General features: G+C 40.5%; 2 protein-coding genes and 3 long non-coding RNA genes across 18 annotated transcripts; 3 read left to right on the top strand and 2 right to left on the bottom strand.

Moving 5' to 3' along the window:
- The first annotated feature begins 11,221 nt into the window (after positions 1-11,221).
- PKDCC (protein kinase domain containing, cytoplasmic) lies at positions 11,222-21,304 on the top strand. The gene is made up of 7 exons (XM_023619172.2): positions 11,222-11,990; positions 16,213-16,335; positions 16,938-17,209; positions 17,852-17,931; positions 18,181-18,288; positions 19,948-20,121; positions 20,373-21,304. Exons 1-7 carry the CDS (start codon positions 11,352-11,354, stop codon positions 20,456-20,458), a joined length of 1,482 nt encoding a protein of 493 aa, XP_023474940.1. The 5' UTR covers positions 11,222-11,351; the 3' UTR covers positions 20,459-21,304.
- A 30,132-nt stretch (positions 21,305-51,436) lies between these two features.
- LOC102148043 (uncharacterized) lies at positions 51,437-53,831 on the top strand. The gene is made up of 3 exons (XR_011426472.1): positions 51,437-51,558; positions 52,261-52,314; positions 52,890-53,831. It is a non-coding gene; the product is annotated as an uncharacterized lncRNA (long non-coding RNA).
- A 75,209-nt stretch (positions 53,832-129,040) lies between these two features.
- Positions 129,041-286,741, top strand: EML4 (EMAP like 4). 14 transcript variants are annotated; one of them, XM_070236397.1, is made up of 25 exons: positions 129,062-129,375; positions 185,797-185,872; positions 196,039-196,221; positions 212,944-213,073; positions 216,589-216,762; positions 218,662-218,790; positions 219,275-219,300; positions 219,500-219,532; positions 232,161-232,284; positions 233,528-233,677; positions 235,913-235,982; positions 237,607-237,717; positions 239,559-239,654; positions 244,172-244,306; positions 244,420-244,555; positions 253,156-253,307; positions 254,852-254,977; positions 255,512-255,643; positions 256,378-256,445; positions 267,635-267,723; positions 269,126-269,223; positions 279,224-279,311; positions 279,835-279,933; positions 283,064-283,194; positions 283,883-286,741. In XM_070236397.1, exons 2-25 carry the CDS (start codon positions 185,806-185,808, stop codon positions 284,354-284,356), a joined length of 3,021 nt encoding a protein of 1,006 aa, XP_070092498.1. In that variant the 5' UTR covers positions 129,062-129,375; positions 185,797-185,805; the 3' UTR covers positions 284,357-286,741. The 14 variants fall into 14 exon arrangements, with proteins under 14 accessions (XP_005600083.2, XP_070092495.1, XP_070092494.1 ...); XM_005600026.4 differs by lacking the exon at positions 185,797-185,872 and having other exon boundaries at positions 129,041-129,375; XM_070236401.1 differs by lacking the exon at positions 219,275-219,300 and having other exon boundaries at positions 129,113-129,375; positions 218,662-218,794; positions 219,475-219,532.
- Positions 241,571-245,104, bottom strand: LOC138917875 (uncharacterized). Its single transcript, XR_011426471.1, has 3 exons — positions 244,956-245,104; positions 243,284-243,334; positions 241,571-241,805 (listed from the first exon to the last, which is right to left on the bottom strand). It is a non-coding gene; the product is annotated as an uncharacterized lncRNA (long non-coding RNA).
- LOC106781748 (uncharacterized) lies at positions 280,228-282,760 on the bottom strand. Its single transcript, XR_001378481.3, has 2 exons — positions 282,645-282,760; positions 280,228-281,381 (listed from the first exon to the last, which is right to left on the bottom strand). It is a non-coding gene; the product is annotated as an uncharacterized lncRNA (long non-coding RNA).
- Positions 286,742-288,358: the final 1,617 nt, after the last annotated feature.

The following is a 288,358-nucleotide window of genomic DNA, read 5'->3' as shown; positions in this document are numbered from 1 at the left end:
TAATTTACACCTGTGTCTCATTTGATCCTCAAAACAACCACAGCAGGTATCATTATCTCCATTTTGCAGATGAAAAAACTGAGGCCCAGAAAGACTAAATTACTTGCTCTAAGTCACACAACCAGTTAAGGGCAAAGCTAAGAGCAGAAGCCTTCTGACTTTCAGCCCAGAACTCCTCCCAGTGCCTGTTGGCAGCCCAGAGGAGGAGAGGGGCCCAGAGCTGCATGTACCCTGAATCACTGGGGGCAAAGAGTCTGGGGCTCCGAGAGACGATCCACCCCAGACTTCAACCGCATCCCCCGCCTGCTCCTCACACTCACATAGGGCGTAAGTCGGGAGCCCAGGGTTGGAAACGCCAAGTCTAATCAGACCTCACAAGCCCACAGATGGTTTGAATCAACGTGCTACCTTGATAGGAATAATGAGGAGTCCTGAAGACAGTCTTATGCCAGCTCCATCGGTCTGGACAGAGAACCACATCTTCCACAAAAAATTTTCCCATCCAGGGTCCCATTACCCTTCAAGTCAGGCAAATCCTTCACAGGCAAGACCCCTGGTCCCACATCACACCTGCTCCCTGGCCCCCACCAGCAGAACCACCCACAGGTTTCCCAAAAACTCTGGCTTTAGGTTCTTATTGGACAAACTCTGACTTCTTAGGCCTTTCTCAAGGCTGAAAATGGTTCCTGGGAGAAATGGGTGACCATGGATTACCAGGCTGGGGCAGGGGGTGTGAGGCAGTATGGCGGGGTGGATGGGCCTAGATCCAGACAAGGCAGAACCAGACAAATGTCCCACTCACTTCCTGGTAGAATGAGGATTCCCGAGGTGCACTGTTTCATTCATTCAAAATGACAAATGTCATCATGACATTTCCTTTTATGGGACACCTGACCTAGGGCACCCAAATCTCCTAAAGCCTGGGATTAATCAATCTATGAGGCCACAGAGTCTCAGGAACAAAACTAGGCCTATGGTTTAGAAAAACCTCACCTCTTACTGAGGGAGCCCGCTGGAGCCAGGCCCCATCAGGGCAGCAGTAGCCCCTCCCCAGGGCAAGCTCAGGCTTGGGGTCTCGACCCCCTAGTGTGGCCCTGTGGGCAGGGACCTGTTTTAATAAAAATTTGGCCCTGCCCCACCCCTTGCCTAGCAAAATTTAATTTGAAGCTTAAAAAACAATGAAGTTAATTTTTAAAAACCTTTCATTGAGTTCCATGAGACCCCTATTAATTTTATTGTTTCAATAAAGCATTTATTTAATTGTCTCCAGAAGGGCCCTGTTAAATGCACAGATGTTACCTGAGTCAGAAGGGAGGGAGCTGGGAGCCTTTTTTTCACCCTCTCCCGTTAGCACGTTAGCATGATTCTGTTATTGGATTAACTGATTGTCACCTTGAAAGTCACAAAGTAGAGCCCAGAGGGGATGAGACACAAGACAGGTAAATTCTGGGGAGCATTTCAGGTCACAGTTGCAGGAAGCAGGAAGCCAGGCTCATCATAGACAGGCTGGGTTTGGTTAAGACAGAAGAAGAAGATTTTTTTCTGCTGATGAGGAGACATTTCTTATTTAGCCTTTGGCACAATGCTGATATCCCTGAAAAAAAATCAGAGGACGAGCACATTAGTAGAAATATGGTGTCCAAACCATAGGAGGGGAAGAACTCAGCTTGAGTCGGATTTTTGGAACGTTAGGTTCAGTCCTTCCGCAATTATTTACTGAGTACCTGCTAGAGGCTGCCACTACTTGGAGCTTTGAGCCTACGACAGTGAACAAAACAAAGACTCTGCTCTCACGGTGCTTACATTTTAATGAAGGGAGACAGACAACAAAAAAGTAAAAATACCACAGACATATAAAGATAATTTCAGACAATGAGAAGTGCTCTGAGGACAAAACAGAGTAATGTGGTAGAGTGTGGTCAGAGGAGACTTGTATGATGAGATGACGTCTGAGCCAAGACTTGAATATACAGAGAAGGAACCAGCCACAGGAAGGTCTGAGAGAAGAGCTTTCTGAGCAGAGGGAACAGCAAGTGCAAAGATCCTGGGGCCCCACTTTGAAAGGAGCATTATCAAATGACTAAGTAATCACAGGAGCATGATCTGGAGAGAGGCCCAGGGGACTCTCTTACACCAAGAATATTTCAAGAAATACCTCAAGACAGAGACTCCATCATTCATCTTTGTGTCCCTGGTTATTTGCTTGGTGTCTAGCCCAGAGTAGGTGATCAATAAGTGTAGGATTGAAAGGGGGGAAAGGAATGAGAGGAAGGGGAAGACTGAACACTTACAGGGAACTTCATTTAGTCACATTATTTTTTAATACAACAACCAATTAAATCAGACAGAAAGAGAGGGGGACAAAATCTCAGTCTATATACAAGGTCACTCATTACCAAGCTAAGGGGGGGCCTGTGGGGGGGAAGGTATGGGAGACGTACATCTGGGTCCATCTAGGAGATCAAAATATAATTGAAGAAACAATAATAGTAATCACTCCTAACATTACTATAGGCCCTGATTTAGAGCTTACAAAATGCTTTTGCACACATTTACTGTTTCTAACAGCCTCGTGGGATAGAAAATACAGTCACACACCACATAACGACATTTTGATCAATGACGGACCACATATACGACAGTGGTCCCACAGATTAGTACCATATAGCCTAGGTGTGTAGCAGGCTATACTGTCTAGGTTTGTGTAAGCACACTCTGTGATGTTCACACAATGACAAAATCTCCTAACAACGCATTTCTCAGAACATGTCCTCATCATTAAGCAACTCAAGACTGTAACAATATTAGTCAATATTTAACTAATTGCTTATAGGACTTGGCACCATGCTGGGTGATGGGGATATTTTGGGAGCAGAAATCAAACAAGGTCCTGCTTTCATGGGGTATATAGTCCCAAGTAGACAGACTTCAATCAAATGACACAAAGGAGAGAAATTACAACCACAGTGAGGGTTGCAATGGATAGGGCTACAAGAACCCATACTGGGGGTGATCAGGGAAGGCTTCCTTGAGGAGGTGTCTTAGGAGCTGAGCTCGAAGGATGAGTGGAGTAAGTAAGCAAAGAGCAGAGACAAGAGTGTTCCAGAGGGAATAGTAAATAGGAGGAGAGTGCAAGGTGAAAATGAGGATCAGGGGAGGGTAAGTGGGTCCAGAGCAGAGATGCGGGACAGGGCATAGTTAAGGGGGAAGTGGGAGAGTGGGGCCTCAGAGTACATGGAGGAAGGTTTGTCTTTGGCTTTTAGGAAACTGGAAGCCAATGAAAGTTTTAAGTTATCTTCAAATACTTAAAGAGCTGTCCTGAGGAAGATGGTTCAAGATTTACTGCAATCAAAAAACATCTTGGCTACCTCTAAGAAAGTGAGCTTGTCCACCGGGGCAGGGGCGGGAGGTGGGGGTGCTGGGCCATTCAGATGTCAGGGAGGGGACTACTTTGGTGAGGAGATTGGGCAGCATCAATGACCAACTTTTTCACCATGAAGGATTCCTTTTATTCATTCTGCTGCCCCACAAACCCCAGAGTTTTTTAAAGAGTCTGTCTACCAGGGTACATTTAGATAACATAATTTTCCCCCCTTTTTCTTAATGAACAACCAATCTCATTCATTGGTACAAGACCCCCAATTCATGATATAGTTCTGGTCACAAGCAAAGAAAGTCAATGTTTCCCTTGACTGGGCAAACTTATCATGAAAACATGTATAATTTCCTACAGGCTTTCTGAAATATTGACAAAAGCTCTCCCCTGCCCAGCACATTTGCAGACTCCTGGAGATCTTTGGGCCCCAGGTTGGGAACTACTATTCTAGAGTCATACCCAAGGTCTCTTCCAACCAGGGGACTCCCGGAACCATGAGGTGCAGGCTCCTTGTGTGCAGGCATCTGGGAAATGAGCAGTGGACGTGAACTAAAGCAGTCAGGGAAGGCTTTCTGGAAAAAGAAAGCTTTGAGATGGGCCTTGCAGGATGGGCAAGCTTTGGATAGGTGGGGAAAGGGTAGAGAGTATGGTCTAAGCCTGGTGAAGCAACCAGCCAGGCTGCAACACAGAGTCAGGCAGCACCTATAGATATGACAATAGAAGAGGCAGGTTGCCACCAACTTTAAATGCCACACTAAATTATCCTCCAAACGATGGGGAATCATCAATGATTTCAGAACAGGAAAATGATGTGCTAAAAGCAGTGTTCTTGGCAGATGACTCCGGTGCCCGTACATGCTTTGAGATGGGAGAAGAGCATCAAGGGGTCCCAATCAACAGACCAGATGTGAGAGGAAGAGCCTGGACTGGGGAGGATGGCAGTGAGGAAATAAAGGAGCAAATCCAAGAGACATTTTTTTAAAAGCACAGGACTTGAATGAGTTTGGAAGCATCAGAGAGACTCTGAGGTGTCTTGTGCCTGCTGGGACGGAAATGAGACAGTCACCAAAGGAAGCCCATGGTGGGAAGGAGAGGATGAATGCATGGGGCATCTTAAAGAGTCTTTACACACTACATCCTTCATGGTGGTTACCTCTGCAGGTGGGATTGGAGGGGCAAGCAAGGTAGCTTTCACATCATATGATATATAATCTCTTTTAACGGAGGGATTTTGTAGAATTTTTACTTCCTTTTTTGTGCTTCTTGGAATTTTTCAAATAATTATTTTAATTCTACGCAGACTTTCAGAGTCTCATTAACCCTCTGTAAAGCATCACTCCTGACTTGTTACCTCTCCCCCAGAGGGAAGGGGAAAGAGGCAATGATTTACAGGCTCTGCTGGAGTCTCTGAAAAGCACTTCATAGGGGTTTAGTCTGTGGTTTTCCCTATGGGGGAGGGGTCTCTTCAATGTACCTCTTTCTGTGTCTCCCCCTCTCCCCTACTGCCTCCTTCCCAGCAGGGCCTGCCTCCGGCCTTTAAAGGCCCAAACATCATCAGACATCCATCTTTGAAGCAAGATTGCAGTGCTGGGCTTGGAAAGACTGACCCTGGGATTTTTATAGCTGAAATCAGCCCAGCCCAGCTCAGCCCATGAACTAAACTACAGGCAGCAGGACAGAAGATGGAAGAACACAGGCTGCAGTCAGAGGCCTCTGTGTCCAAAGGCCAGCTCTGCCACAAGTGACCCAGCCTCTCTAAATGTCAATTTTCTCATCTTGAAAATTGGAGATAATAATAGTATTTATCTCCTAGCGGTATTAAGTAGATTAAATTGATGATGAAAGGCATTTAATAAGCGTGCTCTATCATTAGTATTAGTAAGAACAATAAAATAATAAATCTTTATGAGCAAACTTTGTTACTTGGAGGCAAAAATAACCTTAATGCACTTGCATCTTGGTTCCCACTGGTGGCATTTATTTGCCTCTCTCTCTCTCTCTTTGACTGGAATTTTTTTTTCTCGAACCAACAAAGAGCTGAGAGAAGACCTGAATCAGGGCCTGAGTCACTGCTTCCTGATTTCAAGGTGGTCTGCTCTGCCACTTATCATTTGTGTGACACTGGACAGATTCCTTCATCTCAGGAGCCTCAAATCCCTCATCTACACAACGGGTGTAATAATACTGACCTCACAGAATGTGTCAAGAGGTTAGACAGTTCCTGGCACACAGCGGGCTTTCAGTACACAATAGTTCTCCATCAGTGTTCCAGGTAGGGGCCAGCTCTTTCCTGCCTGCCCACCCCATCCCCCAGTCCTTCCACAGTCTCCTTTGTATCAGTCCCCATTGGTTTGGGGTGTATCTTCCCAATTACGCCATAAGCTCCTGAGGACAGAGGCAGGGCCAAGACCTCCCTAACTGTAAGGAGCCGTCTTCCTCTGGGGGAGGCTGGGTCCAGGCCAGCCTGCTGGGGCAGCCAGGAAGAGAATTATCAGCCCTCTAGAGGTCCAGAACCAGATGTACAAACTCAACAGTCCCTCTTTCTTCCTCTTTTCTCTCCACTTTCCAAACCACAGCCCTGAGGCTGCTCAAAAAAGAACTGTTTCTTTCTGTTTGACCGTGGCCTAGAAGAAAAGTTGCCCCATTGACTCAGGGTGCATTTGGCTTGGTCAGAGAAGGTATGTGTTAAAACCAATCACCTGGCCCCTATGCTCCCATCCTATCCCTCTCCCATGCAAAGGCCTCTGGCAAAGGCAAAGGCCTCCCCTCAACTGCCCTCCGCTGCCAGGGTCCATCCATCACTCATTGATGCAATGGTCAGTTCTCCATCCCTCTACCTGCTTCTCCATCTGCCCCAGGGAATAGAGGCCTTGAGATTAAGCCCTCACTGTTCTCCTTCCCATAAACGGTCTTCAGGACCGAGTCTTGGTTCTGGGCCGGGTCCGTTGCCAAGGCAGCCCCCTGGCTCCTTCTCCCTCTAAACAGGTACCACTTAGTCTTCTCTGTCCTCAGCCCCACCCACCCCGCTACTCCTCCAATCAAAGGAAACAGTGGAGGAGGAGGACACACATCTCAGGCAGCCAGGAAAAGGAGAGAAAGAGAAGCTGTCATAGAGCATCTCCCCGGGCTGGTGGGTGAGCCTGAGCAGGAGGGAGGAGTGAGGAAGAGAGAGCCCGACCCAGGGAGGGATACTGAGGACACTCTGGACCACAGCCCTGGAGGCCCAGACAGAGAGCCCAGCCCAGGCAGTGAGAGCTCTGGGAGCCCATAGAGACTTTTGGTTTCTCGGGTCCTGGAGGGCCTCACCTTCTGACAGAGCTGTGGAGCCAAAATGGTTCATGTTCCCATCTTGAGACCCACAGAGAGGGACTAAGCTCTTTTCCAGAAACGAGTGGAAAGATCTCTCCTGAGCCACGGCTTTCTGTCTGTCTTTGCCTGACTACCCTTCTCAGGAGTCAGGGTTTTTGTCTCTGTCTCCATGTTTCCGATCTTTGCTATCTTGTCTCCTCTCTCTTTCTCCCTCTGCCCCTCATCTCTGTCTCAGATAATTTCTTGAGGACTCTGCCTTGGGGCTCTCGCTCTCCAGTGTGAAGGAAACCTGACCTTCATCATCTGTTTTTTATATTTTGGTAACGTCAGCTTCACTTCCTACCTGAGGGAAGTGGGGGTGGGGGAGCAGGCTGCCTGGCTCCACCCCTTTTCCTCTCCCCTCCTTTTCTGAATCCGTGCCCTCCCCCAGCTCCTTGCCCCAGGGAGGACAGAGCTGAGGCCCTCCCAACTCTGGGTCACTGTGGCATCAGGAGTCAGGGCCTGATTCATGGTCTTCCCTCCACAGCTCACCGCAGGGTTAGGAAGGCGGTGAGGCCTCTTCTGATCGACCGCTGGTTTGCTGATTTGGGAAAAAAGTAAAAATTCCAGGCACAGAGAAAGCCCAGGAGTTGAAACCAGGATGGAAAGCAGTTAAAGTCATTTCTGCCTCCAGGCTGAGTTCCATCCAACCAAGATGTCTAGCATGTTGTCACAGAGGTTTATTTGTTTAATATTATTAATACTAGCAATACATTATACATACTGAGGGCTTATCCCATGCCAGGCGCTTTTTTATGTTTTTGCATTTCATTCATTCAACAACTTCATGTGGTAGGTACTCTTATTATCTCCCAGTTTCCTAATGAGAAAACTACTACACAGAGAGGTTAACTAACTTGCCAAAAGTAACTCAGCTAATGAGATTAGAACCCAAGTTTCTCTGGCTCCAAGTCCCAAGCTCTTTACAGCAAGGTTTCCAAGACCTGAGAAACGTATTTTGTACGTTTCTTTTTGAAGTAACAAATCCACGGAACTCTGAGAATATACCTTCAAGATCCCAGGGACCCCTGTAGCCCAGTTGGAGAAGCGCTGTCAGTGACTTGCTGCTTTCTGGGACACCTGGGAGAACCAGCCAGCAAAGATGACGTGGAAAGGCTAGAAGAGGTCATTTCAGGAAGGAGCAACTGGGAGGGCAGCAAGTCAAGAGAGCACAGGCACCAGGCTGGGGGAGTCTGACTCTGTGCAGGGAAATGAAAAGCGGCAACAGAGCTAGGGAGGGGCAGGGCTCAGCTCCCAGAGGCCGGAAGGCCCAGTTCAGTTTATCCTCCAGGTTTCTGAGCAGGAGAGTAATACTCCAAAAGAGGTGTCTGAGACCTGGGCGGGAGGGAAAAGGCAGACAGTAAAGAGGCTGCTGAGAGGTTAATACTGCAATCCTGGCAGCCTGGGATGATCTGACAGCACGTGCAGAAAGGGGGATCTAAAAAACATTTCCGAAGAAATGTAGCATTCTGGAGTCTGGGCCATCTGCCTCCTTCCTAAGGATTGCTCTCCAAGCTGGTGTTTGGGTGGGTGGGTGGGTGGGGGTGCTACAGGCAGAAGAAGGAGCAGGAACACTTGGTGTGTCTGCAGCACAGAGCCTTCGTACTGGCAAGCACTCTGGTCTGAGGGCTGCTGTGGCCCTGAGTCACAGCTGGAGGGGGACTCTGTGTGCGAAGCTGGCACTCAGCGTTCTGAGCTGGACACTGGCCTGACGACTCTAGCCTGGGAGGCCCCGCCAGGTCTCGGGGCAGGCTGGGCAGGCAGGCTGTAGATCTGGAGCCTTAAGCAGCTTTTTGTGTCTTTTTCAATTCTTTGAAATGATGATTCCTCTCCCTGGGTGGCAAAAAAAAAAAAAAGCAAACTAGCAGAATTTGGTTAAGAACTCAAGAACTGCCAATTCAGAAACTCTAATCTGTTCAAAAAGTTCAATCTCTTTTTTTCAGAGGCCAAAAACCTATTTCCATCAAAGATTGTATATGTCTGTGTGTCTGAGGGCTGGTGAGGGAGACCCAGTGAGTGTGAGCAGGAGAGAGCTGAAATGCCTGTGTTCCTGCGGGTGAGGCTACTGCTCCGTGGGCTTGTGTGTGTGTGTGTTGTACGTACATTTGTGCCTGTTTCTCAGGCCCCCGTGTGCACTGAACTTTCAAACCATAACAGAAACACTGGCGCTTGGCAAAGATATCACAGGAATAATTATCTAATTTCAGAACATGTTATTATAATACCTACATGATGTGTAACGAACTTAACAATGTTCGCGTTATATTCACCAACTCTGAGTTATAGACCCACAATGCCAAGTCCTACCTCAGCACTTCTCCAAGAACCCAGAGCAGAGCAGGCCCCAAAGAAAGCTCTCTAAGGAATATTCCCCCCACAATGGCTTCCTCATGGATCAGGAGGCTGGGTAGACATGAGGAAATCACTGGAAATCGCTGGAAGGGGGTGAGAGCCTGTCTTGGGATGGCAAATCTATTTCTCCCAGAATTCCTGTTCCTCCCCAGCAGATGAGTGTCCAGAACTGGTAAGGAAACAGCCATATTGGGGTCACAGAGGCAGACAGGCTTCCCCTGACTCAGCTGTGGGCCAGGGGTCCTCATGAGCGGCAGGGCTCCCGCTTCCTGAGGCGGCTGGGTTGGACTGAGGCTGTGTGTGAGGGGAATGTTTGCTGTTTGCTGCTGCTCCCTGTTGACTTTAGCCAGTAGCTCTGTTTACAAACCCAGGTTGGTTTTTCCAGCACAGTTAATTAGACCAAAGACATCTGGTGTGAGGGCTGGGGAGGGCATCTGCTCAGAGCCTCTCCCCCCACCCCCCAGCAGCCATGGGCCAGTGCAGAATAGAGCAGCTAAACAGGACCAGACCGAATTCCACCAAACCAAAGGTTCTCAGGAGAATCGTGGCTTCTCTCACTCTGCTGAGTTAAACTGGGCTCCAACTCTCGGAGTCTTAGGGGACCCCAGGAGTCAGGGCTGGATGCCCCTACCTCAGTGGGATCACAGGCTGGAGAGCAAGGATTCAGTCCTCTCCTCTGCCCTTCCATGTCCACAGGAACCAGGCAGAGATTCCTGTCCCCTCTCTCATCACAGTGAGTCTGCATTCTGTAGGAACACCAGACCTCTTCAGCCTCATGCAGGAAAGTCTCCCCTTCCTGGACACCCCCTCAGAAAAGAGGCTCTGGGCCCTCCCCTTCCTCCCTGATTCCTCTCCAGCCAATCTCTGACACAGCGGGGAGGAAAGAGATTAACAAATCCAGGAACAGAGGGAGGCAGAAAGGTGCCCAGCAAGGGGAGAGGATCTGGGTGGACAGTTCCAGGGCGGTGGGGAAGTGGAGTGCTGGGAGGGGGAGGGGCAGCGGCTTATCTCTCCCAGGAGGGGGGAGCTCACTCCAAACAGCTAATGCACTGGCGTGTGAAAGCCCCTCAATTAGCACTAATGATGCAATCAGGGAGGGAGGAGGAGGGGCCAGAAGTGCTGGTAGAGTCTGCACCAACTTACACGCACGATATACATTTCCTTCCTCGGACACAGTGGCCCCTTCAGACACACCAATGCACACACTACACAGACAGTCTGCACCACGCACGTCCGTGGGTACAAAAGCACTCTTTGCACAGACTACTAGCATGCATATGGTTCGTGATCCGCTGCTGACTGCGTCTGACTGCGGGGATCCCGGGGGTGGAGGGCTGGGGGAGGCGTTAGATCTGAGGCTGTAGATCTGAGGCTGATTAGAAATCAGAAAGACTTGGTGGAGAAGGTTGAACAGGGCATCTCCGAAAACCGCACGATTATTTCTCTGATCCCAGGGTTCCCGTCCCATGCGCGCTCGCAGGTGCCCGCCTCTGAGTCCGCCTCCCCCTCCCGCCCCGAAGCCCGGACTGGGCGAGGAGCCGCCACCCCCAGCCCCACCCGCGGAACGTGGGACTCCGGCGCCTTCCCAGCGCCCAGCCCGCCCCGAGGCCCCGGCTCCCAGGGAGGGCGTTCTGGGATCGCACGGATCCCCATCACCCCCGGCCCAGCTGTTCGTCCCCTCCGGAGCCCGTTACCCGCCGGCCTCGCCCCTGTATCTTCGCCCCACCCCGCCCGGCTGGCTCCGTAATCCGCCTCCTGATCCCGTTATCCAGCAGCCCCGGCCCCGTTATCCGCCCTCGCGCTGGGCCCGGAGCCCCCGCGCGTCGCGGGGCCGCCGCCGCCCCCTCCCCCTCTCCCCGGCCCGCGTTCTGGGGGCCGCGCGCTGGCCAGGGCCGGAGCCGCCTCCGCGCCGCTTCCCAGGCCCGGCTGGCCGCGGGAGGAGGGCCGGCTGTCAGTCAGCGGGGAAGGCCGGGCCGGGCGGCCGGAGGGGGCGGTGCCGAGGCCGGGCTCGGGCCCGGAGCTGGGAGGCGGAGGCGAAGGGGGCGGGGGCGGGGGCGGCTCCAGGCCTTATAAGCGGCGGGGGCAGGGCAGGAGGGAGGCAAGTGTCAGCCCGATGTGCCGCCCGCGAGGGGCCGGGGTCGGGGCCGCCGGGGCCATGCGCGCGGGCTGGGCAGGGGGCCGGCGGGGCGCAGAGCGGAGCCGCCTCGGAGCCTGAGCCTCCGGGGGCCGGGGCCGGGGAGCCGCGCGGGGCCGGCCGGCCGGGGGGAGGGGAGCGATGCGGCGCCGGCGGGCGGCGGTGGCCGCGGGTTTCTGCGCCTCCTTCCTACTGGGCTCGGTCCTCAACGTGCTCTTCGCACCGGGCTCGGAGCCTCCGCGGCCAGGCCAGTCCCCCGGGCCCTCGCCAGCCCCGGGCCCGGGCCGTCGCGGGGACCGCGGGGAGCTGGCCCGGCAGATCCGAGCGCGCTACGAGGAGGTGCAGCGCTATTCCCGCGGGGGCCCCGCGCCCGGGGCCGGCCGGCCGGAGCGGCGGCGCCTGATGGACCTAGCTCCTGGAGGGCCGGGCCTGCAGCGTCCCCGGCCCCCGCGGGCCCGGCCCCTGCCCGACGGCGCTCCGGGCTGGCCCCCGGCTCCCGGCCCGGGCTCCCCCGGCCTGGGCCCGCGCCTGGGCTGCGCCGCGCTCCGCAACGTGACCGGCGCACAGTACGTGGGCTCCGGCTACACCAAGGCCGTGTACCGGGTCCGCCTGCCCGGCGGCGCCGCGGTGGCGCTCAAGGCAGTGGACTTCAGCGGCCACGATCTGGGCAGCTGCGTGCGCGAGTTCGGGGCACGGAGGGGCTGCTATCGGCTGGCGGCCCACAAGCTGCTCAAGGAGATGGTGCTGCTGGAGCGGCTGCGGCACCCCAACGTGCTGCAGGTACGAGGGTGGGGGCGCGGGGCGAGGGTACTGGCTGGACGTGCCCAGGCCCCGTCACTCTGGCTGGAAGAGAACCCTTGGTCTTGTAGATATGAAACGGACCCCCAGCGACTGGTGCCCAAAGGCAGAACCCGGACCATGGCCGCTTCCCACTACACCGCCCTCCCTCTCACTCCCTGGTGGGCGTCCCTTTACAGAGGGACTCCTGGGTTTCTCAACTTCCACACCATATCCCTTGAAGACAGAGGGCAGAGAGGGGTGAGGATGGGGGTCCGTTAGGATTTAGGACCCTTCTTCTGCCTGAAGCTAGGGTGTTGAGCACCAGGGAAATGACCCCAAGGCAAGACACCGAACAGAGGTCATCTTTGAGTCAGGATCCCGACTGTAGTGATAGGGTCCCCTTTCTTGAAGGAATCTGAATCCCACTTCTCTCAGTTTCCACACAGTTCCTTGCCTGGCTTTGAAGATGGGGTGGGACAGCAATGGGGTTGGGAAGGGCTAGCAGGAGACTGTGTCAGGCTTGATTCTCAGAGAATATCCCCACCGCTTACCCCAGAAGCCACTGGAAGAACAGGCGGGGTTGGGGTAGTCATCCAGAAAATGCACAGCCCTTCCCAGAAGTGACCCCGGGGTTCTCCAAGCCTTAAAGTAGGCCCTGAACCACTGGGGAAGCCCCAGGGTCTTAGCTCGGTGCTCAGGGGACAGGCTGAGGGCCTGGGGGTCGGAATGTCACATTATCTGCGCAAATGTGGCCAAGAAGCTGGACGATTGAGAAGGCCAGATGCCCAGGTTCCTACTAAATGGGACTCTGTCTTTCCTGTTCACTGGGGGCAGAGGGGGAAGATGAGACCCCACCTTGTCCCCTCCAGGCTAGACTAGGAGAAGGGCCTCTTGCAGTCCCAGCACTGCCCTAACACACCCACTTCCTCCTCTGCCCCAGCTCTCCGTCCTTGAGTTGGCCCTAGGATTAGACAGACCATTCCCTTTGCACATGTCTGAGCAGACTGAGAGGGGAATCCCTGCCCACTCTTGGCCCCGGGGAGCATAGGGTGTGTGCAGACTCCCCAGCGCAGGAAGCTTGCCCACACCTTCGCCCTCCGAGCCCACTCAGATTAACCTTTCTGCACCCAGCAGAACTGACCAGAAATGCAGGGGTCCTTCCGTCCTTTCCTCAGGAGTGGGAGAGCCCCCCCGCCTGGATGGGCACTGCAGAATCAGAGATATGGGCCAGAGAGCTCTTTCTACTCCTGCTGGCTCCCGGTTTCCCCAGGCTACCCCAACCCTGGTCAGACACCTGTGACCGGGTCCCAGGCCCTGAACGGGTTGCAGGAGGTCGGGCAGAGCCAACGGTTGTGAGTGGTTGCTCCTGGTTGCACTGCCACTGTGTCTGGAGCTTCGGGAAGTGAGCTGCTGGTTACGTGGCCATTCGAACTGGGAGGATCTTGTTCTCTTCGCTTCCCAGGGGCTCTTGGGAACTTTTTGGAAACCCTGAGGTGTCAGCCAGATTCTGAGGCGGTGGAGAAGATCTTGAGTGACTTACCAGGACATTAAGTGTTGGTTAGATGACTCGAGACCCCCCCACCCCCCTTAGGACAGGTTTGAGGCTTGCTGTGCTTTCCTGTCTCTTAAGGAACTTCTCTCTCTGTCACTTACCCCACCCAAACTGCCTGACAAGCATCCAGCTAACCGCCCCACACCTATCACAGAATGGTCCTCCACTTTAATGTCAGGGCCCCGGCCCAATGCTGAAGATGCCAAAGAAAAAAATTGCAACTGAATGGTTTTTGCGCATTCCCTCACTAGACCAAGACTGGGTCTGTCTGGGGTTGGGCATGTGACTCTTACAGGGACAGAGACTGAAGTTAATTGCCCTAGGGCACAAGTGTTATAAGGTGGGGAGGGTCCCAGGTCCTTTCTGTCTGGCAAAGGTAACAAATTATCATTAGGGGGAGGCAGGGGTCCCTTAGTGTGAGTTTAGGGACTGTTCTAGGGGATGGGCGTCCCACATTTATTCCCCAACCCCTGGGAGCCCCAGGCCAGGCTCCCTCTGACTTCTTCACTTCTTCAGCGGTGCCCCCTCTGCTGCCAGGGAAGCCTGCCGTGGGGTCTTCTTGCTCAGGAGGCTCCAGTTCGGGTATGCGGGGGAACTAGAAATAATGTTGTTTTAATACCTCGTCAGCATTTAAAATTTCAAAACCGTTTGACTGTTTGCTGAACTGGGGAGGAGTCAGAAAGTGTTTCTTAGAGTTCCTGCTCCCCCAGGCTGCCAAAGGCCCCCTCCTGCTCTCTGGGAGCCCCACAGTTGGTGCTGTGGCCTCTAATAGAAGATGCCCAGCACAGCATGTCCCACTGGGCACCTCCTGGTGCTTGCTCGGGTCTCGGGATTGCCTGGGTGAGATCTCTCTATCCATCTTCTGTGACCCCTACTAACTCACCCCCGACACACACACACAAACTCCCTCTCAGGATAGATGCCTCTATAGCCCAGGGTCAAAGGGCACAAGTGTCTTGTCTTCCCTCCCCCACCCCCCCAATGTCTTTCGTCCACCAAGACTTTAGGCCTCACATGGGGCCCCCCCGACCTGCTTGGGCCCAGATTCTGGCCCTCCTAGAGTATATTTCTTCTCCCAAAGGAACAAAAGATGCGACTGAAATGCTCAACCTCACACTTCCTGGGGGGGTTAATGGTGTGTCTTTTTATTTTTTCCTGAGGGGTGTTGATTAATACCTCGTTAACAGTGCGTTTAACGACCTCCGGGTGTTTAATAACCTTCAGAAGTTTCCCACAAGGGCTCAGACTCTGGGCAAGAAAATGAGAACCAGGCCCCGGGGCTGCTCCCCTTATCCGCCCCCCAACCTGGGTCTGGGGCCTCCCTGGGCTGATGGGGGGGCTGGAGAAGTGGAGAGAGATGAAGAGAGATGGAAGAAGAGGGCGCCTGGGACTGCCCCCCTATCCCCCAAGTCGCAGCCCTAGTGATCTGACAGGGACACTGAGTCGTGCCTTCCCTTGTGCCAGCAGGCCTAGCGGGTGGCTGGCTCCAGAGAGGGGGAGCCGAAAGGGCTCCCGTGGGATGGAAGGGGGCATGTGAGGGCCTACAGTGGAGCTGGGAAGGGTGTGAACGATGGCATGAAGGGTGACAGTATGCAGAGACATCTAGCCTGTGGGCTTGCCCCCTCCCGCCCCCCACCATGCAGCTCTCCCCTCTCCCTACCCCAGCCTGGACAACTCGGCCTTTGTGTTCCTACCCCACAGGGTGCTGGTTGTTTTGAGCACTGTCTGACCCCTAGCTGATGTGCAGTGTGGTGGGAGAGGCTGGGAGAAGCAAGGCTCTCTGTGGATGCTGGTTTAGGTGTTAGTGACAAAATCAGCCTGTGCTTCCCAGAAGCCCCCGACCAGCTGAGCTGTACCCGGCCCGTCCCCTCATCATACGGAGTGGGCAGCCCCTTGTGACCCTGCCCCCAAAGAACTCATCTTCCCCAGAACCATTCCTGACTACCACCACCACTGATGCCTGTGACTCCCCACCCACCAACGTATGCAAAGAACACCCAAGGATGTGCCCTTTAAATACTCTGTTCTTATCAATGCTTGTTAACCAATTCTGAGGGAGCTTGCTTTTCCTCTCACAAGACCTGAGTAGAAAAAAACTGAGCTGCCTGAAAGTGGAAATGATGAGGAATAGACAAGGATTGGAGCAGAGAAGAGGTATAATAACCATTTGCTGGTTTGTCAGTTAGCAAACAGTATTCTTGGAAAGAACCAGGCTGTGGAATCAGAGGGACATAAATTTGAATCCTAGCTCATGTATGCATTAGCTGTGTGAACTTGTGCAAGTAACTTAACCTCTCTGAGCTGGTTTCCTCACCTGTAATTTAGAGATACTTTTACCCTCTATACCCCTTTAAGGTTATTATAAGAATTGAGTTATGCATGTAAAGCATTCAACACAGTGCCTGGCACGTGGTTAGCACATGGTAGCCCGATCTGCCCATTTACCTGAATGGCAAGCCATAAGGGGCTGATGTAGTGAATAGGAACTCTGGCTGCAGAGACAGAGGGCAGGCTTCCCGGGCAGCGTGGCTATTCTTTTCTGGCCTGAGCTGAAGCAAAGGCCTAGGGCTGGCTGAGCAGAGGGAGGGGGAGTCACAGCCCAGCCCTTCTCCGACCCCACCCCCACCATATGACCTAGTGACCCCCCCCCCCCCCCCGGGCCTTCCCCAGCTCTATGGCTACTGCTACCAGGACAGCGAGGACATCCCAGACACCCTGACGACCATCACGGAGCTGGGCGCCCCTGTGGAAATGATCCAGCTGCTGCAGACTTCCTGGGAGGATCGATTCCGAGTGAGCAGGGAGGAGGGCCAGGGCGGGCTTCTTGCTGGGATGGTTCTCCCTTAGAAGGCCAGCCCTCCAGAGCAGCTTCGAGAGAGAGGGAGGGACACGGACAGAGCAGCGCTGACTCAGCCATCAGCCAAAGGGTTAAAGAAAGAAGCAGGACACAGTGAATCCTTAGGTTTTTGAGCTCCTGCTCCCCAGACATACACACACGCTCACGTACTCACTCTCAGCCTGGCCACAGGAAGGCCAGTGTCCTAGGACTAGAAAAGGCCTTACGGTCGTCTTGCCCCTCGCTCTATTTCCATACCCTGCACTAAAACCCCACTCAAGATGCAACTTCAGGGAGGAGATTCGTCATCCCCAGACTTCCCTGCTGCCCATCTCCCACTTACTCTGTGTTACTTTCAGGGTCAGGCCAGCCAAGGGTTAATAAAAAATCACTGGCTTGCTCTATAGGCCCCTGGCCTCAGCACTTAGTGAGCACTGGGGCCTTTACGAGAAATGCCACCCCCCGAGCTCAGTCCACAGCCCCAAAGGAGGCAGCCCTGGAGACCCCCGGGTCTCCTCTCAGGAGAGAGGCAGTGAACAGCCTTGTGTCTGCCCCTCAGATCTGCCTGAGCCTGGGCCGCCTGCTCCACCACCTGGCACACTCCCCGCTGGGCTCGGTCACTCTGCTGGACTTCCGCCCCCGACAGTTTGTGCTGGTGGATGGGGAGCTGAAGGTGACGGATCTGGATGACGCACGTGTGGAGGAGACACCGTGTGCGAGCAGCGCCGACTGCATACTCGAGTTTCCAGCCAGGAACTTCACCCTGCCCTGCTCAGCCCAGGGCTGGTGCGAGGGCATGAATGAGAAGCGCAACCTCTACAATGCCTACAGGTGACCGCCATCCGCCACTCAGGGAGGCCAGTGAGGGAGAGTGGACCCAGGAGGCATGGCAGGGACACAGCCAACATGGGGTCCAGGAGGTCCACCAGGGCAGGGAGACTCAGCCTTGACCAGTGGAGTGGCAGGGACAGGGCAAGGATTTCACCCAGTTAAGAAGGGAACATTCAAGGCTCCTGACGACGAGGCTAAAAATAGTCAGCTCCAAGGAGAATCTCGGTTGGGGGGTGGCAGCTGGAGGCTTCTTAAAATAGTGTCAGACTCAGAGCTTGGGGCCGGTAGGACCGGCCCTACCCCTTCCTCCCCTGACCCTCCACCTCTAGAAGCTCCTCACTAGGCCCCAGGCATGGGGCTGCTCTGACACTCGTCAGCCAGGGGGATAATGTGGGGCTAAGGGGTGAGGAGCCCTCCGGGGAGGGGAGGGCGCGATGGGGAAAACAGACCTCCGATTTTAGTTTGCTATGAAGTTAGCTGTGGCCTTCGCATGTGCCTGGACCCCTACCGTGAGTCTGGGTAGACTCCATGCTACACTCTGGGGGCATGGCTCCCTGGCCAGATTGGGGTTCTGTCCCAAGTTGGGGTAGAGGAAGGGTCCAAAGGCTAGACCGCCGAACGCATGGTTTCTCTCTGCCCCAGGTTTTTCTTCACATACCTCCTGCCCCACAGTGCACCACCCTCACTACGGCCTCTGCTGGACAGCGTCGTCAACGCCACAGGTGAGGCTTCCAGGGCCCATCTGCTTGCCAGCACCCCGCCCCTCCCCTAGCAGGCATGGGGACAAGAGTGAGCCAGGACAGCACTTGGTCCAGAAACCATCGTTACCCAAAGTGGCATTCTGTAGCAGCCTTCCTTCCCAGTCCGCTGGTCGTCTCAGCCCAGGCTCCAGGGGCAGAGACGGAAGGGCAGCTGGCTCCCTACCTCGGGGAGCACCACATCCCCTCTCATAGCCACACCGCACTCTGCAGGAGAGCTCACCTGGGGTGTGGACGAGACCCTGGCCCAGCTGGAGAAGGTGCTGCACCTGTACCGGAGCGGGCAGTATCTGCAGAACTCCACAGCAGGCAGCAGAGCTGGTGAGTGGCCCCCGTGGGGATCCAGGGCCTAGGGAGGTGGGGCGTGGGTGGGAGGGTGAGTGATCACCCTAATTGGGCTCAGTGGCGCATCCTTCTTCTAAAGCTCGCTTGGAGTGGTGCAGAGGCCACTGGCTGTTTAGCCTTCACTTGGAGGTCTCATCTCCAGCTGAGCTGGAACAACTATAATTCTGCCTTGAACTGGAGGGTGGGCACTGATACCCCTTCTCTGGGTGGCTCCAAACCCTTCCATGTATTGACTGTGTGACTTTGAGCAAGTTTCCTTACACCATAAGCCTCACTTTCCTCATCTGTGAATTGGGTTCAATATTACCTGCCTCACAAAATTCTGATGGGGCTTAAATGCCAGGTGAAGTGTGTGAAAGCAGTGAACCCAGTTCCTGTTACACTGCTGAGGCACAGTATCTGTTTGCTTCTCTTTCCTTCCTCTACACTTCTGGGGCCAGGAGGGCAGCTAGAGGTGGAGGGGGCTCCACACTGAAGCCAGGCAAGAAGCCCCAGAGCAGGGGGCGAATTCTAGCCACTGCTTATGGGCCGTGGTCCCTCCACTGAGGCCCTGGGGTTTAGAGTGGTTGGCAGGGGGGCGAGGGGTGGGCAGCCTCCGTATTCAGGGAGCTCTGGCCGGTCTTAGGGGTGGGGGAGCCCTCGTTAGCCCTGTAAATAAAGTTTAACGAGGTGAACAATGGCTGGCTCTGTCCCCGAGGACGCCGTTTATGGGGCTATAAATCACAGCCAGCCCTGGACTTTGGTCTAGTCCCTGGTAGAAGGAGGCAGGAGGGCGGGGTGACCAGAGGCCCGGGGCTTCTGCATTATCAGTCCAGAGCTGGGGCTCCCCAGGAAGCAGGAAAGACCCGGGTGAACAGGAGGCCTGGGTGAACAGGAGGCCTGCCGTGGAGCAGCTTCCTGACTGAGGAGGTTTCAGAGCCTCTGGGGGCTCCTTCTGTGTAATGGGGAGATCTCAGATTCTTCCTCTGGCCTCCTCTCCAAACACACAAGTTGTGGATTCCCAAATGGTAATTTTTGTGTTTTACATTCATTTGCATGTCTCTTAACTTCAAAAATCCCTGACTGCCTCCCTATTGGAGGAGCTTGCCTCACCTCTCTCCCCAAGGCCAGGAGGAAGTGGGACCCAGGGGTGCTCTAAACTCTCGCTACTCAAAGTATGCTCTGCAGACCAGCAGAACCAGACATGCCGATTCCCAGGCCCCATCCCAGACCTTCTAAATCAGAATCTGCATGTTCACAAGATTTCCTGGAAAGTCCCATGCACACTGAAGTTTGAGAAGCCCAGCTTTCAGTGTCTAAAATGTCCTGACCTCAGCAGCCAGCCGGGACAGCCAGTGGCTCTGTGTGTGCATTTATCCCATGCATGTGCCTGCCATCATGTGCTGACTGAACCAGCTGTGTGCCCTTAGATTTGAGAGATGTGTGTCTCCCAAAAACTAAATCTGAGCTTTGCCCTTACTGAGTGGCCAGCCCAGTTTCACAGTGGTAGCTGGCCTCATCGCCATACTAGGGGCACTGGGCTGGATTTCAGCATTCACCTAGGAAATGAATCTTATAGCCCTTCTCAGAAAGTGGCCCCAGCTCTCACCCCTGGGCACACAGAGTTCTCATTTGAACTCTATCTCCAACCCACAGAGTACCAGAGCCTCCCAGAGAGAACCATCCCCCAGGAAGACTACCGCTGCTGGCCATCCTACCACCATGGAAGCTGCCTCCTTTCAGTGTTCAACCTGGCTGAGGCCGTGCACATCTGTGAGAGCCATGCCCAGTGCCGGGCCTTTGTGGTCACCAACCAGACCACCTGGACAGGTGAGCCAGTGGGGAAGAACATCCTGAGGGAGGAGACTGGACTTCCCTGGAAGAGATTGACAGGTAGCGGTCCCCCATCAGAAGCCAGAGATGTTACGACAAGAAGGCTGAGGTGATGAGGGACACCTCATCAAGTATATATGTCCTCAAGTACAAGTATATATGTCCTCAAGGCAGTGGCATTAGGGAGAGTGGCCCTGCCTCCAGGGAGAGAAACATCCAGTCCTATTACCTCTCACCTCTGCCCCCAGGTCGGCAGCTGGTCTTTTTCAAGACGGGATGGAGCCAAGTGGTCCCTGATCCCAGCAAGACCACATATGTGAAGGCCTCTGGCTGACCCGTCTGAGGGATCCGCTGACCAGCTGACCATCCCCGCCAGCTGGGCTTGCCTGTGGAGGGAGTGACTTGCACTAGCGGCACTGCATGTCACCTAGGAGCCCCTGCAGACAAGGCTGACACCCGAGACAGAACAAGGTGACCAGGACAACGTGCAATAATGCCAAACGTTAAAATGTGAGTTTACCAGTCTAGGTATGGGACTGCTGGCTCCAGGGCCAAGAATCATGGGGGCTGACTGCCTCTCCAACCCTCTGGGCTGCCAGCAAGACTCAGGCTGGTCTCCCCATTGAGGGCTCTGCCCCTCACTGGGACGGTTCTGTGGGAGCCCCATCACTGTGTTTGTAGTGTGAGAATGTAGCCAAAGCCCCTGCTGCTGCTGCTGCTGCTGCTGCTGCTGCTGCACGTGCCACAGCCTGGCGGGGGCTGCGTGGGGACAATCCGTCACAAGTGTTCTCTCAGCCAAGCTCCAGACAGGAGACCTGATGGGGATGCTCTTCCGGGATGTGGGCGATCCCATACCTGGGGAGGCCGGCTCTGGCCACTGGAAGGAGGGCACTCACGGGCCAGCCCAGGGTCGGGGGCAGAGGAGCACACGTGGTATGAGCCAAGACGTGGGTTGAGGAGCAGGTTGCAGTTTGAGCCAGGACCTGGGGTGGGGGTGGGGCCGGGGCCTTTCTGCCTCATTTGCTTTCAGTGAAAGCCGCAAAGCAGCCAAAACCAGCCTCTCCCCCATCCTGGAGTTTGTATATCCAGAAGCTTTTGTACTTCTTGTTCATTAAAATGTTTATTTTTGTAAAAAAAAAAAAAAGAAATCAATGAATAAAATGACATTTCACGGCAAGGACTTTTCCCAAGCCACAGTTTTCTTGGGCTGACTCCTCACTTTTGTCTTTGGTGTGTGTTTGGTGGGGGGGTGTGTCCTGGGGGATGACGTTTGGAGGAGTGACATCTGCATGGCTAACACTGAAGTCGGCAAAATGTGTTTTCAGGTCCTGTTGCCATGGTGCCCACCTCCTTCCTTGGCCCTCCACATCCCAACAAAAGACATGAGGGCCTCCTTCCCCTGGGGAGGCATTTTAACACACACCGGCTTCAAATATACAAAGCCTTTACCCAAGGGACTGATGTCCTCATGGTGGGACATCGGCCACATCAGGGGACCCCAAGCAACCTCCAGTCGGGTCAGCTTTGACTCTGTACAGGGTTAGACCCGGCATCATCATCGCCACTGCCCACCACAAGGTGCTGGGCACTTTTGTTTTCAGAGCCTTTCTCTGAACAAGAAATATAGCGAAAGTGGAGAGAAAGGAAGGTCTGTGGAAAGACCGGCCCCTCTTCCTGGGTTTTCGGGTGCAGGGTCCAGCACGGGAAGGCACAAGTGTATGGAAGCCCAGAGCAAAAATGAAGACTAAGCATTCTTAGGAAGAGCCCCGGCGTGGATGCACCTTCTAACTTGCAATCTCACCTCTCTCCTATACACCATTCTGTTTCTAGAATCTTCTCAAAGTGCACAAACCTTTCAGGGCTTTCAAAAGAATAAGCAAACTTTAACTCAGAACCTGATTTCTCCTCAACGGATGTGGTTGGTGTAATTTCTCACATATGCGATGTCCCTGTAGTTCTGACTGAGGAGCCAGTGTTAGCTCTGGAAACCTCATCGTGGATGCCAGTCGGACCCTCAAGGTTGCATCTCACCACCACGCCCATCCGCACCCCCCCCCCCGCATTTTGCCTCTGGCTACCTGGGCTCGGTGCTTGTGGGTAGTGGGGAGGGTCAGAGCCTCCACATCACCACGTTGGGCCCGAGGAGGTGCCACAGGGCTGCGGCAGGAAGGTCTGCAGGGTCTTTGCAGTCAAGAGGGAAACAAAGGCGCTGGTTATAGTCAGCAGAAATGCCCGCAGGGGCCAGGAACTGCGTGGTTCAGTGAGGAAAGAGAAGGCTGAAGATGAACCAGGCACTGCCTTCTGGGCTTCTAGAAGTTTCCAGACAAGGGGTTCACTGGCCTGTGGAGAGGGGCAGGCTCTGGCCTTGGTGAGGTACGATTATCATTCCAATTTTACAGACCTGAAAACTGAAGCCCAGGTCACAGCTGCTAAGGGATTTGGTGAGCATTCACATGGAGGCCTACCCTCCATGCCTGTCTCAGAGGGGAGAATTGCAGCAAGAGGAATCCAAGTTAGTTAAGGAGCCCTCGCTTACTTTGAGTGTGTAACGAACTAAAATGGAGGTCCAAAGCACATAAAACCTTTTTTGAAAGACTCACTTGCAGGTGGCTAAAGGGATAGTAAACAGCTTCTTCCTCGGTGACTGAGACTTCCCTCAGAACCTATTTCTTGGGGCAAAAATGGCCAGGCTCAGTCCTGCAGAGGAGAGAGAAGGGCATTTGCAGCTGGGAATGGAGAGGTGATGGAGTGCCCTGAAAGGAAGGGGATAGTGAGTAAAAGCCTCCGGCAAGATCATTCCTCCCCCCAGATAGCTGGCACTGTACAAGTAGCCACCTGTCTCCCTGGAAAGTGTTCAGTTCCTGGGTACATCTTGTCCCCTTCCTGCAGAAGCCAGAACCATACCCCCTCCCCAAAGGCTACGTTCTTTCTGCTCCACTGCACGGCCAGTGATACCCAGGTCTAGTGCATGACAGAAACGCATTCACCCAACTGAAGCCTCAGGGACGGTGCCACAGGAGGGAAGCTGGAGGTGGGTCCTTTCCAGGGCTGGGGAAGCAGGTAGCAACAGGAGAGGGGCCCTGGTGTCACTGGTCCCCCATGAAGCTCTGGAGAAATTCTAGCAGTCCTGCTTTTTGCTCACTGTGTGATCTGGGCCGTGACAACTCCCTGAGCCTCCTTCTCCTTCTCTGCAAATTTCAGATTAATAATATCAGCTTCACAGGCATGTTATGGGAATTGAATGAAACTATGTACAGAAAGGTCTTAGTGTCAGCAATCAGTAAGCACTTGGAAAATCCTGGCTGGTACTGCCATTGTTGTGCATGAGCTGAGCCCTCCACTTTCATCCACAGCCTGGCCTGGAAGAGTGTCCAGGTGGGCTGGAGAGGACCAAGGCACTGTCCCCCACCCCCGCCCCACCCCATCTCTAGCACCCCAACAGGGAGCACTGCAGTCGCCTGGAGGAGGTGGAGCCCGGCTCTCCGGGTCACTGCCCTGGGAGTTGAGTGTGTGGCAGACAGAAGGAGGAAGAGGATTAACATGAAAGCAGAAAATGGGATTAGGAGGCCTCAGGATAACGTGCCCACCCACCCCCCCCACCCCCCATCCATGACAACGGCTTCTTGCTTTGTGTGGCTTCTGGAGCCTGGAGCATATGAGGCTTGGTTGCCCCCTGCTCCCAGGGACAGAGTCAGGCAGACTTGGTGGACTCAGAGCATGAGACTGACTACTCAGTTCTTCTAGGAAGAGGGGCACGGCTGCCTTTACGTGCACTTTCTCATTTAATTCTCATGGCAGCTCCGTGAGACGGGTGATGACCCAGAGAAGTGAGGAGCCGGGATTCAAGCCTAGGTGATTGCTCCTGAAAGCCTGTGTTCCTTCCCCTCTACCCACTGTCTCACACAGGAGCACAGCATCCCCCTGAGCCCAAAAGATCAATAATCCACTCAGACCTCCCACTTCCCTCGGGAAGGATTCCCAAACCCACACTCTGCCTTTGATGGGAAGCCCAAAGGGCAGTTTAAGGAGACCAGGTCCGCCTCTCTAGCATCATCCCATAGAGCGAGGGTGTCCCCAAAGAGCCCAACCTGTTTTAAGGATGCCTTTGAGGTCTGTCATGTGGGACTTTTAATTCCCTTGTTCACCTCTCTGTGAATCCAGGCCAGTGCTCCCCACTTGGGTGGAGACAGTGCTCCATCAATCTCCACTATGTGAAAGGGATGGACCACGATGTGTCTTAACATTAACTCTCAAGCCCTAGAGGATCCTTGATGACCGTGTAGGGGGAAGTTCATTCTCCCACCCCATTCCGTAAACAAGATCAAGCCCCCTTTCAGCCTCCCTTTTCTAGGACTGTGATCCCTTGTCCTCCTGCCCCATCCTACTCAGTCTCCAACATCCTCTCACCTGCTCTCTGCTGGCCTCATCCCAGCTCCAGGATGTTTCTCCTGAGGTGCAGTGACAAGACCTCCCCCGTCTATCTTTCAGGGTCCCAACGGGAAATGGAGAGCACAATGCACATAAGATATATTTACAAAGGTATGGGTACAGGAGAACCCCAAGGGAGAGTGCCATAACCTGGGGCTCGTATCAGTGGAGCTGTTACCATCTCTACCGGAGGAAAGAGAGTGGGATCTGTTACCAGAACCCAGAAGAACTCAGAAGTCAAGGGACAAAAGGACACAGCTGGGCGGGGTGACCAGGAGGGAGCGAGAAGAACATGTACCCTCACCTCACTCTCCTCCCTCTCCGACCCCTGTCTCTTTTGGAGCTCTCCATTGGTCAAACCCCCCTTGAAGCCAGAAGGAGCTTGAGGTAAGCTCTGTAATTGTCAGGCCTGAGACAGAGAACAGGGGGAAAGTGGAGAGAGTGGATCAGGAGGGGCAAAAGGGACACACCCAGCACACTGCCTCACTTCACATCTGAGCTTTTGTATGGTGTGAGGGGAAGGCAAGAGAAGACTTTTCTTTTGTGTTCCCAGTTCCATTCTTAGATATTCAGCTATTTGTTGTTCTGTTGGATGAGGGAATACATTGGGCCCAAACCTTCAGGGAGTCCTCCCCAGTGTGCATTCTCATCAGGGGCGCCATCCTCCCAGGGAGACAAAACTTGGTTCTGGGAGATGAAAAAAATCTTAGCTATCCCAATGCTTTGTAAGCCTCCAAAGGGCCACAATACATAAACAGATATACAGTACATCCATGCTATTAAAATGTCACGGGGGTGGTGGCAATTAGGAAAAAGGTATCCACAAGAGGACTTGGTTGGGGAGGGGGCGATAATGAAATATAGGTTAAGAAGCACTGGATTATAGGGACCCAAAACGCTTTCTTGGGCTGTCACTGAGAGCTTTGAATCTGTCACCCTCAAAAGTACAGTTTATACTATTATTCTCTAAACTGACACATACGTTTCTATGTACTCTCTGTGAAGTTCATAATAAAAACAATTAAAGTGTTGAACTATTTTCCGCTTAATGCTTTACTCAACCTACCCTTGCCCACAGTGAACATCTCAGGTCGCTCACGGACCTCCTACACCTCCCCACAGCTTACAGCCTTGGGTTGGTATTTGCCTACACGGAAGAGCTCAGGGTCATTGGCAAGCCAGGGAATTTCAAGGTACACTTGCTCTTTTCTCAACAGCTCAAGCCACAAAATATTTCTTGAGTGCTAGTCACCGTAACGAAACCGAAATATCAGACATGTCCCCTGCCTTTCAGGAGCTCACAATGTCACTAGAGATGTCACAAAGGTGGACAAATTCAACAAGACAATATATGAACTGTCACTATAGGGCGATGAGGCCGATTTCCACATGTGGCTTGTGAAAGCAAAGGGCTTGATGGTCACATCTCAAGTCATTAAGGGCCCGTTAACCTGGTCCCCCAGGAGCATCAATTCTCCACCAGGAGCCCCACTGTTAACTCTTTTCCATCCAGAGAAAGTCTTGTTTATCCTTACTTGGTATTTCCTGTCTCTAAGCCAGTTCCCTATTGTCACCAGACATTCTCCCCATTCCCATGGCGACTCAACAGGTTTTGGTGTGGAGCCGGTCAGAGGCTTCATGAAAGTGTAAATAGAGTGTGTCTACTGTTTCCCCCCTTATCCATACACTTATTTGGCCCTTCAAAGAGCTCTAGTAGATTAGGGAGGCAGGATTTCTCCTTACCAAAGACAGGCTGCCTTTCCACAGGAGGTGGAGTTTGCTCAAGTGCTCCATAATCCTGCCCTGAGAGATTCTGCTGACTTGCCTGGCATGGAAACAAAACTTGTGGGCCATTTCCCAGAAGCCCCTGTGGTGCCCTCCAGTTCTTCAGCACAGATGTCAATCTCAAGAAAATGCTCTTTGTCCTGCCCTTCTATAATATCAATCTTCTTATTTATTTGGGGAAAGACATGTAGGCAAAATAAAAATGAAATACGCAGCATGCTTTGCTTTCTATTGCTTGGAGATTTAAGGCACTGTTACTCATCCACACTTGTCCAGAAGATAGAAGTGAGGTTATCTGTATTATATTTCATTTAATGGCATATCACCTTGTTTACCCCTCTCTATAGGTTGTTTATAGGATATAGATTACCTTTAAATGCTCTGGTCTTGTTTAGTCATTTTTTTTCTTTCACGTCAATAAAAAATTTTAAAGGCATCCATGGTTCTAAGAAATGACTATGGTACTTAGGGAACAAAGGTGCTTTAATCGGGAAAGACACTTTCTCTCCTATCTTGGCCTCCCGTCTCTTTGAACTCGGCTCTGACGCCACGTGGAGTTTTCTAACTCCATCGTTGAGCTATGCGGCATTTTGTAGTTATTAAGAGCAAATGAGTTTCTTCTTTAAACATGGGCCTCTGCTTAGCACATTTACTTCTATTTGACTTGGGTCTCAAGATAGTGCTATTACTGGAATGGACTTCACATGCTGAAATTTTTTTTTTTAAATTACCCCAATCCTATCACATAGGCTGAAATGACCGTTTTTTTCCTCTGGCCTCTCCAACAATTTGCTGAGATGAAGAGATTTATACAAGGTACTTTCCGGTTAGGAATTTACAGGTTAACTCTTTAATGTACAAGTCATTACATAACCCATTCATGCTACTTCTGAAAATATATTCTGAGCAAAAAATTCAAAATATGAAAAGTCTCAAATGCACATAGATGTTCCTTGCAACATTATTTAGAATTTTAAAAATGAGGATTATATAGCAATATGATAAAATATGTAAATTATAGTGTTAAATGTAAAAAGGAGTATGCAAACCCATGTATGGAACTATGTAAAAATGTATGTGAATAACGACTAGAAGGAATAAATACACACAACTAGTAATTTTGCAAGGTAGATAAACTAATTAGTATTTTTTTTAACTTTCTAAATTTGTGTTGTATGTTGTGGTGATGCTTGATTAATAAAAAATGATTTTAATTAGATAATTGTTTCAAGTAGCTCAATCTTTTTACCTAAAGTGGGAACAAAATCTCACTCCTATTTTGTTCTATAACCTTCATTTAAATTGGACTTTTGGAAAGTCAGCCCCACTAACACCCTGATCCATAAAAAGTGTTTGATGGCTTGATACAGGAGTTGAAATCACAAATGACTACAGGAGCCAGCAGGGACGGGAGCCGTGGTGCCTGACGCCATCTGGAGAACTTAGGCCTGAGTGCACAGGTATTTCAAGGGAATCAGAGCTTTTCTGTGTTTCTCCCGATTTGTGCATTTTGGCCACTAATTCAAATTCAAAAATAAAGACATTTGTGGGCCAAATAGAACATGTCTACAAGCTGGATTCAGCCAGCTGGCAGCCAGTCTGTGACCTGTAGCATAAACCCATTTCTGAAGTTACAGCCAAGTGCCTGATTTCTGAGTACTCAGGCAACAGAACCTTCCCCATGTTCCACCGTTCACTCTTCCTCAGTGAACCCTGCGCCACTTCCGGCTGTTTGATGAGGGCGATGAAGGATATTAGTCCTCAGAATTAGGAGAATCTGTCCCTAGTTGGAAGCATTTCTCTTGCCGGAATATGAAAGCTGGCGACATTTTTAATATTAATTTGTTTCTCCATCTGTCACTTACATTTAGTGTGGCTGTGAGGAATGGATTTGATGCTGCTCAACTATGCCCAATTTCATCTTTGAGCCCCTTCACAGTTGTCAGATGGGGTGAGCCAGGCCCAGGCTCTGTTTCCAGCTTGTCATCAATCAGACTTGAGTGGTCAATGTGTTTGTCACTGTTTCTTCCAATACCACTGCCCTCACACCAGTTACCAGCTTCAGAGGACTGACCTCAAGATGTAGCCATCTCTTCTGCTCTATCTCCACTCTCTCTGTCTCCTTCTCCCTCTCATCCCTGGGCGCTCCTTTGGACCATGACCACCACTGAGCGGTCCTACCTGCTTCCACACTGGCATCTGCTTCTGATCTCTCAGGAAGGGGCCCAGGCAACCTTTACTTCTGGAAAATGAGTATTTTCCCTGAAGTGACCCCACTGGCTTTGCCACACAGATTGTCCCTGTTCTTAGGTCCCTGGATATTTGACCCTGGACTTGCAGCAGGGGGCAGCAGACATTCCAGAACTGACTGTCGTTCCCAGTCCCTGCTACACCATGGACCATCTGGCCCCACAAGATCAAAGTGATGTCCCTGCTGCCTGGAGCCATGGCACACTGCACCAGCAGGATTTCCTAGGAGCTTGTTCATTGATCAATTAATTAACCACCCATCAATAAACAAATGAGTTGAGGCTCCCCAAGTAGCCAGCTTTGGCTTCTGCATAGCGAACTGCCCCTTCTTTCCCTATCCAGGACCTATTGTGGTTAAAAACGCCTCCGATTAGTTCTTGGCTTATTTGGGGCACTGCAGATGCTGCCAGATGTTTACTTTTAATGTGAGGAAAATTACACTGCTCTTGTGGTTGGGGGGAAGGATGGGGGAACTCAGGGGTGTGGGTGGGGCTGGCGAGCCCCTCCACAGCCCAGTCACTGGGGGTCCTTCCCTCTCCCCTCCAGATGTGGCCCAGCCCCTACCCCATTTTGCCAAGTCAGCAGATCCAGACTATTCCAAGCATGGGGGACCCTGCAGGCTCCAGAGCCCGGGAGGCGGCACACATGGCCCACCATGTGGGGCACACGTGTATAACTCTGAGGTCATCCCTGGGTTCCACCAGCCCTCACAGCACTCTTGGAATGGGACTCCTCACCCAGAGTCCTCTTCTCGCCTTGGCTCCCCTTTGAAACAGCTTCCTCCTTGAAAGACCAAAAGGCAGAATTCCTTTTTGAATGATTTAGACTTTCTGAAAATGACGCTTTTGGCAGTTATGGCCTTGGTAGGACTCCAAGACTAACCTTGGAACCCCACAAAGCCTGATCCATTTTGCAGCTACAACCCTGTTGCCTGATTCCATCACAGGTTGCAGTCAAGTAGGATTTGCAGGATCTTGTGTTCCCAAGGGGAGCTGAGTCTGATGGCAGAGGCCAGTGCCAATACAGGTCCTTCCCACCAGGGTCCAAAGTCTTCCAAAGACATGGCAGGCAATTACCTACCATCCACACTCTTTGAAGAAAAGTTCCTGATCCCACATCACCTGGAGCCACTATCATCTCTACTGCTAGACAAGGAAGGATAGCCTACTCATTTGTCCATCCATCAACCTGCCCAGTCCATTCTCCTTCTCCCTTCTGCTCTCTTGGGCTTTAATAACCTAGAGGCTAAAAATATCTTCTCTTTTCTTTCTTTCCTTTTCTTTTTTTGCTGAGGAAGATTCACCCTGAGCTAATATCTGTGCCAGCTTTCCTCTGTTTTGTGTGTGGGTTGCTGCCACAGCATGGCTGACGAGTGGTATAGGTCTGCAACCAGGATCTAAAACCACAAACCTAGGCCACCAAAGCAGAGCATGCCGAACTTAACTGCTGAACTTAACCACTACACCACAAGGCCAGCCCCTTCTCTTTTCTTTTTTCTTTGTGGTGCCGAGAAAGCAGGACCAAAAAGCAGAAGTTCATAACCAGCCCACACTCCCAACCAGAATTGGATGTGGAAGGAGGGAGGGGTGAGCAGCTGCTTCCAGCCCAGCCCAGACAGGCTGGAGGAGCCTTGCAGAGGAGAGGCCCAGGGGTAGAGCCACACGTATTTATTTAGGACTTATGATGGGACATCATACAAGTAGTAATATGACTGAGTTGGCTGCAGCCCACATGTTGGATTCCTCTTAGAATTCCTGGGAACTATACCGCTCTCATTTCTGAGCCGTTTATCCCGAACTCAGCAATGATTGAGAGCTAGTAGGAGGAAGGGAGACTGCCTTGAAGGCTTTCTCAAGAACTTGTTTTTCCAGGAATAAATGGGAGGCAGAAATCACAAAGTGTTTTTTCAATATGAAACTGTGAGCTTATCCAGTTCATCCCTGTATCCAGCTCCCTCCAATCCCCATCCTTCACCATCTCCATCGGCTGCACCAATCCGCAGTATATAATTATTGACTTAGAAACAGAATTACTCCCAATCCGGTGCTCATCCCTCCTTCTCCTCTCCCCATGGCTACTCTGGGGCAGGGCTAAAGCAGAGGTGATCTTCACCACCACCTCCTCCAGGAAGCCCCTCTTTCTTTTTCCTCAAAGACTCCCACCACCCAAGGGGCATACTTTCCTTTCCTGCTTGTCTCACAGTGTCTCTGACCCTTAAGAGAAGGTAGATCCGTCAATTAACTATTTATTTGTATGCATTTTCCATTTTCCAATTTGTTTAACAACATTACCATCAGGTGTCTCCCCCTGAAAACTTTAAGGAGCCCAAAGGAGGGGACACAAGGGAAGAAGGGCCTGGGGACACACAGGCAGGACTGGGGGATGTGTGGGACTGGTGGCCCACTCCTGACGGTGCCCAGGAGTGAGGTTATCCCAGCATTCTTCAGAAAAGGAACAGGAAGTATCTAAAGGTTTGACTGAGACTGTGGCCTTAACTAACTCTTCTCCCGTGGGTCTGTGGATCTCAGGCCAGGGAGAGGCCACCGGAGACAGCAGAAATGTTGCTGGGGCTTTGGACAGAGTACAGGTCACCAAGGAGGCTCTTTGGTCTAGTGGTTACAAACTTGAGCTCTGAAGTCAAGCACCCTGGTTCTGAATCTTTGCTCCATAAATTATGCCCTGTGGGACCTTACACAGCTCCTTTGGTATCATTTAGTGTTTGTTTCTTCATCTGTGAAAGGGCATGTAATAGTGCTCACCTTATATGGTAGTTGTGAGGCGTACGTAGAGTAATGTTGGTAAATCACTGAGCTTGTCACATCTTAAGTCCTCAATAAACAATAGCTATTATTATCATTATTGTCTTTTTCTATTGGGTTCCAGACCTGACCCTCTTCAAGAGGTCCTGAGGGAAGATGATCATCTCTCCCGGGGTCAGAGGGTCAGGGGCCCATCCGGGCTACCCTAGCTCTGCATTCAGCCAGATGTGGCTCAGTACATGCAGCAGATGAGACAGGCTGGGAGGGCTGGGACTGAACAGGACCACCCATCAGGCTGGGGAAGGTGCTGGCAGGATGGCCTCCGCTGCAGCTGCTAGGCAGCCGTCCAGGGTGACAGGCAGAATGCAGTGTGCAAGGGTGTGGAAACAGACAACAGGTGGCAGCTCAGCAACAGTCGGCGGCTGGAGCGGGGAGTGGCAGATATTCCAGCATTTGGTAACAGGGTGTTCCTACCAGCAGGTGGGCCACAGCAATGGGCAATTCCAGGGGGGTATTCCAAAGTCCAAGCAGGCACGCAGCATAGGGAGAGTCTGTCAGCAGATCCCTAAAGCGTAGACCTGGAGGGAGAGGCCAGAGGGAGCAAAGCAGGGCCCCAGGCCTAGAAGGACAGACAGGTTGTCAAGACAAGGCTGCAGGACCAGGACGCAAGGGAGAATCAGCATTGCCAGAACACAGCCTCCAGCCTGCAGGAGGGGAGAAGGCCTGCATGGGTTGACAGTGGGGCAGGTCCTGATGTGGTCCAGCCTGACCCTCGAGCCCTGGGCCTAGGCCAGGCTAATCGCCACGGCAATCAGGGTAGGCCTGAGACTGTGCCGTGCCCACGCTGAGGGTTCAGAAGAGGGAAACTGGAGGTCATCGTGGGGTCCCTTGTCTCTCTCTCTCTGTCAGTCACACTCACACAGACACACGCAGACACACACACACACACATTCTCTCCAGCTACCACTCCAGTATATCTGATTCTTGCCCTTTTGTCTGTTTTTGCCTCCCCCAGATCCTACTTGCTGATAAGGAGAACCAAAATAGGTAGGATCAAGTTTTTTTAAATGAAAGGCCTAGTCCATCAGGGCCTAGCAGCTCCCCGACAGTCATCTGGCAAGTGACTTATCACTGAGCTTCTGCTCTGTGCCCCAGTGGAAGGAGCATGCTACAGTGATGAACAGTTGGACAGAGCTGTATCCCAGTTAAGGAAGGAAGGTGAGGGTCCCCATAGGCCCTGACTTGTGTTTGGCTCCTGTGCGCCTCTTTCTTAGGCTCGGCTAACAACTCCCACATAAACTCTGTTCTGGATCCAGGTCTTGCCAGTGACCCTGAAGACTGTGTCTGGGAGACCAAGTAACCTTGGGAGCCAGGCTCAAGATTCTTCTATGCTAGACCCACATCCTTACAGACATGGAACCCTAACCCATACTCATCTATGTAGGCCGTTAAGCCTCACACTTGCACATCTACATTAGCCCCTAAGCTTTACACACACACACATATTTATATTGTTTCTCAACTCACGCACATATGCTTAGTCACCGGCCTCCAAAGCATAAGGGCATAAGCAATGACAGTGGGCACCACATCAGGGGACCCCATAAGGGCAGAAAGCAGTCATTAGAGCAGCCCCCTCCCTCCCCCCCACCCCCAGCCCCTGGATATGTCAGCCACCCTTTACCTGCCCTGGCTGGGCCTCCTCTTCCTCCTTAGCAATGTGGTCTGAGGAGCTAGCACCCTGGACTTGGTGGGAGCAGGCCAGGCTGTCTTCTCAGTTTGCTCTCGGCTTTAGAATACGGTTCCTGGTGTGCATAACATTCAGATCCACCTGGAGCTGAGCTCTGTAGACTCCATCTGGAGCCAGACTCACAGGACCTTTCCTCCCATCCAGGGCTTCCTGGATTCATAAAAGGCAGCTGACCAATGATATCAGTCAGAGGAAATGTAACAGAGAGAAGAGGTTCCATAGGTGATGGAAGAGCTAAGAAGCCACACGGGGATGATAAGCCACTCTAGACATGAGCAACAGCAGGAAGCCACTTCTGCCCTATGGCTGAAGGGAGAAAGGAAAGAGAAAAAGTGGGGTTACCAGAGTCCAAAGCCAGAGTCCAAAGTGGAAATTGCAACCACAGAGACAGGGGTTATCTGATGTGAGCTCGAGGCATGAAGAGATCCAGATTCTGCCAAAGACACCATAGGAAGCAGAGAGAAATACTCCAACTTCTCCCTTCCTACCACCTTCTAATCTTCTGCCAGGGCCCCCGACTGGGTGATCTTAACTGGAAGCCAAAGGGCAAAGAGACTGGGAAACATCCCTGCAGAGCAGACCGCGCAGGTCAAGGAACCAGCCTGAGAGCAAACAGGCAACTCACCAGCACCAGCCCAGAAGGACAACCCATGGGACCTTGGATGGGCCAGTTGCAAGACTGTCCCCATTTCAGAGAAATGCTAGAACTAGAACCCCAGGGAGCAGCATCCTCTCAGCCTCACAAAGGTGGAAAAGGGTCAGCTGCCTCTGATGCCCTGCTAATGTGCAGAATCAGAAAGTTCTTTTGCACTCACATCACAGAAGGAAGATACTCCTGAAGGAATGGGAGCATTGCTTGTAAAGATGTGGTGCCCTCCCCCGGGGACTGTCTGGCTTTGTGACCCAGTTAGGGGCTGCACTGGTTCTAAGCACTGGGGGCCCTGTGAACCATTTTCTACACTGAAAAAAGGCAGGCCCAGTGCCTCGGGGAATGGGAACAGGAGGGAGGCATTGTCCAGGCTGTCAGGGCACCAAGCATGCTCCTTAGAGGGGACCAGAGAGCCCCCTCCCCCTATCCTCCCATCCCCTCCCCCAACTCAGGCCACATTTGGCCCAGCTTCTTTCAGGCCTCTTCTAGGGCCTCACCAAAGATCTTCGGCCTGAGCTGGACCTTAGGCACATGCGCCTCCACATCCGCCTTTGCCCTCTGCCCTCACCCTGGAAGCCAGTCGTGGTATGGGAAGCCCCTCCCTACAAGGCCTTCAGCACAAGGGTCCTGGGAGTAAGGGTAAGGGAGGAGAGAGGGTGGGGAGAGGAAAAAGACATTTCTAAGATTTCTGGGAGCTTTTCTGGCCCCAGAGAAGGAAGGCTTTGCTCAGCATGGGTTGCGAGTCTGAATATGAGCCCAAGACAACATGCAAAATGGGAGGGTCCTCCCCACCCCACCTCAGCTCTGCCTCGGCAATCACAGCCTAACTTCTGCTCAGACATTTACTAGCTTCAGTGGTTCAAGTAAGTCTCGTGTCCTCAGCTGGTCTGCGAATTCTCCACGGGCAGGAATCCCATCTGCATAGCACAGAGTCCAGCACATGTCCCACCCCTCACCTCACTGCACGAATCTTTCACAATGGATCCTATGCAGGACCAGCTACCTAATTTGCAAGGCCCAGTGCAAAATGAAAATAGAGTGTTTCTTGTTTAAAAATATCAAAAATTTCAAGATGGTGACCACAGAGCATTGAACCAAGTGCAGGACCCTCCTGCATGGGGACCTGTGTGACTGCACTGGTTGCACACCCATGGGGCTGGCCCTGGTCCCATATGGTGTGAGTGGTAGCTTGCCTCCAAGATGCCACCATCCATTCCTTACCTCCTGTGCCCACATGCCACTCCCACCTGAAGAAGTGGGGTCTAATTCCCTTCCCTTAAACCTGAACTTAACCAATAGAACACAATGGAGGGGCCAGCCTTGTGGCCCCTCCGCTTCTGCAGCCCAGGGTTTTGCCGGTTCAGGATCCTGGGCGCAGACATGGCAGTGCTCATCGGGCCACGCTGAGGTGGCGTCCCCCATGCCACAACTAGAAGGACCCACAACTAAAATATACAACTATGTACTGGGGGGATTTGGGGAGAAAAACCAGGGGAAAAAAAAAAAGATTGGCAACGGTTGTTAGCTCAGGTGCCAATCTTTAAAAAAAAAAAAGAAAAGAACACAATAGAAATGACATTCTTGTACCTCCAAGACTAGGTCATAAGAAGCCTTACAAGTTCTGCCTGGGCCTCTTGAACACTTGATCTTAGGATACTGTCTCTCAGAACCCAGTCATCATGCTGTGAGAAACCCAAGCCTCATGGAGAAACCAAGGGTAAGTCAATGGCCCCTGGCTAAGCCCCAGGCAGACAGCCAGCGTCAACTGCCAGTCCTGTGGGTGCACCTCCTTGATCACTCAGTCCCACTGAGCCTTCCCAGGACGGCAGCCCCAGAGACCTCTGACCGAGACCATGGGAGAAACCCCAAGTGGAAACCACTCAGCTGAGCCCTGTCAACCCGCAGAACCATGAAAAATAGTCAGAAATCGTTGTTTTAAACCACTAAGTTTTGTGGTGGCTTGTCATACAATAGACAACTGGGACATGTTCCAAGGAGTGGTGTTCACTTGGAATCCAATGTGAATGGCCTGGATTGTGTGTAAGGACAGTACTGGCTGAGCACACAGTAGGCGCTCAAGAAAGGCTGACCACCATTCCTGACCACTGGTATGTTGGCACTAGACACGTGGACCCCCTGAGTCAGGACATGCCCTCCCATCGGCGGATGTCCTTTGTGATGAAATATTTGCCATGTTGTTTCAACCTGACCTATTCCTGGCTGATGAGGATGCAGCTACTACTATCTCCAGAGATTCATGACTACTTCCTCCCACTCCATTCCTACCCTTTCTATCTCAGGAAATGAAAAGCAATTTTTCCCCAGGGCCTGTTTACCCACAGCCTCCAAAACCAATCTCACAACCAGTTTCGATCTCTCTCTCCACTGTAATAATAATACAGATGCTGCACCTGCCCCTAGATTCCATTTTCTGGTCTTGAGTGTGTTCATTTGTTCCTCCAGGATCTTTAATCATCTGATTAAATTTCATGCTTCAAATGAAAAGTTCTGAAAATGGAAGATTATCAGACTTTGTAACTTTCATCAGCCCTCTTCTCTGCTTAGCGGTGTTTTGCAACCCCTGTTCTTTCTCCTCACTCCTGCCTCCCAGATGTCCTCTTGTGCCCTCTAAATTCCTCTCCCATTTGTTAGTCACACTGTCCTCTCCCCTGAAACCCCCAACATGGGCAGCAGCTAGAGGAGGATATTGAGTCAGTGTGCAGCCCAAGGCTGACAAATGGTGTAGTTTGGCCAGGGATGGGATTCCTTCTATGTTGACTGGACAAGGAGGGCTCTGAGATCCCAGGCTGACGTGCTTCTCCCTCCTCACAATGCTCCTGACCACATGGCCCCACTCCTTATAACACCAGCTCCCCCAAAACCCACCCTTCCCTGAAGTGAGCAAACAGTGCCAGCAAAACCAAGTGACCAAAGACCCCAGGCACTGAGGCTGGGATGTGGAACCACAGGTGGGTCCAAAGCCTGAGTCTCCCACCGACCGTCCCGCTGTCCCTTGGGAAAATGAAAGCATGCAGTGGGACCCAGGTTATGCCTAGTCTGCACAGCCTGATTCTTATTTTCATTTTGTGAACTTATAAATTGCCACTTTAGAGATCTTGTTTGCAAAACAGGTCCCCAAGCAATTCTCATTTACTGCATTACCTGCGAGTAGCATGCTCAGCTACCAGGCGGGTGGTGGTCTTAAGGTCAACAACTATAATGCAGCAGGAAACATTTTGGAGGTAATGACCAATTTTTACCCCCCCAGGAGCTCCCTTCTGTCCTCCCACCCCCAATCCCCACCCCACCCCCAACTCAGATTCAGGCAGCTAGGCTGTTCTGTGCTTTCTGCCTCAAGCGAAGGATGTCATTGGGAGAAAAAGGAAAATACAAGCTTTGATGTCTGGGCAAGATTAAAATATTTAGGAGAAACATCTTGAGTGAGAGCAGGGCTTCTCTCCAGCCTTCCTCTACATTCCCCAAAAATAAACAGTCAAGATTCCTCTGAAATGGTGAGGGGAAGAGAGAGGGAGGGAAGGTGATTAGAACACAGAGGCTGGTGGGCCCCCGACCTGACGGGCCCACGCAGATGGGATGGAGAACATACCAGCAAAGGGTCTTTGTGAGGGATGCTGCTGGCACCAGAACTCCCAGCACTGACCATCCCCAGCACCCACGGACACCAAGGCTGACTTTCCTGATGGACCCACCAGTAGCTCTTCTTTCCAGCCGGCATACTTTGCTCTCTCCCCAGCCAACTTACTCTCACCCAGACCTACAATGTCGCAGAACACCTGAATCCTCAAGAAAAGGAGGTTGGGCCTTCAACTCCCACTACCATCACCATCGCACATACACCTACTATGAGGCAGCTCAAAACCTCCCTCAGCACCCATGAACGAGCTAGAAGAGAGTTGAACCTAAGTCAGTTACAACACACACTGAGCAGACTGAGCGCATGCTAGATGGCAGGCATCTAAGTACAGCTTGTCACACCTTATCCTAGTGATAGAACTTCCTCGCTCCCACCCTTAAAATCCAGACTCAGACTTAGCCGCCCTGCCAAGCCTCCCCTTCCAGCACTGCCCAACTAGAGCAGTTACTCTCTCCTCTGTCTTACGTCTGCAACCTTTCCTCCCTTCTGTCATTCCACTATTCCACTGCACTGTAATTATTTACTAACAAGTCTATATCTGTTATTGCACTGGGGCATCTTGGGATCAGAGCCCGTCCTACTCATTTCTGCATGCCTTGTCATTGGCACATAATAGATACTAAATTAATGTTTGTACAGTTAAATTGAATTGTCTACCCAATTCTCTTTTTAAAATTAAAAACAGAATTTCTTATGAAAGCAGTTCCAGAGCAAAGAAGATAGTCGTAAAGAGCAAGCAATTAAGAAAAACACATTTTGGTAAATTACCATCAGGTTTCACCTGGTCCTAATCACTGCTTAATTTTTCCCTAGAGCAGCTGCTCTGAGCCTTTGCACCTGGCTTCTTCTCACCTTCACCCCACTCCTTGAGCCCCAGTCTTACCCCTGAGACCCCCATTCTGAACACTGGCCAGAATCTCACTTCTCATCTTAATGAGAAGAATAGGAATGTGTGATATGAACTTCCTCAATTTCCCATCGCTCTGCCTCACATTCTCTCTAAAATGACTGGCAAGAGTTGTGAGAGAAGGGGAGAGCCTCATACACCGCCTGGATGAGATTGATAAAATCTTAACTAGAGTGCAATTTGGTGACATGTATCAAATTTTAAATGTGCAAAATCTTTGGCCTAGCTGTTCAACTTCTAAAATTTTGTTCTACAGAAAGAACTGGACAAGCGCATCAAGAAATCCACAGAGATGTTCTTTGCAGTGTTGTTTATAAAACACACCCTCCTAGCCTTGTTTTTATGCCGTCTTTGCTTTCTGGGTTTCAGCTACTCTGGCCTTCTTTCACTTTCTCTTTCTTCACCCTCTTTCTCTAATATCCAAAAAGTTCCCACCTCCCACCCTAAGTCTTCTCCGTGTCTCTTACCCCATGCAATTTCTTCAACCTAGCTCAGACCCTCCGTAAGCCACCTAGAGACTATCAAGCCAGCCGCCTTGAAGACAGAGCATCCTTGTGAAGGGCCACTCCAGGGGTAAGGAATGAGCAGCTTATGGTGGGCTTGCTGACTTCTGGCCCCTGAGTCTCTCTGACGCCCATCCTGCCTGTACCCACTCTGCCTTCACACGAGCAAAATCCTTCTCTCCTGAGTTCGTCTGAAACAGACTGGAATTTTTCACAAGGGACTTTACTTCTTTTTGGTTTTTTTAAGGAGAAAGGAGACAAATGCAGCATATATGAAGCATTTTAAAAAATGAGTTTGTATGTTTCCTCTCTTAAAATAATGACCACCTGGCAAGATATCTCTTCCCTGGTAAAGCTCACTGAACTCCTCAGCCCCGGCTCCCTATCCTTCAGTTCCATGTGCAGCTGCACAGCATAGCCCACTTCTCCTTTCCATTGAAACAAGTGGGTTGACAAACTGGACCTTGGATGAACAATGGAAATTACATCTTTCTTTGTGATTATTGTTCCAAGTAGTACTATACTTTATTGTAAATTTTTATTTTTGAAAAAGTGATTCCTTAACATGTTTAAAATATTTTACAACCATATGAAAACATGTGCAGTGAAAAAACTTGCTCCCTCTCATCCCTAACCCAGGCACCCAGCTCCCTTCCCCAGAGGCAAGCACTGTCCCCTGGCTGGCATAAATGGAGATGCACACGTGGTGGAACACTCTACCCTGTTCTCCTCCTTGCCTTTTTCGCTTAATATATCTTAGAGACTGTTCCAAAACATACACATAAATAGGCCTTATTCTTCTTATCAGCTTTATGGATGTACCACATTCATACACCAAGGCCCTCATTAATGGATATTTAGCTTGTTTCCAACCTTTTGCTATTATGAACATGCTGCAATAAATATCTGTGTGTATCCCTTTGTACATCTGTTAGAAAAATGCTAGCAATGGAGTTTCTGGGTCAAAGCAAATCTGTATTTAAAATTTTGATAGGTATTGCTGAATTGCCTCCAAAATGGTTGTTCCAGCTCACACTTCCACCAACAATATGCAAGAGGGTTGGTTTCCTCCCAGTTTTGCCAATCATCCACCAAACTTTTTTATCTTTGTCAGTCTGACACATAAAGAATGATGTTTTGGTGTGGTTTTTATTTGAATTTCTTTCAAAATAGGTGACATTGAGCAAGAAGTGTAGCTTAATGCCAGAGAGGACAAACTCCAGTCCCTGATTCCTTAGGTTCAAATCCCAACCCAACCACTTATTAGTCGGATGACTTTGGGTAGTTTACTTAACCTTTCTATGTTTTGGGGTCCTCATCAGTAAAATGGGTATCATAACAATAGTGCATTCCTCATACAGCTATTGTGAAAATTAAATGCATAAAGATAAAGCTGTATGTGTTAATTATCATTACTAAATTTTGATATGTTTAATGATCATTGTATTTTTTTTTCCTGTGAGCTATCTCTTCATGTCCTTTACCCATTTTTCCATTGCTTGGTAATTTTTCTTTCTGAAATATAAAAGATCTTTATATATATTTAGGAAATTAATCCTCTGTCATTTGTATAGCAAATATTTTCCCCAGTTTGTCCTTGTCTTTTGACTTTATTCGTGGCATTTTTGCCAAGTAGAAATTTTACATTTTTATGTAGTTAAATATATCAACCTTTCCTCTTATGACTTTTGGACAATAAGCTACGCTCCAGAAACCTCACTCTTCTTCAAGTATGAATGAATAGAAACTTCAGCCACTTCCTATTTTCACTCCCTGCCTTTTCTCACCTCGCTCCCTCCCTGTCCCGTGAATCAGTAAATGTCATTTCCTAATACCTCCTCAGTGGCTTTTTCACAACCAATCTCTCCCCACTCCCATCTAAAGTCTCTCAAGGGTAACTCCAATCAGGGCACTTTCCTGCTCAAGAGTGTTCAATAACCCCCCATCACCTACTGAACAAAGAGCAAGCTTCTCATTAGCAGCGTCTGCCTAGACGACACCAACTTACTTTGCCAGCTTGTGATTCCCCTAAATGTCTCCTATCCTCCAGTCCAACTCTACTTTTCAATGTTTCCCTAAACAGTCTTTCTCTCCTTACTGATTTTCCTCACACTATTTCATCTACCTATAAAGCCTTCTGCCCATCTCTGCCTCCCCAAATTCTCATCTTTCAAGACTCATCCCAAACAGCCCCCTCTCCATGAAGTCTCCTCCAGTCCCCAGCAACCAGATGTGAGCTCTTCTCCCCTCGCACACTCAAAGCATCTTGTTTGTCCTTTTCCTGAAACAGGCATCTCAATCTACCTTTAATACACCACCAAGAACTCTAGGAAAAACATGAGCTGTGTTTCATGCATCTCTACATCTGCCACAGTTCCTTAACCTTTTGTTGAAATAAATTGTAGACACAAGTAATCAGATTGATGGAGGCGGGGGGATTACGAGGGAGTTACTGTTCTCTGGCTACCACCACATCCAGACAGCCGGGCTGGAGGCTGCAGGAGCTGCCTTCCCCCGCTGTGTCAGCTGGTGAATATTGGTTAACCTTCTGTCAGTTGAAAGTGAATGAATACCAAACTTTAGACAAAAAAGGGACTTGTTGGGTGGAGGAGCAGGTCTCTCTCTTCCCTCTCTCCAGCCGTCAGCCTCCCTTCCTGTGTATTGGTTCCATGGTCAGAGAGGCTGTCCCTTGTGGAGGCAAGATGGTGGCAACAGTTCTAGTGGTCAATTGTACTCACATATCAACTCGAATTCAAGTCCAGAGGGGAAGGGCATCTGCCTCCCTCCTAGCAGCCCCAACAAAGTTCTCATTGCCTTTCTCTGTCTCTTACTGGGTTAGATAGCCACCCTTGAGCCAATCACTATGACCATGGGAACGTGTTGCTCTGATCGATAGGGCCTGAGCACATATCCACTCTCAGAGCCAAGGACTGAGTGGATTCTCTGAACACAGGGGTGCAGCATACGACCTGAAGTCGTTCCACAGAAGGAAATTGACATATGGTTACCCAAAGAAGGAAGAACAGATGCTGTTGACCAAAACCACCAAATATTCACCGCACAGAATGCAGAACACTGCTGCCCTCCTGGCAGAGGGGGATGGGCCTGAAGGCCCAACCCTGAGCTATTTCTCTCCTGCCTGCCACTCTCCCCTGCCCTGGAGGCAATGGCTCCAGCTTCCAAACACAACATGGTCCCCCAAGGTTTGTGGCTCAGCCGCAGGACCAGTGCGAACAGATCCTAACCAAACCCCAGACCAGGCAATGGCTGGCGTGGTCCAGCCGGCTCCAAGTTATTAGAACCAGGAGTCCCAGCCCCAGTCCCAAGAGTTGTAGGATTGTTTATCTTTGTTGGGGAAAAACTTCAGCCAGAGCCATAAATCACTGCCCAGCTGGATGGCTTCGCTGAAATGTTTGTTTAAACAATGAAATCTCCTGATGGACTGAAAATATAGGATAGATCACCCTGTCCTTTTCAGGCCTAGTCTTGCAGGCTGGAGCCTGGGGCCTGCAAGGGGGACTCAAAATTGGCTCCCCACCCCCACTCCCCATCCCTCCCACCCCCAATATCAGCGCTAAAGAATGAAGCCACAGCATAGCTAATCTGAAACAGCAGATAATGCAAAAGCCATGTCTATCAATCTTTGAAATGCAATCTCTGGAGTGGTTTGCATTGGACGTGCCTTCCTAATGGAAGTAGCATTTCTTGGCTAATGTGCACCAAGAGGCTGCTTAAAGGGTGGTCTCAGGAAGGACCCTGGTGGAGCAGGGGAGACCTGACTCTGCCCTGACCACTGCGCAGCATGGGAAAATGGCTTCCACTCTCTGGGCCTGGGTTTCCTCATTTGTTACATGAGGGAGTTAGACTTGGTCTTCATGTTTTCTTCTAGCTCTTGCCTGCTAAGTAAGGTACCCAGGCATTTACATTCCCAAAGGAAAGACTGCATAAACAGGAGGGGGCAGGGAGAGGAGAGGGAATGGAGAGGAGAGGCTGTTGAACTCCAGGATTCCCTGAGGTCCCTTCCAGCCCTGGGATGCTCCCTTCTGTGCTCTCTGGCCCTTCAGAGGAGAAAGGGGAAGCCACTGACTTAGGGAATAGCTGGCAGACCCACAGCCAGGAGCCTTGTGCTCTGAGAAGGAGGTAAAAGAGTGACCACTGATGGGTTAGGGTGACATAGACCAAGTTAGACCACAGGACTGGGGCCTGTGCCCAAACACTACCCAGCTTGTGGAGAAGGAAGGAAGAGGGGAGCCTGTCTGGGCTGATAGAGCTTGATGGGGGGTGGGGAGCATCCAGAGATGAGCAACTTCCTTCTCAGCCCTTTCTTAAAGGAAGAAGGCTGCAGAGGCCTAAACCTTTCCAGTCTGAGGGCTGCAACCCTGGTTCTGTGAGAGGAGTCATGACAGGCCTGTGACAGAGTATGTGACGTGGGGTATTGAGCTGTCTGGTCATTGGTTTGCCAAATGTTTTCAAGAACATATTACCTGTTGGGTACTGTGGGAGGCTTTGGGAATGCAAAGATGAATAAGACCAGGATTCTTTGAGAGTTTGTGATGGGATATTCCAAAGGGATGAGCAATGGGATTTACAACAAGGATGGTGGGGGAGATTGGGGAAGAATCGTAAAGGGATTGTTAATGGTTATGTGAGGGAAGTGTAGGGGGTGGAACAGGGTCTGTAATTAAGGTCTGAAGTGGACTCTGTCAGGGGATTGTATGATGGAGGGTAAGATGGGATGTTTTGGGGGGTCCATCAGCTATAAAATGGGAATACAGGGGTGTGTGATGGAAGGTCTGACAAGGTACATGAAGGGGTGGGGGCTGTTAGGATAAGTGATGGTTCATTAACAGAGCAGCCTTTCCTGACGGCCCAGACAAGATCAGACTCCTCCTCTTAGTGGATCTCAGTAGCACTTTATACTTATCACTTATAACACTTACCACAATTGAAATGAGTTCACTGCTTTGTAATTATTTGCTTAATTCTTATCTCCCTTATTAGGCTGTAAGAGCTGTGGTAGGAGTAGCCTTGTAGGATCTTGTCAGATCTTGTTCACTGCGGTACCCCCGCCCTCCACCCCACCCCAACACATAGCCCTGAGCTAGGCACATGGTAAGCTCTCAATAAATGCTGAATGAACACATAGCTTCGCGATGGTCAGGGTGGCCGAGCCCCTCCTCAAATCCTGCGGGGCAGCTGGGTGTCCTCCTGCTTGCAAAAAAGTAACAATTTTGAGGTATCAAGAGTCTGGTGACTTCAGCTCTGTTTGAGGAGAAGTGTTGCCATCTGGTGGCCAAATGGAAGAACTACACTGAGAGGAGGCTCGCATTCTTGCTCCAGTTCTAGCCACCACTGCCTAACGGGACAGCAGCCAAGAGTCACCCCTCAGCTTGCAGCCCAGCTCCCAGCCACACAGAAACCAGAGCCAGCTCTCCCCATCGTCGCAGGAGTGGAGCAAGAAGAGGCTAGAAAATGGAGATCTTGCAGGCCCTGTTCTGGACTGCCCCTTCATCAATCCCTCCGTCAGCTCTCAGGTGCGGGCGCCTTATGGACACCCAGCCTCATTTGCCTCTGACTGGGCTCAGCCCCACTTCTCTCTAACTTTGAAAGCAACCCTTCGTCCTAGGGAAGGGGTGGGGGCAAACGAAGCTTTGATTCAGTGGCTTCCATATGAGAAATTTCTCGGGGATCTCATGAGAATGCTCACAGATATGGGGAGAAGACTAGGTGAACACAGTGAGCACATCAGCAAAGAACTAGAAGATATAAAAAAAAAATCAGAGAAATTGCTCATCTGAGGTTCACTGGGGCCTTTGACCAAAACACGCACAGAGATAGGATAGAGGGGGACAGTTTTAATTAGGAGTCACTCCCCATTACATAGAGCAAAGATGCTGCCGTTTTTTCTGTGAAGGTGGATTAATCCACTCTGGACAGTGGGTGCTGGTGGGGCTGTTGGGGTACAGGATTATTTCTATGTCCTTCCATTAACAGATGAGAGCATTCCTCAGCACTTCCCTCTTCCTCCTCTTCCTCTCCACTGTCCTTTCTTTGAAACCAAATATCCCTGGGCTGTCATCTCTACTGGGCCCAGACATTTTTTAAGTCCAACGTTCAAACCAAGCTTATAAAATAGAGAAAATGGAGTTTTACCTCAATATAAAGGGATTAGTTGCTTCATAGTGTGGATCACTACAGCTTCACTCATTCAACAGATATTTGTTGCACACCTACTGGCGACAAGTACTATTCTAGGCACTAGAGAATCAGTGATGGATAAACTAGGCACAAGCCGCTGTCCTAGGGAGCTTACATTCTAGTGGAGCATCCTTTAACTTCACAGCTTTCACCATGGAGCACCTCATCCTGTAAACTGGGCTGACAACATTCTCCTCGCTACTCACAGAGCCATATGCATATGAAGTAGTAACGAGAGAACTGAATGTTGGAAGGATTGGTTCACAGGAACACAGCTGCCCTATAAATCGAGTTAATAATTCTTGTCTGTGTTTTGCACTTGTCTTTTTACAATGCCATGTAACATGTTTTATTTTCACTACTGCAGTTGGGTGAGGGACAGTGGCTATGCCCCCAAAACCATCCCGCAAAAGCCAACAGAGTACAACAGTGCATTTCCGAAGCAAACCCAGATATGTGTCCTTTGCCACTCCTCGCTCAGGTCCCTAACCCATCCTATGTGGGAATTCTGAAACTGTCCAGATCAGGGGCATCTCTGACTGTCCTCCATCAGAATGCTGCCCCCTAGTGGACAGGCAGCATCCCGGGCAGCTCACAGTAATGAAAGATTTCCTTCTGCTCCCACAATACATACCACTCTCCTGGCGCCAGGGGTCCGAGTGAGCATTGCTTCCAATGCTGCAGTTCTCACTGAGATGGGGAAAAAGTGCCCCAGCACGCAGGGCTCTTTGTGTTGATTTCCCAGAGGGGCCTGATTCTTTCCATTTCATTACAGCCCCCTCTCTTCAATACTTTTTTTTTTTATTGAGTTATTGATAGGTTACAATCTTGTGAAATTTCAATTGTACATTGTTTGTCAGTCATGTTGTAGGTGCACCACTTCACCCTTTGTGCCCACCCCCCACCCCACCTTTCCCCTGGTATCCACTAAACTGTTCTTGGTCCATAGTTTTAAATTCCTCATATGAGTGGAGTCATACACAGATTATCTTTCTCTCACTGGCTTATTTCACTTAACATAATTCTCTCAAGGTCCATCCATGTTATTGCAAATGGAATGATTTTGTTCTGTTTTGCAGCTGAGTAGTATTCCATTGTATATATGTACCACATCTTCTTTATCCATTCGTCTGTTGATGGGCACTTAGGTTGCTTCCACATCTTGGCTATTGTAAACAGTGCTGCAATAAACATTGGGGTGCACAGGACTTTTGGGATTGCTGACTTCAGGCTCTTTGGATAAATACCCAGTAGTGTGATGGCTGGATCGTATGGTAGTTCTATTTTTAGTTTTTTGAGGAATCTCCATACTGTTTTCCATAGTGGCTGCACCAGTTTGAATTCCCACCAGCAGTGTATGAGGGTTCCTTTTTCTCCACAACCTCTCCAACATTTGTAGCTATTAGTTTTAGATATTTTTGTCATTCTAACGGGTGTAAGGTGATATCTTAGTGGAGTTTTGATTTGCATTTCCCTGATGATCAGCGATGATGAGCATCTTTTCACGTGCCTATTGGCCATCAGTATATCTTCTTTGGAGAAATGTCTGTTCATGTCTCCAGCCCATTTTTTGATTGGGTTGTTTGATGTTTTGTGGTTGAGTTGCAAGAGTTCTTTATATATTAAGGATATTAAGCCTTTGTCAGATATATGACTTGCAAATATTTTTTCCCAGTTAGTGGGTTGTTTTTTTGTTTCAATCCTGTTTTCATTTGCCTTGAAGAAGCTCTTTAATCTGCTGAGGTCCCATTTGTTTATTCTTTCTATTGTTTCCCTTCTCTGAGAAGGCATGGTGTCCGAAAAGATCCCTTTAATACTGATGTCAAAGAGTGTACTGCCTACGTTTTCTTCCAGAAGCCTTATGATTTCAGGTCTCACCTTTAGGTCTTTAATCCATTTTGAGTTTATTTTGGTGAATGGTGAAAAAGAAAGGTCAATTTTCATTCTTTTACATGTGGCTTTCCAGTTTTCCCAGCACCATTTGTTGAAAAGACTTTCTTTTCTCCATTGTATGCCCTCAGCTCCTTTGTCAAAGATAAGCTGTCCATAGATGTGTGGTTTTATTTCTGGGCTTTCAATTCTGTTCCATTGATCTGTGCACCTGTTTTTGTACCAGTACCATGCTGTTTTGATTACTGTAGCTTTGTAGTATGTTTTGAAGTCAGGGATTGTGATGCCTCCCATTTTGTTCTTTTTTCTCAGGATTGCTTTAGCAATTCGGGGTCTTTTGTTGCCCCATATGAATTTTAGGATTCTTTGTTCTAATTCTGTAAAGAATGTCATTGGGATTCTGATTAGGTTGGCCTTGAATCTGTAGATTGCTTTAGGTAGAATGGACATTTTAACTATGTTTATTCTTCCAATCCATGTACATGGAATGTCTTTCCATCTCCTTATGTCGTCATCCAATTCTCTCAGAAAGGCCTTGTAATTTTCATTATATAGGTCCTTCACTTCCTTAGTTAAATTTACCCCAAGGTATTTTATTCTTTTTGTTGCGATTGTGAATGGTATTGTATTCTTGAATTCTTTTTCTGTTGGTTCATTACTGGAGTATAGAAATGCTACTGATTTATGCAAATTGATTTTATACCCTGCAACTTTGCTGTAGTTGTTGATTACTTCTAACAGTTTTCCAATGGATTCTTTGGGGTTTTCTATATATAAGATCATGTCGTCTGCAAACAGCGAGAGTTTCACTTCTTCCCTCCCTATTTGGATTCCTTTTATTCCTTTTTCTTGCCTGATTGCTCTGGCCAGGACCTCCAGTACTATGTTAAATAAGAGTGGTGATAGAGGGCATCCTTGTCTCGTTCTTGTTTTCAGGGGGATGGGGTTCAGTTTTTGCCCATTGAGTATGATGTTGGCTATGGGTTTGTCGTATATGGCCTTTATTATGTTGAAGTAGTTTCCTTCTATGACCATTTTGTTCAGAGTTTTTATCATAAATGGCTGTTGGATCTTGTCAAATGCCTTCTCTGCATCTATTGAGATGATCATGTGGTTTTTATTCCTCAGTTTGTTGATGTGGTGTATCACGTTGATTGATTTGCAGATGTTGAACCGTCCCTGTGTCCCTGGTATGAATCCCACCTGATCCTGATGTATGATTCTTTTGATGAATTGCTGAATTCTGGTTGCCAAAATTTTGTTTAGAATTTTTGCATCTATGTTCATCAGTGATATTGGCCTGTAGTTCTCTTTTTTCGTGGTGTCCTTGTCAGGTTGTGGTATCAGCATGATGTTGGCCTCATAGAATGTGTTAGGAAGTGTTCCAACTTCCCTAATTTTTTGGAATAGCTTGAAAAGGATAGGTATTAAATCCTCTCTGAAAGTTTGGTAGAATTCCCCAGGAAAGCCATCTGATCCTGGGGTTTTATTCTTTGGGATGTTTTTGATTGCTGTTTCAATCTCTTTCCTTGTGATTGGTCTGTTCAAATTGTCTGCCTCTTCTTGAGTGAGCTTTGGGAGATTGTAGGAGTCCAAGAATTTATCCATTTCCTCTAGGTTATCCATTCTGTTGGCATATAGTTTTTTGTAGTATTCTCTTATAATCTGTTGTATTTCTGCAGAGTCTGTTGTTATTTCTCCTCGCTCATTTCTGATTTTATTTATTTGAGCTTTCTCCCCTTTTTTCTTTGTAAGTCTGGCTAGTGGTTTGTCAATTTTATTTATCTTCTCAAAAAACCAGCTCTTTGTCTCATTGATCCTTTCTACTGCCTTTTTCGTTTCAATAGTATTTATTTCTGCTCTGATTTTTATTATTTCTCTCCTTCTGCTGACTTTGGGCTTCATTTGTTCTTTTTTCTCTAGTTCAGTTAGGTGTGCTTTAAGGTTGCTTATTTGGGATTTTTCTTGTTTGTTAAGATGTGCCTGTATTGCGATGAATTTTCCTCTTAATACAGCTTTTGCTGTATCCCATATGAGTTGGTATGGCATGCTATCATTATCATTTGTTTCCAGGTATTTTTTTATTTCTTCTTTAATTTCTTCAATGATCCATTGCTTGTTCAGTAGTGTGTTGTTTAGTCTCCACATCTTTGTGCCTTTCTCAGCTTTTTTCTTGTAATTAATTTCTAGCCTTATAGCACTATGATCTGAGAAGATGCTTGTTATTATTTCAATTTTTTTAAATTTGTAGAGGCTTGCCTTGTTTCCCAACATATGGTCTATCCTAGAGAATGTTCCATGTGCACTTGAGAAGAATGTGTATTCAGCTCCTTCAGCGTGGAGTGATCTATATATGTCTATTAAGTCCAATTGTTTTAGTTTTTCATTCAGCTCCACTATTTCCTTGTTGATTTTCTGTCTGGATGATCTGTCCATTGATGTGAGTGGGGTGTTGAGGTCCCCTACTATTATTGTGTTGTTTTTAACATCTTCCTTTAGGTCTTTTAATAGTTGCTTTATGAATCTTGGTGCTCCTGTGTTGGGTGCATAGATATTTATAAGTGTTATTTCTTCTTGATGAAGTGTCCCTTTGATCATTATATATTGTCCCTCTGTGTCTCTCTTTACCTGTCTTATTTTGAAATCCACTTGGTCTGATATGAGAATTGCAACACCTGCCTTTTTTTCCTTGCTATTAGCTTGAAGTATTGTCCTCCACCCCTTCACCCTGAGTCTGTGTTTGTCCTTGGGGCTGAGGTGTGTTTCCTGGAGGCAACAAATTGTTGGATCTTGTTCTTTAATCCATTTTGCCACTCTGTGTCTTTTTATTGGAGAGTTCAATCCGTTCACATTGAGAGTGATTATTGATGCATGTGGACTTAATGTTGTCAATCTGTCGCTCATTATCTTGTTTTCCTGTGTTTCTTTTCCTGTGTGCTTTAGACTACCCATTTAATACTGCAATTTCCTATGCTGGGTTTCTTAGATTTTTCCTTATCTCTGATTTGTGACTCTGTTCTGTACTTTATTTTAGTGTCTACCTTGAAGTTTGTATTTAGAATCTCGTGTATAATATAGTCTATTCTCTGGTGGAATCTTACTTACTTGACCAATACTGATTTAGACCCTTTGCTCTTCCCCTCCTAAATAATTATTTTCATTTTTTATTCCAACTCGTCTTATTAATTTGTAGTTAGAGTGCTAAGATCGTCCTTGTTTTGGTAGTTTCCTTATTTTTACCCTAATGCTATAGTTGAATATTTGCTATCCTGTTCTGGTTCTATCCATCGGTCTCCCTAGTCTGTGGCTTGTGTCCCCTTTCTCCCTTTTTTCTTTTTTCAAGTATGAGAGCCTTCTTGAGGATTTCTTGTAATGGAGGGCTTTTAGTTACAAATTCCCTTAACTTTTGTTTGTCTGGAAAAGATTTAATTTCTCCCTCATATCTGAAGGAAATTCTTGCTGGATAGAGTATTCTTGGCTGAAGGTTTTTATCCTTTAAAGCTTTGAATATATCACTCCATTCTCTCCTAGCTTGTAGGGTTTCTGTAGAGAAATCCGCTGACAGTCTGATAGGGGCTCCTTTATAGGTTATTCTCTTTTTTTTCTTACTTCCCTGAGTATTCTTTCCTTATTATTCCTATTTGCCAACTTTACTATTATGTGCCTTGCGGTGGGTCTTTTTACACTGACAAATCTAGGAGATCTAAAACCCTCCTCTACACACATTTCTCCGTTGATCCCTAGATTTGGGAAGTTCTCTTCAATAATTTCGTTAAGCACACTTTCTGCTCCATTTTCCTTTTCCATATTCTCGGGAATTCCTATGATCCTTATGTTCTTACTCCTCATTGAATCCATTATCTCTTGGAGATTTTCCTCATTTTTTTTAATTCTTAGTTCTCTTTCTTCCTCTGTCTGGCGCCATTCAGCCTGTCTGTCCTCGATTATGCTGATTTGCTCCTCTATGTTGTCTACACGGGCATTCAGGGAATCCGTATTCTGTTTTATCTGGTCCATTGTGTTTTTCATCTCAAGTAATTCTGTTTGATTCTTCTTTATGATTTCAATCTCTTTTGTGAAGTAACTCCAGAACTCGGCTTGTTTCTCTATCTTTCTCTCTACCTCATTGAGTTTTTTGATTATAGCTGCTCTGAATTCATTATCACTTAGTTTACCTAATTCCAAGTCCTCAGGGCTTAATTCTGTGTTTTTATTGTTTTCCTTCTGGTCTGGGGCTTTTATAAATTGCGGGATGGTAGAGGAGCAGTTTTTTCTCATGGTGGTAGAATTCAGTTGCAGTTACAGGCTGTCGCCACTAGATGGGGGTCGAGAGCGGCATGTTAGCTCTCCGCCTTGGGGCAAGATGGCTGCGCCCACTGGCTTTGTTGAGGGGGAGGGGCTGTTACACGCGCCGGTCTGGGTTCAGATCAGTTCTGTTCTCTGGTCTCCCAAGGCCCTTGATTTATAGGGTCCCCGCGGACGGAAGCTTTCCCCCCATCAGCAGGTCTCCACTGAATCAGCGGCAGGAGTCCTGGATGATCCCCCGGTCGCGCGGCCCCTCCCCCGCTCCTTCCCGACCTGCGCCGCAGCGATCGCAGACTCTAGGGGAGGGAGCGATGTTCTCTCCTACCGTTCCAGCGCCTCCGAGGCCGTCTGCAAGGTTTGTGATCTCCGCCTTCTTGGTATTGTAGGTCTCTAATGAGCTGGCATTATGTTTATTCTCTGAAATTCAGTTCTTCCAATCTTTTGTTGTATTTTGGAGGGGAGAGAATCCCGGTCAGCTCACCCCGCCATTTTGCTCCGCCCACTCTCTCCTCTTCAATACTTTTTAAATGTTCCCCAGGGCAAAGTTGAAGGACATAGAATACTACCCACGAAGGCCACCTCACAGCATCCTTGTGGAGCAGCCCTGAATCGGTACCCTGCCCCTCAATCCTTCCCAACCTCAGAATAAGTCCTCAGCCGCCTAGGAGCAGTCACTACCAAGAGAGACTGCCCACAGCCTTGTCCCCGACCTTCTTCATTCAATTTGGTCCTGACCATTGGTCCCAAATTATCTACATCCTTCCTCCCAGGAGGCCCATTATATTCCATCCATGTGTCCCACAATTCTCACCACAGGTGTATAGAGTCAGCCTCCCCAGGGGACACACTGTAAACAGATAGGCTAGATATGTGGAAAGGATCTTAAATGAAGTAAGTTATTAATACAAATAAATAAAATAAGATAACTCTCGGTAAAAGGAAAATGAGTGGATTGATAAAATAATTCTGCCAGGTTGAAACATACACATACTTACAGCCCTTTTTCTAATAAAAACAACTCAAAACATTAACATTAGTGTCCTGTGTGTGTCCTAAGGTAACAAAGCTAGGATCCTGTACAGAGAAGGCACCTGAAGGACTAAAACAGAAGGTAAGAGCCCCATCAAACCATACCGGCTAGAGCACCATGGGCAATGAAGCTTCAGATCCCATCGCCAGGTCCACCTCAGGCCTCTGGCATGGGCATTATCACATGTGTGTGTAACAGAATGGAGAAAACTGCATTTCTCAGAACTCCTCTCAGGGAGAGTACTAGATACGGTCGGAAAGAACACTCTAGAAGCTGCTTAGGTGGAGGTGTGGGCAGGGGGTGGTCAGAGTCACTCACTAAGGGCAACAACAGATGCTCAAGTGACAAAGGATGGGGGTCAAACTATGCTCTAAGGAGGCAGGCTTTTGTTTAACTGGTGGGATGTGCACAATTGCCCAAGACAGTGGAGGGGAGGCTGACACTGCAAGGAGAAGCCACGGGTGGGAGTGCAGGAGATGAGGGGACAGGCCTAAGGTCTGGCCAGTAAAGAGATTTTGAAGGAGAATATGAAAATCTAATGGAGATCGGTTCTTCCACCTAGGATGCAGCAAGCTGGAAAGAATGTTGCTCCAACCTTAATAAGAACAGGAAAAAGGATCCTCTACAAAATTCCTGTCTTTTCTTGAACCCAATAGACAGCTGAGGTTGCGGTGCAACTGAGGAGCCTACAGTCTAAGGAAAGACAGGAGTCTCCCGAGAGAGACGGGCACAAGCACAGGGCACCTGCAGCAGAGCAGAGGAGAGCAAGACGTCAAGCACCACACCAACCGGTAAGAACTTAAACAAAATTGTTAGCAAATTACTAAGGCTGAGTGTGGGAGCATGGGAGAGTAGAGGACCTCTGGAAGATGCACAAACAAGAGCAGGGTGGCCCATTCACAGGCCCCTCCCCATGAACGTCCATCACTTATGACCAGGATTGGGGTAGATTTGGGGTAGAGCAGGAGATGTGAGAAATCTGTCCCTTAGGGGTGTAGGCCCCAAAGAGGAGAGCACAGGTGCTGCAGGAAAGGCACAAATTCCACCCAAGCCCTCGATCACTATAGGAAAAAAAGCCATAAGCCACTGGGAAAGAGCAGGAAACTGTCATTTCTAGGACACAGGTAAAGACTCATGCTGCTGGAGCAAAGAAAAGGAAAACAAGCATCTACCCTGCAATGGGGGCAGGAAACCACCCTGGACCCAGATATTAGGGGTCTTTGTCAGCTCAGGGAGGGACAGGATCACAGAGACACAGGGCCTGCCTGAGACAGGCTAGACCAGGACAACAGGGGGTAAGAAGTGACAGAAGTTCACCACTGATGGAGGACAAGCATGGAGAGAGATCCCTTCTGAGGCACAGACCAATGGGGAAGCCTGAAAGCTGAGGGTGGAGTAGGAACTTTGAGAAAAAGTTTGCAACACCGCAGTACCCACCCTAAGCACAAGGTGGCACTGAAGGAAATTGAAGCAGCAGAAGAGACATGCCCGTTAAAAGGCATAAAAATGATTTACCTCAGTCTCTACTGGTCTACATATGATGCCTGGCATCCAATAAAAAATTACGAGACATAACCTCCCCACCAAAAAAGAAGAAATAACTAACTCACTCTAAAGAGATGAAGCAATGTACAGAACCAGACTCAGAGATAACCCAGATATTGGAATCATCAGACAGGGAATTTAAAATAAATATGAGTAAGATGTTAAGTGCTCTAGTGGAAAAGGTGGACAGCATGCATGGCCAGATAGAAAATCCCAGCAGACAGATGGAAAGTATAAGCAATCGTTAAATGGGGGGCCGGCTCCGTGGCCAAGTGGTTAAGTTCGCGTGCTCCGCTGCGGCGGCCCAGGGTTCGGATCCTGGGCACAGACATGGCACCGCTCGTCAGGCGACATTGAGGCGGCATCCCACATCCCACAACTACAAGGACCTGCAACTAAGATATACAACTATGTATCAGGGGGGTTTGGGAAAGAAAGCAGAAAAAAAAAAAAAAGATTCGCAACAGTTGTTAGCCCAGGTGCCAATCCTTAAAAAAAAAAAAAAAGAGGAAGATTGGCAACAGTTGTTAGCCTAGGTGCCAATCTTTAAAAAAAAAAAAGAAATTGTTAAATGGAAACACTAGATATAAAATCACAGTAAGAAAGATGAAGAATGTGTTCGATGGGCTCTTCAGTAGATTTGTCATGGCCAAGAAAAAAAATCATTGAACTCGAAGATAGGGAATAGAAATTACCCAAACTGAAATACAAAAAGAAAAAAGGCTGAAAAGTTTTAAAAGAATACAGCATCAGAGAGCCGTAGGACAATATCAAATGGTTTAATATGCGTGTCATTGGAATCCAAAAAGAAGAGAGAAAGAACAAGAAATAAGAAATATTTGAGAAGGTAATGGCAGAGAACTTTCTAAAACAATAAAAGCTATCAAATCACAGATCCAAGAATCTCAGAGAGCTCCAAGCAAGATAAAAAAACAAAAATACGCCAGGACACATTGCATTCAAATTGCCAAAAACTAATGATAAAGAGAAAATCTTGAAGGCAGCTTTATAAATAGAGGAACAAAAATAAGCAATACAGCAGAATTCCTCATCAGAGACCACGCAAACCAGAAGAGAAAGGAGTGACATATTTTAACTGTTGAAAGGGAAAAAAACTTTCATTCCAGAATGCTACATAGAGTGAAATATTTTTTCAAAAATGAAGGAGAAATTTAAAAATTTTCCAACAAACAAAAAATAGGAGAATAAAACATCAGTAGGTCTCTCTTATAAGAAATATTACAGCAAGTTCTCCAGAGAGAAGGAATAGGATACAAAACAGAAATCGGCATCTACACACAAAAAATTAAGATCTCTGGAAAAAGTTAAAATCAACATAAATACAAAATATCTTTTTCTTATTTTTAATCATCTTCAAGATAATTGATTGTCTAAACCAAAAATAGTAGCAAAGTATTGTGGGTTATAGCATAAAAGTAAAATGGATGACAATAGCCTGAAAGTTAGAAGGAAAGAATTGGGATTATACTGTTGTAAGGTTCTTACGCTATAGAAGAAGCAATATAATATTATTTAAAGATAGGCTATGATTAGTTAAATATGTACATTTTAAATTTCTAGGGCAACATGAAAATTTTTAAGGTATAAATAATAATAGCCAGCCCTGGTGGTCTGGTGGTTAAGATTGGGTACTCCCACTGCCTCAGCCCGAGTTCGTGCCTCGGTCAAGAAACCACACCACTCATCTGTCGTCGTCATACTGTGGTGGCTGTGTGTTGCTGTGATGCTGAAAGCTACACCACTGGTATTTCAAATATCAGCAGGGTCACCCATGGTGGACAGGTTTCACCAGAGCTTTCAAACTAGACAGACTAGGAAAAAGGACCTGGCCACCCACTTCTGAAAAAGTTGGCCACGAAAAGCCCATATATAGCAGCAGAGCATTGTCTGACTCAGTGCCGGAAGATGAGAGAACGGCGCAAAAAGACCAGGCGGGATTCCACTCTGCTGTACGCAGGGTTGCTAGGAGGTGGAATCAACTCCACAGAACTAACAACAATAAATAATAATACAATAGCGGAGACAAAAACAAATGATAATACAATAGTGGAGACAAAAACAAATTATAACAAATTCTCGATCCAAAAGCAGGCAGGAAAAGAAGAAAAATTGAACAAAGAACGGATAACACAAATAGAAAATAACTAGGAAGATGTTAGATTTTGATCCATGTGAATGGTCTAAGCAATCAGATTAAAAGACAGAGATTGTCATTTTGGATAAAATAGCACCATCTAACTACATGCTGTCTACAAGAAATCCACTTTAAATATAAAGATATACACAGGTTAAAAGAAAAAAGACAGCAAAAGACATACCATGCAAACCCTGATAAAAAAAAGTCTAGCAGCTGCGTTAATCCCTGGCAAAGTAGGCTTCAATACAATAAATATCACCAAGGATAAAGAAGGATGTTCCTTAATGATAAAGAGGTCAATTCACCAAGAAGACATAATAATCTTAAATCTTTAAGCACCTAACAAATACACGAGAGCTTCCAAATACACGAGGCAAAAAATAATAGAACTGAAGGCAGAAATAGATAAATCCACAATTACAGTTGGAGGCTATAATTAAGCTATAAAATAGGTAGACAGAAAATCAGTAAGGGTATAAAAGAACTAAACATCGCTATCAATGAGCCTGACCTCACTGAATTTATAAACACTCCACCCCACAGTGGCAGAACTCACATTCTTTTCAAGTGTGCCTGAAGCATTCACCAACACAGACCATTTGGGGGGGACATAAAACAAATCCCAATGATTTTAAAAGACTCGAAATTATACTAAGGATGTTCTCTGACCAAAATGGAGTTAAACTAGAACTAACTAACAAAAAGATACCTGGAAAATTCCCAAATATTTGGAAATTAAATGTCTGATGGGAGTATTTAATAGGTTGTTGCTTTTCGGTGTGAGATATATTCCTCTTCTCTGCGGCCTCACAAAATTGCTTAGTAAAATTGCGTAGCTTACTACTGTTTTAGCTCAGGGGTGGCGAACTATGGCCCAGAGGACAAACCTGTCCCTCAGGTCACTTTTAGCCTGGCCTGCCAGCTAAGAGGGCTTTTACAATTGTAAAGGATTGTGAAGAATGAGGAGGAGGGAGAGAAGGAGGGGGAGGAGCGGGAGGACCAGCAGCAGCAGCCTCAAATATTCACCATCTCCTCCTCTCATCTTACCAAATGAGTTAGGAACTGTTTCCTCTATTTTCTGAAAAAGTTTGTGACACATCGGTATTATTTTTTTCTTTAAATGTTCACCAGAGAAGCCTGGTGTTTTGGGGTTTTCTTTCTGGAACAGTTTTAAATTATAAATGCAATTTCTTTAACAGAGATAGAGCTATTCGGATTTTTATTTCTTCTTTTGTCAACTTTGGTAATTCCGTCCCTTTGTGTTAATCAAAGTTTCCATCTGGCCTCATCTGCCTTCAATTGGAAGGATTTTCTTTAACATTTCATGTAGTACATTTTGCCAGTGTTGAGTTCTCTCAGCTTTTGTTTTTTTTTAAATATCTTTATTTCACTTTCATTTTGAAGGATATTCTTTGCTGCATGTAGCATTCTATGTCAATCCTTTTTTCTTATAGAACTTTAAAGATGTCATTTTCCTATCTTCTGGCTTTCATTGTTTCTGATGAGGTCAGTGTTCATTCTTTGTTTTCTGTATGTACTGTGTCTTTTTTTCTGGCAGCTTTCACGACTTTTCTCTTCATTCTTAGATTGTAGCAGTTTGATATGATGTGTCTTGGGGTAGTTTTCTTTGTGTTTATCCGGCTTGGGGTTTGCTGACATTCTCAGGTATTTGAGTTATATCTTCCACCAAATTTGGAAATTTTTCAGACATTATTTTTTCCAATATGTTTCTGCCACATTTAGTCTTTTCTCTCTCTTCCTGGAACTTTAATTATATGTTTGTTAGACTGCTGATATTATCACACAGGTCACTGAGTTTCTGTGGGCTTCCGTGTGAATAGTTGCTACGTTTGCACATCCGTAGCTGCTTTCTTCTGCAGTGTCTAATCAACATGCTGTTGCGCCCATTCAGTGAATTTTTCTCTCTGGATATATTATATTTTTAAGTTCTAGATAAATTTAATACCTTGGTTCTTTTTTAGATTTTATATTTCTCTTCTCATTATGTTCACATTTTCCTTTAAATCCCTGAACATATTTATAATAGCTCTTCCAAAGTCCTTATATGCTAATTCAATAATCTCTGACATTTATGGATCCGGTTCTTATAACTGATTTTCTCCTGGTTATGGATCATGTTTTCCTTCTTCAAGCATGCCTAGTAATTTTTGATTGGATGCTGCTAGACATTGTGAATGTTACATTGTTGAGGGTCTGAATTTTGTTGTCTTCCTTTGAAGACTGTTGAGATGGGGTGGGTCAGATAGTTGAGTTAGAGATAATCTAAATGCATTCAAGGCTTGTTTCTGTGCTTTGTTAGGGTGGGTCTAGATCCATGGTTCTAAATCAGGTACAATCTTCCCCCTCACCCACCCCAAGGATATTGGCAATGTTTGGAAACATTTTTGGTTGCCACAACGAGAAGGGTCCTACTGGCATCTAGTGGTTAGAGGCCAGGAATGCTGCTCAATACCCTACAATGCACAGGAAAGCCTTCCAAAACAGAGTTATCCTTCCCCAAAAGTATCAATAGTGCCAAGGTTGAAAAACACCAGTCTAGAGTACCTTTACCCTAGGGCCAGTGTTACCCAACCACTAAGGTATCTACTGAATACCCCAGATATTCAACAATGTCCCTCTGCTCTCCAGTCTGGCTAGTTGGAACTCAAACATCTCCCAACCCAAAGTGAGCTCTGGAAATTGTTCATCTTACAGCTTCCTGGTAGTTATTTTCCAGTAGTCATTCTTCGCCTGGCCTAGTAGAGTCTTACCCGACACATGCACAGCTTAGTATTCAGCCAGAACTCAAGAGAGCCCCATGCAAATTGCTGGAGCTCTTTCTCTACATAGCTTCCTCCTCTCCAGTATTGTCCCACAGATTCCAGTTGCCTCAGCCTCCCTGACCTGTAATCTCTGACATTCCAATTAAATGAGACCTCCAGGCTCTGTTTGGGTTGCCCCCTCCCAGTTCTTGGTCTGTAAAGAGCCTCCAGGCAGAAAGCCTCGTGAGTAAAGGGTTCTCCATGTGGCTCTCCCATTTCTGCACGTCTTGCAAGCCAAGGTACTAACTGCCTTTGTTCCCGTCATCTCAAGATTGTTGGCTTAGTGAACAGCCTTGAAAGACAGAGATACAGCCTCCCTGTGGAGCAAAGGGTAGGTTTGTGTACTGTGCAATGTTATAAAGATAATGTCTCCCTGCAGTGCAAAGGTCAGATAGGCTTACTACCCATCGTCAATGATTCTGGGTCCCTAAGCGGAGGATTCCTCTTCTGTAACGCAACTCACTACATGTGCATGTGTCACTGGGACCTCTTCACATCCCCCTGTGGGAACTGGGACTCGAGGAACCAGTGCAAATACCAATGCTCTGGGCACTGCTATTACCAAGTGTAATGAAGTCCTTTGTCTCTGACCTAGGAGTCCTGTGTCTTATGCCAGCATCCCGAACCATGAAACAGTAGCAAGCTAACTTGTTAACTTGTAAGTAAATCTCAGCCTCCTTCACAGTTCTTGACATGCCTATTATGTACTAGGCACTATATTAGGCTCTGATCACAAGTGAACCATACACCAAAAAAGAACATAATGTGCCCTTCTAGTAGGATAGACAAAGATTTTAAAAGACAAACATATAACTTTTAAATGGCAACAAGTATTAAGAAAAAAATAAGGAAATTACAACAAGAGAATGACAAGAGGACAATTTTAAATTAAACTGAGCCTGAAGGATGAGAAAAAGCAGACATAGGATGAGCAAGAGAAAGAGCTTTCCAGACAGAAGGAACAGCATCTACAAAGGTCCTGAGGCAGAAGAGAGCTTGGCACATTTGAAGAACTGAAAGAAGACCAACACAGTTAAAGCATAGTGAGCCATATGCATGGTGTTGGGTGAGAATACAAAACTAGGCAAGTCTCAATCATAAGGTCTCAGTCCTGGCTGCACTTTCGCATTTACTCCAGGAACTTATAAAAATATCAGTGCCCCAGGCTCCATCTCAGACCAATTAAATCAGAATGCTTAAGAGTGGAGCTCAGCCGCTGATCTTTTTTTTTTTAAATATTCCTAAGTAATTCTAATGCAAAGCCAGGGTTGAGGACCACGGGTCTTGACCTTGTAGATCCTTGGAGAAGCTTGGGTTTATTGAAGAGCTTTGGTTTGAGTCAAAGTGTAATAAAAAGCCATTGAAGGAATTTAAGCATAGAAAAGGTATTCGATTTTATTTATTTTTAAAAGGATCTCTCTGGATGCTGTGAGAATGGTTAGAGGAGGTCAGTAGTGGGAGCAAGGAGATAAATTGGGAAGTTACTGAAATTGTCTAGGTAAGAGACAGTGGCAGGTTGGGTTAGGATGCGACCATGAAAAAAATATTGCAAATACTGGGAACTAAGGCTGAATGAGTAGAGTGGGACCAGAGCATGAGTGTTCTGCCTCAGGACCTTTGTGGATACTGCTCCTTCTGCCTAGAAATCTCTTTCCCTTGCTTGTCATACGTCTGCTGTTTCTCATCCCTCAGGCTGTTTTTAAAATGCCAGGTTAAGGAAATTAGACTGTATCCTGTGGGTATTGGAGGAAGGGGGATATATAAGGATCATGAGTTAGGATTACGTCCAGATGCACATAACAAAAAACATGACTTGCAGTGGCTTAAACAAACAGATATTTATTTATCTCATATAAACAAGGAATCTGGAAGCAGCAGCATTTGTTCAGCTGCTCAGTGAGGTCAGGAATAACTTTTGGTCTTTCCCTCATGGTTGCAAAATGGCTGCTGCAGCTCTTTGTAATCACGTTCAAGGCAGTAAGAAAGGAGAACAGACGGTACCAGTCACAATTGTCTCTTTTAACAGTCAATGACAAACTTTTCCAGAAACCACTTCTACTTATTTCCCACTAGTTTTTAACTGTGACTCCCTTCCCTAAAGGGAGAGTGGGAAAAAAGGATTTAGCTTTTTCCAGACTTTCTCTTGCAAAGCTGCAAGAACTGCTGGAGTTCTTGAGCTAGGGAATATTATCATCACGGAGGTGTTTTAAGAGAGTGCAGGGGCCAGCCCGGTGGCGCAGCAGTTAAGTGTGCACGTTCCGCTTCTCAGCAGCCCGGGGTTGGTCAGTTCGGATCCCGGGTGCAGACATGGCACCCCTTGGCACGCCATGCTGTGGTAGGCGTCCCACATATAAAGTAGGGGAAGATGGGCATGGATGTTAGCTCAGGGCCAGTCTTCCTCAGCAAAAAGAGGAGGATTGGCAGTAGTTAGCTCAGAGCTAATCTTCCTCAAAAAAAAAAAAGAAAGAAAGAAAAGAAAGTGCAGCCTGGGGGAAACGGAAAAGTGGAAAGGCAAGAACTAGAAATACAGATGAGCTAAGAGCCTATTACTGTCAGTCAGTGGGATGAAGATCTGGATTGGAATGAAATAGCAGCAATAATAAAGGACTTAATTTAAGGAGCATGGCCACTCACAGCTATAGGCAAAGATGTGTGTGTTTCTGTGCTTTCACATAAAGGTGCATAACGTACGCAAAAATAGAGAAACTTACATAAATAGATGTGCATTTCTGTGTATTATCTGTGATTTCCTCTGCATCCATGACTGTGTCATTTATACATTGATTCAGCAAATCCTTACTGAGCCCCAGCTTTGTGCAAGGCAATGCGCACACTATGGGGGAACAGGAACGTGAGTCAAGCACAGATCCTACCCTTAAGGAGCTTAGAGACTAGCAAGGGAGAAAACACATGTCCCCTAATAGCTAAAATGCAAGTTAGTAAAATGATAGTATCATAAAGTTATGAAAGTCAGAAGAGAAGTCATTACCTTAGCTGGATATAGCAGGGAGAAAGTGGCATTTGAATTGGTCCTAAAGAATTAATAGGCGCCGGCCTGGTGGTGCAGCAGTTAAGTACACACGTTCTGCTTCTCGGCGGCCTGGGGTTCACTGGTTCGGATCCCGGCTGCGGACATGGCACTGCTTGGCAAAAGCCATGCTGTGGCAGGCGTCCCACATATAAAGTAGGGGAAGATGGGCACAGATGTTAGCTCAGGGCCAGTCTTCCTCAGCTAAAAGAGGAGGATTGGCAGTAGTTACCTCAGGGCTAAACTTCCTCAAAAATAAAAAAAAAGAATTAATAGGATGGGGGAAGGAGCATATAGGCAGGGGACAAATTACAATGGGGCATTCTTAGCTAACTGGCTAGAATGGGTGGTGAAAAATAAGCCTGAAAGAAAGCTGACCTAAAGAATTTGGATTTTATTTTGTACACTAGCAAGTATTTATTGGACTCCTACCAAGCCTGAGGTACTATGCTACATCCTGAATTTCTGCATGTGATTGTGTGTCTATGTTTCCATACATGCATTTGTGAACATGTGTATGTTTCACTGTGTCCACATAGCTGTGGCTTCCTCCATGTTTTAATACTCAATTTCTTTGCGGGTGCGTTTACACATAACTCTGTGTCTGTGTCTGCTTGTGGCCAGCAGATGGCGCCACAAAATCATATCTAACAAAGACAGTCACGCCTCTTCTGGCCAAGTAGCTCCTCAGACCCTCTCAGGCCACGAGAGACTCCTCCCCCACCCCCGACCCCACCCCCAGGCCCTTATAGGGGCTGGGGATTTGTTTATCTATTTCCATTACTGACATTATTCACCATTGTATTCCCATGCCTAGCCAAGAACCTGACAAATTGAAATACTCAATAAATATGTACAGAATAAATTGAGGAAATGCTAACACGCCCCATGGGAGAAGTGGGAAATGGGGGGAGCCAGGGGGAGCAAAGAAGCACACAGAAGGTGGCCCACTAGTTAGGACCCCATAGGAAGTGGGACTTCAGTCACACTCACAGAAGTCACAGAGGGGTCCAGAGGGATGTGTGTGATAAAACACTAAACTCGGCCGTTGCCATCACTCCTAAGACTTCCTCCCCTTATGATGTGGCATCTGACCCTGATCCTTTCCTTCAGCTTTTTTAGTGCCCAGTGAGTACTAGGACCTGTGGGAAATACCACCTCTGCTCTCTGCAGTCTAAGAAGATAAGTAAAGTTTACTTTTTAAAAAAATAACAACAAATACAATTCTCTCTCTGCCTACTGCTGAGAAAGTTCCTTCCTACCCCATGTGAGACGTGTTCTGTGCTAAGGACAGAGCCTCAGAGCCAGAGGAGGGTCCCACTGGGTCTATTCAGGGACCTTTTGACCCAGAGATCTCTGCCCAGTGCCCTCTGACCCCTGGCATGTCCTGCCAGACTCCTCCCCCCCACCCCAGCTGCTTTAGAAAATGGTCTCTCTCCCCACTCCGGGCTGCCGCAAGCTCTCACCCTTTTCAGAGCCCAAACCTGTGCTCTCTCCCACTCACCTCCCCATGCCACGACAGGCACCCCTCATTAGCCTGTCCAGGAGGAGGAAGGCCTCTGATTGCCCACAGTGATTACCACTCTGGTCATTCACACAAGAACACAGAGACCACCTCCAACACTCACTTTGCTCCCAAAGGGGAATCAAGGCCCAGAGTTTTGCAGCAAAAACCTCTGACCAACAGAGATCTACCCAATGGAACCAGTTTCAGGTCGGCTGCACATATGCAGGAATGGGAATGTAAAACACTTCAATGGTCTGGTTGAGTTACCACGGGTGCGTCTGGCTGCTTCCTTTTCTCTTTTTTTCAGTCCTCCCCATTGCCTCCCTCCTTTCCCTGAGCTGCCAGCAGCACATGGTACTGGATCTGTCACACCATTGCCGGTCAAGGCCTCCTCACAACCCTCTAAAGAATCCCACATACCTCAGTCTGGCACTCAGGACCTCTACAAAGTGGACCCCACCTCCTGCTTTGGCCGTTTCTCCCATTGCTCTTTTGTACCACATGCACCCTACACTCTCAGCGCCCTGGATGTGACTGCACTTTCCTCCCCTGCACCTTTGCTGATGTGGTTCCTTTGCCCTGGAAGGCCCTCCTTCCCCATCTCCACCTGGAAAATGCCCATCTGCCTTTCAAGGCCCCCTTCAAATGCCACCTTCTTCCTAAGGCTTTCGTTACTCCACTCCAATCTGCTGTGGCCACTCTCTCCTCTCCCGGCAATTGTTATTGTCACCTTCATTATCTTATTATTTGAATGCCAATTCCTTCTATTCAACTCTAAGTTCTGCAAGGGAAAACTGTGTCTCTTATTCACCCAGTACCTAGCAACTTGTTTGATGTGTAATAGGCGCTCGAGAAATCCAGAGGAGGTGATACAGCTCAGGGTGTTTGCCGTACTCCAATGCTATGAGACACAGATCCAAGAACTGTGCTCTCAGGGACACACAACATGGATGCTCCTTCCATGAGGAAATCAAGATATCACTGAGCACCTATTGGGTGCCTTCTGGCCCCAACCCTGTCCCACCTGGCCTCCTCAGCCCTCAAGGACACACCACTTTAAAAATATCTCCCCTTCTTCCCTCTCTCCCCTCTGACGTGCCTTTCCCCCTTTCCCTTCCCTTCTTTCCCTTACTGTTCCATAAAACCCTGGGGCTCCTGCCCACAGAATCCTGGGGAGAAAATAGAAAGGCTGAGGGAACCCACCCCTTTCTGAGCCCTGAGATGAAGAAGTAATTATCAGAGGTCACTGTCTTGGTCAGTTCCTGTTTCTGGAGGAAAGATGCCAAAATCTGTTCCTTTTTCTTGTGAAAAATGTAGGGGTTTTGACTTCCAAAATTCCCAGAACCAATACTGTCACTGTGAGCTGTCTGTGTTTCTATCTGTATCTGTATGAAGGGCCTGCCAAGGCTTCCCAGGCCTGCTTCTCATAGGTGAGTGTCCAGAGGCAGCCTTGGAAATGACACCTCACCCCCGCCCTCCCCAGTTCCACCAGCACCCACCAGGTCTGTCTGAGGAAGGGCAAGTGCATTAGGACAGGCCTGCCTCTGGCCTCCTCTTTCCTCCGGGGGCCTTGCGGGAGAGTCTCTCCCCAGCCCTAGGTCTGACTACTCGGAAACCCCTGGAGTGGTTGGAAATCTGAGCTGGTAACCTGGACCCAGAAGTGATGTAAATCAGTTTGGGAACCTCTGTCTCAGCCCTGCTTCCACGCTTGAAGTCATCCCACTCCAGGGGCAAGCAGACACAGCCACCACCATCCCTGCTCCCAGCCTTGGGCCAGCGCACCGCCTTCTATGCCCCAGACCCATTTGGAATGGGTGGACAGCACCACTTCATGTGGAATCAGACCCTCCCGAGCCCTGGGTGGAGAATGGAGGAGGGCCAGCAGGGGAAATACTGGGGGCCGGGGGAGAGGGAAACAGGCATATAATGAAGCCAAACTCAGAGGCTAAAGCCAGGGTGAGAAAGAGAGTGAGAATGGGCCTTGGGATTAAGGTTAGGATCAAGGAGTGAAGGTCAGAGTGGTCTTGGGGAAGCAATGGTGCCAGACCCTCTGGACTGGGCCCACCTTGGGGTGGCAGGTGAGAGAGGACAGGACAGGGCCTAGGGAGCAAGTTCTCTGTGTACGCAGCAAGCAAAGATTAGAGCTTTCTAGCAGGTTCCACATCTGGCCTGCTTTTCCTTTGCTCTCTGCTTCTGTTTGTACTGTGCCTGCCCAGTTCCTTCTTCTTTCTCTCATTCCTTCAACCAATATTTAAATCTTTACTGTAAGGCAAACACCATACTAGACAGTGAGTCCACAAAGATACGTAAGATTCCATCAGTCCTTGACCTTGTGGAGCTATTGTCTAACTGGGAAGATGAATTTATAAGCAAATATTCACAGTCCGATGTGAAAGGTGAAATACCCTATGTCATGGAAGCAGGTGAAGGGAGTAGAAGATAGGGGGGATCAAGGAAAATTCAGAGAAGAGAAGATATCTGAGCTGAAAGTCCAGGTGGGACACAGCGGCCAGAGAAGGAAAGGGAGGACCTTGCAGGGTGAGGATAAACACAGGCTCGAGAGTCTAAGCACAGAAGTCCTCTGCCGGGAGAGGTTGAGGGTACGGGGGCAGAAGGTTAAAGCCCCTCCAAATGCTCTTCTTGATTGGACCCGGCACCCCAATGCCCAGTGAAGTGGAGAGTGAGGGAGGAGAGAGATCTTGGGTCAACCAGCCGCTGTTCAAGCCCCAGGGGCCACTCTCCTAGCAAAGGTTACACAGGCCCCAACCTAGGGTCCTCCATCCACCTCCCCCACCTTCCCACCCTCCCCCGCGAATTATGTTTTGGTCCTGTCCAAGGGAAGCAGAGAGCTTTCCCGGGCTAGGCTGACCCCAAGAAGGTTTTCTATGCCCTCCTCAGGCCTCGACACTCTGGAACAGTCTGAGCTGGCCTCATTACTCAGGCTAGGTCACTGCTCAGACTCTATCATCCTGCATTGCCGCTCCCAGCCCCTCACACTGTACGCTCTGGTGGCCAACATTCTCCAGAGGGTCAGCCTCTCCCTCCAAGCCAACTCCCTGCCTTGCTCTCAACGCCTGCAGTAAAGCAAGGTCTGCGCAGCCATCCGCAAAGGCCAGGCCTAGGACATTTGGAGATGTCAGTGGCCAGGGCTTTCCAAAAGCGTAGGCTGGGACTTGCAGGGGCCTCACTGCGGGGCCTCAGCGTCCTCCTCGGCTGGGGGCCCCGCGTGTCGCGCGCGCGATGCGCCATCCCAGAGGCTGAGGGCCTGATGCCCGATCGGCAGGGCTGCAGGCCCGCTCCCCAGATGGCCGACCCAGACAGCCTGAGCCAGAGACAGGTGAAAGGAGCAGGATGCTGCGCTGGGCCGGGCCGGGGAATCTCTGGGGAGGCCGAGCCCGGGCACCTCACGTGCTCTGGGCGCCCAGATGCTGGCAGCGAGCGGCGGGGGCCGCCCTCGCCAGCGCCCCGCAGCGCCTGCGCACGGTGCCCCGGGCGCCCGCCCCCCACCCCCCCGGCAGGCCGAGCGCGGCGCCGCGGGAGGAATTCCAGCCATTTCCTCTGCGCCGCGCGGTATGTGGCCTGCTCGCTGCCCGACCGCAGCGCGGCGGGGCGCGGGGTGGGGGTGGGGCCGGCCGGCGCGGGCCGCTCACCAGCCGCGTCTGGCAGCTGCCCAGGCCTCGTAGTCCTGCTCGGGATTCCCGGCCGGCCGCCCCTCGGCTCGGGCGACCAAACCGGCTTTTCCAGCAGACCCGGGGCCTCCGCGGCGCCCCGGGCTCCGGCTCCTCCCCCGCGCGCCCGCCGCCGGAACCGCTCCCCGCCCAGTGCGCCCGCCCTCCGGTCCCTCGTGTCCCCGCCGCGCCCCCTCCCCGGCCGCCGCGGGCCCCTGAGAGAGTCCCCTGGGAGTCCCCAGGATCTGAGTTTGAAACTGAAGTTGGCATTTGCTACATCACTTGGAGGCAAGTCCCTTAACCTTTCTAAGCCTCAGTTTCTCCATCTGTGAAATGGTGACCCTAACCATAGCGCTACCTCATTTGTGCCGCCCGGAGGTTAAATGACAAAAGGAATGTGCTGGACAAATGTCAACGATGTTTTCGTGTCTAGGTATCACGAGTGTCCTTAGCTTTCCTAGATCTTCCTGCCCACCCTGCTCACGGCCTCTTCTCCAGCGGAATTTGCGGTGGCCCAGTTGGAGCCGCTTTAGGGGTAGACATAGGAGAAGGCTGCCTCCCCGCCGGGCCTGCTCAAGAAAGCCCGACGGTAGTCTTCCTCGGGATTGTTTGCCCTCTAGGTTCTCGAAAAGCCTAAAGGACATTTATTTACATTTCTTTTGATGATGTCATCGCAGCCTGAGAGCAGCCAGACACGTACTGATAAGGGAAACCTATCATCGGGGTCTGCAAACGTGGACTCTGCTTTTGCTGGTCTCAGCAGAGGGTAGGCCACCACGTGCTCTCTGAGCTCCTCCTTCAAAGTGCAGATCCCCCGGGAGAGGGAACATTCTTTCAGCCTTTAACCCTTTGGGGGAGCAGCGAGGAAACCGAGAACCAGAGCCCCAGGCGACTGGGAGGGTGGGCTCCGCTTCCCTCACGGCCCACACCTGCCTCACCCTCGCCCATGGCTGCTGTAAAGGGAACTCTAGGTGGGGTTGGAAAGCCCCTGGTTTCAGTAGGCCTAACCACCGACTGCTTTGCAGACACCGCACGGAAGGGCCGCTCTGCCTCGGTGTTCCCCCAGATGGCCCCTCGTTTTGATTTTGTAACTTCCACCGCAGCCAGAGTCCCAAGGCCAACAGTCAGTCCCTGCCGCAAGAGGTGCCCCCCTCATCCCCCACACACGCTACAGCCACAGACCGCATAAATCCAGGTGGAGACAGGTCCAGAGACACAGGTGCTATAAATATCCTAGGCCTGCGGGGAGACAGCGCTCAGGCGGCCCCCTCACCGCCACCCTCCTCTGAGCCCGGCACTTCCGGCCATTGCGGCGCAGCAGGCGGGTCCCTGCGGTGGGAGGGGCGGACTTCATCTGTATCGCAGGCCTGGCTTCCCCTTCCTTTCCCGAGACCTCCTGATTGCCCAACCTGAGGGTTTTCCCGCTGCTCAGGATACACCTCCCGAAATCCCAGTCTCAGACTGCCCTCTCCTTCCCCTGGTATTTTTAAAAGCCTTCTCCCAGGGACCCGTCGCTGGGGCCAGTCTTGAAGAAAAGCTGACTTCTCTTTTGAGATGGACGAGAGATGCTGCCTTTGGTTGGAAGGAAACGACCTAAATCAGATTTTACACTTTAAAATTTGATTATAAATTTTTGGTAGCACTTCTTGTTTGGAGGAAAAAAACAACACTGGCTGGAGGCAGAGTAGATTTAAAACAGGGGAAGGAAGCAGCTGGGAGTAAATGCAAGGAGGGGATAAAGCCTGGCTAGAAAAGAGGGTTGCTTTCACAGCAGGCTGGTTCCCAGGAGCTTAGTGGGACTTCAGAGGCGCTTTGCTGGGCCTGGGGCTTGTTGGAGGGTAGCTGGTTGAAAAGGAGACTGGTGGGCGACAAGAGACTCCACTGGGAAAAAGGTTAGTGAAGTTCCACTACCTAGGGTTAGGGGACTCAGACCTGATGGTTTGGGGAAGAAGGTAGCAAGAGCAAGGCAGGTCTGAAGATGATGAGTGAAACAGATCTGAGCTACCGATTTTCAAACGTGGCTGTAAAAATGAGCTTTAACTAAATGAATAAATCCCTACTTTAAAACATAATGAATAATCCTTCTAAAAAGTGCTGTCACCTCCGTCTTCCATCGTGGGAGCTTACTCTTCAGTCACTGTGCTAAGGAAGCACTTTGCAAGCTGTATCTCAATGAATCCTACTTAGAATGTTCTATTAATTCTCCGTTTTACAGATGAGGAAACTGAAGTCAGAGAGGCTAATTAGCCCAAGGACACCCAGCTAGTAGAGGAGAGGTTTAAACCCAAGGATCTGAGTCCAGTGGTCACATGTTGAACCTCTGCTGTGCGATAATCAACTCCGCTGGCCTCTCTGACCAGAGACGGCAGTGACTCCACGGCAGTCTTCAGCTGCCCTTCACAGTGAGGAGAACCTTCCTGTAACTCCCCTGCCTGGAGCAGACCTGAGTGATTGCAGCTTCGCTGAACTTGATGGCTTTCCTGCAGGGCCTAGGCAACCTACTCCAACACCCCAGTGTACAGAAGAACAAACTGTCCGTAGGAGCAGGATTCCAAATGGACTGGGGACAAGTCACCAAGGTCACGGTCAGCCCTGGACCAGCCCTTCCTGTGTGATTTCAGGACCACAAGGAGCCCCAAGTGGCCTTTTTATTAAAAACCAACCACAAAAAAACCATTGTGCTGACCATAGAACCAGATGTGTGTTTAAATTTACAGTCACTGGTATCTCACCTTGGGCCGTGGGCCAGGGTGACCCAAAGATATATTTTGTCTGACTTTCCTAGCATTTTTTAAAAAGTTGAGTGGATTAACAAACGTTTAAAATTGGAAGATTACAAGGAAATACCTGGATCTGAAGATCTGCCACACTGACGTATACTCTGCAGTCCACTACGGTCCTGGTGGTCCCATCCAGTCTTTTACTCCCCACCCCCCTACCGCTTGGCCTATTGGCATTTGAATTTGCTGACCCCCATCTCCCTCGCTAAAATGCAAATATTCACTAAAGAGGTAAATATTGAGTCTAACTAGTCACATACCAGTAAGGATGTCTTTTCCTGAGAGCTGGCTAAGGGAGAGTAATTGAGGTAAGTTAAGGTGAAAGTAGGAGAGAAAATGACGCTCCCCCAGACAAGACATCAGGCCATACCAGAGCAGAGAAGATTTCTAGGGTTCTAGAAGACCACAAGATGAGAAATTGGTGTTCAGACAGCCGTCATATATGTGCAACAGAAACATCACCTGTTTCCCGGGAGCTCATCCTTTCATTTAACTCAGCAAACACCAAGCTTTTATTAGCATCCTGGGCTCCCTTCCCCAAACCTCCTTCTGGAAGTGCCTTGGGTAATGTCCAGAAGCAAACCCTGGAGGTGATTAGAGGGCTGCCAACTCAGGCTATGAGCAAGCCCAAAGGAATGGGCCTGGCTTTTGACCAGGACAGAGCTAAGCCCAGAAGAGGAGCTGAATGAAGACAAGGACCAAGTGATTAACTGGGGTCTGGGCAGCCAGGAACTGAAGCACGATCTCATTCACCGAGATGGTGAGCAGCTGTGTTTTCTGAAATGTGGGCCACAGGAGGGAAAACTGTCTCCCCTGAATTTGGAAATTCCTCCTGCCAGAGCAGATTATTATGCAGGCAGAGAGGAGAAGAGGTTTTGTATGGAGATGTGGGAATGGATGAGACGGCCTTAGACAGACTGATAGACCTCAGGTCTGCCCTGCCTTCCCAAAATGCCCATCGGGGAGGGTTTCAGCTCCAAGAATGTTTGAACTCAGACTTTTTTTTTTTTTTGGCAGTAGCTCATGTGACAAGTGTGTCAACAGATCCCCGGATGTGTACTCTGGGGTGGGGAGGGGAGTAGATGTGATGAAGGACTTTTAGAGAAACAGGAAGTTCAGTAATCAGAGACAGGAAAATCTATCTGACCTCTTTTAAAGCCAGTAGATACTATGGTAGGGTCAGAATTGTCAGAGCTGCCGAGTGCAGCATTTGGAAAAGGTGAAAAATTAGAGAGCAGGAGACAGGGAGGAGAGGCACCTGTGGGAAGTGGCCAGGCTGAGTCAAAGCACATTCAACTCAGAGAGCCTCCCCTAACTTCCTCCCCTCATCAGATGGGAAGGAGCCCCTGAAACCCCTCCTGAACCCTAACACTCAGTCTGGCCACCATCTTCTGCTTTGCATCCAATGGGACTAATCTCACCGTGTCCTTATCCCTGTCAGTCCTAAGATCTCCCTGGTTCCAGGGTCACCTCATCTCCAGCTCTCTAATCCCCGTGAAGCCCTGTCTTTCCCCATTCTGTGGCCTTCTCCTACCCTCCCCAAATCCTGAGACTCTTCCTCTGTGACATCTAGAGTTCATAATCCATAATTAGCAAAATCTCCTTTATCTTCAGCTTATTCTCTGAGCATCCTCTTTCCTTCTTTCCCTACAGGACACCTGCCTCTCCCCTGAGTTCACTGCTGCCCCCATAGCCTTCTCAAGGAGGGCCTGGTTTTTTTTCTCACAGCCCTCATCACTAGGCTTGCAGGCAAGATAGGTGTCTTTCTTACTCCTCGTTGTCACCTTTAGGTACTTCCTCCCTCCTTCATAATCCCCTGTGCCCCACACTGAATTTCATGTCATCAGATTATATCAATCACTGTCTTCTCCTGACCTCTGGGGGTCATTTTTCAATTATTCTAGATCATGCTTCACTGTCAATCTCTCCAATACTGCCTTAACTCTTGGTGATTTCAGTATACGTGTAGACAACCCTTCCAACACCCAGACCCCTCAGTCGTTTCATCTCCTCTCCTCCCATGATTTTCCCTCCACTCAACCCATAATTGTGATTACCCATAACTGCACCTTCTCCGTAATCTCAGTTTCATGCATCCCACTCTCTGACCCCAACTTCCTATCTTTCCAGCTCACCTCCTTGCCCAATCCCAACCATCCTTTGACCCCACCAGAACCTCCAATCTATTGATCCTACCACCCTCCACTGTTGCTCACCACTTTGATGTTCTTACTCCCCTCCTGACCCAGTGTAAATTTCATGGTCAGTCATTATAGTCATCCGCCCTTCCACACACCCTCAACTCTTTGCCTCTTTTCTTTGTCATACTCACCTGGCATGACAGTAGACCTAGTCAAATCCAACTCTGTGACTACTCCACACCTCCACACCCCCACACCTGGCTAGAGAAAAACACAGAGCCACACTGCTTGATCTCACTTTAAATTCAAAAAGATGCAGCTCAAGTGGGCTTTTAATGCTGCCCAATAGTCATACTTTTATTTCCTGATCCATTCACTCACCTATGCTCCTAGATGACAGTTTCATACCTACTTTTTTCTTCTCAAACTCTTATCATTCCCTTCCCATGCTCACTCTCAGCTGCTAATTGGATACTTTTTTCACTGGGAAAATAGAAGCAACCAGAAGAGAACTCTGCAGATTCCCACCATCACATTTATCCCTAGTCCAGCAGTTAATCGCATCTTCATTCTTTGCCTTTCCACCTATTACCAGATATGACCTATCCATCAAAAGCCAGTTCCTCCACTTGCGCAGTCAGTCCAATCCCTCTCACCTACTCAAGGACCTTACTTCAGCAATTCTTCCTTTTCTCTCCTGTACCAAATTGTCACTCTCTACTGGATCATTTCCATGAGCACACAAACATGCTATTATTTCTCATATCTTAAAAAACAACAAAGCCTTTTAATGACTGTACTTCCCTTGACAGCCTCTGTCCCATTTCTTTGCTCTCTTGTAGAGGAAACTCCTCAAAAGAATTATCTTTTCTTGCTGTGTCCAATTCCTCTCCTCCACTTCTCTCTTAAACCAACCCCAAATCAGGCGTATATCCCCATCACTGCACAGAAATTGTTCTTGTCAAAGTTACCCTGACTTGCATGTTGCTAAACCCAATGGTCAATTCTCAGCTGTCATCTTATTGATTAATAGCATCTGATGTAATTGACCACATCCTCCTCCTTGATACACTCCCTTCACTGGGCTTCCAGGACATCTCACTCTCTTGGTTTTCCTCCTGCCTTACTGCTCCCACCTTCTTGGCCTCTTTTCCTGGTTCCTCTTTTTTTCCCTGACCTCTAAATGTTGAAGCACCCAGGGCTCAGATCCCAGCGCTCTACTCTTTTTTATCTACCTCTTTTGATGATCTCATACAGATACATGGTTTTAAATACCATCAATGTACCCATAACCCACATTTATGTCTCTAGCCCAGACCTCTTCCCTGAACTCTAGACTCTTACGTCAAACTGCTCCATATCTCCAAACTGAAGATATCCAAAACTGAACTCTTGATATGGTCCCTCAAATTTGATCTACCTCCAGCCTTTCCCATCACAATTGATGGCAACTCTATTCTTCCAGTTGCTCAGGCCAAAAAACTGAGTCATCTTTGACTCCTCTCTTCCTCTCCTACACACATCAGATCTGGCAGGAATTAACTCTACCTTCAGAATACATCCAGAATCCAAACACTTCTCACCTCCTTCATTGCTGCCATCCTAGTTGAAGCCACTGTCATCTCTCACCTGGATTACTGCTACAGCCTCCTGTCAAATCTCCCAGCTTCTACTCTTGCCTTCAACACAGCAGTCAGAGTGATCCTTTAAAAATATACCTTAGGTCATATCACATCTCTATTCAAAATTTTCAGTAGCCTCCCTCCCCCAGTATAAAAAGCAAAGTCTTTACGGTAGCCAAAAAAGGTCCTGCATTATCTGCCCACTCTGCCCATCTCTCATCTCTCTGCCTTTTTCTTTGATACTTTCTTCCTCACTCATTCTGGGAGTCCAGCCTCCTTGCCGGCCCTCAGACACATTAGGCATGCTCCCACAGCACGGTCTCTGCTCTGGCTCTACCCTCTACCTAAACACTCTTGTCCCAGAAATCTACTTGACAAACTTTTTCACTCCTTCAGTCTTTAGATCTCACCTTTTCAATGAGGTCCCCCCCGACCACCCTGTTTAATGCTGAAACTTGCCCTTTCCTCTACAACCCAACACTCCTGATCACCCTTAGCTTGCATGATCTTCCTTAGCTTGCATGATCTTGTTCTGTTTTGTGCCCATGGCAGTTACTACCTTCTAACATACTGTGTAATTTACATATTTGTTATGTTTATTGCTTATTGTCTATCTTCCCTCACCCCCACAGGGATCTTTGTCTATGTTGTTCACAAATATATCCTAAATGCGCAGAACAGTATCTGGCATGTGGTAAGGAGATAATACAGATTTTTTTTTTTTTTTGGGTGAATGAGTGAAAATAATCCAGACAGAGAGGGACTTACTTCCTCTGCCATCAGAAATGGTTGGGCCAAGAGCAAAGGGAGAATGGAACTAGAAAGAACAACTGGAGCTGCCTATGACCACATGATTCATGAGCAAAGACAGGTCAAGGTGAAATGAACAGCCAAACTGCGTGCTTATAATTAACAGATAGATAGACAGACAGTTAGATAGATAAGATCTCCCACAGTTTAGGTAATAAAGTGACTTTATTTACCACACACAGAGTAAAGAAAGGCCTGGGCCAATGACATTGACTCATCCAATTCCATCATGAACAGTTGCTTCTTAGCTGTTCTCCCAGCTCTAAGTGAGCCAATCACACAGTTTGACAGAGAGGCACCAGAGAGAGTGAAGACAAAAGGACAGGATCCCCAGAGTGAGGTCTTTGAAAAAGAAACTCCTCTCTCTTCTCCTGTTCCCCTAAGTGACTTTTCAGTAGAGACTACTACAGTACCAGATGTTTTGGCCAGTCCCTGGGCCCATTTCATTAGAATTCTGCCATCATTAGATGCAGATGGGTTACCAGTTCTGCTTGCGTGGCTCCCACTATGTTCACTATTAACAGAAGCCTTGTAGAGGTCATGCCTTTCCTTTCCCACAGGAATTGCATCCTTGAGGCTGACTGCCAGCGTATTCTTTCTCAAAAGATACCGATGTTATGCAAGGAGCCTCTGCATTCAGGATAAACCTGGTTAAATGAGGCTCCTAAGGCCCTCCAGGCATTTTGGTTAGAGATTCTGGAATGTCAGCCTTGTTGATGCCTCAGGGGCTTGAAGCCAGAGTAGGGTATGGGGCAGGAGGCTTTACCTGTCCTGAGGAGAAATAGAATCCCGGGAGCCTTTGCAGTCTGGAGGCCTCACCTCACAACGTTCCTAAACAATGCCAGATATTTCTTAGTTTCCAGAGGGCTCTGGGCAGAAGCTCCAGAAGATCCCTCTTGACCAAACATGATGAAAAGACCCCAATTTATAGGAGATACTCAAACCAAATTGCAATGCCTTTTCCCAAAACAGGGGCATGTTCAGCTGCATCTTTGATCACAGGGAATATATGTGCATTGATGGGGGCTGCCTAGTGCTGAGAGAGTAGCCAATAGGCATTAAAACAGGGTAAGCTTGTGTCATTTTCTCCATAGAACGGATAAGTTTATTCATGAGGAAGGCATTCATATTTGACATGAGTAGGGATAACCTATGTGGTTCAGAGTAAGCAAAAAACACAGTAGAAGAAACAGCACTCCTGTATAAAAATATAATTCAAGTCAGTTAAAATATTTAGTCAGTCTCATGAGAAAAAGTCAAAGAGGGTAAGTATATTCTCAACACACGGCCTAACATCTCTTTCTTCCGCTCATAGCTGCCCCATTTTGTTCCTCTTTACTCTCCCAAAACTCAGCCCACATCCTTCCCCAACCTTCTGAACCTCCATCTGCTACACACACGCACGCACACGCATACACACATGCTGGCTCTTGATGCCTTTCGTCTCTCCCTACCTCCCTGGACCCTTTCTTTTCTCCATTTCCAACAGAACTATTCCTGGCCTGCTCAGGTTCCTTCCAAGTCTTAGCTCTTCCCGGCTATTACTCTGTCAGCCGAACTGGAATCTTCCTTAGGCAGTAGTCACATACTCATGTGGAGATATTGTATCATCCTATGCCTTTCCTCCATGTCTCTTTTTAGCCCCCAGAAGGTCATTTTTAATATACACATCTATCAACATTTTCTTTCTAAGGGAAAAGAGAGTGAGACAGGGAGAAAAGACTGAGAGGAATCAGAATATGTCCGGGGAAAGAAGGTGGCAGAGATTATTTTGATCTGCTCTTTATGCTCAGCTCAGATGCCTACACTGGACAGTGCCCAGGTTGTCAGTGGATTCTGGGACATTCCTATGTTAGCCCAGTGCCCAGTTGAAAAATAAAGCTGACCACAGCCAACAAGAGGTTAAGGCACAAAGTCAAAATAGAAAGGATTCTCTGGAACTTACTTGAAACATTCAATGTGAAGGCAGGAGCTGGGGGAAGAGAAAAAGCATGAAATTGTATTTTGGATTATTTTTTTCTGGTTACAAAAATAATATATGTTCAATGGAGAAAACCAGGAAAACACAGAAAAATACAAGGTCTTGGGGAAAAAAAGCAATACTTATGATCCCACCACCAAGATATAACCACTGTTAACATGTTAGTTTACCTTTCCAATGTTGTTTCAATGGATAAATATTCCTTTTTAAATCGAATTATAAACATAGAGGATATGCTCTTTTATAAATTTTTTCTTACTTAACAATGTATCAAAATATTTTCTCATCATTAAATATGCTTGTATATATGATTTGTTAAAGCTATTTATGATTTTGTGCTATGGATATGCTATCATAGATTTAACCAATTTTATATGGAAGAGCGTTTAGGCTGTTTCTGAGCATGGAATTTTTAACTGTGGCAAGGTTGTCTGCACAAGCCCTCTTTTCAGACATGCGAACTTCCATCCCTTGCAAGCAGATAAGGATCCCTCTAAACTTCTACACCCCAGAGAACCAACCCGCCATGGCAGAAGTAACTGTTCACAAGGATTCAGCTGCCCTTGCGTTCTTCAGAGAAAGCCCGGCATTAGGTCTTGAGCACCCTTACCTCTAAATGCCAAGGCCAGGCCATCCTTGAGCAGATGGAGAGAAAACATTTGTCATTCTAAGTCAGGGAATTGGCCCAATTTGTTCAATGCATCGTTCTTGAAATTTTTTTGTGCTAGTCTTGAGATAGATATTATAGAAAAGAAGATATGGTTCTACCTTTCAGAAACTTGCAGTCTTCTTGGGTTGACAAACATATGATTATGAAAGAGTTAAGTAGAAACGTAGGACTAGGTATGACTAAATGCTGACTCTGCGGTCCAAATCGCAAGGGCTTTAGGAGGTGAGAAAAGTATAAGCACAATGTGGAATTGGGTGGTGTGAGAGGACTCCATAGAGGAGGTGGAGCCTGGAGGTGGCTGGGCAAGGAGCGTTCCACGTGGAGGCGACACTGTAGCAAAGGCGCAGAGGTGAGAAAGCCCAGGGAGCAAGAAGGAGGCTCATCCGGCTGCAGCTGAGGGAGAAATGGTCAACCAAATCAAGTAACTCATGTGGGGCATATGGGCAGAGGGCCAAAAAGACATCTGGCCCTAATTCTGTAGATATTTCCTCTTGTACCGTTGGCGTTACACCAAGAAAGGAAAGATCGAATCAAAGATATTCAAGCTGGGTTTTGATTTTGTTTGGTGGTTGGGCGGGGGGATGATTTATAAGCAGAACTTCTCAGAGCCTTTAATATGCTTATGTATGTGGCAAAGTTGAGAGGAGGAAATTGGATTTCCCAAAACTCTTTGACCACAGAACTCTTTTTATCACAGAACATCTCTGGTGTTCCATGAGACACAATTAGGGGCTAGTGAACCACTAAAGATTTTTGAATGGAAAGTAACACATGGGGGAAAACAAAGTTTTGGAAGATTGACCTCATGGTAGAATGTAAAGTGAACAGGAGAGAAAAGAGCCTAGATTCAGGCAATACAATTAGATGACTGAATCAAGACTCAAGGTTAGTGAGGAGGGTTGGAGCACACTGGAGCAGAGGATGGAGAGCAAAGCATTGATTGAATACAGAGTCTACTGTTGGACTCAGGGGAGATACAGAAGTGTCAGAGTTCCTGGGTCTTGCAGGAGTTCAAATGAGCATTAATCAGGATTTTGATTGCAAGGGACAGAAATCAACTTGGGCCAGCTTAAGCTAAAAACTAGTGTTTTTTAAGGAAATAGAGATGCTTCATGAAGAACTGGATCCATGTGTTGGAAAGTTGGCAAAAAGTCGCCTATCTGATCTCAGCTTCTCTGTGTGTCTGCTTTATATTCTTCATATTCTGTCTCTCTCCTCTCCTCACCTCCCCTCCCCTCTCCCCCATCTCATTTAGAAAGAAAATGGCTTCTCTACAGGTCCTGACTTTGCATGTTACACTAAGTTTGCATGTCACAGTTCCAGCCACATCAGAAACTAACTCTCCATCTCTCCTTCCCAATTTCACATTTCCAATAGAAAGAATCCTGTTGACCCAGCTTGACTAGGGGGACAGTCAAAATGCAAACATGGCCTGATAAACAATAATGTACACCTGAAATTATACAATCTTCCAAACCAATATGACCTCAATAAAATAATTGAAAAAATAATAAAATAAGATACGAACATGGCTGCAGAAGACTTACCGTGTGAATTAGTGTGGGGACCACTTACCAGGAAAAGTTGCCTAGTACAGAGTAATACTGTGACCTTTAACTGAAAGTATGTTTCTGCAAGAGTTGAGTGGGAGCAGGCTACTGTTGAATGAATGGATGACTATGAAGCTTTAAAGCAACTTCATTAGAGAGTTCATATCCTTGCCCTTTTCGAAAACTCCTTTAGTTCCCAAATCGTAGAAGAATCTGCAGATGAGGGAAGCAGGATACACAGTGGTTAAGAGCATGTGTTTGGGGTTAAATTGTCTGAATTTTGGATCCTGGTCTTGAGGACTTGAGCAAGTTTTGTAACCTGCCTGAGCCTCAGGTTTCTCACCTGTAAAATGGGTATCAATAGGATTAAATAAGATAATATGTGTAAAGTGCTTAGTACAATGCAATTAATAATGTTAGCGACATAATTTTTTAATGAAAATTAACTGATGGGGCTGAGATTTACATTAGCAGATCCAAATATCTTTGATAACCTGGACAAAAGAAAGATGGATTGGCAGATGAACAAATTGCCAGCTTAGTTCTTCAGATATCCCCACAAACATGGCCTCTGGAATAGGAGGTTGGGGAGAAAAGTAAGTCACGAAGATCTTGTGGCGCCAGCAGGGACTTTAGAGATCACAGGTCGTTTGGGCCAGTCACACTCCCTTTTGTTCCTAGAGATTTAATATCTACCTACTTATTAAATGGTCATGATTTGGAGGAGAGAAGACAAGAAGAGGAATTGCTTTCAGCTGGCCCTAGTCTTTAAATAACCCAGGATACAACGTCTTTTAAACACAAAGGAGACCATGTGTAAAACATTAGTTAAATTCAGATATAAATCTACTCTTTGACCAGTCCAGAGCTAATCAATATGCTTTTCTACTCTCTTTGAACTTTGAGTTTTCTGGCAACAACAAAACTCCCAAACCCTGTCCAAAACCATCGTCCAGACAGCCCAGCTTCTATGTTCCCCTCCCTCGTGTCACATATTGTTGACAGAACTACTCTCATTACCACATTCATTCCAGTGGTGATTCAAATTCTTCTGCAGAAGTGGACTTGAAAGACAGAAAATTGCTCTTGTAATCACTTAATAAGGAATCCTGGACAAGAAATATAGAGCCATGAATATGGATTTACTCTTAGCTTTTACGGATGCATTTTTCTCAGTTATTTTCATTGAAAATCATGACGAACAAATTTAAATAGCAAGGTAAACTGAGATGGAAAATTACCCGTAATAAGAATTTTGATGAAAATATAGACTGGCCTGGTTTTAAGCACATCAAGGACGCTTTGTTTAAATTGCAAATTCGCATATATTCGAAATGTGTTTGTTTAAATGTGTCAGTTTTAGGCAAAACTAAACTACTCTATTCCTTTCCAGAAATCGAGAATTTGCTTTGGAAAAAAATCATGCATTTTGATGTACAAAGCAGAGGGGGAAGAAAGTAAGTAGTGGGTGAGAAAGACCCACCCAAGGGCTGCAGCCAGCTTCACTAGGAAGATTCATGACCAGGCCTCAGTACTGTCCTGCAATTCTTTCCAGTGGATTTTACTATAACTCTAAATCATTGGAAGCAACTGCTGCTGTTACCAGAGCTATCTTTGCCTCAAAAAGAGGGAAATTCTAGACAAGCAATATAATCCTCTTACTATCTAAGAGAGAAACCAGCTCATTTGTCATAAGAACTGAAGACATCAGCCATGTAGTAAACATTAAGAGTCTCATATCTCAATATTATATATCTTTTGTGAAAAAAATGAGCACACAGAAGTGATTGGATGCAACAGTGATGAAGCGGCTTAAGCTGGGCTAACTAACTGTAACCTACAAGACCCATTGTATCTATCGCAAATCCTTTTCAGAAAAAGATAAGAAAAATTCAACCAACAACCTTTTTCAAACCTTCTGAACTATTCACAGCAAATGAATCCTTACCCTTACCAGACGTATAAACATTTATGTAATGCAGGGGTTTCCTAACTTGGAGAGTGTCATCAAAGGCAGTGCTAACACAGTGTTTCTCCCTTTGACTTGAATGACCTCTTCCCTGTTAGGGTCATTATTGCTTCATGGTGTCCCAGAGATCAAAGGACTTTGAAAGCTCACTTACTTTGCAACCCACCTGGCAGCACTGACATTACCAGGGAGAGGCTGGTTAGAAATGCAGAATCTTGGGTCCACTCCGGTCTTGCTTGTCTCAAAATCTGCATTTTGACAAGATCCCCAGGTGATTCGTATGCACCTTGAAGGTTAAAATATGGCACTCTAGGTCATTCCCCCGTCTCTAAGCAAAACTGGGCACAATGAATAGACCAGTCTCATTCAGCCAATTTCAGGTCCTTTATAGTTTGTCCTTTTTGAGTCATTGAGAGGAAAGCGGAAATACACTCATTTAAGGAAGTCTTGCATAGCATAACTAAGTTAGCAACTTCTTCAATATCTATTCTTAGAAGCCCTGCAGATTAGGTCAAAGAAAAGAGAAGCAGAAAATGGAGCGAGTTCAAATAACAAACTCTAATAAAGAAAGGGCAGTACAGAAGCTGAGTCTATGAGGGAGGGAGGGGCGAGTTCACCGATTTACCAGTTCCAAAGTTGTCTCTGCAGTGTGGGTGATTTATAGCCCTAGAAGCTTAAAGGCTTGAGTCTCTCGCTGTATTTCATTTCAGATTAGTAATTTTTATCTAGTACTTCCCTGCAGCTTAAAATGAAGGCCCTGGAACTACTAAAATGAATTTATCTGGTAATTTGTATTCTCATTCTGTAGTTACCCTGTGGGTTTCAGATTTGTAACAGGTCTGGAATCTGGACAATAGAAAACTCTCTGTGGGTTCATGGCAGCCCAACCTCTAAGCCAAAGACTGAAAGACTTAGGATAGTTGAATATGTGTTCCAGTGCTCCTCACACTTAGCTGCACATTAGAGTCACCTAGATAGCATTTTTTTTAAACAGCTTTCTTGAGGTATAATTGACATACAATAAGCAGCACATATTTAAAGTGTATAATTGGAAGAGTTTTGATATATGTTATATACCTGTGAAACTATCGCCACAATCAAGCTAATCACCCCCAAATTTTCCTTGTACCCCTTGGTTATCCCTCCCTCCAGCCCTGCAACGACTTATCTGCTTTCTGCCACTATAGATTACTTTGCATTTTTTAGAATTTTACATAAATGGAATCATACTCTTTATTTCTTTTTTATTTTGGTCTGACTTCTTTCACTCAATGTAATTATTCTGAGATTCATCCATGTTGCTGCATGTATTAATAGTTTGTCCTTTTTATCGCTGGGTAATATTCCATTGTATGGATGTATCACAGTTTGTCTAACCCTTCACCACTGAAGGACGTTTGGGTTGTTTCCAGTTTTAAGCACTTATGAATAACACTGCTATAAACATTCATGTACAGGTATGGACAAGGATTCATTTCTCTGGTAAATATCTAGAAGTAGATGTGGTAGCTGTACATTTAACTCTAAAAGAAACTGCCAAACTGTTTCCCAGAGTGGTTGTACCGTTTTGCTTGCCCACCAGAAATGTAGAAGACTTCCAGTTGCTCCACATCCTCTCCAGCAGTTAGTACTATTAGTGTTTCTTCTTTCAGCCATTCTAATGGATGTGTAATGGTATCAACTTACATTTCCCTAATGACTACTGATGTTGAAAATCTTCTCATGTGCATATTTGCCATCCTTCTATCTTCTTTGTTGAAGAGTCTTTCAAATCTTCTGCTCATTTTTCAAATTGGGTTTTGTTTTGTTTTCTTAATTGTTGAGTTTTAAGAGTTTTTTAATATATGCTGGATACGTGTCCTTTGTCAGATACATGATTTGCGAATATTATCTCCCAGTCTTTTTGTTCCCTTAACAATGTCTTTCAAAGAGCAGAAGTTCTTAATTTTGATGAAGTCTAATTTATTAATTTTCTTTTATTATGCTTTTTGTGATATCTCTAAGAAATCTTTACCAAACCCAAGGTCACAAAGATTTCCTCCCAGAAGTTTTATAGTTTTAGCTTTTATATTTAGGTCTGTGATTCATTTTAAGTTAATTTTTATATGTGATGCAAAGTTTGGAATGATGTTTACTTTTTTGCGTATGGATATCCAATTTATTTAATCCAACCGTTTATTGAAAAGACTGCCCTTTCTCTACTGAATTGCCCTTGCAACTTTGTTAAAAGTCAATTGACCATATATTTGTGAGTCTATTCTAAATTCTCTATTCTGTTCCATTGATCTATTTGTCTATCTTTATACTGTCTCATTGTCTTGATTACTATAGCTTTATTATTAGTTTTGAAATCCAGTTTTATTCTTTTTCTTAAAAAAATAGGAATTTTAGAATAAGCTTGAATTCTCAAATAAGTCTGTCAATATCTGTGTTAAAAAAGCCTAGTGGGATTTTGACTGGGATAGCATTGAATCAATAGATCTATTTGGGGAGAACTGACACCTTAACAATATTGAATCTTCCAGTTCATGAACACAGTATATCTCTCCATATATTTAGGTCTTCTTTTGTTTCTTTTTTTTTTTCCAAAGATTTTATTTTTTCCTTTTTCTCCCCAAAGCCCCCCCCACCCCCCGGTACATAGTTGTATATTCTTCGTTGTGGCTCCTTCTAGTTGTGGTATGTGGGACGCTGCCTCAGCGTGGTTTGCTGGGCAGTGCCATGTCCGTGCCCAGGATTTGAACCAATGAAACAGTGGGCCACCTGCAGCGGAGCACACTAACTTAACCATTCGGCCATGGGGCCAGCCCCTCTTTTGTTTCTTTCAGTAATGTTTTTTCAGTATACAGTTCTTATGCTTCTTTTGTGAGGTTTATCTCTAAGTATTTGATATTTTTATGTTCTTGTAAATGCTAATATTTATATAATTTCAATTTCCAACTGTTTTTTGAAACTATTTGGAAATACAATTGATTTTTAATATTGATCTTGTATCCTGCAGCCTCACTAAACTCACTTATTAGTTCTGTAGCTTTTTTCTAGATTCCATAGAATTTCCTACATAAGTAATTATGCTTTCTGAGAATAAAGACAGTTTACTTCTTCTTGTCCAATCTGTACCCTTTTTATATTTTTCCTTGCTTTATTGCACTAGCTAGAAGCAGCACAATATTGAATAGAAGTAATGGCAATGGACAACCTTGCTTTGGTCCTGCTCTTAGAGGAAAAGCAGTCAATCTTTCCCATTAAGTATGATATTAGCTTTATGTTTTTCATAGATGCCTTTGCTCAAGTTGAGAAGTTTCCTACTTTGCTGAGAGTTGCATTTTTAAAAAATCAGAAATGGATCTTGGATTCTGTTAAATCCTTTTTCTGATTTTAACTGAGATTTCATATGATTTTTCTTTTAATTATATGAAACTATAAGATATTCATATGTTAATATAGTGAATTACATTGATTGATTTTCAAGTATCAAACCAACCTTGCATTCCTGGGGTAAACCCCACTTTATTATTATGTATCATCTTTTTTATATATTGTTAGATTCTATTTTGCTAAAATTTGCTTAAGAATTTTTGCATCTGTATTCATGAGGAATATTGGTCTCTAGTTTTCTTGTAAAGTCTTTGTCTGATTTTGATATCAGAGTAATGCTGGTCTTATAGAATGAGTTGGGATATATTCCCTCCTCTTCAATTTACTTCAAGTATTTGTGTGTAGAATCATTATTATTTCTTCCTTAAATATTTGATACAATTCACCGTCTGGTACTGAAGTTTTCTTTGTGGGAAGATTTTTCACCAGTAGTTCAATTTCTTTAATAGGATGTAGAGCTATCCAGGTTATCTATTTCTTCTTGAATAAGCTTTGCTAATTGTGTCTATCAAAGAATTTTTCTATTTACTCTAAGTTGATAAAATTTTTTGGCGTAAAGTTATTCTTAATATTACCTTATAGGGCCATCCCAGTGGCACAGTGGTTAAGTTCTCACGTTCCACTTCAGTGGCCCAGGGTTCGCTGGTTCAGGTCCCAGGTGCAGACATGGCACCACTTGGCACGCCATGCTGTGGTAGGTGTCCCACATATAAAGTGGAGGAAGATGGGCACAGATCTTAGCTCAGGGCCAGTCTTCCTCAGCAAAAAGAGGAGGATTGGCAGCAGATGTTAGCTTAGGGCTAATCTTCCAAAAAGAAAAAAATTTACCTTATAATACTTCTAATATATGTAGAATCTATAACAATATCACCTCTCTCATTCCTGATATTAGTAATTTGTGTCTTCTCGCTTCTTTTCCTAATCATTCTGGCTAGAGGTCTATCAATTTTCTTGATCTTTTCAAAGAACCAGCTTTCGGTTTCATCAATTTTTCTTTATTGTTTTTCTGTTTTCTCTTTCACTGATTTCTCCATCTTTATTATTTACATTCTTCTGCTTAGTTTAGGTTTAATTTACTCTTTTTCTAGTTGTTTAAGTTGGAATCTAAGGTCATTGGTTTGAGACCTTTCTTCTTTTCTTTTTTTAAAATTAATTAATTTTTTTCAAGAACCTTTTTTTTTCCTTTTTTCTTTTCTTTTTTTGATGAGGAAGATTGGCCCTGAGCTAACATCTGTTGCCAATCTGCCTCTTTTTTTTTCCTCCCCAAATCCCCAGAACATAGTTGTATATCTTAGTTGTAAGTCCTTCTAGTTCTTCTATGTGGGATGCTGCCACAGCATGGCTTGATGAGTGGTGTATAGATCCACACCCAGGATCTGAACTGGTGAACCCCAGGCCATCAAAGCAGAGCATGCGAACTTATCACTATGCCACCAGGCCAGCCCCTCTTCTTTTCTAATATAAGCATTTGGTGCTATAAATTTCCTCGTGAATATGTCTTGGCTGAATCTCACAAATTTTGATATGTTGTGTTTTCACTTGGATACAGAAATTTCCTATTTTCCCTCTTGGTTTCTTCTTTGACCTGTGGGTTATTTAGAAGTGTGTAAATTTGTTCTCAAATAATTCGATATTTCCCAGATATCTTTCTGTTATTAATATCTACCTTAATTCCACTGTGGTCAAAGAACACACTTTGTCTCATTTGAATATTTTTAAATTACTTAAAGCTTATTTTATAGCCTAGAATATGATCTATCTTGGAAAATTTTCTGTGTGCATTTGAAAGGAATGCCTACCCTGACATCGTTAAGTCGAATGTTCTTAAAATGTCCATTAAGTCAAATTGGTTGCTAGTATTGTTCAAGTCTTCTACATCCTTACTGATTTTCTATCTACTTGTCCTATCAATTATTGAGAGAAGGATATTGAAACTTCAACTGTAATTGTGGGTCTTGTTTCTTTCTCCTTTACACTTCTAAACATCCCACTGCCAAGGCCACACATGATACCAATTAATTCAGACTCTCTGGAGGCATGATCCAGGCATCATTATTTGTTTTTTTTAACTCCTCGAGTAATCCCACTGTGCAGCCAAGTTTGAGAACTGCTGCCACATGCAGTCCAGTTATGGATTCAACAGATTCTCAAATGCATTATCTCATTCACCCTTCATACCTGCCTTTGAAGTAGGCATTATTCATTCCCATTTTACAGAAAATGAAATTGAGTCTTGGACGCTTGTCCAAGATCACACAGTTGATTAGAGAGCCGAAGTGGGATTTAAACCCCGGATTCCTAACTCAAATCGTATTGCTTTGAGCTACGTATATTTTGTTCCATGGAATATGTTCACTGACTTGAATTCTATCTGTATTTCTATCCCGTCCCCCTAATACACTCTTTTGGATTGTGGGCAGAAGCCACATCTAACCCAAAACTTATAATTTTCATTGGACCTACCACAGTGTCTGTACACTGGAGTTGATTCTAAGCTTCATCTTTTTCCTCTTGAAAGATGCAAATATCTGGGTTCATCTGACCACATGGTAGTCATCAATCTGCCTTTTTCATGGTCCATCCACAACCTAAGGTTTAAATCAGGCTGTGATTTACCCTGACACACAGGCTCTTCTCCAAAAACCTTCTCAGGCTGCAGACTGTCTGCCTGCTTCACTCCATTAACACATGACATTGGCAGCCAGGGACCAGGTTTTGCCCTGAGCTACACAACTTTGGGGCAAGATTATGAGGGAAGAGCAACTTGGGGTGGATGCATCTCCTATAGGTAAAGACCGTTTTGTTTGAGTGCTTCCAGGCTGGTAAGTTATGATTAATTCAGTTGCCCAAGGATTAATATTTAAAAATCAGGAATGATTTGAGTCATTCCTCCATGTGAGCTGTTCAGCTGCCTTCAGGGAAGAGATCAGTCAAAAAATTGGACCATTAATGTTTTAGAGACAATGTGCGTTACAAAGAGATAAAGAGAAAGACTAATGAGGTGTCTCTTTGGTTCTCTCTCTCTCTTTTTTTTTTGTTCACAGGTATCGTCAGCTTCAATATAGACTAAGAATCAACATGAGTTCATTCCTTTTCATAAATATTCAACTATGCAAATACTTTCCCCATAATTGCTTTCTTGGACCTATTTTCTATATATGTTATCTTCAGATCCCATCACCAGACTCCTCTCATTTTCAGGGAGTCTCTTTCTGAGCTCCAGACTTGGTAGTTGCTAATGTGACTCCCTTTTGTCTCAATGTTGTTATTGCCCAAAGTGAAAAACAACCACAACAAATTAGGGGGCTTGAGTATTCCTTCTTTCTTTCTTTCTTTCTTTTTTTTTTTTTCTGCTGAGGAAGATTGGTCCTGAGCTAACATCTGTGCCAGTCTTCCTCTGTTTTATATGTGGGTCGCCATCACAGCATGGCTGACAAGTGATATAGGTCAGCACCTGGGATCTGAACCCACGAACCCAGACTGCCAAAGCGGAGCACACAGAACTTAACCACCAGGCCACAGGGCTGGCCCTTGGGTATTTTTTTCAAAAGGAATTATTTGTCACTAAAACAAGTCTACATCAATACTAAAGGTATTGAAAAAGAAAAACAGTACTCATTTTTCCACCACTTAACACAACCCAAATTTTCTTCCTGTTTTCAGTCAGATATAGAAATAGTTTACATAATTATAATTAGAACGCTCATATATTTTTGTGTTCCATCTTCTTATTTAACATCACTTAATAAACATTTTTTTGAAGAAGAAGAAGATTAGCCCTGAGCTAACTGCTGCCAATCCTCCTCTTTTTGCTGAGGAAGACTGGACCTGAGCTAATATCCCTGCCCATCCTCCTCCACTTTATATGTGGGACACCTACCACAGCATGGCTTGCCAAGTGGTGCCATGTCCACACCCGGGATCCAAACCGCGAACCCTGGGCAGCGGACGCGGAACGTGTGCACTTGACCACTGTGCCACCGGGCCAGCCCGAAATAAACATTTTTCATTGTCCTTGCATAGTCTTCCTAATTATCACTTTTTGTGGCTGCATGGTTTTCCATAGATAGACCATAATTCATTTAACCATTTCCCTGGTGTGGTTCATTAAGTTGTTTCTAGTTTTCACTATTATAAGTGATTCTCCCGTAAACATCTAAGTACATATATAGATTTCCCCTCCTCTTCTTTTGAATTGTTTTCTTTGTAGAAATTTCTTGGAGTGCCCATTGCCATGTCGAAAGGTTTGAATGATTTTAAGGGATGATTAGCCCTTAAAAAGGCAGTACCGCAAAGCTTATAGCCCATGTCATGTCTTGTTTTGTAAAATTAATTATGGCACGGAAGGGCCAAGATACTTCCTAAAGCATCACTCGCTGTCCAGTTTTATCCCACAGAGTGGTCCAAGCAATACAAGATGAATGTACCTCCATCCGCTTATTCTTTACTCCACTGAAGCCCGCTAAAAAAATGAACCAATTCTTCCCACATTTTAAGTGATGAGCTTTTGGAATAGGTCTTAAGGAACTCCAGAACAAAACCGTGGGGCAACTCAAAGACGCACCTCCTGAGATAAATTCCGTCTTGGAAATGAAATGAAGGCATACAATGTGTGTGGCAGGAGGGTGGTGGGGAGGGGTTGCAGATCAGATATGATTGGAACACCAGCACCACAGTTGTCCCCTGCAAACTGGTCTCTGGAAGCTGGGTCAAGGCAGCCGAGTTAAAAGCCAAACACAGACAGCAGCTGTTGAGGATGTAAAGTCTCTGGCCAGAGTGGATAGGGAGCTGGGTGTGGTCACCCAGAGGCCAATTTCCACCCCACCCTACAGGCGCAGTGACAGGGGCTGAGAAAAGAGAATTTCCGTGTTGCATTCCAGTCCTCCTTTCTGGGCTTAGTGGGAATGTCTGTGAGAATGCTGGCGACTGGCTGCAAGCTGTCTGATTGCACTGCACACACCTTCCTCAGTGGTGTCCTCCTGGAAGACACCAAGGGTTCTGAGAATGCCAGGTCCAGAGAGTCAGGGTGCAGGACTGACCTGCCACTGTTGCATGTCCAGCTATAGCCCTAGGTCTTAAGTCCAGTAAATCCTACTGCTATTGTCCTCAAGGGACTGAAGGAGACTGCAGGGAGTATGTGGGTCTTTCCTACGTTGCACAAGGAAGTGCTTGGGCGACAACATCCCGTCAATAGTTTCCCAGAACATTTGACAAGAGCCCCACAGGCTGCATCACTGAGCAGGGAATCTTCATTATTCATTTCAACATCACTTTTCTTGGAAACCCTGACTGCTCTACTCTCCAGAAATAATCCATCAAACTTTTCTCTTTGTTGAAGTCATGCTGCGAAAACTCCCGTAATCAAATTCCCCATATTAGGATCCCTGCTGACATTATGTAATAACAGAGTCAGGAGGGAAAAGAGTGGGTCAGACACTGAGGTCTTTTTTTTCTTTCTTTCTCTCTCTCTTTTCTCATTTTAATCATGAAAATTTTCAAACACACACAAAATAAGAGAGAATGGAATAATGAACGCCCATGTCCCCACCCCCCAGCATGAACAATCTCCACCTGTGCCAATCTGGTTTCCTCTGTCATCCCCACTCCACTCCCATCCCCCCACAAATAGACACATTTTTCTCTTTTTTTACTGGAATTTTAAAAGCAAGTCCCAGACACAGCATCATGTCACTTATAAATACTTCAGCATGCATCTCCAACTAATAAGGGCTTTCTTTTTTGACGTAGCCTTTGTAGTCATTAGTATTTATTTAGTAACTGCTGGTATTTATTTAGCATTTAGTATTTAGTGCAAGGTATTACGGTAAGACCCTTTACACAGTTTATTTCATGAAATCTCAGCTCAGCAGAGAAACACCTTGGAAATTCACAAACTCCCCAGGAGAAGGAAATGCTCTGGCCTTGAGAACGTTGCTATTTGCATCTTACTCATGAAGAAAACTGCTCAGCCAACTCAAGGTACGCTGTGGAAAGGCTGCAGTCCAGGAGCCGGCAGAGCTTGGAACAAAGGCATGTCAGAGCCTGATTGCTCCATCACCCCTGGATATTCAGGTATTAAAAAGGCATTGCTTCCTCATCTGAAAACTGCCTCTAAAAAAACCAAAAAACTTTACATCTACCACTTGAAGTTAACTCTTTAAGATAGAAACACTCAGGCTTCCTGAAAAGGTAGTGCTGAGTCTGGCCCCGTGGCCGAGTGGTTGAGTTCGCGCGCTCCGCTGCAGGCAGCCCAGTGTTTTGTTGGTTTGAATCCTGGGCGCGGACATGGCACTGCTCATCAAACCACGCTGAGGCAGCCTCCCACATGCCACAACTATGAAGGACCCACAACGAAGAATATACAGCTATGTACTGGGGGGCTTTGGGGAGAAAAAAAAAATTTTTTTTTTAAAAAGAAAAGGTAGTGCCTTTTTTTTTTTAAAGATTGTCACCTGAGCTTACTGTTGCCAATCTTCTTTTTCCTGCTTTTTCTCCCCAAATCCCCCCAGTACGTAGTTGTATATTTTAGTTGTGGGTCCTTCTAGCTGTGGCCTGTGGGATGCCACCTCAGCATGGCCTGATGAGCAGTGCCATGTCCGCACCCAGGATCCAAACCGGCCAAATCCTGGGCCGCCAAAGCAGAACGCGTGAACTTAACTACTCGGCCACTGGGCTGGCCCCCAAAGGTAGTGCCTTTTAAAAGACACTAGTGAGCAAATGAGTTTAGAAAAATGCACTTTACATTCCTATTCATCAGATGTGTATGCAGAGGGAACAGAGGGGAAATTTTGCTTCATGCAAAAGCAATCTCAGTGTAAGTATTTCTGTTTGTTGTGCACTCTTTGCAATCTTTGCACCTAATCTATGCATCTGCACTCAAGAGATTTAGGCAAAGTAGATACAATACCATACATTGGGTTGACTTTCCCCAGTAAAGGTGGGACCTGCGTAATAAGCACAGCCTTGGGGTGAGTCTTGGCCTCAAGAACAGGCTGATAAACCTGCTCTCAGTCACGAGGATCTCTCACAGGCTTTGGGTTTCTGCTTGCAGCCAGGCTTTCTAACTCCGGTCTCCTATGCTCTGAACCCCAGATCAGCCCCCATCAACAGCCACAGTGTGCTGCTGATTTTCCCTTTGTTATTGCCCTTCTCCAGGTTCTCATCCCTTTCTGCAAGATTGCTACCTCGGTGTCTGTCTTGGACTCTCATTGGCCTAGTTTGGATGGGATGCCCTCCTCAGGTCCAGTCAGCTGTGGCTGGACATCGGGACATGTTATACAAAGGATCTCCCAGGAGCTGCAGTTGTGGGTGAGGGCTACGCATAAAGAAAGGGATGGATTTTGTAAACCAGGCCAGCATCGTACACAGTGCCCACTGAAAAATGAGCTGTATTCATACGTTTTGATAAATATTCCCTCCACCTGGACCTTTCAGATGTCTATGTGACTTGTCCCTCTGCCACCTTCACTTCTTTCGTGTCTCTGCCCAAGTACCCCATTACGAAGGAGGCCTTCCCCAACCACCTACATCAAATAGCACACACCCACTGCCACCCTCAAATCCCTTATTCTGCCTTGTTTGTCTCTATACGCCTTACCACAACCTGACACATATTTATTATTTGTTGTCGGTTTTGGTCGTTACTGTATCCCCTGAACCTAGAACAGTGCCAGACATACGACAAGGGTTCAACACGTGTGCAGAGTGGACGATCTTTGTCAGAACAAGATTTTGTCCTCCTCTTCTACCACACAGGACTGATCACAGCAGGCGCTCCTTTGCCAATGAGGGGCTCTGTAGGAAATCCATGGGGAGATACAGATGAGCTTTCCAGAGCCAACACCCACCTTGGAAACCTAGCTGTTCTAATAGGAATGTCTATTTCTTAAACCTGTGTCCTCTGTGACTACCACAGAACTACACAAAGAAGTGTGACTAGCTCACACTTCGTTCTTACTCTGCAGGGTCTACACAAAGCTTCCTAAGGGCCCGACTCTAACAAACTTTCAAGCACGTACGCTTTAAGAATAATATATTCCTCTCAGAGCTACACCACTGAAAGGTGTTCCTTCAACAACAGAAAGATTTATTACTTTCTTCCCCCACAGAAAAAAACCACAAAAATATTTCCTTCTTGACTGCAGCAGAGAGTTCCAAGTTTCAGTAAAGAATCAGCCAGATGCTTCCTCCCAGCTTGTGTGGTAAGAAATGAAGGTAAAGAGCATTTGAAACTCTACCTCTGCACACCTGCCTCGTCCCTTATTCCCTTCCAGCAGATCTTCTTCCTGTTTCCCTGGGTCAGGAATGTAGAGCTATGTGCAACCTGCCTCCCCAGGCAGCTGGGGCTCTGGAGTCCCCTGGCTTCTCTCCTTCTGGTATTAATAGTAGATGGCTCTTGTTGAAATGCACACCTGCCCTAAGGCAGGCATTGCACCTTACAAACTGTCTCAAATTCTGAACCCCTAAACTGGAAAAGAGCTGTAGAGAGGGTCTGTTGCCAGGACAGCCACTGTATCTATAATAACAGAATCTATCTTTCTGCCTCTGTCACCAAGAATCACTTTCCTTCAGTATATTTGCAGAAAGGGAGTTGGTCTCTCATTTCCAGAGCTCCTCCGGGCTGCAGCCTGTTCCTCTGCTTTCATCTGCTCCTAAACTCCATACTCAGCTGGGGTGTCTGCTCACCGTAGTGTGGATCCTGGCCTATGCTTTAGGGCTGCCATCTTCCCTCCATGTGACACCGATGGTGGCCTCTGGGGAGCAATATGCAGAATGCTGGGCCCCCAAGAACATCCACGTCCTGGAACCTGTGAATATGTTACCTTACATGGCAAAAGGATTTTGCAGATATGATTAAGTTAAGGACCTTGAGATGGGGAGATTATCCTGGATTACACGGGTGATTATGTTGTAATCACAAGAATCCTTATAAGGGAAAGAGGGAGGCAGGAGACTGAGTCAGAGGAGATGTGATGATGATGGAAGCAGAGGTCAGAGGGACATGAGGCAGGGACCAAGGAATGCAGGCAGTCTTTAGAAGCCGAAAAGGGCAAGAAAACAGATTCTGACCTAGAGCCTCCAGAAGGAACACAGCCCTGCCAATGCCTTGATTTTAGGTCTTCTGACCTCCAGACCAGGAAGATAATAAATCTTTGGTATTTTTAAGCCACTAAATTTGTGGTGATTTGTTACACCAACAATAGGAAACTAATACATGAAATGATGCAGGGAAGCTGCATTTGCCTTTGTTGTCCCTCCCCTTAATTCTACACCTCTAACACATATGTGTGAGCCACATCATTGCAAGTTTGAGGATAAGAACAAGGGGAAAAAAAGCTAGACATTAAATATGATTGCTCCCAGACCCCAAGGGAAGAAGGAAAACCCTTAGCAGGGTCTCTTCATGGGCATACTCCATTTCCTAGCTGTGCTGACCCGCCCCAACACCCACTCTCTTTTTCTTCTTTTACTCTGTGGGCCCACTTTTCTCTTCTCCATGGCAAAATTAATTCATTCAACAAATGTTTTTTGAGTACCTACTATGTCCAAGGCACTGTTCTAGGTGCTGGGAATAGAGCAGTGGACATAAAAAAGACAAGTAATACAAGCTATCGCAGTGTTTACATTTTAATGCAACTCCCTTCATGATATCCCCGCCCAACAAGGTCTACCCAGCCCTGACCCTCTACCCTAAACAGGATAATCTGTAAGATGTGGATAATCCACAGCAATACATTTCTCAAATTCTGAGTTACTCAATTAGGAATCATGCTGTGTAGCTAGACAATTCCCAGAATAATCCATGGCAGGCTTCATTTCTCCAGTTCTTGTTCTTTTCAGGGTCCGTCTGCAAGCATGAGGTCAAGATACCCCTCCTCATTCTTCCTGTGGTCTTCTGACCTCCTGTAACTCTAAGATCTTATACACACACACCCCAAAGACTAACCATCAGTTCCAGTCTAAATCAATATTAAGGAGGGGAAGGGAGAATCTTCCTAAAGGCAACATATTCTGCCCAACTAAGTAAGGATATGCCTTTACTTTTGTTTGCAAAGCAGCTCCAATTCCCGTTTTCTCAGCCCCCCTGTAGACTTTGCTGAGGGCCCACCTGTGCACCAGAAATGCCAAACATCACTGTGCCTTTCTAAATGCAAAGACCTCCACTTATTACCATCATCCCCTGCTACCCAGAGAACTGGTAGAAGCTTTGTAGATGTGTGAGGGTTTTTTGATACTTTGAGCCACATCAAATTCCTACCCAGGGCTTCCTCTACTAACAGACTCCACTAAGTGAATCTGTAACCTCTGTCCCCCATCCATAGCAAGCCTTCAAGAGTTGTGAGACTTTTTTTCTTCTAGTTATAGTAAGGAACCCTCAAGGGTAAGTACCTCCTTTTAATTACTTAGAAATGATCCTCACCTCATCCTCTCTTCTGGTCTTCTCCTAACAAAGAATACACAGGCACCATCAAGCAGATACTTTTTTGGGTTTTTTTAAGATTTTATTTTTCTTTATTCTCTCCAAAGCCCCCTAGCGCATAGTTGCATATTTTTAGTTGTGGGTCCTTCTAGTTGTGACACGTGGGACGCCGCCTCAGCATGGCTTAATGAGCGATGCCATGTCCGCACCCAGGATCCGAACCGGCGAAACCCTGGGCCGCTGAAGCAGAGTGTGTGAACTTAACCACTCGGCCACGGGGCTGACCCCTAAGTAGATACCTTTGGTGAGGGCAAATGTTAACCCTCTGGGCACTGAGGAATTCCAGAAAGAAGAATTGTTAACTGTAGATTCCGATTACACTTACAACCATTAGCCACATAATGCTGGTTGCAGAATAATTATTGTAATATAAATAATAATACATTGATTATGTGCTTACTGGGTGCCGGGAACTTTACTAAATATTTTTCTTCCATTAGCTCATATAGTTCTCACCAATGAGGTTAGGACTATTTTTATCCATATTTTACAGATGAGAAAATTGAGGAGGGTGGTTAAGAAAATTGCTCCAAGGTCACACAGAGAGTTGGTGGCAGAGCCAGGGCTCGAACAGGTTTGCCTGACATTCAGCCTCGGACCCTCTGCTAGACTGTCCACTGTGCTTTAGTAACTGCATGGCTGTCCAGGGTGGTACCTTCCATCTCCATTTCCATTTTGAAGTGAAAATAATAGTGGAAGAAAAGAAGGAAAAGAGGTTTTGTGAGCAAATTTGACCACCCTGAGAATTATAGATAGATGAGAAGAAACCTGAAACCAGGAACAAAAAATACTTTTTAAATGACAGCTAATTGAGCAATGGTAAGTTTGGAAATTTGTGGTTTAGAGTCAAAAGCGATATAGGGGCTGGTGGCAACATTTATTTTGAAAGTGTCAAGGACTGCCACCTCCATTTAGATGCCTTTAATAAACAGAGTCTAAAATACTCTGAAGAAAATCCCAGCAGAGACTACGAGCCAAGAATCCTTGGCTTACAGAGTGATGGGGGCTGCTTCTTCCCAAGTTACCACGCACAGAAGCAAAACTTGGCAGAACCTGAAACAAAGGATTTTGATCTTGTTCCTACCATTGCTTCCACAGAAGGAAGCAAAACAAACCACTGGGTTCTGTCCACTACCGCTCCTGAGCACCAAGGCTCTGCTAGGAGCTGCTTGGAAGAGAACTCCGCCCTGCTCTCTGCCTATGGAAACAACCCAAAAAGATCTATGTGCAGAGCAGGATTTTTCTACCCCTACTTATTTTCTGCAGAATTCTGTTTCTTGAGGAAATTTTCCGCATTTAATCGAGCTGCTACTCTGACACCATTTTCATTGAGTAATTCATGATGATGTCACACCAGCCAGGCACTAGGGGAAGCCCTGCTTTTATGGGTTGGCTCTTAATTTAGGAATTTTTATTTTCTGACTTCCCTCCCTTTTTTTGCTGGACTCCACTGCTTTTGAGCAAGATGCCTGAGTGGTGAAGTGTTGCCTGCTTTTGAGAAAAGGAATTCCTGCTCGTTGAGAGGCAAATGGTTGAGTGAAGGCAAGATGTGTGTCCTGTAACAGTACATCTTAATTGGAGAGTTGGCACGAGAGCAAGATTGTGTGGGCCTGGTGTGAGCTCCGTTGCTCCTGATGGGGTTCTTCGAGCTGAGCAGAGAAGAAGGGACTCACAGCCACTCCCTGGTGCCACAATCTTGTGTACCTGGGGAGCCAACCGTCTTCTCCCTGGCACCTGGGCAACCACATCTAACCCACATCCCCACCTTCCTCCCTCACCTCTCGGCCACTCTGTGCAGCAAGCCAGCAAAGGCAAGCTTGGCAAACCTCGCCTGTAAAAGCCTAATCCAAACAGCATGTCCGCTGAGCTCAGCGGGGTGACTCATGTGCAGTGATGTGTGAGGCCAGCGAGCAGAGATTAGAATCTGGCCCGCCCGCCAGCCTACCCTGCACTTCCTTTGATCAACTCTGATGGTTTTTAATTCTGCAGCAGCAGCTTCCTGCCAGCAGCAAGCACCTCTCGGTGGAGGTTGGAGCCATGTCTGTGCTGACCTACTTGTGAGAGGCGAGGCCGGAGAGTATTGATGGCACAGGGACTGACACCCTGGGCTCACAGCCCACACAGAGCCAAGAGGGGAGCCTCTTTTGCAGAGGTGCCCATGGTGACATCAGAAGCCTGCTCCTTAGCCAACACCAGCACGGCCATGTGTGTGAGCAGCCTGGGTTCTGAAGCTGAGACTGGCATTGATTAAAATCACTGAGTAGTAAGAAAAATGGGACTGACTCTCTCTAGGGAACAATTTTTTTTTTTTTTTTTGTAAGCTAGGGCATCACTAAGGACAGCATTTGGCATGAAATGAAGCACTCTCTGGGTTCTTCAGAAGTTCTTTTTCACATCTGTTTTGCTCGAAATGGAACACATTTGTAGTATATTACATTCTTGAACTTTTTTTCCCTGCTTGAGTGGAATGTGTTTGCCTCTTGATTCTTCCAAATCCCCTCAATGACCAATGCCAGGCAGAGCACCTGAAACCAGGTCTATCCTCTCTCTCTTTCCTTCTCATCCCCTGTCTTGCTCTCTCCTTTCTCTCACTTTTCTTAGGAAGAAGAAGAGTGATTCTCAACCTTGGCAGCACAGTAGAATGACCCTGGGGAGGAGGGGGCTTTAAAAAATCCTGGGTTCCACCCCAGAATATTTTGCTCACAGTCTCTGCAGGTAAGACCAGACACCACTAGTGTTTAAAGTTCCCGCATTGTGCAGGCAAAATTGGGAATCACTGAAATTTTAGAGCCCCATGGTATCAGCTGTTAGCCCTAAGATTGGTTCCCTTTTCCCCATCTGTCCTCCTCACCAGTGTTCCATCTGATGGCCTTCTGGAGACTGGTGTGTCCTTTAACCAGGCTAAGGCAAGATGTTATCTAGATGGGATAACTATCCTACATATTGAGAAGAATTTGTTCATCTTGTTAAAAGTATTCACCATCCCACTGAGACTTAGCACAGAGGATGAATGTGAGGAACTGAAATACAGAATAGATGGGTCTCACAGGGAAGAAGTAGGGGATGGTTCAGCACACAGACCAATGACCAACCCAGTAGGAATTTCTGGGAATCAAGTTTGTGTGTGGTGGTGATGGGTTGTGGGTAAAATAAGGACCACGACTTAAATTTGAATTTCAAATAAACAACGAATAATGCAACATTTGAGGCATACTTATACTAAAAAATTATTCATTGTTTATTTGAAATTCAAATGTAACTGGGTGTTCTATATTTTGTTTGCTAAATCTGGAAATACTAGTTGTAGATGGCAGGCTAGGGAGGAGAATCTTGGGTATTTGAGAGGAGTGGTAGGTCTCACCTGGGTGGTTACTGCCCCCCAGGGGGCGTTGGGAAAAATATGTAGGCTAGTTTGGGGAAGTCCCAATGACTGGAGATTGCTGCTGGCATTTAGTGGGTGTGAACCAGAATGCCAAACATACTGCAGTAGGTTAAATAGTTCCAATGAAGAAGTGTCTCATGTGAAATGCCAGTAGTGCCCAGACCAGTCCCGCCTACTTCACCATTTTACTGAGGACTGACCCTATCACATTCACATAGTTGCTCCCTAGAAGGCAATGCACTGGCCACTCAGAGAAGTTCAGAAACTGTCCCCAAGAAAGAGCTAACCAGACAAAATCCCAGGTAGTTGTCCCAATGCCTGCTATAGTCCAACCAAACCATACAACAGATCCAATGAAAGAACCCCTGAAACTAACTCAAAGCTGTCAAAGCTTACAATAAGTACTGCTTCCTTTAGGAAGCCTTCCTTGACTGCTCCAGTCTTCACTGATCTGTCTTCCAATCCCTAAAACCCTTATTTTTCTAATGTAATACTTGAATATATTCTTCTAATAGTTGCATACGTGCTGGCTTGTGAGTTTGCCTCCCCAGCTGGCCTGGGACATCAGGGAAGTGAGATCAAGTGCTGGGTGACCCCGGTCATGTTATTGATTTGTTGGTTGGTTGTGCTGTTTGTTACACTATGCCTGCATCATTAAAAACTCTCATGTAGCTGAAATTAACTGTACAAATAGGTGACGCAGTTAAAAGTAAAGATGAAAGGGGAGATAAGAAACTACAAAGAGAAAGGGAAAGACCAGGAAACGGAGATAAGATAATTTTGTAAATGGATATTAAATTTAAGTCCGGGCTCCTTGACAGTCAAAGCAAAAAGGGAAACACAATTGGTTGCATCACTCTTATTGTCTGAAAAAAGGGAAGCAATATCAGCTCATGAGGAAACATCATCTTTTTCCTCATGCTAAATTCTAAGTGAAATTTATCACATAGATCCTAAAAGACAGGTCTCTGAGAAACATAATGGGTAATGTCTTCAGCTGAGTTTTCTGAAGACACAAAAAATGTGAGGTTTTTTTTCTATTTCTTATGTTTACCTTGTAAGAGTAGAGGAACAGAATTTGCCACCCCAAAATATGTCTCTTCAGCTTGAGGATTACTTTACGCTGATTGTTTTTAAGAACAAAAGACTCAGGAAGAAACTTTGACCTTCCTCCTAACTGCCTAAAAGAATTTAAGATAGAAGACCTGTTCCAGGAAGGAGCTATCCCCATACATAACTACAGTATAACAGGAACTAGGTGTGGTGGACAGAGAGGAACTCAGTCTGGCCCATTTGATCAAGGTCCTCTCTGTGTCCTATTGTCTCTAGATGACCCAACAAACATTTGTTTACCAAACATTAACTCTTCATCTTCCTGTAAATAGCCTCCTTTCCCTTTGAAGGCCCAAACTCCAGCCCCCTTCTCCTCAGTCCAGAATAACATATATACCTCATTTTGCCTGACTGTCTTTGGAATTCTTCATGCTTATGTGAATTCCCCATGCCCATGTATTAAACTTTTTAAATTTTTTTCCTGTTAACCTGCTTTATCTCATTTTAGTTATTTGATCAGCCATAAGAACCAGAAAGGGAAGGGAGGGAACTTTTCACCCCCCCCACCCCACATAAAAAATTTGGAACTACAGTAGTCCCCTTTGTCCATGGGGGATACTTCCAAGACCCCCAGTGGATTCCTGAAACCACAGATAACACCAGATAATAAAACACAGATAATAAACCCTAGATATACTATGATATCCCCTATACACACATATCTATGATAAAGTTTAATTTATAAATTAGGCACAGTAAGAGATTAACAACAATAGCTTCTCTTTGGCATGTCTAAATTGCCAGCATTACTACTCTTGTGCTTTGAGGCCGTTATTAACTAAAATAAGGGTTACTTGAACACAAGCACTGTGATACTGCCACAGTCGATCTGATGGCTACTAAGTGACTAATGGGTGGGTAGCATGTACAGCATGGAAGGGATAACGCTGGACAAAGGGATGCTTCATGTCCCAGGTGGGACAGAATGGAATGGCACAAGATTTCATCATGCTACTCAGAGCAGAACGGGGTACAATTTAAAACATAAATTGTTTATTTCTGGAATTTTCCATTTAATATTTTCAGACTGCAGTTGACCGCGGGTGACTAAAACTGTGGAAGGCGAAACCATGGATAAGGGAAAACTACTGTGTAGTATTGAACCTTGGGTCAGTTAAAGTATTTCTATAAGAAGCTAAGCTAATATATTCTAAATGTGTTGGTTTCTAGTGATCTGATCAATAAAGGGGCACTCAGCAGTTTTCAACTGCCCAGAGCTTTTATGAAGCTGTTACGTGTGGCTCCCCTAGGAGCTTCTGACAGCCTTAAGGAGAAGGTGGGGATGCCATAGAAACTAGGGCTGTAGTGAGGGGTAGAGGAGAGAGGCTGGGAACAGTGACATTCCACTTCCCACCCTGCCTTCCTCTCCCCAAGCTACAATCAGACAGTTGGAATTACTGAGCCTGCCCAGAAGGCACTTCCCAGACACATCCCCAGGAAAGGGATAAAGGAAAACAGTGTGTCACCAAGGGCCCACCCCAGGGTAGGATCCTGAGAATGACTTGAGGGACTGCCTGACCCGTGTATCATCCTTTAATAAGGGCTACACTTTGGGATTAGTTTGCCTCTCTTCTAAAGGCAAGGAACAAATGATTAGATGACTAAAAAAAGAGTTTCCTTTTTTGGTTTTATTTGAGGCTTCTTTTTATTTTATTTTTTTTAAGCCAACTTTCTAAATGGGTGGAAAGGTAAAACAAACAAAAAATAAACCACAGATTAATACCCTCACCCCACCTCCTCCCACCCTCACTCCACTCTCTCCCTGGGCTGGACAACATGAGTGAGAGGAAACTGTGGCTTGGGCCTTTGAGAGGTTGCTGATTAGCACACGTGTCCCCTCTCCCTACCCACCCACCCCCATGTCAGATGCCAGCCCTTGTGCTTGGTGGCTAGCAGTAACGGAACCAAGATGAATCACCATATGTCAGGATCCATTGATTGTCAAAGGCTAAACAGCAGGTCTGAAATGAGAGGTGAAGCCCAAAGGGAAAAATCTCTGATATCGGCTTTGGTCTTTTGTCTTCAGATGGTAGCAGCCTCAGATTCCTTTCTGCTGGTGTGAAAAGGATGGCTAGGGTAGGCAGAGCTGATCCAGGTGTGGGTGGGGAGGCTGCTTGAGCAGGAGTGACTGCTCTTCTCACTCCCAGGGAGCCTTCCCACTGCTCCTTCTCCTCTCTTCACTGAGGCTGGAGGGAGGGGGATAGTCAGGGAGGAGTCTTTCCCTCTTTCCCTGAGGGGAGGTCAATCTGGTTGTGCAGGCCTTACTTGCCTTGGGTGCTCGCTTCTCAGGTCAATGGTTACTGGCCTTAGTGCCGGAAATGTACACCGGACTCATTTCCAATTCTCTGGCAGGCTAGCAATGTTGACCCAGGCCCTCCCCTTCTCATGGGATTAGAGGGAAGAGGTTTAGTCAAAGTCATTTTAGGCTACCCAGCATCTGAGCTCCCTTCCCGTGTTTAGGATGTTTACCACTTAATGAATCTTAGTGTCCTAAGAAAGAGCCCAAAGGCAAATGCTCTCCTCTAGTCTCCTATGCAGCTAGGACATGGACACACAACCAAGACTTGGCCAATCAGAAGCACCTGTTCCAGATGAAATCAGAAGTTACCGGCACCAACAAACAGGGACAGTGGGGAGTCCTTTCTGGGAGAGGCTGCAGGGCAACAAAAATATCCAGGCTTCTCGGGCAGCAGTGCTCATCGTGGTATCCAGTGTCCGAGGCTGAAGATGGTAGTGCAAGCTGTGGCACAGCACTGGGCAGCGGCTGCAGTGCTATCTTCATCTCACCCTTTCTCTGCTGTAACTGTGCCTGTGGCCTTGCATGTGATCCTGAGTTCCTGGTTCCTGTGTTTTCTGAGCCTCTTTCTCCAGTCTTCTCAGTGATCCTATGAGTTACTTGATAGCCTTTCAACAAATTCCTTTTCTGCTTAAATTGGTCAGAGTTGGTTTCTGTTGCTTGCAACTGAGAACACTAACTCTGTCCAACTACAACTGGTTTCAGTCAATTGTTTGCAGATGCTTTTTTCTTTTTTTTCACTGCCTGCATTCTTCATGCCTCTGCCCTCCTGGCAATTCCACAAGTAATCCAGAAAAGGAGGAATGAGCATGCAGAGAATTTGACCACAACTGGGAAGTGAGCCAAGAGAACTCTGAAGAACTTGAATATTAGATCCCTCACTTTGTTAGGTGGGGTGGAGGCAGGATTAATGAAACAGAAGGCTGTGGGCTGTCCATCATATTTTATTTTTTAATCTCTAACTTGCTTATACAACGATTACCCATGGCATTTAACAATCCCACGAGAGTATGGACCAAGCCTGTCTTGTTTTCCCCAGTACTTAGGTCATACTGGATACTCAGTAAATAGTAGTAAAGGTAGGATGATGGAAGTTTAAGAAAGAGAATTAGGGAAGAGCAGATTAATATCTATATCCTTGTCTCTTTAAAAAAAGGTTGTCTCAACTATGTGGGAGCTGAAGATTAAGGCCTGTGAGTCGAGCCAACACTACAGATATTTGGTGGTGTTGATTGAAGAGCAAGAGCTTGGAGCTTTAGCCATCAGACTGTCAAAGACAGACACGACAAACTCGCAGACAGGCAGAGCCTGACTTGAGTCTAACCCAGACAGAATGCTGGTCTGTTTCTTCTTGGAAGGGGCCCCAAGAGTGCCTGCAAGCTGAACTGAGATGGCTCTCCAAAAGGCATTTTGAATCAATTTCAAATGCGTTGACAGTAGTTGGTGGAAAGGCCAGAGCTGCGGGGAGGAGGGGGTGAGCGGAGTTAGTTTGAATCTAGAAAACCAAGGGCAGCTTTCCCCATCGCTACCTTAACCGTAGAAGAACTTCAGTGCGTCTATGTAGTGAGCCTGGTTTTGAGTAACGCTTGTATTTGGATTGGGGTACACAGGATGCATTTACTACAAACTGACTCTGTTTCTAACTCTTGTTTGTGGGGTTAACCAATGAAACCTTACCTTAGGCAAGTCTCTTAACAAACTTGTGTAAGCTTTCATTTCCCAATTTTTAAATCTGTGGTTTTAAAACAGCAGGTTTGGACTATCTCACTCATCAATTTCCTATCTAAAATGTGATGTTTCTAGCATTTTTCTTTTTTCTTTTCTTTTTTTTTTTTTGAGGAAGATTAGCCCTGAGCTAACTACTGCCAATCCTCCTCTTTTTGCTGAGGAAGACTGGCCCTGAGCTAACATCCATGCCCATCTTCCTCTACTTTATACGTGGGACACCTACCACAGCATGGCTTGCCAAGCGGTGCCACGTCCGCACCCGGGATCTGAACCGGCGAACCCTGGGCCACCGAGAAGCCGAACGTGCGCACTTAACCACTGTGCCACCGGGCTGGCCCCTCTAGCATTTTTCTTAAGGACTAGAATTATGTGTTCTTCTTCAACATGCCCTTCCATCCAAGTACAAAAATGGACACATCAGGCACAGAGAGCCCGCAATGTGTTCCAGAAAAACCCATGCCAGACTCCTCTAAGAACTTTCTCAACCCACGTCCTAGGGCTAGCAGTGATAAAGTTAGAAGGAGGAGGACGCTGGCATCCTTTGACCCATAACTAACTTCTGTAACCAGTTACAAAACCTTCTAAACTGCTTGTAGTGGTTAGGTTTGCTGCTGGAGCTGGATTTCCAAGGCACCTACTTCTAGCCCAGGCTTATATTTAAATTTGCATTGAACAGTAGAAGATGGTTAAAGCTAACACTTCCAATACTGTCTGGGGCTAGTGGAGGCGAGAGTTGTGCAATATCATACACGTGTGTATATATTCTAAACCTGTGCTGTGCAACTCAGTTTTAACATGTGGTCTATGGTGATTGTTTTTACTCAGTGAAGGTGCTGTGATTCTTTCTGTCCTGGGCTTAAAATGATAAGCAGATTTGAAGGTCACAAGTGACAGCAGACAGGATGATCATCTTATTTCCTCCACTTCCTCTCTGGGGAGAGACGGAAGGACTCCAGAGAAAAGAGAGATGGGAAGGAAAACAAGTAAATCCCAGCATGAGGAGTAGGGAGGAGAGAGCATGGCAACAGACGTGTGAGCTCAGCTGCCAGCAAAAATCTGATGCCCTGCATTGCTCCAAGGGGAGGAGGCAAGTCTTCCCAAATCCAGGCGCCCCAACATGATTACGAAAGCCACACCCATCAGCCCACAGACAGCTAACACTGCTGCAGAACTAGCGAGACATCTTGGGAAGCTGCCCAAGTTTCTGGAGAGATCTCTGTAAAATTTGCCTTTCTCCCAGGTGGATGCTTGAACCCCAGCGCAGGGCAACCCAGCGCTGCCACACAGAACTGAAAATCTTTTTTTTAAGGCAAAGTTAATTTCAGAAATCTTGGTCTCAATTTTGTTCAAGGCTAATAGCCAATTCCTTCTCCCACTGGCGGCCAGCAGGGCTGACTGAGCAAGCGCATAGAGCTTTGATGTCAACAGAGGTAGGCAGGGCAGTCCGGGTGGAAAACTGTGAAGTCAGCAGAGTTATCTCCGGCACCCCTCCCTCCCCCCTCCCCCCCCCCCGCCCCCCCCACCCCCGTGCTTCCCCTTTCTCCACCCATTTCCCCCCTCTCAGCTTCCAGCTTCTTATTTCCCAGGGGACCCTGGAACATATGAAAACCCGCCCTCATAAGATATGAGGGGGCCAGCTCATGGCTCCAGTTATCAAAGTCTGCCTTTTTTCCCAAGTCTAAAACAAACAAAGGCAAGCATTCCATACATTTCCTGAGAAAAGAGAGTGACTACAGAAACCTGGTCCTTTGTGCTCTCTCGGTTAAACCCCAAGAGTTGGGGGCCTCAAGTTTGGAGCTGTCTTCCTGCCTCCTGGGGTTTTAAAAAGATTCAAAAGTGCCTCAAACCAATACAGCTGCTTGGTTTATGGCTCAAAGTTAAACCACAAATTATAAAATGATAAATCGCTGCTCAAATCTTTTCCAGGAAAGACTATGTTGTCAAGATTAAGTTACAACCTCATGAACGTATGAGTGGGTCTTGCTGCTGACTAACTCTCACACTCCTTTTCCTGCTGGAGAGGTTTTTTTCTTCATGAACTTTCACTGTTTCTGAATACTTTAAACAAAGAAAATGACTGAAGGCAGGGAAAACATCAGGGACTTCTTAACCCATGGAGCTTTTTACATTATGTAACGGCTGCTTTCATTTCGTGAGAAGCAAAGGAAGTTTAAGAAATATCTTTCTTCTTGAGTGCTTAAGTGCCAGAGAACAGTGTGAAATGGCTCCATGTGGGCAGCTGCACTCACTTCACACTCTAGTTGGAACGTGTTGTATGTGGTAAATCAAAGCTATTTTAAGGAATTTGAGTCCTAAGGTATCTGTTCAGTGATTTGGGCAGGATTGCAACATGAATTACTGTATTTTGTTCCCATGAAAATCAATTCTTTGGAATTCTCTTGCACAGCCTAGCCTAGTGACAGAGGAGTGTGACAGGTAATTAGGCCACATGCATGCTTTCCTGTAACCATGCTCCTCTCTGCCAGAGCTTTGGCAGGCAGAAGGTGGAGAGAGGAGGCACCTATCTTGCCTTCCTGCAGAGTCTGTCACGCTGACCTCGTTTTGATTACCTGGGGCTGCAGGAAGAAACTCAACCGTCCCTCGTGTTTCTCCAGCACAGCTCCCTGGTTACACAAGACCCGGTTTCTCCAAGGCCAGTCAAGTCTTGAGGCCCACAGACCGTGAGTCATAGTCACTTAAGCATTTACCCCTAAGTTCCCTCTTGTTTATTTTATACCTTAGACGCTTCAGTCTCCGTCTTTCTTGAGGTCCTTCGGTCCTGAGTGGCAGTTTTTGTTTTCCGATGCCGTTTCACGTTATCGCCCACGCCAGCCACTGCAGGCCCTGCCACGGCTACTCTCGTCTCTGCTTTTCCTGAAGTCAGCCCTGCCGTCATTACTGCTGCTTTTTCTGGGATACTTCAAGTTGTGGAGAGAGTTCTTTTCCTGTGATTATAGCTCTTTCTTCCAATTTTGACTAGTCTGGCGTCTCTATGATTATAGTTCACTAGGACCCCTGAGGCTGGAAGGCAATTTTTTTTTTATGCTGCCTTGTTTTTATTTTTTTAAATGGCATGTATTATGACTTGTTTTTGCAGGGAAATAGAAAGATGAAAACCGTAATGGTTATTAATTCCACAGTCCAGATAATCTCTAACAGTATTTTTTAAAAATGAAAGAAATATATTCATGGGAAGAAAATTAAAACAGTAAAAAAAGGTATAAAAGGAAAAATAAAAGCTCCTTCTTCTGCCCAAGTCCCTCCCTAAAATATCACCACTATTACTATTTCTTGATTCCTTGTTATTACGTATTTTCATATATCCTTTAACAAAATTTTGCATAAAAGAGATCTTACTATACTTATCATTTTGCATTTTGCTTTTTTCACCTAAAATGCTGTCTTAGAGATCTTTCCGCATGTGCACTGCAGTTATACTCGCTACTTTTAACATCTGCATAGTCTTTTTTTTAAAAAAAATTGGCACCTGAGCTAACAACTCTTGCCAATCTTTTTTTTTCTTCTGCTTTTTCTCCCCAAATGCCCCAGCACATAATTGTATATCCTAGTTGCAGGTCCTTCTAGTTGTGGCATGTGGGACACCACCTCAGCGTGGCCTGATGAGCGGTGCCATTCCACACCCAGGATCCAAACAGGCGAAACCCTGGGCCACCCAAGTGGAGTGCGGGAACTTAGAACTTAACTGCTCTGCCACGGGGCTGGCCCCTTGCATAGTCTTTGTTAGACGGTAATGTGCCTTCCAAAGGAGAGGCACTCAAATAATATAATTCCTGGTCCCTTTCTACTCCTTTACTTCCTCTACTCCCTGAGTCCAGGCTGACTTTTCTGACCTCCAAGTTTGGAAGAATAGCCCACACATGCTGAGTTCAACTCTGCCTTTTCTTCTTGGGATTGAGTTGCCTTTAGGGAGTATGCCTTTTGTTTCCTCAGAAGTGGGCAGAACTGGGTTACCCAAAACTGGGTTTCAATAGTAAGAAGTCTATCTGTCTCTCCCTTAATATGAAAGGGCATATGGTACTGCATCTAATCTGGCATTTTATCAGAAATATGTAGGCCTTCATCTGCCACTCCATTGTTTGTGTGTGTGTGTGTGTGTGTGTTTTGAGGAAGATTAGCCCTGAGCTAACATCTGCTGCCAATCTTCCTCTTTTTGCTGAGGAAGACTGGCCCTGAGCTAACATCCCTGCCCATCTTCCTCTACTTTATATGTGGGATGCCTGCCACAGCATGGCTTGATAAGCCGTGCATGTGTCCGCACCTAGGATCTGAACCTGCAAATCCCGGGCTGCCGAAGCAGAATGTGCGAACTTAACCGCTGCACCACCAGGCTGGCCCTGCCACTCCTTTGTTTTATTTCTCAGTTTGTTCAGGATCTGAGCAGGGAAGAAGGCTGCTGTTTATTGGGCCTACTCAGGATCCCTAAATGTTAGTCCTCATTTGGATATATCAAAATTTATTTAGTTAGTTACCTAATGATGGATGTTTAGGCGGTTCCAGCTCATTGTTTGAACAAACAACATGTCGATGAACATCTTTATACATGTACCTGAGTGTACTTTTTCCAAGCACATCAATGGGCAAATTCCTTACAATGAGAGCTGGATCAAAAGTACGTGCCTTTGTGTCCCAAATAAAGATGGGAGAAAAAGCCTACTTCCAACCTTAATGGGAATTGGAAAGGGGATGCCTAGATAATAAACTAATGATTATAATAGCAATAATTAACATTAATTTATTTCTTGCTGTGTACCAGATTCTGTGCTAAGCACTCTATGTATACTAATGTTTCTTAATCCTAACAACCTAATGAGATAGTAACTATTATTACATCCATTTTACCGCTGAAGATACTGAGATCAAAATTGTTACATGACTGGCCCAAGGTCACAAAGCTAGAAATAGCAGAGATGGAATTCAAGTCCATGTTTGTGTGATTCCAGAGCCTGTCCTTCTGACCACCTGACTAAAGAGTGTTCCCCATGACGTAGAGTGGGTGGTAGCCTAGTCTAGCACTGGAAAATGCACGAGGATCATTGGTTCAGGGCTCAGCTCACACTTGTATACAAATATAGTATCATGACTAAGAGCACAGAATCGGTAGCCAGACTCTCTGGGTTCAAATCCCAGCTTGGCCTCCTACCAACTGTGTGATATGTACTTCAGTTTCCTCATCTGCAAAATGGAGGGTTTTTTTGAGAGAATTAAGTTATTTAATATTTGTAGAGCACTAAGAACATTGCCTGGCATAGAGTAAGTCCTTCACAATTATTTGTTAACCAAAATAAATTCATTTATTTCATAATTATTTTTTAATTCCAAAAGCAATATATGAATTCATACTTGTATTACACCAAATAATTCAAACAAAATACAAGTACATATAATAAAAAGTGAAAGCCTCTCTTCTCCTTAAGCATCTGCCTCCACCTGACCCCATTCGATCCCACTCCTCTCCTTAGGGATTAAGGGTTTGTGTCTATGCTTCCAGACCTTGTTTTGTGTTGTTTTTAAAGATATGTATTTCTATTTATATGTATATAGTTTTATTTGTACACAACGGGATTTTACCACTGAGAGAGTAGTTTAACATAGTGATTAATAAATGAACACTGGAACACGACCATCTGAATTCAAGTCTCAGTTCACCTACCTACCCGCTGGGTGACCTCAGACAAATTACCTAACCTCTCTGAGATTCAGTTTTCTCATAATTTCCACAATGGGGAAAAAAACTAGTACCTTCCTTGTATGGAGATAAGATGAGTTAATGTGTGTAAAGCTCTTAAAATTGCCCGATGCATGGAAAATACTGAATAAGTGCTAGTTCTCATAATTACTCCTACATAAGTCATATGAGGACTTGCTCGCTTCTTTAACAATATATCTTAGGGATTATTCCACAGCAATATGTATAGATGTACCTCATTTTAAAAGTGGCTAGTATGGTGTTTCACAGTAAAACACATGTAGTTTATTTAGATATGTCTCTATTTGGGTTGTTTCTAGCATTCAGCCCTTTCTCATCTGAGAATACAGAGTTTTGGAGTTGATCAACACAAGCTTCACCAGCCATCAGTATATTTCACTTTATGTATTTAACAAACATGCATATCGTTTACTACTTGTCTCACAATGTCCTAATCATCTTTAAAATGTCAGCTCATTTAATGATGCTATTCAAGTAGGGCTATTTAATCCCCATGTTACAGATTAGAAACTGAGGTACAGAGAGGTTAAGTAACTTACTCAAGATCACATGGCTCAGAAAATGAGGGCTGGGATTCCAACCCAAGCAGTCTGTCTCCCAAGTCCATACTCTTTACCTTTGTCCACACTCTACATCTCCCTTCTCTGTTCTAAATCAGTGGCCTCGCTTCAATAAGACCCTTTGAGCCTCATCTTGTCACATTTTACACCTACATTGTAGACGGGAATTCAGCCTCTTTGGAATACACTTAGGAATATACAAGTAATCTAAAGGGCCACAGATTGCTAAATCAACCTGACACCTGAAACTACCGAGTCAGCTCCTGACAACAGCCAGTCAGCGTTGAGAAAGCCTGTCAAGTGACGGTACCTGCACTTGCCCTCAGAGGCCCTGAGTCTGGGCTCTCAACTCTGCCTCTCTGTGCTATGCTGGCCAGCTGAGCAAACTCACAATGCAGGTCAGCAGACAGCCTTAAAGGAAACAAACATGTTTGTGTTGTGCCCGGTTATGGAACAGTGTGTATCCAATTAAGTAGTGCAAAACTCATGCAAATAATCTTTTCTTTTTCCAATTCCTGCTGCGTGTGAGTCTTCCACAACTGACTTGGCCAACTCAAATTCCTAAATTGCTCAGGTTCAGCAAGTCTAGTCGAAAGTTTGCTAGTAAAATATGAAACCGTGCCTCCTCTGTCCTCCATCACTGCCCCCATCCCTACCCCCAAGCTACTTTAGCTTTTAGACATGTGCATACTAAATGCCTTTTTCTTTAAGATATGGGTGAGATATTTATTTTGGAGTATGTCCAGACAATCTGGCAAATCCACACTTGACATTAGCCACAGGGAAGCATATTAAAAAAAAGCAGAGGAATAAGAAGTAAAATTACTTCTATGGGCCTACTCTCTTTAGAAATCAGAACATCTTTCCAAATGGAAGATTTTATAAAACTGAATAGGTTTTAAAAATTTTTTGCTTTGTTAATGGAAAAAATATTTATACATATGCATGTAATTTAATATTCTGGAAAGTTCTTATATTAATGATAAGAGTTTAAGTTTTCATTTCAAAAGTTATTGCTCATTCTAACATACTAAAACCTACATTTTTACTTATATAAATCAACTTCTATCCCTGGGTTCTGTCCTTATGGAAAGAAAGTACTTTTTTTTTAGAAATATTAGCCCTGAGCTAACATCTGCTGCCAACCCTCCTCTTTTTTGCTGAGGAAGACTGGCCCTGAGCTAACATCCCTGCCCATCTTCCTCTACTTTATATGTGGGACGCCTACCACAGCATGGCTTGACGAGCGGTGCCACGTCTGCACCTGGGATCTGAACCAGTGAATCCCCGGCCAGCGAAGCAGAATGTGCGAACTCAACCACTGCGCCACTGGGCCGGCCCCAGAAAGAAAGTACTTAAAGCCAATTTTCTACCCATCCCAAAGCTTAAGTTTTGGCTCAAGCAGCTTTCTGTTCTGTTCTAGTAGTGACATGTTGAAAGTAAACCTGGCAATTCTGGACAACTTGCTATACTCTTTGAGACTTTCCTGCAGCTCCAACTCTTTACGTTTCAGGAAATAGGGTAGAAGATAGGGAGAGAGTTGGGGGAGCTCTGATGGGAACAGGAAATAGGGTCTTCTCAGGGACTCTTTTCTAATCCTTTACTCTTCACAGCATCCAAGGGGACGAATTGCCGCTATCACATATGTCTAACCCAACTCCTCTCACGGGGAGTTAGTTGAGCAAGCATGGACTGCGTTGGGATGGGATCATGCGCTTGTCTTACCTTAATTATGATACATAAACCTGGAGGTTGAATACAGAAAACTATATCCTGGCAGAATTGCTAAGACCAAAGAGAGAAGTTGATTTAAAAACAAGTGATCCATTTTGCATTAAAAATATCAATCACACCAAAAAATCAATCACCATGCCCTCCTGCCCCAGTATCATCTATTGGAAACTGCTCTCATCCCTGGTCCCTGCCGAAGAAGTAGGCCCAAGAGCCTTGTTTTGTACCATGTGATCCAGATCTCTGTTCCCATGGCTGATGGGACAAGAGGTGGGCACTTGATTCAAGGGTAGTCAATCCATAGATTGGCATGAATCTCATGACCTGTAGCCACATATGAAAAGAGATGCTGGACCCATCAGAGTCCCTGTCTCAGAGAGGTGGCATGAAAGTGAAGAGGGAAGTTACTAGTTAGTAGCAGGACAAAAAGGAGAATGGCTGAAGTATATAATGATGAAATACCATGAACACCCGTGAATTTCTATTGGTGAGGTCTATATAGCCACTTCAAATTGAGAACTAGCTTTTAGCACTAGTTTCTCTGAAGCCAGCCCATTATAGTTCCTGTTTTTGGGTTTCTGAAAGCTTCCATTATCTTATGTATTTTTCTTAAAGTTCTTATACTTGAGCTAACTGGAATGAGTGCCTGATACTTGTGGCCAAGAAAAGCCAAACTAAAGCATTATCAAATAGGCAGGCAAAAACAGAGCCAAAATAAAGGGGACTGAGGAATCAGGAAAGTTTAAATCAGAAGCAACAGGAATGGGTGACTTTGTTAAGGCTCTTGAGGTTGCAAATAGTATTATTGAAACTAAGTCAAGTTGATTAAAGAAGGAAAAAAAAGGAAATTCAAGTATTCATGTGAAGGATGCTAAGTAGCTCAAGGGCAGCCAGGACTCTCAAAAACTAGTGTCACTTCCTCAAAATGTTAATCATAGAGTTGTTACCATATGATCCAGCTATTCCACTCCTGTGATAACACATGCACACAAAAATTTGTACACCAATGTTCATAGCAGCATTATTCATGATAGACTAAGAATGGAAACGACTGAAATGTCAATCAATTGGTGAATGGATAAACAAATTGATATATCCACACAATGGAATATTATTCGGTCATGAAGAAAATGAAGTTCTGATATATACTTTGACATGGATGAACCTTGAGTAAGTGAAAGAAACTAGACACAAAAGGCCATATATTGTGTGATTCCATTTATATGAAATGTCTAGAATAGGTAAATGCATAGAGACAGAAAGTAGATTGGTGGTTGCTAGAGGATAGGCAGAATGGGGAATGGAGAGTGACTGCTAATGGGCCTGGAGTTTCTTCTTGGGGGGGATAAAAGTGTTCTGGTACTAGATAGTGATGATGGTTGCAATACTCTGAATATACTAAAAACCACCCAACTGGTGTACTTTAGAAGGTTAAATTTTATGCCATGTGAATTATATCACAATAAAGCTGTTATTACAAAAATTATATATATATGAAAACATAACAAAGCAAAACAAAAAAAATAGTGACACAAAGTGGAAAGCCAGGAAAAACCATATAACTCTCTCCTCTCTCTCTCAGGCTCTCATCTCTGCTCCCCCGTGGAACTCTGCTTCATTCTTGTTTCTCTGCAAATTAGCTTTCTTAGCTTTTTCATGCACACAGTAGACAGACTATGAACTCCACAGGTCAAAACCTATACATTATTGGGGCCGGCCTGGTGGTGTAGTGGTTAAGTTCACACTCTCTGCTTTAGTGGCCCAGGGTTCTCAGGTTCAGATCCTGGGCAGGGACATAGCACTGCTTGTCAAGCCATGCGGTGACAGAGTCCTCTAGAAGACTGACAGATGTTAGCTCAGGGCCAATCTTCCTCACACACACACACAAAGTATATTTTGTGACAGAGACTAACTGGATGGTCACCTACCCGTTTTCTTTTCTTTCTGATCGTACAACTGAACTACATTCCCTAGCATCCTTTGCAGTTAGGTGGGGTCATATGATGAGTTATGGCCAGCAGAATGTGGGCAGAAGTGATACATACTATTTCCAGGCCAGACAAATTAAAACAATCTACTCTGCACTCCTCCGTCCTCTCTTTCTTTCTTTGACTAAGGCCTTAGAGGATAGTTGAGTCACTAGATGGAAAAAGCCTGAGTACTTGGTAAAATTTGTGGAGCATAGCATTTCCCCATCTCCGCTGACCTAGATTGAACTGTGACATGATTGGGAAATAAACTTAAGCTACTGAAATTTGGTGACTGGTTGTTATAGCAGTTAACCTACTCTGACCACATATGTCCTCTGTACAAGACACTAACCCAGATTTACTGGATGTCTCTCAATTCCAATCTGAAATCTTCAGGTAAGAAAATTGTAGTGGTTGAAGTGAGTCATGTAGTCTCCTAGTTCAGTCAACTAAAGCCAGGGCATGAGGTCATAGAGCACAAATATCGTCCCCTGGGGGGCCTATTCACATAAGCAAGCAGTGTTTCTTAGAGAAAAGATGTCTCCTATCGTGGTTAAGTAGGAGGGGTCAGTGAGAATTAGGGAGATGAGGGTGCAATGCCTAGAGTGACTTTTTGTTTCTCTCCCCAACACATTCATAGATATAGATGATATAGATATAGATATGGATATAGATGATGTACATATAAATTCTAGTTCCCAATTCTGAAGGTAAAGTTCCTTTTACACAATTTGAAGAACACACACAAAAAAATCATCACCATTTTGCAGCACGTCCTTCCCTCCTTGACTTTTCATTTCTTCCCTTCCTCCCATCCTGCGGGGCAGTATAACATAGTAGCTAAGAGTGGTTAAATCCCTAGAGTGAGACTACCTGGCAATAGCCTTGCTTCACCACTTTCTGACTCTGTGACTTTGGGCAATTTATTTAACTGTTGTCCATCTTAATTTCCTCACCCATATGGGAATATTAATGAAAGCATTTACCATAGAGGAGTCTCATGAAGATTAGTGAGTTAATATATGTTCACTGCTTAATATAGTGCCTGGTACATAGTGAGAACCTATTTACTGTTTTTTGTTATTACGTATCTGAAACTGCATTCCAAAATTTTTAAATTTTTTCTTGAATGTTCTAAGGATGGGAGGTGGGACTTTGTCTTCAGTGACAACTGTTTTTATGTTCTTAAGGATCCAAAATAAGTGGTAACCAGTTGTTCTTGGGGAAGCCCTGAACACGTGGAGTAATCTAAATACAGATGTTTTAGATGGAAATGCTGAGATTTCTGTTTAACAATGCAAAGAGCTATTTTTACTGAGGGCAAATATACTCTGTCCACATTATTGCAATGTCTCGTTTCTTCTGTAAATAAGAAGTTGTGGTCTCCAGGATGGTCAGAAGAGGAGATTCCTATCCAAGAGGGTGGGGCAAGCTTCAGCATCACAGTGGCAGGCTGAGAGCTAAGGAGAGGGACTGCCAGGTGGGAGCCCCTGGGAAGAGCCTTACAGGGGAACTTTCAGAGCAGTGATATCCGATATCTAATTTTAAGTTTTCTTTTTCTGCACTGTAATTCCCTTATGTAATCCTCAAGACTTCATAAAGTGTTAAAATTGCAGCCTTATATTAACTGCATTTGGGAAACAGAAAGAAGGTTTTCACATTGCATTGTAAGATGGATATTAGAGCGTGACAGCCAGCTGGAAAAGCCATGAAGAGATGGCCAGAGGTGATTTGGTAAGAGTCCTAGAGCAGGGCTACTGAGAGTAAGGCAACCAGTGATAACCAGCATAGATTGGGGAATATGTAAACACTTGCTGGAGATTCTCAGAAATACCCAGAGAGAGGACTGGACTTCTTGTGGTCATACAAGGTGGAGAGTAGGATTATAGTAAAAGAAAGGAAGGAAATCCAGTAAGGCTGGGAAATCTGGAGAATCTCTCACTCTTACATGTATATATATATTTACATACACACATACAAATGTGTGTAGGATATGTATCAATGTTGGGTTTATAGTATATACTTTTTCACTTTTATACAGTATATACTTTTTCACTTAACTTTATATGATGAGCCCTTCTTAGTATCCTTAAATATTATTCAAGTACATAACAAGTATGTAATGAATAATGGCTACTTAATGCCCTATAGCGATGATTACGCTATGATTTATTGAACTGATTCCAATTATTAGAATTTTTTTACAGTTTTTCACTTTTCTAAATAACGCTGTAGTGAACATTCTTACATATTCTTCTTTGCATATTAAAAAAAATTATTTCTTAAGATAAGTTCTCAGAAGTGTATTTTCTGTGGCAAATAATATGAACAGTTTGAGGCTTTTAATATAGATTGACACACTGCCCGTTAGAAAGATCATACCCAGAAGGATTCCATAACCACTGCACGCCTATCCCCCCAGAATTGTATGGGTGTCCATTTTACCACCTCTTCGTGTGGTGACTTACACATTTGAGGGATGAGTTGTGCTCACTTAAAGAGGCTGAATATGAAAGAGACAGGAAGGCATTTGCTTGTTGCCAAGGGATTGCACCAAGAAAATGTGTCTCAATTTCCATATCAAAAGAATTGCCTTTCTTTACTTTTGCAATAGTCTTTCTTTAGCAGGTTTGGCTGTGAGGAAACATCAATATTCCTTACAAAGAGAACACTCTAGCTTCTCTCAAAGGGAGCTTATTCTTAGTTCTCTCCTTTCTACTTTGAAGGCAAGGAGAAATAATCCATCTTCTGGTGGCATGATGAGGGAAAGCCTTGTTTCCAACTCTCAAGTTTACCCCTACAAGTAGGTATCCTGGCTCTAGGTAAATGCCTTACTAGGTCTTACATAACATGCTTACAATGACCATGACTTTAAATATCATTCTGGGGAATAGTGACGGGAAAACATGACGGGGACGTGGAGACCACTTACAGGACCAGACTGACCTGTCTAATGTTGTCCACTAGAACATGAAGAGTTTCAGTGCAGATTTGATGTTATAGCCGTGAGAGGAACATTACAAGTGATGTCCTGACACCAGCTATCCTGGCTCACCCTTAAGTGCACCCCTCAGTTCAAAGATAATCATGAGCAGCTCAGAGTCCCCAGCACCCTAGGTGGGCAGGAACCTACAGAGCACAGTCCACTTGGAAACATCTACCCTGTTGCTGACCCTGCTCCCAAATGGGAAGTGTGGGTCAGGGAAGCCATGTATACAAGCTGTTCAATTTCTCTGACGTCATGAAATCATGGGAAGTAGTTCTCTAGAAGTCCACAATGCACTTTAAACACTTGACATCACAAATCCTCCACTGAGCAGAAATGAAAGCTAAACAAAATGTTTAGTTGCATCTCCTGAATCCTCACTAAATCATGAAGGAAACCTGGGCTAGGGCTATACGTTTCCTCTTGCTGGTTTTGAACAACACTGTTGCTGACTACCAAAGTAATGCGTGTGCATTGTAGAGATAGAAAAAAGTACAAAGTCTAAAATAAAAATCACCATAATGCTGGAACACAGAGATTACCACTATTAACCTTTTGTTAGATATTTCTTTCACTCTTTTATCCATAGATCTGTACAGACACAATCATCTCTTTTGTAATACAGTAGTATTATTTTGTAATCTCCTTTTTGTCGTTTAATAAAATGTCATCAACGTGGTCCCGCATTACCTAATTTTTTTTTAATAATATGATTTTTATAGCTGCATACTATTCTAACCTACGGATATAGCAAATTTATTTAACTATGATCATCTTGTTTCATGTGTAGGCTGTTTCTGATTTTGAACTATTAAAAAATAATATTGTGAGGAGAATTATTGGTGATAAATCTTTGTACAAAGCTCTGACTATTTCCTTGGGCAAATTTCTCAACGAGAATTTCTGAATTAAAGGTAGTCACACTTTAGGGCTTTTGATAAATAGTATAACATGCTATTATATTATTATTATATTGTAATACTACTAATAGAAATGTTGATCACTTTACGTACTGTATTAGCAGTATATAAGAGTACCTGTTTGCCTGCCTCCTCATCTACGCTAAATTGTCTTATTAAAAAAAAACTTTCCCAATTTCATTTCTGGCAAATCGTATCTTCTCACATTAATTTGTACTGCTTTTTAAATGTTCTTGTTCTTATACAGAATTATTGGCGATTTGTATATCTTCCTTTGTGAAATGCCTGATCATGTCACAAAACCGTGAGCCTGGTTTTGTGCAGGATACTGGATGGTTGAGACTGGCAATTGCTCTGCACTGATGAGAAGATGCCTTTTCCACACCTTTGGCCCTGGGAGGCCCCTAGGGCCCTGCCACAGGAATGGCTTCTCACTTTTGGGTGAGAATGGCCCATCTCACACCATGGACTGTCTGTACCTGAGTCATGTCTCACCACATAGGCTGGTGCAAAAATGCCACCATTTTGGAATGAAAGTTTCAAGTCTGAGGTAATCTCATATCATTTTAGTTTGTAGACTAACAGATTCATAGATCTTCTCAAAACTTCAACCATCAGAGTTTAAATTAAGGGGAAGTGGCCAGGGAGGCCTTACCTGGAAATGACAATTCAGTTAAGTTCGAGTCCCCAGGTACCTAGGGATGGAAAAGCCCTCTTGTGACTGGGAGGACTTTGATGATGAGCATGTTCGGCCTATGCAACTGGAAATGCTCTGCTACTGCAGACCATTCACACCTTGATCAAGCACTCAGTGTGGACAAAACCAAGTCTTAGACTAGGAGGAGGAGAAGAAATGATACAAAAAGCCTCTCGACGACCTATCTGGAGACACACATGTACGTGTGCATACATGCATTCTGTTTGCATGTACATGCACATAAAATTATTAAGAAAAGAAACTAAAGAGATTGATGTGATCCAGATCAAATTATTAATTTTATATTTCTTTCTGTATTTTTTCAAAAATAATTTCAGACAGCCTAAAGGCAAATTAATACAATAACACCCATAGAGCTTACTCCTCTGATGCACCTTGGTAGGCACTCGAAGACTGCCTCCCTAAAGTCTGCAGGCAAAGGAAAGTGCTTCTTAAATCCATTGAAAGGCTTTACGTGCTTTAATTACATCCATAAAAAACCATAAACTAGGGGTGGGGAAACTCCAGGTCTTTAATCTTATTATTATAGTCCAAGTGTTTCACTGCACTTGAGAACCACTTATGACTTCTTACGTTTCTAGTTACAATTTATTTTTTAAATGCCTGTTCTCTACTCATAGACTCTGACATTAGGAGAGAGAAAGACGAAAAACGAAATAAAATAAATCTTATATTTTATGTTTATTATTATTTCAACCAGAAGCCTTTTTTTTTTTTTTTTTTACATATTATGTTGTTCCATTTAATAAAGTTCAAAAGAAAGGGCAAAACTAAACAACACATTGTTTAGGGATGCACGCTTGTGACAAAACAATAGAGAAAAACAAGGAAATGATTATCACAAAAGTTAGATGGTCAACTCTAAAAGGGAGGGAGAGTTGTGTTCAAGAAGGTCACTGGGGGGGCTTCTGGGGTGCTGGCAATGTTCCATTTCTTGACCTTCAACCAGAAGCCATTTTCACTTTTTGCTTTTATAAGATTTCTTTTCAATGTTTTGATACTGCATTTGGTCATTTGGTTATTAGACTTACAATTTGGTGTTTTAAAGGATTGTAAAGTAATGAATTTCTAAAAATGCGGAATTGAGATATCATATAATGGTACACAGGAAATTAAGTTTCTAGTTAATCAGACTTAGTTTTATCAGATCACCTACAGCAGCTCGCTGAAGCTCCACGGTGGTATGGGGCAAACTAAACATAGATGAAGAATATTTGACTTATCTCTGTGTGGACACAAATTAGTAGAAGGAATAGAATTTTCTGAAGAGAATAAGAAATTAATAAGGATGAGAGATTGTTATCTAAGGAATGGTGATTATATTAGCTCGTAGTACAAACAAACTGAATAGCAGAGTAAGGAGGATGGTATTATGGGGTGGGGAAGAAGCATCTAGCAGGTAACTGGTGGAGAGTCTAGGAAATCAGATTCTCCAGCACCAAGAGGAAGTGGGAGAGATGACTTAGTAACCCTGACTTGCAAGCATACTCAGGTACCCCCAATTCTAAAAACTTTCCACTTTACGCACCCCTATGTTCATCACAGCATTATTTACACTAGCCAAGACATGGAAGCAACCTAAGTGCCCATCAACTGATGATTGGATAAAGAAGATATGGTGTATATATATATATATATGTATATGTATATACTGGAATACTACTCAGCTGTAAAAAAGGATAAAATCATCCCATTCATAACAACGTGGATGGACCTTGAGGGTATTATGTTAAGTGAAATAAGCCAGATAGAGAAAGACGAACTCAGTATGACTCCACTCATAGGTGGAAGTTAAACATATAGACAAAGAGAACTGATTGGTGGTTACCAGGGGAAAGGGGGGGGTCGGCAGAGGGCACAAAGGGTGAAGTGGTGTACCTACAACATGACTAACAATAATGTACAACTGAAATTTCACAAGGTTGTAAACTATCATAATCTTAATAAAAAGTTTTAAAAAACAGCCAAACAACTTTCCACTTTACCATACTTCAGATCAAGTTAATTTTCTGCTTCTGCTCTCCTTTATTCATTCATTTAACAAGTATTTATTGAGCACTTGCCATATACCAGGTACTTTTCTAGGAGCTGGGAATACAGCAGTGAACAAGACACACGAAATCCTGCCAAACTTCTTTGAACTGTAGCCTATGTTTTCTCCTTCAGCTTTCACACCACCCTCTCGGTTTTTATCTTCCTACACCTGATTTCCTTTCCCACCATTGTGATAAAACAGCTCTCTGAAGACCAGTGACCTCCTAATCACTATATCCAGTGCCCTTTTCTCAGTTCTCATCTTCCTCGGATTCTGTATCATTTAATAACATTCTGTTTCCATCACTTTTTTTAGTCTCCGTTCCTTTGGGTTCTGTGGTATGACACTAGTGTGATTTGCCTCCTATGCCTCTTATTGCTTCTTCCCTGACTTGTTCTCTTGCCTCCTAAATACTGGTGGTCACTCAGGTTCTACACTTTGCTCACTTCCATTTTTTTCTCTCTCAAATCTTTTCCCTTGATGATTTCTCATGGCTTAAACCATTGGTTCTATTTGGTAGTACCCTAAATCTGTATTCCCAGACCCAACCCTCTCCTAAACTCTAATCCCACATTTTGAACTGTGTGCTGGAGGTTTCCATCTGGGCATCTGGTCATGAAGCCAAGCACAATCTGTTTAAAACTGAAGCCAGTGTTTGTACCATACAGGGTTCTGAACTGCAAACAACAGAAACCCACTCTGGCCAACTCAAGCAGAAAATGAATTCACTGGGAGGATATCAGGTAGCTCACTGGTCGACAGGGAAGCCAGAGGACCAAGCATGGAAAATGGGCAGGATCCCAGGCAGTCTAGGGCACAGAGAGCACAGCCAAATTAACCCCATAGGAGGAAGCTGTTGAGGATGCTGCCCTGGAGCTGGCTGTCTCCCTTTCCTCTCCCACACACAATCAATGCTGGTTTTCAATTCTAGCCTGGTCCCTAACTGCTAGTTTTTGTGTCTTTCCTCCCAGATTAAAAGACCTGGGCTGGAGCATTCAATTGGTCTAGGTCATGTGCATGGGCCCCAGCTGCCAAAGATGACCTCTGATTCCCTTTAGCTTCCCACAAAAGGGAAGGCTTTCAGATTCAAGCCAACCAAAAAATGGCAATTGACCACTATATCTTCTTTTCTCTGATCACCTCATTTCTGTAAGTTCCCATGTGCATTTAATGCCTCCATCATTCTCTCCATCACGGGGCCAGCACTTAAATAACTTCTTTTTCTCCTTCCTCTCCCTCAGCTTCTAAGGTAATCAGTCATCCAGGTCTGTGAGGGTTTTGTTTGTTGTTCATTCATTTGTTGTTTCCTTTACATGCTTTTCTTCTTGGAGCTTTCTGTAGCTACCCCTCCACTGCAACAGCATTCCTCACTTCCAGTGCCTCCTCCAATTTATTCACCCACAGGTTAATTTTCCTGTAGCAACACTTTGATCACATCATTTGCTGCTAAAACTACATTGTTGATAGATGTCTCAGCCTGGCATTCAAGGATCTCCACAATAGAATTCCAATGAGACGAAGAGGCAAACTGGTGCAGTGAAAAGAACTTGACCTTCAGATGCAGACTGATATGAGTTCAAACCCTGATTTTCTCACTTTCTAATTGTTTTCTCTTGAGATTGATTTTCCTAGTCTGAAAAATGGGAATAATAAAACCTACCTCCTAGGGCATTTGTAAGTCAGATCTTTAAAAGTTGGAATGGTGTTATAAGATGTATTTAGGTTGCAACATCAACTCACTGATGCTTATAATGGACGATATTCAATTACAGACCTGTCTGGTTCAAAACCTTAAGTAAGGTTGTCATCAATGCGGTTTTAACACAGGCAGGTTGGGATCGGCATGCTACATTTTTTGGGGGCTAAGTAGCAATCTAAGCACCATTTATTGCATCGTTCCTAATTTCAAATAGCTGACTTACAAATGACCTTTTGGAAATATTTTATTTGCAAGTAAAGAACTTCCTGTGTTATTAATTTTGAGAGTCGAATTTCCCTGATTGGCTGCTTTCCACTATAACATTGCTATTTAAAAATATTTCCCTGCAGAGTTTCAATTTTGTGAGAGGCTGCTATGATTTCCTTGTGGGGAAAAAGTATATAGTTATGGTGGACAGATGAAAATTATTAGCTATTATTTTTAAGCCTTGCCCAATGTCCAGTAAATGTGGTAAAGCTCTAGCGCATAGAAAGAAACTTTAAAGTTGGTTCTACAATCTCAGCAAGTTTAAATTCCACTTCATGACGTAAATTCTGTGTCAGCACCAGGAAAAGTTAGCTCTGCAGTCCAGGCTTGGTCTCTTCTTTCTGCTAATCATGAATGGCACCATCAGAGCTACCAAAATTAACCTCAGTCAGTGTTCATTCACCTACTCATGCATCCATGCAGCAAATCCTCTAAGTGAGGTGTGTTTGGTGATCCCCACAGGACAGGTTTTAGTCTCATAAGCTCTTGCCAAGAGTGTACAACACTGCTAATTGCTTGATTCTTTTCTGAGGTCCGTAAGTGAAAGGTGAAAGATAACAATCATGCCAACACTAGTACAAGAGTTGTTTAATAAGCATGATATTTTTAAACCAATCTTTACAGATAGGGTTTGTGGGTGAGTGTGTGAATTAATATGCACTGCAACATATCTTCCGTTTTTGCATCTGTAATGGTTTTTGAAAATTAACACATTAATAAAATGATTAAAATAATATAAAAGTGAAATCCCCTATATCTCTCCCACCTTTTCCTTTCCCCACTCAATTTCATTTTCCAGAGGTAACCAATTTTTAACACTTTGGAGCATATCCTCCCACACTCTATTTTTTTTCCTCTTGCAGTAATTTTAAAGTTATCCCTAGGCATTTTTTACAGTTAGAAGGTTGAACAACATTGCCATTTAGCCTCTTACAGATTTTGGAGCTCTTTCACATACTACCTTATGTTAAACATATTATAAAAACAAAGAACCCTTTTTTTTCCACTCAGATATTATTAATTTCTGATTTTGAAGTCCAAAGAAAAACATTTAAGTTTTTTTTTCTCTATCATACTTATGCTTATGTGGACTATAGGTTTATACAATCTACACAATTCTATGACTACAGGGCTTAGTTTTAAAAATAACATTAAAACAATGAAATAAAAGGAGCAGAAAGCCCAGCATACTTTAAAAAGAACTTAATTACTCTTGACAACCCTTTAAAAATGTCTGAGGGAGAGAGTCAAGAATCCAGAAAGCGTTTATAGTTACCTTTTAAGGTCATCTGGCTAATGAGAGCAAGACAAAGAAATTAGTACAGGAATTTTTATTTTTCTTCAAATCTTATGTCAAGTCTTTGACAATGGGTGTTGCGTGTCTTCACAAGTCTTCTGAAACACCTCTCACAATAAATAAACTCATTTTGACATAGAGGGGAAGGTAACTACAAGTAGAGTTAAGATTCTGTGTATGAAAAGAATGTTTTAAATTTTTATTATTTCATATTGTGAAAGATGACATCAGTGGGGCCATATTAAAATAGAGCTGGAGGAGCCATTTCAGAGGAATTGCCTTGCACGTCTTGTTTTCTTTATCCTCCAAATTGGGCCGAACTGCCAACATTCCAAGAAGTCAGTAAGGACAAGAATATCCTGTTTGCAAGGACTGATGAAACTGGACTTTGCTGATGACCAAATTGCTAACCAATCCATGAAGTACAAATCTACCCTTTTGCCTGATGACTGAATCTCGAGCTAGTCTATGAAGTACAAACCTAGCCTCATTGAGCTCTCATCGAGCACCAATAAACTCTTCTTTAATACAACCTACCTTATCTTCCTCCCTTTTTCCCATAAAAACTCTGAGTTCCTTTCCTGTAATCCTTGCACTATTTTTGCTTCTACCTGAATCTATGTTCCCTGAATTGCAATTCTTTGATCCCAAATAAACCCTTTGCCTCTTAAACTAGTTTTCTGTTTTCATAGGTTGACAATATAGCTATATTTTGCCTTTTGTAATAATTGGACTCCTGGAAAATGGTGTATGTTTTACATTTGCATGAATTAAATTGTATGTAAAGGGCTCAAAGTGAGGAGCAAGAGGAGCTCTGTATTGAAAATAATCTAAAGATAAATCCTTTGGTGGAGTGAAGAATCTAAATAACTACCCAGTAATTGGTAACTGTTTAGTATATTTGGATTTTTACGTATGCTTGTTTGATGATAATGTAAGCTATATTTTCATTTTGAGGAATTTGTGTTAAGTCTTCCATTTTATTATGGTAAAATTAGACAGTTTGTAAGATCTAACTTGATAAGTATAAGACAAAAAAATTAATACTGGCTGCTTTAAAACATTGGGCATTGGTTGTTTAAATAATGTTTCAACTGAATATTGTAGCCAATATTCAGACTGATTAGTTTTCGGAGTTATTTTATGTTTGTTCAATATTCAATAAATATTTATTGAACAGCTACTCTGCAATAGGCACTAAGTATATAATGGTGAACAAAAACAGACACAACGGAGGCCAGCCCTGTGGCTGAGTGGTTAAGTTCTCAAGCTCTGCTTCAGTGGCCCAGGGTTTCTCTGGTTCGGATCCTGGGCATGGACATGGCATGGCTCATCAAGCCATGCTGAGGCAGCATCCCACACCACAACTAGAAGGACTCACAACTAAAAATATACAACTATGTACTGGGGGACTTTGGGGAGAAAAAGGAAAAATCAAATCTTAAAAAAAAAAAAAAAGACACAATGCAAGCCCATTTATAACAATAACAGCAACTAGGGGCCGGCCGGGTGGCTCAGGGGTTAAGTGCATATGTTCTGATTCGGCAGCCCGGGGTTCACTGGTTCAGATCCCGGGTGCGGACATGGCACTGCTTGGCAAGCCATCTTGTGGTAGGTGTTCCACATATAAAGTAGAGGAAGATGGGCATGGATGTTAGCTCAGGGCCAGTCCTCCTTGGCAAAAAGAGGAGGATTGGCAGCAGTTAGCTCAGGGCTAATCTTCCTCAAAACCGTCCCCCCCCCCCCCCAACCCAGCAACTAATCACTTACGGAGTATTTACAACATAATGGGCCCTATTCTAAGGGCTTTATGTCTACTGTCTCATTGCATTCCCTCAATAACTCTAGGGAGTAGAAATGGTAACATCCCCATTTCACAGATGAAAAAACTGAGGCACAGAAAGATTAGGTAATTTGTCCAATGTTACACAGCTAGTAAGTGGTGGAGTTGGGATTTGAGTCTAGGCAGTATGATCCCAGAGTCTGCACTCTTAACCACTGGGATGTACTACCTCTGCTATATTCTAAAGCTCTCTTTGTAAGTGTACAATCTAATGGTGAGACACTCGTTGAAGAATCACTCAAGTAAATGAAAAATTATAACTCTGATAAGTGCTATGAAGAGGAGTATGGCAGAAACTATTTGGCTTGTTGTCACCAAAATGTTTCTCTCTTCCATCTGGTTACACAGTTAGACTATATTTCCTAGCCTCCCTTGCAGTTACGTGTGGTCATACATCTAAGTTCTGGCCCATAGAATGTAGACAAAAGTGAGGTATACGCTTCCATGCCTGGACTATAAACGCGTCCTGATTGATCCTTTATGTTCTTCCACCATCACCCCTCTTCACTGGCTGAAAAGAGTGGAGTCCCAGATAGAAGAAGCCTAGATCCCTGAAAGACTTCATGGATCAGAGTCTCCTGAAGACCTACATTGGATACTGATAAGAGTGAAAAAGTTTTATTATATCAAGCCAACTGAAATTTTGGCACTTTTTATAGTAGCAGTCAGCCTATCTTCACTAATACAGAAAAATGAAACCTTGAAGTTGAATGCTGCTGTAAGGAAAAAAGAACTAAAACACGTGACTTTGAATTTGCAGTTGGGTTGGGATGGTGTGGAAACAGATACTGGAGGTTGGATTACTTGAGAGTTAGAGTTAGAGTAACAGTGTATGTTGGCCACTATTTGCTAACTTTCTTCTCATTACAAGAAAGAGAAAAGCTCAAGCAAGAATTGGCCAGTTTGTAAGTAGAAATAAAAGAGAATTAGAGGAAGTCCGTAAGTTTGAGGGCTAAAAGATTAGAAAGCGGCTGACTTCTAGACACCCATAAAGGAAATAAAATATTTAAAACCTTTGAGTAACAAAGGTCCATTTAGACCCAGACTCACAGCAAAGATCTGATTAAGAGTGTGGTCTTCTCATCCAAGTCTGATGGCCTGAAGACAGACCCCATTAAATTGAGAGAGAAAGGAACTGGGGAAGGAAGGCAGAGATAAATCATGCTTGAGAATGATGTGTAAGAAAGAACTTTGGATGTGGTTATTGGCCCATGTTGCTGACTGGAAGCAAACAGATCAGAAGCCCACCAAGTTTTTGAGGGAATCATGTTCTCCAAGAAATGCTTGGTCATTTGAGTTGGAAAGTAACCTTTGGATCTCATATTTGCACTAGTAGGAAGTGAGCTGAGCAGCCTATAAAAAAAGGTATACTCTCCAACATCTCCTTGTAGAAGAGCAAAGCCAGGAGTCATGGAGAACAACGGACAAGGGAATACCTTGGAAAAAAAAGTAAGATTTAAGGGAAGAACTTTCCTTACCTTTCACAATACCTGTCCTAGCAGGATTCTGGAATTGCTGTGGACAAGTGACTGCTGTATTTCTCCTCCTATTTGTCCTTTTTCTGAATGAGCATTTATTTCATTTTTCCTGTCCTTGCCTTTTTTTTAAAAAATAAACTTTTGGTTGACTTCACTAGTTGGGATAAGCATGGATTATTTTTGTAAAAATAAAAGCAGCTAAAACTGAAGCAAATTTATCATGAAGTTAATGAAACTCAAGCTCCAGGGGTCTCTTTTTCAAGGCTCTTAGGAAAGTGTGTCTTTCCACTACAGTCTCCCCCTTTGTCACATTTCCCTTTATGACAGGTGGTGTTGGAGTGGTCTTGGATATTTTGGGTATCTGGCTAAGAAAAAGTTGAGTTGGGGATACATTTAATTTCAGTATTAACGAGACATATTTACATGGGTTACAGTCACTTACATTTAATTAAGTTATTGCTGGCTCTCTTTATTTAGCAATAGATTCCAGGAATACTCCTATGGCCCACTGCACTGATTCACCTGGCATCCTGTCATGGAGGTGCAAGGCTAGAGATCATAATGTGATATGAACACATGGCTGGCACTAGACTTGTGTGGGTAGTGTGGGAGAAACAAGGTTTGAAACATAAAGAGTCAGAAGCTAGTCTAGGGAAAACTCTTCTAATCATCAGATATATATAATTGACGGAAGTGGAGAATTTGGTTCTCACTGATGGCAAAACAAAATAGAAGTTCTCTCCTGTCAGGAGTATACTTGATAATGCAGTGTGTATAATTTAAAATTCACCATACATTTTCTGTTTTTTTTTTTTTTAAATGGGAACCATACAAAACAGAATTAATCAGAATTCTTGCAGCAACACTACAAACAGCCTGCATGTGTGAAGTGGTTTTTTTATGCATCCTAACTATCAGTAATGAAGACAAATTTGATCAACCTTGCTAGAGGAAAAACTAAATTATCTTTTTATCCTCTCTATTAAAAAGTTATTAAAAAAATCACTGTCATATTCACAACACTGATCTCATAGGCTTGTTGTGACATTGAAATGGGGTTAGGCATATAAAGCACCTGGTTACAAACCTGTCATATAGCAGGATCCAAGTAAATGATATCTAATAAGAAAAAAAAATCAACATCATATGAAGAGATAAAGAGTATGCAGTCAAGAAATTTAGGAAAAAAGTATTGGAAGTATGTTAGGCAGTTAATTAAATGTTTATTTCTCAATTTGTAATGTTTGTAGTATTTGCAGGCTTCTTAAAATGTGTACTCTCTTGTGATTACTTTTGTCAGTTTAAATACTCTTTAATATAATTTTGTATTTGTAATTTTTGTATTTATTTTCCTCAAAAGGGCCCCACAAACAGTAAAAGCTTCAGGCCTCACAAAAAGTGGATCCTTTTTGAATTAAAAGTATACATATGTAGATATGTATACTAATATATCAATGCAAGTTACTATTCTTATAATTGACCCAAGGCAGAGAATGTGGCATGCACAACACAGAAGAGCTGTGTCAAAACCTTCTCAAACATGAAGTGCTTAGACTTAACAGAAACTTACAGATATAAGAATGCCCATAACCAAGGAAACTTTGGGTAAATAATTCAATTTTGAAGAAGGAGGAAACTTTAGACACCATTTAGCCTGTGGCTGCCTTATGGCCAATCTCCACATAGTATGGTATTCAGTAGGGTATTCCAACATCTAAGAAAGAAATGAAAAGTAATTTAGATTTTTAGGGAAGATTTCTAAAGAGGCACCAAAAGGCAGAAGTGTATTGCAAGATAGCAACAAAATGTTTAATAATCCTTTCAACCACCTAATTCCTTTAAGTCCCTCTCATTATGACAGTTGCTACCTCATATTTCTCATCTTCCTCCTTCAGTCTGTCCCTCTCTCCTGCAACTCCCTCCAGAAAAACTCTTTCCTTACTCAGCTCTTTATTATTGTATAGATCAATTTATTTCCAGACCACCTTACAGTTCTCTTTAACTCTTACTCTGATCCACACAACTAAGTGCCAGCAAGGACTTTGGAAACCACAAGAAGGTCTTTAGAAGGATGGTGAATAGGGATGAGTGAAGGAGAGAGGAGGAAGATGAAGTCTACATATACTTATATGTTTTGGTTACAAGTCCAGTCCTCCTTTTGGCAAATGAATAAAGCGAGGCCCAAGTAAGTTTACTGAGTTGACATTCACATTGAGTCACAGAGAGTTGGGCCCAGAACTCCGGCTTACTTCATTTCGATCCTGTTATAGTTTTCCAGTAGGCAATCCTACGATCTGCCCAGGGGTCCCTTTGCATCCCTGGTGGCAAGAACACCAGAGGGAGTAAAGAAGCCTGGGTTCTAGCTCTGCTTCTACCAGGCTCCATGACCTGGGGCTTTCTATGTCCTCCTTGAAAGGGAGGCAAGATGAGCTCTTGGGTCCTGCCCAGCACTAACATTCCTTGCTTCTGGTCTGTCTTGGGCTCTGTGGCTATGGCAGTGCTGGCCTTGAGCTAGCTAGTCAAGGAGACTCGCCCCCATCTGTCCCTCACCCGACTGGGGCAGAGGAAGAACCCGGGGAAGAAGGGATCCTTCCCTACACTTGGTTGCCTCTTTAACGTCCTTGTAGGACACACGGGGTAACCATCCCCTGTTAGCACGGACTCCAGCTCTGCTGGGCCTCAGCGGGCTCCCTAGGGGCTGCGAGGAAAGAGAATCCTTCCAAGCTCCAGGGATTCCAGGCCGGAGGCCACCCCTTAACCCCACCCACTCGGAACCAGCCTCAAGACCCAAATCCCAGGACCTCAGCAGGCTCACTGCGCAAGCGCAGGCACTAGTCCGCCGTGAGGCCGGCGGAATCCGAGGCCCCGACAAGGTGAGAGGGAATGGTCGGCAAGCCCCCGCCTCCGTGTCGTCACGTGGGAGGCGGAGTCGGAAGCGTGACGGCGTGCGCGGGGGCGGAGCCACCGCTGCGCGCGGGCGCGGGGGCGGGGCGCGGCGCGGCGCTCGCGGCTGCTGCTTGGGGAGGGAGGCCGGGCAGGCGGCGGAGCGGCGCGGCTCTCAACCTGACGGGGAAGTGGGCCGGGCAGCCGCGGCTAACTGCCCCGGGGCGGACGGACGGACGACGGAGGCGGGGGCTGGAAGCCGAGCCGGGCGACCGAAAGAGCGAGCGGGTCAGGCTCAGCGTCGGCCACTCTGTCGGTCTGCTGAATGAAGTGCCCGCCCCGCTGAGCCCCGAGCCCGGAGCTTTCCCCGCAAGATGGACGGTTTCGCCGGCAGCCTCGGTGAGTTCGGCTGGGGAGTCCCCCGTCGCGTGTGCAGGGTGGAAGCCTTGTTCCCTCCACGCACAGCCCAGGCCCTGCTCTCCACCCTGCCCCTCGGGATGGCAGGAACTCCACTGCACATGTTCCCCTCGAGGCTGCCGCCCCTCTGCTGGCTCTGGTGGATCAGCCCCTCCCCCCATGCCCTGCCCTCCTCAGCAAGACCCTCCCTTCCTCCCAGCACCCCCTTCAGTGCGGGGCCCTCCTTCCCCCATAGTGGGAACCCCTGCTCCCAGAGAGGCCCGCAGTAGCTGGTACACCCCTCCCGGTACACTCACTCCCCCCACCCGTCTTCAGGGTGGGGGACACCCCTTTTTCAAAGCCTGACCCCTCCTCAGGGTACAACATTCCTCCCCCTTTCCACATACCGAGCTCTCTCACGGTGAGGACACCCCTTACCCACGCAGGAGGCTTTCTTTTCGTGTAGGGACCCCCCCCCATTCCTTCTTCAGGAAGGGGGCACCCCCGCTCCCGTCTTCACTTTAAATTTGGAAACTTTTAAGTATCTCTCGGAGTAACTGATAACTTCCCTTCACTCCCTGCACCTCTCTGAACATTTTTCAATGGTGGAGAGAACCAGAAGCACTGAAGCATCATTTGCTTAACACAGGAAAGGGAGAGGTGCGTCTGTGTTGGGGGACCCTCTTTAAGAGAAGAGTGAAAGCAGAAGTATTTTCTGGCTCTGCGAGCATGCTGGGGAGAGGTAATCCTGCCCAGTGAATCCATAGGAAAGGGGGCCTCTGTCAGGGAAAGAAAGGATTCTCCATTTTTGGAATATGTTGTCTTTGTGGAATGGAGAAAGGGAATAGGTTGTTAAGTAGGCTGAAGTATCCTTTCAGTGTGCCCTTTCACCCGAATAAAGGTAGTAAATTTTGTAACTGGCTAAGGGAATCATGACTTGAGGCTGGTGCTCGGTGCCCCATAACCTGTGTCTGGAATTACTATTCTTTGAGGCCGTATGAAATCTGGTTACTGTAAAGATTGAGCTCAACTGGAATGATGGTGAGAGAAACAGTTTCTACTTTGGCTCATACTCAGTTATGTGATACCTGCTGCTGGATTTTTATTTTGAGTATTTTATATGGAGGTAGCTTGTATTCATACCCCTTTCTTTTGTACTTCTTGATGATAAATCCCTAGTTGGTTAAGCTTCATGGATCAGTGCATGATCTGGCCATAGGCTATACTTTATTCAGACATGTTGGGATTAGGTGGATTTTTTAAAACTCTAAAGTAAAGGAGTAAGTTGAAGAGCAATGGACTCATTATAGGTATTAAATAGTAAAAACCATAATTTTGGCCCTCACTTTCTTTAGGAAGAAAAAAACACATATAAGAGTGCCTTCAGAGTGGAAATCCTAAAATAGGAGGCAACTGAGTGTTAGTCTTTCCTCCCCAAAGGCACCTGTTGTCCATTATCTAACCTTTGATGTATTCTAAGTCCTTACATAGCGAGGTGGTTTCATTCTTGGGCTCCTTTTAAAGAGGCATCAACTTTTCACTGCTTTTTTTTTAGCTTCATGCTTGGATTTATTCGCCAATCATATTGGACTGAAAGACTTGTCCTATATGTTCACAAAGGGGTGATCATATACTACAGTGAAAATTGAGTGTCTTGGGGCATGTCGTGGGGCTGACATATCTTTGCACTATTGGCTCCTCATTCTGTAGGAATCACTACTCACAGTAGAATCAGCTGTTGGTTCGCAGGACTTCTGGAAGGCTTGCAGAAGCTTCATCTTCTGGGTTTTGAAGGAGTCTTTCTCACCAATTAGGGGCTCTTAAGTTTATTTTAAAACAGTGGATATGCCTTGTTAAGTAACTTTATTATCCCTTCTTATCCAATTCATGAGGCAACTCATATGAGAGACTGAAAGATGAAGATGAATTCCAGTTGGGGCTCCCACTTTTCACAGAGTGTTATAACTGACCCTAATGTTGAATTTTTTAAAATTCGTTTAATGTCATCCTTTGGGTGATACGTTGATGAGAGTTTTCTTTAGATAGGGTGTTGATCAGGAACAGGGGAGATGCATGTCTCTAAAGAAAGGGACCTGTGTCAGCAGAGAGGGAAAGAAATGGTTCCTGGCAGTATTTCTGGAGCTGCTTCCTGATGAAGATACTTCTCAGGAGGAGCTCTGTGCTTTCTCTTTCTGTGCCCCCTTGTAAGAGTAAAACTAGGCCCCATCTTAATTGAAACCTTAAAGGGTTGGGGATGGAGGAGGGGTGGTGCTGGTATATTTTACTGGTAGCCTTTAAGCAGAGCTGTGCTCAGCTCTTGCCAAATCGCTTGTTTCTGTTCCCTGCAGTTCATTAGTCTAGAGCTTAGAGTTACATTGGTTTTTATTTTATCATCATGAGAGCCATGAATGTAAAGGCAAACACTTGTATTCTAGTAGATGTTTAAAAACTTTTTTTTAACCAAACAAGAATTCAAAACATCTGAAGTTCTTCTGGGGTCACATTTATTGAAGGCATTTATTCTCAAGGAAGTGTACTTGTGTATCTCTTTTTATATACTAGATGAGTTCTTGAAAAAAATGTGAGAAAAGTACATTTTTATGTGCAGAAAAGTTGAGTGCTTTATAAACAGAATGATTCTGGAGAAGCTGATTAAGGGAATTTTATGGTGAATCATTTTGTAAAGTGAAAAACTTTTGAAATTCAAACTACCCTTGATTGTTGAGTGTTTAGATAAGCAAAACACTCTATTATGTGCATTTTATAAGATGTCTAATGGCAGGTAAAGCTGTGTGTGTAGTGGTTTTTGAAGTTATTGGGAGGAGTGTTAAGTGATTGGCTGTGTTATATGTGTCACATTGAAATTATATACCTGTTGTATTACTTTTATGTAAAAACAACTAAAGGATACTTTTAATCTCTGTAGCTGATGAATTTCAGGCAACTTGGCTGGCAGGTGCTTGTACTCTGGAATTTCCCTCAGGCCTAGTATCTTTTAGTTCACAAATTATGGTAATTAAAAAAGGCAGCACTTTGGAAACAATTTTTTTGAAACTTAGTTGGGGGGAAAATATCCTAAACAATCTATCTTGATGTCCTGCCTCTAAATCACTATCTACGTATACACATACACATGTACAAGATGTGTATACTGTATATGTTTAAATCTCAGGTCTATTTGCAGAAGTGGGAAACTATTGACACAACTTTTCTTATTGATTTTAATAATGCAGGGGTTAAGTGCCTTTCGTGCTTAGTCTTTTTAGCATCTCTTTTTCGTAATAAGTGTTTTAATTTTAAGAGTTTTATCTTAGAATTAGCCTAGAGGTTAGTCAGTGTTTACAGTTTAAAGAAAGCATATACTTAACCATGCCAGTTTTAACTTTCTCTGCTCTGGACTCTGAAAGATTAAAAAAATACCAAAATAAAACTCAAAAACTTTTTAAAGAAACGTTGTAGTGAATGAAATTGTAGAGTTAGTATCTATAAGAAACGTAGCATTTCGGGTGCAGGGAATATGAATAAGTAGTAGCAGTATGCTTCAATTTATGAAATATTTTCAGAAAACAATCTTTTTAACATCACAATATTAACCTGTAATTGCTCATCTCATATATACTCTTGCTTTTTTAAAGGAACAATGCAGTATATGATTTTTAAATGTTAATCTAGGCTAAAGCATTCTTTATATATTCACATAAAAGTGTTTCTCATGTAATAACATTTGGTTAATTTCTTCTTAACTTTTAATTTCTTATTGGTTGTCTTTTGAAGGGCTTAAGATAGGCTTAAGTTATATAAGGTGATGTGAGTCATAACTCTTAAATGGTTACTACAGCATCTATAACATGAGTTAGCTAGAGTATTTCTTAACATGTATGTGAATTAACACCTATTTTGTGACCACTTCTGTGCTTGGTTGTTCTCATGGGAAGGACAAATAGGAGACATGCTTCTTGCCCTTTAGGAACTTACTGTCTGGTTTTAAATAGATATCTAGAGATGTTTAAGCATAAGTAAAGTACCAGAAATGGGAGTAGGTGGAAGCACCATTTAGGATGCTGTGCTATGAATCAAGCGTGTAACTTCTGAGAAAGAACATTTGGAGATTGCTAAATTTATCTTTATAGAGCCTGGCTTTTTAAAACAATGAAATAATTTATTCAGCAGTCCAAATATTAGAGAATAATATTACTGGACCTTTTTCTGCCTTATGTTTAAGTTGAATAACATAGGAAAAATACTATATTAATTTTCTATATGTAAGTCCATTTCTATAACATGAAAACTTCAATGTTCATAAGGAATTTGAGAAGAACATTTTGATTTTTAAATAGATGGATTCTAAGAATTTGAAAAGTCTAAGGAAATAATCTACTTGAAGTATTGCCTCAGTGTGGAAGATTCCCAAATCTATTTCTACAGCTGTGTGTGATATCTTATCCTATAATTTTAGCTGTCTCAGACTATTATAATGCCTTAACTTTGTATATTACTGTGTAGTTTACAAAAAGCTTTATCTTATATAATCTGCATACTAACCTGGGGAGAGAAGAAATTATTCCCCTTTTATAGATGAGGAAATTGAGGTTCAGAGAGTTTGCGATTTTTTAAAAATTGTTTGAATCCAGCTCTAACCCCCCTTTTTTTGGTGGGGGGGCCTGACTTGTCAGGTTTGTATCCATATTATTTTAAATAATAAAAATACAATGCAAAAGAAGAAAGAAAATTGTCTTTTCTCTGGCTCATCTGTATGCAACTGATGTTGATGTATTGGTTTTAGTCTCTTCCTATGTCTAGTTTTTTACATTGTTAAAATCATACTATAGATATAATTTTGCATTCTGGTGTTTTCAGTGGATCCCAACCTTTATTTTTTTTTTTTTCACTTTAACTCAGATTTTTCCGATGGAATCCAGTGTTCTTTTTCCTACCCCATTACTGACTTCATAACCCACTGGTCTCAAACCTAACATACCTGAATCTGAACTACTCTTCCTCTAAATCAGCTTCTTTTCCTGATTTTCCACTGTCTTTTCTGTATTTTCCAGTTTTGAAATCTCAGAACCATGTTTGATTCCTTGCCATTTTTGCCTCCCACGTTAAAATCTCTTCTAAGACTTGTCAATTCTTGTCACCTTTTCTCATCCTTTACTTTCCTTTTCCACCATCACAGTTCAAATACTTATTATTCCCTCTTTGGATTATTGTGTAGCCTCCAGAACCTCCACCTGTCCAATTTACTTTGTAAAGAGGGGCCCTTCAGATTAATCTTCCTAAAGCAGTGCTTTGTACTATTCATTCTCTCAGATCACTTCATTGCCTTAATGACTAAATTCAAACACTTTAGCCTGTTCTCAGGGTCCTCCTTTATCTCCTTCTACTGTCTTAGCATGTTCTGGCCAAAATGACCCATTTCTTGTTTCCCAAATTGAGTTGGCACTTTTTCATCCCTGTGACTGTTCTCAGTATCCTTCAAGGCTCAAGTCAAATAGTGTCTCCTTTCTAAACACCCTTCCTTATTTGTTCCCTTTCATTCCCAGCCAGAATTCACCATTGAACTTTTAACATGGGAGTGTTCTTAGGGCACTTATCACAGAATACCTTTTCTTGTAAGGTAGAAATAATTATTACAAGTCCTAAAATTATTATGTCTTATTTCTCCAGCCAAATTATAAACTTGTAGAAGGCTGACGCTCTCCTGTCTTTGAAATCTCATGGCAGAGTAGTGGAGATTTCATGATCCAGTAAAATTTGGGGGAAATAAAAATTAGAGGACCAGTATATGACTGGCAACTTACAGCCTTCGCTTTACCCATTGTTTCATAAAAGAAATCACTTTTGAAGACCAAAAAATTATCATAGACAATCTCAGAATGCAGTCCTTTAAAAAATTAAATAACTTGGGGCTGGCCTGATGGCGTAGTGGTTAAGTTAGCGTCCTCTGCTTCTGCGTCCCAGAGTTTGCGGGTTTGGATCCTAGGTGCAGACCTACACATTGCTCATCAGGCCATGCTGTGGCAGCATCCCACATACAAAGTAGAGGAGGATTGGTGCAGATGTTAGCTTAGCGACAATCTTCCTCAAGCAAAAAGAGTTGGCAACAGATGTTAGCCCAGGGCTCATCTTCCTCACCAAAAAAAATAAAAATAAAAAAATAAATAACTCATTATGTTGTTCTTATTTTTCTCATCTCAGCTGAAATGAGTGAAAACTTTGCTCTAGACTTTGTTGAGAATCTGATAAAGAGCTCTGGGCCAGGTTCTAGGGTAGTATTTTTCAAGTGCATGTCTTGTGCATGACCTATTATTATGGAGTTAGAAATCAATTTATTTGGTGTCAAGACCAACATTAAAGAGAATAAGAAGAGGAGGAAAGGAAGGAAGATTATAAAATACTGGTTTGTTAGTGCTCTCATGTCCTTTCCAACTCTTAGCGACCTTGTGTACAGCAGAGCGGAATCCTGCCTGGTCTTTTTGTGCCATCTTCTCATCTTCCAGCACTATATCAGATAGTGCTCCTATGCTATTCATAGGGTTTTCCTGGCCAATTTTCCGGAAGTGGGTGGCCAGGTCTTCCTAGTCTATCTTAGTCTGGAAGCTCCACTGAAACCTGTCCACAATGGGTGACCCTGCTGATGTTTGAAATACTGGTGGCATAGCTTTCAGCATCACAGCAGCATGTGACTGCCACAGTATGACAACCGACAGATGGATGGTGTGGTTCCCTGACCAGGAAACAACCCAGGCTGTGGCCGTGAGAACACCAAATCTTAAGCACTAGACCACCACAGCTAGCTGAAGGTCAATGTTTCACGTGATACTGTGTCAAGAAACTTTTTTTTTTTTTGCTGAGAAAGATAAGCCCTGACCTAACATCTGTGCCAGACTTCCTCCGCTTTTTATGTGGGTCACTGCCACAGCATGGTTGACAGGTGTAGGTCCAAGCCTGCAAATGTGGGCCTCCAAAGCAGAGCACACTGAACTTAACCAGTAGGCCATGGGGCCAGCCCCTAGAAACTTTTCTTTTTTGGTGAGGAAGATTGGCCCTGAGCTAACATCCATTGCCAATTTTCCTCTTTTTGCTGAGGAAGATTAGCCCTGAGCTAACATCTGTGCCCATCTTCCTCTGTTTTGTATATGGGAGGCTGCCGCAACATGGCTTGATGAGCAGTGCGTAGGGATCTGAACCTGCAAACCCTGGGCCGCCAAAGTAGAGTGCATGAACTTAACCACTATGCCACCAGGCCAGCCCTAGAAGTTTTTAATTTTACTTTTAGATAGTTGCCTCAGCTTGCAGTGTAAAATTTATTTCTTACTATGGGTCACAATCAGATGAAAGATAGGAGTAGTGGCTAATCCATATTTTTGAGAGACTAGCTGGGAAGGCTGACATATACATGAAAAGGTGGATGAACAATCAGAAGTAGTTATAATGAATTATGTGCTGTTTTCAAAAAGTTTTTAGAATCTGAGTATAATGATTGGAATTTAGTTAAGAGCAGCAAAAGTATATCTATAGTTCTAGAATTAGTATAATTCAGGCAAACTCAGTATGTAGAAATGTCGTTTTGTAAAACTGATAGGCTAGAGTGTATTATTTGCAAAAAGGATTATTTTTGCTAAAGGAGTCACCATATTGTTTTTTTTTTAGCTTTCCTGATGAAATTGTCTGTGTCTTGACTGGTTCTCCACCTCATTGACTGTTTAAGATCTATCCAGTCTTTAAAGCATGGCTCAAGTACATTTTATTTTCCAGAAACTACACCTGATTATTCTGATCTTGCACTCCCATTGCACTACAGTGCTGCTAAAGTGGAGGAGACTGAGCATTTACACCTAAGGGATCTGGGAGTATAGCCAAAAGTTGGAGTCTATTTAACTTAACAAGTCATATGATTATTTTGGTTCAGATAGGAATCATTGATAGATGCTAAATCTAGGGGGATATTTTGATGAGGAGCAGAATGTTTGCATGGTCTGAAATATCTCTCTATATATTGCTTATTAGTTGCAAGGGGAAAAAAATAGTAGCTCTATACACATCACTTATGTAGTTCTCCAGCCAGGAATGTGTAACCTGAATCTAACATCTTATTGTTTAAAAGGATAGGGAGACTGTACTTTTTTTTTTGAATGTTAATGTTATAAAGACAAAAACTGTGGAAATGTTCCAGATTAAAGGAGACTAAAGAGACATGGCAACTATTTGTAATACCTGATCCTAGATTGGATCCTGTATGAGAGGGAAAATGCTGTAAAGGATGTTATTGGATCACTTGACAAAATTGGAATATGCATGGAAGGTTAGATAAAAGTGTATCAGTGTTAAATTACTGAAGTTTATAACTGTCCGAAGGTTGCATAAGGGAATATTTGCATTTAGGAAATACGCATTGAAGTTTTTAGGGATAAAGGGCCATGGTATATGTAACTTACTCTCAAATGGTTCAGAAAAAATTATGAGATATGTGTTTTATATGTAGATGTGCATAGCCATATCTGTATTCTATATATATGTGTGTGTCTATAGAGAAAAGGAGGGAAGGAGGACGAGAGTATGTTCATATGCAAATAAAGCAAATGAGTAAAAATAGATGAATTTGGTAAAAGCTATGTAGATGGTCTTTGTACTATTCTTGTTCTTACAGCTTTTCTGTACACTTGAAATTGTTTTCAAAAGAAAAGTTTTAAAAAATCATGTCAACTTTGCATTCTACTCCATAATATAGCATTTTAAAAATATAGAAATATCTTCTCTCCCAGAAAATTCCAGGCAAACTCTTGGGATAAAACTGCGGCTCCAAGAGTATGTTCCATGTATATCATGTGGTTTCCTTTTATCCCTAGGCCTCAGTTTGACAAACATGCCTCGGACCAGAAGCAGCTGTGGTTCAAATTTAGCCGACAGACATGTTTTCTTTGGCCCTTTTGAGTGTTTTTAAAATTGGGAATTTCACATAAAAATCTGCATCTTTGGTTTCTCTTGAAAAATGGAATGGTCTTGCCACGCTAGGCTTGTATTCCCACTAAGTGGGGTGTCAGGTAAGCAGCCTGAGTCCCTACCTTACATCTGGCTTGTTTCAAGTATTTACTTTATTACCTGGTCTCTATAGGAGTGTGTTTGCAGCCTTTAACCAGCCCAGGAGGTGGTGGGGGTGTCTGTCTTCTTTATGCTCATAACCGTTTGAGAATTAAGTTGCTAAACTGATGCCCTGTGACCAGCTAACATTTGAGTGTGTGTAGCCTATAAATAGGGACATTCTCCTATATAACCATACTAAAAAAGTGCGGGAATTAATAAATCCAAGAAAATCAGGAAATTAATTTTGATACATTACCACTAATTCTCAGACCCATTCAAGTTTTGCTAATTGTCTTAATAATGTCTTTTGTAGAAAAAGGATCCAATTCAGAATCAAATGTTGGATTTAGTTGTCAGGTCTCTAGTCTCCCTCAATCTGGAACAGTTCTTTAGGTTTCATGACCTTGATACTTTGCAAGATTACAGGCCGGTTTTGTAAAATGTCCTTAAATTTGATGTTTTCTCTTGATTGATTGTATGTCTTTGGCTCAACTGCCACAGAAGTGAACCTGTGTTTTGTCTCATGTATTCTATCAGGTGGCACACAGTTTTGATTTGTCCCATTACTAGTGATGTCTGTTTTGATCATTTTATTAAGGTGGTGTCTGCCAGGCTTCTCCACTGTAAAATTACTTTTTTTAAGTTTGTAAGTAATAATTATTTTGTAGGAGGTGCTTTGAAACTTTGTAAATACTCTGTTCCTCATCAGACCTTCAATTTATTGGTTTATTTATATCAGAATGGACTCAAGTATCCTATTTTTTTAGTGGGTTATAATCCGTTACTGTTCATTTTGATTCTCATGTTGGCCCCATTTTGGCTAATAGGTGCCCATTCATGCTGGCTTCTGCATTCTTTTGACGTGTTCCCATCATTCTTTGAGGTATTTCTTGCTTTTTGACACAATGAGGTGATTCAGGTGCACAATTCAGCCCATAATAACATATGTATATATTTTATATAATTTTAAGTGGGGTTCAGGTTTGAATTAAGTCATTTTAAATTAGCAGACATTTTTTATGGTTCGTTAGTAGTTTTGTAACTACATAATATGTTATCTTACAGTTAAAAATTGTGTTAAATACATGGACTAGACCATTAATAGAAATTAGTTTGAAGGTGTTTGTTGTCAGTGGGAAGTCATTCAGGATTCTATTTCTTATTATCCTGTCTCTATATTTAAACAATCAGCAGTTGTCTAAGAGCAAGGTACTGTTAGGTGGTGTATGTGTGAGGGAGATTGGGCAAAAGAAAACTTAGGTTAGCAGCAAAATCAACCATGTTTTTTTCCACTTAAAATATTGTAATCATTTTTCCTTCTCAGCTAGTATAAATATAAACTTTAATGCATTGTGTTCCATTATTTGGACATCTGGTCTTCTTAAGCTGTGTATATAGAACATAATTTAACTTATTCTTGATGACTGATGGTGGTTATTATGAGCATTAAACATTGTTCTGTGCTGTAATGCAGTAGTGCCTTCAAGAGCTATTTGTGTAGGGCTTTTTGCTCCATGCACTAAATGACTCTAGACAGTTATAATTGTCTTACTTGCTGTTGCTTTTCAGTTGGTGTCAGTGTGCTTTACCCTTTCCTCTCTTGTTTTGTTATTTAAAAAAAACCTCACCCGCAGTCCTGATCCTAGTGGGCGTTGCTAGCTTCCTTGTTTGCTGATGTGACAAGATGTTCAACTTTTCTTTTACACTTTCTGCTCCAATTGTGCAATCAGCTATTTCTCTAAGAAGTTCTAGTTCCTTTTGGCATGAAATGGTATTCCAGGCTCTAGAGCTGCTCATTGTTACTGGATTGGTTATTGTTCCTAGTCTAGCCTTTCTTTTGATTTCCAGTTTTAAATCTACTGTGGGCTGGAAACCCAGATAACAAAGCTGGTTTGACTTATATAAGGATTGTTTTGAACCTCAAAAAAGAAGACCATCAAGGCCTGTGCATATTTAAGTTGTATGCTGTAGTACCTACAGAGACAGGGTCATACCTAATAAATATTGCTAATGTTGGTGGTATGTGAATAACAGGATACCAGATGTTCCCCAGAGTAAAATAATAGACTTCTGAATGAGGCCTTTAATAAATGCATTAGCTTTAGTTCACAAACTAGATGATATGTATATGTTTTAAATTATAGACCATTTCTCCTCCCTGTATTTTCTTTTGTTAAGATTATCTTTCTTGGGGCTGGCACTGTGGCGTAGCGGTTAATTTCATGCGCTCCACTTTGGTGCCCCAGGGTTCACTGGTTCAGATCCTGCGCTCGGACCTATGCAGCACTTATCAAGCCATACTGTGGCAGGCATCCCACATATAAAGTAGAGGAAGATGGGCACAGAAGATTAGCTCAGGGCTAATCTTCCTCCAAAAAAAAAAATTTTGTTTCTTTTGTTTCTTTTGTGTGTTCTGTTGTTGTCGTTAAGATAAATCTCTGGGTCAGTGAGATGTTAGAATATTAGAGAGTCAAATTATACTGTTATCTTATATTCTATAATAAGAATGTACTTCTTTTTTTCTTTTAAAAATTTTTTTCTAGAGAATATACTTTTCCTGACTTTCCAGAATTGATGACTTCCTAAAGTTGAGATGACTTCCTGTTTTAAAACAGAACTATTTAGTGTTGATATGTGACATTTTTCCCTAAATCATTTTTTACTCTTGCATACTGGTCTTTAAGTGACATGGCAGAGTGAATAACAAAATTTGTTTGCATTTTTCTTTGAGCCACTTGTTCCAGAAAAGTGTCACAACTGACTTCTGTTGATGAGTGAGCAGGAGGTTTTTCTTTTGTTTTAACTCTGAAGGATATCCTGTTTTCAGTTTAGTTGAGGCATACCCTTTGATTTTCTTTGACTGCTTTGAGTACTTCTTGGCATTCATCTTATTTCTTTAATCCTGATTAAATGTGGATTATGATTAGTATGGATGTGTTTTTGGCACAAACAATTTTTTCTCAATTTTTGAGATCTAGTGTTGTGGATTGAGATAACATATCGGGAAACAAAGTTTAGAATAAAGAGAGATGATTGGCAGAGTAATCAGTATTTGACTTTGTTTCTTGAAATTTTTATTTGTGAATGTTTGTGAATAAGATTTAATGATTATATGCACACCGAAATTTGTACACTGTGAAAGTCCTTATCTTAGTTATTAGTACATACATGGGGCTAAGGTTATGGATTTGAGTCTTACATAGGCCACTTTTTTTGTGTTTCCTGTTCATAAACACGTTCATTAAGTAAATAGGTTTTGCTTATCCTCTTTGGATAACACTCTTTGCTAAGTGCAGTGGAAAATGGGTGAATGAGACACTCGAAATCCCTGCTTTCATGAAGCTTACCATTCTGTGGGGGATTCAGGCAATATTTATTTAGGAAATAGTTATTGAATGCTTGGTATGTGCTCAGCACCCTTAAGAAGCTTATAGTGTAGAGTTGTAAAATACAGTGTAATAAGAGTGGTGATGGTGAAGTATAGGAAGCATTGGAAACATGGAGGGCTACCTTAAGCCTCTACCATCCTGCCTTTTACCCATTTTTTTCAAATGCATGTCTTTGTTTTAGGGTGTAAGCAGAAAAATAAAGGTCAGGTCATAATGGCCTTGTCAGCTCTTGGAAACAGCTTAAAGGAATGTGTTTTTTCCCCCTACTCCATACACCTGAGAAAGTGACAAACTACCAGTAGAGCTCACTTTGGTTGCAATTATCAACCTATGTGGGGGGCCATTGTCAGCTCTGCTCTCCTGGTATTACCTTAATTCACAGCAGTGAATTCAATAACTTATATCCTCTCTCAGTTACCTATGTAAGTGGTATTTTTCTAAGATATTTGCTTTTTCTATGTCTTTGATGGAGTATGAGTCCTGTGATCAAGTCTATGATCTGTGGTATACTTGTTTAGGAAATAATCATTGATGTTGTAGTTTATTTCAATAAATTTGGTTCACATGGAAATAGTTTTGGAAGGGGATAGCAGAGCAAAGGCACTGTCATTTATTCATCTGTGATTTCAGGAACTATGTCAGATGCTTTACATAAGTTAACTGTAATAACTTTTATAAAGGACCAAAAAGTCTTAATTTCAGCTTTAAAAAAATACTCTGAAGGGTAACTGTTAAGTAGATTGAAGCAAACTGAACCTGTTATTACAGCCCTTCATATGGGGATGATGATTATAGTATTATCTGTGACAGCTTTTTGTTGACTGAAATTACTGTAGCTCTCAGAATGAAAATCTAACAATTCAATAAATAATTATTCAGCAACTGCTACACACCAGGAATTGTCTTCATATTGGGAATATATCAGTGAACAAAAGAAAGAAAAATCTAAGCTTGTTTTCTAGTGGGGGAGATAGACAACTAAACAATTTCCGTTAAATTATTCACTCTTGGGATGTCAGTGACTCCTATATAGACATTGATGTCTGTGTTATCAATTATAAACATGCTATCCTTTTTTCAGATAGATGGTGATATAACCTGAATAGGGTTTGGTTGTGCCAGATAAGCTTAGAGAAAAGTAATCTTGGAGATGCAAAAACAGGTAGGTACAACATTGACAGCTGTGCTAAGGCTACTTTGTTATCGTACCTCTTAGTCACTGTATCTGATTTTATGATAGGGTTGTGGAATATATGTACTTTCTCAGATGTCCATTCTCAGATTCTTAATTTGTCTTTTTGTTTGATCATTCATATTTAAGGTTTTGTTGTTTAGTATAGTATTTTTATATGTTTGGACATGTATTCCTTTCAGTTTTAATATTTCTTCTTGTGTAAGATTTTGATTGTATTTCTGTAAAATCTTTTATTTTTTTTTCAGATTACTTACTATAAGTCACTGTTTATCAACCTGGATTCAGGACCCCTATTCAGTTACCAAGGAGAATTCCCAGGATGCTGTGGAAGTCTCCAGACAGCTGTTTGTGGGTGGTGGTGATGGTAGAGACAAACAGTGGGTTGTGTGACCAGGATGAGGTCACCTCTTTGACCTTCTGGCCCTCTTTCTTTCCGGACTTTAACACCTATTTTGGTACTTCAAGCTGTTTGGGCTATTTGCTGTGCTCTGAACAGTTGTTTGGTAGTATCACCTATAAGATAAGGCTAGATGTTTTTTGGATGAGACTCACAGGGGTTTGACTATGTCATAGCAACAAAAATGTTGTTTCGGTAGTTTGAAAACCTTTGCTGTAGTTTTTAGTGTTCTGATCCACTTTACGCAATTGTTTTAATATCTAGAAATTAATGTCTTAGCATTTGATTTTTTCCCTACTCTCATTTAACCAGTATATGGTCACCAGATTATTCTTTCAATACAACAGCATTTTATTGTCACTCTCCAGCTTAAAAACTTTTATTGTTTCCAGTTTCTATGAGATAAACTCTTAGCCTGGTATCCAAGCTTACCCACCACCTGCCTCCACTTACCTTTTCAGCCTCACCCCTTACCACTTCTCTTTTTGGGGGGAATCTTTTGTGGATACTCTCAGTATCACTTTTCTTGCCTCATTTCTTGCTAGTGTGTTTCTTTTTATACCATTATTCATTATTTTATATATTATATATATATATATGATATTGACAGACTTACCACGTACCCTAGGAAAAATTAGGGAATTTGAAAACCAACGGATAAGATAAAGGCACATTCCTAACAGTTCTATGAGAAAGTGTCTTTAGAGCAAAGCTTCGAGAATCATTTTCTCACCTGCTCATTAATCTGTTCCTGCCTCTCATCACTGACATTTTGTGTAACTTGGATAAGCCAATCTGCTGTTTTGTCAGACTTCATTGGACTTCTTTAAAACTGAGTCTATTCTGTTCCTTTGGGAATTTGTCTGACATTTGTTATCAAATAAAATACATTATTGATAGCAAATTCAAGATTGTTGTATTGGCAGTATTTAGCTCAGGGCTATTCTTCCTCCAAAAAAAAAAAATTCTAATTGTGAGTGCCTCTGGTGTGCTATGTGGGACACTGCCTCAACATGGTCTGATGAGTGGTGCCATGTTTGCACCCAGGATCCGAACCGGTGAAACCCCAGGCCATCAAAGTAGAGCTCGCTAACTTAACCACTCAGCCACGGGGCCAGCCCCGAGATTTCAGGTCTTTAAAATCAGCTTTATTGAGCCGTGCTTTACTTAGGATCAAATATGCTAATTTTAAGTGTACAATGGATCTTGAAAAACTTGTATAGTTGTATATCTACTACCACAATCAAGATATAGAACATTTCAGTTACTCCAAAAAGTTCCCTTGTACTTCTTTGCAGTCAGTCCCTTCCCTCTACCACCCCATTACTGGCAACCACTGATCTGTTTTCTATCACTGTATTTTGGCTTTTCAAGAATTTCATATAATTGGAATCTTACAATCTGTGGACTTTTATGCTTTTCACTTAGCATAGTGCTTTTGAGATTCATTCATGTTGTGTGTTTCAGTAGTTTGTTCCTTTTTATTAGTAACATTTTTTTGTATGAATACTCCACAGTTAGTTTCTCCACTCGTCAGATGATGGACATTTCAGTTGTTACCAGTTTTTGGCTATTATGAATAAAGCTGCTATGAACATGGAAATGCATGTCTCCCCATGGCCCCTACAACCAGTAATGTACTTTCTTACTCTATGGATTTGCCTGTCTGGTGCTCATTTTTTAAAAATTGGGTTGTTTTGTCTTATTATTAAGTTTTGAGAGTTCTTCAGTTACTCTGAATAGAAGTCCTTTATTGGTTGTATGTTCTTCTAGTCTGTGGCTTAACTTTTCATTTACTTAACCACCGGTGTCTTTTGAAGAGCGAAAGCTTTTTATTTTGATGAAATCCAGCTTATCAGTTTATTTTGATGAAGTTCAATTTATCATTTGTTCCCTTTGTAGTGTATACTTTTTGTGTCCTGTTTAAGAAATTTTTGCCTAACCCAAGATCACAAAGATTCTAAAAGAAAACTCTATTTCCTCTAATCACAACACTTCTGACACCAAATGTGAGGGTTTTCAGGCACTTCTGGCTAACTACCTGGAGTTAGTGCAGATCCTACAGATTAAGGATTCAGTCCCGAAAGACTGCCCCCCACTTCAGATGCCAATTGCAAGTCCAGGCCTCAAGTACTTCTCACTGACCCGTTATAAATGGGGGATTCCCATGGTCCCCTCCTTGAAGGTTTGATAATTTGCTAGAATGGCTCACAAAAATCAGGAAAACACTTTATTTGTTTATTATAAAGGATACAACTCAGAAATACCCAAATGGAAGAGATGCATTGGACAAGGTATGTGGGAGGGGGCATGAAACTTCCATGCCCTCTCTGGATGTGTCACCCTCCCAGCACCTGGAGGTGTTCATGAACCTAGAAGCTCTTTGAACCCCATTATTTAGGATTTTTAGGGAGGTTGCATTACATAGGAATGATTGATTAAAACATTGGCCAAAGGTGATTGAATCACCCCTCCCCAGAGCTGAGAATTCTAGCCCTCTAATTACATGGTCGGTTCTTCTGGTAACCACCCCCCATCCTCCAAAGTCACTTCATTAGCATAAACTCAGGTGTGGTTGAAAGGGGTATCTCTTACCCCTATTACTCAGAAAATTCCAAGGGTTTTAGGAGTTCTGTGCCAGGAACTGGGGGTAGAAACCAAATGTATATTTCTTATTATGTTAGAGTTTCTCTCCTGTTATTTTCTTCCAGAAGTTTATAGTTTTAGCTCTTATTTTTAGATCAGTGATCCCATTAATTTTTATGTATGCTATGAGGTAAGAATCAAGGTTTATTTATTTGCACATTGAAACACCTTTGTTCTAGCACCATTTATTGAAAAGATAAATCTTTCTCCATTGAATTGCCTTGGCACCTTTGCTGAAAATCAATAGACCACATATGTGTCGGTCTATTTCTGGACTCTGTATTCTGTTCCATAGATTGCTATGTTTATCACTAAGCAAGTACTACACTGTCTTCATTACTATAGCTGTATAGTAAAGATTTCAGTTAAGCTTTTTTTATATTTGAAAAATAATTGAGAGGAAATAAATTTAAAACTTTGTAGATTGATGGAGAAAATGATATATTTTAATGATTATTATTAACATTTTATATTTATATTTTGGAGTTTACTTTTTAAAATTGCTTTGCGGAACATCGTCTCCGTTGATTCACTAACCATCTTAGGAGTTAGATAAAGCTGGAATTAATATCCACATTTTATGAACAAGGAAGCTATAAGATTTGAGAGGGCTAGTTTGAGATCATACAGTTAGTGTGGTGAAGCAAGAACTAAAGCAAGTGTTATGCCTTCATAAATCCAGTATGCTTTCACTACACCGCACTTTCATTTGCTGCTGTTCTCTTATGTTGAATATTGGAGAATGTGTTTTATGAAAATCAATCACTAAACTTTATTTAATTTAAGCGTAGAGATATGGGAAAGGAGTTCATCCATTTTCTGGGTCACCAACATCACAAGGCACATTAAGAAGTCAAAATTGGGCTTCATCTTTTTCCTTGGTGTGTTTCACAACCAGAATGGATATTCATAGTTTCCTTTTAAATTTAGAAATGCAGGGAAGAAGGAGCAAGATTTGTTAAATGAAAGCTGAAACATTCCTTTTAAAAAAACTGTTTTAAGAATTGAGGATTTCTTGCCAAAGAGAACAAGCATAATAAGGCTTAAATTTTAGACTATTTGAGTGTGTGTGAATTATCTCTATTCTCTTATATTGCCAAAGCTTACTACTTTAAGTCTCTTCCTCCCCAAACCCCCACAGCCTCAGATCATGGTTAGGAGGTTCTTGCAGGAGTACTGGTGAAAGATGATGACAGCTGGGGTTTTGGTAATAGTGGTGAGAGAAGTGGTAGCATTTGGAATATATTTTGAAGAGCCTATTAATGTGCTGATGGATGGATGTAAAGCATGAAGAAAAGGAATGTATCGTGGATAACTCCTAGTTTTTTAGACTGATCAACTTGGCTGTGCTGTTCATTTGATGTGGGAAAGACTTAGGTGAATTGGAAGAGCTACACAGTGGAGGAAGGGAAATCAGATAGAAGCTATTAATAGCCTTTTTTAAAAGTTTTTTTTAATTTGAAGTTTTGTTTTTATAAAAAATAATATATCTCAGACTGGGAAGATAAAGACAAGATGAAATTACTTATGATCCTACTTTCATAACACAATCATTTTAAGTGTTTCATTTGTGTGTTTATAGTATTGTATAGGGGTTGGCAAACTTTCTGTAAAGGCAACCACTCAGCTCTGTTGTAGCATGAAATCACGCATAGACAATATGTAATAAATGAGTGTGCTTGTGTTCGAGTGAAACTTTATTTATGGACACTGAAACTTGAATTTCATTTATTTTTTCACATATTGCAAAATATCCTTTCACTGATTTTTCTTTCCCCACACATTTAAAAATGTAAAAACTATTCAGGGCCAGCCCCAGTTGCCTAATGGTTAAAGTTCAGCATGGTCTGCTTTGGTGGCCTGGGTTCAGTTCTTAGGCATGGAACCACACCACTTGTCTGTTAGTGGTCATACTGTGGTGGCAGCTCACATGAAAAAAAAGATTGGCGACAGATTTTAGCTTAGGGTGAATCTTCTTCAGCAAAAACAAAACCCAGACATCCTACCTCAAGGCCATACAAAAACTGTTAGCAGACCAGATTTAGCTGTGCAGCCATAGTTTGCTGACTGCTGGTCTTATGCATTTGTTTTGTGATTGCAATCATATCTTATATTGAATTTCATTGCATATTTTTTCTACTTAATATATGTATAAATGTGCACAATTTTAGTTTTATGAAAAATCAAAATGATTATATTTGCTGAATAATCTGAATAAGGCTTGATAAGCTTAGAGTTTTAGGAAGTGCCTTTATATTCATTATTTCTTACAGTAACTGTGGGAAGTATTTACCGTGCTTAACATAAAGCGAAATACACATTATGTATGGAATGAGGGCCAGATGTATATTATCATTGGAAGTCTTTGTTGCTTCAATTTCTCTATACGTATTGGCTTTGTTCTTTGCAGTAAGCTTTCTCTAGCAGCAGGGATCATCCCAGTACCTCTGGAACTGCCTTCTCAAAGTTTCCTTCCCTTAGGACTAGTTCAGAATATCCAAGGACAGGACTTTGGACCTGCTTACATCAAATTTTTATCCCACTACTAATCATTGTGTGTAAGAAAGGCAGCACCATTGTGTAGGACGATCTCTGTTCTCATTTGGAAGTAATGTTTAGAATAATAGGAGACGGATTGAGTAGTTCCTCAAATGAAGGGAAGGGGTAGCACACATGGCCACTTGGGGGAATTATGAATGGGACAGCCATGCCACATCATGTCTGCTTACTGTCATTGTTTAATTTATTGCTTTAATTTTATTTTCCTTTCCTTTACCTTTTTGTGTCACACTCACTTCTCTTTCCTTCACTCTAGTTTTCATTGCCACTTAATTGTTTTGTCTCAAATTGAATTAAAAAAATCCTTAGTTTTGAATGTTTCTTTCCCAGGAGCCTAGGTCTTATACCTCCTTGAAAGTTGCTCTTTTCTTTTAAAATCTCTTTTCTTTTTAAAAAAAGCTCTTTCTGTCTTTTCCTGACCATTCCAGTCCCTCAAATACTAAAATGCTTTTATGGCACAGATCTTGATCCTCTCCTCTCACTTTTATAATAGTGTGAAGGGCTGGATGAGAAATAAATGAGGATCATTTGAAACCTCAGACATTGAATTATGTGTATATTCTGCTAGAATAACTGGCTTCCGCTGGAATTCAAAAGCCCAGAAAGCAGTTGTTGCTGTGTCAGAGTTTTTAGAATAATTGATTCCACTATCATCATTTTCAGTTTTCTCCAGTCCTTATCTAGAGACCCTGAGATTTTTGGTGCATCTGTAAAAAGCATTCAGGGTTTTGCTAATCTAGAAGAGTGATAGGTAAAACCCAAGAGTGATTGCTTTGCAGACTCACAGATGATGGTGAGCATGGCTGGGAGGCTGTGGGAATTGACGTGTTTGGTTGGTTGGACCCATTAGCTAAACATTAGTCTTTAGCTTTGTCACAGCATGCTTCATAGTAAATACTACATAATGTGCACGTAATTTATTCTACTGAAAGAAAAAGTAATAAAAAGTGGTTTGGGGATGAAGAATAAATAGAGAAAAAGTATTTAGAGTTGTATCTGTTGTGTAATTGTTTAGACTGAGAATGGAAAAATTTCTTAGGAAAGAAATTGCTTTGCAATTTTCTTAGGGCCAAACCCAATCTAATGCTATAATGAGGACTAAAATGATTTAAATTCTTTTAAGTTTTGGCCTTTTTTCATCTGTGAGATTTCTTAAAGGAACATTGTTGATAATCTTTGTTTTAGTTTTTTCACTTTTGTTATTTATCTGTTGGGTCATTATATGCACTCTTATTTTTAAATATGTTGATGTTTATTGTCAGATACTTGTAGGATTTTCCTTTTACCATTTTTAGGACAATTCATGTTCTCACTTTAAATCATATTTACAGTACATTATTTTTTGTAGCCTATATATACACACAAAAAGATAGTCATCATACACTTTTTTAATGTTAATGGTTTACTTAAAACTAGAATATCCTGCAGTATTTGGTGAAGAAAATCACTCCTTTTAGATAAGATTAGACAAAATATATTTGTATATTTTTCGGTTATTTTTCACTTCATATTTTTTCTGTTGAATTATTTGTATTTTTATTGTTGATTTGTTGAATTTGTCTACTATGAATAAAGATCCTTTGTCAGCTATATGTGCTGATAATATTTTCCTCCATCTTGTGGCTTGCCTAGTTATTTTCTTAATGGTATCTTTTGATGAGTAGGAATTTTTAAATTTTGATGAAGTTTAATTTATCATTTCTTCCCTATGGCTAGTACTTTTAGGTCTATGATCTACTTCAAGTTATTTTTGTATGTTGTATGAGATAGTGATTAAAGTTCACTTTTTTCCTTACGAGCAATAACAAACAGCACTGTTTGTTAAAGACTTTGCTTTACTTCCCAATTAAGTTTTGAATATTACGTTATAAAATAATTAGTACTCCAAGTAGTTACATGGTTAGTTAGCTCATTGGTTATAGAAACTGTGCTTTTGAGGTCAGAATTATAGGTTCATTCCTTCAGGATCCAGTTAATTTGGCCTTATTTTGCAGCCATAGAATCTATTCCTAACCTGCTTTAGCCCTTTGGTAGGTTCGTAACGTATTGTTGTTCTGAAGAGGATATAGATAACTCCATTGTGTTACCAGATAAAGCATTAAAGCATATCCCTTACATGATAATTCATTGATTTTCTTTGAAAGACAGTAGATTATTACATTTTTTTAAAGATACAGTATTCATAGTAATATAGTGCCTAATGTGGCATGCTCAGTTTCTAGATCTTACTAAAATAAGCAGAAATACAATAATTCTAGTAACCATTAGGAAATAATTTTCCAGACTTTTGTGTAGAGTGGGAAATGTAAATGACACTGTAAAGTCCATTTGTTTTTAGATTTTGTGAGTAGATGGTAATTATAAAAATTTAAGATGTGAAAATTTTAAATGTACATCTGTGTATGCTTCTGTCACTATATAGACATATTACATAGACCCAGTCATTGGCTTACATTTCTGAGAGGTCAGCATTAAACGTGACTTATCTTTTAAGACGCTGAATTTGAATTATGTTACTCTGTTAGGATTTGTGCCAGTTTTGGTTAATCATCATCTTGTTGATTATGTTTGGTTCAAGATGACTCATTTTTCAAGGACCTTTATTGCAACATTACATATTTACTACCGGAAACCTGGACGGAAATGGAGCATCAGGTCATTGGAGACTTTTTCCTCCAATCTTTATTGCACCAAGTGATATTAAAGTTAATATTTTTCAATAACTGAATTCCCTAGAACCTAGTATTTCATTAACCAAGTATCATAGTATCAGTTATTCCTTTTTCATGGCAGACAATTTGTGTGTGTGTGTGTGTGTGTGTGGTGAGGAAGATTGGCCCTGAGCTAACATCTGTTGCCAATCTTCCTCTTTTTGCTTGAGGAAGATTGTTGGTGAGCTGACATCTGTGCCAATCTTCCTCTGTTTTATGTGGGATGCCGCTACATTGTGGCATGATGAGCGGTGCTGGGAATGCGCTTGGGATCCGAACCTGTGAAACCTGGGCTGCCAAAGTAGCGTGCATGAACCCAACTACTACACCACCGGGCCGGCTCCCAGACAAATGTATCTTTGATGATTGTTTAAATATTGCTTATACTTTATGACTACATTTAAATGGAATATTTTCATTAAGTTGAGTATTGTAATTGAGAATTTTGAAATCAGAGATTTGAGATTGAGCCTTGCTTATAAAATTTACTAGCTTTGGAAGCTTGGGGAAATTACTTAACTTCTCTGAGCCTTAGTTTTCTCATTAATGAATTTGGATAAAAATATTTATGTTGCAAGATCAGGATTAAAAGGACATATAAAAGACTATCTAGCACTTAATATGTGCTTAATTCAGTGTAGTATTGTTAGGATCATCACCTGCTGACACTAGCTTATAAACATTGACGTTAGAGGTGACAGTGATTTAGCCCTCCTCTCTCCAGGTTCTAATAGATAAATAATGGACATAGCATAAGGCAGATGCTCCCATCTTTTTCTAAGATTGAAGCTCTCCGACAATATGGAATTTGAGAACACATCATGGATCTATGGATGAGTTGGGACTTGGCTGCTATCCCTAACAAATCCTAGATTATGGGACTTGTCTATGGGGAGAGTTCAGTCTGTTTGCCTACTCTGAAAACATTTATCTGGCAGCTAGCTGGAAGATTACAGGCCTGCCTTACATACCTGGTTATCAGCCTAATGGAGAGCCTGAGCAAGAGGGAAAGCAAGGAAGGGAAAAATGGCCCTGTTTACTCTGCAGTAAACTCATTCTTTATTGTTGAAAATGAGGTCCAAGGAAAGCTTTGGACTCTGACCCATCAAATTAGGATGATGGAGCTCCTACTCCTCTCCTCCTCAGGAGGAAACATAAGTGTGTGGAGGAGAGAGAGACTAGAAGAGTTTTCTGTAGTACTTAATACAGTAACTCCCTTGCCTGCCACCCCACTCCTCCCTTTGTGGGAAAGAGAAGGGAAGTCCCATTCTTTATCTTTATAATGTGAAATTAGTATAAGAGTGCCTTCCTACGTTGAAAAAATAAATTTCACTTACTTATGTACAGTGTTTTTGTAGGCTGTAGAATAAATACATATAAGAGTTATGTGGAAATGAAAAGCACCCATGCTAGAAGAATCTAAGTAAATATTGGCTTAAGGAAGTAAATTGTGTCTTTTTAACTTATTAATGGAAAACTTACTGATGAAGAAAACCCAAAATAGATAAACCTAGGCAATAAAATCATACGTCATCTGTTGCCAGCAGGTGATAAGAGTTCTGTTGATAAAGAGTTCTGTTTGCAAAGATACATTTAATACATCTACTTAACCACATAATGTTTTTTAAAGAATGAAAATTCCCATCAGTAAATCAAAAATAGTAGTCTTTAGAAAGAACGGAAGATGAGTAGTGTAAACTCAATATAAATTGTAAATCTGTCAATAAATGAGTAATTTTAAATATCTAGGAAATATATTTTACTAGTGAATATTTTATCTTAAAAAAAAAAAATTTAGGGGCTGGCCCAGTGTTGTAGTGGTTAAGTTTGTGCGCTCTGCTTAGGCGGCTCAGAGTTCACGGGTTCAGATCCCGGGTATGGACCTACACACCTCGCATCAAGCCATGCTGTGGTAGGCGTCCCACATATAAAAATAGAGGAAGCTGGGCACAGATGTTAGCTGAGAGCCAATTTTCCTCAGCCAAAAGAGGAGGATTGGTGGCAGATGTTAGCTCAGGGCTAATCTTCCTCCAAAAAAAAGAAAGAAAATTTAAATTTAAAAGTAATCATTTAATTTAAAAGTAATCATTACTGGCACTTCAGGAGAAACCAGTGAACATGTATCAGAATAGTAAATCAATGTCAGTTAGGCCATTAAGTGTATCATTAGCTAGTAACAAGTACAGTTCGGGAAATAACTCAAGATGTGCCTCCCCCAGCCCACTCTCACTCCTCTACCTAGGATTTATAATATAGAATTAGAGGAATCATATATGTGCTTGTAGTTTGAATATATGTATTTGTAATAGGATAGTGGTTAAGAATCTGGGCTCTAGAGTCACAGTACCTGAGTGTAAATCCTGGATCCTGCAACTACTAGTTTATGTCCTCAGGCAAGTTATTTAATCTTTCTGTGCATCATTTAAAAATGGGGATGATGGGGCTAGCCCTGTGGCCGAGTGTTTAAGTTCTCGCACTCCGCTGCAGGCGGCCCAGTGTTTCGTTGGTTTGAATCCTGGGCGCGGACATGGCACTGCTCATCAAACCACGCTGAGGCAGCGTCCCACATGCCACAACTAGAAGGACCCACAACAAAGAATATACAGCTATGTACGGGGGGGGGGCTTTGGGGAGAAAAAGGAAAAAAAAATCTTAAAAATGGGGATGAGGCAGGTATCTAGTTCATAGGGTTGTTGTGAGGATTAAATTGGGTTATTAGTGACTTCAGTGGAACTATAGAGACCAGTTTTCTACAGGGTAGGTGGTGAATGGAAAAGGAAAATGTCAAAACAACTATAGCTTATTCCCACTAGAGCTTTCTTGTGGTAGTTGGAGGGAGTCTGACTTAAAATGGAGCATACATTTTTTTTGAGTTGATAGAGTTGTAAATATATTTATGTGCTTGGGGCAGATGACCAGTAGAAGGATCAGATGTGAGAGAGGGGGGCATGTATGATGGACATAAGGTCTCTACAGATTGTAGTAGGGGATGTAGTCTCCCTACAGAGCACTAGGGGAAGGATTTGTATTAAACCAAGAGACCACTGTCTCACTGAGTTTGGAGAAAAGGAGGTAAGGATGCTAATTTGGGGAAGGGTATGTCTGTGTGAAGTCTGCTATTTTCTCTTTAAAAGAGGAGGTGAGGACACTATCTGAGAGTAAGTGTGAGGCAGAAGTAGTAGAGTTGAAAGCTGAAAGAGTTGTGAGGATTTGAAATAGTTACTGAGGCGAGTGGGAGTTTAATTGGGAAATGTAGAGAGAGTCAGGTGGGTTTGATGGCCATGGATTTTGTGGTGGCCTCTGTGATGTAGTATTCCCCCGGCCCCCGTCTCTGCAGAACTCTGGTACTGGGGAGACAAGACTTGAGAAGGAAGGAGAATGGTGTGAGAAGAACCAGGGACCAAAAGTTGAAGGTATTGTGAGAGTGGCTAAAAGGATGTATCTTAGGGGTCTAGGGCAGATAGGAAAGAATTGAAGCCAAGACAAGGCTGATAGGTAGGGAGAAAATGGAGGAGCATAACACCAGAAGTTTCCCTGAAGCTAAAGAGTCAAGTGAAATGGGGGGAAAGTGTGAAAGAGCTGAAGGATAAGAACTGGTGGTTATAGGCCAAAATAGTGAATTTTAAGATTTCAGATGAGTAGCTGTTTTGGGTGAAGAGGTCTAGAGTGGTCATAGAGGTTGATTTTTCAATCTAATGTTGGAGGTAAAGACCATTGTAGTTGGATATCTCCTCACTCCTTAAGGAGGAGAGCAGCTAGGATGTTCACATGGATCTTGAAGTCACCCAGGTTGGTGGTGACTGAAAAGGCAAGTGAAGATAGTAAGATAGGCATTAAAACTTCTAGGTAGGTTGAGGAGTGACTGGGAAGTTGGTTGATTATAATGATGAGGGTTAGGTAGAGCCTAATTACAAGTAAAGGAGAAAGGTTCTAATGGGAGACTTTTGGAGTAATCGTGTGTGCCACAATAGGAAGAAGATAACACTGATACCTCCTAGTCTATTATATGAGAGGTTAGAGAAAGACAGTGGGGTTCTGTAAAGGGTCTAGGGAAGTTTATAAAAGAAACAGCATTGCAAAGAGCATAATGAAAAGCACTGGAAAGGAGAGTGTAACCTATCAGGAGAGAGGATGCGTAGGAAAAAGAAGGAACCACGCTTTACAGAAATCCAAGGCCTGTCATTTAACCGGTCAGATGGTGAATGTGTTAGGGAAACAAAAGTGATCTATGTGTTATTGCTGAAGCTTGGAAGGCGACCCTTTGCTATGAGGTGGTGATGCATGGAACATCATTTGTGCCAGTCTCAAAAAAATTTTGATAGGGTATTGTTCATTAATGAGATGAACAATGGCTGGGTAAATAAGGTTGCTAGGATTTAGAATAGAAGTATCAGTACTGTGTGGACATTGAGTAAGGAAGTAAGAATTTCAATAGTAATTTCTTACAGCCTTCGCTATACATATGGCTACAGGCAGCAGTCTTTTGTGAATTCAGTGTAAATGTTTATATGGATAAATGTTAATTTGTGGTTGCCAGGCAAATTTAATTAGTTCATTCAACAGTTATATATTGAATTGTTATTTGCTGATCATTGAGATCAAAAGCTACCTTTTTTACTTGAACTCTCTCTAGTTGAAAGGATAGTTTCAGAAATTGTGGCCTTAATTCAGACTCATAAACTTTCTTTGTAGAAATAATAATCCTTAAGTTCAGTAGTTTGGCTCTAATAATGATAGCAATTCTATATTCATACCTAAAGGAATGTTTTAAATTTCTTTTGGCATTTTTGGGGTTTGCAGACACTCATGATACTATAGGCATGACTTTTATTGAATCTTTGGTGAGAGAAAATAGCACATAAAGCAAAGGACTGAAATTTCCGTTGCTTTGCAGGGAGAGTAGGGGGGGAAACAGGCAGGAAATGAGGGGCCACGCACAAATTACCCCAGTGTAGATTATTCCTGGTCTTTGCCATCTCACCTATTCTCCATGGATTGCCCGTTTTCTCCTGGGGATGACCCAGGTAAATGAAGTGGATTGTATCCTCTGTTGACTGCAACAGCCCATGGCAGTGGTATAGTACTTCCCACAGTTCCCAAGGTTGGAAGATGACAGTCTTTAGATTTATGACTTAGTTTAAAGTTTGAAGTCCATGTAAATAAACTTCTTTTAAGTGAAAGATATTCTAATTTCCATCAAGAGAGTTGAATTTCTGAAGATTTTGTGAAATGTGCTGATTTTCAGAATGTTTTTCTTGGCCACATGCTAGCTAGGAATTATAACTGTGAAAGCATTCCCATCAAAATCTAGCTGTTTAAGTAAATGACTACTTAATTATAATAACTAACATTTATTGAGCACTATGTATCAGGTTCTGTTCCAAGTTCTGTACTTGTTTTGACTCATTTAATCCTCACAATAAGCTTACGAAGGAGTTAGTGTTATTATCCCCATTTTATAGATGAGGAAACTAAGATTTGGGTTAAGTAACTTGCCCAGGGTCACACAGCTAGGCTCAGTCTATGTCAGTTTTTAACTTGGTTTATCAAGTTGAACTTAAGATAATTAAACTTTAAACACTTAAAATACAAGTTATAGCGGCCGGCTCCGTGGCCGAGTGGTTTAAAGTTCGTGCGCTCTGCTGTGGCAACCCAGAGTTCCGCCAGTTCAAATCCTGGGCGCAGACATGGCACTGCTCATCAGGCCATGCTGAGGCGCCATACCATATGCCACAACTAGAAGGACCCACAACTAAGAATATACAACTATGTGCCAGGAGGCTTTGGGGAGAAAAAGGAAAAAATAAAATCTTAAAAAAAAAAAACAAGTTATAAATATAGTAACACTTTCCATAAATATCATTTAAAGATAAGTTTATATTTTTTCTTCGTAGTCCAATAAACATAATTTATCTTTCCATCTATAGCAGCCCTTTTTTACTTATCAAAGGATCTGAAATAACATTTTGAATTTGTATTACATACTGTATAGTTTTTCTGAGCTTGTATGAATTTGGTTTGTCGTTAAGCAAACTAAATGTCTTGACATAGCTATAATTAAAGTTAATATAACAAAGTTCACTTGAACATTATATAGAGTTTATTTGTAGTACAATGGTCATTGCCTATGGAAGCAGTTGTACAGGGTTGCTCTAAAGTCTGGAATCACAGATTAATATTATAAACTGTTTATATATATATTTATCTATGTTTCCAGACTTTATAGCCAATCTGTATTTTATAGAGGCCTTTTCTACATGTTCTGGTTGTGAGTTTTAGTTGTCTGGAAGTAAAAAGGGAAAAAGTCAGAACAGAGATAGGTACTATTGTGCCGTGTATATAGTAAGAAGAGGGCCTGGACTCCAACAGTTTGATAGGGAAAGATTCCCCTGTAACTATATGATGATAGCAATAATAATAAAAATATAATAACATCATCTAATATTTAGTGCTTACTCTGTATTAGGTATAGTGCTAAGCACTTTACATATGTTTATCCTTTTTAATCCTCACAACAGTCTTATGAGATAGATACTATTATTGTCTGCTTTTAAAAAAAATTCGAAATCTAAAGTTTCAGAGCCTTTAAATGACTGGACAAACTACATAACTAGTGGCATAGACAAATTTTGAACCCAGGTTGGTCTAATTTCAGTGCCTGAGGCTTAATCTCTTGTCTTCTCTGCTATATGGCAGAGGCTGGCAAACTTTTTCTGTAAGTGGCCAAATAGTAAACATTTTAGGCTTTGTGGGCCATGTGGTCTCTGGTAGAATTACTCAACAACACTGTTTCTGTAAAACAGCTGTAGACAATACCTAGAAGAATAGGTGGGGCTATGTTCTGATAAAACTTTATGAACACTGAATTTCATATAATTATAGTGGGTCTTGAAATACTATTCTTCTTTGAATTTTTTTTTTAGCTATTTAAAAATGAAAAAGTCATTCTTAGTTTTCTGGCCCTACAAAAACAGGTAGTGAGATCAGATTTGGCTTGTGGGCAGTAGTTTGCTGACCCTTGCCCAATGGCTTGCAGCAATTCATTATTCTTTCCACCACCAAGGATAACAGAAATGGAGAATTCTTCTAACAGTTCCTTAGAATAAACTAGTATTGTTAGATACAGTTACAACTTAGAAATGAATCTAGGTAGATTTCTTTTGAACAGATAGTCATGAAATGCAAAGATTATGAGACCCTTTAATATTATAATTCTTCCCATAAGCACACCATATGCTTTTAGAAATCATCAATATTCAACTCTTAGTCATTCTTCTTAAATTGCCATTTTGTTCTATAATCATTTTTAAAAACTTTGGTTCTAGGCCTTGTCTTTTTGTATGTTAGGTACTGAGGTAGTTTGATTCTTCTGTTAAGGGAAAAGGGTGTTGGAACTATAATGAAGGGGTCTCAAAAAAGATGATTCATGCAGAATTTACAAAATTGGCATCTTAGGTTACAATTTGTCATTTATAAACTTGACCTTGTAGAATGAATTTAGTATAATTTTGGCTTATGTGCAACAAAAAATACTTCCATATGTGATCACTGATGTATGATTCTGAATTAAAATGCTTAATAAAAATTTTTAGTGTTGACAAATCAACACTAATAAAAATCTGTCCTTACACAGTGAAGTTTATCAGCAAAAGTGGAGAAAAGAGATACACTAAAACTAAATTAATTTCAGTTTGACTAATAATTATGGGTGTAGATGGTATTAAATTAAATGGTCCTTTATAGGGACGGACTATATGATTGGTGCTGAGTCAGTTCCCTGGCTTGCCTAACCCACAATAAGCACTTAGTAAATGTTTTGATATTAAATTCTATATGGTGTGGCCTGAATCAGCAGCCACTCAATTCGAGGAATCAAAAGATCTCTTAGCACAAAAGGAAAGATTCTTTTTAGGAATTGTCAAGTTGAGTGAATCAGTCAGATTCTAGACAGAAATGGAAAAATTATTTGTGTTAATAATACTACGTCAGAATCATTTAGTGGTTGGCTAGCGCCTGTAGTATGAAATCCAGTGCTCCTTGGGGGAGGATTCAAAGCCCCCCATAATTTGGCCCCAGCCTTCCTTTCCAGCCTTGATTTTCATTCTCCAGTGTTAAAGACTGTGTAATCAATCTCTATTACTCATTTATCCATAATTTTCTCCCACTTTGGAATTTTCTTCTTTCTCTTTTCTTCCTAGCCACGTTTTGTTTAGATGTCAAGAAGCAAATTGAATCTCTTTTCTTTTCTTTTTCCCCTCTGGATTCCCAGCACTCATTGCTTCTGTCACTCATTTGACAGTTACTCCTGTACTGCTTTGTGACATTTCTTATAAAAATATTATATATTTGTTTTTGTCACCCCAGCTAGATGATAAACTCCTTGAGAATAGAGACCATATCTTGTACTTGTTTTGATATACCTTAGAACTTAGGAGAAAAGTAAAAACTTTATGAATTCCATGTTTGTGTGTATGGAAATTTTTTCCTAAAATGCGTTATTTCTCCTTTCTTTTTCTTTTTTTATTTTGAAAGAATTTCAAATATATAGAAAAGTTACAAGAATAGTACAAGAAACTGCTGAATATTCTTCACTCAGAATCACAGTTGTTAACGTTTTGCTACATAGACTTTATTCTTTCTCTACATGCATTTTTTTTCCTATTGAACCATTGGAGAGAAGTTGCCAATATAATGCCCCTTTATCCCTAAAAATATACATTTCCTAAGAATAAGGGCATTCACTTATACCATTATAGTATAGTAATCAAAATCAAGAAATAAGCATTGTACAGTACTATTTGTAAATCTGTAGACATTATTTAAATTTCACTAATTTGTTCCGTATAGTTTTTTTCCTCCTGTTCCAGTCCAGGATCATGCATTGCGTTTGGTTTTTATGTTTCTTTAGTCTTCTTGCTTTCTTTAATCTGGAACTGAACCATTCCTGAGTCTTTTTTTTTTTTTTTTTTCTGTTTTATGACATTAAACTTTTTGAAGATTACCAGCCTTTTTTTGGTAGAACGTCTCTCAGTTTGGGTTTGTCTGATGTTTTATCATGATTAGATTTAGAATGTGCATTTTGGGTGCAATACTATGTAAGTGATGTTTGTCCTTAGACATATAAGGGGGCATATGATAGATGTTTCTTCCGTTGTTTGTGATGTTTTCTTTGGTCACTTGGTTAAAGTGGTTCTTGTTCTTAACAGAGCCTAAAAGCTCTCTTATAGTGGAGCTATTTAATGCAAGTAATATTTGAGGGCATTACTTACATTAACTTGAGAGATAGCAACTTCTGTTTAATTTGGTAAATAATAAAATTTGAATCATCGCAGAGAATTATAATAGGCACTGGTGAGTTTGAATAGCACAGTGATCAAGACAGGCCTGGGCATTTATCCAAACATATATTAAAGATTACTATAAAGCTGTAGTAATCAAAACAGTGTGGTGTTGGCAGTTGAATAAACGGGGAAAAATTTTTTTTAACCAGACTCAAATATGTAAAGTATTTGGCATATGATGAAAGCTGCATTTCAAATTAGTGGAAAGAGGATGGATTAGTTAATGAATTATGTTTGGGAAAAATAGTTAGACCCATTATATATCTATCCCATTCAGTTGCAAAAACCCAGAATCTTCTCTAGCTAGTTTGAGCAGAAAGGAATTTACTACTTGGTACTAAATGGCTTACAGAACTATTAAGAAGACTAAAAACAAAGAGACTATAGGCTGTACTTCAGGGAACTTTAAAAAAAAGACAGGCCTGGGTTCAAATTTTGGACCTAACATTTGTCAGTTATGTAACCTTTGGCTTAACCTCTCTTTGATTAATTTATACACCTGTTATATGCAAGTAATTTAAATACCTTTTTATAGGTCAAAAACAGTTGCATATTGGCAATTTCAGATGGTTCTAATATTTCTAGATTTGTGAAGATTAAATGAGACAGTGCATGCAGCACCAAATAAATGTTCCATACACATTAGCAATATATTGTTATTTTTCATTAGTTCTATGAAAATGGTGTAAAAATGTCAGCATGGTTATTGGTTACATTCTAAAATGAAATCATTATTTTTTAGTTGGAAATGTAACACCTGCTGTATTTGATATTTTCATTTATAGTTTTACATAAGTAATTTCCAAACAGAACCACAATTTTTATAAATAGATGTAACTAAATAGATAAATGTACACACACAGCCTCCAAGAACATAGTAATATCAGGTATAATTAATTTTCACATAAGTAATTTAAAAAATATAATATGTCAAGGGTGATTGAAATGTCTTAGAGTGGTTTGCCTCCACACTGATCCATCTTGGACCTTATGCTCTTTGATTTCTTACATCTTTTTAAAAATAGTTGTTTTCTTGTTGGTGAGTTGTTCTTGCTTACCTTAGCAGCTTCACCTGAACCACTTTTTACTTGATTGCTTTTCATTTTCTGTGAATTGGTAAACCAGATTACTTTGGTTTGTACACAGGTCTAATAAACTTAGTTGAGGTAACCTATGAGGGCAGAGGAACCCTCCTGAAAATAAGTGAAGTGGTTTTCCTACTTAGTACTTCATGGTTTCAGTTATGACTGTTTCAGGCTCCTTTTTAGGTCACTTTCTGGTTCTAGGCTCACTTCTGGTTGGATGAGGTTGAAAAATAAATGATTCCTCTCTGAATTTGGCATAATATAGAATAAAATGCTAATTTGTCTTTGCTTTCCTGATGAGTCATTAATTCCTAATTGTTCTATGGTTTAGACAACCGTATTTGGTGTGCAGTTGTATTATCTTACTTGTAGGAAGTTTTCCTCTATCTTAAATATTGCAATACAGATTGTAATGAAGAGTCCTCTGAAAATGGCAGTTTTTGAAGATGAGCATGCTGTAGTATTAACACCTCTGGAAGTAAGACGTCAGTATCTGAGAGCCTGCTTTGTAATGGCAACTCAGATTTTCTGTTTCATCTTTTCTTCAGTGGACAGATACAAATTACATTTGTCTACCACTTTGGTTTTCAACCCATGTTTATGTATTTATTCCATTTATTCTTCCCACTCACCCTAAGAGGGAGGTTTTATTTTATCTTTTGAGTAGGGAGGTTAGTGATTTAAGAATATAAGTTTAATAAAGGTAGAGTGAGTATTCAGATTTTGTATTCAAACTTCCATTCTCATACCTGTTTTGGAATTTATGTAGTTTTGGCACACATCATTAAGAACCAGAATTATTAAGGTACTGATTTTGTAAATGTGTTTATATTCAAAGAACTAAGATTTTATTTAAGATTTTGTATTTGCGGTGGTTATATGTTGTTTTCTGTATGATATATTTATTTTGGAAGCATATTTCCTTTCTCTTTTTTTACCTTTTTATTGTAAAACTAAAATAGATTCAGAAAACCACACAAAATAAATGTATAGCTTTGTAATTATTATGATGGGAATACCCTTGTAACTGCAGTCCAGAACAAGAAAGAGAACTTTGTCAGACTCTCCAGAAGCTCCTACATATTCCCGTTGTAATCACTGTCTCTTCCCTCTGAAATTATCTACCAGTCCTGACTTCTGTGGTCATTCCTTTCCTTTTTTTCTTATGATTTTTATCCTGTAAGTGTTTATCCCTAGGCACTAAAGTTTAGTCTTACTCCTTTTTTTTTTTAGTACTTAAGATGCGTCTTCATTATGATCTGTTTGTAAAAGGAATGAGAAATTACAGTAATAAAAAATATAATCAGTAATGTTATGATGGTACTAAAAGCAGTTATTTGGAAACTCGAGGCTCTTCGTAGCTGAAAACAGTTTCAAAACGTAGTAATTTTTAGACGCTTATATTTACTTTTTCTGTGGCTTTTTTCTTTTACACAAATACCGCAAAGCAGAACAGTACTTTAATTTTCTTTCAACATCCATCTCTTTTCAAAGAGAATGTGTTATATATTTTTTTGCGTTGATTAACATCTGTACAGGACTTTACGGTTTATAAAGCAGATATTAATTATCTGATTTAATCGTCGCAACAGTCTTGATGTAGGCATATTCTTTTTTCCATTTTATGGGTGAGGAAATGATATAACTAGTATGTGGTAGAGCTGTGATTGGACCTTGTGATTGAAAAGGCTTTCCTCTTAAGTGTTTTCTAGACTTTAGTCATCTGAATACTCCCTTCATGATTTTTCCCAGTCTCTTAGAACTGGTGCTATTTTATTAATAATTTTATTTAGAATGACCTTTTTTATTAGACTATTTAGAACAGTTTTAAATTTACAGAAAAATTGGATAGTCCCTAGAGCGCCCTTGTTACCTCCCCTACACACACAGAAAGCTTCCTCTATTTATTAACATCTTATATTAGTATAATACATTTGTAACAATTAACAAACCAATATTAATACATTATTATTAGCCAGAGTCCATAGTTTGTTCAGATTTCCTTAGTTTTTACCTGATGTCCTTTTTCTCTTCCAGGATCCCACCAACTGGTCATGTCTGCTTAGGCTCTTCTATGACAGTTGCTTAAATTTTCTTTGTTTTTGATGACCTTGACAATTTTAAGGGGTATTGTCTAGGTATGTTGTAGGATGTCCCTCTACTGGAATTTGTCTGTGTCTCATAATTAGACTGGGGTTTTGGGTTTTAGGGAGGAAGACCACAGAGGTAAAGTACCATTCTCATCACATCATGTAAAGGTACATAGTAGCAACATGATTTATAACTGCTGTTACTGACCTCGATCACCTGGCTGAGCTGGTGTTTGTCACATTTCTCTGCTGTAAAGTTATCGCCCTCGCCCATACTATACTCTTTGGAAGGAAGTCATTGTGCACAACCCACACTTAAGGAATGGGGAGTTACACTTTACCTCCTTGAAGGCAGTATATCTACACAGTTTATTCAGAATTCTTCTACCCAGGAGTTTTGTCTCTTCTCCCACATTAGTTAATTTATTCATGTATTTATATCATTATGGACTCATGGATATTTATTTTAAACCTTGGGTTATAATCCAGTATTACTTTATTTTGTTGCTTAGACTGATCCACCTTTGGCCATTGGGAGCTCTTTCACTTGGCTTGTGTCCCTTTGACATACCCCCATCTTTTTTTTTTTTTTTTTTGAGAACTTCGCTTTCTGGCACTAGAAATTGACTTAGTTTTTAGACGTTTATTTTAAAGTAAAATTTTTTATCACTCAATAGATAGAAAATCATGTTAAGGAAAATTCTTATGTTTATCTTCAAAATCAGGTATGTTTATATATTAGGAAAGTGTTAGAGAGATATTAAAAAACCAAGACTTGAGGCTGGCTTGGTGGCTCAGTGGTTAAGTGCGCACGTTCCATTTCGGCAGCCCGGGGTTCGCTGGTTCATATCCTGGCTGTGGACGTGGCACCACTTGGCAAAAGCCATGCTGTGGTAGGCGTCCCGCATATAAAGTAGAGGAAGATGGGCACGGATGTTAGCTCAGGGGTAGTCTTCCTCAGCAAAAAGAGGAGGATTGGGAGCAGATGTTAGCTCAGGGTTAATCGTCCTCAAAAAAAAAAAAACCCACCAAGACTTTTTCCTTGAAGTAACCAGAAGGAAGGCCACATAAACTTCTGTCTCTCATACTCTCTCATACACTTCACTGGAGCATGCTGCTTCCTTTGCACCTATAACTTTTTTTGTATTTACTTCAACATTTATTGAAATGCCTATAATGTGCTTGGTGTACCTACCATAATAGATACTGTGGAAGATTAAAAAGTATGAAATACGTTTTCCTATCATTAAGAGGCCTATGGTTGGGTTTGGTCGACAGTCTGTAAGTACAGTTGAAAAAAAATCAGTCATATACTGCTGGATATTAAGTACTGAATGATAGAGGTGAGGCTAATAAGAGTTTAGGAAAGGAAGGGTTCAATATTGAATAGAATAAAAGGAAGAACTTGGAGGTGAGACCTATATTGGGTCCTGAAGATAGGATATGGGGAGATGGGCAGAGTCGTTTCAGATAGGAAAGTGAAGTGAGTGAGCATTATCTTCAGAAAAATGAGGAAATTGTTTTGGGTAGAGTCTTATGTTGATATAAATTGGAGTAGTTCAAAAGTATCTGAACCAATGGATTAATTCCTCTGTCTTTGGTAATAAGGTTTACGGTCACTGCTTTAAAGTATGATGTGCCTAAAGGGGTCAGTTCTAATTATTAAAGAAATTGGGTATTTAAAATCTCCACATAAAGTGTTATTAGAGACATTGAAATCTTTATCCTTCCAGGAAGGTTATATACTTTCTCATTGAAATATTATGAAATTGAAGTTGTGTGACTTTGCTCCTGTTACTGCATAGTGTGTTCTCAGTGTTCTGACTAGGGTAAGATTTACCCTTTGTCTTGGTGGGTAATATAAACTTAGACTGGCAGCAAACAGTAATGTTTTCTTCCTAGAGGTGCAATAACCCAACTTAATGGCTATGTAGGACCAACCCCGGTGGCCTAGTGGTTAAGTTCTGTGTGCTCCACTTTCACGGCCTGGATTCAGTTCCCAGGCATGGACCTACACCACTCTCTTAGTGACCATGCTGTGCTGGCGGCCCACATACTAAAAAATAGAGGAAGATTGGCAGTGGATGTTAGATCAGGGCAAATCTTCCTCAGCGAAAAAAGAAAGGTATATAAACATATGATGACTTTCTTTGGCCATCATGGTACTTGACTGCTTTGGATCCTTTATGATCATCTGTTAAGATGATAATGTTTTTGTTGGTTTTAATTTCTTAATGAAAAATTTCTAATTTATTGCATATTCTACTTACAAAGTAATATATGGTGTTTGAAATTTGAACTAGTGTATATTTAAAGTCACTTTCAGTTAATTAAATTAAATATTAGACTTCCAAATTTATCTTCCAGTGACCACAACTTTTATTTAACTGTGTTGGCATTTTAAAGAGAAGGAAGGGAAGTGTATGTTTTTAACTGCGTATGTTTTATCACAAGAAATGATGATATTTTATAAATGTTTGAGACTACTTCGGGGCTCATTTTTAGAAAGCTTCCCTTCTCCAGAAAGTCACTGCTAAAATTCTATCTTAATTTTCTTCTCAGAGCTTTTTTTTTAATCCAATTAAGGGCTGTATTGACATGGCATTGACGGATACATTTACTGTATGTGTACGTTATTCAGTACCATAGTAAGGCAGATTATTATCCCTTTCATGCGTTTCTATATATCTTCTTAACATTTACCAGTGTTTCTTCCAGGGCAGCATAGTACCATTGCATTGTTCTGGGCTTGGGAATAGGAAAGCAAATCTGCAGATATGTTTTAAGTAGCTGCTAGAGAAAGAGAGGCTGGCAGTATTGTGTAGTAGTAAAGCACTGGAGTGGGAGTTTGGAGGCCTGTGTTCTAGCCCTGGCTCTGCCCTGTGTTATGTAACCTTGGAAGTCAGTTTCTGCATTCTTGTTTGGCCTATGTGATCTCCAAGCCATCTTCTATAATTACATCATTTTGCACCCTGGTTCTGCAAACAAATGAGCATATTAGTGTAAAGTATCTATAATGAAGTGTTGGAATACCTCTGCTTCAGGTGTAAAAATGTTAAAATCTTATAGCTTTGCCTCTCCCCCCACACCATGTAAACTTTTAATTGAAGTATAGCGTACAGCAAAAGTACACAGATCGTTAACAATGCAGAACATGGATCACAAAACATTACTGGAATCCCAGAAGCCCCCTGGTGACTCCTGGTTACTCTGCCTTCTCCCCTGTCGAAGTGGTAACGGCTGTCTTCTAACACTATAGAGTAATTTTGGTTGGTTTTGAAATCATGCAGTATGGCTTCTTATGTCTGGCTTCTTTTGCTCAGCATTATATTTGCAAGATATGTAGAGTTGTAGTTTGTTCATTTTCATTGTTGTGTGGAGTTCCTGTGTTCTTATTGCAATTGATTTATCCAATCTCCTGTTGGAGTATCATAAAGAAAAAAAAGATAAATTGAACTACATTAAAGTTAAGAACTTCTGGTAGTTTTTTAATCTTCAGGGATTGAATCTATCCAATTTATGCTTTTATATACTGTTTAAATGAGCCTTCAAGTTACAAATGGGCACTTCAACTTAGTTAAATTAGCCTAATGTCTCCCTTTTTTTTTTTTTACTAGCAGGCATATGAATCTTGCCTTACTGCCTTTCCTGGAAGAAAGGAATAGTTTGATCTTTGTTTTAACAGCATGAAAAAATTCTGGAAGCATAGATACAAAATAAATGGAAGATTAATAAGGGCAATAATTTAATACCTCCTGAATTTTCAGTTCTAGGACAGATGCAAGAATTGCAGTTTTAATTTGTATTTTACAACTAGTTAGAAGGTACTTTGTGTTTTCTTAAAGCTAGTATACATACCACAACTAGAAGGACCAACAACTAAAATATACAACTATGTACTGGGGGGATTTGGGGAGAAAAAGCAGGAAAAAAAATCTAGTTTAAAATTAAGGGTATTGGTGACTATGTTGTTACTTAGATAAATCAACTTCAGGTTCTCTCACACAATTATAATTTATAAGCTGAGTGTGTAGGATTTTTATATTTATTCCATCAACATTTATCAAGCACTTATTATGTGTATAGTCATAGAACATTGGTTTATTGCCTATATCAAGTATTGTGTTAAATGCTGGATAACACAAACAAGTATATGATCCCTAAAATTTTTCCCAGCAAGTTAGTGAAAACCAAATTATAGAGGCTTAAAGACATTGTATCATTTTAGATTCAGTTCATTCTCTATTAATTCTTTATTAAGGCAGCAACTTGGGTAAGAGTCACAGATCACTGACAGAATGTCAGACAGTGGACTCAGTATGTACTTCAATAGCAAAAATTATATCTAACACATTTACTCTTCTATAAGTAATACCCAAAATGTGAAAATTTAATGGTTTAAGTTCTTTGTTGCTAGGCTGAGTTTTTAATCTTCAGTGGGGTTTGTATGTTTAAATAGGCTAAGCAGACATATTCCTAGCTATATAACCTTTTCCTGTATCTTTTATTCTCACCTGCTTAGCTTCGAGTTTACAGGGTTCTTTCTTGTTTTTCAGTTCATTGAGAATGAATCAGTTTATAAAGATGAAGGATTTGGACTAAGTATTTACTGTTTATGGTTCCCTGTTTATTCTGATTTTTAAAAAACACCCAAAACTTAGTGGCTTAAAACAGCTGTCTTGTTATGTCTCACATTATAGTGGGTTAAAAATTTGGGCAGAGCTTAACTAGGCAATTCTTCTTCATTAAGGTCACTTGGTGCTATTTGACCAAAAGGTCAGACGGTTTTATTTACATGTCTGGTACATGTCTGGATGGCTGGCCGACTGGGCTTAGCTGAGACTGTCAAACTGAGCACATATATGTGGCCTCTGTGGCATGGTGGGTCAAAGTAGTTACACGGTTTAAATGGCACCTCACTTACTCCTGAAGAAAGAAACCAGAGTCTTCAAATCTGAAGACTTACTAATATCTAGTCTTGAAATTTATGCAACTTTCGTTAGTCAAAAAGCAAGTCACAGGACCAGCTCAGATTCAAAGAAAAGGACTACATAGGGCATGAAAACAGTGAGGTGTGGTTTATTGGGGCGGGAGTCAGTGTTGGAGACTGGCTACACTGCATGATCTAAGAGTCTGTAAGTCCACACAGTATATATAAAACTTAATTTTTTTAACAGAATAATATTCAAATCATATAATCCAAGCTGGTTTTCATAAAATTTGCCATCTTAATATTTTTATTTCCCTATAAAAGCTTCTAGCGTACTCAGCAGTTTATATTTTCCCCAGAAGTGTGCATATCTCAGATGTAGTTTTTTTCTGTTTTATCATGGAAAATATTTGCTATGCAGAAAAGATGAAAGAATTTATAGTGAACACCTATATATCCACCACTTAGAATCTATAATTAGCTTTCTGCTATACTTGGGTTATCACGTGTCTGTCCATCATCAATCTGTCTTATTTTCTGATGAATTCAAAAGTAAGTTGCAGGTGCTCAGGTGTAGATTTAAATTACTTTTTCCTCCTGATCTTTTACCTTGGAGGCTGGTCAGAAAATATAAAGAATCTCTATTGCTATATCGTCTCTCTTTGAGAACTTATCTGTTAGGAGCTTTTCAATCTGCCCTATTCATCACATATCCAGCCAAACTTTGGTTTAGTTTCTCACAATTCTTACTCCTGATAGTCTCACTAAGATCTTTGGAGTAAAAGGATAAATCTTTTTTTTAATTATAAAAACAATCATCCACAATCCCAGCATAAGCACAACTACTCTCATTAATATGTTCCCTCTTCTTTTTCCATTTCATGTATTTTTATAGTTATTGCTAGTGTGTGTATAGTTTAAAAATCTTTTTTAAAAAATATGTGAAGTTTTTAGATTATCATCTTATAGCCTGATAATCAGTGAGTGTTTAATATTTCATTGAATGGCTGGACACCTTTTCTTTTTGAGGAAGATTCACCTTGAGCCAACATCTGTGCCAGTCTTCCTCTATTTTGTATGTGGGTTGCTGCCACAGCATGGCTGACAAGTGGCATAGGTCTGCACCCAGCATCCGAATCTGCAAACCTGGGCCGCTGAAGCAGAGGGCCCTGAACTTAACCACTACACCATTGGGCTGGCCTCCTGGACACCCTTTTTAACCAAGCCACTGTTGGACAGTTAAGTTGCTTTCCAATTGAGAAAAGCTATTGGACCCAGTGAAATATTACTGCTTGTTGTCTGAAATCAGTTACATGCAAAGTTTGTTTCATCCCTCTGATTCACACAAACTTAAGAGTTGAAACTAATGAGGAGAAACAAAGGCAGAGAAAGAAGTTGGAAGGAATAAGGATCAACTTCAGTCCTTGTTGACTTTGAAACTGCATCAGGAGCGAATAGGGAAGTTAGAAAAAAAAATATGTTTTCAACTTGGATAAAATATTTTTGTCACTTAAGTGAATTTTCATTTTTACCAGTATTCTGGCAGTTATTCTCAGAGTTGGGCTGAGTAAATTTCCTATTTAAAGTTTACCTGCACGTTTAAGTTTATTAGAAACCTTCGATGTCAAGTACAAGGACTAGATATGTATATTTTATTTCCAGTGAATTTTACTCATTTTTGTTGTGGAACTTCTCTGTGAACTCTAAGCATCAGTAACTAGTTCACTACCACTTGCTGATGTGCACTTACGTAAGTGGTAGTTTCAAATTTTTCTCTTAGCTTGGGCATAATTATTAGCTAATTAGAGAGGGATATTCAAATTGAACTCTATAATCTTAAGGATACAATCTTATACAAGATTGAATCTTCCTACAGTGATACAGGAGTGTACTTAACCCATCAAGGCAGTTAAGTCTCTTGTTTTATTAAAAGATTTTTCAGAGAAAGCAGTTCTTGATTGTCAAGATTCATTCTTCCTAGAATTAACCTTTGCTGTCAAAAAAAATCTTACCTAACCTACATTTCTTCATGTTATATATTGAGTGTATTTCATCTTGTTTGGCCCTCTGTGGAACAGATGGTTGTATTTTTCATATAGTAACTTTTGATACTTGAAACCTAACATTTGTGTTTTAGGCTTCACTCTGCTTGAATTCAGTTATTTACATAATACCGACAGACCTAAACAGAGCCTTCTGCCCATGAAAAAGATGCTCTCCGGTGATTCTTAAAATATGCTTCTGGACTAGGTTTGGTCATGTTTGTGTGTACATATATCCATTGTCTTCATGAGCAGTTAGGTAATTTGAACTACGCTGCTTGATTGCTGGGACTCTCTTTAGAACATATGCCCAAGTATCAGATCTATCAACAAATATTATAGCAGATTGCCTCACTAGAGAAAATGGTCTGGATTTGATCTGACTTTTGAATATGTAGATTTACTTTGGAGAAGACATAGGGAATTTGATCTGAGCTCTGATCATCTCACTTTTGGAAAATTCCTAGAACGTTAGATTGATCCTGAGATTAATTTACGGATCTGAGTCAGATCTGGGGTGATCCCAGAAGATTACATTGTCCCCTACAAAGTGGGCTCTCGGACATCCCGTGTATTCTACACTTGAGAATTACTACTTCAATCTCTCATGTGTATAGATCCTCCTGAGCCTGTGTGAAGAGAATAGAAGGGTGGAGAAAAGGAGAATTAAGTTTGTCCCATCATATTTACTTTAGTGTCAGCATTTTATGCTTAGTTCCTATTTAGACAGCACAGTAAAATTCTATGCTAAGAGGACGTGGGTGCTCCTTTAAATTTTGAGGATGCTTTACTTTGACAATAAAAATATTTGAGTTTCGGATTTCATCCAATAGTATGGTAGTGGCTTCTCCTTTGTTTTTTTCAAAGTCAATGAAAACTTTTAATGTAAGTAGAATGCAGTTGAGTGATGTTTGTTGTGCATTTTCCTAAAAATTTAACTGAGACACATTTGCATAGTTCATCAGTGACATCATTTAAGCAATGACGACTCTTGGCAATGAGGAACTCTCAGTGAACAGAGAAGCAAGTGAATTCTGAAGTCAAGAATACATTTAGCTGTAGACCTTGAATTAATTATAGCAGAAACAGCATCAGTTAAGGAAGAGGCCTTTTTCACAAGGAAATAGATGTCTTTGAAAAGGTCTATCTTAAAAATTTCTAAGTTTTGCAAATCTTTAGCTTACTTTAGTTTTTACATTTGATTTTTCATTTAGCTTTTCATAAATTAAAAAATGACATTGCATTTTAAAATCAAAATTTTGTTTATGTGTTTGGGTTTTTGTTTTGTTTTGATGCAGGAGCATTTGAAACCCCTTTGCAGCCAAGAGTAGCTGTTTTGAAATTTCTGAGTAAGAAGGGCTTAGGGGTGGCAATTTGTGTGTGTCTGTGTAGGGGGTATATTGAAGATTTGTTTTGAAGCTGCTTTTGAATAACGAGCACATTATTTTCACTTACACTGTGTTTTACAGATCATTCAAAGTAGCAAAGTTCTGTAAATCTTATTTATGCATAATGTGTGCCATGTATGATTGAAAAAATACCAATTATCCATGTTAAATATATACATTGATAGTTGAAAAGAGTAACTCTTTGGATATCTTTGATAGAGAGGCTGGTAAACATAAAGGGAAGGGGGAAGGTAAAGTCACCTATTCGCCCCACCACTGGCAGTTGTCTATTTTGCCCCTTTATGTTGCCACTGCTTTATTTGGGCTACCATTACCTCTAAACTGCTTGGTTCTAACATCCTCTTATCTATTGCTTGGCTTCTCTCTCATTTCTCTCAAACCTATCTTTTGTCTTAAATTTATCCTCCATTTGGCCGCCAGGGGATGAGCTATTTTGCAAATTTGATCTGGCCACTCTCCTGCTGTCCTCTGAGACAATGGTCTTTCAAGTGAGGTGTGGTGTGTAAGATGACTTGGTGGTGCAGGAAAAAATACTAGAATTGTAAAATTTACTTTTTAAACCTAAAATAAAGGAAAGACATTATGCCTTACCAGTATTGAATAGAAGAATTAGCTTGCTCCCTCATTCAGTCTGTCAAATGGTCGTCACATAAGGAGGAGTGGGAGTTCCACACCTCAGAGGGATTGGCAGTGGAGCGTCCCTTTCATTCACTTTTCGTGCACTGCAGTATATTGCCATTTATCTGTGCTCTAAGGAGTGCTCTAAGTAATTTTACTTGTTATATTATCTAATTCTCACAAAACAGATATGTGACTTAAAAAGATTTCTTTGAAGAAACCATAGATTTAAGGTAATGTTAAGTCAAGCACAGTAGAACATTAATAGCACAGCTGATCCTTCTATTCTTAGTTCAAGCCACATTACAGGTTTAAAATCAGTGATCTAATCAGGTCTGATAAGAAATTATCTTCCCAAAGCCGAAATTATTGAGAAGGCTTGTTTGAAATATGGGTGACCCTTACCCTAAATATATGTAATACCTTAAAATATTAACTAATGATTGAAAAACCAAGAAGTAGTTTATTTCCCATGTCTCAATATTATTCACCGCTCTAGGTCTGCATTAAATTTAAATATTATAATCATCTTGGGGATTATGTCCTATTGGGAAAATAAGGTAATAAATGGAAGTGCATGAAAGTAATAAAAAATTAGAACCACAAGATTAAAATATTTGCCTCACTTGGAAGAAAAAAGTATGCTATTTTCAAGCGCACACCCCCCCCCCAAACTGATGTAAGTATGAATCTAGCACTATTAGCAAGAAATCTAAAGATGATATTTATTTTCTTTATTCTATACTTTTCAAATTTGTATTTTTAAATGTATGTTTTATAATGTTCATAACATTAGCACAGTAGTACATGTATAAAAAATAAACATATATTGGGAGTGTAAGCTCAACATTTAGAAACCTTTTTATTTCCACATAAAACGTGATCATAATCCAGGTCAAGAAAGAGAACATACCCAACACTCCAGAACACCCTCCCCCTATGCTTCTTCCAATTACTACCGCCTCTCACATCTCCAAAAATAACTGCTGTTTTGATTTCTGACAATAAATTATATAGTTTTGCCTGTCTTTGTACTTTATATGAGTGGAATCATAAAGCATGTATTCTTTTATGTCTGATTTCCTTTGTTCAATATTATGTGTGGGAGATTCATCCATGTTGTTGTATGTAGCCGTGGTTCATTCAGTATCATTCCTGAATTGTATTTGATTATACAAATATGCCACAATTTACTTGTCCATTCCAATATTGATGGATATTTGGTTTGTTTCCAATGTTTGTTACAGATAAGGCTGCTCTTATTCCTTTTCGTATCTCTTGGTACACATGTACCAAGATCTGACTCAGATCCGTAAATTAATCTCAGGATCAATCTAACGTTCTAGGAATTTTTGTTGAGTATAATCGCTGGGTCATAGGGAATGTGTTTATTCCACTTGAATGGATAATGCCAAATTGTTTTCCATAGTGGTTGTACTGGTATATAATCCCACCAACAGTTCCAAGAGTTCCTGTTGTTCCACATCTTCAACAGCACTAAATATTGTTAGTCTTTTTAATTTAAGTCATTTGGTGAGTGTGTAGTGGTAGTTTATTGTGGTTTCAAATTGTATTTTCTTGATTACTAATAAAGTTGAGCACCTTTTTATGTATTTATTGGCCATTTGGGTGTCCTCTTTTGTAAAGTTCCTATTCAAGTCTCTTGCATATTTTTCTGTCGAACTGTCTTTTTCTAATTGATTTGTAGATATTCTTTGTATATTTACAATATGAGCCCTTTGTCAGTTATATGTTCCGACTACTTTTGTCCTACTCTGGCTTGCCTTTTCACTCTTTTTTTTTTTTTTAAAGAAGACTAGCCCTGAGCTAACTACTGCCAGTCCTCCTCTTTTTTACTGAGAAAGCCTGGCCCTGAGCTAACATCCGTGCCCATCTTCCTCTACTTTATATGTGGGACACCTACTACAGCGTGGCATGCCAAGTGGTGCCATGTCCGCACCTGCCATCCGAACCGGGGAACCCGGAGCCGCCGAGAAGCAAGACGTGCACACTTAACCGCTGCGCCACCAGGCTGGCCCCGCCTTTTCACTCTTAATGGTGTCTTTTTATGAAAAGACATTCTCAGTTTTAAGATTGGTCCCACTATCAGTCTTTTCCTTTATCAGTAGTGATTTCTGTGTCTTGTTTAAGTATCTTCTAAAAGCTTTATCTTTCACATTTTGATCTATAATCTACCTGGAATTGATTTTTGTATATGCTGTGAGATAAGGGTCAAGTTTCTTTTTTTTCCCCTCCATATGGAGATCCATTTGACTCAGCATTATCTGTCTGCATGACTCTTCCCCAGATCTCTAAAGTGCCACCTTTAGTCTGTATATGAGTGTGGTTATTTTTTGATTCTCTTTTCAGTTCCATGGGTCCGTTTGTCTATCTTTGTCTTAATTACTATAGTTTCATAATAAGTCTTGATATGTAGTAGAGTAAGTGCTCCTATCTTTTTCCTTTTCTCCAAGAGGGTATGTTATTCTTGACCCTTTGTTTTTCTATATAAACTTTAGATTAAGCATGTCAGATTCCATGCACATGTGTGCGCATATACACACGCATTCACACATGCATGCATACACACAAAGTGTTGGAGTTTTTTCCATATTACATTAAATTTCCACATCAGTTTGTGTAAAAGTGGCATATTTTCATTGAGTCTTCAGTGCATGAGCATGATATATTTATCTAATGATTTAGGTTTTTAGTTTCTCTCAACAACATTTACTAGTTTTATGTATAGAAGTCTTGAATGTTGTTTATTATTTTTATTCCTAGATATTTATTATTTTTTAGTACTACTGTACATACTTGAAAAAATTTTCTTTTTCTATTTATTGCTAGGATATGGTAATCCAGTTGATTCTGAGTATTGACCTATATCTGTCAACCTTGCTAAACTCGCTGTTAATTCTAAAAAGCTATCTATACATTTTTGGGATTTCTGTAATAGTCATATTGTCTGTGAATGATAGTTTTATTTCTTCTTTTCTAATCTTTATTTCTCATCTCATCGAACTGAGTAGGCTTGCAGTACAAAATAGAAGCGGTGAGGGTGAAGCGTCCTTGTTTTTTTTGTTCCCTATCTCAAAAGGAAAGCTTTCAATATTTCAACATTAAATATGATGATGTAGTTTTTGGGTTTGGTTGTGGGTTTTCGGTACATGCCTGTTCCCATTACTATGGCTGCATAACCAATTAAAAATTTAGCGGCATAAAGCAACCATTTATTATGATCCATGGATTCTGTGGAGTAGAGATTTAGATAGGGCACACCATGGAATACTTGTTTTTGCTCTGTGTTGTCTGAGGCCTTGGCTGCAAGATGTGAAGGCAGAGGGAGGGAATCATCTGAAGGCTCATTTACTCATATGTGTGGCTGTTGATGCTGGCTCTTGGCAGGTAGCTTCATTTCCTCTCCACCTGAGTCCTTCCATGTGGTTTCTCTGTGTGCACTAGTGTGAGCTTCTTCACAGCATGATGACTGGTTTCTCTTAGGAGAAAGCATTTAAAACAAGCATTCCCAAAGAGAAAGAAAGCCAGGTAGAAGCTGCATCCTTTTTACAACCTAGCCTCAGAAGTCACATAGGCCTCACTTTTGCCATACTCCAATTGGAGCAGTCACAAGCCGCCACCCAGATACAAGAGGAAGGAACATAGACCATGCTTTTTGGTGAAGTAAGAAGAGCACTTGGGATGGCATACTTACACATAGATTTATATGTATGTGTGTGTCTAGAGAGAGAGGGAAATACAGAAAATGTGATCTGCCATAATGCCTTTTTATCAGATTAAGAATGTTCTCTTCTGTTTGTAGTATTTAATGTTTTTGTTTTAAATAGATATTAAATTTTATGAAATGCTTTTTCTCTGTTGAAATATGATTTTATTTTCTGTTAATGTAATAAATTTCATATATTGCAGGAAATTCACTGTGGTTGTGATTTATCATCTTTTTTATATATTATTGCATTTGGTTTGCTAATATTTTCTTCAGGACTTTTGCATCTTTGAAAACTTCTTGAGGGTAACAGCCGTCTCTTATATCACTTTTATATCCTATCATAGACCTAATACAGTGTTGGGCATATGGTAGAAGCTTAGAAAATAATTTTTTTTCCATCTCTCAGTCATTTCCTATCCACAGTATCAAATCCTTTGACTACTATGTTTTGGTGGTTTTTTAAAAAATTTGCTTTGTCATGGAAAGCTTAGGAAAGGTAAGCTCTGAAAATGTAAACAAATCTATCTGCTGATAGAACTCTGATGGAGTAATCTTGTATTTTTCCTCAGAAGTATTGTGTTTCTGTTCTTTATTGGAGGTCTTTATTATTTCTACCAGCTTGAGAACCCTCATTCTAAATAAACAGAGATTTTACTCTCTGAAGCAAGAAGTACCATGAAATGCCAGATTTTCTAATCTGGGGCTAAATAAAATTTTAAAGTTATCTTCCTTATTATCTGTGTATTCTTTTCTCTGTAGCCATGGAGAAGTAGTCATAAAATTAATAGACCACCTGCTCTGAGTGTGGAGGAGACGTCTCTCAGCCTTAGTAAAAATTACTTTGTCTGTAAAACTGATTCCTGTCCTATGAGAAGAGATAATTTAAAAATTATGTATTTTTAAATTGTAAATATATGCTTGCTCATTTTAACAAATCAAACTTTGCACAAGGTAACCCTTGTTAACAGTTTAGTTTGCACCCTCCTACATCAGGGATTGACAAACTATGGCCCTCGTGCCAAATCCAGTTTCTGTACATCCTCTAAGCCAAGAATGTTTTTATGATTTTAAGTGGTTGAAAAAAATCAAAAGAATAATATTTCAGGACACATGAATATCATATGAAATTCTAATTTCAGTGTCCATAAATGAAGTTTTATTGGAGCATAGCCATGCTCCTTGGTAGAGATACTGTCGATGGCTGCATTCGTGTTAGGACAGCAGAGTGCAGTAGTTGGGATGGAGATCATTTGACTTGCAAAGCCTAAAATATTTACTCCCTGGTCCTTTATCGAAAGTTTGCTGACCTCTGTTCTACATATATAGGTTTGTTCGTTGCTTGTTTCAAAAACAGGAGATAAAATATTCTGGGTATATAATGGATATGCATTATCTTTTGCTTACTGGCAGCTAGCTTTTTTCCTTATCCACTGCTAATGAATAGCCTTCCACACCACATTTTATGTAGAGACATGACATATTCTTTTAATAGTGCACAATATTCCATATTTAGATGGCATATTTCACTTACCTGATCTCATTTTGATAGTCTGTTAGGTCTGTTTGTAGTCTTTTCTCTCCCTTCTGTGTACACTGTTGGGTCAGAGTATGTGTGTGTAATTTTAATTTAAATAGCTATTACCAGATTACTTTTCAGAAGGTTTGTAGCAGTTTACAAATGCACCAATACAACTGCCTGTGTCCTAACATGCTGGACACTATTTGCTCTCATTTTTTAAATTTTGCCCATAATATCAGTAAAAATTACTTCTAATTTTCAGTCTCTTGCTAACTAAAGAGGCTAAGCCATTTGCACTTGTAAAGACATGCTTTAAAGGGGCTGAAGTTTAATAATTATCCCAACATCCTGTTTTTCTTTTTTATTTTGAAGAGATCTTAAATGTCAGAAGCCACAAATTGCAAATTTTACTCTAGCCAGTCATCTTTCCTCTCCTTGCTTACAGGAAGTAGCCATTTTTTCGTCTGTCCCTATTGCAAGAGTACCATGTGAGAGATTTTGACCTACTTAGCCCAGATCTCTCACAGTATATAAAAACATCCTCACTAAAACACGTCTAGATACAGTGAGTAACATCTTTGTTTACAAAGGCCATTGCATTTTCATTAATCTTTGGACAATTTTGAGTAAATATAGATAATAGTCTCTTAAGCATGCTGGCTCTAGGCTACATTATAAAAAGAGTTGAAGTTGTCCTTCCTCTCTCTTTGGGTCCCACTAATTTCTGTATATATCTATCAGGGCAACTGTGTATTACACTTTAGTGTGTTTGTTTGTTTACATTTCTCTCTCCCCCACTCATCCATGCTTCTTAGGCTTGGAGACTATCTTATTCAAACCCTAACAATGAGTGGCATATAATTAGAAGTTCACTAAATGTTAAAAGTGATTATCAAATAAGTAACGTTTCTTTGTTTTGAATCTTTCCTGCTAATTCCAATTCAGTCTTTTTAACTTTCTGATTATGAAGTGGAATTTAGTGAATAATTAGTAAAATAATGTAGTGTCCCTTTCTGCTGATGTTTCGGAGACTGTTTCAGTAAATCTTTGACCAATCGACTGGGGACCTGACCCTGCAAATCTTTGTGATCATTAGGAATTAGGGCAATCTAGGTATGGGTTTACCAGGCCTTCATTTTGAAACCTTACTAATTATTTTAATAATAGCTAACATTTATAAGACTTTCACTATTTTGCTGTCATTTTTTAAAAGCTCTTTAATGATTTGTCTAATTAAATTTTCTATAAGGTTATGTTAGGTGCTCTTAGCCTCATTTTAAAGATGAAGAAACAGGCATGGAGAAGTTAAGAAACTTGCCCAGGGTTATACAGTTAGTAAATGGTGAAGCCAGTTTTTGAAGTCAGTCTAAATTCAGCACTATATTCTTTTTTTTTTTTTGAGGAAGATTAGCCCTGAGCTAACTGCTGCCAATCCTCCTCTTTTTGCTAAGGAAGACTGGCCCTGAGCTAAGATCTGTGCCCATCTTCCTCTACTTTATATGTGGGACACCTGCCACAGCATGGCGTGCCAAGCGGTGCCATGTCCGCACCAGCAAACCCCAGCCAACCGAGAAGCAGAACGTGTGAACTTAACTGCTGCGCCAGTGGGCCGGCCCAGCACTATATTCTTAACTGCTATATGCATATCACATAAGTTTTCAGTTACACATGAACTTTGTATTCTAGGAATAACTTTGTTAATGAAAACTTGTATAGTCGAATGTTTCTCTTTTTAAAGCAAGGCAGATGCTGTATTTTCTCCCAAGGGCCAATGATTCACCAGGAGTGTGTGTGTGAGGGAGGGAGAGAGGAAAGGTGAGTGAATGGTTTTTAGAACTAAATACTTGTAGGAAGCAATGAGTTTGTCAGAGAAATCAGGGAGGGGGAAAAATGAATTTTTTTTTAAAGTTGTTTATTTTATTTTATTTATTTTTTGTTCTCCCCAAAGACCCACAGTACGTAGTTGCATATTTCTAGTTGTGAGTGCCTCTGGTTGTGCTGAATTTTGTTTTTTTTTTTAAGGAAGATTAGCCCTGAGCTAACATCCACTGCCAGTCTTCCTCTTTTTTGCAAAAAGTGAATTTTGTAAATGAGGTACATAAGCATTTTAGCTCATTGACTTGTAAAAGAAAAAGAAAAATCTAGTGAAATAAATAAGTCTGTTTGGAGTCCTGGGTTGAGGCCCAGTAGTGCAAAAATATCTAACCTCTTGGTTGGGCTGAATCTCTAAAACTGTGACAGCAATAACAAAAATATACCTATTTTTTTTTTATTGAGTTCATAATAGTTTACATCAATGTGAGATTTCAGTTGTACATTATATCTTGACTGTCACCACATAAGTGCTCCCCTTCACCTCCAGTTCTCCCCCAACCCCCCTTCCCGTGGTAACCACTGAACTGTTTTCTTTGTCCATGTGCTTGTTTATATTCCACATATGAGTGAAATCATCTAGTGTTTGTCTTTCTCAGACTGGCTTATTTCGCTTAGCATAGTTCCCTCTGGGTCCTTCCATGTTATTGCAAATGGGATGAATTTGTCTCTTTTCATGGCTGAGTAGTGTTCGATTGTATATATATACACTACATTTTCTTTAGCCAGTCATCAGTCGATGGGCACTTGGGTTGCTTCCATGTCTTGCCTATTGTGAATAGTGCTGCAATGAACATAGGGGTGCATATGTTACTTTGGATTGTTGATTTCAAATTATTTGGATAGATACCCTGTAGTGGGATAGTTGGGTCATATGGTAGGTCTATTTTTAGTTTTTTGAAGAATCTCCATACTGTTTTCCATAGTGGTTGCATCAGTTTGCATTCCCACCAGCATTGTGTGAGGGTTCCCTTCTCTCCACACCCTCTCCAACAATTGTTATTTTAGTCTTAGTGACTATAGCCATTTTAAGAGGCATAAGGTGGTATGTTAGTGTAGTTTTCTTTGCGTTTCCCTGATGATTAGTGATGTTGAACATCTTTTCATGTGTTTATTGGCCATCTGTATATCTTTGGAAAAATGTTTATCTCCTCTGCCCACTTTTTGATCCAGTTGTTTGCTTTTTTATTGTTCATTTGTGAGTTCGTTATATATTATAGAGCTTAAGCCCTTGTCAGATACGTGATTTGCAAATGTTTTCTCCCAGTTTGTCTCTTTGTTTTGATCCTAGTTTCTTTTGTGTTGCAGAAGCTCTTTAGTTTGGTGAATTCCCACTTAAAAATATACCTCATTTTGAGCACATTGTGGCAGAGAGAGGAGGAGGAAGGAAGGCAGGGAATAGATAGATCATCTTGAAGTCCAGGTACAAAAGAGGAAAGGGGGGATATTCAAAGAAGAAGACAAAAAAGGTAGAAATATCGATAGCAGCGAGGGATGTAGGGGAGAGATGCCGTCTTTTCTGTCATACAGTCATACAGGCTAAAATTCTTTCTTCCAGATCCTCCTCCCAACTCCGTGAAACTTGTAATGCGGAGATTCTGTTCTTCTAAAGCAACCCCAGTCTTCTGCATCTCACTGAGATAATAGGAGTCTATCTCACCCCTTGTTTTATCCTGTTTTTGCTGCTGATTCTGAAGTATGGCCACAGTAAATCAACCACTGTTTGGAGAATTACTGCTACATATGGTGCTTTCCAGATGTAGAGGAAAATAAAAAAAGAAATAACTTCTCCCTTAGAGGACTTCACAATCTAGTTAGGAATTTAAAATGTAACTTTATTAAAAGATTAACAGTATCCTGCAATGTGATGAGTCAGATGGTGTAGACAGTTCCACACTTAGCACTCAGCTCAAGCTCTTTAACCAGCTTCTCTCAGCAGGTGACCTTGTCTCCTTCCTCACAGATAGAAATTTAGGCATAAAAATAAACATCTGTGCCTGCTCTCATCCTCTTCCTTTCATTCTTAGATAGAACAGTGTCCCTTTTCAAGGCTTATGGCCTGTGTTTTCTATTTTATCTCTTCACATCTTCTCTAACACTAGAGAAGGCCATTTTCATTGATTTTTTTTTTTAAGTATGGGAGCTTATTTTTTTTAGTTGAGTTTGAGATATAATTTACATACAGTAAAATTCCCCTGTTTTAATTGTAGAGTTTTGTGAATTTTAAAAATGCGTGTAGTCATGTAACCACCACGATAATTAAGATATGGAACATTACTGTCAGCCCAAAAAGTTCTTTCATGCGCATTCCAGCCAGGCCCTGGTAACCTTGATCTATTTTCTGTCCTTATAGTCTTGCCTTTTCTAGAATGTCATATAATTGAGTCGTAAAGTATGTAACTGTCTGCGTATGGTTTCTTTCACTTATCATGATGCTTTTAAGTTTTATCTGTTGTTGCGTATATCGGTAGTTTATTCCTTTTTGTTATTGAGTAATATTCCAGTATAGAGATTTACGACAGTTTGTTTGTTCATTTGGATTGTTTCCAGTTTTGTGCTGTTTTTGAATAAAATATAAATAGAATAAAACTGCTATGAGCATTCATGCATTAAAAAAAGGGCTGCATGCCCTCTCATGTTAATACAAATACTTTGTCATTGGTTCCTTCCCCAAACTTTGTAAATATGTTTCTCTTCCATCTTGAACAAAGACATCAGCCTTGACAACACACTCCCCACCTGTCATCCCATTTATTCTCCGTTCCCATCGTCAGATTCCTTAAAAGACTTGTTTACCTCCCAGTCACAGTTCAGTGCATTGCAGTGCATGCTTCTGTCCCCGTCACCCCACTGAAACTTCTCTGGTAGAGGTTCCCTAATAACTGCCAAATCCAGTGGACCATCTTCAGTTTTCATCTTTTGATGTCTTTGAAATTATGTCTTCTCCTGATTATAGATTCACCTGAATCTATGACTACCTTTCTGACAGTTTTTCTTCTGTATTCTCTGCAGGTTCCTTTTCTTCTGGCTGCCCTTAAAATAACCTTGGCCCTATTGTCTTATCACTGAATCATCAATTCTCATGACTCAGCTGTCAATTATATCCTAAGATAGTTCCCAGTTGTACTTTTCTAGTTTAGGCCTTTATCTTAAACCTCAAGACCTAGTTATACTTTTGTTACAGTGACCTCAAACTCAGCAGGTCCAAAACTGGTTATCATTCTACTTCCTCATTCTCCACCTTGTTTCTTTTCCTTTTTTTCCCTATCTCAGTCAATGTTACCTAACCATTTACTCAAGTCATTCAAATATAAACATAGAGATCCTCCTACTTTTCATCCCCTCATCTGATCAGTGACCATATTCCATCAATTCTGTGTCTTGAGTAGCGTCTCTTAAATCTCCTTTCATTTCTCATTTCTAGTGAGTAAACTTCTGGTATAAAATTGTTTTTGGTTCTCATTGGCATCTTGAAAAATTTCTCTATACAACCATGTGTTGCTTAACTACAGGGATACTTTCTGAGAAATGCACTGTTAGGCAATTTTGTTGTTGTGCAAACATCACAGAGTATACTTACATAATCCTAGCTAGTATAGTCCGCTACCCACCTAGCTATATGGTACTAATCTTATGGGACCACTGTTGTACATATGGTCCATTGTTGACCAAAACATTGTTATATGGCGTGTGACTGTATAGTAGTACTCAAATACTTGAGTCAATGAATAGGCCTTTTGGAAAAGATACTTGACTGTAATAGTAGAGAGAGAAGATGATTCTTTAGCATAGAAACTAAGCTGAGATCAGGAACCACACACATTCTGTCTTGAAATCAGATTTTGATTTGAGAAGAAAGGAATGCCCAAGGTGTATAATCTACAAATTAGTAGTTATCTACAAATGGAAGATGGTGAAAAGAAGCCCCATACACTGCGATGTATAGGAGAAACCTTTTTGTTATGTACTAATTAGAAAGCACTTGGTTACAGAACTTAACAGCCCTTCTCACCTTAGGAGGCTGTGAGCATTCATTTAATTGGGCTACATTTATTGTAAAGAAGGGTAGTTTTCACTTGAATTATAAAACTACAGTCTTACATTTGTCTGGTAATTGAAGAGAAATGTAATAACATACAATCTGCTTTAGAGCCTCCATCAGTAGCAAGAATTTGAACTCCTTCCTCGTCTGTACCTGGCATACCACATTTCTTTTGTATCATTGTATTTCCCATTCTGTCTGCTTTTATTCTCCCTATATGGTCTTTCCTAAATGTCTTTTGTTTCGGACACATTGCACGCTCCCCAGTATACTTACCTCCTGGTAATCTTTGAAGCACCTGATATACTGTGATGAGTCTCTACCAGGTATTAAGCGAAAGAGAAATACTTTCCCAAGGCTCACTTGAGGAAAAACTCTTTTAATGGTTCTCGCTTTTTTTCCATAAAGGCTTTTTGTAAGTATTAGTCTGGATCATTTTGCTTCATTCCTCTGTCTTTTATCAACTTTGCTATTAGTTTGTTCTTATCTCAGTCTTTGTAGTGCAGCTCTTAATAGTCAGTTTGGTTAAGATTTCATCTATTTCAGTAGTATTTTTTTCATGTGTATGTTTACAGAAGTCATGTTGTTTCTCTTTTACTTTGGATTGGGTTAAATTTGCTATTCTCAATTATAAATATAAAGCTTAAAAGCAACAAATCGATGAGAGAAAGCACCAGTAGCTTTGTTTTGACACTTATCTCTATGAGTTTGTTCTTTGATTAGCTTTAGAAGTAGTTATCAAAAGAATAAACATGTGGTACATTCATTAACTTTCACCTGGTTAGAAATGGTTTTGTAAGACATACTCAAGTGATTTATAATTTGAATTCCCTCATACATTTACATTATTGTAAACATGAATGGTTTAAAATTGGAATATCTGACCAGTTGTAAATTGTTTATTATTATAGGTTACTTGTACAGTTGTATTATTTTTAAATAATTTGGAAAGTTAATTAAGAAAAATGACTGTTGTCATTGTTAATTATATTTGTTATCTTACTTTAGTGAAATGATTATAATAAACCAGCCATGTTAGTCTAACACTTAGGTTTTAAAAACCAGGGAAAAGTGATAATTCTTTTAGTTTCTTTACGGTTCATGTGGATTTCATTTTATTTTAAACAAAAGCAAGAGGAAAAAGGAAATGTGACTTGCCACTTTGCACACACATTGTTTATTTTATTTCCTAGTAGAGAAAATACTCGCTTTAGGGACTTTAACTTTGTTATTTATAGAAACTATGTAGTATGTTTTGTATTTCAGTTTCAGAAGGCAAAAACTGGGTTTTGTATTTGAAGCAATTGTACTTTACTCTTAACATATTAAAAGATGAGAAAAATAGTGCCCGAAGACAACCAAATTATTGTAGTGAATATTCATGTGGTGCATAAATTCATGTGTTTCTGCCTAGCCGGGAGTTTAGCCACTCCCCAGAGCAGCGCAAGTTTTTTGTCTGTATCCTACCCCCTTTTGCCTGCGTGCTCTGTTTGCTCTCTCTCCTTCAGTTTCTTTGTCTCTCTTTATAAATAAGTGGGAAACTTTTCTTTAGTTCAGAGAGCAAAGGGGCAGGAGAAGAGTTATCCTAACAAGTTTTTATTTGTGCCAACATAGAAGTGCTTTGTGGTGGGCCATCTGGACCTGGAGGATTTCCTCAGAATGTAAAGTATGTCGTGAGATTTAGAGAGCTGGGATTTACACTGGAACTATCTGGGAAGGCAGCAGGAAACGTAGACAGAACTGGTTTATGTTGCTTGTAACGTAGGTGGCAAGAATGGAGGACAGCTTGCCTGGTCTCGCTTCAGTGTGTGGTTCCTCTACACTTATGAACTTCTGCACTGGTAATGTATATTTCCTTTCCTGGTAATTCAAACCTATCTCACAAACTTTACTGCTCATGATGAAAGAAGTCTGAGGACTTGGGAATGAATCTAGATCCTTTCCTTTTTTCCTCCTCTCTTTATGTGTCAATAATGGCATAAATATTTGTCTGCATACTTTTATAAAATATTTAAGACTGTACCCGCTATATAAACAAATACATTCCTATTGTGAGGGCCGAGTGGGCTTTGCTCAACTTGTTCTTTCCCTTCCCCCCAAAAAAGATGGTCATTATATTATTCTTCAGGGAAAAAATTAAAACAGCAGCTTTTAATGGAAAACAATCAAAAAGTACCTCTCAAATAATAGCAAATCAGAAATTCTGTAATTAAGCTTCACTTTTGCTTCTGTGAAGTCTAACCAAAAAACTTCATCAAAAGCAGAATTATCTGAATGTGTTTTTAGTACTGTGGTAAATTAAGTAAGACTTTGAAAAAAGACCATTGTAATTGTGAATGATTTCTGGTGATAGACGGAAGTCAAGTCATTCCCTGGAACCAGCCATCATGCTCAGGGTACTGTAGTGAAAATGGCTTTTTAGTTTTTTCCCTAACATAATTTTTCTTTTAATTTACGCTAGTAGATGACTTTTTAGTAGAATATCTTACAAGGGAAAAGTTTTTAAAAATAGAAAATAAGTCAACAGCATTATTTGTGTTGTTTCATTGAATCCAGAAATGAGATACTTATTTTCACGTAATCATATTGCTAACTGGAGGTGAGTAATATTGTCATTTTCTAAAGAAATAAAATATCCAAGCTTTAACAGTTAAAATGCCTTATTTAATTGAAACTTCTTTGAGAGAAAAATTGGATTTTCAGAAGTAGAACATTAAGATAAATAGGAAACATTAATTCCTACGTAAATATAAATATATCTTCTTAGGAGCTGCTGTGTTTTTATGAATATGTTTTCTTACGGTTTATTTCCAAAGATAAATTTTAACTGTTGTAGAATATGTAGCGCGTGACCTCTTGATGTAATACTTAAATATTTCTGTCTTTATGTGACCATATTTGAAGACAGCCAGTTCCATTTTAGAACAAAATAAGAAAACCATTTAAGTTGCTAAATGGCTTTCTGACAAGAATTTACTAATGTGACAAATCAGCTGTAATTTGGTTTTGTGTTTTGAAGAAATAATGTTTAAAGACCGGATCTTCCTTTGACTGTATTGTATTGATTTTTGTCTTTTATTAGCCTGAAAATATTCCTGTTGAACGTCATGACACTTATATTTCTACTTTTACAGAAATATTCTCTTTCGCTATGCATAAAAATCTAGAAATTAACCAAATTTGTATTGAAAATTTGGGTGCATTACTAAATGGGTTTATATCACAGCCTAAATTAGCTTTGCTTTTTTATTAATGAGAAAGTAATCTAAATTTTGTTAGCAAAGAATTTTTGTTGTTGAAAATTCATCAAAAAGAGTATAAGGAAGCAAAAATCCTCTGAAATTCCACCTTCCAGAGAATCTCCAGTCCCTCTGTACATCTGTGTATGTATACCTATAGATTTACAGTTCTACACTATAAAATATACTATAAATTTATAGTTGCGCTGAAAATTTTTCTCTCTCTGTGGTATATTATCGCTCCTACCAAGCTTAATTTGTCTCTGTTTATAAATATATACCATCCTTTTTAAGAACTACATAGTATACCATAGTATAACCATTTATGTAGTAAGTCGCCTACTGATAGTCCTTTAGGCTAGTGCCATTTTTTTTTTTTTTTTTTTAGCTATAAACAATGCATGGTATTGTTAGTGTGTTTTCATGGTCCTTCATCTATATTAGCTCCTCTAATCTTCTAATCTTTTGCCATTACCATTCTACCCAATAAGGTCGCTGAGTGTCTTAACATAAGTGCTTTAGGAAGTAGAAATCAGGGGCTGTTTTAAATTTTTTTAGTATTTGTTCTTTGGCTCGTATTGTGTATCATATACTTTTTTGAAAATGAAGGACTTTTTTTTTTTTTTCAAAGATAAATAGGTAACAACTAATCTTAGGGTCAGACCATTAGCCCTCAAAACTATCATAAAAACCATCTGTCTTAGTTGTGTTTTTTTCTTTTTTGAGGAAGACATCTTGCTGCCAATCCTCCTCTTTTTTGCTGAGGAAGAGTGGCCCTAAGCTAACATCCGTGCCCATCTTCCTCTATTTTATGTGGGATGCCTGCCACAGAATGGCATGCCAAGCAGTGTGTAAGTCCACACCCGGGATCCAAACCTGTGAACCCTGGGCCACCAAAGCGCAATGTGTGAACTTAACCACTGCGCCACCAGGCTGGCCTCAATATCTAAGTTGTTTTTATGACACAAAACCTCAAGGTTCTTTGGAAGTACAACTCCATTTTTATATGTTTCGGAATTTAATTTGCAAAGATAGTTTCCTTGTTCTCCAAAAACTAAAGTGAGTAAATCAATTATATAGTCTAATCTTCCTCATCCCCAGCCTCTTTCAGAAGAGAAAAATCACTCGATTTCCCTCCCCCTAAAGAAGTATAATATAAAATATGTTTTAATTGTTTTTATGACATAGATGTTCTATTACCTTTGATGCCTCCCTGTACTATCCCCTGCCCTATACCATAAGAAGTAACTATTGTCATAAATTTTATGTATGTCATTCCCTTACTTTATGGTTTTATTCTAAACAATATATTATTTTTGTATTTTTTGAACTTTATATAAAGTTCATCTGACTCGCTTCTTACACTCATCATTATATTCCTGAGATTGCTAGATGATGTTGCATGTAGCCATAGTTTATTTTTACCACTCTATAGTATTCTGTTGAATGTTTATATCACACCTTATTTACCCATTTTACAAGTTGATGAACATTTAGGTTGTTTCTAGTTTGTTTCTATTATGAACTATGCTGTTGTAAATATTCTTGAACATGTCTCTTGGTGTATGTGTACAAGAGCAGAGATTGGGAAACTATGCTCGGCAGGCCACCTGTTTTGTAAATAAAGTTTTATTGGAACATGGCCACACCCAGTCATTTACATATTTATCTATAGCTGTTTTTGTGTTACAAAGGCAGATCTAAGTAGTTGCTACACAGATTATGGTCTGCAAAGCCTAAAATATTTACTCTCTGGCCATGTCCAGAAAAAGTTTGCCAACCCTGCTGTAGGTGAGGGTGTATACACCTCAGAGTGGAATTACTGGGTCACGGATATGTGCATCTTTAGTTTTACCAGATAATGCCAAAGTTGTTTTTTTCCCCAAAGTCATTGGAATAGTTTACTTTCTACCAGTGAGGTATGAGAGTTCACATTACTCTATATCCTTGGGAACACTTGATATTTCAATTTTTTGCCATTTCAGTGAGTATAAAAGAGTATTTCATGTGGCTTTAATTTTCCTTTCCAAAATTATTAATGAGGTGCTTGAGCCTCATTTCATATGTTCATTGGCCGTTAATGTTTTCTTTTCCATGACGTGTTTAGTGAAGACTTCTGCTGTTTTTTTCTGTAGGATTGTTTGTCTTTCTTATCAATTTGTAGGAATTCTTTATTCAGGATGCTAATCCTTTAACAGTTATAGGTGTTAGAACTGCCTTTTCTCAGTTTGTGAACTGCTTTTTCTCTTTATTGTGTTCTTTTTAGTGAGCATACATTCTGAATTCTAATGTAGTTAAGTATCAGTCTTTACTTTTAGGGGTAGTACTTTCTGTATCTTATTTAGAAACCTCTCCACTTGCAGGATATGAAGATATTCTTCATTATTTTCCAGAAGTTTTATAATTTTACCTTTAATTTTTTAATCTACTTGGATTTGATTTTTGTGTCCGGTGGAGATAGGGAATTCAATATATACTTTTAATGAATTTGTAAATTTTAATTTAACTTGGGAAGTTCAGCAATTATTTCTTAACATATTTTTTTCAGCCAGAATCTTTTCCTCCTCTTCCTCTGGATCTCCAGTGACACAATATTAGGCGTGAAGCAGTGTTCATTTTTTTCCCTTCTCTGTTTAGATTGTATAAGTCATATGTACAGTGTATGTGTATATAACATACATATATAATTTTTTAAATAGAAGAGGTCTTAATTTCAGATATTTTCTCTTCTTAAAACAGTTCAGGGGCCGGCCCCGTGGCCGAGTGGTTAAGTTCATGCACTCCAGCTTCGCCAGCCCAGGGTTTTGCTGGTTCAAATCCTGGGTGCAGACATGGCACCGCTCATCAGGCCATGCTGAGGCGACATCCCACATGCCACAACTGGAAGGACCCACAACTAAAAATACACAACTATGTACCAGGAGGCTTTGGGGAGAAAAAGGGAAAATAAAATCTTAAAAAAAAAACAGTCAGAAAGCTTGGTTATTCACTATCCCATAATGTAGGAAGTTAGATTGGAAAGGAGTGTTGCTATAGACAGGCATAGTTAATCCTAACTGCAGAGAGGAAAGCAGAAAAGGTATCACGAAAGATTAGAAGTTTGAAATGTAGTACTTTCGGTTATAGTCATGCGCTGCATAACGATGTTTCAGTCAACAATAGACTGCCGCATATATGACAGTGCCGTGAGATTTGTACTGTATAGCCTATATATGTGGTAGGCCATAGCATCTAGGTTTGTGTAAGTACTGTAGGGGAGGAGGAAATTTTCTTGTCTTTCTAGGTTCTTCTGGCTGGTCTAAGAATTAAATTGACATGAGACAGATTAACAGGAGAAAAACAAACAAAACTTTAATAACATGTATATATGGGAGGAACCCAAGAAAACCAAGTAACTTGCCAAAATAGTCAAAGCACTCACCTTAAATACCATCCTCAGCTAAAGACTAAAGAAGATGTTGAGGGTGGGGAGAGTCAGGGACTTCAAAGGGAAGGAAGGCAATTCACAGGTAGGTGAAAAGGAGCACACACATTTGAAAAACAAGTGTGTTTGGCCACACAGAAACAGAAGAACACAGTGGGGAGCCCAACAAACAGGCTTTTCTAGGTTCCTCTTATCTACTGCCTAGTTCATGTTATGCTAAAGTGATAGTTTGCTTCCTGAGACAGGGTTTTTTTAATCTGATTTTTTTCAAGCAGTTAAGGGAGAAGTAACAAGAGTAACTTTCTGAGTCCTTTGTTTCTTAAAAGTAATCAACCTAAAGTAATCTTCATGTTAAAGAGACACATTTGGGGTGTCAAATTTTGTTCCCCTTCACTACACACTATGGTATTTGCACAATGATGAAATCGCCTAATGATGCATTTCTGAGAACAAATCCCTGTGCATGACTGTATTTAATTAGAAATATAATAGCTTCGAGCATCATTTTATCACACTGCTTCCAGCACAAAGTAATTAATATTCTCACTTGAAGACTGAGTCATCTAGAAGTGGCTACATTAAAATTGTATGTCCTTGTTAGAAAGACAAGCAAGTAAGTATTCCATTTTAGAAAGATTTATACAAAACCATTGACGTTCAAAAGGTGCTAGAATATATAGGCTTGTCTCATTCTGAAGTGATGCTGGAGTGCCAACTTTTGGATATTTAGAATAGAATACAATATATTTATCTCTGCAAAGAACACATTTCTTGACAATTCAAAAGACAAATTATGATTCTCTGTAGTAAAAGCATCACGAACGGCTATCATTGTAGTTTTAAAACTATAATATTGAATATTAAAATTTATTAGTTACATATAAATTTGCTTGCCCCTCTAATGAAAGAAACTTACTTATGCCAATAAATAAGATTATACTGATGGATAATAGGTTTATGGACCTCCTTTCTCTTTTTTCTCCCCCTCGCCCTTTACGAATTTAAGAACGCTTGAGAATTCATTTGTATTTCGTATTTTAATCCTTAAGGCTAGAAACTATTTCGAGAAGGAGCAAAGAAATAAAAGACTACCATGGTATAAGGAAAAGGAACTCATATACTTGGATTAAGAAAACAGAGTGTAAAAAGCCCCCAGAAAATAGATATATTCTATTTACTGAACAGATATATTCCTAAAAAGTTTATCGTGAGAATATGGTGTATCAGAGATTGAGAGAGAAAAAAATAAGAGTTTTCAAAATGGAAAGAGTGAGAGCAATGGATTCTGTAAAGGAATTCTAACCCCAATTCGCTGTGTGACCATGAGTAACTCGCCTGATTTCTGAGCACCCTAGTTTACCGGTCTTTCACATGGTCTCTTCTATCTTTAGTAATCCATGAGTGCAAATTTAAATTAATTGCCTTATACTCTAATATGTTCCTTTATAAAATTGGAACCTTGTGCCTGGAGGAAACTTCCTATAAAGAAGTCAGGCTTCAGAAGCAACACATTTTAGCTTAAATGTGAGTTTAAGTAAGATATGACACATTTTTATTGTGAAATTCAGATAATACAGAAATACTTAATACCAAAAACCAAGAATTTCCCTTTACGCCATCCTTGTAATCTCACTCTCCTAGTCAGAAGTAACCCAATCACCAGTTTAATGTGTATGCTTCTAAACTTTTTTCTATGTGTACATTGTATACATGTATAAATATGAAGTTTTTAACTTTATTTTCTAGAAGTATGTTTTTGCTATGTATGTGGATTTTAATAAATCATTCAGTACGTACATTCTTGCAGTTTTCTTTTTCCTCTCAAGTTGTCTTGTAGATCTTTCAGATTTTCAGCTTGTACATCTACCTCATTGTTTTTAATTCTTGCATGGTATTCTGTGGTGTGAACATATCATAGTTTATTACTCTCATCCATGGACTTTAGGTCATTTTCAATTTTGTGGCAATAATAAACAGTGTAGTAAAGACATCAGTGTACAGAATAGTAATTTATTGAACTCTCACTATATGGCAGTGCTGTGCATTATTTTCTCTAACAACCCCAAGCCTGAGATGAGTACTAATTAGCATGAAGAAATTACACATGGGGAAACCAGTCACAGAACTGGTAAGTAGCAAACAGATTTACTCAAGCAGCGTAACACCAGAGCTCATGCACTGTTCTACCACAGGTTTTATTGGATTCCCAAAGAGATTCTTGCCCTTGGAAAGGTGAAGGCCAGGATAGTAGATAGGAAGGGGATAGAGCTGTAGGGAACTGTAGAGATCAACTATTATGCTCTTTTGCATCTCCATTGCTGCTGACCCTGCAATTGATCATCCAGACTGGGAAACCTGAGCGCCAAAGAAGGAGTGTGATAATGTTTATACTGAGGTAACAGACACATATGTCCTAGACAAATTGAGACACATGGACACCTTCACCCTAGCCCAGGCCACCATCACCTTTCACACTGTTACTGCAATACATCCTGCCTGTCTCCTTGCATTTACTCTTACCCTGTTCCAGTCCATTCTCACATAGCAGTCAAATTACCTTTTTAAAACAAAAACCTGATTATATTGCTCAATAGTTTAAACTCCTTCAGTGGCTTTGGGAAAAAATGTATTTATCAGGTTCTCCTGTGATTATTGTTAGAATGCAGCATGAAATAGTGTAAAGGGCACTTCAGTTGTGGGTCAAGAGTCTTTTTATTTGAGTCTCAGATATCAGGACTAGTTTGGTGACCTTGGGCAAGCTATTTAACTTCTCAAGCTGTTTTCTCAAATATAAAATAGAGATAGTGTATGAGGAGGGGGATGAAGTAATAAATATGAAAGGTACAATATAAATGCAGGACATTGTTAATAGTTAACTTTGTGCTTGTTAGGCCCTTTGAAAAACTATGCTCTTGTGTCTTATCACAGTATCTAGCAGGTCATGGTAAGACTTTTACAATCTGAACCACCTTTCATGTGACTATCCAAGTTTCACAAAATAAAAACCTCAGTCATTAAAAAAAATCAAAGTCCATAAAAGTTAAGTGACTTCCAAAAGTAAAAGCTAGTTACCATATCAGTACTAAAACCCAGGACTTATAACCTTGGCCTTATAGTCTGGTAATCTTTCCACCAGGCTCTGCTGCCTTCCCCAAATAATTAAGATTATGTGTTTATAAAAATCGCACAAGTATTTTACGTGAGATTATAATTTAAGGTTGTAATTCATCCTTCATAAATTGAAAACAGTTTGGAAAGACATGTTCATATAATTTATGACTTAATCAGTACCTTTGGCTTACAAGTGATGGCTTGCAAAAAGGGAATTTATTAGGTTACATAATTAGCTAGGAGGAATGTTAGAGCAGCTCTCATAATTAAAGGTCCAGGACTTTGGAGACTAGAACTGAATTCGGAGCAGTCGAGACACTCTTTATCACTGGCAGCCCTGGGTCTCTGTCCTTATAGCTGTCAAACCAAGAAGGAGGATAGGCTACACCTCCCTCTCTGGGAAATGTGGGAGGACTCCATTTGACCAGCCCATATCTCACAACCACTGCTGTGGTAGTATTAGATTGAACCATATGAAGTTGCTAATAGTCAATCATATTTTTATTAACTAAAAAGGCCATTTCATATGGTTCAACCTATTAATAGTGCAGGGTGGTAGAGGGGCAGAATGAAGCATTATAGATTGACAGCCCTAATGGGACCTCAAAAAATGGTGGAGTTCCACAGAAGAGAAGAGCTACTGTTCTTCCTATCAGAAGAAGGAAAATAAGAAAGCATTCTGGGCAGACAGAAATTGTAGTGACCATAATGTAACTTACAAAGAGTATAGATTAGCTAGAACTGAATTAGACCAGCATAGAAACGAAGACGACCTCAAATATAAGCAATTTCTAAAGTGAGAGACTGAATTGTTCTTACTAGTCCTTTTCTTAAGCATCTCAGAGTTTGACAAATCTGCCTTTTATGTAACAAATGTGCCCAAAGCTCTCAAATTATACCTTTTGTACTTTACTGTTGTATGTTAAACGTTTTTGGAATGTTGAACATGTCCTGGGCATCTACCTCATAACAATCCTATTTAAAGATGAAGAGATTGGGGTTCAAAGTGGTAAAATAATTTACCTAAGATTATACAAATAATTAATATGGAACCAGAATTTGAAGTCTAAATTTGAAGATAAAACCAAACTTTTCATTCCATGCCAGTACTACTCAAAGATTGTCATTGAAATACCTCTAAAGGCAGAAGAGAGTACATATTTTTGCCTGAGAGAGTCTACAGGAATATATGATCTCAAATACAAATATTGTTTATTGCTCCATAATAAATGGTGAGGGCTTTGCTTTGTAAATGGCTGAGGGTTTTTTTTTTTTAACTCAAACTTCTAGTTAAATTGTTTTTTAAAGAAGATGTTTGGCACATTATCTCAGTTTGAGAAAAATGGCACACTGTGCCTTATTGTGTGAATGACTGACCCAGTTTATATCACTCTGGGCCAGACCATTCTTATGTAAGAATCTGTGTTCCCTCCTGATTTTTCATGCTTATAGTGAATTAGCCAATAGCAATCGATCTTTCTATACGTTTGGATTCTGATTGACCCAACAAACAGTGTACTCTAAAGTTGCATAGCTTTGGAATTAGTTTGTAATTGCTATGTTATGGCTAAACTTTATTTAAATAGTCTTTGTTGTTGTTAAATACGTAAGGCAGATATTAGCTATGTGCCTGAGAGAGACCACACCTTTGTTTCCAAGAGGTTGAGGCATGAGGGGAAAACAAGGAACAGCAAAAAGTCTTTTGCTAACTACGTAGCAGTATTTTGTGCGGTTTTGGGGAGTATAATAGTAAAGACAGAAGTAAAGAGTGCTTTCTGATCATTATTGCTGAAGGTTGAGTGGTTCGCCATCTGATAAATTAAGCAAAACAGGTGATTTCTATTCCTTTTTTATTTTCATAAGGAATATGATAATGATGTAATTAAAAGGGATGCTTAAATAGCTTGCTCTCTTGCAAGTTTTCAGGAGTCTATAAAGTAATATAGAGAACATTTTGTTAAAAAAAAACAATTAGGGTGATGGTATAATAATAGGGAAAATTTTACCAGGGGGAAATTTTCGTAATTTTAATTATATCTCAGATATAGTAACTTTTACTATTTTAAATTAGTTCAATAGCTGTGAAAACCATTACAGAAGTTAATCTGTGTAAAAATGATTTTTTTTCGATTTTTCTTATCTTTTGAAAGACTTCTCTGGTATAGGTTTTGTCATTAGATTCTTTCTTAAGCAGTTTACTTTAAAAATATTCCTTATTTTCTTTATTTTATAGATGATAGTATATCTGCTGCAAGTACTTCTGATGTCCAAGATCGCCTCTCAGCTCTTGAGTTACGAGTTCAACAACAAGAAGATGAAATCACTGTGCTAAAGGCAGCTTTGGCTGATGTTTTGAGGCGTCTTGCAATCTCTGAAGATCATGTAGCCTCGGTGAAAAAATCAGTCCCAAGTAAAGGTAATAAAGTGCACTGTAAAGTAGGAAGACTCTTGCTTTTTGCAACACTTTCTTTGCAATAATGTATGAAACGTGTATTTTATCAGTGACATTAAAATTGGGAATATAAAACTGTAGTTTCTCCTTTGGATTGCTTGTGATTGTAGTTTGTTTTCCCTTTCCTTTTTCTTTATTCTCAAGAAATTCTGAAAGTTTATTATTTATTATTTTAAATTGAGAGTTTTTGTATAACACCGCTGATTGTACTTACAGGCTTTTATGTCATAGTACTTGTGTGAATTTAGTATCTTCCAACTAGATAAAAAATTTACTGAGGGCAGGAACTGAATCTTCTTTTTGTGTCTCCCATAATAATTAACATAGTTTCTTGAACATTTAGGCACTCATATTTACTTTTTGAATCAATCCTCTTGTCGTTACAGAAATGATTGAAATCAGTATGGTTCAGATAGCTTCATTCTAAGCCTTTTATGGTCGTTAGTCAGCAGAATCCTGAAGAATTTAAGCTCTGAAATTTATTGCCAACCCTAGTACAATGGGAATTTTAACTTGCAGATATTGAGAGTTTTCACAGGTTGAGAGAAACAGTCATCAAGACCCTGTTAGACTCTGAGTTTGGAACAGATATAGTGTGGCTTTTACTTTCTCCAACCACCCAGGAAGAATTTAAAATTCTTTCACATTAATCAAGCAATTGAACATATCATTTCATATATCTTAGTGATTTCCTGGTAGAGCAGATGGACATAGGCATGATTATCCCCATTTTGCCAATGGGAAAAGTGAGGATATTCATTGGCTTACCTCTCTACTGCAATGTCAGTGCAAATTATTAACCTAGGGAGGAGCCTTATGTAACTCTTATATTCTAGCTAGATGGAAGATAGTTAAGCAGGATATGAGGAGCAGATTTGGAAGAAAGATTATGAATTCAGTTTCTGAATGTTGTTTGAGATATATATGGTATATAGATAGTTGAATTACAGGTCTAGTGCTCATGCTGGTCTCGGCTAGCAGTAAGAATTTGGGAATGTTTAGCTTATGGTTGATAGTTGAAGCCATAGAATGAGGATGTAAAATGAGAACAAGGCTCAGGATAGTTCTTTGGGGAGTTCCAATATTTCAGCTTAGCAAAGAGTGATTCATGTTGCCAGCTGCTTCAGAGAGGTCAAATAAAACAAAGACTGAGAGGTGACCATTGGATTTGGCATTTTTGAAATTATTAGAAACCTCTCCGAAAACAATTTTAGTGGAGTGATAGAATTGCAGATCAAACTGCAGTATTTTGTGAAGCAGCAATTGAGGAGAACTGTGCAGTTGGGAAGCAGCAACTATAGCCAAAATATTTGCCTGAGGTGGGGAAGGAGGTAGTAGCCAGAAAAGGATGCTAAAATGAAGGCCAGTTTTAATTTTTTAAGATGATGTAGACTTGAGCACAAAGATATGTTGAGGACAAAAAGGCAGCAGAAGAGAAGATGATATTGGTTGGGGAGAGGTGGTAGTAATTGGTGAAGCAAGTTTCCTGACAGTTTGAGAAAGGTTCTTAGAGCAGGTAAGAAACTACTAGTTTTAGACAGAAAGAACACTACTTCCTTTGAGATAGAATGGAAAGAGATAAAACTGAGTGAAGGTTGCTATATATTCAGTTGTCAAGGCTGGAACTTTCATTCCTTATCACTTTGTCCTCAGGAGACAGTGATGCCCTTTAAGAAAGTAAGCCAGTTCCTAGGTGGTGCAAAAGGGGAGTAAATGTTTGGAATGGTTAGAGGAGAAGATGGAAGACCATAGACATATGAAAGAAATGCTGAGTGACCTTGAGAGCGAGTACTGAAGTGAGAACTTTTGGGGAGGGACGTTCATTCAGCCTGGGTTTGTTATTCCGATTCTTATACCTCCTACCCTGAAGCACGCTGGGCCTAGGTGTTAATAGTGGAGAGTTAAGAGAGATGGCAGGATTGATCTTTTCCATTAGTGGTTAGTAAGATAAACATGTCAGTGACAAAGGATAAGAGACTTGAGAGTTTGGCAAAAGACTTGGTAGAAACCATTTTGGCTAACGTGTTTTTTGAGAACCAACTTTGGGGACTGCCAAGATCAAGCCAGGCAAAAATTTATTTGCTTATAAACTGACTTTTACAAAAGGATTCTCGAGTTGTTAGAGTAGACTGAGGAGGCAGATCAGTTCATGTATGTGAGCTTTACAGGGAAGATAAACTTGGCATAGAGAAAGAACAAGTTTCTCATCTATAATTGGTATATGTACCCTCGGCTTCTGACTCTGTATTAAGTATTTTAAACCCTGTAAGAGAAAATGATAGAGTGTTTGATTATTATCCACATTTTTAAAAACTTATTTTAAATAGTTTATATTAGTCAAAAAAATTAAAAGTTTTTATTATGCTAGAACAACAGTACATTGTAATCTTGTGTGGAGAAAAATTTAAACAGTGTTTTCTCTCATTTTTTGTTTACCAAGGTATTTCAATAAAGAGGAAAATTTTGGGGGATGGCCTGGTGGTGTAGTAGTTAACTTCACACACTCTGCTTTGGTGGCCCCGGGCTTGCAGGTTTGGATCCCGGGTGTGGACCTAGCACCGCTGGTTATGCCAGTGCTGTGGCAGCATCCCTCATAAAGTAGAGAAAGGTTGCCACAGATGTTAGCTCAGCAACAATCTTCTTCAAGCAAAAAGAAGAAGATTGGTGACAGATATTGCCCGGGACCAATGTTCCTCACCTCACTCATCTTATATGTGAGTTTCTTTTAGTCCACTGTGAAATTAGAATTTTTAATATTCGCTTTCACATAAATTACTGGCAGGAAGATAATCGCTATCATCTTCTTAAGGTATTTACGTTTTCTAGAGGATTCTTCTTTAGAGGTAAGACTAAAACCCCATGGATAAATAGGGTAGAACCCTTTTATGAAGCTGTAGTTAAAAGTATAGGTCAACTTCCTTACTGACGAAGACAACTATTATATAGTTTTGCTAGATGGTGGTGATACGGGGACATGACTTAGCTTCAGGCAGGGTTCAAGCTAAATGTTAATGATCTGTATGCTCATGACTTAATGACGTTCTACTATGTCACTTCATAGTAGTAAGTGCCATTCAGTAAATGCCAAAATCAGAAACACACCTAACTAGTCATTTCAGTATTTTTAGTTCTCTTCTTTTAGTTTATCCTCTCTATTGTGCCAGTAGTATTAAAAGCTAAGCCCCAGTTTTTCCTTGAGTGTGTTATGCCAGACACTTAACTGAGGTAAAAAGTTTTCCCAATAGTTTTTAAGGTGGCGAGTCATTTAAATTTCTCATATACCTTCTCTTCTGTTGGAGAATTCTTTCCATTTGACGGCATATGTTCATAATCTATGCACCAGTTGCAACTGAATCCCTGCCAAAAGAAAAAAAATTACCTGTACTTGGAGCAAAAAGGAAGGCCCAGGGAACACTTTGGCAGTTTTAACTGCCAGGAAGACAAATTATGTCACAGCTGGTGCCTGGGAAACCCATTAAAACCACTTGGGGTGACCAAATGAATGTAATTTGAGAACACAGCCCAGTGGCATTATGTGAAGACAAGCTGTTAGTACACAATGGTATAAAAGCAAAAGGGTCGAATTTATCTGAAGGTGAGAATCAGTCATTTTAAACCAGGAAACTGCTGGTAAACCAAAACATATTAAACGTTGTAACTGTCACTTGAGAAATGAGAGAACCCAGAGGCAAAATTGAAATGTAGAGGATGTCAGTTCTCCAAAAGAAACATTCCTAATGATGTAGAAGCTGGGATAGAGTACAGGCACAGATCTGTATCATTTGGCTCTCACTGCAAATAACATTTGGGAGAAGACAGGGATTTGTTGTAGGTTTGGGTAAATGTTATTGATAAGTAAGTTACGTTAATCAGGGTGGAAGGTGTGAATTTCCTTAGTGGGACCCTTGGGTTAAAATGACTCATAATTGTGGAAGGAGATGGGAGAGTGTCTTATTATTTTGACAACAGATCAAACACTTCTAAGCTGCTTTTTGTATATAGAAGTACATGGGTGGATATTGCCTCAGACCAGGCAGCAGTTAGCATTTACAGAGTTCCATTTCTCTGTGTGAGTCAAATCCTTCTTTGGTCATTTCTACTTAAAATATACTTTTTAAAAATTAGTAGACAGGAGTTAAAAAGGACTAAAGTACATCTTCTGTGAGACAAGAGGAAAGGGGAAGTGTACAGATAAAATTCCAAATGGAAAAGATAAAATTTGATGGAATACATGTAGTCCTCAATCTTCTGAAAGAATGAACCAAAGTAATTGACAGAGATTAAAAAAAAAAGGTGTCAGGGAGCTTGAAAATATGAAGAGAGTGGAAGAGGTCTACAGTTGGAGCTCTGAGACATATGATAGGAAATCTGAGATGAATAAAAGATTTTGAGTATCAACTAGAATTTTTCCTGCATAAACTATCTGTGTCCTTCTCCTGATCAAAATTTTCTCCATCCTTTAAGGCCTCAAGTTCTTGCCTAAAAATGATCTTTCCATTTTTTATCTCTTAGAATTGTTTAAAATTTTTTGTGTGTATCTCTTGGTATATGTATTTGTTGTTCTTGATAGATTATAAATTATTTGAAGGCAGGGACAGTTTCTTACTAACATAGTTAGCCTTAGAATGACTCAATAAATACTTAAGAAATTGTGAGAAGAAGAAAGTTATAGAAGCAAGAAGTCGTTGTTAAAAAAATTTGCTACTTTAGAGGGAGGAATTGGGATAGATGCAGGAGGAATAAGAGGATATTATGGATGAGGTATATAAGGATTTGAGGATATAAGGATTTGAGATTTGAGACTTTGAATATGCAGCAGTTCCTATTGATAACTTTACTGTGTGAGTCTCGAGTACAGTGAAATTCTTTAATATTTAGGAAATGTCAGGCTAAGGTATCAGAAAGGTCATCTGCTTGGGTGTATCATCAAGGAATATAAACCATATGATTAGTATTATGTCATGATAAGTATAAAAATTATCATTGGCCTTCAACCCTGGCATTATGATGGTTTCTGCTGTGATAAAACTAAATTAGTGCCTTCCTGGTTTATGGACTTTTAGCCTTAATTTCTCTGATTTCAGCTGGATTGCTGCTCAGAAATAGAACTAGTTTTTTACCTTTGGTTACTAGAAGTCACTGTTGCTTTCAGTCTTGCAGGCCAATCTTTGAGAGAGTTATGGCTCAGACTTTATAATGCCCAGGCCCTGGGAAAGAGGTGTGTGTATATATATGCATACTTACATACATACGCATATATATGTAGCTAACGATGCATGCCAGTCGTGAATTTGTATAATTGTAATAATCATTTTTATGTTCCTTTCTTCCAGTTAGGTTCTTAATATTCTAGGTTTCAAAGAATGTACTTTAGACTTCTCAACTGAAAAACAAGCATTCACCCACAGTTCCTTTTTGTTTTCTGCCTCTGCTTTACATAACTCATTGCCTCTACCTTGGGGGATAATTCACTCTTTTATCCAAATACTAAGGATTCCAGGTACTGAAAATTATCTCGAATTAAACTGTAGGATTGAAAGTGACCATGAAAATCTTCTTTTGGTCTTTTCTTGCTATTTGTTTAAGTGGGGACCTTGATGATTTAGTACTGTTATCTGCTTAGAATTTTCTTTCCTCCTATTCCATTTGATAAATTCCCATTTGTTATCCTGGCACAGCTCAAAATGTCACTCTCTACTAGGCAGAATTATTCCTTTGTACATACTTACCATTCCTTCTGCCTGGACTCAAATCTTGATTTCACTGCTTATTACTGTATAACCTTGAGCATGTTAATAATCTCTAGGCTTCAGTTTCTTCGTCAGCAAAATTGGGATGACAGTAGTAAATCTATTTTAGGATGATGGTGAAGATTAAAGGGTATAACTATTATAAAATAGTTAAGATAATGCCTAGCATATACCAAGTGCTTGATAATTAATATTACTCCACACCACTTACTGTACTGACAGTTGTCTGTTTCCCTCATTTTTTCAATGTACTAGGCTCTGTTTTAGGTGGTGGAGATTAAAGAAATAAAAGATACTGCCTTTGCTCCCAAAGGGCCTCAGGTAAAGTGAGAAAACAGATAAGTCAATAATTATAAAATTATATAATTGGTGTTAAAAAGGTAAATTTAGGGTGCTGTGGGAGCATTAGGGTAAATATCTAACTCCAATTGGAGTTGAAGGTTCTTTGCAGGAGGTGACATCAGCCCTCATCTACCTTCATGGTCTTAACAGCCACTTATTGGTGTCAGTTCCCAAATCATTATCTGTCTACTTACTAGATTGTTCTGCTTGTATGTCCTTCAGAATTCATAAATGTAAAATGTCCCCAAATTGAACTCATCTTTTAAGTCTAATAAACGTTTCTGAAAACTGCCACCTCCTTTCCATTCATGCTACCTAGCTCTTGTTTCAGGTCCCTGTCATCTTATGCTTAGTCCACTGCCCTGAAATCTGCTCTTCACATAGCCACTAGAGAGTTTTCTCTAAAATGTAAATTGAACTAAATCCTTTTTCAGCTTAAAATCCTTTAGTGATCTCTATCCTCTGTAGATAAAGTCTTCATGATCTAACTCCTGCTTACTTCTCCCATGTGGACTCTCCTCTCCCATCTGGACTCTGCCCTCTCTTGTTCTACATTCTCACCACATAAAGAGCTTTTTGTCTACCATCTCTCTTCCGTTCCACATCACATACACACCCCACTTTGCCGTTACATTCTTTCTTTTCCTTTATACATATCGGAATAAGATCCTGGTATCTTATCGCCTCTCTTTTTACCTGGCTGTCTCTTACTTATCCTTTAAGACTTTGTTCTGCATTTGTTCCAGGAAGCCTTTCTTGGGCTCTGTGTTCCTAACCATCCTTACAGAATTATGTGTCTTTTCTTTGTACTTCCATGATACTCCTCTGTTCATATCACTGTTACTGCACTTAGACATGTTTTCATTGCCAGTGTGATTCTCTTGCAAGATTTTGAACTCCGTGATGCTAGTGGCTGTCTTGTACTCTTTTGTAAACACAAGACTAGGAGCATAACAGGCCCTGGGTAAATATTTGTTGGGTAAATGGGTGATGAATATGTGTTAATTTAGGCAAGCAGAGAGACTAGTGTATGCCAGAGAGAAGGACCATCCAGGTGCAGAAGCACAGAGGAATAAAAGTACTTAATTTAGGAATTCCGAATAAACTGAAGCATGAAGCAGAGGTTGGTAGATAGGGCCCATAGTGAAAGGTTTTATTACACCTTCCTAAGGAATTTAGTTTCTATCCTGGGCACACTGGAGAGCCATTAAAGGATTTTAAAATGAGGAGTGACAAATAGATTTACAGCAATCCATTAATTCTAAGATGCCTATATTTCTTGCTTTTTTGTGTGTGTGTGAGGAAGATTGGCCCTGAGCTAACATCTGTGCCCACCTTCCTCTGTTTTGTATGTGGTACACTGCCACAGCATGGCTTGATGAGTGGTGTAGGTCTACACCTAGGATCCAAACTCTTGAACCTGGGCCACCGAAGCAGAGCGTGCTGAATTTGACTACTGTGCCACCAGGCCAGCCCCTATTTCTTGCGTTTTAACATCTCTGAAATTGCAGTGCATCTTCCAATGATTGTGTTTCATAGTTCTCATGGGCAGCGCTTTTTTGTTTCTAGTGTTATTCAGGACAATGGTGCATATTACACTTGATGGCATATTAAATTCAAAGATGTACAGCATGTTTTAAAAGAATCATTCTGGCACAGTGTAGAGAATGCCTTAAGAGCAAGGTACTGCAAGAAGAGAGAACAGAGACAAACCTAACATAATCCAGAAGAGAAATTTGAGGCAGTAGTGGTGAAGATGCATTCATTTAGTCATTCAAATATTGACTTAGTGTTTTCTCTGTGCAAGCACAGTGCTAAGCATGGGGATATATACAAGAATCACAAAACAAGTAAGGTTTCCAGATAGAGTTACAGATAATTATAAATGATGATAAGGACTGTGAAGGAAATAAGGGGGTAGTAAGAGAGTAAACTAGGAGAGGCACTTCAGATAAGATGGTCATAAAAGCCTTCTTTGAGGAAGTGATAGCTGAAATTTGAAAGATGAGGATGAGCCTTCTAGATGAAGAACATTCCAAGTGGAAGAGCAAATGGAAAAGCTTGGGTGCAAGAAAAGACAGGGAGGACAAAGCAAGTTCAAGATTTGGGTCATAGGCCAAAAAAAAAAAAAAACAACCAAAAACCCCATTTTAACTTATGCTATATACAAAACTTAAGCCAAAACGGATCGTAGACCTTAATGTAAGGGCTAAACCCATAAAATTTCTTAGAAAACATAGGAGAAAACATTAGTGTCCTTGGGTTTGGTGAAAATGTCTAAAATAGAACACAAACAAGTACAAATAATAAGAGAAAAGTTACTAATTTAATTGAACTTCATCAAAATTAAGAATCTTGTTCTTCCAGATACTGTTTTGAAATAAAAAGGCAAGCTACAGAACAGGAGAAAATACTTGCAAAATGTGTATTTGTCGGAAGATTTTTATCTAGAATGTATGACTAACTCTTACAACTCAATAAGAAATAGCCCATTTTAGAATTAGGCAAAAGATTTGAACAGACACAACACTAAAGAAGATATATGGATGTCAAATAAACACATGAAAAGATATTTAACACCTTTAGACATTAAGGAAATGCAAATTAAAACCACAGTGTGATGCCACTGCATGCTCACCAGGCTAAAATTAGAAAGACTGGTCATTCCAAGTATTTGGAAGGATATGGAGTAACTGGAACTCTTATACCGTGCAGACGGGAATGTAAAGTGGTACAACCACTTTGGAAAACAACTTGGCAGTTTTTTAAAAAGTTAAACATTCACCTACCTTCAACCCAGATATTTACCATTAAGAAATGAAAGCATATGTCCACACAAATATTTGTACACTTATGTTCACTGTAGCTTTATTTATAATATTAAAAAACTGGAAACAACCCACAGGTCAACAGGTAAATGAATAAAAACGTTGTATATCCATATAATGGGATAGTATTGGGCTATAGAAGGGAATAATCTATTGATACACTTATAGACTCAGAAGAATCTCAGAATAATTACACTCCATTACAAAGCCAGGCAAAACATATGTATTGTTTGATTCCATTTATATAAAATTCTAGAAAAGGCAAACTAATCTATAGTGATAGGAGCTAGATCGGTGGTTGCCGGAGGACAAGAATGAGGGAGGGAGAGATGTATTACAGAGGGACACAACGAAACTTTTGAGGATGATGGCTGTGTTCACTATCTTGACTGTGGTGATTGTTTCACAGGCATGTATGTATGTCAAAATTTGGTAAATTGTGGGGCTGGCCCCGTGGCTGAGTGGTTAAGTTCGTGCGCTCTGCTGCAGGCGGCCCAGTGTTTCGTTGGTTCGAATCCTGGGTGCGGACATGGCACTGCTCATCAAGCCACACTGAGGCAGGGTCCCACATGCCACAACTAGAAGGACCCACAACGAAGAATATACAACTATGTACTGGGGGGGCTTTGGGGAGAAAAAGGAAAAAAATAAAATCTTCAAAAAAAAAAAATTTGGTAAATTGTACACTTTATGTGCGACTTGTATATCAGTTTTATCATTAAAACTGGAGGCAAAAAACAAAAAAAAGTTATGGAAGCAACAAAGAAGTTGAATGTTGGCATTAAGGACATGGAGGAATCAAAGCTGATTTCCTCTTTTCCAATTCATACAGTTCATGGGTGGTAATGTCTTCCTCCATGAATAACGTATTTAATAGAGTAGCAGTTGAGTTGTTTTGTTTGGTGAGAAGAGGGGCATATAAGTTCATGGGGAGATGTTCAGTAGCAGTTAGATATAAAAAATTATGAGAAGGGTATGATGGTGACAAGAGATCTGAAGAGCCCAAATAATAAATCTGAGCAAGAAAAGAAGACCCAGGAAATGAGAGTAAGAAGAAATGGACAGAGAGCTAAGAAGAAATTCAGGCAAGGGCAGTGTCTTAGAAACTAAGGACTTTGTCTTTGCCTGAATGATCAGCATTATTAGATGCTGAAGAAAAGTTGAGCAAGATAAGGACTGAAAAGTATCCATTGAATTCAGTGACAAAGAAGCCACTGGTGATCTTGGCAAGAGAAGTTTCTGTGAAGTGGTCAGATGATACCCAGACTGCAGAAGATTGAGGTGCAGATAGGAAAATATAGGCTACTGAGTCTTTTCCAAATATTAGACTTGGAATGGGGAGGTGCACATTGTGTCTGGGGAGAGTGAGGTTAGAAGGAATACAGGATCAAGGAGTTATTTTGAGTATATAGGTTCTGTATAACGCAGATATTTAAGTGTATGTTTTCTTATATGCCAACAGAAAAGAGGCATCAAAGAAGGAAAGTTTGAAAGGGGGTTATGCTACAGAATCCAAAATTCCTATGTTTAAAACCCTAATCCCTGGGGGCCAGCCTGGTGGCATAGTGGTTAAGTACGTGTGCTCCACTTCGGCAGCCTGGGGTTCACCAGTTTGGATCCCAGGTGCAGACCTACACACCACTCATGAAGCCATGCTTTGGTAGCATCCCACATACAAAATAGAGGAAGATTGGTACAGATGTTAGCGCAGGGCCCATCTTCCTCACCAAAAAACCCCCCCAAAAAAACCCAACCCTAATCCCTGATGTGATGGTATTTGGAGTCGAGGCCTTTGGGAGGTAATGAAGTTATGAGAGTGGAGCCCCCATGATGGGATTAAGTGTCATAATAGGAAAGAAAAGAAAGAGAGCTAGCTTCCCATGCTACCACCCCTCCTCAGTGTGAGGATACCACCAGAAGATAGTCCTCTGCAAACGAGGAATTAGGTTCTCATCAGAATCCAATCTGCTGGCACCTTGATCTTAGAATTCTCAGCCTCCAGAACTGTGAGAAATAAATATTTGTTAGTATAAGCCACCCAGTCTCTGATAATTTGTTGTAGTAGCCCGAGCGGACTAAGACAGGTTGAAAGAGGGGAAGGAAAGAATAGTTGGCAGAACAGAGTTCCTTCAGAAGCAGGTTGGGATGAGCCTTGGTAGTCCAAAGGCAAGACTAGTCTTCAACAAAAAAGGTAAACAGAGGTACAACAAAAGTGTAGAGATGGGTCCGGATCAGATAATGAACATTGAGTGAGATAATGAACTTGAGTTCTGCAGGCAATGAGGAGTTACCAAGGATATTTGATTAATTTTTAAATATATATATTTAATATTATACAAATAACTATATTGGGAAGGAATTTTAAAAAGAAAAAGTGACCCCAAATTTTACCATATTAATATAATATAGGTTTCCATTTTTCCCACTTCCATGAAAGGCTATAATTTAAGGGAGAAAACACGAAGAGATCTTTGTCTCAGAAAGGTAAATCTAACAGATGGCTAGGAGGAGCCAGGCAAGGGTTATGGATGAAGGTAAGGCGTGGTGGTGCAGAGTGCAAACATGGAGATCATTTCAGAGACACAGAGGATGAGGAACCATAGGATTTGAGGATGACGGGAGAGAGTCAGAAACAATTAGTTTCTAACTTGAATGGCGGGATAAATTAGATGCAATTTACCTTGTAAATTGAGGCAAGTAATCAGTGGTCATCTGATCCTAACTCACCTTTACACCTTTGTTGAAGACCAGTCTTGCCTTAGGACTGCTGAGGCCCACCCCCAACCTGTTTCTGAAGAAATCTTGTTCCACCAACTCTTCTTTCTTTCCCCTCATCTAACCTTTTCTCATATTCTCTCCCTTTGATGGCTGTGAGTATCTGCTTGTTGTAGCCAAGTAGTCAAAAAGTTATCCTCCTGTGTTAGCTGGTTTTATTATTGAAGATCAGAAGCACCTGAACTAAATGGTAACCTATAGGAGGGAGGAAGTGGGGATGTGTTCAGGGAGGGGTTCGCAGAGACTTCAGCTCTAATGGTAATATATTTACATTTACGTTATTCAAAAGTCAAAACCATGGTTTCTCTTCTGATAATGGCTGAATAAAGCTCCTTTATATTCCTTTAACTATAAACCTAACAGCAATTCTTACAGCATAGGGTAATTTGAATAGAATTGGAAGACTTCTGCAAAGTTTTAGTTGGTCAGTTTTTAATATTTTCTGCACAGTAGCATTTTAAGTAATGTTCAGTTAAGTGTCACAGGATGACTCAGTCTTATAAATATATTAATGTTTGGAAGAGTGTATTTCATAATTAGTAACTGAAATTTCACCATGAAGTTGAAATTGCTGAGGAAGGAATCAAAATTGTCACATCAGTATCAATATCAATTTGGGTTAGTAATTTCTAGAAATACTGAATTGAGGTGGATTGAGGCATTAGTAAAAGAATGGTAATTATTTTTTTTAATGACATTCAAGAGAATGCAGAAAATTCAAATGCAACTGAAACAATTCCATTAATGTGAAAAGCAGAGATTATGTATTTATGAATTATACATATAAACAGGATTATGTATATATGTTTTGAACAATGCCAGCAATTTGTTGGTCGTTAGCAAATAGAAGACCCACAGGTTATTAAATTCCAAATGAGTTACAGAGGACTTAACTATTTCTCGTGCAAATTGTGACCCTAATCAGAATATTTAGAAACTCAAGAGATTATCTCATTTTTAGTAACTAGAAGTATAATGTTTATCTTTCTGTTGGAGACAATTGCTAGGTTGGTGTGTATGAAATACAAGCTCTTTTTTCTCCTTGAGGTAAAAGAACTTGAAGGAACTTTTCTCTATTTATATATTTGTTTATAAGAGAGCATCTGACATAATTTAAAACAGGAAATCCAGAGGTAACTATTGATCCGTGACCTATCTCACTGCTATGCTCTAGTTCTTCAGATATAGAACATTCATACCTAATTCATTCCTGGAATGCTTACATCATATGTATATCTTGATTGGGGGAGATTCTGATAAAGAAATAAAAAATATAAAATTATTATTTGTACTTGAATCTATAGTGTGGCTCCATAATTTCTCCTATGTTGTCTTCAATTTGGTTTTCTTTCACTAGTGACTATACAGTCAACCAAATCCAATGAGAATTCAATTTAGGCTAAAGATTTGTCATTTTCAACATATAGTTCTTGATAATTTTCAGTCATATGTTTCTGAGACCTACTTTTTCATTCACATCAGCACCTTCATTTTTCTAATTTTCCATTCACTTTACATAATAAGGGTAATAAAATATTCAAATTAATGTTCCTACTCTATGGAGTAAATGTCATAACTGGCTTAGTAGTTGGAAACCTTTACGTCAAATAATAAAAAGGAAGCCCATTATATATAGGCCTCAAAATGGCCAAGACATCAAAAAATGTCTTGTCTTTTTGGAGTAAATATCTAAGATGTGAATAAATTGCCTACTGAGACTGATAAAAACTATGAGGCACACACTGTCATCTAATTGTGTGAAGATGAATGAGAATTCCACAAGATATCTTGAAAGCATTTGAAGAATTGAACAGTGAACTGTAGGACTTGGAAACATTGGTGATGTGATGGTTTTTTCTAACTTTTTTTTATTGTGGTAAAATATACATAACATAAAACCTTACCATTTTAACCATTTTTAGGTGTACAGTTTAGTGGTATTAAAAAATTCTCATTGTTGTACAACCATCACCACCATCCATCTCCAGAACTCTTTCATCTTTCCAACCTGAAACTTTTTACCCCTTAAACAATTGACTCCACATTCTTCCCTGCCCTCCATCCCTAGCACCTACCATTCTATTTTCTATTTCTATGAATTTGACTAATCTGGGTACCTCATTTAATAGAAATCATGCAAAATTTGTCATTTTATGTCTGGCTCATTTCACTTAGAGTAATGTCTTCAAGATTCATCCATGTTAAAGCATATTTCACAATTTCATTCCTTTTTTAGGCCGAATATTCCATTATATGTATATACCGCATTTGGTTATCTATTCATCTGTCAGTGAACATTGGGGTGGTTTTCACCTTTTGGCTATTGTGAACAATGCTGCTATGAACATGGGCGTGCAAATATCTGCTTGACTCCCTGCTTTCAGGTCTTTTGGGTATATATGCCTGGAAGTGGAATTGCCAGATCATATGGTAATTCCATGTTTAATTTTTTGAAGAACAGCCAATACTGTTTTTCACAGTAGGTGCACCATTTTACATTCCTACCAGAAATACACGAGGGTTCCAATTTCTCCACATCCTTGCCTCACTTTTTGTTTTCAGTTTTTATTTTGATAATAGCCATCCTACTGGATGTGATTGATCCGTTGTTTGAGATGAGGTTTGGAACATTGAAAGAGAACATGAGAAGTAGGTTGTAGACTTTGTCTTTTATATAGTGACTAATGGGTTTTTTTGTGTGTAACAAAAAAGTGAAAAAAACATTTATATTTCAAAAACTAATTGTTATTGATAGAGCAAAAGCAGTCCTCAAAGGAATATTTATAGCTGTAAATGCCTACATTAAAGAAGAAGAAAGATCTCAATTAATAACCTAACTTTAACAAAATAGGAAAAGAAAAAAAAAACTAAATCTGAAGCTAGCAGAAAGAAGGCAATAAAAAAGATCAGAGATAAATGAAGTAGAGAATGGAAAAATGATAAAATCAACAAATCAAAAGTGTTTTTTTTGAAAAGATGAACAAACTTGACAAACCTTTAGCTAGAAAGAGTAAGAAAAAAAGAAGGAAGCCCTAGATTGCTAGAATCAGAAATGAAAGTGGGGACACTACTACCAGCCTTATAGAAATAAAAGGATTATAAGAGAGCGCTTAGAACAGTTTACATCATATATTCTTATTGAAAAATGGGCAAAGGACTTGAGTAGATATTTCTCCAAAGAAGATATACAAATGGCCGATAAGCCCAGTAAAAGATTCTCATTATTAGAGAAATGCAAATCAAAACTATGGTGAGATAGCCCTTAACACTCACTGAAATGGCTATAATTTTTTTTAAAAACTAAAAATAAATGTTGGCAAGGATGTGGTGAAGTTGGAACCCTCGTATGTTGCTGTTGGGATTGTATAATGGTGCAGCTGCTATATTGGACAGTTCCTCAATAAGTTAAACGTAAAATTACCATGTGACCCAGCAGTTCTACTCCTAGTTATATACCCCAAAGAACTGAAAACAGATGTTCAAATGAAAACTAGTATACAAATGTTTATGCTAGGACTATTTACAGTAGTCAAAGAGTGGAAACAATGCATCTGTCCATCAACAGAAGGATAGATTAAAAAAACATGGTGTATTTATACAATGGAATATTGTTCAACCATAAAAAAGAACAAAATACTCATACATGCTGCCACATGGATGCACCTTGAAAACGTTACGCTAAGTGAAAAGCCGGACACAAAAGAGCACATATTGTGTGATTCCATGTATATGAAATGTTTGGAATAGGCAGATCTACAGGGATAATGAAGTGTAACGGTTGACAAGGACTGTGGGGAAGAAGGAGGGAATGGGGAGTGGCTGCTTAATGAGTACAAAGTTTCTGTTTACGGTGACGAAAAGGTTCTGGAACTGAATAGTGGTGATGGTTGCACAACACTGTGAATATACTGAATGCCGCTGAATTGTACATTTTGAAATGGTTAAAATGGTAAATCTTATGAATATTTTACCACAAGTGAAAAAAAAATCTGTCCATAGAACAAGAAGTCACCTCTTTGGCGGATTAGCCCTAGATCTGATGACCAGGGATATTAGCATTATTTGGAGGTTGTTTATTATATGTGAAATTTTTCCTATGAAGTTTAGAAAAATAAATACAGTAGGTTTCCCCCTTTCTGTCTTCTGAATCATTCAGTCTGAGGTAGGGTCTAAGAATCTCTTTATAAGGAAGCACTTTAGATAATTATGATACAAGTGGTCCCCAGCATCTTATTGTCAAAAATGCAGTATTATACCGTCATGTATAGTACACACATAGGGTGTGCTGAATATTTTAGCTCTCCACACAAAAGTTTTTCTCTCTCTCTGCTTTTATGAAGATAAGCATACAAACAGAAATGTGAGATTGGCCGAATCTGAAAGTAAGATTTTCTTGTTTGCATGTGAGAAAACTGAGTCTGAAAATTCAAAACTATTCTCTATTCCCAAATCTTTAAGTGTCCTTGCCTCTTAGTAGATGTGGCTGGTTCATCTTGTGACTTTAAGTCTCCCTGACCATACCCACGTAGCCATCATACATTTATTCCAATCTTCCTAATGTATAAATTAAGAAAGCAGAGGCTACTTTATATACTTGATTTATATGGAATAAAATTGAGATTTAACATGTGGTTTCTAGGATTTCTAATTAATTTAATTTCAGCAGATCCTGAGTTATTTCTGAAAATCAGTGATGTGAGGATTTGTGGTTTACTTGAGGTACAACTTTGTGTGCTTTAAAGCTGCTATGTGTGGAGAGCAAACCATTTAGCTAGAGCATGAGTCTAGCTGCAGTTCAGCAGTTGAGCGTGGCTTTTCTATAGGTCCGTTTTAATGAGATTAAATCTTGAGACAATAATATTGTATGCTCTGTACCAGGGAGAGCAATCTGCTTACTAGTTCTAAACACTAATGGACTTAATTTTTTAAACTGCAGTCCTTGAGGAGTATTTTGAATTTGATGTAAACATCTTTTTCTTAACCACCTTTAGGCCCTGCAGTCCTTCGAGAAGCTATTTCCATGTCCTCTATAACCAATGGGAGTGGTGCAAACAGAAAACCAAGCCACACCAGCTCTGTCTCAATTGCAAGAAAAGAAACTCTTTCATCTGCTGCTAAAAGGTATCCATTTGTAAGGGAGAAAAAATTTAACATTGCAAAATTGTCTGAATGTGATAACTCAGTCTACTTTTGATAAGAATATGAAATAGAGCTGAATGGAATTCAAGTGAGCATGTCCTTTGAATTCTTTGACTCTGATTGTAGAGACTTCCAGCCTATACTCACTCAGTTAATGTTCATCATATCTATTGAGTTGTGTGAGGACACTTTTGGTTCTTAGTAAAGAAAGAAAGCAGTTTCATTTGCTGTTTTGACTTTGTTTTGTTTCTTTTAAATTTTCTTATAAGCATTTGTTGATAGCATTACTATATTTAATGTAATTATATAAGTGAATTTTCCATAGGAAGTGAAACACTTGGTACAGCATTTTTAAAGGAGAAATAAAATCTTTGATATATATCTACGTTCGTGGGAGGTTAAACCACTGTTATAACTTTTATTCTTTAGTTATGACTATAAAATTAAGGCTTAATTCAAAATATTCTAGGATTGCATGTGTATTCTAGTTTATGTGTATATGTTAGGGCATGATGGTCAGGAGGGCAGTGGAAATACTGCATTATGAAATTTTCAGTGGATTACATATTTACATTCTGTATGTTCTTTTCATCAATTAATCTATTCTTCCAATAAAATTGCTTACAGGATTTTTCCACTTTTGTGTAATTCCCAGCAAAATATTCCATATAGAGTTTGGAGAGACGATAAGAGATCAACTACATAATCTTAGAACTGTCTTCTTCAAAAAATGATTGAGTACTTTAAGTAATAGAGTATTTAAAATATACTGATGGAAAATGGTTGCCTCAGTAAACTAATGCCAGTGAATGAAATATTCATCAATGTGGATTTACGATTGTTAACCAGACATTTGGCTACAAGAATGGTGAAGAAATGACAAGATCTTTAGGCCTTTTAAAAGCCCCATCTAGAATTCAGTCTTTTTCCTTTTTTCCTGAGGAAGATTTGCCCTGAGCTAACATCTGTCACCAGTCTTCCTTTTTTCTTGAGGAGGATTAGCCCTGAGCTAACATCTGTGCCAGTCTTCCTTATTTTGTATGTGGGTCGCTGCCACAGTATGGCCACTGACCAGTGGTGTAGGTCTGTGCCGTGAACCGAACCTAGGCCATTGAAGTGGAGTGCACCCAACTTAACCACTAGGCAATGGGGCCAGCCCCTAGAATTCAGTCTTTGAAGTCATTGTCATTACAGAGTCTAGACTTCCTCCTCCAAAGCATACCAAAATTTATTACCTGTGCTCCACTTTCAGCAGAAGAGGGAAAATTATAAGAAAACAAACAGTGGAATTTTTTAATACAGCTTTTTTTTTTTAATTTTATTTTTTTTCCTTTTTCTCCCCAAAGCTCCCCGGTACATAGTTACATATTCTTAGTTGTGGGTCCTTCCGGTTGTGGCATATGGGCTGCTGCCTCAGCATGGCCTGATGAGCGGTGCCATGTCCATGCCCAGGATTCGAACCGGTGAAACCCTGGGCTGCCGCAGCAGAGCACATGAACTTAACCACTGGGCCACAGGGCTGGCCCCTTTAATACATTTTTTAATAAACTTCTTTGTTGTATCCAGTAATAGTTTGAATTCAGCCATTTTTCTCAGATAGCTGTAGTTCTGTGGAGTGATCAGTGTTAATGCATGATAGTGACTCAGCAATCGAAGATCAGCTGAGGTGGTTACTTTTGATGCAGGGACTGTATTTTGCTTTTAAATAACCCAGGAGGAGAATCTCTTTTAGGTTGTACTGGGCCCACATAAGACTAGTGGTTTATGTATTCAGGATAGTTTGAAGACCAAGAAGAAAGAAGTAATTTCTAACTCAGTTTTAAATTTCAAAGTTAGTATTTTATATTTTTGAGGTAGAGTTGTATTTCTTCAGCACATACTTTAAAAATTGAACATAAAGTAGACAGTCAGTGGCCAGTCTGAAGTCAGTATCAGAATTGAATCAGATTAAGAAATGTCACTGTCAAAATTATATTTTAACATTTTAACTATTATAATGTGACAAATTATATACTGTGTATATTTGTTTCAGATGTTTTTAAACATATTTTCTTGTAGATTATGCACCTTATAGTCAGGTTGCAAAATGTCCTTTGATCAAGAAGTGTAGACATTTGATGGTTTTCTACCTTTTTAACCCTGGAATTCAAGGCTTGATTCCATCTGCTTTGTAATATTGTCAAAAGTGTTTGTGCAATATAAGGACTCTTATCCAGTGTGATTGGGAATGGCAGGTGCTTCATTAATCAGAAGTCAAAGTGTGGAATCACAAGAATTTATACACAAATATCTCAAATATTTTCATTTAAAATATATTCACATATATTCATTTGTCAATTTTATTGTGAAAGGCCAAGCCTCCCACCCCCTTTCTTTCTAAGTTATGCATCTCTGATTGGATTCTTTGCTGACACTCTTGCATAAAATACACTCATAAATTATTTTTTATAATTTTTAATTTCACTTTTTAAGACAGTAAAAAATTGAAAACTCTTGCAAAACAATATGAATTAGAACCCATCTCTTTTTCTATGATTTTTCCCTCAACCTTTTATAATTGTCTCACCTAGACAAAATTTAACAGCAGTTTTTTTAAGTAACTCATTTTTTTTCCCCTGATGAAGATTAGCCCTGAGCTAACATCTGTTTCCAATCTTCCTCTTTTTTTTTTGTTTGAGGAAGATTAGCCCTGAACTAACATCTGTGCCAGTCTTCTTCCACTTTATATGTGAGTCGCTGCCACAGCATGGCTGATGAATAGTGTAGGTCTGCACCTGGGATGCAGACCCTCGAACCCACGCCACCAAAGTAGAGCATGCTGAACCCCAACCACTATGCCATGGGACTGGCCCCTAGTAACTCATTTTTATGGAATCTTTCCAGAGCATTCAATTTAGTTTTCATAGAAATTACACTTTTCTTTTCTATGTATATTTTGTCAATTTCATTATATTTAATTAACTTACGTAATTAAAGTAACAAGCACAACTGGTATAAACAGGTTTGGGAAAAAACACAGTTGACTCTTGATAAGTTTAAAACTCAGCTGGTGGGAGCAGAAGTACACAGAAGAAATGGGAACTCCAGAATAACCTACTAAACAACAAGCATTTAGTGTGCCTTGGGTGTCAACCAGTATGTTTTACAGAGGTGATAGAAGGTGTCACTAACGTTCTGGTTTGGGTAAGTTGAAGTCCATGAAGAGAGCTTCGACAGAACAGTCCCCTAAAATGGCATAATGCATTAGGGCCATTTTGGTCCAGAGGGACAATCTTCATAGGATATATTGTCTTAGAATCCTTATCAATTCTTCACTGAAGCTTTTAATAGTTTCCAAATTTGAAAGAAATATTTTTATTATTGAGTGAAAGCAGTGTAAATTGTATTAGACATATGATTTAGGATTTTGAGTTATATAATAATCACTTTTTCCATCGTTTGATATCTTTTTTATTTGTGTAAATATGTGTTGTTCCATGTTATACTTTATTTTACAGTGGTACAGAAAAAAAGAAAGAAAAACCACAAGGACAGAGAGAAAAAAAAGAGGATTCTCATTCTAATGATCAAAGTCCACAAATACGAGCATCACCTTCTCCCCAGCCCTCTTCACAGCCTCTCCAAATACACAGACAAACTCAAGAAAGCAAGAATTCTACTCCCACCAAAAGGTTTTAACTGTCCCCAAGTACAGAGCTAGGGAATGGTTGTAATGATACCTAAATTCTGTGACTGAGAAAAAGTTGGCTGTTCATGGATTCCAACAGAAAAGTCTAGTGGCTTTTTTCCCCCTTCTTTCTTGCTATAATTTGTATTTTACCACATTGGGGAATGAAGATTTAAGGTCAAAATTTCTCAGTTAAAACTGGGAAAAAAATGTTATGAACAACTTGATGAAAGGAAGGCAGAAATAACCTACTCTAAAACCAAAACAGTATTTTTATAATAAAATTATAGAATATTTTTAAATTTATTATATAACTATGCATAAATTTATAGCCATGGATAGAAAATTGCCACATGTCATTATCCTCACCATATTTTGGCATCATTACAACCTTCAGCTTGCAAGGGCCCTTCTCAACAAATGGCTCATCATTGTGACTGCATCTCAAGTTTCAGTTTGGGGTTTTGGGAGGATAAGTTCTTGCTTGACTAGAGAAATGAATCCATTTCACCTGGTCTTTTCTATACTAAAGGCTTGCTTGAGGGCTTCTCTCTGTGTCTGTAATAATTAATATTTTAAAGTTATGAGAGAGGGAGAAGGGAGAAACATTCTAACAATGTGTGTGAGCCTAAATTGGGGATCTAAACCTGCATGCTGGGAGTTCAAAGCTGCAGCTGCCTTGTAATTGAATATTTAGACAAACTTCATGAAATTTTCCTGCTTTAGAAATTCTGATTCAAGCTTTATGATTAGGAGTAGATATATTTTATCACCATATTTCTGCTTGGAAATCTTAGGAAAATATTAAACCATTCCCAGAACTGGCTAGGATTTTAGTAAAATAAATGACAACCATTCCTAAAAGATTTAGAATATATTTTTATTTGATCAGTTTAATATTTTGCCTCAAATCTCTAATAGAAATTTGGGAAAACAAAATATCCTTCACTTGACTGATGCATGTTTAACATTTTAAAAAGGCTTTGTCTGTGTGTCTCATGCAGATTCTTATGCTATCTAAATGGTTTATAGTTCTTCTGCCTGGTCTCACGTGGAATTTTCTTTGGATATAGCTTATTAATGTTACGCAACTTTGGATTGTGTGTGATTAAAGATTGCTTTTTCATAATCAATCTCTTTAAGGTTCTGACTTGACTTGGTATCTTCTTTGTCCCAGATCTTTTTTTCAGCTTCTTAAGGTCTCCTGGAAATGTGCTTGCCATTCTAAATTGCTCTTTGGATATGCTATTGCAAGAAGTATTGAAGGCTGGATGAGTTGTAGGATAGTTAGCAATGCAGCCCAGAAATCATTTATAAATCAAAAAATTTCAGTTATCAGTATATGGATTCAGTGTTGATAATACAACCCTTTTGTGTTAAATCATGTTTATTTCTGACATGGGTAGAATTGTCTCTAAAAGATATAAACAAGAGTTTTACTTTTAGTCCCACAGTTTATTTAGAAATTGTTGTTTGTACCACATACAATTTAATTACATGAGGACGTTAAAAATGAAAATAGCAGCCTTGTAATGACTATGAAACAGTACAGGTTTTTCCATAAATTCACACAATGTCACAAATTATGAGAAATATTATTACTCAGAGATTTAAGCAAATGAGTTTCTACTAACAAAAGGTACACGGGTTTTTTTAAATCAGGTAATATTTTTTCTAGTGAATCTTCTGAACAATAATGAAAATTATAAAATAGACTTGCTAATTGCCTTGTTTAACTCCTTCACTCATCCAAGCAGAACCTTTCAACTAATCCTTTCTTCTCTTTTCTGAATTAGCTTTAAGGAAATGTTAATTGCTGCTTTTGTGTTCTATTTAAACTGTCAATTACATGTCATTGCTACTCATAGAATTTTTCTCTAAGAAATTAATATGTTTCTTCCAGCATAAAACGACAACCAACAGCTGAAAAGTCACATAATTCGTGGGAAAATTCAGATGATAGTCGTAATAAATTATTGAGGGCAGTTTCAACATCAAAATTAATATCAAAAGTTATAAAAAATACAGACAAGTAAGTATTACACTTTCTCACTTATATCTGAAAATTAATAATTCTGTGACTGTCATGTTTGCATGTGTACAATTATGTGCCTGGTTTGAATCATTTTTTTAAAAAATCTATATTATTTCTTTTTTTCTTCCAAGTGTATTTTTTTCTTACGTGTTCTAAAAGTGTGCTATGTCTTCCTGTTAATGCTCCCCAACTCAAATAATAAATCTCAATAATCTCGTAAAATTTGAGTATTGTTCATAAGTTCTTTCTATGTTTTCACAATTTAGGTGATCTTATGGAATATTCGTTGTTTTATAAAACAGTATATATTATTAGTATTTGAGACCAGTGAGAAACTTTTAAAAATATTGATGCCTGAATTTCACTTGTAGAGATTTATCTGGGGTGTGGTCTAGGCATTGAAGCTTTTACAGTTTCTTCAGGTGATTCTTATGGTCAGCCAAATAGTTATAAAATAAATGTCTTTGAATTCCTTTTGTAGGCATAAAGATGTCATCATCAACCAAGGTAAATTAAAAATCCTTTTTAAAAAAAAATTTATCTTGCTTTTCTACATCAGTTAAATTTTTGCTAATTGATAAGACTTGACTTATTTTCATTCAGTGTACTTTATTAGTTCATAGTAATCAGAGAAGTGCGTTATTGTAGTCATTTAAGAAAATGTCCAATTTTTATTGTAAGATAATGTCATTTTTGTCTCAACCAGCAAAAATGTCAACCCGTGAAAAAAACAGCCAAGGTAAGAATAAGCTACACAGTTAGCCATCTTCTAAGTTAATTTCTTCCTGGATCTCTTATTTGGCTTTTCATTATTTATACTGCCTGACTTTCCTCATAATAAAGGAAATATGGTTATTTGAACTAGAGAATCCAACTACTTTTCTAAAAGTCCATCTTATTTCTGTGAGATCTAGAGATATTCAAGATCAATAGTAGAAATAAATATAGCATTGCAAAGAGGTACTATAAAATACTAAAGGGAATTTTCCCGCGTCTTAAAAAAAATGGAAGTTGTACTCAGAAAAGCCATTTAAGAGATTGATAAATTTTAACTCAATTTCCTGTCTTGCCAACTTCATTGCAAATAATCACTCATTTCCTGAAGCTAAGACTGAAAACATAATGAGTCTAGCAAATCCATTTCCTCTTAAATTTTTTTATATTAATTGTAATTTCTAGCTACTTGCTGTTGTTGGCTTGTTCTGACCAAAAAAGGAGAGCAGACTTTCTGTAAATGTGTATTTAATTTAATTACAAAGTAGGTAAGTTTTATACATCAGTTTTACATTCTCCTTAGATTGCCTGCAGATTTACTGGAAGCATGCTGTTCTAAATGAGAGCATGTCCCTTCTATGCATGCTTGTTACAGCTCATTGCTATGTGTCACAGTTATCTTCATTTTCTGGGCTAGTACATTAATCAGCTACAATGTAGTTAAAGTTTTTGTTAGAGATTTAACTTAATTCCTATGAATTTTTACTTTCTTTGGTTCTAATAAGAAAAGAAATATTTATTTGTAATCTTCTTTGGATCATTTGTTTTTATATAGAAATTCTAAATGAAGTTGATTTTTGCTGACATGCTTCTCCTTTAGTTAGATCTTACTTTCTCCTTTATAATTAAGTATAGATTAAGTAATGATTGAAATACTTTAAGGAATAAAATGAAATTTTATTTACAGAGACAATTCATATTATACATCAAAACATTTTTGAAAATTGAGGTAGTGGTATATAGTGAAAAGAGCAGTGAATGAAATCTGTGTATAGTGGTCCTGGTTCTCCTGCATAATAGCCTTGTGACCTGGGCAGGATGACAATGACTTGGAGTAGTTTTCTAATCTGAGAATAATAACTATAAAGCTTACTTCACATGACTGCTGAAGGATGAAATATTATATATGAAAGTACTTTAAAAATAGAAAACACTCTAACTATAAAAATGGTGCTATTATTACATGTTTTGCTAAAGAGCTCATTTTATAAAATCCTTGTAGGGTAAATGAGAAAGGGCTGTGTGCCTCTTTCTCATGTTGTGGTGTGTTCTTCAGAAGGAAAAAGGATCTTAAGATTAGTGTATAATAAGTGAGTGGTTTGTGTTGGTGACAGTTTTCAAAACCATTCAGGTAAGCAAGTAAATAAATTTTAGCCAGCGTCTGGGAAGAAGGATGGAATGAAAAGCTGGAAAAGATAATAGAAAAATAAGTTAAATTCTTTTACAAGAATTTGAACTCAAAAAGATTGTCCCAGATGTTGGAATTTAATAATGTCAAATGTTGCTTGCATTAAGCCTTATTTTTGGAATTTGAGTTTATTCCTTTGCCACTTTAATCAGCTGTATCCTATCTGGAGTATAGACTCTATCACTAGAGTGTATTTTCAAGGAGAATTGTGCTTCAGCCTGTTGTGTAGTTCAGGCCTGACTGAAACTGATGCAGAGCCTGTACAAAGAAGGAGGTGGATTCTAGATGGGTTAGGAGATTACAGGTAGAGTATAGGAGATAAGAAACAAAGGGAATCTATGAAGGCTAGCTTGAGCAACTAGATAAGAGGCATCTACTAAACTAAGGAACATTTGAGAAGCAGTAGATGTGTGGAAAAGAATAGGAGTTTGGTTTTGGAGAGTTATGCTTGTGTATAAGACAGTCTACTTGTACGGATGTGTATCAAGCAACATAGTATAGATGTTTAAATCATGCGTATTTTGGAGTCCAGAGACTGGGTTCACCATTTACTTAGCTATGTGACCTTAAACAGGTTACTTCACCTTCTTTTAAGTCTTTGTTTTCTCATCTATAATTGAGACAATAGTAAACTCTCAAAAGGTTATTATAAAAATTAAACATAATAATAAAGTGTTTAAACATAGTACTTGGCACGTAGTACCAAACAGATTTTGGTTAACAGTAAAACTTTGCACTCAAATGTGTAGAGTAAGATGGAAAGACCATTAAATGGATGATCTTCGTTTGATATAAGTTGCGGATCTATTTTAAAAGTTTGGCATTCGTTTTGCATAGCATATTTACAACACAATTTCTTATACTGTAGATATTAATCCAAAACATCTTTCATTTTTGGACAATCTTTTAAAAATATGACATTAATTTCTCTACCACTTTACTGACAATGGCAAGTGTGACTTGCTCCAAGCCATCTGCTTTGATTTGGGAAGCAGCCTATTTACATTTGGTACATTTTGGTGAATGATAGCAGAGAAAACTTTACCTGGAAGGCCTATGTCCTTCTGGCACAGCAGAGTAGAAGAGGTGTGAAACTGCATATTCTGAATAGCAGTTAGGCAGATGGAAGCCTGGTTGAAAGCATTAGGAATGGGATGTCCACAAGGCAATCTCTGAGGCTAGATGTGGGAGGAAGGATAGGTTATACCACTAAAATGAGGCTCTCACTGACTTAGATCTTTATCTCTACTCAAATTCCTGAAGCCTAAACCCCTTTTCATTAATCTTCTCTCTAGTTCTGTTGGATTCTGCTCCCACCGCAAGAGAAATAAAGACTTAGCGTATCAAGTTAAACCATGAATAAATTTTCCTGTAGAACTATTTATTGTTAAATATAGCAGTTAGGTTTCAATATAATACTATTCATTTGATAAGTTACTGATTAGAAAGTTTTTTGAGCTAACTTGGGGAACTATAACCTCATCCTTATAATAGTTCTCAAGTATATTACGTTTTTTAAATATGGAAAATGTGTCACATGTCCTCATTTCCAGAGCAGAACCTGAATGTCCTCAAATTATTGCATGTTACTGTTTTTTTCAGGCTTCAGTAATCTTAAATCATTTTTCTCTTGTAGCATCTTAAACTTCTGCTGTTTAGAATTAGCATATAATTAATTATCTGGTCATGTTGAGAACCTGAATGACTCAGATGCCTACTGGAGAGACATCTGCTTAATTGAGGAAAAGAACTCATCAATCACCAAATCACACTCTTACTTCCTCTTACAGGGCTACCTCACTGCTTTAAGATTAGATTCTTTTTTGTTTAACTACCAAATCAATGTGGTAATATCCTAACTACAGGTGTATTTAGATGGAAGACAGTTACTATAATACCTTAGAAAATCGAGAAGTAATCAACTATTTCTTACTAACTACCTGTCTAAAAATGGCTTCAGGTGAAAAATACTTTAAAAGGCGTTTTGAAATACATACTGTCTAAAATCCTTTGGTAATTTGTTGTAGCCAAACAGTTCAAATAATTTTAAAATATGTAATATAAACTCATTTACAAAATTGGAGAAAGGTAAAAAAACACCTGAATAATCTTGTTATTTTAGCATCTATTACAGTTCTGATATGTTTCTATATTGTTCTTTATCACATACACATTTGAAATATTAATTCATTTAACAAATATGTGTTGAGTGCTGGTTTTGTCAGGCGCTGTCCTAGGCACTCAGAGGTACAGCAGTTACAATGTCTGGACTCGGAAACTTACGTTCTACATATAAGAAACAGGTAATAAATATTTAATATATCAGGAGGTAATACATATTAGGAAAGAGTAAGGAGAGTAGAGAATTGCTATTTTATGTAGAGTGGTTAGAGAAGACATTTCTGATAAAGTGACATTTGAGCCACCTGACAGAAGTGGGGGAAATATGTAGATAACTGGAGAAAAGAATTTCGTGAGCAGAGATAACTGGAAGAACATAAGCCCCGAGGCAAGAGCTTTCTTGCTGTGTTATTAACAGCAAGGAGGTCGTTGATCATAGTGTGCATACAATTTTGTATTTGTTAACATGACATTTATAAAATATGGATTCATTCTAAGCAACAGAAGCTCCATTAGACACCTCATTTAGGAAAGGGAAGCAAAGTGGTTTAGTGGAAAGAGCGTAAGAGTAGTAAAGCATGAGACCTAGCTGGGCTGAAATGACCTGTATCACAGAGATTTAAAGAATCAGAATCCTACAATGACTAAAATTATGAGCATAGGTTGAGGAGAAGCTCAAAATTCTACTTGCCAAAGGAAATTATGGAAAAAATGAAACATTGTTCATGTGATAATAAATTTTTCCTGTGTCTCTGAGACCTTGGGCCTTGTTTCCTCACATTTAGGTAGGCTTAGACTATACGTCACTAAGGGTCTCATTTTTAATAACTTTTTGGAAGTTCGTTCTTGTAGCAAATAGAAAATGGAGGGCAAGTCCCCATCTCCACTAACTTCCTTTTAAAGAATTTGAATGCAGGGCTTTTGTTCAGAGACTTGTGTTGTTTTTTGACCTGTTGGTTCTAGGCATGTTCTGTCCTAAAACCTGATCACACCTGTGTAAACTGAGCATTGTATCTGATAGGATAGCTAAAATTTACCTATAAGAGTATAAGATAGCAGTGTCCTACTGTATATTGTGTTACCTACTGAGAGGGTGTTTGTTGTCACCTGCTGAGAGTGTGTACAGTTTGAAACAAACCAGAAAAGTCAAAAGCCCTTAATTGAGCAGCAGATAGAATCTTTCCTTGCTGTCATTGAGATGGTATCCAGAACTTTGCAGTTCCAGAATTTAGGAAGAAGGGTGCTAGTTTTAAGTCTGTTTTACTGTGAATAAGCAGGAAGGGCAGGAAGCCAAATACTGCATTTTCCAAAAATATACTCACTTTTAAAATTTAGACATTGGCCCATTTTAAATAAGCTATATAAACATTCCTTGGATCTCTAGGTCTGTGCTTTGTCCAAGTAGTCTCTATTTTAAAAGGAGACCAAAAAGGGGGCCCTTTTCTCTGTTGGAGACTTTTTTAAAGCCCTGTGAATCAAAGATCTGACTTCTTTTTTTTTTTTTTTTTGAGGAAGATGAACCCTGAGCTAACATCTGCTGCCAATCCTCCTCCTTTTTTGCTAAGGAAGACTGGCCCTGAGCTAACATCCATGCCTGTCTTCCTCTGCTTTCTATGTGGGATGCCTACCACAGCATGGCTTGCCATGCAGTGCCATGTCCGCACCCGGGATCCGGACTGGCAAACCCTGGGCTGCTGAATCAGAACGTGTGCACTTAACCACTGCACCACTGGGCTGGCCCCCAAGATCTGATTTCTTGATGTTATTGTCGGTAACAGTCTTCTAGATTAAAATATATTTAAAGGCTGTCCAATTTTTTTTGATACAAACTATCCCAACTTCTAAGAAGGTGTGTTCTTAGCATCCTCTTTCCTTATTTTTAACTCAGAAAGAAGCCTGACTGTCTTCTTTAGACGTGGAGAATATGTCTAGTCACAAGAGAACGTCCTAGTCTTGTGCGTATTTATCTTATTCCGGTTAAAGACTTTTCACCCATACTGCAGTTTCACAACCATAGGCATAAGTTAAAAAAAAAAAAATCTAAACTAGGAAGTGCAATTAAGTAGAAAATCTCCTTTCCTCAAGCGTGCCAGTTAACTGAGATGTGATAGTCAGAAACTCATTCTGTCTAGTAATGGCGATTAGATTCCATGCTGTGCTGCTCACTTAGCAATTGTTACTCTTTCCCTGAAGCACTTTGAAAAGAATTCTGAAACTTGTGATTAGGTTTTGCAGAAAAGAGGTACAGTTGATCAGTGACATATACCAAGATTGGAAGAAAAGGCATAGTAAATTACATGCCACACTCCTGAACTGTACTCATAGTTGGTTCTCTGAGGAACAGTTTCACCAAAAATATCCTATTGATTATTTCCTTTAATAATGCTTTTTAAACTTTTTAAAGATTGTGAAATATTTTGATCTCTCTAAAATTGTATGCAAACAATATAGCAAGCAGCCATATACTGACCACTCAGGTTTATTAGATTTCTACGTTTTGCTTTATTTTCCTCAGTTTTTTTTTTTTAAGAAATAAAACATTCGAGATAAAGTTGAAGCTTCTCCTTAATCCTGTTAAATTTGAATTTCATATGCAAGTTTTTATTGTTTACCTAGGCCCTCCTGACTCTCTTCGTACTATAGTTAATTGAGAAAGAGCTAGAGGTGGGGCCTGCCAGGTGGCGCAGCAGTTAAGTGCCCACGTTCTGCTTCAGCGGCCCGGGGTTCGCCGTTTTGGATCCCGGGTGTGGACATGGCACCACTTGGCAAAAACCACACTGTGGTAGGTCTCCCACGTATAAAATAGAGGAGGATGGGCACAGACGTTAGCTCAGGGCCGGTCTTCCTCAGCAAAAAGAGGAAGATTGGTGGTAGTTAGCTCAGGGCTAATCTTCCTCAAAAAAAAAAAAAAGAGCTAAAGGGATAAATATTTTGCCATGTGAAGTTTCTTTTTTGAATTTCTTATTTTTAAGAAATTGAATCCAACTTGATACAGTGAGATAAAATGAGAGGTTTTTTTATTTGCTTACAATATCTTTTCCTGGGGATATAAATGAGTGATTTGAGGGAGTTTTTAAAATGCAACCATATTTTGCTTCAAAGTTTGCAGCAATATATCTAGTCTTTTAGAAGTTTTATGTGTCTTACATTGTTGGAATAGATTTCTTTCCCATCTTTTCCTAAAGAAAGCCTTTCCAGGCAGTAAAAATAATGTAAAATGCTTAAGCGAACACTCATATCTGATATTTTCAAGTCATTTTGTGACAATCACAGTTGTAAACAAACCAGCAAAGAGAAATCTAATTAAAGGAAGTTTAGATTCAAAAAAGTAGTTAACTGCAAGTTGGCTTATTACTGTAATTAGTATAAGAGTTGATTAGCATAACACTTGGTTGCGTCTCTGTTCTAAGCTCCTAAGGGGCTTGGCTCACATCTTTTATATCTCCATTGTGCACCCTTGCCCCGTCCCCATGTAATTAAGAATTCAGTAAAATTTACCAGCCAGTAGAACTCTGCCTATAAAACAAAGAAAAGGTAGCATTTTAGTACTCAGTCAGATTTTTCAGAGTTCTTGTCCTAGCCAGTAAAACTAACTGCATAATATTTGACAAGCATCACAACTAAGAATTTTTTAAATCTATGAAATAAGAGAGATTATATCCTTCTAAGTTCACCCTCCCTAGTTTTTTATTTGGGAATCTTCATTTTATTATTTAACTATTTTTACATCTAGAGCTTTGAAAAGGGGTGAAATTTAGACTTTATGGTAGTACAAATCAAGTTCCTTGTTCAAAGTCCATAGATCCCTACAGATTATATTGTTTCATTGGAATTTTAAAATATTAAATTATTATTACAATATAACTGGGTCATTAACTGGGACTTGAAATCTTTTGTTTGGAAATAAATTGTTTTTAAGAAAAGATTTTAGCCTACCTAAAATGGTCTTTGTTACTTTCTACTATAAAATTGTAGTCAATATTTCTAGCATCTTGTTTACTTGACTGTTTAGCTTTAGGTTTTGGGGAATAGAACTGTTAGTGTTTGTCTGCAAAAAACCTCAAGCTAAGTAAAGATTCTTTAATTGTCTGTCTGCTGGAATTAGGTAGCATCACACTGGGCTACATTTTAGTTAAATATAAAGTTCAAATTCCAGTTTTGGGGGGCACTTCAGTTCTAAAGATTGTAAAACACAAATAAAAATGAATTCCTAAAGTGGAAGCTTTTGTGAGAAAGATGCTTTAAACTGTAAGCATTCTAGAAGTTCAGAAGGCTTTCTGCAGGCAGTACACATTATACAAATAAATCCAGTCCTATTCCAGGGAACCTCTGAAGCTCTGCTATTGCTTTGAAAGATTTTTTTTTTTTCTTTTTAAATCTCTAAGTCCAGAAATAGAGCAAGCTGTGGAAAAAAGCACTGGGGGAACTGATCTTGGAGCAGAGTGTGCCCAGTGCTAACTGTCTTCACCCCTCTACCTGAATTTTTCCTTTCACTTTGTCACAATCTGTGAAAGATTGATAAATTTTGATAAGCATCTTAAATAGAATATAAATAACTTTAACAACCAGTTATTTACATCAGTATGAATCATGTCAGCAGTGCAGCTTTTCTCAGAACACCTGAGATAACTATCCCAAAATGTTTGGATTAGGGAATATGAAGATCATTCTGCAATTTGGAGCACTTTGGGGAATAGGACAGCCTGGGGGGATGCTAAAGTAGAAGAGTTAACAAAACCTGAGGAGACTGAAGAGGAAATGCTAGGAGGTGTGTGAGAAGGACACAGAAAGGAAGATGTAGCATCATGTATTTCAAATTTTGCCCAGCATTCACTCTTCCCAAAAATAATAGAGTGGAAATATCTTCTGTCTCTTCTGTTGTAGTCTCTGACTTCCTACTGGTGGAATCCAGAGGTCAAGCTAGTACCATTTGGATTATAAGTAAAATGTCTTGTCAGGTCATTGGACTGCTGTGGACTAGGCTGAGGACCCCAACACTGTTCTGTGAATAGTACTGTCCAGTAGAAATATAATATATAACATATATGTGATTTAAAATGTTCTAGTAGCCACATTTTAAAAAGTAAAAAGACACAGGTAAGATTAAATTTAATATATTTAACCCACTATATCCAGAACTTTATTACAATGTGTGGTCAATATAAGAATCATTAATGAGATAATTTACTTATTTTTTCCTTACCAAGTCTTCAAAATCTGGTGTGTATTTTATGTTTATAGCATGTCTTGATTCAGACTAGTCACATTCTAAGTGTTCAGTAACCAACGGCTATCGTTTTTGGTTAGTGCAGCTCTAGAACATAGTTTTAGAATGAAAATGTGTCCCAGCGTCTAGCCTATCCCAGGACGAAATTTGGAACACACTCTGAAAGCTCATTTGACCTCTCTGAGCCTTGGTTTCCCCTTCTGTAAAAGTAGGGAGTTGGACTAGGTGAGCTTTAAGATTCTTCCAGTTCCAACATTATTTGTGTCTAGAGAAATGAACTAATGGCCTTTATGGTGTTTTTATCAACAATATCCCACAGAATTTCTCCTTTTACAATTAAGCTGTCATTGATGAGATTCAATTAAGAATTTTATTTGTTTGAGCATAAGCTTGTAAGTGGTAAAGCTAGGATTCAAACCCAGGTCTGTCTTTATCACAAAGCTTGTGTTCTCTCCACTATACTGTATTGCCTCCCTCTCAGCCCCAGGAATTTTCACGGTGCCAAGATAGGAGATAAAATATTGAGATTAATCACATTTCAGTAAGCAGCAGCCTTATAATTAAATACTGATAGCCCTATATTGTGTTTACTAATTATCAGGAGATAGAGAGTTTAATGATTTCTTTTCCTCACATTCTTTTTCTGAACCATCAAACTTTGTGTTAATGTTACTGGTTTCATACTCTTCTTTGACCAGTCCCATTGCCTGTCCCTTCTCCTTGACTTCCATCATAGTTTACAGTGGGGAGAGCCAGAAAATAGCATTGGGGTAAAAGAAACAAATTGATTGTGCAGTCCTTTGACGGTAAGATCAAGAAGACTGATAGTCTCAGGATGAAGTTTGCAGTAGGACTTTGACTCAACAGTGATTGAGGAGGAAAGAGGCTCTTCCTCATCTATGTATTTTACCTAATTCCCAGGGTAAAGACAGTCTTCTTTAAAAAAAAGAGGTTGCCAACTAGTGACCTGTGTGGCCTGCAGGCCAAAGGTGTGTTTTCACATAGTATTTTCCCCTTTTTGGCAAAGGAGTAAACCTTTAAAAATTGGGAGATTTCACAGTAAATTATAGCTTTCTTATTTCTTTTGAAAAATGAGATCTAACAACACTGGGCCCACATCTTTCGTGGAGATGACCAGCTGCTGCCTCCCTGAGCTGGGGTATGGGATATGCCATTTGCCCCTACCCTCAATCATCCTGTATTCTCCCACTGCTCTCATTTTGCATTTCCTGCCTCGGCCTGTGGGTGTTTGAATTTGTGATCCCTATTTTAAAGTGATAGAATCAACAGAATTCTAACTTATTTGCCTATACTTACTGTTCTGTGGACAGTCACTTTAAAACTAATGAAGAGATATTACAGTGTGTTAAATCATGTATTTAAGCAATTCCTAGGTAGTGTTTAGAATGGTCACAAATCCTTCTCAAAGGAAGGGGAATACATATTTGTCAAGGACCTCGTATTATACTTTATAGTGTGATATCTTATTTAACCAATCATAACTCCAAGTGGTAGGTAGTATTATCATTTTATGTATTAGGAAAGTGAGGCCAAAGTCACACAGCTTGTAAGGGGTACAGCTGGATTCAGATCCCACTGAGTCTTTTTCCAAAGCTCCTGTTCTTTCCACTATAATGTATTGCCTCTCTCTCGCTCCCAGGAATTGTTTGCAGTGCCTAGTTTGTATACTTGGCCTCCAACATATATACTCCCAGTTTACAGTGAGGGAAAGCATTTCCATCCTAACATGCCTTGCCATTTTTATCTTATATTAGAAAAGTTGACAAGCGCTAGATAGATAGTTCCTTTGCTTTTACTTAGTTGCTCATGCTGCTTGACAGTCGATAAAGGAGTCAATACGGTATTCTGCACTATCTCTAGTAGCAAAGGAGAACGTTCTTTTTCTTTGATACTGTCCCGGACCCATTGCTTCTGCTGGACATACAGTCTCTTCTAAGTGGTGATAGAAGCATCTATTAAATGTTTTATTTTTTCATTCAGAAAGCATTTATATTATACACCTCTGATCAAAGATCCTGGGAGAAATTCCAAAGGACAGTATATCTGCCTTTGCGAATTTATATTCTTAAAAAAAAAAAAACAACTAGGGGCCAGCCCCATGGCATAGTGGTTAAGTTTGGCATGCTCCGCTTCGGCGGCCCAGGTTCATGAGTCAGATCCCAGACACAGACCTACAGCACTCGTCAGCCATGCTGTGGCACTAACCCACATATAAAGTAGAGGACGATTGGCACAGGTGTTAGCTCATGACTAACCTTCCTCTGCTAGGGGTGGGGGTGGGGGGGACCCAACTAGAGGGAAAATTGTGTAACAAATTGACATCTATAAGAAAGTAAACTATATAAAAAAGGGACAAGGAGATACAGATAAAGATTGCAGAAGGGAAATAGTTGCAGCTGGTAATCATTTAGTTGTCATCAAAGTCCAGCTATGTTAAAAATCATCAGGAAGCAGAGCCCACTCTTAGATTCAGAAGTAATACAGACGTCAGGTAGTGTTAAAACCATGGCGTGGGAGGTCTTAGCCTCTTCTTAGAGCAGACCCTGAGGCCAAGCACACTGTGAATAATAATAATACAAATAATTTGAACTTCTCACCCATAATAACAAGCACAATTTTTTAATCTGACTTTAAAGAAATACCTGCAGATATTCAGCGAGTAATTTATCTTTCCTCCTCTTCCATGGTTTGCATCATATCAATTAGTCAGTTACTATGTACTCTTCTTAGTAATTAGTCATTATTAGTGGTCCTAAGGTTGTATCAGCTTCTGGTTGATGACCACATTTTCAGTCTGTTTCTAATGCTATTTTCATATCATACCAGACAAGTTGGCAAGTGCTAGACATTTCTTATGCTTTAGTACTCAGTCTCTCACTTTCTCCTTCCCTTTTAGGTTCTTTTGTAATCATTTCACAATCACCATCAACATTTATTAAGCCTATCTGTATGTAGGTCATTGGGATGCTGGGATCAAGATTGGGTGTTTTTGTTTTTTAAAGGCATAAGAAACAATCTCATCTAAGTGAAGTATTGTTTCCTTTTGTAAAAAGTGTACCACAAATATTGATTCTAGACTTGTCTTTTTAAGATTTTTAGATTTAAACTATTGCAGAACTTATAGACATTATTGCTTTATATAAATAAAAGATATTTTGGAACCTATGCTGTTAATTAGAAAACTGTTTCCCAGCACTGTCTTAAAAATGTTAGTGTGTTATTGTTGAATTCATTGTTTAGACTCAACGCTGATTTATAGGCACAGTTGTGAAGCGACGGAAGTTGGTCCTCTTTCCCTCCCAGCTCTACTCACTGCCGTGTGTAGTAGAACTCTCAGTCTCTCTCCCCGTCCTGTCTTACGAGGGTGTTTGACTCCTCTCCTTGTGGTGTATTCTGAGGCCATGTTTTTTGTATGTCATTAAGCATCAGTAGGATGATCAAGTAGTGTGGTAGGCATGGTTGTTGTCTACTCTGATAATCTCCTCTTTTCAACTGTCACAGAAATTTCCATCATAAAATTTTCTTTTGCATTTTTCAACTTTGACTTTCCTGGCCTTCTTGTTGAAATATGGCAACTTAAACAGATAAATTATATTCTAATTATGAAAATAGTTATTCTCATTTAAGGAAATGAACAATAGTTTTTTCCCCACAATGTTTTGGACTAGGTCTTTGTACAGAAACAATTATATATACCGAGAATAAAGCTCTGAAGTAGCTATCTTTTGTCTTGTTTTTATTGTATCACGTAATAATCCACTTTTCTATAATTATTCAGAAAATATGTCTGACTTAATTTTTGTCTTGTTTCAACAGAAGGAGAATATATTAAAATGTTTATGCGAGGTCGGCCAATTACAATGTTCATTCCTTCTGATGTTGACAACTATGATGACATCAGAACAGAACTGCCTCCTGAGAAGCTCAAACTGGAGTGGGTGTATCCTTCTCTGCTATGACAGCAAATTTGTTTGCTTTGCCTTGAGTTTAAAAAAAATTAGTTTACCTAACCTCTATCAAAATTTTCTTTCTACCAAAAAAGTAAATGTGATAAACATAACAACCACTTGAGAAAGTAAAGAGATGTCATCTCTAATCCTTTTACTATTAAAAGCAAGTTTAAAACCACCAAAATTAGTATCTTTGGATAGGGCAAGCAGTATTCTGTGAACATCATGCAGGTACTTGTATGGTAGAAAAGGCGTCAAACTGGAATCAGAAGACTAGTGTTTGAGTCTTGGCTCTGCCGCTTACTCCCAATGAGTCTTGCTTTCTTCACATATGAAGAGAGGTTAATAACCCCTACCTCACCAAGCTGTTTTAAGAATTAAATAAGAAAACGTCAGTTAATCATTTTGTAACCTGTGAAATAATGTTGATTATGTTATTAAGACCCCAGATTAGCAAAGTTGCTTCTAATTCCAAAATTAACTTTGTCACAGCCATGCTTTTAAAAAAATGACTATATAAAACAGCTCTCCTAATTTCATTTAGAAATTCTCACTTCTCTTAGAACATTGAAGAAGAAAGGAGCTAATAGTTTGAACTCTGCCTTCTGTTTCCACTCTCCTATGCCCTCTTCCCCCACCCCTTGAATCATTCCCTCCTTTCTGCAGAAGTTAGCTTGGGAAAACTCACCAATCCTGTAATTCTGTACAACTTTTTAACAGACACTTTGCCTACCAAACTCTGTCTGGCTCTCTCTTACTCATCATTTAGGTCAAGCATAAATGTCAGTTCCTCAAATAGCCCTTCTTCTGATCCCTTTCTTGTCTCTCTGTTTAAATTAGATCTTTCTTTTATGCTTTCTCCTACCATCCTTTTATTTTTCTTTCCACAATTTCTAATGATATATTTGGTATTTATTTTTGTCATCTTTGCCAGAGCATAAGCTCCAGGGACACAGGCCCCACATTTGTTTTGTTCAGAACTATGTGTTCAGCTCTGTGCCTGACACATATTAGGAACTCAGTATGTATTTGTCTGGTGAATGAGGAAACTAAGATTTAAGCTCATAAAAGACTCAGGGTTCCCCATGAGATAATGGCCGGATTTGAGTTCTCTAGTTCCAGTCAGTCCTTTTTTCATTATACCTTCCTGATTCCTTTAAGAAGCCATGAAAAAATTGTTAATTTAACACCTTGAAAATTATGTTTATTAAAAACCTTGACTCTTTCTTTAAGATATGGTTATCGAGGAAAGGACTGTCGAGCTAATGTTTACCTTCTTCCTACCGGGGAAATAGTGTATTTCATAGCATCAGTAGTAGTACTATTTAATTACGAGGAGAGAACTCAACGACACTACCTGGGTCATACAGACTGTGTGAAATGGTTGGTATCATTTAACATTTGTTCTTTTTTTGATTTCATACTCTCTTTTTTTTTTATTTGGGTTTTATTGGAAGTGATTTCTTGTGGAGTGCTCAGAACTTAAGGATATTATGGGCATTCTGTAGAATATATTCTAAAAAGAAAAAAGGACTTATAGGCCTCAAATGGTTGGTGTGGTGTCAGCAGCATATTCCCTGTAAATCTTGATTGGAACCTCTTCTTTCTCAGATCCTTTATGGTCCTTTTGTTCTGGCCTGTTGTATCAAATATATGTGGGCACACTGAACTTGTACAGATTTTGAGAGTAATTATTGGTTACTGAATATTTATTGAAGATTTATTCTCTGCAGATAAATTTTGAACTTCATGCTTTTCTTTTTGGGAGAAAGAAATCATGGCTGAATAAGGATCATAAGTATCCTATAAGATGTCAAACTAAAGACGAGAACTTTTAAATGCTTCGGCATGTTTTACAGTTACTCAGTTTTGCTACTTCTTGGTTAAGTTTAATCATTTATTGCTTAAATTCATTATTTTCCAACATTTAAAAGCTTCTCTGTGTCTGTACTATTCTGGCAACTGTATCTTTATCTAGAAAAAAATTAATATATGACTATTAGAATATTATATAGATAGTGGTAAACTTTTAGAGATACTAAAATATTGCCTTTAACACTCAAAGAATAGTTTATGTACAAACTCTTTATTACAACATTGTTTGTGATAGGAAAGATTAGAAGTCTGTGTGTCCTTTAGTTGGGGACTAGTGAAGTTGTGGTGTGCCCATAGGTTACCATGCAGCTATAAAGAATGAGGAAGTTCTGTATGTATTAATATGGAAAGATGCCTAAGATATGCTCCCAAGTACAAAGAATAGGAAAATGTGTGCAGTGTTCTACCATTTGTGTAAAAAGGAGGTGGAAAGTAAATATGTGTCTTGGCTTCTACATATATAAAAATGTTCTAGAATTATTAATAAAAAGAAACTGATTACAACGATTACCTGATTTGGGGTTGCAGGGTGTGGGATAGTAGAGAGGTAGATGAGATCTTAGCAGATGGGACAGGGTAGAAAGAAACTTTTCTCAGTGTGTCTTTTTTTAGCTTTTGATACATGAACCATGCAAATGTATTACCTAATCCAGAAATTTTACTCTTTAAAATGTGTTTTAAAAGATCTGAATTAAATATGGCAACATGTTACTGTGCTAGATTTTTGGTTACTTTTAACGTAGTTGACCTCAATAAAGGACATAAACTATTTAAGTAAAAGGAAATAGAATTAAAGAAACATGTTGATAAACTCTAGCCTCCTTAGTAATTGAAGAAATTAAGACAAGATACTATTTATACCAACTTATCAAGGCATTTTAAAAGATGTAATTCTTAATTTTGGGAAGTTGTAGTAAAACTTTTAAAACTTTTATTTCTTATGACAATTTAAACTGATACTATTCTTCTGGAAAGTAATGAGCAATACATACTAAGAACAAAAAATTTGTGTTTCCAATTGAGCTTACCCCTTGGTTGCAAGACGTAGAAAGATTCTAGAAATGAACATGAAGATGTCTTTTTTAAAAATTTTGCTAGTCACTCATATGTTTATCATGATCAATTAGGGCATATATGCTGCACTGTTTTCAGTTTGTACTTAAAAGTTCCTCGCCCCAAATTTGACTTCATAAGAGTTTAGGATTAAGAACTAATTAAAAAGTTGGAGGCACTATGTGTGAAGGTATTCACTGCTATGTGCCTTTGTAGAAAAGCAGAAATTATAGAAGAGCTGTTAAATCAATAATATGCATAAGGATTATGTAGCAAAATGGAAAAATGCTTATATTTTAATAGATTAAAATTACACAATGAAATATTGCATCTTCACTATGATAAAATCATGTAAATATACTTACGTGCAGGAGTAGGGAGGAAATTGAACAAATGAAAACAGTTAAATTTGTTATCATGTCATAATTGTGAAGAAATATTTTCTTCAAATTTAGTGTTCCATTAATTTGTTCAGTTTAAACAAGAAAGAAAAAGTACAGCTGAAAACTTGGAAAAGAAGTTTTTTAAATAATTGATTTTTATTTGATTTGCTGAAGAAAATAAAACAAATTGATCACAGTAGGTTTTTTATGATTAAAAATGATTTGTTTGAAAACTGTTGATACTAAGGCATATTTCTGCTGTTTCACATTTCCTGTATATAAAATTGTTGTTAATACCAATTTTTAGCCTTGCTATACATCCTGACAAAATTAGGATTGCAACTGGACAGATAGCTGGAGTGGATAAAGATGGAAGGGTGAGTGGCACAGTTTTATGCATTCTGTACCTAGTGATATTGCTATTAAAATGGAATTGTTTGTAATTTTAACCACAGCTTACTTATTTTACTCTTTAAAAATTTACTAAGGGATTTCTAGTATAAGCAGGGGAAAAAATATTAGAATGTAAGAACGTTCCAAAAACCAAGAGAGAATCATACTACTTAAATATTTTTTTCTAAAAAATGTGTTCTCCCTAAGAAAACTATTTATTTGTAAAAATAGGAAGGCTGATGAACTACTTACTTTTTAAAAAAAAAACAGAATAACTTAATGTTTGCCAGAAGGTACTGCAATTTCCCTAAATTGATGGACCTCTTGATTTTATATATGCCTAGAACTGATAAACACTTAAAAAATTTTAGTTGCTCTTCAGTATTGTTAAATTGGCTTACATAACAAATTCCTTATTTGTAAGGGTCAACAGTAAATATTACTGATGACTGATTAACATATGTATGACTGTACTTATGACATTCTCTGGCTTCAGTTTCTTTAAAGAAAAGGAATGGGAGGGGTTATATTGGATGACTTCTAAGACCCCTTCCAGTTCCAAATTCTATTTAAGGACTGTTTGCTTTGTAATTTACTGGAGTCTGACTTTTTTAAAGTAAAGTATTATTTTCCCAGGAATGAAGGTAATGCAAAAAGCAGGGTATCCAGAGCAAATTTGCCTGGCTTAGAATCCCAACTCCACCTTTCGATAGCTGTATAACTTTTGGCAAGTTATTTAAATCTCTGTATCTCAGTTTCCTCATATGTTAACTGGTAATTATAATAGTATATAGCTCATAGGATTAAATAAATTAATACATGTGATGTACTTGAGAATACTATATGGCACAGAGTAAATACTCAAATCATTACTACTATTATCACTGTCATTATGTCCTTATTTTCGTGGTATGAGAAGAAAATACCTGCTGAAGATTCTTTGGGGGCATGTCTAAATGTAGTAGCGATTTTTTTTTTCTTTGTGAAGAGGATTCACCCTGAGCTAATATCTGTTGCTAATCCTCCTCTTTTTTTTTTTTTTTTGAGAAAGATTAGCCCTGAGCTAACATCTGTGCCAGTCTTCCTCTACTTTTTTTTTTTTCTTTTTAGGATTTTGTTCTTCGTTTTTCTCGTCAAACCTCTCTGGTACATAGTTGTGTGTTTTTAGTTGTGGGTCCTTCTAGTTGTGGCATGTGGGACGCTGCCTCAGCATGGCTTGATGAGTGGTGCCATGTCCGTGCCTAGGATTCGAACTGGTGAAACCCTGGGCTGCCGAAGCGGAGCACACGAACTTAACCACTCAGCCACGGGGCCAGCCCCTTCCTCTACTTTATATGTGGCATGACTCCACAGCCTGGCGGATGAGTGGAGTAGGTTCACACCTGGGATCTGAACCTGTGAACCCCAGGCACCAAAGCAGAGCGCAGAGAACTTTAATCACTCAGCCATGAGACTGGTCCCAATAGTAGTTATTTTTAATTAGATATTTATCCATCCCTATTGCTTTTTAAAGATGACAGACTCTTCTGTGTGGTAGTGGTATTTATTTGCATCCACTTGAATTCCAGTTGGTCATGCTATCTTGCATTTTTCCTCTTGTTTTTGCAGCCTCTGCAACCCCATGTCAGAGTGTGGGATTCAGTTAGTCTATCCACACTGCAAGTTATTGGACTTGGAACTTTTGAGCGAGGAGTAGGATCCCTGGATTTTTCAAAAGCAGTAAGTTATTATTTTTAAAGAAGTGAACAGTTGTGCTAAGAAGTGGAAAAGAAGTTGAGCTCAATTTTGTGTATATGTGTTCATAGAAAGTGATAACTCTAAATTGAAAAATAAGATGTTAGCTATTGCTTAGCAGCGGCCAGCATTTTATCCTAAGTACTAAAGTACTTTGGTTTAGATAGGATCCAGGATATTATACTTATTTAAACTTAATTTTGTTCTGTCCTGAAATAGGATTCCAGTGTAGTAGGAGGAAATGGTAAAAGGAATACATACACAGCATAGTGCAATTGAAACAAGCAATAGGATGTGCTTTTGCTTCAGCTTGAATCATGGAGATCTATTTTGTTTAGAAAATTCACATATATGAAACTTGGCCAATTCTGCATAAATATTGGCTTTTCTTGGTGTCGTGCTGGAGCAAAAGAAATAGACCTTTGTATTCACTAAAATCATGAATTATCTTAGTTCTGAATTGATAACAACATGAGTTTAAAATTCAGTGTCTAGCCATCTTATCTAAGCCTTGAGGGTTTATTCTGAGGGGAAAATAAAACAAGATGTTACTCATTTAAACATTCTCTTTATTCTTGAATTATGTGTAATTATTATAGGATATACAGAAGACCTCTTTTGCATTTTAGGATCCATAATTTTTAATTTCAGATATAAAGATCCGTCTGGGTTTTATTTGGCCTTGTTCATACTTTTAAAATATATTTATGTATTTGTATTGTCTCTTCAGTTCCTAGCTATCAGTAGCTATATTTGGGATTATGGGAGTTTTGTGGGACATGGAGAACATTTTTAGGGCAGAAAGATACATTTGAGTGGATTTAGGAACTCTGCCAGCTTGAAGGCACTGAATGTCAAGGGGTCCAGTGAGTCATGAATTGGGAGAAAGGCATTTAAAAAAAGAGATAAGAGGACAGAAAGGAAATGCTTTTACTACCTTTTTCCCCTCTAACATCTTTCCACAGCAGAAACTGTCGTCATCTTGTTGATACCATGGTTACAGTGTTAAGACTGTCTTGGATTGCCTCATACTACAACATTTCCTAGTTTAGCTAATCATTCCAATACAGACTAAGAGAAAGATAAAGAGAAGAGAGTAAGCTCTGCCCTTCCTCAGTACCCTCCACTCTTCACCACAATATTTTTTTGTTCCATAGACATCGTAAGACATACACTACAAATACTACTAGAAAAAAGTAATTTTTTAATATCATCCATTGTCCTTTTTCTTAAGCTTGGAGACTTAAATTGTGTGACTGAAATGGTTTTGGGAAAACAGACAGAAAGAAGTTTAATTATGCTTTTATTTATCTTGTTTATTCATGTTAATGTATCTTGGGTATATTATGGAAAACTGAAATTGGCAATTAGGAAAATAGCAATTAATTTTAGCTTGTTCCATCAAACTGTCAAAATTTAGTCAGGAGCAAAGTTAGGAAATTATGTACATTTCATGCCTACCTCAAGGGAAAATACTTTAAATACAGTCAGCAAGAAGGAAGCATAAGATGCAGAAGGGGTTAGGGTATCCTCAAAATGAATTATTCGCTATCTCTGAATCATAGAATTGGCTAGATGGCAAGTGGAAATCAACCTAAGGAAAAAAGTAAAAATAGAAGATATTTTTTAAAAAGAATCTTTATTATATTTCTGAAGAAAATACAGTTTTAGTACATAGCATATTCATTATGTTTCAAGGAATCATGAGTTTAAAGGATTTTGGATTAAGTTAAGTTAATGTTGGCAGTTTTAAAATACAGTGTTTATTCTTAGAAACTGAGCCTCATCTAAGAATTTTAAAATGCCTTTAATTGACTTTTCTTTAGGATTCAGGTATTCATTTATGTGTTATCGATGACTCCAATGAGCATATGCTTACTGTATGGGATTGGCAGAAAAAATCAAAAGGAGCAGAAATAAAGGTAAATCAAAAGATTTTTTAATTAAGTATAATCTTTTAGAACACGTTATTTGTTTTGCAGATCCTTGGAAGTGTATTGAATATCCTTAAGTTGCAAGAGCACACCAACTGGCCAAATATATCAGATTTATTGACTTGTCATCATTCTTATGGTATTCTTAAGATAAAATGGTCAAGGGGCTGGCCCCGTGGCCAAGTGGTTAAGTTCGCGCACTCCACTTCAGGCAGCCCAGTGTTTCATTGGTTCGAATCCTGGGTGCGGACAAGGCACCGCTCATCAAACCACGCTGAGGCAGTGTCCCACGTGCCACAACTAGAAGGACCCACAACGAAGAATATACAACTATGTACCGGGGGGCTTTGGGGAGATAAAGGAAAAAAATAAAATCTTTATTAAAAAAAAAAAAAAGATAAAATGGTCAAGCAACTTCAACCAATTTCAGACAAATTGTGCTACTGAAATGCCGAAGGAGTTGGTTGTCTGATTTCAAAATTAAGACCAAATACTCAGCTTCTCTTCTTCTTCTTTAACAAAATATGTTATTTCATTCAATCTTTAAAGCTTTAAAAATCTAAAGGGGAGCTGGCCCAGTGGCGTAGTGGTTAAGCTCACACACACTGCTTCAGCGGCCCAGGGTTCACAGGTTCAGATCCTGGGCGTGGACCCACACTGCTCAAGCCATGCTGTGGCGGCGGCTCACATACAAAATAGAGGACGACTGGCACAGATGTTAGCCCATGGACCCTCTTCCTCAAGCAAAAAGAGGAATATTGGCACAGATGTTAGGACCAATCTTCCTCACACACAAAAAAATAAAATTCTAAAGGAATAATTCAACCTTAGGAATATTGCTGACATAACCAAAAAGCATATGTAATGATAAGTTTTTTGGTCTTACTTATATCCGTGGGATTACTACATAAAATGCTACAACATTTATAATTGCTGTAGAGTAGTATTGATCCTCTTGTGTGGATCAGGCTATAACGTAAGAGAAGAAGGTAAGATTGGCAATGCAGCTGCATTCGTATGGGTCAGCAATGGCCTCCCTCTGAAAGGCTTTCAAAGGAAGTCAAAGTGACAGAATGACTAAAAAAAACCTATGACATATTTGCTGTACTCTTAAATAACATCACATTCCTCTTCAGTTGCTCTCTCTTAGCAGTTTTGTTTTGTATAAGCTTCAAGCTTTCAGCTTGTTGGTTGAAAAGAGGTTATCTCTTAAAGTAGTGTAAATTGAGTTTTTAAAGGGAGTAGATTTAATTATATTTGAAAGGACCATAACGTATTAGGAAACCTCAAACTTTAAGAAACAGAAATGAAGATATGGATTGTCTTTTCAGCCATTATTCAGAGTAATTTAACATTGAAACATAGGGAAGTTATACCAAAGTGAAATATGTGAATTTTGATCATTTGTAGTAAAGACTACCAGATGAAGCCTTATGAAGTGGTTACTGGCCACTCCTTGATCTCCTTTCCAGGACCTTAAATGTTATTGTTCCTCAGAGTTATATCCCATATCCTCCACTGATATCTTATACCACTCCCATGGCCTTACTTACCCTCTGCTGTGTCCCACATCAGTTAACTCCAGTCCAGATATGTCTCACAGGTTTAAACCTATATTTCTTATTGCCTGCCAGGCATCTTTATTTGAATGTCCTATCCCGCAAGTCAAGACCAACCTATCCAAATCTAGACTAGTCATCTTCCTTAGCCCCTAGTCAATTTTGCATCTCAGTGAATACACCACATTCCACCTGGGTGCCCAGGCTAGAAACTTGGGCATCATTCATGACTCCTTTTCCCTCGCTTCTCACACCCAGTCAGTCAGCAAGTTCTCTAAACTCTGTATCCCAAATATCTGTATTACAATTCTTTCCAGTGCAAATGACTGCAAAACACTAAAGCTAACTTAAAGAGAATTTATTGATTAATGTTTAGGGAGGAGAAGAAAACCTCTGGTATCGGTCAGAGGAGAATTTCGCCTCAGGATTGACTTGATTCAGGGATTAGGTCACTGATCTCTGTCTTTCCTCTTCGCTTCTCGTTGTATGTTGACTTTATTCTGTTCTGCTGTAGATGAGCACTAATTTTGCTTGTAGGTCACAAGGATTTGGAGAGGTGATACATAGCTTGTTAATTTATCTGTTTAAAATTTAGAAAGGCAACTTTAAAATCTTATTGACAGAAATTAAAACCTAAATAAGTGGAGGAATATACTATAATTATGGACCAGACACTGTTGAAAAGATGTTACTTCTTTGCATATTGATCTGTATGTTCACATGGTCAAATCCCACCATGATTGTTATAGCAGTTACAAGCTGAATATATGAAGGGGTAAGAATAGACAAAAATATGAAGGTCAATGAGGATGTAAAGTAACTGGAACTCTCATACACTGCTGCTGGGCATATGAATTGGTGTAGCCATTTTGAAAACCTTTTGACCTTACCTGCTAAAGTTGAATATATGCATATGCATACCCTTTGACCCATCCTGTTTCACTCTGCAGTATAAACCCAACAGAATTATATACGTGTTAACCAAAAGACAAGTAATCAAAAATAATGGTAGCAAAAAAAGGAAAACTACTCAAATGCCCATCAGTAGGAGAATGGATAAATCAATAATGTAGTCATTCCATACAAAGGAATACTATACAGCAGTTAGAATGAACAAATTACAGTATATGTACCAGCATGAAGAAGATCTCACAATTGAATGTTGATAAAATAAGCCAGGCACAAAGGAGTACATTCTGTATGATTCCATTTAAGTAAAACAGACAGATAATCTATGCTGCTACAAATGAGGATCATGGTTACTTGAGCAGGGGGAGGAGACAGTGACTAGAAAAGGGATCTGAGGTGTTTCTAGGATGTTAGTAATGTTCTCTTTCTTGCTCTGTACAGATGGTGTACAGCGATGTGTTCAATTTGTGAAAATTTATTGAATTATATACTCAGGATTTGTGTACTTTTCTGTGTATATAGTATGTACATCAATAGAAAGTTAAAATATCCTATAAGGCTACACTCATACCCAAGGTGATTTAATGTCATAGGTTACTTCAGGTTATGTCTTGAATATCTTATCACTAGCACCATGGGTTTTTGTATACTGGGAATATTTATAGTTACAAATATTAAACCTTGATTAATCAGTTTGGCATAAGATTCAACTGTTAAGTAGTTTTGATTTTGTTCAAGTGAAAACTGAAGACTGTTCATTCAATTTTTAAAAGACATCATCATCCTGGAAGAGAGATGACTAGTTTTTGCTTTGTTACTAACGCATTATTTTTAAAATTTACTGAGACCTGCAAGGTATATACAATTCCATACTAATCATGTGGAGAATTACATAACGGGAAAAGATGCTGTCCTTTTCCTTTCTAGTTGAGGGGAAAAAGTATTCAGATTAGATTTCATTCTTTGGGTTTTATTTATGTGTCTATACAACATCCTCGAGCCCAAAGGTTAGTAGTAAAAATGTAAAATTTTCAGAAATGTTGGAGCCATGGGAAAATTTAGGTAAATTCTTCCGTGTCGTTTAATTAATAGAAGAATATAAAATGTATTGTCTTTAACTCACTTTGTTCATAAGATAACCATCCTTACCATGTTGGTTTGCAATGAGGAAATGCTTCCATACACATATGAAGTTCTTTGCTAAGTTAAAAAAAATGGATATTAATAATCACCATACAGATAAACAACAGCTAACAATAAACAGCTTTACGAGCATCTATATTTCACCTTACTGTTAAATTTGAGTAGGTGCTTTTACCACAAAACATCAACTTAGTAAAAATTCAATTATGATTTATTAAACATACAGAAATATAGTGTTTTTAAAATAACCTCAGTTCAGTAATTTTAGTGAAAAGACTGTACTTGTAATTCTTTTTGTGACTTTCATGCCTGTTTTCTTCCTTTTTCACTCTAGTTGTTTGTAACCTAACTCCAGTCTTTTTGAGGGTTTTTTGAGGAAAGAGCATAAGAGCTCTTTGTTTTTTCCTTTCTATAGGAGTCAGTAGTGACCATTCTATATCTGCTTTTTGAGCCTTCAGCCTGAGGACAATTCTCTAAACCAGTAATATTTTCTTGAATGGACACTCAATACTTATAGTGCAAAGAAGGATAAGACTTTTTTTTTTTTTATCAAAATGGCAATGTCTTTAAGACAGAATGTACCTTGCTCTTGCATTTGGTAGTTTTAGTGTGCTTTTCCCTGAATGTAAGAAAGTAAAGTAAGCTAAAACTGTAATTCATATAAGTGTCTTCCTGGTGCAGTTATTATATATAAATAGAATAAAAGATAATATAATAGTATAAGGACATCAAATTTAAATCATTATTCTAAAAACCTCTTATTAAATTTTCTCAGAAAAATCGATCTTGGAAGAAAAGACATTTCTTCAAAAGTATTTCTGTCAGTAGCTGTAATAGGTACTTGATGGAGATAAGGATATACATATATCTAAAGCTTTATTTCTCTTTCCACAGACAACAAATGAAGTTGTTTTGGCTGTGGAGTTCCATCCAACAGATGCAAATATCATAATAACGTGTGGTAAATCTCATGTTTTATTCTGGACCTGGAGTGGCAATTCACTAACAAGAAAACAGGGAATTTTTGGGGTAAGGATTGGAATGTTTTAAATTTATTATAAAACTCTAATTTTTCAATGTTAAGTAAGCAAAAAATCATCATGCCAAAGGGAAAACTGAAAATTCTCATTGTTTCATTGTAGAAATATGAAAAACCAAAATTTGTGCAGTGTTTAGCATTCTTGGGGAATGGAGATGTTCTTACTGGAGACTCAGGTGGAGTCATACTTATATGGAGCAAAACTACTGTAGAACCCACACCTGGGAAGGGGCCTAAAGGTACAGTATTCTCAGATTTAAGTCATTCCTTTTAATTTGCACATACTGCTATTGCAGTCACCTCTTACCCAGACCAGGAAAGAGAGAGCTGCAGTGGAACAATATGAGCACCAACGTACCTGTTGTTTTTAAGGTTCTTCATGATGATCTTTTGAAATTAAATTGTTTACCCAGCTATTTATTAAGCATACATAACCCTCATTTGACTATACTGAACCTTCCCTTCTAAGAGGTTAATGCAAAGTAATTGGAAAGAGATGACGTACATATATGTTAATTTAAACATTATGAAGATTAAGAGAGAAATCATCCTAATCTTCAGTGTTGTGAAGCCTTCACAGAAGAAATGGTATTTAAGCTAAGCCATAATGAATATATAAGACTATAAAAGATATGGAACCTGGGGCTGGCCCCATGGCCGAGTGGTTAAGTCCGCGCGCTCTGCTGCAGGCGGCCCAGTGTTTCGTTGGTTCGAATCCTGGGCGCAGACATGGCACTGCTCATCAGACCACGCTGAGGCAGCGTCCCACGTGCCACAACTAGAAGGACCTACAACGAAGAATATACAACTATGTACGGGGGGCTTTGGGGAGAAAAAGGAAAAAATAAAATCTTTAAAAAAAAAAAAAAAAGATATGGAACCTTGATCCCAGTTTAGAGAAACAGTTCAGGCAAAGGCAGAAGGATTGATATGAATGTGAGGCATTCAGGATAGTGTGAATAAATTCGTCATGTAAAAGTGTAAATAGAAACAAGCGATAGCAAACTTGAAGGAAAATAGTAGTGTTTTGTAATTCCTCTTACCAGTTTAAACTGTTAAACTAAGCCATTGAAAATTCAGGTAGGGATTAAAGATACAGATTTTCTGATTTATCCACAAGAATCTTTAAAACTGGTTGCGCTCACGATGGAAGAGAGAAGAGCTGTGAGGCCAAGGGTCCTTTATCTCACAGTTAGATGACCAGAAAAGAGCCTACTAGGCTTGCAGACATGAGATTTAAAAAGAAAGAACTCTTTCTTTAGCGCCCCTAAACCAAAGAGGAGAGAGTTTCCAGGAATATCTGCCATAGGGAGGTCAAGAAGACTAAGAACCAAGGAAAGACCATTAGTAGTTTCCAGTTTCAGTAGAACATTAAGGCCCTGGAAAAGCTAAGTATAGATTGGCCAGTTCCAAAATGGAGAATTTTGAGAATCCAAGTTGAAAATGGAAAGTAAACAGTTACTAAAGTCAGCCGGGTCTTTTTAAGGTTGCCTAAAACCTAAGTAAAATGGGAATTACCGAGGGAAAGGGAGAGATTAAAAATCTTAGAGAGAGAGATGAGAATAGCTGAATTGGGCATAAGAGCAGAGATTATCCTTGAAAAGAGCAATAGCCTAAATTTTATTCTGAGACTGGAACTTTAGGAGGCTGAGAGAGATCTTTTGTGGGTAAGTTGTCAGGGTCATGCAGGATGACATTGGTCTCAGTAAAAGCAGCTGTTTAAAAACTTGTATTGCACAACCAGAAGGACCTAACTAGAATATACAACTATGTACTGGAGTTGGGGGCTTTGGGGAAAAGAAGGAGGAAAAAAAAATTGTAGTGAAGTTTTTATTTTTAATGGATAATATAAGAACAACAGTAATATAATAAAACACATAATCAGACTCCATTACTTCAGAATTCTTACTAGTTGAAATTGGAATCCAGCTGAAAACTTTGACTTGACTATGGATGTTGGATATATTATAATAAATGAATATTAAAACCAAAGACATGTAAATTTAGAGGTATCATTTTCTAAACAATTAGTGATTAAAATTATCAACTTACAAAAGCATGTTTCCAAGGACCTTTTTTTTTTTTTAACAGTTGTTGATTAACATAGTTATTTGTAATATAGAAAGCCCCAATTACTACATTTGTGGCACATTTCCTACCTGTCTCTTCTCTTTTTTTCCAACATAGCAACAGACTACAGGCTTCCCTCTCCCCTGGGCTGGGTCTGGAGGTATCTGTGAGGGCAGTATGTGTGGCCATGTGATAAAATGGGAGAGGGGAGAGAAAAAGAATAAGCTCATAGTTCAATCCCCTTCTTTTTCTCACTACAGCCCCTCTTCCCAGCCCCAATAGTGGGCCTTGGCATTCACTCAGCTTTACCTTAAATTGAGTTTCCTCAGACATACAGATATATTTTATTCTTAAGTCCCATTTGTACCCAAATATATAGGTCTACTTTGTGCTTTTCTATGGTAGATGAAAAAATTAGAGGAAGGATATTGAAAATAGCCTCTTTAAAACCCCGTTTTTCCTTACTGTGTAAGAACAATAAAACTGAACAAGTGTCCAAACCATGTACTTCCTTCAAAGTAGAAGGTTATGAGAGAAAAATTAGTGACCTTGTTCTAAAATCAGTGCCTTGGGGGCAGAGAGAGACTATTAGCAGCAACAGGTGGTAGCAGTAGAAAGAAAACTAGCTAGACCAATCAGTCTCTGAGTTCCACCAAAAAAAAAAATAGAGAGAAAGGAGGTGCTAGGGAACCGATCTGGGATTCCTGAGAGTTCTCCTGAGGATTGGCAGAGCAGCATGCCCTGGTTTGTTTTTTTGAGGAAGATTAGCCCTGAGCTAACTACTGCCAATCCTCCTCTTTTTGCTGAGGAAGACTGGCCCTGAGCTAACATCCATGCCCATCTTCTTCCACTGTATACGTGGGATGCCTACCACAGCATGGCTTTTGCCAAGCGGTGCCATGTCCACCCCCGGGACCCAAACCAGCGAACCCCAGACCGCCGAGAAGCGGAATGTGCGAACTTAACCTTTGTGCCACCGGGCCGGCCCCGCCCTGGTTTCTTATTTATCTGCCTCACCTCAAACACACTGAAACAACTCCTTCCCTTTGTCTCTCTGGAGTGTGCGTTGGACCATGGGAATCACCACAAGTGGCTTATGAAAAAAGAGAATCCTTGGTCCCCAGCTCAGAAGGAAAGAGCCAGTTTATATGCCTGTCTTTTCTCATAGACTTTCTAACACAATGTCTGGCATTTGGTACAAGCTGTTTGAAAATTGTTTGTTAAATATTTTATTAAGGAAATGACTTTAATCTTACCTTTGGGTGTCAGTGTTGGAATAAAAGATGAGTGTTGTTGATGAAAGCACAATTTTCACTGAAATGTGGAATTTGTATTGTAAATGTCTTGTGATTGTGAAGATTTTCATACTATATTTTTTAGGCAATATACTAGATTAGTGTTTTCCATATCCATTCATCTGAATTTCTAAGTTTGACAGTTGAATTGAATTAGACATATTCAGAAGTTAAAAAGGATAATCCTTAAGTTGTATCCAATGACCCTGATCTCAGTCATTGGCCATGTATTCCTAGCCCCTTTCATTCAGTTTAGGTTCAGAATTTGCATATGAGAAGGATGGCAGTGGGTTGAGGATTCTTAAGAAAAAAGAAAATTAGGCCAACAGTATTATCAACTACCTTTCCCTCTTAGCTCTCTTTTCTTTTTCCTGGGTACGTTTGTTCAGTATCAGAAATGCCAGGGAATAGCATTGTGTCTCAAACAGTGATTTAAATGGTTGACGTGTTATCCTCTGACACTGAGCGGTCTGGGTAGGAATGTACCCTTCATTAGCCTTAATGTGTGTTGAGGTGGCAGGCACAGAGAGGTTCAGAGGTGGTTTTTATTTTGGTTTTTGTCTGAAAAACTTGCAGCTTAGCCTTTGTGCAAAGAAAATCTGCCAGTGCATGAACAGGAAAGAGGAAATCTAGTCTTGTAAACTGCTGGGCACATGGAATGGCCTGTGTTGTACTCGGCTACACGACTGACCCTATTATGGGCAAACTTGCCAAGAATTTTGTTTCTTCCTTTATGTTTGGGGTTTTCAGTTCTATAAATATGGCTGGGAAGGATTTGGTGAGTGCTGTGAAATGTGTAAGTCCAGATCAGGGCAGATGCTCAAAGTTTCCATTTTTAAATTCTTGCCAAAAATTTTACTAGGTTGATCCAGTTTGCATATTCCCTAATATGACATTTCTGCACCTGTGGCAGTCTTATCAACCAAAATTTGAGTATACTGTGATGTCATGTCTGATAAAGGGACATTTTTTGGATGGCAGAAGTAAAACTTTGTAGCTTCCTTTTAGTCTGGTAAATAGACAAACCAAAACTGGATTTTATGCCTCATAAGCACTCTATATATTTTATTCTTGCTTACAAACCATTTTTTCTTTACCTTAAATGTAAATTCACAGGAATCTTCAAAGTAATTAGTATTTTCAATTTCTTTTTTTCCCTCAGTTTTATTGAGCTATAATTGACATATTGTACCGTTTAAGGTGTACAACATAATCATTTGATATATGTATACATTGCAAAATGATTACCACAGCTCACATACTTATATTTTTTTCTTGTGATGAGAACTTTTAAGATCTACTCTCTTAGCAACTTTCAAATATACAATACAGCATTGTTAGCTATAGTCACCATGCTGCGCATTAAATCCCCAGATCTTACTTATCTTGTAACTGGAAGTTTGTACCTTTTCACCACCTTTACCCATTTCCCTACCCCTCTCTGCCTCGAGCAACCACCAGTCTGTTCTGTATGTATGAGTTCATATATTTTAGATTTCACATGTAAGTGAGATCATGCAGTATTTGTCTTTCTCTGTCTGTTTCACTTAGCATTATGCCCTCTAGGTCCATCCATGTTTTTAACAAATGTCAGGATTTCCTTTTTTTTAATCCATTGTATATATACACCACATTTTCTTTATCCATTCATTTGTCGGTAGACACTTAGGTTGTTTCAGTATTTTCTGTTTCTTGTGTGGGTACAAGGTATTTGTTACTTCCTTCACATATGAAACAGTTCAAAATCTTTTATATGAAATAGTTCGTAATTTTTTAAGTGAGGGAGGGGAAGTTGAGAGTATCTGCAGCACCCCCCATTAAAATGTTATTCTTAAATCTTTGTCAAGTTCCTTTAAGAAACTAAGAAACACCACCATTTTATACCTGCTCTCCAAATAATCAACAAGGGCCCATTTTCCCAGTTGCTAAGAATATAATGTAAGTTTCAGAGTCTCCCTGACATTTGAGTCTATGGTTAAACAGGCACAGAAAGCCTTCCAAATGATCTTTATTTGGCAGTCAAGGTAAACTTGCTTTTTATGGAAACTTTGTTTCTGTTAGAGATGAGAAGAAAGGGGGAGATTTGCAATTAAGCTTGGATAGTACTTGGCCATGATTATTCCTGGAAGTACAGTAAGTTTTAAATTCAAGGATAATTATTTTTCATGGCAGGTATTTCAAACATTATTTGGCTTAAATTGGGATGTCGAAATACAGGCCCATGAGAAGGAAATCTTTGACTATAAATTTGTTTTATAGGTAAATACTATCTAAAGGGAGCTTTGGTAATTTGTTTAAATTTGAAGCACAGAAATTTTTTTACCTAAATTAGTGCTAGGTCCTCCTCAGGAGATAACTTTCCTGGTGGGAGGTCGAGAGTGGGAATGTCACAGAGTTGACCACTATAATAGACTATTTTTATTTTTTTTTGAAGATTTTATTTTTCGTTTTTCTCCCCAAAGCCCCCTGCTACATATTTGTGTATTTTTAGTTGTGGGTCTTTCTAGTTGTGGCATGTGGGACGCCGCCTCAGTGTGGCTTGATGAGCGGTGCTGTGTCCACACCCGGGATCCGAACCGGTGAAACCCTGGGCCGTCAAAGCAGAACGTGCACACTTAACCACTCGGCCCTAGAATATTTTTATTCTTGATGAAGCATTTGTTCTTCAGTTTTACTTTCTGTTTTCTAACATTCCATCACTCTAGGAAGATCTTAAAATGTTTAACAAGGTGTTTGTCCTGTTTAGAAGTATGGTAGACTGAAATTAAAGATAGAAAAACTATATTTCATTTTCCTGCATTCTGACTGAAATCTGTGAAACTCCACACCTCTGTTTTTTGTAATTTTTTACATGGTACTTTCAAGCTATTCTTGTTAATTTAACCATGCTAGAGGAAATAAGCCCTTTGCTTCTTTTTTTTTTAAAGTACCCAAATAAAGCCAACAGTTCCCCCCAGAAAATTCACATCTCTCAAATGCCCTTTCTCTCTTGGTCACATCAAAGCCGTAATAGATAATGGCTTGCTATCCTACTGGACACAATTACGTTGTTCAATGTTTGAAATATTTTTAGGTGATGAATGTTGATGTGAGCTGAGGCAGTTGACCTGAATAGCAAGTTTGTTGGAGTTCTGCTCCCATCTCTGCTGAATTGGGCAAGCGCTTTCCTTTCTCGTTGCCAAATATACCCATCTTAAGCATTTGTGCCACTAGCACCCTCACAGTGAGTAATTTTTAGAGTCAACGTTAGCATAATTTTTTTTAGGATACCAAAACCCTGTAAATTTTAGTTAATTTTTGAAATATAATGGCAGCTCAAATAGAAAGATGAGTAAAAATGAACAATCTCAATAACAACTTTATTGAGATATAATTCACATACCATAAGATTCACCCTTTTAAAATGTACAAGTCAGTGGTTTTTAGTAGATTCACAGAGTTGTGCAACCATCACCGCTATCTAACTTCAGAACGTTTTCAACACCCCAAAAAGAAACACTGCCCATTTAGCAGTCACTTCCCAGTCCTCCTTCCCCTCAGCCTCTAGCAACCATTTGTCTGCTTTTGGTTTTTATGGATTTACCTGTTTTGGACATTTCATATAAATGGAATTATACAATATGTGGTCTTCTGTGACTGATTTTTTTCACTCGAACCTTAATGTTTTCAGAGTTCATCCATGTTGCAGCCTGTATCCGTACCTCATTCCTTTTTATGGCTGAATAATATTCCATGCTGTAGATATACCACATTTTTTTAATCCATTCATCAGTTAATGAATCATTTTAGAAAATGAACAGTTTTCTTCCAGTTTTATTGAGCTATAATTGACATCTAATATTGTGTGAGTTTAAGGTGTATAGTATAATGATTTGATATATGTATATATTGCAAAATGATTACCACAGTAAGTTTAGTTAACATCTATCACTTCACATAGTTACAAATTTTTCTCTTGTGATGAGAATTTGTAAGATCTACTATCTTTGCAACTTTCAGATATACAATACGGTATTGTTAATTATAGTCACCATGCTGTGCATTAAATTCCGACGACTTATTTATGTTATAACTGAGAGTTTGTACCTTTTGAACTCATTCACCCATTTCCTCCACTGAATTATTTTTAAACTTGTAATATTTTTCATTTTTCCAAGGGATCTAAGGTCTATTTATTGACTGACTTTGGCCATATTTAAACAAGGTTCTACCTTCCCATTTTGAACCTGGTAACTAACTCTGCAAGATATCATGTTCCAGAAAGTTTTACTCTTGTCTGCCAGCCTCACTAGCCAGATAAAGAGCTTCTTTGAGTAAGGCATAATGAATACCAAAGAAAAAGGTTTGAGTACTAAAATCTTATTCTCACTCGTAAGAAAGAGGATCTGATTCTTTATATATATATATATATGTCTTCCTTTTTTTCTTTTAATCTGCACATGGACTTTACTTAAAATTATTTTTTATGTACCTGCCTTGTCCCTTCCTGGGTACTTGTGAAGTGCTCTGAGCATACAAGAAAGCTGTTTTGTCATTCAGCCATCACATTGGGTATAGCCAGACCAGTTTTTAAAATACTAAAATATGTCTCTGGTTGGTCAAAAGCCACTGCTCCAAGCTGCCAGTGTCCACTTCTGCCCCACTACCTTCCCCAGTCCCTCATATCTCAGCAAATAAAGGCAGTAATCCTTGGCAGAGGAGAAGGCCTCCAGGTCAAAGTGGTTGTTAAATGTTATGACTGTTACTCAGCAGCAAATGAAGGCTTTTTTGCAAACTTGAACATGGAGTGAAGAGGCTTGAGTTCTAATCACAGCTTTGTAACTAGCTAACTGTGTGGTGCTGGTTAAGCCACTTCCATACCTCTGTGTCCTCAGCTCTAAAATCAGAAGAGTAATACCTGCCCTAAATACCATATAAGATGATTATTAAGAGGGGCTGGCCCCGTGGCCGAGTGGTTGAGTTTGCGCGCTCCGCTGCAGGCGGCCCAGTGTTTCGTTAGTTCGAATCCTGGGCGCGGACATGGCACTGCTCGTCAGACCACGCTGAGGCGGCGTCCCACATGCCACAACTGGAAGAACCCACAACGAAGAATACACAACTATGTATCGGGGGGCTTTGGGGATAAAAAGGAAAAAATAAAATCTTTAAAAAAAAAAAAAAAAGATGATTATTAAGAGCTGGTGAAGTTCTGAGGCTAATGTATCCTCTGTTGTCTGTGGAATTATCACTACTTTAGCTTGCTTTTTTGTAAGAATCTATTTTGAAATATTTTCAGAGTAACTAAATATTGACATAAATGCGAAGGATTGTATTAGCCTTGCAGAAGACTTGCTGAAAATAGGTTTTTGCTTGTTGAGTCATAGGAACTTTTGATTATTCACTCTACGGTTCTGCTAAAGTTTTCTTCCAAAAGACACTAAAGTCTGATGGAAAATGTTATCACTAGTATTTTTATTTTTCCCTTGTCATATTAGGTGTTTATCAGATCAGCAAACAAATCAAAGCTCATGATGGCAGTGTGTTCACACTTTGTCAGATGAGAAATGGGATGTTATTAACTGGAGGAGGGAAAGACAGAAAAGTAATTCTGTGGGATCATGATCTGAATCCTGAAAGAGAAATAGAGGTAAGGATGGAAATGCACCATAAAAATTTAAAAGTATTAAACCCTCTAAACTCATGTCGTTTGTCCCACATTAAGATAACATACTTTTCTGGGAAATTGGTGCACGTTCTTCTCATTTCATTCCCTCAAGGAAAAAAGGACCTTCGTTAAACAAAATTATTTGAAAGAATAAAAAAAGATTGGGGAGAGTAATTAACTTCCTTGTTTACTTCTGAGATTATTTCTTAGTGATCCAAAAATAAAGCCATGCAAACTTAAAATTCAACAAACATTCATCAAATACTGTATCAAAATCCAAGGTATACAAAATGACCAGTTTAATTTTAAAAATTGAAAATAATCTTTTAAACAGTGGGCTTAATATTGCTAATGATCTATGTACATGTCTGCTTCGTGGCATGAATCAAGTGTATCCATAAAACCTGACAGGTGTAATGTGCTCAGTGAAAGTTTGCTGATTGAATTGAGGTGTCAGGAAGTGAAATGATTACGAATAGTATTTTAGATCAATGATTCTCAAAACAAGGGCAAATCTCATGGAGTTTAATATTGCTTCTATTTCTTGGTGACTTAAATTTAGAATTTATGTTCACTGTTTTCTACACATAACATGCTCTCCAGACAAAATCTTCTCTAAAAAAGAGGATCCTGATAGTACTGCTCTTGGGTTTTATTTCCAGGAAGATAGATAAGAAAGAGTGGCTTTATTACATCCTTAAGTTCATAGTGGAAATGCCACTTCTTTTACCATTTATTTTCTTCACAGATAAAACTGATATCCTTTGTAATCAAAACCTACACCATCTAGTTCATTCTTCCTTTTGCCATTTCTAACAAATTTAGGTTACTTTTAAAATTCAGTTCTTTGTGCTTTTAGGAGTCATTTTGGATCCTACTTCATAAGAAAGAACAGCATTATTTCAGAAAGAGTCATTGTTTGGGCTTATTAAATTATTAATATAACATTCACTGAGAGTATACCATGTAGTGCATTAAGTAAGATTGATCTTCCAAGGAGTCCTCTTAATGGCACTTAACACTTTACAATATATTGCTTTTTAGTTGCAAGGAAATTTCCCATGTACTATTCTTACATTTTGATCCTTATAATAATCAGTAGTAGGAAGGGCATGTAGTAGTATTATCCCCAAGTTACAGATAAAGACATTTGTCTTAGGCTGAATGACTTACCCAAAATAACATAGCTAGTAAATAACAAAACCAGACTACATTCTTCACGTGATCTAATAGAACTCATTCCTTTTTCCCCTACTCCTAGCCCTTAACTCTTGAAATCATAAAATATAGATTTAAAATTGCCTGAAGCAAAGAATGTTGATAATAATTCATTATCACTTGTGTGTCATAAAATGTAATTATCTGAACAAATAAATTGTTATTAGCGTAGGATTACCGTATTACTTTCAAATTTGGAGTTCTGTTGTTTATTACCCCGTAATCACTTACAGCTATAAATGCAATTTTCAGGTAGTAATTAATGTATGTTAGTATGTGTATGGTGACTTTACAAATTTGTTTTTTAGGTTCCTGATCAGTATGGAACAATCAGAGCTGTAGCAGAGGGAAAAGGAGATCAATTTTTAGTAGGAACATCACGAAATTTTATTTTACGAGGAACATTTAATGATGGCTTCCAAATAGAAGTACAGGTAAGCAATATGGTTTGTTTTGCTGAGGGAGATTGGCCATGAGCTAACATCCATGCCAGTCTTCCTCTATTTTTCAGTATGTGGGCCACCAGCACAACGTGGCCACTAACAGGGTAGTGTAGGTCCATGCCTGGGAACCAAATCCAGGCTGCTGAGGCAGAATGGGCTGAGTGTAACCACTAGGCCACTGGGGCTGGCCCTTAAGCTATATAGTTTTCACCATTAACTGAATTTTTTTTTTTTTCTAATGAAGATTCACCCTGAGCTAATATCTGTTGCAAATCTTCCTCTTTTTGCTTGAAGAAGATTCACCCTGAGTTAACATCTGTGCCAGTCTTCCTCTGTTTTGTCTGTGGGGCACCACCACAGCATGGCACCGAAGAGTGGTGTAGGTTCACATCCAGGAACCGAACCCAGGCTGGCAAAGCAGAGCGCACCAAACTTAACCACTAGGCCACAGGGCCAGCCCCCTTAACTGAATATTCTTGATGAGACTCTTTGTTTCTTAGAAAAATGGTTGTATTTTATTTTCAGGGTCATACAGATGAGCTTTGGGGTCTTGCCACACATCCTTTCAAAGATTTGCTCCTGACATGTGCTCAGGACAGACAGGTGTGCATGTGGAACTCAGTGGAACACAGGCTGGAATGGACAAGGCTTGTAGATGTAAGTAAAGCAAAATGTGATTATAATCTCCCCACAGAAACTCCTTAAACTGGCAGTTGGGAGTAGCAAAGGAAAAAGGACTGAGCATTGGTTAAAACCAAGTGTATTTACATAGTTTAGTAAAGAGGGTGCGGGGAGGGGAGACTGTTTAGTCACAAGTATAATATGAACCCACTCTAAAGAAGCAAGGTAGCAGGGCAAACTCTCAATTTTTCTGTCAGTTTTAGTAGTAAAAATCAAAAAAGATTTCACATATTTATGGAGCATCAATTGTTAGGGAAATGTTTGGGCCTCTGGTGGTGGTGCAGTTGGTTTCAGTAAGTGCTGCTCACTAACAGACTCTACTGTCCTCTTTTTGAGTTGGTCTCTTACTGTATTTTCTCCCTACTCCACCCAGATATCCACCTTTTCTAGCCCAAAAAAATGTATGCACGTTCTTTGCAGACTCTGAAGAACTGTACAAATGTTTGTTAGTATCCTTATTATTGTTCCACTGCCTAGCCACGAGCTGGTTGTCCTTTCCCCTCACCACTCTGCCAGCATATCCCCTTCCTGCTCTGAAATTCCTTTTCCTCTCATGTCCATGTGGTGTTTCCCATTGGTTATAATAAAGTTGATTGGAATTCCATGTTTGTATGAAACACGTTATTTTCAAATATGTTTTTGCCACTATTCCCATAGATCTAGGGAGACTTTCTCGTGTACTCCCCAACAGCTGTCTGTCTCTCTTCTAGGAACCAGGACACTGTGCAGATTTTCATCCAAGTGGCACAGTGGTGGCCATAGGAACGCACTCAGGCAGGTAGGGTCTTTAAGGGAAATGTGAGCTGAGTAATCTGAAGTGGTGGGGTGTTTAACTGTTATTCAGGAATGTTCTCAATCTGATCTGGAGAATTATTCTTTTAAGTGGCACACTAATATGCTTGTTGCTCTTCTCTGTTTGTTTACTCATTCAGTGATTATTTATTGCGCACCTACCATTTGTCAGACAATTGTGGGCATTCAGGCTACATCCGAGTGCAAAACAAAATCCCTGCCCTTGTGGAGCCCACATTTTAGTGTGTGGGTGCTGGAGGCAGAATGAAAAATAAACATTATTCTAATTAAGTTAGAAAATGTTGAGAGCCATGGGTGAGGGAGGGTTGAGCACAGGAAGAGGGATTGGCAGGGGGTGCAGTTGCAAAATGATAAATAGGGTGGTCAGGATAGGCTTCATTGAGAGCGTGATAAATCAGCAGACTTGACCCTCCCTTGTGAAATTTTCTCTGTTACCAGAAAATTTCTCTCCTTATTCTTTTAGGGAAGAGAATTGAAGCTGAAATAATGCAGTTGAGCTTTTATAAGTTGTTTGTGCTATAGCTTTTGTCATCCTGTCTTTTTGAATGTTACACAGGTAGATAATAAAGGTATATTTCCTGAAATTGTCATTAATTGCTTGTCTTTGCAGACCTTGTATAGTGCCTTCCCAAGATTTTTGAGTAACATATATTTATTATCTGCATATTTTTAATTGGGTGCCTTCTATTGCCTCTACTAGTAAGTAGCCCTCATCACAAATAACTTAATTTCTTTTTTTTCTTAAAGATTGGCACCTGAGCTAACATCTGCTGCCAGTCTTCTTTTTTGTTGTTGTTTCTGTCATTTTCTCTCCAAAGCCCCCCAGTACATAGTTGTGTATCTAGTTATAGGTCCTTCTGGTTCTGCTATGTGGGACACTGCCTCAGCATGGCCTGATGAGCAGGTGCTGGGTCCAGCCCAGGATCCAGCCCAGGATCCAACCCGGTGAAACCCTGGGCCACTGAAGTGGAGCGTGTGAACTTAACCACTCTGCCACATGGCAGCCCCTTAACTTATTTTTTAAAGAGGCAGAAGAAAAATATGAAGTCAATTTCTAAAAGTTAAACCCGTAGAAAATGTGGAATGCTGATTTCTAATGAGGTGAAACTATTGTAAATACACTTATGTAAATATTTTTGTTTATATGACAAATGTTTCAAATGAGCCAGTTCATTTAATCATTTAGAGGTTTTTTTGTAGCAAGTTTTCCCTCTGGCTCTTGGATGCAAATTAACACCTCTGGAAACTCAAAGCATTCAAATTCCTTTTCATAAATAGTGCTACAAAATCTTTCAGAATCATGGAAAAACATGTCTTTAAAGTAAACCTTGAAATGTGGGTATGTAACTAGAGATGCTATTTGAGTGGTTCTGAAATAACTGAATTTTAGAATTAGGCTGCTTGGGAGAGTAATTGGTGATAACTTACAAATATAGGTGGCTTTATTATCTCGGGTTTCCCAAAAAAATACCTGTCAGTAATAGATTATTACTGAGACTTGCACTAAATAGACAGGCAAATGGCAGATCATTTTGTAGGATTTGGAGGAAATTATTTTCTGTTTTACTGAAAAAATTAGAGCACTTAAGAAACAACCTGAGTTATAGTACTGGTTTGCAGAAAACGACAAAGGAGTTCACTTCAGATCTGTTTTTTGTGCAGCTGAAAAGATATCACAAATGCTAACCTCAATGAAATAATAAGAGTAAGAGCTACCATTTATTCAGTATCTGATGACAGACCTTGTACTAAATTCTCTTTATTATTACTTTAAATCTTCACAAGAGCACAAGAAAATATTTATTAATATCTCCATTGCACAGACAGGAAACCAAGACCTGTAGAGTTTCAGTCACTTGTGATTGAGTCAAGATTTGAACTCGGGTTCTCTATGGCTCCCAAGCTTGTCTCTTTCCACTACTCCACCAGTACTTTTTGAGATGTGGTTATGGTGTTTGTAGCATTACTTGAAAATATTGTAAGGAAAGTTTATCGCCGAAGGTTAAACCACTGGCTGACATATTTTAACAGCATTTATTGTGGTATATAACAAAGGAATTAAACACTGAGTGGAATGTAAGGGTTAGAGGTGTTTAAATCATTAAGACGCACCACTTGCTTGGATGGAGGAGTGTGTGTGTGTATACAATATAGACACATGTATACAGAGCCCCAGTTTTTAAGGAAAAACTGATCTGATTTAAATTCACTGAAATTACTTTCTAACGTTTATGTGGCTGTGAGGTCATGATTAACAAGCTTAAAATGAAAAGTCACTTAATTTAAGTGACTTAAGCTAAATAAAGTTAAACCAGTTGGTTCCTCTGGGAGTTGTGACTAGAAAACACCATATAAATGAGAGTGATGTGGTTACTAGATGAAAAGTGCTGGCAGTCAGTCCTTTGTGGTGTGGAGTTGGGCGTTATTTAGAATCTACAGGAGATGTAGTTATCAGTGTTCATTCTATACATAATTCCTGTCTTTAGTTTCACATCTGATTAGATTCTGTTGATTCTTAGAGAACTTTCTCATTTATTATTTTTTACACAGATCTGTGAATACCTGCCTATGATGTCTAAAACTGAAAATTCCTCAATGTAGCCATTCAGATTATTATCACTGACGCTAAGCTTGAAAAAAGTCACACTCAGGACAAGGAAGTTTTTTTTTTTCTAACTATATGCAGTACGTGTCCAAATTGTCCATGATCCAGAAAAGGTGACTAGCAGAATGTTTAAAGATGTCTTCATGTCCATATCTAGAAATTTCTACTTCTTATAATCAGGAAGTAAGCACAAGTGTGAATAAATTATCACAGTGATAAATAAAATTATCATTTTTTATCTTTTTTTTTTTTGAGGAAGATTAGCTCTGAGCTAACTACTGCCAGTGCTCCTCTTTTTGCTGAGGAAGACTGGCCCTGAGCTAACATCCGTGCCCATCTTCTTCTACTTTATATGTGGTACGCCTACCACAGCATGGCATGCCAAGCGGTGCCATGTCCACACCCGGGATCTGAACCGGCGAACCCTGGACCACCAAGAAGCGGAACGTACACACCTAACCGCTGTGCCACCGGTCTGGCCCCTAAAATTACATTTTGAAGAATGTATTACTAATATAATGTCTAAGGGAAAAAATTAAATGCATAGCCCTAAGTGGGCATAGTACTTTCTTAACATGCTAATCCTCACATAGTGCGGATTCTTTTTAACAGCTTTATTGAGATATAATCCATCCATTTAAAATACACAGTTCAGTAGTTTCTAGTAAGTTCACAGGGTTGTGCAACCATCATCACAAACTAATTTTAGAACATTTTCATTAATCCAAAAAGAAATCCTGTACCCATTAGCAGTCACTCCCCATTACCCTGCCCACCGCCTCCCAGCCTAAGGCAACTGATCTACCTTCTGTCTCTACTGTAGGTTTGCCTATTCTGGACATTTCATATAAATAGAATCATACAGTGTGTGATCTTTTGTGATTAGCTGCTTTCACTTAACATAATGTTTTCAAGGTTCCATGTTGTACAGCATATCTAAGTATTTCATTCCTTTTGTGGCCAAATAATATTCCTTTGTATACATATACCTGCTTCATCAGTTGATGGACGTGTGAGTGATTTCCACTTTTTGGCTACTATGAATAATGCTGCTGTGAACATTTATTCACAAGTTTTTATGTGGACATATGTTTTTTAATTCTGTTGCATATATACCAAGGAGTATACATGCTGCATCATGTGATAACTCTATGTTTAACATTTTGAGGAACTACCGAACTCTTTTCCACAACAGCTATGCCATTTTATATTCCACCAGCGAAGTATGAGGGTTCCACTTTCTCCACATCCTCACCAACACTTGTCATTGTCTGTATTTTGATAACAGCCATCCTAGTGGGTGTGAAGTGCTTTTTCATTGTGGTTTTGATTTGCATTTCTTTGATGGTGGTGATGTTGGGTATCTTTTTCATGTGCTTATTGGCCACTTGAATAGCATCTTTAGAGAAACGCTATTCAAGTCCTGTGCCCATCTTTGAACTGGTTTGTCTTTTTATTGTTGAGTTGTAAGAATTCTTTATATATTCTGGATAACAGTACCTTATCAATATATGATTCGCAAGTATTTTCTCTCATTCTAAGAGTTGTCTGTCACTTTCTTGATGGTAACATTTGTGGCACAAAAGTTTTAAATTTTTATATAATCCAGTTTATCTATTCTTTCTCATGTTTCTTGGTCATAAGGATTTAGTCCTATGTTTTCTTCTAAGAATTTTACAGTTTTAGCTCTTACCTTTAGGTCTCTGACTCATGAGTTAATCTTTGTATATAGTATAAGGTAGATATGCAACTTCATTCTTTTGCATGTGGATATCCAGTTGTTATAGCACCATTTGTTGAAAAGCCTGTTCTTTCCCCGATATTGACACCCTTGTCAAAAAATTGACTGTAAATATATGGGTTGTCTGCCTGGGCTCTCGATTCTATTCCATTGATAGATATATATCCATCTTTATGCCAGTACCACACTGTCTTGATTATTGTTGCTTTGCATCAAGTTTTGATATTGAGAAATGTGAGCCCTCCAACTTTGTTCTTTCTCAAGGTTGTTTTGGCTATCCAGGATCCCTTGATGATCTTGTCAATTTCTACAAAGAAGCCAGCTGGCATTTTGATAGGATTTCTTTCTTTCTTTCTTTCTTTTTTTTTGAGGAAGATTAGCCCTGAGCTAACTACTGCCATTCCTCTTTTTTTCTTTTTGCTGAGGAAGCCTGGCCCTGAGCTAACATCCGTGCCCATCTTCCTCAACTTTACATGTGGGATGCCTACCACAGCATGGTGTGCCAAGCAGTGCCATGTCCGCACCTGGGATCCGAACCTGCAAACCCCAGGCCACTGAGAAGCGGAATGTGCGAACTTAACCACTGTACCACCAGGCCGGCCCCCGGATTTTTTTTCTTTATGAATCAATTTGGGGAATGTCACTATCTTACCAATGTTAAGTCTTCCAGTTTATAAACAGGAGATGTTCCATTTATTTAGATCTTCTTCAGTTTCTTCCAAAAGTGTTTTTAGTTTTGGGGGTACAGATTTGCACATTTGTTAAATTTATACCCAAGTTATTCATTCTCTTGATGTTATTTTAAATTAAATTGTTTTCTCAATTTCATTTTCAGAATATTAATAGCTAGTATACATAGATACAACTACTTTTTGTATATTGATCTTATATCCTGCAACTTTGCTGAATTTATTTCTTAGTTCTAATAGTTTTTTTGGTAGATTCCTTAGGATTTTCTACATACAAGATGATGTAATCTGCAGATAAAAATAGTTTTCTTCCTTTCCAATCTGAATGCTTATTCTTTTTCTTGCCTAATTGTCCTGACCAGAACCTCTAGTATGATACTGAATGGAAATGGTGAGAGTGGTCATCCTTGTCTTGTTCTCTATCTTGCAGAGAAAGCATTCAGCCTTTTACCATTAAGTATAATGTTAGTTCTGAGTTTTTCGTTGATGCCCTTTGTCATGTTGAAGAATTTTCCTCCTATTCTTAGTTTGTTCAGAATTTTTAATCATGAAAGGGTGATGGATTTTATCAGATGCCTTTTCTGATCTATGGAGATAACATGGTTTTTGTCCTTTATTAATATGGAGTAGTACGTTAATTGATTTTCGTATGTTAAATCATCCTTGTGTTCTTGAGATAAATCTTACCTGGTCATGGTTTATATTCTTTTTATATGTTGCTGGATTCAGTTTGTTACTATTTTGTTGAAGATTTTTGCATCTATATTCATAAGGGACATTGGTTTATAGTTGTCTTGTGATGCCTTTGTCTGGTTTTGGTATCAGGGTAATAATGGCACTAAGGACTTTAATACAGCTGATATCTCCAAAACTGAAATGAAGATTTAAAGCATAAAATGGATACAAATTAGTATATATTAGTAATTTTAATCAGTTAATCAAATTTTTAATCATTACCAAAATCTTAGATTTATTGGACCAATGACTATAAAACATTCAGTTAATAAATTATACTTAGGCATATCACACATGATTTTCAAATATAACATTCTCTCATTTTTAAAAATTTAGGTTTCTTGTTGGGATTTAAAGTTCTTCATAAAGCTCACAATATATGTGAACCTGAAGCGTTAGGAATTTGAAAGTTGTAATCTCTGAATTATTGGTAAAAATACATTCTACTTGATTTTTCCAGGATGCCAATTAATCATCCTTCCCCATCCTGTTTTTTTAAACAAGTTTCTGAAAAGGCACTTAATCTTTATACCACTTCTAGACCTCAGAGAAACCACACATATATTTACCATCCCATCAGGATATCAAGTCTGTATCAGCTCAGAGAAAATTCTCCAAGCAGTTTACACAAAACTTTACTCTGGTCTTGGTTGGACCCAGTCCAATGTTCAAACCAACATACAGTATTTAAGGAAGGAGTTTTTGCCACACTAATTTTATAGGCTGGTAAATGGAGGTGACACACCCAGAATTAGAGAAATCGGTAGACTTGAAGTGATGATAGGGAGAGTAAAAAGCATAGGTTAAAACTGGAAATTGTTTCAAAGAAAAATCCATAGAATTGAGTCAGGATATAGAACATACTAGATATAACATATAGGGATGAAAAGAGAGTGGGCAGACTGAGAGAGCTAACTTCAAAGAAGACCCCAGAGTTTCTGGTCTACAGTGATAGTGACAGCTTTGACAAGGAAGCAAGCTGGGAAAATGAGCCTGGTGAGTGAGTAGGTAAAGAATTTAACTTAGTTTTTGACATGGAAACACAGAACACTAGACCTGGAGAGACTTAAGTGATCTGGCTCAACTCATAAGTTTTGATAGTGACTGTAACCTTGGCAAGCCAGCCATGTAGCTAAAGTACTCTCACCAAATTCTAGCCAGATAGTGTTGACTGTAAAGGTTCTGAGCATAAGAAATGCTCTTTCTGCTCAAAAGGGAGATGTCAAAGACATATTACCACAAGCTCAGACTTACTTCTTTCCATAATTAAAAGAGAAAAGTTCTAATTAGAAAAGAATAGCTTTCTCCCTGTGTGATTTGGTGTTACTTAACTTGGCCCGTGGGTACTCAGAGCTCATTTCCCAGGGTGCAAAGTGTCTTTGAACTCCATCAGCGTGAATCTGCCTGAGTTCTGCCTTGTTATAACTCCAGTTCTGAGTTACTCTTCAAATGTTTATTGAGCTCCTACAACTTGTAAAGCACTGTACTAGATGCAGTGAGTGGCACAAAGAAATATGAGACATGGTCCCTACTCGAAGTAGATTATAACCTAATTAGATAACACGTAAAAAGATAAAGAACATATCATATTGGTAGTTTAGTATTACTTGAATAAACAGGCAGTAATTCTTGGAGATCAACGGAGAAATTACTATGACCCTGAGTGGTCAGGGAATGCTTCACAGAGGAGGTGAAATTGGTCCTGCCTTGAAGGAGTTCTTGGATCTTGAAGAGGCAGTGAAGAGTTGGGAGCTCATATCAGCCAGGAGGAATGGATTGAGCAAATGTAGCAAATATGAGCCAACTGGACTAGAACGTTCCTAAACAGTGGAATCCAAACTTGTTTAGCCTGGCCTTTAAAGCCCATTAAAAATATTTCCCTCACTTCTCCAGCCAGACTGGTCAAGTTGTTGTCCTTTATATACACCCAAGCCCTTTTTGTAATTTCTTATCAACTACTTTACACCTATTTATGTCCCACCTATCCTTGCCATATTTGATGTGATGAAATCCTAGACCACCCACATCCTCAGTGATCACTCGCTGCTCTGAAACTTCATAATCCTTATTACTTGTATAATTCACATTACTTTGAACTATTTACTACTTTATGAACTCATTCTGTCTCCCCAGTTAGATTATAAACTCCTATTCTGCCTCCTTTGCTGACTCTTTTCTTCTCTGAATCCCTAAATGCAAGTGTATCTTAAAGAGCACTCTCCATGGGATCACGCCCTCCCCTGGGGTGATACAGTGAAAAGCACAAGGGTCAGAAGCTCTGTCCTGGTTCTGCCACTAACTAGTTGGTTGATGACTGGTCAGGTGTTTTGACATCATAGGATTTCACTGTTCTTATTTGTAAAATGAGAGGGTAGAATTAGGCTTTTCTTCCTCGTGTTTTTGGCTTTACCTTTTTCTGATTGTAAAAGCCACATTCTTATTCTTATAAGTTAGAAGATCATAAAGAAGGAAGGGGTGGAGGGCAGTTACAAACCTGCCACCCAGAGTGCACACTTTATATTATGATGAATATATTTTAACTCATAAACAGATATATATTCATTTAGGGAGTTAGAAGTATGGTACTTTCCAGCTCTAAAATCTTACAATTCTTTTTTGCTACTAAAGAAATCAACATAGTGTCTTTTGAAAAAGTCATCAAGATAGAGGGTACTATGTTTTAGTACTTGACTTACAAGTCAGATTATTTTAAATATATGGCCAAAGATTTCCCGTCTCTGATACTGAGCAATTACATTTAGGAAGATCCATTAATTAGGTCCTTTAGGTCTATAGAGCCCCATAATGGTTCCAGATTACCTCAAAGCAGAAACTTAGTTCTAATGTATTTACTCTAAGCCTGGAATAAGAATACAGTTCAACACACGGAAAACTTATTTCTAGAAAATTCCCTCTGCTAGAGGATTTGTTGTTCTCTCCATACCTTTGTTAGGGACACAGGTCCTGAGCCCAAAGTGTTTACTGAATGTAGAACATAATTCATGCAATGAAAAGGATGGGAGCTTTAAAATTATTGCTGGGGTCCATAAGGAAATCGTATGCTTTTAATAACAGAGTTATTTAATTATTACTAAAAATTACCAAAAGTAGAATTATTCTCTGATAAGTAATTAAATAGAAAAAGTAGGCAGGGTTTTTTTTTTTTTTTTCCTTTTTTGATTGCTACCATCTCTAACCAGTAAATGACTCAGTTTTAGATTTCTACATGTTATACTAACAGACGTTCTGGATTTTTTATTACTTTTTAAGGGAGTTTCCAAAAGATAAAATTGTTTGCGATTTTCCTGGGAAGATTAAATACACTTGGAAAACAGTCTTAAAACAGTATCAGGGCTTCTCCAAAATGAAAATTGATAATTTTCAAATGCCTAAGAAAGTATAGTAAAGCTTCCATGAACTCATTAAAAACTTAAAACTTTATACCTACAGAGTGGCACTGTATCTCATTGTTCTTTAGGTGTGTCTGTTCAGCCTGAGTTGGAATATTTAGTTCCCTTACTCTGAAAAGGCACTTCACTTGGCATCAGCTTTGGCATTTCTTGGCTTAGAGAAGTTTCACAGTGGTAGCCATGAAAATTGATTAATGAATCACATTCTTAGAAGAAACCAGTGGTCTATGGGTACTGTCCACTTGCAATAAAGTATGTTTCTTATGTACCTTTTGAAGTGGAAATTATCAGTAAACATGCAGCATAGGGCTTCAGAGTGCCAGTTTCTTGCTGATTGACCTTTAAACTCAAGTATTCACAAATAGAAACTATTTCTCTTACCTGAGTAGAAGACAGAATTTATTAATTAGGTTAACCACCCAGAAGTTTCAACCCATAGCTCACAAGTTACTAAAATTCATTTATGAACATGTTTAATTAGAGAGGGATTCCAGTGATAGGTAAAGAGTTGGGATCTTTTAGTCTTTCATCTTCTACTTTGAATACATTAATGCATATTAAGCAACATCACTAAACATTCTTTTTTTAAAAAAATTCTTTCAAGCCCTTTCCTCTCTCCTAAATAATATTTCTTTTAATCTGAAGGGGAAATGGTCTCTTTCCAGATATTAGTTATAATGCTTCATAATTAAAAGGAACTGTCATTATGGTTCCTGTTATTGGCTTATTTTAGTAGTGAAAGTTTTCCCATATGAATAATTAAAAACAAAACTTGCTGCTCTTGTTGTCTGATTCAGTTACATGAGATTAAGACAGTGTGTTTTTTTTCCTAGTCTTGTCCCATTCCCTCCCCCCACCCTAACCATTTCTTCCTGAATACTGCACTACTAGTAAGTAATTCTTGCTAAGTAAACTTTGCTTTTGTAAGGTTCAAGACTTAATTTTGTAATGTTCAAGACTTAATTTATATTTGTTCACTTATTCATTCTACAAATATTTATTTAGTGCCTGATCTGAGCCAGGCACTGCTTAAGTCTGAACTCCTCCAACCAGCTATGCATGCTGTCTCTGACCTGCCCTCCTCTCACTTACTCAGCCTTTAGTCGTCTGGCCTTAGTTCCCAGTCTTTGCTTTGTACACTACATCTCACCATGCTCTTCTGAAGGACCATCCCTTCCTTCAAAATGCTCTTAGAAAGAGGTCTGATAATTTATTATGTAGTTGGATTTAAGTCATTGTTTTACCTCTCAGTAGGCTTTTACATTTTGACTTTTCCTATAAATGTGAATGAAAAACTGTCTTTCAAAGAATTTAGAGCTTCCCTGTGGGAGTGTTGGAGGTATTGGAGAGGCAGAATGCTGCCTGCTAGTTCCCTTGAAATCACACCAAATGAATGGCCCCTTGCCTTTCCCTTCTGCCTTCATACTATTCATGCTTCTCAACACTTCCATAGCTGTTCAACAGTCACTCCTCCTGCCTGAACTCCTTGTACTTATTTTCCTCACTGTTCAGTTGAACCCATAACCTGCATCCTCTCTAGAGGTTTTTCTCTCTCCGTCATCATTCATTTTCCTTCTGAGTTCCTCTATTATACATAGTTACCATCACTGAGATTGGCCCTCAATTGTTCTTTGTTTCAGTGGGCTCATTTCTTTTTCCTCAGCTCTAGTGTAATCTTCAAGAACACTGATCCTGTCATCTTATTTTCTGTTTAGACAGTGCCTAGCAAAGAGACACAGTTGGCATTCAGTGAATACCTAAAGTGAAATGAGAACATGCCTTGGCCCATATAAGTATATTTATATTCTATCTAGCAACATTTTGCAAAATGAATTCATCGTTCATTAGAAGAAAGGAACATGTCATACTTAAGAGAATTATTAAAATTTCTTAAAATTAAAGAGAAAAAGCAGTCTTTTTTTTTTCTATAAATGCTAAAAATATCTGAAGAAGATTTTGATTTTTACTTAACAGGTGGTTTGTTCTGGATGCAGAAACCAGAGATCTAGTTTCTATCCACACAGACGGGAACGAACAGCTCTCTGTGATGCGCTACTCAGTAGGTAGGCAGATTTACCCCCGATCCTGACATTCCCAGTATTTCTCTGTAATTGTGTCTTTTCACTTCCAGTAAAGCTGACTACTTTTTTCTCTACGCTCTAGCGTTGTTAAATATTGAATATGATTCCCCCAACATCAGATTAAATTCTGCTGCAGGAAACCGCAAAAGATCCGCTAAAGTTAAACAACATTCTAAATCATCAAGCAAACATAAATTTAAAACAAACTGTTACAACTGCATTTGCAATTGAAAGCAGAATACAGTGCAATCAAATCCCATTTTTTTGGAACTACACATACTTAGAATTTTGAATAGGTATTAGGTTGAATGTTACAGCTATTTAGCAACCTTTTCTTTGTATATGAGAGAATATAAAATTATAGTAATATTCAAAAGACACAAGTTTTATAGGCCCTTCAAGTTTTTAAAAAGTTAGTTATGTTGTTACTGGTTACACAGTAATGGCTGGTTTGTTAATTAGATAAAATACTTAGCAACTCATTATAAGAATTTGATAAATTTGTTTAGCCTTGTTTGAATAATTCTTTGTATTTTATTCACAGTGTTAAGTTTCCTAAGATTCCAATTCCCTTTTTCCATTATTAATATGGTTTTGATTCACGTCATTCTTCCCTGGAGTTAGTGTGAGTGATATTTGCTTATATTCGAAAATATATTTCACTAGTTGTTGGATTAGTGTGGGATCCAAAGGATCTTTTTGATTGCTTCTAAGTTGTTTCAAAGGAAGCACACAATACTATTCTCTGAGTTGTACAAGGAAGGAAAAGTATTTGTTTCAAGCTATAAGCCTGGCAAGAGTTACCTTGGAGCAGAAAAGGCTTTCTGTTTCAGTTTGGCTTTTTTTTGTGCTATAGTAACAAAAAACTACTGCAAATGTAGCAATTAAAATCCAAAGATCAAGTTAGTAGACTTTATTGACCATCTGTTACGTGGTAAGTACAATGGAGGAGACCATAAAAGAAGAGAGATGGTCCCTTCCCAAGAGAACCGCCCTATAGCTGGAGAGATCATATGTGCTCGGCTGAAATGAGCAATTGTGCACTCTGCTTGTTGTATGAATACTGTGTACTTAGACCCATAAAAGTAGGTTAACCTCCCTGGGGCCAGTTTGTAGCTAACTAGGAGATGAGGCTAGAGTGAGGGGAGAGTCCAAGGCCCCTATTAGAATCCAAGAAAGGATTGTGTGCTGGAGCAGAGGACCACTTGTTTTTCAAGTGTGCTTAGTAATGGAAAGATTCATTCATTAAACACCAAATAACAGTTAAATTGATGAGATTTAACAATATTTGTAAAATATCATTTGGTATAAGTCCAATAAAATAACAATAAATAAATCTATTAATATATTTCTCTAGTCAACACTTTTTCCTGTTTCATTCTAGATGGCACCCTCCTGGCTGTAGGATCTCATGACAACTTTATTTACCTCTATGTAGTCTCAGAAAATGGAAGAAAATATAGCAGATATGGAAAGTGCACTGTAAGTAGTGAAGTAAAATAGGTTAAGTTGTAAAATTGTTGGAAAATGTTACTTCTGTTAAAAAGAGAGTTAAATATTTCCATTGATGTATCCATTGTTGTCTCTCCTTAGCTGTTTTAAACTTTAATCTCTCTCTTTGGAAACTAAGATTACCTGACAGCAGAATGTTGTAGTTCCTTGTGTACTCTAGAAAGGTTTCTCCTTTTGATGGGAGTTAATGTTTGTCTCCCTCTGACCAGTTTTAAGGCAGTTTCTTAACTTGAAGATATTTCCATAGGAAACTCTTAGGAAATAACACTTCTTGAAGATGGAGAGAGGCAGAAAGGAAAGGGTATTTCACTTTTAATCTCAATGTCCCATGATCCTGCCCATCCCTGACACTCTGCAGTTTCCTGTGTCATCTCTCTACCACTAAAAATAAAATAACTTATATGGAGTTTTGTCTGCATTAAGAGAATTAACAGAAGCATAATTCCTTAAATTTGTTGCCCATTTCTGATTGATTAGGTTATCAGTGTAAGATGAAGATTCAGTTCAGTTCTGTAGGCATGCTGAGTGCTTACCTTATGGCAGGTGCTCTGCCAACTAGAGAAACGTTGTAGGCACCGGGAATATATGTAAGATTTGTTCCTTGTCCTCGAAAAGTGCACATTCAAGCTGAGGACATGACAAGAAAGGCAGGCAGTGTAGCACAGTGGTTAGGGGCACAGACATAGGGGAGGATTACCTGGATTTTAATTCTTGTTTCACCACTTAATGGGCTAGTGTGACCTTGGGCAAGTTACTTAAACCTTCTACTTCAGTTTTCTCTTCTGTAAAATGAGGATAATTGTAGTTTCTACTTCACTGGATTAAAACAAGTTAATGCATATGAAATGCTTGGGATAGTGCTTGGCACACAATAAGTACTTAGTGTTTGTTAAATGTGATTTTTGTAGAAAATGAGGTAGCTGGAGGTGTATGTTAGGAAATTAATGTGGGACTAGCAGATCACTTAGAGAATTGGTGGCACAGATCCTTTAACAGTCTTTATCACAAAATGGTTTTAGGGGAATAAATAAAAGAATTAGTTTTTAGAAGCATATACATAAGCAAAACCCAGACCATTTACTATTCAAAGAAAAGACTTGTTTATTTGCCCCTTTTTGGACATATTTTGTACCATATGCTAAAGCGAGCCCATAAAACTGGTGTACTAGCAACCTCAAAGTTTTAGAATTTGTCCAAAATGTTTCTGTTCACCTTGACAAAAATTATTTATCATTATCCATTAATTTATTTAAATCCATCTTTTAATCGATTTGTCATCTTAGTATTTGTGACATGGAATAGTATAATAGTGCCTCATTGTACAACATGATCAAATGAAATGTTTCACTGAAAGGAATTTTCAGATTACTTAAGTTTATTATCCTCCCAGGCACCAAATTTTTCTTATTTTTTACCTCAATTTTTTTAAAAAGTCCGTATCTTAATAAACAGAGTATACCAAATATAATTTAATCTTGTAGAATAATAAAATTTTACAGGCATCATTGTAACACTTACTTAGGTCAGTCTTTGTTTTACGGATGAAGAGACTGAGTTTCAGAGAAGATAAAAGACTTGTCCTTGGTCGCATTGTGCCATAGTGGCAGATCCAGGACCTGAACCCTGTTCTCCTAACTCTTAGTAGAGCAAACTTTCCAGGGTACGATAATGCCTCAGATTTTTCAACATATATATTATTGTACTCTGCTCTTACAGTACAACTGAGCCAGAAAGGAAACGGCAATGTGCGACGTTAGATAACGAGAATGACCTTGGAAGTGTTGAGAAATGGCAAGTTTATCAATTGCGTGAGACTTGGCCATCTTTAATTAGACAGCTTTATCTTTAGAGCATTTGAAAGTATTATTTTGAGATAACCTTAGGAACTGTTAAAGTTTCTAGTACTATATGAGTCTATAATGAAAGGCTCAACTACTCTCCTTTTCTAATTACCTTCTGTTTTGTGTTTTGCTTCCAGCTGTCACTTCTCCTTGCTGTCTGCTTCTACCACCTGGTCTTATAGTCTCATGTAACTGCTTTTGTCTGTTTTCTGCTGTGATATAGGATGGAAAAAACTGGGCTAATGCTGGCTATGCCACTTACTAGTTTGCAATTTTAGGAAAGTTAATTAACTCCTCTGAGTCTTAATTTTATTATCTTAAAATTGAAGATTATAATAGCTCCTATTCTATAGGATTTTTGTGAAGAGTAGGTCTTTGTTAAAATGTGGAAACTGGAACTACTCTCAAGAGTTTCAAATACAAATGCTCTTTTCTGTTTTATTTCCCATATTTTCCTGTTACTAGACAACATTTAATTGACACTATAGCTACAAAAGCATACTGGGCTTAGAACTTTAAGAAATGTCCCTGTAATATATTGTAACCATGAAGTTAGAGCCTGTCCCTTTTCATGGCATCACTTTATGTGGAAATGCCCATTAAGGAGATGACTGGTACCCAGGGACACAAAGGGGCACTTCTTGGTAGAAGGCAGCTGGCTGATGCATGAGTCCCTAATTGGTGTGCGTGATGAGGTGGTTACGGGCCAAAGCCTTACTCTCAGTCTTATAAGCTAAGAAACAGGACAAGATCCATTTTAGATAGACTTACATCATCCAAGTTCTCTGAAGCTGGTTTATAAAATATCACTTTACAACAAGAGCTGTAACTGGTAAGGGACTGAATCCTAGTTTCCTCTGGCCAACCAATTTTTCTCTCTACAAGCAAGCCTCAGGAAACCAGCTCACAATCAGCGTATACCAGTTTATTCATTTAAAGTAAGGTATACAAATGCCAAGGAACAGGACTTGAGCATCCTCCAGCCAGTACTTCCCTTTAGGCAAAAAAGCGCATGTGAAACCAGAGTATAATCTGAAGGTGAGCAAGCTTGGTGCCTACATCCACAGTAGGGCGGTAGCTGCCGCTGGAACTGGTCTTGGTTCAGGTTCTCTACCCTAGACATCAGGTCATTACTACCCACATTTGCCTTTTGACTCCTTTTTCTTGCTGACCACCCTACCTGCACTTCCATCTGAATAACTCTTTGGACAGATTCCTACATGCAGTCAGGTTGTACTCTAGACTTGCTGGCCTTGGAGCTTTTATGACTCTTACTTCTTTCCCTTTTTCTGCTTTGATCTACTTTATGTTAATTCTAAAGTTTTCGTGGGGGACATCTACTGTAGTTTCCATAAACACACAAAACTTGCTCTTCCAGTCACTAAAACTTATTTCCATTTTCTACTGATGCCAGATATCTTTCTTCATCTTCCTGAAGTTTATCCTTATCCACTTAAAATTTCAGTGTTTAAAAAAACTTAGCATAGAGGCTGACCCTGTGGCTGAGTGGTTAAGTTCGCGCACTCTACTTCGGTGGCCCAGGGTTTCACCAGTTCGGATCCTCGGTGCGGACATGGCACCGCTCATCAAGGCATGCTGAGGCGGCATCCCACATAGCACAACTGGGAGGACCTACAACTAGAATATACAACCATGTACTGGGGGCTTTGGGGAGAAGAAGAAGGAAAAAAACAAGATAATGATTGGCAACAGATGTTAACTCAGGTGTGAATCTTTAAAAAAAAAAAAAGCTTAGCATAAACTATATATTTGGAGATTCATCGTATCTCCCCTTTTCTAGGTGTTCTTTAAAAATATTAAGTCTGATCTCATTTAGAATCATAAAATGTTTAGCATATAAAGGGCAGAAGAGAGCATTATCTATCCGGTCAACTTCCTCATTTGATGAATGAGAAAAGTGAAGCAACCATAGCAACCATCATTTATCATGATCCTTTGTTTTATGTTCTAACTCCTCCGATCGAGCCAGTCTCAGTACACTTCCTTACAGTGTAAGTATGTGGATAAACCAGATAGTCTCCAAAGGTGATAAAGACTGAGTTAAAACTTTGATGTCTCTCTCTTTAGTCCTTAGAACCCTGGAAAACCTCAGAACATGCTAGAAGAGCCTGGCTCAGAGCACTTTTGGCATAATCTTTTTCCACATACCCTGTCACTTCCCTTTTCTCTTCCATTTCAAATCCTTGCATTTAGTTCTAATGCTGTGCAGTTTTTGGCAGATTAGAAACAAAGCAAAAACAGGCACAGTATCAAATAAGTACATTCCAACTTTTAAAGGAGTTTCTTAATTTTGGAATAGTACAGAAGGGAGAGTAAGATGCTTCATTTGCATCTTATTTCTGCAGATAGCCCAGTCTACCAGCAAGAAGCCTTTTTTCTCATGGACATTAACTAGCTTGGTATGTCTGCCTGTATTTTAGACTAATCACTCATTATATTACTAGAATATAGCCATTAAGAAATTCCTTTTAAAATAGCAATATGACAATCACGAATTCCACAGAAAGACGTAAATCTCATTATCTATGAAAGCAGTAATAATAAGATGATAGAGCACTGCTCAGTATCTGCTTCTTATAGATTAGTGCTCACATGTGCCTGCCTCGAAGATCTATATTAAGAAGAGTGAGTGAACATATTTTCTGCTGAAGCTGCTTTTGTATTTGCTCTTATGTGGCAAATGATACCTCCTCACAAACAAATCTCAAGTTTATTTACAACACATGGCTGGTCCTGGCCCATCTCTTTGAAGGAATCCCGGTGATTGCACAAGAAATAAATTTGCTCTTTATGAGTGTGACCTCTCTGGGCCGGCTGAGGCGCCGAGGGGAAGAGAAGTAGCGTGGAGTTGCCCCTTATACTGTCTATCCTTGGCAGCCTTTCATTTCCTCTTCTGTGGCCTGTCTCTGCCCCCTCGCTTCCCATGTTTGCCCCTGGGAACATACTGTCTTCCTGCCAGCATAGGGCTCTCCAAATCCCCCTCCAGCACACGCTCCAAGGCTGCTTGACCTGATCTGTGGCATTTTGTGCCTCTTAATTAGATCATGTAATTTAGAACGACCTTTTTTCTTTCTGCTACTTCTCATGAGAACTTCCATCTTCTTAGTGTTTAGTAAATATTAGAAAAAGTGGTTTGACCTTTAGGATTCATGGGTTCATAATTGTATCATATCTTCAGTGTGTAAGCAGTTTGGTTTTGTTACTGCTGCTATAGAAAAGTTTATAAGAAGGCTTTAGATTCAGAAGCTCTCTCTAACTTGTCTCCTGCACAGCCCTAGGATTTAGGGGTGGGGCTGTGCTGGTATAGATCTGGTTTTATTTGCTTTATATACGGGGCTTCTCAAGTAAAATTTAATATGACAGAAGGATTTTATAGTTAAAAAGATTTTGAAGACTCCTGGTTGCCTTCTCAGAGATGCCTGAGTGTTGCAAGGTTTTATGTAGTTTTCTTGCTTTCAGTACAATGTTTCTTTTTTTCAGTGAAGAAGATTTGCCCTTACATTCACTACCAGTCTTCCTCTTTTTTTGCTTGAAAGACCTGAGCTAGCATCTTTGCCAGTCTTTCTCTATTTTATATGTAGGTTGCCCCCTCAGCATGGCTGACGAGTGGTGTAGGTCTGTGCCGAGGATCCAAACCCATGAACACTGGGCTACCAAAGTGGGGAGTGCCAAACTTAACCACTCCACATGGGGCCAGCTCCAGTACAGTGTTTCTTTACCTCAGCTTTTCCTGTGCTATTTTGAAAATGTACCAAAAAGGTTCTTGATTACTTATAGATTCCTTTTCTTAAAATGCTACTTTTGAATTACTTTCTACTCATCTTCAGTGTTACAGAAATGAGTAAAAGATAGTTGTGATTTAAATGCTGTGCTTAACTTGGTCCAGAATCATCTGACCTGAGTTTGAACTCCAGCTCCACCAATTCTTTGTTATGTGACTTCAGAAAAGCTACTTAACCTCTCTCTACCTCCTAAACTTCTTCACTTACTAAGTGGGCATCCGCATTAAGGTAGCTCTGAGATTTGGAGTTGATAATGTATGTAAAGCACCTAAACAAATGCCCTATTCAGAGAAGGTACTCAGTAAGTGTTAGGTGTTATGAGCAGGAGCAGCAACATTATTGTCAGTAACAAGATGAGCCCTGCGTTATACCTGGGGGTGTTTTTCAGCATTTAACATGAATCTGTGAAAAAGTTCAAAAACAGTTTTTAAATTATGCACAGTTGTATATTTTCTTTGAAAGAGTTTGTGTTCTGATTGACCTAAAGTTTCTATTCTACTTGCAGTGGGATTAAGATTATTTTATTCTGCATCTGATTGCCAACATAGTGGCTTTCTGTTAGACTCAAATTCCTGTGTACCTGTTAACACTGCTATTCAAAAGATCTTAGCCCAGGAGATATACTATATTGAAGTTGCAGTGATGTACTAAAAAGCATTACAAGTCTGTTAGAATAGGCAAGAAGTGCTGGTAGAAATTAAGGGTTCCTTTTGCCAGGATTTTGGTAATTGAAAATATATATCAAAAAGACAAGTGGAAAAGACTTTCAAACTGCCTACCTAGAAATCTCCAAGAAAATAAGCCATGAAACTAATGCAGTATTTCAATACGGCAGTAGGATTCAATCTTACTGTAACAGGAATTATATTGCATTATCTGGTGACTTAAACAAATGAGGGATATGTTCTCATTTAAAAGAAGTCATCAGGGACTCAGGATCCTTCTTTCTTTCTACTCCATCATCCTCAATAAGATGCTGCTGCAACTCCAGTCATCACACCCTAGTTCCAGGAAGACAGGATCAGAGCAAGGGGAAAGACGACACTCTTCCTCCTAAGTCGGTTCTCTTAAAGTTTTCCTGGAAGCCCCACTCAGTAACTTCTGGCACCCCTAGCTACAAAAGAGGTTGGGAAGCACAGTGTTTTAGCTGGGCACTAGGGGAGAATGTGGATTGGACAGGCAAGTAACAGTCTACACTCTAAAGATCAGCTTTCCCTCAAACCAACAAAACACATCAAAAATGTGATGGAGGAAAAAATCCTATTTGCAGTAGCAACAGAAGCTATAGATGCTTTGAGAATAAACCTAGCCAGAAAAGCACAGGAAGCTATATGAAACACAGCTGAAGACAAACGAAGAAGTGAAAAAATAGAGATATAATGTGTTTCTAGATGAAAAGACTTGATAAAATTATCTTTTCTCTGCAAATTATTCTCTAAATTTGATGCAGTCTTACATTTTCAACATATTTACGAGCTTGATAAAATGGTTCTAAAGTTCATCCGAAATTTTCCACATACCACAAAACTATCATAGTTGGCTGAGAATAAATAGGCAGATAGACTAATGGAACAGAGAAGAGAGTTCAGAAATAGATCTCTGTTTATATGGAAATGTACTAGATAATAAAAGGTATTTCAAACCAGTAGAGAAAAAATGGACTGTACCTGTGTTATCCAGCATCGCAGCTGCTAACCACAACTTTCTGTTTATGAAATTAAATACAATTCAGTTCCTGGGAGCACTATCCATACCTCGAGTACTCGGAAGCCACACATGTCCAGTTGCTGCTGCACTGGACTGGGCAGAGCATATTTTCATCACTGCAGAAAGTTCCATTGGACAGCACTGCTCTAGATGGTGAAGGGACACCTGAATACCTACTTAGGAAAACAGTTAGGTACTTGTTACTTTTTAAAAAACTCCCCAGGTAATTTTAATATACAGCCAGGGTTGCAAACTACTGATGTAGATCGATGACAAGCCTCCATGTAACTTAACTGACAAAGATTTAGCTAAACTCTTTCTGATTTTTCCAGAATAGTAGTCATGAGCTCTGTCACTTGTGATTGTTGTGTTACACCATTCAGCTACTTAATGGAAGTAATGAAAGTGCCAGCGTAGAATACCTTCCTGTTTCTTTTCAAGGAAGTAGGCTAGATTTTGCTCCCAATTGTGTCTGTGCCCTTGGGGTGATATTTGAGGGTATTTTCCCCCCAGGCTGTGTGTGTACCTTCCATGGCCTGGGGGGGGCGGGGGTGGCAAGGACACTCTGAGATGGTGTCTGGGAGGGTAACATTATAGACCCTTAACAGTTGCATTTAATCTTTTCTTTGCTTATTTATTGGAATCCATACTAAGGAAAAAATATTCTCTTTGCTTTCCAATATGAATTGATAACTTCCCCAAGGTCTTTTCTAAATTTAGGGACTTTTCCTACTCGAATCCTTTTTGAGAATATTTTATATTGATTTACCTTCTAAATATGTTCTGTGTTCACCACACATGTGAGTTACATGAATATTATGCATACACACAGTGCTTCTGATGCTCTTCTAAGTAGTGCTAATAAAGACTTTCACAAAGATTCGGATAAGATTTGTAAGAACTTCTGCATTAGGATGAGTACTTCTTGGAGGACTTTGCCATGATTAATCTGGTTAAATCATTCATGTAGCAGCAGTTTTCTTGTCTTAGAAGTGTGGCCTCTCCAAATGCCAGGGCCAGGCATCAGACCCATGTGCACTGTGAAAAGGAACTGTGAATGCCATCCTCCTGCCATATTCAGAAAATATCCAAGAAACACATGCATCTTTCTGGCATTGAAAATTGAGTTTTTGTTAAATTGGTAGGTTTCCTGTGCGTCTAGCAAGTGATTCCCGATCTGTTTTCCAATATACACCTAATCTCTGGTGATTTCAGGAAGCTTCACATTTCTCAATTTCATATAATTTAAATTTATTTAAATATATAATTATGTGTATTTGCTGCAACACTGTGGTGGAGATCGTAGCTCCAGAGAGGTTTTAGGACATGTTAGACTTCAGAAGGGTACTGGAATCATTAGAATACTCTGTGTCAATCATTAAAAACCATGCTTAAGGTACTTTGACTCAAAAAATAAAACCATGTGAGCAGAAAACTAGTCATTCAAAAAGTACAATAGAAATGAAATGTGTTTTACCCCAGACTGTAGGAGATAAAAGTGATTTTGAATTTCTGTCAACTTTGGTAAACCATAAGACCTGTGTGATTTATCTATTTATAGTTTATTGGAAATCATCAAATGCTTACATGTTAAGCCAACAAAATACAGCATTTAATAGCTTTTTTGTTTTAATTCCCAATGTTAGTAAAATTTAAGCAGAAGATGATTACTGGGGGCTGGCCCCGTGGCCGAGTGGTTATGTTCGCGCGCTCCGCTGCAGGCGGCCCAGTGTTTCGTTGGTTCGGATCCTGGGCGCGGACATGGCACTGCTCATCGGACCACGCTGAGGCAGCGTCCCGCATGCCACAACTAGAGGGACCCACAACGAAGAATACACAACTATGTACCGGGGGGCTTTGGGGAGAAAAAGGAAAAAATAAAATCTTTAAAAAAAAAAAAAAAAAAGAAGATGATTACTGTCTTCCTGTTTAAGGAATGTTTTAAGGAATCAGATGATTGTATTGGGTCCAGCTGTTGTGAAGGAGTGCAGTGTTGGGTGACTTTTCCCCCAGAATATTCTCTGGAAATAGGAGTTTTCCCAGGAAACCTCATGTGGCTATGTATATATGCCGTATTCCTCAGTCTCCAGGGTGTACCATGGATACTCAGGAAGCAGCCCAGGAAAACTGTACTCTTTGTACACAACCTGGAACCAATACTTCATTCTCAACAAATGAAGTCACTCTAATAGGGACACTGTGACTTGAAATAAGGCCTGAGTTGTATCCACTGCAGTGTCCTTTAAGGTACAAGTTTAAGAGACAGTCTTTCTTGGAAGTCTGCACAGGCAGTAGGTGCTTGTTGTTGGTATCTAGGTGGAGAGGCCAGCTTAATGTTTCCACTGTGGTGAGATCTCTTTAGTTGCAAAGTTCTGTCAGAACTCTTCATGTATCACTGGCATCTTCACATACCTGCATCATTGAATTCCAACAAGATAGGTAAAAAAGAACTAAAGCCCTGCTGTGAGCCCTGTTCAGCTCTAGAGGCTGTGTTACTGCTCTCTGTACTTGAGGAATTCCAGGTGAATGGCTACTCGGAAAACACTTTTGGCTAACTATTAAACTGTTTATCACTCAAAACTCTAAAAGCTTTCTAATAGTTGATCTGTTATTTCCTAGGGACATTCCAGCTATATCACACACCTTGACTGGTCCCCAGACAACAAGTATATAATGTCTAACTCGGGAGACTATGAGATATTGTACTGTAAGTATGAATGATCATGTATGGCTGAGATATGTCTGTCAGGGCGCAAATGCACAGGCTGCGTGGAATTTGAATTGTGCAGAGAATGCATTCTGGCCCCTCTAACCTGACAAAGCGTCTGTTACTGTGAGCTAAGGAGTGAGAATCTTAAATGTGGTTCACTACTCCAAGAAAGTAATGAATTAATTTTAATGTGTAGACATGTGTCGTAAGAAATTACTCAGGGAGATTGATGCTGCTCTGAATGTTTTGTATTTAACAACTTTTCCTGGAGGCAGGAAGGAGTATAATGGATGGGCATTTATGCTTTTTAAAGAAAAGAACAACTTCAGTGGGAAACAGTTTGTAGTTCTATAAACCCTGTTAAAGTAAACATTTTCTTTTCCCTTTTAAATGTGTCTTAATGTTTTTCAGTGTATGGATTATAAATACAAGTAAACGTGGCTAGTTTGAATCAAGATGCACTTTCAAATGCATTTGTACACAAGCACTATGATTATACTTCCTGTTTCTAAATTTAAAGGGGACATTCCAAGTGGCTGCAAACTAATTAGGAATCGATCGGATTGTAAGGACATCGATTGGACGACATACACCTGTGTACTAGGCTTTCAAGTCTTTGGTAAGAACATGGCACCTGATGAGAAAAGGCAGTTTGTGGGATTTTGATATATAATATTTACTTGCTTAAATTTCTAAATGAAAAATAGTCTACATGTGTTCTTTAGTGTTATCAATATTAATACCAGATTCAGAGAAATTCAGTGTATTAGTATTGAACCAATATGAGGTTTACTCTTTGCAGAATCCAGAAGACTTTTGGTTCCCAATAATATGAAAGACAATTAAAAGGAAAGGAATTTACATGATAGTACTTATTGCCTTACTATTTTTTTCTCCAAGTGAAAACTGAAGCTTTTAAATTTATAAAGGCATTTTAAAAATAGCTTTATTGAGATATTATTTACATACCATATAATTCACCTATTGAAAGTGTACAATTCAGGGGCCGGCCCAGTGGCATAGTGGTTAAGTTCGCACACTCTGCTTTGGTGGCCTGGGGTTTCTGGGTTCATATCCCAGGCGCTGACCTACACACCACTCATCAAGCCGTGCTGTGGTGGTGTCCCACATACAAAATAGAGGAAGATTGGTACAGATGTTAGCTCAGGGACAATCTTCCTCAACAACAACAAAAAATATGAATAAATTAAAATAATAATACAGTGTACAATACAGAGGTTTTAGCATATTCAGAGAGTTGTGCAGTCGTCGTCACTAACTTTAGAATTAGAACATTTTCATCACCCCAAAAAAGAAACGCTCTGCCTATTAGCAGTCATGCCCCACCCGTCCCTTCTGCCACCCCCCAGCAACCACTAATCTTTCTTTCTCTAACAATTTGCCTATTCTGGATAGTTCATATAAATGGAATCATACAACATGTGATCCATTGATACTGGCTTCTTTCCTTTCGCATAGTGTTTTCATGGTTATTCCATATTGTAGAATGTATCAGTACTTCATTTATGGCTGAATAATATTTCATTGTATGGATATACCACATTTTGTTTATCATCAGTTGATGGACACTTGGGTTATTTCCACATTTCAACTATTATAAATAATGCTGCTATGAACAATCACATAGGTTTTTGTGTAGACATGTTTTCATTTCTCTTGGGTAAATACCTAGAAGTGGAATTGCAGGGTCAAATGGTAACTCTGTGTTTAACCTTTTGAAGAACTGCCAGACTGTTTTCCGAAGTGGCTGTACCATTTACATTCCCACCAGCAGCGTACGAGAGTTCAGTTTCTCCACATCCTTGTCAGTAGTTGTTGTTCTTTTACATGGGGGTGTCCAGTTGTCCCAGCACCATTTGCTGACATATAAAGGCATTTTTAGTAGACATTATTTAAAGATAAAATTTGGCGATCATTCCTAATCTGATGATTTGGACATATCTAGAAATCTGTCCTCAGTGACAGTTTTCTGTCTTTCCCAGTCTGTAGGTATCCTTCCAAAAAGGTTAGAAGATAAATGGAAAAGTTAAAATAATTCAGCCTTGTCTGCAAGGAATTAGAAAGAGATGTTATACTCAGTATAGTCATGCATTGATTAACAGCAGGATATATTCTAAGAAATGCATCTTTAGGCGATGTTGTCGTGCAAACATCACAGTGTGTGCTTACCCAAACCTAGATGGTATAGCCTACAACACACCTAGGCTGTATGGTACTAACCTTATGGGACCGCCATCATATATATGTGGTCCGCTGTTGACCAAAATATCATTATGCGGCACATGACTGTGATTACAATCCTGGATATGGATGTAGCATGAATACCTAAAGCAATACCCAAAATATTAGTCCCTTCCCTTATATATCTCTGCCTTCTGAAAGTCAGACTCTACTCCAGCCTGATCATAGATCTGAACACTTCTCCTTTTTTATGAAGAAGATTCACCCTGAGCTAACATCTGTTGCCAATCCTCCCCTTTTTTTGCTTGAGGAAGATTAGCCCTGAGCTAACATCTGTGACAGTCTTCCTTTACTTTGTATGTGGGATGCCTCCACAGCATAGCTGATAAGTGGAATAGGTCCATACTTGGGGTCCAAACCTACAAACCCTGTGCCACTGAAGTGGAGCACACGGAACTATAACCAATCGGACACGGGGCCAGCCCCCGAACATTTCTTTATGCTATGTGCATTAGAAAAATAATCCAGGGCCAGCCCTGGGGTGCTCCGCTTCAGTGGCCTAGGTTTGGTTCCCAGGCACAGACCTACACCACTCATCAGTGGCCATGTTATGACAGCGACCCAAATACAAAATAGAGGAAGATTGGCACAGATGTTAGCTCAGGGCCAATCTTCCTCAGAAAAAAGAAAAAAAATCCATTATAGGTACTTGTAACTTAGTTATTTTAATGAAACAGAATTTATTAAGAGATGTCGATTAAGAAATCTTTCAGCTTGTTTTAGCAAATTTACCAAAAACATATTTGTTGTCTACAGTAGTATTAAACCATAGGAGATCAGCATCTCCACCCTTATATATTCCATAATTGTAGTCTAGCCTAATAGAGGTTTTTGCTAATTATACTGACCATGATCACCAGTACCTCATAATGATTCAGAATAATTAAATTTGCTATGTTTTATCTTTGGACATAGATAATAGTTCCAGGAAAATTCTGTGGGACAGCATGGTAGATTAGTGGATGGCCTATGCATTTCCATCAAGAAACAATCTCTATAAGGTTTTCTTTGAAGTGCCTACCTGAAAGGGGGCAGTAAAAAAAAAAGTATAAGTTTTACATAGCTTACCTAGAGTCCACTTTGAAGAATTAGTGCTAGGGCTTGCTTTCTGCACCTTGCTGTACAAGTGACTGAGAACTTCCCCTCCAACCAGAACCTTTAAAATTGAAGAGCTTATTGTTGAGGTGAGTCAAGCTAAAACTAAAATGATTTATTAGCACCACCTGCTGGTTACTAGTGAGTACTTTGAATCTTTAAATTTTCCATTTTGAGGCTATTTTGATTTACTTTTATTATTAGATTTTGGATAAAATTTCATCATTTGGATAAAGTGTTGAGCCACTAAGAAATTTGTAAGGGAAATGTTCGCAACTAAGAGTTTGAACACAGACGAAAATTACTAAGATTCTAAAATCAAGTAAACCTATGGATCGTCAGAGATGTTCTTCAGGCTAACTTTCCTGCACCCCTGTGTGTCCATATCAAAGGTGTCTGGCCGGAAGGATCCGATGGGACAGATATCAATGCTCTGGTGCGATCCCACAACAGAAAGGTGATAGCTGTTGCTGATGACTTTTGCAAAGTCCATCTGTTTCAGTATCCCTGCTCTAAAGCAAAGGTAAAATCAATTTAATACAGACTAGTGTTGTCAGGCTTTTTGTTTAGGGATAATTTTGTGTCAGTGGTGAGAAAATATTTATGAGGTTACTAGTTATTCTCCGGGATCCTGCGATGCACTGAGGGAAAAGAGGGCCGTCTGTACGTGTCCTGGCAGGCATTACTTGTCTTCTCCTTCCTCATTAAGGTTAAGGAGAAGACAGTTACAGAAGGCAGCTGGTGATGTTTTATTACATTTTTATTTATTGTCCAGTTGTTTTTCATTTTGATTTTTGGCAGTTTTAAATTTCTCTTAAACATTGAAATATTTTATTTGTTACATGTATGATCAACATTATAAAACTCATGGAACTGTTTCCTAAATCACCTATAATCCTGCCAACCTAGTAAATTCTCCCCTAACCATCTCAGTAGAATGCTTACTAAAGTCTGACAAGTATACCAACCTGACATCCAGAAGAGACAGACTTTGTTACCTTTTAAAAAAATTAATTCTGAAAGTATAGTTGTCCCATTATTCTGTTTTGTTTCTCCCATATAAATAGCTATGTATTAAAAGGAAATTACTGCTAACTTTATTCCTCAGATCTGATGACGTGTGGCTTTGATTCGAGTTACCTGTTCAGAAGCTGATGCACTGCACTGCTGAAAAGAATGAGTAATTTTCCTGTCTGATTTATTTCATATAGGCTCCCAGTCACAAGTACAGTGCCCACAGCAGCCATGTCACCAATGTGAGTTTTACTCACAGTGACAGTCACCTGATTTCAACTGGTGGAAAAGACATGAGCATCATCCAGTGGAAACTTGTGGAAAAGTTATCTTTGCCTCAGAATGAGATTGCAGCAGATACTACTCTAACCAAAGCCCCCATCTCTTCCCGTGAAAGTGTCATGCCGTCTGAGACTCCCACACTGCCTCCTTCCCAGCCCTTAAATGAGACAGCTGAAGAAGAAAGTAGAATAAGCAATTCTCCCACGCTTCTGGAGAATAGCCTGGAACAGACTGTGGAGCCCAGTGAGGACCACAGCGAGGAGCAGAGTGAAGGGGGCAGCGAAGACCTTGGTGAGCCTGTTTATGAAGAGCCAGCCAATGCGATAAGCGAGGAGCAGAGTGAAGCTGCTGTTACCGAGGACCAGCAAGATCCTGCACCCCTATCCTAACACCAGGCCTTCAGTGCGACGATCTTTTCTCTTTCAACTGCATGTGATCTTGTGATAGAGTTCAGATAACAGGCCGGGAAGTGATGGAGAATGACTATTGATCAAGATTTTGGTTTCCACATGATTTGTTTTCTTCAGTAGTCTTATCTTCCGTCTCAAATGCAGCTGGCCTAAAGGTTCAGTTTGGTGTGTGTTGAAAATTAACCAAACTTAATAGTAGGAAAAGACTGAAGCATTAATTATGTCTCAGAAATTACTGTGTGTGTAAGTGGTATGGTGTAAATACTGGAACAAAAGCGGCAGTTGTATAGATTTACGATAAACCCCTTGTTATCTGAACATATTTTCTTCAGGAACAACGAGAGGCACCACAAACACTGTTACTCATCTACTGGCTCAGACTGTGCTACTTTGTTTTTCCTGAGGCAGAAAAAGAAATCAGAAAAAAAAAAAAAAGCTAGCTCTCTTACTGAGATACCCTCCCATCCCAAATGTCTAGTGGAAATTTTTTAGTTAAGAAAAACTTCAGTATTGCCATGAGCAATGGTGTTGCCTTCTTGAATACCAGTGCCGTTTCTCACACTACCGATAGCTGTCCAGGTGTGCTTGTTAGTTTACTGTCTAGGTGCTGCCTTTCCTAAGTCAGGGTGAGGAACAGTCCCGTAATTTTTTGTGTGCAAATCTGTTCTATCTTAGAACTAAGAAAGCAGTGGTTTGTTAAAGAGCTTTTAATGTATATTAAACCATTGATACTCAGAAATAATGGATTCCTGCAAGGATTCCTTTACTGGCCTAAACATTTTCTAATGTTTGGCATTCAAGTGAATGGAAGGAAAAAGACCGCATGCCTATAAAACTAGACTGTAATAATTACTTGGCTAATTTTAGCTTAGCCTTCATCATTATTTGTTCCCTCAATAATAGGAGAAATATAAATACAGTTAGTTTAAACGATTGAATTGGTGCTTGAAATTCAGTGGTTTAGTTGTAATTTTTATACGGATTAATTCTATTGAGGGATAAGATACTCAGCAAATTGCAAATTCTTTTTTACAGAAGTGTGAATAACAGTCACAGTAATTTTTTATAAATTGCATACTTAATAGACTTGCTATATATGGTAATTTTTCTCTGGTGGAGTTGCTATAAGCCTTGCAATTCTAATGTGGCTATCCTCTGCTATTTTGGGCAATGCATGTATTATGCATTGGATAGTTGTTTTTTTAAGTTTTATCAGATGACTATGTTTTTCTTAAGTACATGTTTCCTACTTTAAAAATAATTACTGACAAATATGCATTTCCTATATATTTGTTTATACTTTGATTATAAAAAAAACTTTCTGGTTTATTTTTTAACTTGCTGCATTGTTTTGATATCCTTTTTTTTGGTTAGATGTTTAGAAACTTTGGATGAGTTCAGAAGTCTTAAGTATGCAAGTGTTTACGTGATTGTGCCATTCCAGAGTGCATCAGAACTGTCATTCCCTTCTAGTATCTTCTCAGGAGTAATACAAATCAGGTATTTCATCATCATTTGGTAATAGACAAACTCCAGTGAACTCCCTAGGACACCCACAACGTTTATATTCACATGCTGTATGTAAGGGTGTGGGTATGTGTGAAGAGGTGAGTGCAGACCCTTACTCTGTGTTTGTGTGTATCTCTATATAAGAAGATACGCGCCACATTGAAAATACTCAGTGTATAATCTCTATGTGTATAGATATATGTCCATGTATATCTCTTTCCTTTTGTTTACAACTGTTCAAAAAAAAAAACCTCAACATAGTTCTCTTCAAAAGAAGAGAGAGAGATTCCAAGCAACCCATCTTTTTTCAGTATGTTCTGTACATAATTAGCAGAGAGCATCAGTAAGCATCAGGCATATGTATCTGCCTATTAGCAGCGGTGGTTAAATCATCAGGTCAGCATGTGCTACTCCCTGCAAGAAAAATACTATGAGATGAAAAGTAGTTCTAGGAGAAAAAAAAAAGCATTTCTTTAAGTGAGGGATACAGCTCTCCCTAAGAAGCAGGGAGTTTATTTTGGGACATCAGTTACCTTTGGGGTTGCTGTGTACAGTGATTTATAATCGTGATACTCTTGGGTGGTAGTTTCAAAAGACACTACTAATATGCAGAAAGCGTTCCAGTGCTCTATTGCTGGCAACTACTGTTTAACAGTCAATTAAATCTGTGATAATTGTTGGAAGTGGGTGGGATTATGAAATTGTAGGTGTTTTTAGAAAAACTTGTGAATGAAAATGAATCCAAGTGTTTCATGTGAATGTTGAGCCATTTCTATCATGCATTCCTGTCTCATGGCAGAAAATTTTGAAGATTAAAAAATAAAATAATCAAAATGTTTCATTTGTTTCTCTAAATGTGTCTTAAGTCTTTCTTCATTTATACTGCCAGTTTCCATGACTCTCCAATTACCAGAAGACAGGACAATTCAGAAGAACTCATTTATCAGTTGACCGCTGCTGCTGCTATGGATACAACCATTCTGGTAGTAATGAACTCATAATGTTAAAGGAAATTACTGCTTATTTATGCTTCCACTTAATAAGGAAATAGCTTCATTGTAATTTATTTCACATCTACACTTTCTCTAATGTTTAACGTTGGACAATCCTGATGATCCTGGTTACCTGCCTGACCTGACTCCACTGCCTGCTGCTGCCTCCCTGGGGTTGGCTCCGTGCAGTCCTTGAACTCAGCAGGACACTACATTCCCTGCTTTCTCCATCTGTCCCGTGTTCCTTAGTGACACAGATCCTCTGTAACCACAACCATAAATTGGCTGCTACAAATTTTTCTTTATGAAAAATTAGTTTGAAGATTCCATACATTCCTCAATTTTACCACTGTTGAAATTATGGGCTTTTCACTAATACTTTATTCATCTTTGGTGACTATGAATATATGTGCACAGCCACTCACATGTACCGACCTGAGAAAGGCTGTCCTGGGGTAGGAATTCCTGTTTCACCAATTCTGAGACAAAAAGCTGATGGGTACGAGAACAAACCCACTAAACAATTTCTTATTGATAAAAAAGGAGATGCACAAAAGGAGCTTGTTTATGGGAAAATAAAGATGAATTAGATCTTGGACACCCTGAGGTATTTCTGTAACTTCTAGAAGGAACCAGGTTTCCAGCTCAAAGTTAGATCTGAAATGAAGAGTAAGGACAAGAACATATTTCTAGGGCAAAGCAGACAGACTGAAGAGCAGATCTGTAGGACTTGTATCAAGATGACCTGCCACTGGAGGAGCACCTGTGTGGCCAAGCAAGCTGCAAACACCTGGCTCTCAGGTAGTGATGGGCGTCACCTGTAGGCGAGGAGATGGGTTGGGAAGACTTAGCATCTAGCCCATGTTCATTAAACTGGATAAGGGCCATGCCAGGACTTCCTGTTTTATAACTTCAAAGCTTGCCTTTCTTCCACTTACACTGGGAGAAAGACATTTACAAATGGAGGAAGAAGGAAAGGATAAGGGTAAAGATTCAGAGATTTTGGAAAGGCAATAGAAATAGAAGAGGGCCTGTGTCAGTCTCATCCTCAGTCCAGGATGAGTGAGCTCACCGCCTGCAGCGATGCTGCATGTCTGTGTCACCATCACAGAAACCAGGCCCTACTGGAGAAGCCGCCTTGTCTTGGACACCGGGACTGGAGTTGTCAAGGACCACAGAAAGGTCTCCGGGCATTTTTCCCCAAAAACAGACGCAACCCTTTGTAAAGGGGTAGCTCCTGCTCTCCTCCCAGGGGCTCAGATAATGTCAGACCTTTTGTGCTAATTGGCTCCCCTTTTCCAAAGGAAACCTGATTTTCTACTCTACCCTCATTAATGATCCCTACAACAACCTTAAATGCTCTGACAGAAAGAAGACAAACTTCCCAGCCAAAGGAATAGAAAGAGAATCCCAAATGGAAAAAAGAAAGCTGCATTGTTTCCTCTGGAAATGTCAGCCTTTTTCATTTTTGTATCCATGG

Source organism: Equus caballus, chromosome 15 (genome assembly GCF_041296265.1).
Source record: "Equus caballus isolate H_3958 breed thoroughbred chromosome 15, TB-T2T, whole genome shotgun sequence".
Lineage (NCBI taxonomy): Eukaryota > Metazoa > Chordata > Mammalia > Perissodactyla > Equidae > Equus > Equus caballus.
This window is presented reverse-complemented; position numbering and strand designations above follow the sequence as displayed.

Excerpts from the sequence above, each read along its gene's own strand:
- PKDCC (XM_023619172.2), top strand. The coding sequence starts at position 11,352 with ATGCGGCGCCGGCGGGCGGCGGTGGCCGCGGGTTTCTGCGCCTCCTTC. Across the intron at positions 17,932-18,180 it reads CAGCGTCGTCAACGCCACAG|GAGAGCTCACCTGGGGTGTG; the intron begins GTGAGGCTTCCA and ends CGCACTCTGCAG. Across the intron at positions 18,289-19,947 it reads CACAGCAGGCAGCAGAGCTG|AGTACCAGAGCCTCCCAGAG; the intron begins GTGAGTGGCCCC and ends TCCAACCCACAG.
- EML4 (XM_070236397.1), top strand. The coding sequence starts at position 185,806 with ATGGAGGACAGCTTGCCTGGTCTCGCTTCAGTGTGTGGTTCCTCTACA. Across the intron at positions 213,074-216,588 it reads CTTTCATCTGCTGCTAAAAG|TGGTACAGAAAAAAAGAAAG; the intron begins GTATCCATTTGT and ends TTTATTTTACAG. Across the intron at positions 216,763-218,661 it reads AATTCTACTCCCACCAAAAG|CATAAAACGACAACCAACAG; the intron begins GTTTTAACTGTC and ends TGTTTCTTCCAG.